The 238,239-nt window shown below is 40.9% G+C and overlaps 12 protein-coding genes and 1 long non-coding RNA gene across 25 annotated transcripts in view; 8 read left to right on the forward strand and 5 right to left on the reverse strand.

Annotated features, from left to right (window-relative positions):
• The window catches only part of nbeal2 (neurobeachin-like 2), a 53,680-nt gene extending 52,492 nt beyond the window's left edge, over positions 1 to 1,188 (forward strand). Inside the window, 1 exon segment of the mRNA XM_078797679.1 lies at positions 1 to 1,188. This exon segment is cut by the window's left edge and continues 876 nt beyond it. The gene's annotated coding sequence lies outside the window, so the exon portion shown is untranslated.
• Positions 1,189 to 6,587: 5,399 nt separating this feature from the next.
• On the forward strand, positions 6,588 to 16,670 carry nradd (neurotrophin receptor associated death domain). The gene is made up of 6 exons (XM_058085707.2): positions 6,588 to 7,027; positions 12,339 to 12,471; positions 12,583 to 12,936; positions 14,577 to 14,784; positions 14,872 to 15,014; positions 16,168 to 16,670. Exons 1-6 carry the CDS (start codon positions 6,989 to 6,991, stop codon positions 16,479 to 16,481), a joined length of 1,191 nt encoding a protein of 396 aa, XP_057941690.2. The 5' UTR covers positions 6,588 to 6,988; the 3' UTR covers positions 16,482 to 16,670.
• A 2,392-nt stretch (positions 16,671 to 19,062) lies between these two features.
• Positions 19,063 to 38,737, reverse strand: setd2 (SET domain containing 2, histone lysine methyltransferase). Of its 2 annotated transcripts, XM_058085151.2 has the most exons (22): positions 38,363 to 38,737; positions 37,048 to 37,170; positions 34,760 to 34,781; positions 30,860 to 34,662; positions 30,649 to 30,780; positions 29,404 to 29,532; positions 29,208 to 29,331; positions 29,059 to 29,136; positions 28,892 to 28,989; positions 28,671 to 28,803; positions 28,412 to 28,546; positions 27,531 to 27,659; positions 26,414 to 27,457; positions 25,640 to 25,688; positions 25,303 to 25,564; positions 24,467 to 25,232; positions 24,273 to 24,398; positions 23,059 to 23,195; positions 22,866 to 22,977; positions 21,298 to 21,372; positions 21,106 to 21,207; positions 19,063 to 20,198 (listed from the first exon to the last, which is right to left on the reverse strand). In XM_058085151.2, exons 2-22 carry the CDS (start codon positions 37,074 to 37,076, stop codon positions 20,037 to 20,039), a joined length of 7,647 nt encoding a protein of 2,548 aa, XP_057941134.2. In that variant the 5' UTR covers positions 37,077 to 37,170; positions 38,363 to 38,737; the 3' UTR covers positions 19,063 to 20,036. The 2 variants fall into 2 exon arrangements, with proteins under 2 accessions (XP_057941134.2, XP_078653952.1); XM_078797826.1 differs by lacking the exons at positions 34,760 to 34,781; positions 38,363 to 38,737 and having other exon boundaries at positions 37,048 to 37,163.
• A 1,272-nt stretch (positions 38,738 to 40,009) lies between these two features.
• On the forward strand, positions 40,010 to 44,578 carry upp1 (uridine phosphorylase 1). 6 transcript variants are annotated; one of them, XM_058085525.2, is made up of 8 exons: positions 40,010 to 40,072; positions 41,073 to 41,129; positions 41,983 to 42,094; positions 42,670 to 42,828; positions 42,911 to 43,025; positions 43,891 to 44,100; positions 44,170 to 44,316; positions 44,392 to 44,578. In XM_058085525.2, exons 2-8 carry the CDS (start codon positions 41,098 to 41,100, stop codon positions 44,529 to 44,531), a joined length of 915 nt encoding a protein of 304 aa, XP_057941508.2. In that variant the 5' UTR covers positions 40,010 to 40,072; positions 41,073 to 41,097; the 3' UTR covers positions 44,532 to 44,578. The 6 variants fall into 6 exon arrangements, with proteins under 6 accessions (XP_057941508.2, XP_057941507.2, XP_078654078.1 ...); XM_058085524.2 differs by lacking the exon at positions 40,010 to 40,072 and adding an exon at positions 40,872 to 40,966; XM_058085523.2 differs by lacking the exon at positions 40,010 to 40,072 and adding an exon at positions 40,892 to 40,966 and having other exon boundaries at positions 41,043 to 41,129.
• A 944-nt stretch (positions 44,579 to 45,522) lies between these two features.
• On the forward strand, positions 45,523 to 51,424 carry stmn2a (stathmin 2a). The gene is made up of 5 exons (XM_058085529.2): positions 45,523 to 45,691; positions 49,453 to 49,548; positions 49,641 to 49,813; positions 49,902 to 50,093; positions 50,980 to 51,424. Exons 1-5 carry the CDS (start codon positions 45,673 to 45,675, stop codon positions 51,037 to 51,039), a joined length of 540 nt encoding a protein of 179 aa, XP_057941512.1. The 5' UTR covers positions 45,523 to 45,672; the 3' UTR covers positions 51,040 to 51,424.
• A 2,179-nt stretch (positions 51,425 to 53,603) lies between these two features.
• Positions 53,604 to 57,240, reverse strand: LOC131137067 (hairy/enhancer-of-split related with YRPW motif protein 1-like). Its single transcript, XM_058084590.2, has 5 exons — positions 56,707 to 57,240; positions 56,555 to 56,627; positions 56,392 to 56,475; positions 56,103 to 56,184; positions 53,604 to 54,572 (listed from the first exon to the last, which is right to left on the reverse strand). Exons 1-5 carry the CDS (start codon positions 56,790 to 56,792, stop codon positions 54,019 to 54,021), a joined length of 879 nt encoding a protein of 292 aa, XP_057940573.2. The 5' UTR covers positions 56,793 to 57,240; the 3' UTR covers positions 53,604 to 54,018.
• Positions 57,241 to 69,218: 11,978 nt separating this feature from the next.
• Positions 69,219 to 73,200, reverse strand: LOC131137069 (uncharacterized). 3 transcript variants are annotated; one of them, XR_013630077.1, is made up of 4 exons: positions 72,802 to 73,184; positions 72,297 to 72,589; positions 70,127 to 70,246; positions 69,219 to 69,348 (listed from the first exon to the last, which is right to left on the reverse strand). It is a non-coding gene; the product is annotated as an uncharacterized LOC131137069 (long non-coding RNA). The 3 variants fall into 3 exon arrangements; XR_013630076.1 differs by lacking the exon at positions 69,219 to 69,348 and having other exon boundaries at positions 70,041 to 70,246; positions 71,827 to 72,589; positions 72,802 to 73,200; XR_013630075.1 differs by lacking the exon at positions 69,219 to 69,348 and having other exon boundaries at positions 70,041 to 70,246.
• Positions 70,212 to 70,988, forward strand: fabp4b (fatty acid binding protein 4b). The gene is made up of 4 exons (XM_058084591.2): positions 70,212 to 70,377; positions 70,474 to 70,649; positions 70,709 to 70,810; positions 70,890 to 70,988. The coding sequence occupies exons 1-4, from the start codon at positions 70,305 to 70,307 to the stop codon at positions 70,941 to 70,943; spliced, it is 405 nt and encodes a 134-aa protein (XP_057940574.1). The 5' UTR covers positions 70,212 to 70,304; the 3' UTR covers positions 70,944 to 70,988.
• Positions 72,151 to 74,999, forward strand: fam8a1b (family with sequence similarity 8 member A1b). 2 transcript variants are annotated; one of them, XM_058084589.2, is made up of 5 exons: positions 72,151 to 72,623; positions 72,778 to 72,898; positions 72,976 to 73,099; positions 73,293 to 73,432; positions 73,787 to 74,999. In XM_058084589.2, the coding sequence occupies exons 1-5, from the start codon at positions 72,185 to 72,187 to the stop codon at positions 73,929 to 73,931; spliced, it is 969 nt and encodes a 322-aa protein (XP_057940572.1). In that variant the 5' UTR covers positions 72,151 to 72,184; the 3' UTR covers positions 73,932 to 74,999. The 2 variants fall into 2 exon arrangements, with proteins under 2 accessions (XP_057940572.1, XP_057940571.1); XM_058084588.2 differs by having other exon boundaries at positions 72,152 to 72,623; positions 72,775 to 72,898.
• Positions 75,000 to 85,819: 10,820 nt separating this feature from the next.
• LOC131137363 (ataxin-1-like) lies at positions 85,820 to 94,068 on the forward strand. Its single transcript, XM_058085231.2, has 3 exons — positions 85,820 to 86,028; positions 90,337 to 92,291; positions 93,139 to 94,068. Exons 2-3 carry the CDS (start codon positions 90,510 to 90,512, stop codon positions 93,748 to 93,750), a joined length of 2,394 nt encoding a protein of 797 aa, XP_057941214.2. The 5' UTR covers positions 85,820 to 86,028; positions 90,337 to 90,509; the 3' UTR covers positions 93,751 to 94,068.
• Positions 94,069 to 102,606: 8,538 nt separating this feature from the next.
• itga8 (integrin, alpha 8) lies at positions 102,607 to 156,148 on the reverse strand. 4 transcript variants are annotated; one of them, XM_058085241.2, is made up of 30 exons: positions 154,583 to 154,789; positions 152,581 to 152,711; positions 151,023 to 151,123; positions 149,726 to 149,849; positions 148,581 to 148,642; positions 148,119 to 148,164; positions 143,280 to 143,405; positions 141,999 to 142,043; positions 140,289 to 140,332; positions 137,541 to 137,597; positions 136,602 to 136,654; positions 136,323 to 136,528; positions 129,382 to 129,582; positions 124,098 to 124,143; positions 123,918 to 124,025; positions 119,273 to 119,328; positions 117,529 to 117,686; positions 117,305 to 117,436; positions 116,774 to 116,841; positions 114,922 to 115,069; positions 114,482 to 114,574; positions 110,189 to 110,268; positions 109,821 to 109,901; positions 109,387 to 109,492; positions 107,444 to 107,602; positions 105,459 to 105,575; positions 105,264 to 105,377; positions 105,000 to 105,104; positions 104,784 to 104,906; positions 102,607 to 103,705 (listed from the first exon to the last, which is right to left on the reverse strand). In XM_058085241.2, exons 1-30 carry the CDS (start codon positions 154,771 to 154,773, stop codon positions 103,616 to 103,618), a joined length of 3,171 nt encoding a protein of 1,056 aa, XP_057941224.2. In that variant the 5' UTR covers positions 154,774 to 154,789; the 3' UTR covers positions 102,607 to 103,615. The 4 variants fall into 4 exon arrangements, with proteins under 4 accessions (XP_057941224.2, XP_078653709.1, XP_078653710.1 ...); XM_078797583.1 differs by lacking the exon at positions 102,607 to 103,705 and adding an exon at positions 155,501 to 156,148 and having other exon boundaries at positions 104,503 to 104,906; positions 154,583 to 154,774; XM_078797584.1 differs by lacking the exon at positions 102,607 to 103,705 and adding an exon at positions 155,276 to 155,303 and having other exon boundaries at positions 104,503 to 104,906; positions 154,583 to 154,774.
• Positions 156,149 to 156,293: 145 nt separating this feature from the next.
• Positions 156,294 to 186,627, reverse strand: mindy3 (MINDY lysine 48 deubiquitinase 3). Its single transcript, XM_058085169.2, has 16 exons — positions 186,527 to 186,627; positions 185,800 to 186,126; positions 182,912 to 182,991; positions 182,772 to 182,832; positions 182,195 to 182,689; positions 181,979 to 182,030; positions 180,181 to 180,295; positions 180,027 to 180,100; positions 179,881 to 179,960; positions 179,622 to 179,692; positions 177,625 to 177,705; positions 167,212 to 167,284; positions 164,086 to 164,158; positions 160,857 to 160,944; positions 159,156 to 159,227; positions 156,294 to 156,963 (listed from the first exon to the last, which is right to left on the reverse strand). Exons 2-16 carry the CDS (start codon positions 185,918 to 185,920, stop codon positions 156,814 to 156,816), a joined length of 1,686 nt encoding a protein of 561 aa, XP_057941152.2. The 5' UTR covers positions 185,921 to 186,126; positions 186,527 to 186,627; the 3' UTR covers positions 156,294 to 156,813.
• Positions 186,628 to 186,955: 328 nt separating this feature from the next.
• Positions 186,956 to 228,690, forward strand: LOC131137064 (uncharacterized). The gene is made up of 11 exons (XM_058084587.2): positions 186,956 to 187,140; positions 187,262 to 187,371; positions 187,447 to 187,593; positions 187,668 to 187,820; positions 188,613 to 188,722; positions 188,810 to 188,933; positions 192,303 to 192,395; positions 194,373 to 194,441; positions 202,409 to 202,462; positions 213,846 to 213,998; positions 227,186 to 228,690. Exons 1-11 carry the CDS (start codon positions 187,074 to 187,076, stop codon positions 227,366 to 227,368), a joined length of 1,263 nt encoding a protein of 420 aa, XP_057940570.2. The 5' UTR covers positions 186,956 to 187,073; the 3' UTR covers positions 227,369 to 228,690.
• The last annotated feature ends 9,549 nt before the right edge of the window (positions 228,691 to 238,239 follow it).

Below are 238,239 nucleotides of genomic sequence, written 5' to 3' on the forward strand. Positions count from 1 at the left end.
ATTAATTAATTCATTCATTCCTTTTCTACCGCTTTTCCTCACAAGGGTCGCAGGGGTGCTGGAGCCTATCCCAGCTGTCTTTGGGCGAGAGGCGGGGTCCACCCTGGACTGGTCACCAGCCAATCACAGGGCACATATAGACAAACAACCATACACATTCACAAATTTTAAATTAAATTAAATTAAATTAAATTAAATTAAATTAAATTAAATTAAATTAAATTAAATTAAATTAAATTAAATTAAATTAAATTAAATTAAATTAAATTAAATTAAATTAAATTAAATTAAATTAAATTAAATTAAATTAAATTAAATTAAATTAAATTAAATTAAATTAAATTAAAAATGAATCATATTTTTAATGACCTCTCATGGCCCACTTGCAGTACCACCCCAGCCCACCAAGGGGCCGTGGCCCACACTTTGGGAATCACTGATCCAGGCTGTTACAATAAAGCAAGACTCGTGCTTTAATGGTCACGTATGTGAAATATATTCCCTGTATGAGATCATGCTATGGAATTAAGAGCGTGGCTAACTTTTGCTTTGCACTATGAAGTCAACACCTGCTCTTATTATTCTCTGCTTGTTTCATATTCAACCCAAGCGGTGCCTTTTTTTTTTTTTTTTTATTTTATCTTGCGTCTTAGCATATAAACACTGATTGCAATCATCTGTCACGCCAGATTCATACACACACACACGCTATGCCTCACATGTGCGGAAGATGGTTTTAATCAAGTCAAGTGCTGCTTATGCGTTTGGTTATGAACATCCGATGCCGGAATGCTTTTGCTGTGGTCAGGAGATGCTAGTTGCTATGCGGCATCTCCACAAAGGGAACTGGTCGGGGGTTCATGTGGCAGGATAAATACATTTAAAAAAGCCCCCCAAAAAACTGGATACATTGTTCAGGCAGAGAAGAAGTCAAGTCTTAATTTTTTATTTTTGTGAATGAATGTAATATATGGCCTTGCTATGCATTATCGTTTATCACGTTTCTTAAAATTCAATCTATGAGATGTTAGTGTAAATATATTGTATATAATAATATAATATTCCTGGTGTTTGCCATTTAACTTAAAGCTCCGGACCAGCACTGCCTTTGTCATTTCTAAGGATTCACACTTTATATTGTGTCTTCTTTTTGTGACCTTCTACAATACACTTTACCTGTTTACACTTTTACTCTGGATCCATTACAGAAAGACTTCCAGGTCCTGAATCCAGTAAAACGGACCCAGACCGTCACACTACCTCCACCGTATTTTGCTGTTTGTGTGATGTTTATTTTAAACCTCATAATTTTGACTTTCTTATCTCAAAATTTTGACTTTTTATCTCATAATTTTGACTTTTTATCTTGTTATTTTGACTTTCTATGTCATTATTTTGACTTATCTCAAAATGTATGACTTTTTATCTCGTTATTTCGACTTACTTATCTCATAATTTTGACTTTTTATATCGTTATTTCGACTTTTTATCTTGTTATTTTGACTTTCTATCTCGTAATTTCGACTTTCTTATCTCAAAATTTTTACTTTTTATCTCATAATTTCAACTTTCGATGTCATTATTTTGACTTATCTCAAAATTTCTACTTTTTATCTCGTTATTTCGACTTTCTTATCTCATAATTTTGACTTTTTATCTCATTATTTCAACTTTTTATCTTATTTTTACTTTTTAGATCATAATTTCAACTTTCAATGTCATTATTTCCACTTATCTCAAAATTTCTACTTTTTTCTCGCAATTTTGACTTTTTATCTTCTTATTTTGACATTCTATCTCATAGTTTCGACTTTCTTATCTCAAAATGTTTGACCTTTTATCTCGTAATTTTGACTTTTTATTTTGTTATTTCGACTTTATCTCATAATTGTGACTTTTTACCTCGTTATTTCGACTTTTTATCTCGTTATTTTGACTTTCTATCTCATAATTTCGACTTTCTTATCTCAAAATTTTGACTTTTTATCTCATAATTTTGAGTTTTTATCTTGTTATTTCGACTTTCTATGTCATTATTTCGACTTATCTCAAAATTTCCACTTTTTTCTCGTAATTTTGACTTTTGATCTTCTTATTTTGACATTCTATCTCATAGTTTCAACTTTCTATCTCATAATTTCGACTTTCTTATCTCAAAATTTTTGACTTTTTATCTCGGAAATTTGACTTTTTATCTTATTTCGACTTTTTATCTCGTTATTTTGACTTTCTATCTCATAATTTCAACTTTCTATCTCATAGTTTCGGCTTTCTATCTCATAATTTTGACTTTCTTATCTCAAAAGTTTTGACTTTTTAATCTAAAAATTTTGGCTTTTTAATCTCAAAATTTTGACTTTTTATCTCGCATGTTTGCATGTTCTCCCCGTGCATGCATGGGTTTTCTCCTCCCACATTCAAAAAAAAAACATGCTAGGCTAATTAATGACTCCAAATTGTCCATAGGTATGAATGTGAGTGTGAATGGTTGTTTGCCCTGTGATTGGTTGGCCTTCTCGCCCAAAGACAGCTGAGAGGATAAGCGGTAGAAAATGAAGGAAGAAGGCTCTCACTGTAGTTTGCTGGGGTCCCAAATCTTTAGAAATGCCTTTATAACCTTTTTCCACATTGAAATCTCAGTTAGATTATGTTTTGAGTGGGATGTGTGTGTGTGGGGGGGGGGGGGGGCATGTCGGTTAGGACTTTTTTTTCTCTCTTCATCATAAAAACAGATGACCTTGTCATTGTTTCTTATGAGACCTTCACTTGAAGCTGCCCTCGTAAGGCCTGCGATCACATTCCCAGATCCCGAGCGATGTGATCCAGCCGCCTCCCTTTTTTGTCCTCATGACTGAAGAATGAGTGGCGATTGCGGGCGTGAAGGAAGGAAGCGTCCACGTAGATCCTCCTCCTCGCATGCGTCTGTGATGTTGGGCCCGTTGCAGTTGAAAAGGTCACCGGCGAGCAGCATCACATTTTACTTCAGGAGGACACTTTGATCTCCCGGTGGGCCCAACATCCTGTCGGCCTCCCCATAAACACCTCCGGGGTACAATTGAGTCGAGCGGGGAGGTTCTGGGTGGTGGTTGGAGGAGGGGGTGGGGGGTGATAAAACCAACCAGCACCCCCCCCTCCGGTCAAATACAAACCAGAGAATAGTGAATAAGGGAAGTGGAGTGGGAGGGTGAAGAAGGGTACAGTCGCTCTGATGTGGTCTCGCTGACAATGGTGGGAGGGGACGACACCTCACGTTCACTTATTGGCAGCGTCTCCGAGTCCTGACCCCCCACCCCCCACCCCCCTCCCATCCCTCCACCCCTTCAGCTTCTCCAGACCCGGGGGCCTTGCTGTTGTTCAAGGTGGTTCTGATGTAGATACATAAATATTCCAGTTATTTACTGCTTTTTACCCCCCCCCCCCCCCACTTTGGTTTCTCTTAAGGCCTCATTTTCGAACTTCTTTTCTGGCAAGGAACCATATTTAATAAATGAGTGTAAATAACACCGGCTGAATATTGCATACACTTGGTAGATCTTATATATAACAATACAGAAAAGTAAAAAAATAAAAATAAAATATTTCTTTCAGGAACACTGACCATATAAATAATCAGAAAAAAATAACATAAAATAAGAAAAAATATATAATTTTTTTTTTACTAAAAATAACATTTAAAAGCTAAATAAAAGTTTTATTTTGAGGCCATAAGGCATATTAAATAGTACAGAAACTAAAAAAAAACATGGCACATAATGTATATTTGGTTTTATTTATTATTTGTTAAAATATTATAAGTAAAATTCAACATTAAAATATTTGTCATTTATGACTGGAATATCTCATATAATAATATATTAGAATATAATAATAAAACCTACAGATATATAGTAAATAAATAACACCAGCTGAATATTGCATACACTTGGTAGATCTTATATACGTATAATAATACAGAAAAGTATAATTGATATATATGTGAAAACTGCCCGTATAAATAATCAGAAAAATAAGATAAAATAAGAAAAAAAATATATAAAAAATGTACTAAAAACAACATTTTAAAGCTAAATATTTATTTTATTTTGAGGCCATAAGGGATATTAAATAGTACAGAAACTAAAAAAAAAATACTGCAGAAAACAAAATTTACATTAAAATTACAAGTAAAATTCAATACTAAAATATTTGTAGTTTATAACTGGAATATCTCATTTAATAAAATAATATAATAATAAAACCTACAGATATATAGTAAAAATAGCAATATTTAATGGAATAAAATCAAGTAAAACAACTCATTTTACTTGGATCATAGCCCATATAAAATAGCATAAATTAGCAGTTCTGTAATACAATAAAAACAGTATTTTATTGTATGTATTTTTTCATATAAAACTGAATGTTTACACAGTATACTGTATGTTAAAAAAAATAGTCATCACAAAAAAATAATTTATCCCACAAGGGAATAAAATAAAGTCACACAATTAATTAAATTAATTAATTTAGCAGAATTGTTGTCATTCAGTCACAATGGAGGCTTTTCCAGCATGAAGCCTTTTTAAGATCATAAATAGGATTCAGGTCAGGACTTGGACCAAAGTCTTGGATGTTCTTTGTATTCTTCCTGGTCCTGAAATGGTAAAACAGCCCCAGACCATCACACTACCACCACCATATTTTACTGTTGGTATGATGTTCATTTTACAGCAAACAGTCAAATTTGTCTCGGCAGACCACAGAGTACTTCCCCAAAGGTCTTAGGGATCATGAAGATGTTTAATGGCAAAAATTGACACCAGACTTAATGTTCTTTTTGTTCAGCAGCGGTTTTCATCTTGGGGACAAGATAGTCACAAGACGGGTTGTAAAAGGCAAACATAAATAACGACTAACCACAGGGTGTCATGGATGGAGCCATTAAGAAAAGCTGTGTAACGCACAATCGGACAAGATGGCGATTTCACATTTCTCCAGGGCGACCGCACGCATGAGAGAGCCAACAGATAGCGGCGTGTGACTCAAATATGACTGTTTTATCAGACAGTCACAGCGTCCCCCCCCCCCCCCCCCCTTCGGCCTGTGGCTTTGAAATGCAAGCGGTATTGTGTCTGAGGGCTCGCCCCATTTGTTTGCCTCTGAAGTCTAAAGAGCCCCCCCCCCCCTGCCGTGCATTCACTTCACTTTACAAGGTGTGTCGTTTAGCTTGCGTTGGCTTTCTAATCTTTTCACTTGACGGAGATCAAACGTGGGGCTTACGGTGCTTCTTCTCGAGGGGATCTTCTTGTTTGATTCACACGCTCTCTTTTGTCTCTGATAGCAACTCAACTTAACACTTAGTTCACTTTTTAGTTTCCTTATTTTTATTGTATTACAGTGAAATATATTTCATCAATGTTGATCTTCAGGATTTCCAGGTAAAATGTGATGTAATGGTATAATAAGTTTATAATAAGTAATAATAATTATTATTATTCTTGTGAAAATGTAAATGTTATCACATTATTATGTGTGTTTTATTTTATTGTTATTGAAGCATCCTTTCCTATTTTTATTGATCATTTTATAATAATAATAAATATAATAATATTTTATATTATATTATAATATATTTATATTTTATATTTATTAACTACATATTTTTAAATACATTTAAATATAATAAATTTGATCAAATTTTATTATTTATATGTAATTATGAATATATGAAATATTATAACATACTATGACTGTAATAATAAAAATAAAAATATTGGATGGTAATTGAGTTGTTTTTTTAATCTACCTTTAAGAATTATAATAATTGTAACAATAATAATAATATTATTATGTGCATGTTATGTTTTATTTTATATATTTTACATTTTAAATATAAATACTAAAATTATATCATATGTATTATATTTAAATGTATACAAAATATGTTTTTATAATATTTTTGATATATTATTATTACAAAATAATAAATAAAAACAGGAAAGTCTGTATCAATAACTAAAAATATGTGATGGTAATTTTGTTGTTTTTTTAATCTACTTTTAATAATAATAATAATTGTAACAATAACAATAATATTATTATTTGCATGTTATATGTTATTGTTATTGAAACAGACTTTCCTATTCTTTAATTATTTTGTAATAGTAATATATCAAAAATCTTATAAATACGTATTTTTTATATAAATTCAAATATTATATATATGGTATAATTTGTATTTTATATATATATAATATTATTATAAATACATGAAATATAACATACTAAGAATGTAATCATAAAAATATTTGACGGTGAATTTCATAATCTACTTTTAACAATCCTTTCCTATTTTAATTCATATTTTTAATAATAAATAACAATATATCAACGCTATTATAATTATATATTTTTATTTTAAAATGTTAATATAATAAATATATATAATAAATGTAACATATTAAATATTCTGACATACTAATAATATAACAATACAAATATGTGTCAGCGTCTGTCTGTCTGAATGATGAAAGACTGTTAGGACAGGACACGCCCCTCCAAGGATGCAGCCAATCAGGAGTCCTCAGTGAGGCCTTACAGCATGGGAGGAGGAAAATGGTTTATTGGAGCTCCTAGCAGCTTTTCCCGTCTGTGCTGTGGAGGAGAAGCAGCAGAGCAACACACACATTGCACACAGACACACACATACATACACACGCTCGCTGCATCCTGTGACTTGAAACAAAAGAAACTTTGTGCCAATTTGCCGAAAGCAAAGTGGAATAATGGCGAAGTGACTTTGAACGTAACACTTAAAGACAACAGGGTGGGACTATGCGCCAACTTCCCAATCACAACAGCCGTTTTTTGTGTCCCTTTTGACACACATTTGGAGAGCTGGATTTTGGATGAGACCTTGCCAGTTTTCGACTTTGACAGATTCTTTTTGGCTCTTTTTGGGAGAGGAAGATCTTTGGTAAAACTACACGGATTTTTCCAGACAGTCGACATGGAAACGCTTCTCATATTCGGGATTATTCTACTTAAGGTAAGAAACACTCTTTTTGTCACAATAATACATTTAATTCTCGCTGAAACAACACATACACACGACTGCATTTATGATTGTATACCCTATTTGCTTTGAATTCTATATTTAGTATTATACATATACAATAACAATGACTCGCAGTATGCTAACTTTAGAGCATTGAAGTGTCTCGGTGCTGTATGGCACACTTCCTGCAAACACACACACACACACACACCACTAAGAGCATACTGAGGAGTTTTCATGCTGGAAAAATGTATGCAACTTTTTTTTTTTTTTAGTGGGGAGCTAATGTATTCATTTATGAAAAAGGCCACCTTTCACTTTTCCACTTTTTCATGCCATCACAGTGGTGCAACAGCTTAAAACAGAGCATTCAGCCGTTATTTCACTCCTAAAAGCCAGAAGTCAATAAAAAGGGAGCCCCATTTAAGTTGCAGACACGTATGATTGTATATTATTATTATTATTATCAGTGAACTATTATTATTTACTTAAGGTACATCAAAGTCTAACTATATGTAGATATTACTAAAAGTGCCATTGGGTGTCGTGAAAACTTTATTGCTATTAATATAGTATTATTATTTAAATATTGTCAAAGTTTGTATTATGATAAGTTCATTACAACAACTTTTTTTCAAGCTTTACTCTTAATTTGTGTACAATACACTCAATTACTTATACATATTACATGTAATACACACTCCAAGCCACTAGTTGGCGCTGTCTCTTTGTGAAACAACCTAATTCACGACCAGCAACTTATCCCTGAAGTCTTTAAATACCGAACTCTTCGTCTTCTTCGTGTTATACGTAAGTGAAGTCTTTGGTAATAAATTTTAGCTACCGGACACAATAGTTGTACAGTAAATGTTATGCTACAATTGTTATGAGAACAACCTTTAACGATATTCGCCATTGTTATCATGGCGACCTCATTGCGTAGACCAAGATATTTAACACGCATGCGCAGCATTTGATGGACTCCCTTCCTCGTGATATGTAAGTGTGTATAAGTTGGTGTATGTAAGTTAATACTTTTGTAATTAATGCCTTAGTTGCTAGTAAATGTAACATTTATTGTATAAGCATTATAACTATAAACTTATTATAAACGATATTCGCTATTGTTTTGGTGGTGACGAATTGACCTCGTGCTGAAACGGAACATCAAACGCGCATGCGCATATGGGCCTACGTCAGCTTGTTGCCAAACGTTGTTCCAAAAACTCTTATTATCATTCGTTTTCAATTAAAAACACCCCTTAGTAAGCTTTTTTTTTAAATTCACTTTGGGCATCTGAAAATGTGGGTTCACTCTCAGCATTGCTGGGGTCTGGATTTCCGGAGTGAGGCAATTATCCTCATTTTCTCCATAATATTGCGGCCTATATAAAGTGTAAGGGGGTTAGCTTAGTTACCACAGTGTTTACATTGAGCATTTAAAGAGAGTCGCCTAAAGGGGAGCGGATTGGAAATTTCAACCACTGAACGACACTTTGATTAAAGATAATGGGTGTCTCTCGCAAGTCTGATTTACTATCATAGCTTTGCACAACGAGGCATCCTTTAATTTGCCCCTTATGATTTTTTGTATATACTAATGACAGTAATCTACAGATGGAGGTGGGTGCTGGCGAGGCTACTTCACTTGCCTCTAAGGCCGTTTCTGCTGAAAGAGCCTTGTCTTGTCGCCACAGCATGATTGGGTCAGTGTGTCCAATGCGAAGGGAGGAAGAGTGCATCCCTTTGTGACTTTATTTTCATGCAGATTGGATTAACTGCGGACAGGCCATCAAGTCACTTCAAAGGCCCGCTATAAACATTTTCAGGGATGGAGACTGTGTGCGAGCGTGTTGACGGAGCGACTGCGGCAGCCGTGCAGTAGAGAGAGAAGAAGCCTCTCATTGAAAGCGCCACTTCTCCTCGGTGGTCCGGCTATTCCCAGTGGGGAATCCCTTTTCAGATTGCAACTTCTCATAGACCCCTAATGGGAGGAGGGGGGGGAGCAACTCTGGTCCTCATTGCGTCCTTTTGACTCTTGACTTTCTTGGCTTAAAGGCAGCAGCAGATAAGCGTGTTTATCTTTTTTTTTTTAGATACTTTAGCGAGAAAACTTCTTCTTAAGATACACTGGAAACTCTTAGTGATGGTGGTTGACCTCTAATTTGTTCCCATTTTCTTTAATTCGGTGCCAAACTAAAAATGTATACTCGAAAATGTATATGCCCATAAAAATGTCTATTTTTAATGCATAGTTTAATAAAAAAAATAATAAATAGGATCTGTAAAAGTGGTTAAATACAAGTTAAACCTTACTACTATGCCTTCAGAAATGTGCAGCACAGTTAAAAAATATATAAGTAACATATATATATATATATAAGTGTATAATATACAACAAGGAGGCAGAGGAGCCCCGGGTTGCCGCCCCCTAGTACAGGTACTCACCACTCATGAATTATTATTTAAGATGTACATTTTTACTTATATTTATTACCGAATTGGTGTGGATGAGCTTTTTTTATAGCCTATTTTTAATGTTTTTTTTAGCAAAAATCATCAAATTTACTGTAATTAGTTCCAGAGTCAAATCATCAAATTGGAATAAAGTGTACAGACCAAGTTTTAATGTAATAACCAAGCATGTCTGCGTCTTGAAGATATTAATATAACATTTCTTTTGATGTTTTATTTGTTTTTACATTTGCATGGCGCGTCGGACCGATCAAACAGTCTTGCTCTGTAGCCCCCGGGGCAGTTGGGTCCCCGCCCCTTTTAAAGATAATAAAATACTGTAGTTTTTTTTTCATCTTTTAAAAAACGACGAGGCAAAGATCACATTTTTAGAATTTAAATATTTGTTCTAAATGTAAATGTAGTGTGTAAACAATATCTTTGCAGGCACAGAAACATGACTCTGATTTTATTTTTATATTTTTAAATTGATTTTAAAACATATGGAAGATAAAGAAACAGCTGGACTCCTCTTTTCTAGAAGTAAAAGATATGATTCCTTTTGATGGAACATTGTCATAATAACAAAGAAACATTTGCATAGTATTATGTTTTGGCCCAATTCTGATTTGAATTGAACTTAAATTAGCCCATAATGTCTGATCTGTGCATAAAAAGGTTATATGTCATGGTTGAAACGCCCGCTGTTAAGCATTATTGGCCATTCCATTCATAAAGTGGATAATGGCTTAGTCACCAGTCTGCAGCCCATATGAGCGCTCCCTCTGTGGATGGAGGCCATTTTTTTTCTGCGTCGAGCACCGATGCTAGTACAAGGCCTTTTTTTTTTTTTTTTATTCCGACCTCCAGGCGGGCCCATAAAAAGCCCACTCATGCCATGTGAAATATATCAGACCTCCCCCCAAAAACAGAGCCACCATCTTTAAATATTTATCAAAGTTAACATTTAAGTAACGTTCAATCTGCGAGAGGGTTCTGTTTTCTGTGGTCCAAGCGTAGTCCTGGTCTGGCAAATCCAAACATCTTACTGGTTCCAGCCGGATACCGCCACCCCCACGCTCTTAATACGTCTGATCTGGCTTTTTGAGGCTGGCGCTCAGATATCATCAGGCTCCTCTGAAAGGCCCTGCACTCAGCTTGGGTGTTGTTTTTGGATGGAGGCAAGCCCCCCCCCCCCCCCCCCCCCCCGTGTCTAAATGGTTTCTCCCGTAATATCAGCGCCGAGTCTTTTTTTCGGATTACGGCACAAAGTGTGTATTTTTGCTCGGAGGCGTTAACAGGTCGACGCACGTTGTTGCCGTTTTTTCCTCAGACATCAACGGGTTGTTTAGCTGTTACTTTTCCCCTTTAGGTCAGTTGTTAGACATCTGTTTGCTCTCGTCAGCCCCCCCCCCCCCCTCCTCGGGGCACAGTGGGCCAATCTGCCTTTAAATGTGTGCATGTTTAAAATGCCTGGAGAAGGGGAGTAGTGACATAGCGAGCCTCATCCACACACCTGCGGGGCTCTTGGGGACTTCAAAGGTCTCCACCCCCCCCCAACCCCAGACAGACACTCGCATGCTGGGCAGCCGTGCTTAACTGACACCCTCGCCCCGGGCTGGAAGTGTCCCCTTGATATGCCTCCCCCCCCCCCACCCACTCTTTCTCTTGTCAAAATCCAGCCATTGTCATTCATTCGCAGCGGGCCGGAGGTGTCAAAGCTCCTTTCCTTCCTCCTCCTCTTCTTCTTCTTCTTCTTCTCTCACCCCCCCTCTCTTCTTCTTTCCAGCGCTCCAAAGCCATCTGATTAAAGCCAGCCTCTGCTGTCAGGCGCCAAACCCCGCTGCACAATCTGTTAGGAATGTCTGATCTATCCCTCCTGTCATAACTCACGCTGGGCTCGCCATTACCCACTTGTAGATAAGGCCTCCGAGCACTTTAAGGGGGCCAAAACCGTCGCAGATGGAAAGATTAAAAACCGAATAAAAAAAAAAAAACATTTCCAGTCACCCACTGCCCTGCTTTTTTTTTTTTATTGTGCACAAGTGGGATGTGTGTGATTCCCGTTAAGGGAAAAGCACCCACTAAGAATGTGCTTATGTGCATGTGGAGATCCAAATATGCAAACCGGAATATGATATACAAGATCACTTATTTTTTTTTGTTTGTATTTATTTTTGTAAGATCTTATATGAGCATAATGTCCGGGCCTCACAATTTTGCATCAACATTTTTTACACTTTTTGTTTTGTTTTCATACAAACTTACTGTAAGTAAAACAAGCTGAGGTAATCAAATGAAACCCAAGTTGGTTTCAGCTTGAGGTCACCAAGAGATGGCTGGACATTTTTTGCCCTCAGAATTCATGGTTCCATTTAGCACAGCAAGTTTTCCAGGTCCCAAAACAGCAAAACAGCCCCGAAGCATCACACTACCTCCACTGTATTTTACTGCTGGTATGATGTTCAAAAACGAGTATTTTCCCAAAGGTCCTGGGAATTCATTCATTTTCTAACGCTTATCCTCATGAGCGTCGCGGGGGTGCTGGAGCCTATCCCAGCTGTCTTCGGGCTAGAGGCGAGGCACACCCTGGACCGGTGGTGAGCCAATCACAGGGCACATATAGACAAACAACCATTCACACTCACATTCATACCTATGGAATAATTTGGAGTTGCTAATTAACCTAGCATGTTTTTGGAATGTGGGAGGAAAACCCACGCATGCACGGGAGAACATGCAAACTCCACACAGAGATGGCCGAGAGTGGAATCGAACCCGGTCCTCCTAGCTGTGAGGTCTGCACGCTAAAATGTATAATTTTTTTTCTTATTTTGTTTCCTTCCAGGTTGTCCTTGGGGATGCCTGCGCCAGTGGACAGTTCACCGACTCAGGCCAGTGTTGCAGTTTGTGTCCTGCGGGCTTCAGAGTGTCAGTGGAGTGTGGAAAAGAGGACACCAAATGCACCCCGTGCCCACAGGGTGAGCAATTATCTCCTAACGTTACCGCGCCAACATAGAATACCTGTCTAATTGTCGTCTTTGTCCGCGCAAGAGGCGCATGTCAGACTAACGGTGTCGTCTTCCTCTTAGGAACTTTCTCCTCTTCCGAAGACCTCGGCCATTGCGTCCCCTGCTCGCAGTGCCCGTACGGCGTCCCCACATTGGCACCCTGCTCGGCCGTTGAAGATACGCAATGTGAATGCGACAGCGGATTCTTCTACCTCCGATCCTACGCCGCGTGCGCGCCTTGTTCCAAATGCAACCGTGGTGAGGGGGCGCTACAGCAGTGCGGCCCCAAAGGGGACACTCTGTGCCGGGTCTGCGGTCCTGGAACCTTCTCTGAAGAGCACCATAACACCAAACCATGCCAAACCTGCACACAGTGCACAGACAGCGAGGTGGAGATCCGGGCCTGCATGCCCAACTCGGACACACTCTGCATGGGTAAGCATCTCCATAGACTGAAGCACCTCAGCAAGTAGTACACTTTTTTTGGGAGGGGGGTCACTTAGACATGATTAATCAACAACCACTTCCACACTTTTAACTACGGTGCTGCTAAAAAGTGTTTCCCCTTCCTGATTTCTTCTTTTTTTTACATGTTTTTGTCGCCTTTACATGTTTCAGATCATCAAGCAAATTTAATAATTAGTCAATCACAACACAACTGAACACAAAATGAAACTTTTTATTAAAGGAGAAGAAAATCCTAAAAAAAATGCTAACCTTCACGGCCCCATAAAGAAAGTAACTGTGATATATCAGTCTGGAAAAGTTTATTAAGGGTTTTTGTAAAGCTGTGGGACTCCAGCAAACCACAGTGAGAGCCGTTATCCATTAAATGGCGAAAACATGGAAGAGTGGTGAACCTTCCCAGGAATTACCGGCCAACCAAGATGACCCCAAGAGGTCACAAAAGCCCCCACAACAACATCCAAAGTCGCAGGCCTCATTTGCCTCAGTTAAGGTCGGAGTCCATGACTCCAACGTAAGATTAAGACATTAAGGCGAGTCTCAATTTTGCAGAAAACTGCACGGTGGTTGAATGGTTAGCGTGCAGGCCTCACACCTAGGAGCCCCAAGTTCGATTCCACCCTTGGCCATCTCTGTGTGGAGTTTGCATGTTCTCCCCGTGCATGCGTGGGTTTTCTCCGAGTATTCCGGTTTCCTCCCACATTCCAAAAAAAACATGCTAGGTTAATTGGCGACTCCAAATTGTCCATAGGTATGAATGTGAGTGTGAATGGTTGTTTGTCTATATGTGCCCTGTGATTGGCTGGCCACCAGTCTAGGGTGTACCCCGCTTCTCGCCCTAAGACAGCTGGGATAGGCTCCAGCAACCCTGAAAATGAATGAATGCCCAGGACCTTTAGGAAAATACTCGTTTTGAACATCATACCAGCAGTAAAATACGGTGGAGGTAGTGTGACGGTCCAAGGCTGTTTTTGCTGTTTTCGGGACCTGGAAGACTTGCTGTGATAAATGGAACCATGAATGACCTTAAAAAGGCTTCATGAGCAACCTCAGCTCTTGTTAGCTAGCTATTTAGCTTCCTGGTTAGCAGTAGTGAACAACACAGACGGAAGTGTAAACACACTGAGAGATAAAAGAAGCTGAAAATAGTGGGAGGGCGTGGGAGGAAAAACACGGACATGTGGTCAACATCTGAGTCCACACCTCATCGGAAACACCCACCCACCAACCCACACTAACTTCCCAAGCAGGAAGTCAAAAAAGAGCCCACTTAAAGCGCCGCCCGTCCAGCTCAAAGAGACCAAATTGGGGGTGACCCCAGCAGCGCGTCTCCTCGCTCCCAAATGGCTACACTGGCTCTCCGGGAGGAAGGTCATCCGTACACATGTCATGACTCTTTGACCCCTGAGAGGTCACGGCGGTACCTCGTGGCGTTTGATCCTAAAATAGACAGCCTCACGGGAGGGCGACCGAAGCTGGAACAAGGGGGCAATGAAAGGTTTGAGAACCTCAGGGGTGGTAGAGGGGCGGGATTATTCCTGGCGCCCGTTTGATGTCGTCACGGTGGATGCGTGTACACGGCAACGCAGTCACGCCGATTGTCTCCACAGATAAAAAGCTCCACGTTCTCTCCGACGGATCCCGTGACACTCCGAGCTGGTCCGGCGTTGAAGAGGTGACACCAGGGGGAGGGAGCTCCGTACCCGGAACGCCAAAGTTTACCCCCCAGGATGGGAACGGCAGCAACAACATCCTGGCCTACGTGTCCGTACCAGCTGCAGTGGTCCTGGGGCTGCTGGTGTACGTGGCGTACAAATGGTACATCCGCATCCGTGACGGAGCCTCGTCCTTGTTTGGATTTGAACACTTTTTTCCTCACGTTTGTATCCCTCCTGCTACTCGCAGCTGGAGATCGTGTAAACAGAAGAAGGCTCTGTCCAAGGCCCGCGCCGCCGAGCTGGGGGCGTCTCCAGAAGGAGAGAAGCTACAAAGCGACAGCGGCGTTTTCCTCGACTCGCACAGTCTGCAAGACAATCAGCCTTGCAAAGGTGCGTACGCATGCCTGCTTCATATTTCACTTTTTACACATTATGTCATCGTATGGTCATATCACCTCGTACTTTGGTACGTGACAAAAATAAATACAAATGTTACTAAATTTTTTTTATTAAAAAATATAAATTAAATTAAATTATCACCTCGTACTTCGGTACGTGACAAAAATAAATGAATAAATAAAAATGTTACTAAACATTTTTTATGAAATAATATAAATTAAATTATCACCTCGTACTTCGGTACGTGACAAAAATAAATAAATAAAAGTTACTAAACATGTTTGTTATGAAAAAATATAAATTAAATTAAATTATCACCTCGTACTTTGGTACGTGACAAAAATAAAAAAAAATGTTACTAAAATGTTTTATGAAAAAATATAAATTAAATTATCACCTCGTACTTCGGTACGTGACAAAAATAAATAAATAAGTTACAAAATTTTTTTAATGAAAAAATATAAATTAAATTAAATTATCACCTTGTACTTCGGTACGTGACAAAATAAATAAATAAATAAAAATGTTACTACGTTTTTTAAATAAAAAAATATAAATTAAATTAAATTATCACCTCGTACTTTGGCACGTGACAAAAATAAATAAATAAATAAAAATGTTACTAAAAAAATTTTGTGAAAAAATATAAATTTAAATTATCATCTCGTACTTCAGTATGTGACCAAAGTAAATAAATAAAAATGTTACTAAAATGTTTTTATGAAAAAAATAAATTAAATTAAATTAATTATCACCTCGTACTTCGGTACGTGACAAAAAAAACAAAAAAAAAACACTTAAGTTATATTAGGAAAGCAGGAAGTGAATTAATTAATAATTTTTTTGTAAAGTTACCATATTTTTTCCCAACACAAAACCTGTTGATATTCTAGACATATTTTTTCACATTATTAGAGCACTCCAGACATGAAATAACACCCCTATAGTGACCTTGACATTTCTATGACCCAATATTGTAATATATTAATAATATGTAATTAGCAGTTCCATGTTGTGTCATAGTACCCAACACAGTAGACTGGTGCCTGTCTCACCAAACAATTACTGACCCCTAGTGGCCAAAGTAGGATACTACATCCAGTTTGAACACTTGAATTTACTGACCTGCTATTTTTGTGGGCAGGCACCAAGCGGGACAGCAAGCAGGACACCCGCCTGTACATCAACCTGCCCCCCCACAGGCAGGAGGAGGTGGAGCGCCTCCTGCAGGAAGGAGCGGGCCGGGGTTGGCGTCAGCTGGGCCAATCGCTGAGCTACGATCCCGAACAGCTGGACCTGTTTGGACGCGGCGAGGCCCCCGCTCGCACGCTCCTCTCCAACTGGGCCCTGAAAGAGGGCTCCACCCTGGGACTGCTGTGCTCTGCGCTGGCACGCATCGAGAGGCCCGACGTGGTGACGGCACTCAACTGCCCCACGCAGGGCGTGTCGGTGGTGTGAATACCCCCCATCCGCCCCCACCCCCACCACCCCCCGACCTGCACCACTATGACTACAGAGCACGCCGGCTTCTATTTAGTCTTACTGGACACTTAGGAGTCTTTTTAATTAACAAAATAATATCGTTATCGCCACATGGTGCCTTTTTTGCCGATGGGGAGCCTTCATTATCGTTTTTGCTCATAATTAGGGGGGTCACTCTGTGCATTTTGGCTAGTTTGTTCCATAGAACAACGGCATGAACGTAGTGAGACCATATCATTATCGCCACATGGTGCCTTTTTTGCTGATGGGGAGCCTTATTGTTTTTGCTCATAATTGGGGGGTCACTCTGTGCATTTTGGCGCATTTGTTCCATAGAACAACGGCATGAACAGAGTGACACCATATCATTATTGCCTTTTTTGCTGATGTGGAGCCTTCTCATCATCGTTTTTGCTCATAAGTGGGGAGGTGGGGGGGGTCACTCTGTGCATTTTGGCTAGTTTGTTCCATAGAACAATGGCATGAACGGAGTGAGACCATATCGTTATCGTCACATGGTGCCTTTTTTGGTGATGGGGAGCCTTCTCATCGTTTTTGCTCATAATTGGTGGGCGGGGTCACTCTGTGCATCGCTCATAAAGGGGGGGGTCCACTCTGTGCATTTTGGCGAGTTTGTTCCATAGAACAACGGCATGAACGGAGTGAGACCATATCATTATCGCCACATGGTGCCTTTTTTGCTGATGGGGAGCCTTCTCATCATCGTTTTTGCTCATAATTGGGGGGTCACTCTGTGCATTTTGGTGCGTTTGTTCCATAGAACAATGGCATGAACAGAGTGAGACCATATCATTATTGCCTTTTTTGCTGATGTGGAGCCTTATCATCGTTTTTGCTCATAAGTGGGGAGGTGGGGGGGTCACTCCGTTCATGCCGTTGTTCTATGGAACAAACTAGCCAAAATGCACAGAGTGAGACCATATGGTTATCGCCACATGGTGCCTTTTTTGCATTTTTGCTCATAATTGGGGGGTCACTCTGTGCATTTTGGCGTGTTTGTTCCATAGAACAATGGCATGAACGGAGTGAGACCATATCGTTATTGCCTTTTTCGCTGATGTGGAGCCTTATCGTTTTTGCTCATAATTGGGGGGGTCACTCTGTGCATTTTGGCTAGTTTGTTCCATAGAACAATGGCATGAATGGAGTGAGACCATATCGTTATTGCCTTTTTCGCTGATGTGGAGCCTTATCGTTTTTGCTCATAATTGGGGGGTCACTCTGTGCATTTTGGCTAGTTTGTTCCATAGAACAATGGCATGAACGGAGTGAGACCATATCGTTATCGCCACATGGTGCCTTTTTTGCTGATGGGGAGCCTTCTCATCATCGTTTTTGCTCATAAGTGGGGGGGGGGGGGTGTCACTGTGCATTTTGGCGAGTTTGTTCCATAGAACAACGGCATGAACGGAGTGAGCCCCTTCATATATTCTCTTCGTCTAGTGACACCCCTACCATCTTGTTTACATGAGTATGACTCACTAAAATGTGCCGTATCGTTTCATACTACACATTTTCCTTTTTGGGATCACGTCCACGTAATACGCATATTACGACAACGATAATCATGTTTGTATTGAAGCCGAGTGATAATCAAATAACTGACATGAAAACACTTGAAATCCCCTTCCTATCGAAACCACATGGAGTCCGCCACGCTATTATTATTAATATTTCAATAGCGCATATACATACTTTCAGTGGACGACTGTGAGGTAATCTAAACACTATTTCAAAGCGCTTCCTCGCTGTGTACAATGACTGTAAATAAATGTGTGTGAGGTTTTTTTTTTTTTTTATCAACAGCCAAGAAAGGGACTTTGAACACAACACACCTTCCCCTTCTCACCTTTTTTTTGTATTTATTTGACCACCCATCTTTAAATGTGTGTGATGGCTTCAAACCATCACGCCAGACTCTTTGTGGTATTTTGTGTATATTTTTCATGTTATGTTGTTTTTGGCTCATTCAATGAATAAATAATTTGTAATAAAAAGTTGTAATTTTTTTTGGTGAAATAATGTATAAAATAAAGTAGTGACACTGCAACACTGCAGTGTAAAGTCAAGTAAACTATACAGTAAAATTCACTCTGGCCCTGTTGTGTTGAAAAAAGGGCTGGAAAATGATAAAAAAAAAATTAATTAGATTAATCAGTTTCAAAATTAATCATGATTAATCACCACGAGTGTCTGAAATATGTCCTGTTTGACTTATTTAATGTAGATAAAGATAAATGGGCAGGCTTGAATATGTTTCTAAGTATCAGCAGCTGCAAATGTCAATCAAGCTAAAAGATAATCTATTTTTATGCAACACTGGTCTTTATAATAATAGCAAAACATCTGAATCACACTTGAACGTGTTACTACGAGCGATGAAGTTAAAAAAAGCGTGTCAGACTGTGCGACTGCGTGGGGAGGCTCCGCTGTGCTTCCGTCTGCCATCACAACAGAGGTGTCCTTGTGTTATTATTATTATTATTATTATTATTATTATTATTTTTGAGTCGTTCTGTGACTTGGGAAAACAGCCATGGGTATACAAAAAAACCCAGTTTATTATCTTTTAAAATGTTTGTACACTCGGTATGACAATGTGCTTACGCAATACTTACAGTCGAGTAGGGTGAAAATTACTTTGTACATAGAAAAATAATAACAACAACCCCCCCCCCCCCCAAAAAAAAAAAACACAAGAAAAGATGAAATCGCCCCCTCTGTGCTGACATGAACCAGCGAGGGGTTTGGATGTGAGGGTCCGGCTGGTCCCGCCGCCCCCCACCCAACGCCCCCTGCATACACATTTGGTAATAATATAACATATTTACATTTTAGAACCATGAAATGATTTTACAACGTTTTCTGTTAACTTAAACATTCCCAAAAAATGACTATTTCATATATCCACATTTAATGCAACAGGTTGGGATGCTTTGTGAGAATTAATGGGAGAAAAAAAATAAAATAAAAAGGCTGCTTTATGTGTAAATGCGATTAATAATAATAATAATAATAATTAAAACAACAAAAAAAGTATAAGTTAAAAGCGCAATGCTACACTCTTCTGCATGAGTCCAGTTAGAAAAAAAAAACGACGAAAAAAGAGGGCGTGGCACGTGAAACGGAGCTTTTAAAGTGATAAAAAAGACACAATGGGAATTACGGATTCATTGCGGAGTGGATAAAAACTCAGAAGGCTTGGTTCTTTAAAGTCTTGGAACTTGGACTTCCGCCTTTAAAAGCAGCACCCGGCCAAAAAAAATAAAAAAAAAAAAATAAAAAAAAACCCACCAAAACAAAAAATTCTGCGTTTTGATCCGTGGTCAACAGTGGAAAGTATGAAAAAGACGGGATTCTTCATCATGTTTAAAAAAAAAAAAAAAAAAAAAGAAGGTAATATTGAGGTGTCGAGAAGCTAAAATTCAGTGGAAAGTGTACATAGCACCCCTCGGGCGACGTCCCCGCCCACAGCCTGCGTGACCTATGACCCATAAATGACCCGCGTGCTCAGTACACGTCCGTGTCCTCCTTGGGTTTGTACACGGCACCGAACCTTTGCATGTACTTCTTGATGTACTCCTTGGTCTTGTGCTTGACGTTCTCGTTACACTCCAGGTCCTCTGGGTTCTTGCAGGCCTTCAGCTCCTTGTTCATGACTCCGTGGGTTAGCTGAGAGTGGGGGCGGGGGGTCAAGACGTCAGTGGGCGGACGCTACATGGCGCTAATTACAGTGTCCACACCACATGCGGTGGACGCGGTGCTTTAGAATTTCGGTCCAACCGGTCTTTAAGAACCTTGGTATGCTCCGCAACGGACCGTACCCCCCTCCCCCAAAACCGCCCCCCCCCACGCACACAAATACAACAATGCAGAAGAAAGGACGAAAATATGTGCGTTTCCACGTCCACAATGTAATCCCCACTGGGCGTCCACGTAGTCATTTTTATTGTAAATGTTGATCCCAACAATACGCGCGTCTGTATCAAATACAGGGGACACAAATCGGTACGCATGTGTACAGCAGCAAATGTCCGATTCCCACCTCGGGGCGGCCGCCTCACCGTGTCGTCCCTCCCTAGCTAGCTAGCTATGATTTTACCAACATAGTACCCAACACAGTGGACTGGTGCCTGTCTCACAGAACAATTACTGACACCTAGTGGCCAATGTAGGATACTAAATCCAGTTTTGAAAACATGAATTGACCTAGCTAGCTAGCTGCTGCTCATCACCGTATTAGCATACTAGCATCATCATACTAGCGATGCTAGCGTGTTCAAACAATAACATTGCTGCGTGTTAGCCGCCATCCACTAAGCAGGGACTCAGACTTTTGTTTTGTTCCGTTTACATGACCAATGTCTGTAGCGCTTATATAACATTCAATGTAAGTAGCTAAACTTTGTCAAATCGCTAACGGTCACTGACAACAAAAGATGTACCTAAGATGTGTTATGTGGGGGCGTGGCTAACAATGCTGGCAGCTCATTAGTAGCTAACCAAGTATTAGCATTACTAGTAGCGAACCAAGGCGTAGTACTTTAAGATGCTTAGATATATTCTTAGATATATTTACCTTTCTAGCAAGGTGCTTGAAGTCCTCTGTGTTGCTGATGCGGCCGAGCTTGCAGTCCGGCTTCCGATAGGGATTCAAACATTGCACTATAAACTGGGACATCTGCGTAAAAAACAAACATGTTAAAAATAAATGAAATATTTGCACATGGATGCAAAAGGTTTTTTCCAAAATAGGGAGAAATATGCTCACATCTTTGCGGAATGTCTCTTTACTCTTTTTAGCTAATTCGCTGGAAGTGTCGGCTTCGGCTGTTTTGGTGGAGAACTGGAAAAAAACAAAAAACAATAACAATTAAAAATACAAAACTTTCATTTTCTGGGAACTTTATTTATTATTATTATTATTATTTTTCTCATGTTTTAACTGTGTATTAACAAATGAATGTTGTATTTTAATGTATCTTTTACTCTGTTTACTTGCTTTTATTCAACTCCATTCTTCTGTAAAGTGTCTGAGTATTTTGAAAAGCGGTTAGCACGCAGGCCTCACAGCTAGGAGACCCGAGTTCGATTCCATCCTCGGGTATCGCTGTGTGGAGTTTGCATGTTCTCCCCGTGCATGCGTGGGTTTTCTCCGGGTACTCCGGTTTCCTCCCACATTCCAAAAACATGCTAGGTTAATTAGCGACTCCAAATTGTCCATAGGTATGAATGTGAGTGTGAATGGTTGTTTGTCTATATGTGCCCTGTGATTGGCTGGCCACCAGTCCAGGGTGTACCCTGCCTCTCGCCCAGTAGAAAATGAATGAATGACTGAATTATAGATAAAAATGTCTGTCTGCGATTAATTGAGTTAACTATGGGGGAAATTCACAATTAATTATTTTAATCGATTGACTAATTTCTATGTTAATTTTTTTAATTTCTTTTTTTTTTTTTTATACATACGGCTGCACGGCGCACTAGTGGTTAGTGCACAGGCCTCACACCTAGGGGCCCCAAGTTCGATTCCACCCTCGGGCATCTCTGTGTGGAGTTTGCATGTTCTCCCCGTGCATGCGTGGGTTTTCTCCGGGTACTCCGGTTTCCTCCCACATTCCAAAAACATGCTAGGTTAATTAGCGACTCCAAATTGTCCATAGGTATGAATGTGAGTGTGAATGGTTGTTTGTCTATATGTGCCCTGTGATTGGCTGGCCACCAGTCCAGGGTGTACCCCGCCTCTCTCGCCCGAAGACACCTGGGATAGGCTCCAGCATACCCCTGCAACCTTCATGAGGATAAGCGGCATTGATGATGTATGGATATTTTTTCGCTATATTGAGCGTCCAATCAGGCGCCTCTAAACGCTTAATTTTTTTTAAATGTCAAAAGAAAGCAAGCCCTGTGGAAAACACTACAAAGAGACACCGTGATGGCAAAACAGAAACATCCTCAACTGCTGCTGGCTCATCCAGATGCTTTCCATTATCCCCAGAAATGAAGAAGGGAAAACAAATGAGGCTGTTGAAGACAACACGAGCAGATCCCGTCCTCACTGTATGGCCTTGAGGACCGGGGACATTTAGAAGAAATAAGCAAGCAGGAGCTCATTAAAGTACTCATTAAAGATAGTGTTGTGATGACGTTTGCCCCCCCCCCCATAAAACCCAGCTGAAAGTAATCACCAGTGCACCGTCTTAAACGGCCTCCAAAGAACAAACACTATAATCATGTTTCGCATCCGACCTCAAACGTTCTGGGAACGCCATGAAAAAGAAAGAAGGACGCAACAAGAAGTCAAGCGTATAATTCACTTTTTTTTTTTTTAAAGCTCACCTTAGAGGGGTTCTCGTCATAAGTGGGAGTGCCCAGGTCCATCTCGGATTCATGGTCCAAAGTAGTTGCATCATTACTTCCGTCCCAGGTGGGAGGGTCCCACTGAGTTTGCCTGAAAGTGGGGGTGAGAGGGCGGGATAATGAGAGCTAGGAATACCGTACATACAAGGCAGGTTTTCCAACCACAACTCACCTTGTCACAATATGGTAATAGTAGATCTTTCCTTCAGGGTCCCGAGCCACTTTCCAGTTGGGAGGTAGAACAATAGTTTTGGGTTTCGGGGGAGAAGGAGGGGGGAGGTCGATCACATTGTTGGGTACGATCATTTCCTGCAGAACATTGGAGAAAGGGGGGGGATGCGTCAACACCTGTAATTACTGTTTGGTCATGGAAAATAAACAAATCCATAACAAACGTGGTTTAAAGTCTGCCGTGACGGCATGTAGTTCCGATAATTCCCAAAGTATGGATGTACACTACCCCCTTGTGACCAAAAAAAAAAGGATGCTGCACAAAAAAAATTCCAAGACTTTTAAAATGTGGATCACAATACATGAAAATATGAATTGGAAATCTCATATTACAAATATACAACATAAAGTAGCCAGAAATATTTCAATATTGAACAAAGCAAAATTTGTTCTTAATCAGAAATCACTCCACACTCTTTATTGCTCTCTGGTTCTACCATATCTTAATTATTGTGTAAAAATATGGGCTAATAACTATAAAAGCAGTCTTCAATCGTTAAATGTACTGCAAAAAAGGTCAGTAAGGATAATTCATAATGGCGCCTACAGAGAACATACACACTTACTATGGTACCCATTATGTCAATGTATGGTCATGTCACCTTGACAAAAAAAAAAAAAAAAAATTACAAAAAATATTTTTTTAATGAAAAAAAAATTAAATTATACAGAATTAAAGTAAATTAAATTATATAGAATTAAATTATATTATATAGAATTATATCATATCATCTCATACTTTGGTACATGACAAAAATAAATTAAAAAAATTACAAAAAATATTTTTTAATGAATTTTTTTTAATTAAATTATGTAGAATTAAATTATACAGAATTAAAGTAAATTAAATTATATAGAATTAAATTATATTATATAGAATTATATCATATCAGAATGGTCATATCACCTCGTACTTTGGTACGTGACAAAAAAAAAATACTTAAACTATATTAGGAAAGCAGGAAGTGAACAAATGAACAGTTACTGATTGTAAAAGTACCATATGGAGGGGTAGGATTTAATAAGCTTTGCTTCTTCCTACTCCTTTTGGACATGTGGAACTGTGAACTGATTATGGGATGTATTCAGTTGTAATCTGATGCATGTTCAAATGAAATAAAACCATTAGCATTACCATTAACCATGTTGCATTACCTGCTGGACAGTTTGGGACGTAACAATGGTGGTGACGGTGCCCCCCTGCTGCACCACCACGCCTTGCTGATGTCCAGGGTACACCGTCTGTCCGTGCAGGTAGCTAGCTGCGGGCTCAGAGTACGCCTATAAAAGCGGAGCAAATAAAGATCAGATAAAACATTGAATAAATTGCATAATGAGTGGCGCCCCACCTGTATGACTGGGGTGTTGGTCTGAGGGTACGCGGTGGGGATGCTGTAGATGGTTTGGCACGGCTGGCCTTGGTAATAAATGGCCGTTTGCGTGGGGGCCGCCGCCGGGGCCGTGGCGTACTGTTGAGCCGGTTGCGTCTGTACGGTGACGGCCTGCTGGGTGGCCGGATCCCAGAGTGTGGTGTAGCTCTGCTGGCCCTGCACTTGAGGGTGCGTTTGTGCGGGGACGGAGAGGACGGGCACGCCGGGGTCCTGGGAAGCGACAGCGGGCTGGGCGTACTGCTGGGTGTTTTCAGGGGTGATGTTGGTGGGGGTGACGTGCTGAGAGATGGTGGACGCAGGGGCGGTCTGTGAAGTGGATGACGGAGACGGGAGTCCAATGGGAGGAGTCTGTTCATAAGTCAGGGCGGGATCAGGTGCAGGGGTGGGTAGTAGTACTTTGCCTGCATTGGGGTTGGTGGGATCCACGAAGGTCTGAATGGGGTATCCGGGTGGGTAGGTGATGAAGCCGGAACTGGCGGCATAAGCCAGTGCAGGGTCATAGGTCATTGTTTGGAGCTGCTGTTGTTGCTGTTGTTGTTGCTGCTGCTGTTGTTGTTGTTGTTGTTGCTGAAGTTGCTGCTGTTGTTGTTGCTGAAGTTGCTGCTGTTGCTTCTGGGCTTCACGTTGCGCAACTTCCTGCTCAAACAGCTTCCTGCGTTCCTCTGTGGAAAGCTTGTTGCGCTCCTTGACGCCAACGCCCCTCGGTGTCTTAGATGGGTCAAACCTGAACGAGAAAATCCAACTTAACATCCTTAGAGAACAGGATGTGATACGCTCCTGATTAACCTTCTTACCGTTCCTCGGCGCGCCGACTACTCCTCTCATAGGAAGAGGGCGGTGATGTCGAGCGTCTCCTTCGTCTCTCGGTATTACGTGGAGTTTTGTCTCGATCACGATCTCGATCCCTGTCTCGGTCTCGGTCTCGATCTCTGTCCCTGTCCCTCTCCCAGTCTCTGTCATACTCTCGGTCCCTATCTCGTTCCTTTTCACGCTCCCTTTCACGGCTACCGGAGGTGTTGCGTGAAGTCAGAGCTGTATCACGATCTCGACTGCGTTCTACGTTGATTGAGAAAAGGCGGTTGGTACAAAGCACACTAAAAAAAGATAGAAGCTAAGGAGGAATTGGCTTACCGTTAGCTTCTTTTTCCACCTGACTCTTCTTTGGTATTCTGTACACTTCCTGTAAGACAACAACAAATTGGACCTCAAACCAGAAAGCAATGTAATTCTAGTTATGTTATGCTAACAGTAACGTGTCCCTAGTGTATATTTATGACCGTCCTCACAGGAGAGAAAGGGTGGTTTTTGATGATGATGCTGTTAAAATGCGACTAACTAAAGCTATGCTAGTGTTGTTATGCTAGTGTTGTGTTGATGTATCAGGGCGCGGATAAACAGACTAAAAAACTGTTTTTTTTTTCCTCGAGCCATCATCTCCCTCAACAAGACCATGTAACCAAGGCAACCAATTGTCCTCTACAATGTAGACACTTGGTTATTTATTATTATTTATTCTTCTAATTTCTATATTTTGTACTGTCATACTGTCTTACACTTAAAATGGAGCTGCTGCAATTTCATTCTACTATATGTAAAATGACAATAAAGGGCATTCTGATTCTGATTCTTAAACGTCAGTGCCGTCCACAAAAAACATAATGTCACATTGTTGTGTGTGATGTATTGTGTCCATTTCATTAGGCAAGTACAGAACTGCAATTTATGTAAAAAAAAAAAAAAAAAAGTGTCCGACTAAAAGCAATTTTGAACTTCTAGTCTAAAATTCCAGCATCACAGCAAAGCTATAGCCAACACTTCCAATATATTATTGTGGGCCCTAGTGTGGGACTTGTGTAAAATTCTGAAATAATATAAAACATGACCTTATTTCGACCCTGAACCCACCTTGAGATCCTTCCAGCTGTCCAGCAGCCTGGCAGCCATGCCACTGATGTCCAAAGCACTGACTTGGGGCTCCTGACTCCTCTCGCTCTCCACATCTGAAACAGCTTCCTCCTCATCCTGAGAAGGCGTTCCTATTGCTGGGGGATCCGTGGGGGCTGTCGTGACCTCAGTGGGGATACTGATCTCGGGGGTTTCAGTGCTTTGGGGAGCAACAGTAGCTGATTTTTCTGATTGGGCATCAGGAAGAGGATTCTGAGCCTCCAGTGTTTCTGTCTCTGCGGGTTGCTCAGTCGGAGTGTCAGTGACATCCATTTCGACGGTCTGGATCTCTGGTTCCTCCTGAGTCTCAACTGGAGTCTGGTTGCTGACCACTTCGGTGGTTTCTGCTGATGTCAGACTGGTCTGCTCCTCGACGCTAGGTTGATCAGATTTCTCAAGTTCATCCTTTGGTTCGTCATTCGTCTCTGCTTTCAGCTCAGAATCCTTCTGGTCCACCTGCAACTCAATGCGGTCTTTGATGTCTTCACTCTGGGGTTGGTCTTGACTACCTGAAGCCAGTTCCGTCTCTTCCTGTTTCTCCTCTATAACATCTTTCGCCTCTTCTTCCGGTGTTTCCGTGACTGGATTAGCAGGTTCACTTGCGGCGTCTACCTTCAATTGTTTGTCATCAGGAAGCGCTCCTTGTGGCGATTCATCTTCTTCCTCGTCATCATCCTCCTCCTCTTCCTCCTCCTTGCCATCAGAAGCTTTGCTGGCGTCAGAGAGCGCGCTGTCCAGGCTGTTCTCGCTGATGATTTTAAGGCGGCGGTACACAGCCGGTTTGGATGTGTCCCCGTCCAATTCTGGTCCCAGTTTAGCTGAGGAACCGTCGGGGGTGTTGAGGGGCGTCTGAGCACGAGACGTGTTCTCACTGGAGTAACCGTCCATCTCAGTGGGCTGAGGGAGCGCTTTGGTCTGGGCCCATCGTTGAATGAAGGTCAGAATTCTGCTCTCTTCCAACATGTTCTTCGTGGAGATGGGTAACACGGCCAAGGCCTTCAGAATCTATCACCAAAAAGATTTTGTTAGAATTCTTTCTAAAAATCACATCACATGACAAATCGCTCATGATATTCACCTCTGACTGCAGTTTGATGTTATTGGCACTGTTGCCCTTGGCTTCAGATATCTCCACCATGAAGAGCCAGAGCAAAGACAAGCCGTGATGATCTAAGAACTGCTTCAAGCATGACGGATTCTGAGTATCCTGCGTGACACAAATACAACGTCACAATGAGAAATCATCAATCAAATCATAACTGGCATACAAACAATGGAAGGGTGTAATAATTTGTTAATGATTAAGATTATGGTCAGAGTTTCAAAGCAATTAGGGCAAGTGTGTCCAAAGTGCGGATCCTGGGGCCGTTATTGTATGCTAGTGTTCCATTCCATTTGTGTTGAATGGATTTGTTATGTTCCCAAATAGCGCTACAGAGCATTGCTGCCACTTTAAGGAATATTGATAGATGACACCCTTGAGAATAATTTTTTTTTTGCTCAGGCAACCCACTGAAAATGCATCTATGGCCCACTTTTGGGTTGCAACCCACCAAAAAAAAAGCACATATTTGCTATGATAACACCATGGCCCGCCTCCATGCACGCCCACTCCACTGTGATTGGTCACACTCCGTGCTAACATGTGAAATCTTCACACTGCAGCCCAGCAGGTAGGTCTAGAGTTTGTATTGAGGAACGACCATATAAGTATGTCTGGCTCACTGTGATGTCACAGGGACCCGGTGACTCTCAAACCATCCCAAACTAATTTCAGGGCTCACTTCCAAATGTGCAAACCTCATTATCTGAAACTTTGGCATAGTTCAACACGGGAATACAATATTCTAACTACATTTAGTCCGAAAGTCAAGTCAGAAAAGCATAATAGGTTCCCTTTAAGGAAACGCACTCAAAGATCAATCAATAATGTGATCAATGTGTATTTTTTAATCATACTTGTATGAGCTTGAGACAGGTGAGTTTCTGCTCCATGGTTTCCACACGGACCATCAGTCTGCACAAGGACACCACTTGTTTCTCGTCATAGAGCCCTTCACCGTTCTCTAGTAAGGCCTCCAGTTCCTCATCCACCTGAACAACAACATGCATTTGTCTTAGGAAACTGACAACAGATCACACATTTGTCCAGTTTAGTTAAAATCGTTTTTTTTAAATCAAAGTTATCTGGTTGGCTACGAGATATAAGGCAACTGACCGTGGTGAGTGCACTCTTTCGACTGCGGTCTTTCTTCATCTTCCCTCCGGCCGCTCTAACACTGACTCTGTTCTCCCCTCCCAGGAAGCCTCTGCAGCTCGGTGCTCCACAGAAGCACTTCTGGGCTTCTTTCCTATAATGACCAGGTCAATTCCAACTCAATCATTAGTTAAACATTATATAACTCCCATGATCCTATGATTTTACAAATGAATCCATACCCGTATCGCTGAAACTGGTAGTCAAACGTCAGCTCAGTTCCTGCGGCGACCGCTTTGGTAGTGAAGAAGCCGACTCGAAGTTGGCCATTGACGGTCCACTGCAATCAGATGAAAATCAGCGGACGAACAAGTATATGTAGAACAATTCCTTATTTTTGCCAATGTACCTTTTGTGTCTCACAGTTGGGCTCGCAGCTGTGGTTCATAAACCGAGAGCAATTACCCTTCAGTGTTGCATCGATGATCTGGAGAGACGTACCGCAAAGTCAGGCATCTCTGACCGCACTCGGTAATCAAACTAATCAACTTCACTCACCTCGTTATTCTTTAGAGACATAAAATAGTAGTGGATGTTCTTGTTGCGTGCATATTCTTTCACCCTTGTTTTAAACTCCTTGTGGTCCAACACCTCCCCACAGTATTCCAGCACAAAAGTGTTTCTGAGGCACAATTAAGACACAACTATTTAAAAATCTTGCCGACTGACATTATCTAAAAAAGTGGACCCTTACGAAGGCAAGTCTTTAGCTGCGCGTAGACCCCAGCCCTTATCTTCTGTCAGGATGACGTCGAAATCAGCATGCTGCTTCATTTGAAAGCGTCGATTTGAGCAGTAGATCCCGTTTAAGCACCGTGACGAGCTACGGAAAAACAAAAAGAAAAAAAACTTACAACAAGGGGTTTAAAAGTGCGAAGCACCAGAATACTTCAGGGAAGGCGCAGCATCTTGACATCAAGAAATATTGTTCAAACCTGCTAACTTCAGTTATGTCAAAGGTAAATTTAATAGATTTTATTCATTTACACCTGAATATAAGCTGAGGAAAAAAAAATTGTTGTCTATACGCTATAAAGTCTAAATCTGCAAGGTGTTGAAATATTTACACAGAAAAGCATTATAAACCTTGCAACCAACCTCATTGGCTCCGATGAGTAAGTTCAACTGCTGCCGCAGTCCAAGCAGAAGCTGTAGTAATTCTACACTTGATCAAATTTACTTAGGATTTGTCAGATCAAAGTGTGATTACTGCATTAGACTTCAAAACATACAATAAAACTACTATGGACGATATATTACAACTATGGACTATATACTATTATAGACTATACTACATACTACTACTATGGACTATATACTACTACTACGGGCTATACTACTATGGACTATTTACTATATGCTACTATGTACTATACTACTAGAGACTATTTACTATATGCTACTATATGTGCTATACTACTATGGACTATAGTACTATGGACTATATACTACTACTACAGACTATACTACTATGGATTATACTACCATATACTACTACTATAGACTATACTACTACTATGGACTATAAACTACTACTATGGACTATAGTACTATGGACTATATACTACTACTATGGACTATAGTACTATGGACTATATACTACTACAGACTATACTACTATGGACTATATACTACTACTATGGACTATATACTATACTTCACTACTTCCTGAATCTGCACTCTAAGCATCATGGGTACTGTAGTTCTTGTAGACATAAATTAGCCGCATAGTGTTTAAGCAGCAGGGTTCAAAGCATGTGGAAAAAGTAGTGCCTTGTAGTCCCAAATTGAAGGGAGTTCCTAAACTAGACTACAAAATATACCCTAGAAAATCAAGTTTTTCTGTGAGTAGGGGAGGACGCAACTGCGCAACATTTTGAAGAAAGCAACATTTGTCTTTTATGATTGGTAATATTCATCTGTGTACAGCTCAACTTACCATTCGATCATCAGCAGTCGATTTAAACAGTCGTCCCCACACGCCAACATTCCCCTTGAACGCTCCTCTTTGGGCAGTATCGGGCACTCACACTGCATCCTCTTAATATCTCTGTGAGATTTGCTCTTCTTCCTGCAGACATGCAAAAACTCTGTCAACAAAGTCTGAAACTGGTATACAAAGTTGTGGGAATTTGCGGGAAAAGTCTTACCGCTCGGTTAGATACATATTTTCTTCAATGAGGTCAAAATACGGCGGCATCTTCTTTGTCTTAGCAAACTCTTTCCATTTACTAGAATCCTGGAAGTCTCGGAGAGTGAGTGAGGGGCGCACCACTTCAGCTTTGACTTGAATTTCTTTCGCTTCCTCGTTCTCTCCAAGACGTTCCTTCTTGCCGGCAGGTCCAGCTTCAGCCTCATTGTCTGAATCAGACTCGATCTCCGGCCGCCTTTTTTTGGGAGGACCCCTGCTTCTGTAGGTTCGGAAATTGTCCTCTCTCGAGGGGTCCGGGACCGTAGAGCACCTGCTGTTGCTGCTGATTTCATGACCTTGTACAAAACCCGACGACCCCGAGGGTCCGCTGTAGTCAACGGTCGCTTTGCTAGGCATGGATGATTTACCCCCACAGTAGTCCTCGTGGTCATTAGTGAGCGAGTCTGGGTGGATTTCACCTGCGGGGTCCTGATACTGTTCGTGCAAATGGAGGTAGGGATTTTGGCTTGACTGCATGTCGGCGCTCTGGTGATGCCAAGCGACATTATGATGAACGTGTTGTTGTCCTTTAGGATAGGCTTCGAAAAGTTTCGAGTTTGCCAACAGCGGTCCGTGGCTGCTGTCAGGCTGTTGATATGTACTACTAGGCTGCTCTGGTTGGGAAAAATTCCAACTCGGGATAAATCCACTCATGTCATTTCCATCAATAACTGAAGAATGTCGGTATTGAGCGAGTGTCCGTTCATCAACGCTATTAAGATAATGTTGTAGTTGATGGTTATGTTTGGAAGTGTCAAGGCTGAGCGTGGAATTAGTGATACCTTCGTGGACGCTGATCGGAACAGTCAAGTAAGGCTGCGAGATTCCGGCAGAGCCGGATCCCTCAGAATGACTGGTGCTGTCAATCATATTACTCTGAGATTGACAAAGAGTACTCGCGTTGGAAGAAACACACTTGAGCCTTTGTTGTAAATTGATTTGATATTGGACTTCGCTATTATTCACGCTGCTATGGTGGGGGTCTGGTGCATTCATTGGACCGCCTGAAGAAGAGCCAGTGTTACGTGATTCGCTTGTTAGGGATGAGTTCTTTGGCACTACTACTACCGAGTGCAATCTTTTTATTGCCTTGCCGCAATCCGAGTCATACTCCGAGTTGTCACTATCACTGGCGTCGCTCTGTGCTTCAATGCCGTCCGGAATAGCGATATTACCAGATTTCTTATTCACGTTACCGTTCCAGCTCTGCATATGTACAGCATGGTTGACCTGTATTGCATCACTGTTGCACAGAGGCAGGACTAGATTTGTTTTTTCAATTCCACGGTGTTCAATGCCAGCGACACCGTGCAAATGCTCCCCTTGGTGATTATAACTATCCGCCTGCTTTAGCCTCTCATGCTCATTCTCCAGTACGGAATGTCTTTCAGATTCCTTGATATCTATCTGACTTTGGTTTTTGGAAAACTCTATTTTTTTTACGCAGACAAATTTTTTAAGTGTCTGACTACTTCCTGTAAAAAAAGTCTGCTGTGGATCATCGCTCCCCTGTTCCTTCTGCCCGACAATATCCCATCTGGACTTTTTAGGGGTACTGGTCTTTGTTTTGGTGTTGTCAAGTGTCATCAGGTTATCAGTTTTACATGGCGCCTCAAGTTGGACTGGTGCATTTGTGTCAGCTTCGTCAATGGAAGTCACAGCTTTACTCGGCTCAGCCTCCGGTTTACAGTTTAGGACATTATGTGTCACGAGTTTATCTTCTGTATCGAGTAGAGACTTTGATTCTTGTGAAGTATCAGCGTCTTTCACATCCTGGTTGCGTACTACGCCGTCACTATGGCTAAGTATTAAACTTTCAGGTGCTTCCTGTGATGTCACATGTTGATGAGAAAGGCTATCCTTCACGTCGTATAATTTTTGAAGTTGGACATTTGCATTCTGTAGGATTTCAAATGAAGTTATAGCTGATGTATTTTCTTTATCAACTTCGAGACTTGATTTTGTTCCATCTAAACTATCACATGATGCCTCCTTTAAGGTCTCCTCTACATCCTGGTGGCCACATTCACTATTGGGCATTTCTTTGTCCTCAAGCAAGCACGGTTCTAGGGTGGCTTCATGCGTTGGTTTTTCACCGAGATCATGAAATATGTCGTTTGATTGTCTATTAGGTTCACTGGTTTTCTCCGGCGACCTGGTTATCGGTTTAGATTCCGGACTACAAGCTGTATGTAGACTTCTAGACTTCCCGTCTAAACCAGAGCTTGCCTGCGATTCTGTCCTTTGCTCTGCATCAATTTCACTCGATTTGTTTTTCGTGGGAGCTTCATGATCATGTTTTTCATGATCCAAGTGTTGGTTAAAAGAGTTGGATTTCCTTTCTTCTGTATGATGGGTGCTGGACTTATAGGACCGTGAGTCTACACCAGGAGATGACTTGAGCTGGGAATCTGTCTCTGATAATCGTTTTGAAGTCCTGTCTGACATCGACGACGAGGATTGGCTTCTTTTATCGAACTCTGATGAATGTTGCGTATCTTTCGATGTCTTCTCCGATTTTGAGTAAGATGACGACTTGGAATCTCTCTGTGAGCTCGAGTAGGTGGATGATCTGCTGGAGTCGCCTGTCCGTGTCCTCGTCTTGCGATGGTCATCTTCAGAATCGGAACTCTCTCGAGTTCTGTCGTTGCGAGAGCGGGATCGTCGCCTGTCTCTGCGTGGAGGACTCCTGTACGATCTGCGATCCGATTCGTGATAGTATGACCGCTCTGAACGGGAACCTCTGTCGTTTCTCAATCTCTCTGATCTGGAATAAGATGAACTGGTTCGAGAGCCTCTGGATCGTGATCGTGATCGAGACCTGGATCTTCTGCGATCTTTTTCTGATCGCTGCGACCGTGTTGATGTGTATCTAGAGTCACGGTCTGATTTTGTGTAACTAGAGGATTTCTCGTGATTCTCAAATTTCCTACTTTTTTCCTTTTCTTCCCCATGTGACCCAGGTGAAGACCTCCGTGTTGTTGCTTTGCTACTGCTTTCCGAATTGGCTTTACTTTTGGAGTCAACTGACTTGTGTCTGGAAGACATCTGATTTGGATTCTCATCACTGTCTGTACCGGTTTGGGACCTGGTTTTCCTTCTGGATGCAGCACTGTCCACCTCATTCATACAAGAACTCTCCTCTTTTCCTGAGGATGCAGCAGGTTTCTTCAGGCTAGGCGCTATCCGACTTTCAGAGGAATCGTTGTGAGAATCCTCAGAAGGGGTCACAATGACGGGGTTCTGCAGCTGTGGGGTTGGGAATTTGATTGCACTGTTATTTTCCGATTTCTGCAAACTCAGCAAATCAGAAGCAGGTGTCTCGTCCGAATCTGAAACAGAGGTTCGTTTTTGCCTAGTTATCGACACGCTCAGTATTTGCTTCTTGAAATGCATCTTTGCCAAGTCCACTTTCAGTTTAGCGGCAAAGCCCGGAACCTGTGAAGGTTGTGTCTGCTCCGTCGGGAAGGCGCGTGTTTGCATTTGCTCATTTTTGCTTTCCGTAGCTTTTCCCTTGTCGACTGTTGGCTGTGACGAGGCAGTGTGAGGTTCAACGTCAGACCGTTCGGGGCTGGAAGGGATAACGAAGAGGCTGTGCAGTGGCTTCTTGGTCTGCGAGAAGCTGAAGGACACTTTCTGACGACCCTGATCCTCGAGGTTGACTTTCATCTTGGTCCCTTTAGGCAGGAGATGATTGGTCAGCATGACTCTAGGAGATAGGCTTTTGATGAGAGCTGCCTTGGACAGGCCCTCCACCTTTACCTACGATAAAAAGAGAGACAGAAGCTAAATGTTAGTCTGAAAATCGTACTCGTATTTGTCTTTCTAACGGATATTTAAAATCATCATCTTTACTTACTGAGGCACCACTTCCTTCGTCTCTGCAATTTCATAAGAACAGCAGGGAGATAAAGTGAAGAAATTAAAAGATTATTCATACAATTACATGTATTCATTATTCATACTATTACATGTTACAATCAATGAGGGCTTCACAGTCTAAATCAGGGGTCTCAAACACGCGGCGCAGGACACTAGTTTGAGGCCCCCGCCTTGATATGAAAGTTTAATGTTAGTGCGGCCCGCGCAACTTTGATATGGATGCTGTATGGTATCATGTACCCAGAAAAAATTATTGCGTTTGATTAATGTTCATGTTAAAGGTTAAATAACTGTTAATAGTTATCCTCCCTATCCATGTGGAAGTGGTAAGTTTTTGGCTATTTAAGTTTAAAGGAAATAACTTGAAGGCTACCGTTTAGGTCGTTAGCTCTCTAGTTTGCGAGTTAGCATGTGTCTCAAGACCCTGCAGTTGCGCAATATGTTGTAAATAAAGAGTATAAATGTGACTATAGTCGTGTTTTGACATACAGGCTACAGGGCTCTAATAATGCTTTGTTCATTTTAATCTGAAAAAATAATTTGTCTACCCACCAACTATATGTGGTTTCTTAAGTTTTTATTATTTGCCGTTTTATTATTACTATTATTATTATTATATTTATTTATTACTGATTGATTGGTTTTCTTTATTCTTGATTTGTTTATTTATTTTTCATCTTATTTTGTGTAGAAAAATAAAAAGTAAGATATTTGAGAACAGTGGAATGTTTTATCAGAGCTTTTCTTGTAGAAAATTGGAACCAAAGCGACATTTTTTTATTTTTTTTGTTTTTAATAAATGCGTTTTTTTTGTTGAAAACCTGATCAGCCCAGTCTCACCCAGACCCGAGCTCCAGTGGCCCCCAGGTAAATTGAGTTTGAGACCCCTGGTCTAAATGGATGTGTCCCAATGATGTGCATTGTTAGCTCGCTCATATTAACTTGTTTTCTGGTGTTATAATGCACACTTTTCAATGATGTACAGGTTGGATATACTGTATACAGCCTCATGTTTCAAACTGCAGTGGATTGCATAAATATCTTATTTATATCTACATATGAATGACGCCTCAGTTGAAAATTGTACTGTTCACGCAGACATGAAAAGAATCAGATACAGATATAAATTAGCAACATTAGCAAAAATCGACAAAAAACACGAGGCTCGTTTCGTTTGCTTCTTTTTTGACTGATAATAGTGCATGTGTGCGTTCCTTGGGGCAGGCTTATTAATAAGTGTGCTTGGTATCTGGGTCATTTGATCCTTTAGGATTTGCCCCCCCCCCCTGCCAATTCTACAATGGAGCCTTCAAGACACATTTGCAGTAAAGTTACTATGAGCCCTATACACACACCATTCAAGGACAAAACATGTTCAAACAAGACACTGATTAGATGCTAATGCTAACTGCATTGTTACCATGTGCATTTTCTAATAGTCTTACAATTTTTCTGCACAAAAAAAAAATCGAAAAACCAATACAAGCCTCAACCTGACTTTGCTGACCTGGTTCATTAATTGACTTTCCATTTGACTTGTCTTTATTGCAAGCATGAATGTACTGACGAATGATTGCGAGTGCCATGTTTTGACTTGATTATTTTCAGTCTATTTGTTTGTATTAAAAAAAATTCTGCGTCAACTATTCGACCGGGACATCCCATGAAAAACAGCAGAAAAACCATTATAGATTCTTTAAAGCGTAGTAATGATGATACAGAAATAAGCTCATGCTCCTGAATATAGTAATGTGTGTAAAAACTGACGCAAATAATCCAGTTTTTCCCCATACTTTTTGGAACTCCACAAATAAATTTGGCTCTACCTGCACCGCTTTTGCTCATGAGCACTTTATAATGTGCCGAGTTTGACAGAGAATAAGACGACGGATCAGTGTTACCAACTTACGGACTGTGTAATAATCAGATCCCTCTCTGTACTTTTTTTCCAGCAAAGAAGACAAATCTACTGAAGAGGCTGACGTGTGTCCTTTTCTCAGCTACTAGAAAGGGCTGCTTTGGGCCCATCCCCCATCTAATTGCACTCGCAGGCGGGTCAGTTTTCGACTTGGACTGTAAAACACTACTAAAGGTGTTACTGCATACTATACCGTGTCCAAGTCTCAACAACACTGCAATTCTTATGACAATTTTAGGCTACTGTGTCCCTAAAAAATCATGGTCCATCATGGTGTCCGATCTGTGCAGTATGGCCCTGAACAACTCAAATACACGCGAGTTCCATGCGGTCTGCGGTCTTAATACCTGATTTCCGACTTGAGCAGAGTGTCCATTGAGAAACTGGTCAAGGATTAGTGGGCCTGAGGATGCTGCATGGCCGAGAATAATCCAAATCAGACAAACGAGCCCTCCAAAGTGACACCACACCTGGTAAAAAACAAAGATAAGTTTGCAATGAATCGAGGGGTGCATCAAGAACAGCCAACAAATGCATTTATCATACATAAAAATACTTTGTCAATAGTATATTCTTAAAAGGCATTTCATGTCTATTTCAAGCGCTTTGACCATTGACTTCCACTGAAGGCGTCTCTTGAGATGGTTATCTAGTACAGCAACAAGAAAAGCCCTACATTAATGCTCACATTCCTGTTTTTGCACAATGTTTTATTGAGTTTTATTCAGAATAGTTTTTTTTGCCGCTTTGCATCACAGCAATAACGTTTGATCTTACAGAAAAAACGACAAACACATGGATGCAGGCCAAATGTGTAAACATGGCAGCTGGGGAAAATGCATATAGAATGAACGATTTTGTTAAACAACTCATTTTACACCTATTAAATATATTTATAATTACATTTCTAAAAGGACTAATGGGACATTACATGGCCTGTGCGGGAAGCCGTGGTGCAGCCCAACATGGCCTTTTAAAAGGCAGTTCCTGCCCATTACGAAACATAGTGTATAATGTTGTACAGCAAGGATATTTATCCACATTCGCATTGACGTGATGAAGCTGTGAAAGCTGTAGTTTATAGATATTAGGGAATAATACGTCGCCACATATTCAATGTAGCAAATTTGTTTTTAGTGTTGTTTAAGCAAAAAAAAAAAAACCAATAGCCAATCTAGCTAAGCTAACTTTGGTAAGCTAGCTGTGCGCTACGTTTACGATAGCGTTAAATTACTTCTTGTGATTCAAATATGTCGTGTAAAATTTCAAAATACAAGCTTGGAAAATGCGGCGTTACTTAGAGTTTATCTAGTTGCAAAAAGATACAATCGATGGTCTCCTTCTGTGACGAGAATGCTAATCTTAAAGCGAGCTTTAATGGCTAACTAGGTTAGATGGAACTAGCAACATGGAATCCGAACGAGACTGTTTACAAACGCTGTACTTGACATGGATTTCATTTAATACACATCTTACTTGATAGCTTTGTGTATTATGTTTACCTGATATTAAACATAACCGTACACTCGTTGTATTGACCACGGCCATCCCGGCTTCCAAACATGCTAGCCGGGGGAGGTTTTGTCTTAGCTTACTTGCGTGTAGCAAAGATGGTTCCACTTCATAACGCAACCAACTGAATGCATTCATCTAGATACTCACTTTAGAAAGTGCTGAAGGTCACAGGGCTCTCCCATCTTCCAAATTTCCAACAATATGTCCTTTGCCAAACATCAAGCCACAATGTGTGCCGACGTCAAATCCATACGGGGTTGTCGTGGGTGATGGTCAGGCTCACTTGCTTGTGCTGCAAGCTCAGTGCTTGTGTTGTGCTACTCCAGCTAGCATTAGCTCACTTCTTAGCTCAGAAAGAGTTGAGAATGGGGATCATATAACCAATCCGAGAATGTATCTCAACATTTCAGATGCATAAGTCAAGTTAAACATCAAACAAGGCAGGATGGGTAACATGTCTTAATTGACATTTTAAGTGTGCGGCGTTGGTGTGTCTTTTTTTTTTTTTTTTTGCAGCGACAGTGTGTGCGATGACGTCACGTTACGATGCGCGAACACTGCTGTGGTTCTTCAAGAATGGTTCGGAACCGGATACAAACCCGAATGTCTTAATTTGGACCTAGCTGTTTCTTTGATAACCATATGGATACAGAATAAACATACGAAATGCATGTAACATGAACATCTGTGCATGGGTTGTCAATAATGCATACCGGTGATGGGAATTCCGGTCCGAGAGTCGATATTTATGACTCGACTCCAAATATTCGACTCTTTCGGATCTTCGTTTTTTTTTGCTTGAATTACAGTAATTTAAAATAATGTAAAGTAACCTGCAAATCAATTATGTAATTAATTAAAAAAATTATTAATATCAATAATTAATAATAAATAATTATAAATAATAAAAAATAATTAATAATAAATAATTATAACTAATAAAATAATTAATATTAATAATTATTAATTAATTAAAACTATTAAAAACGTATGCTACAGTATTTAAAAAAACATTCACAGGCCTATGGCTTTTTAAGTTGGGAGTAACGGTGTTAAAAATAAGTAAGTAATATTATTAACTACTATTTAAGACTTTAGAACTGCAAACAACAAATCAACGAAATCAACACAGACACCACCTTCCTGTTTTGCTATGAGTTATTTCTTGAATTCCATGCTTCCTTTTTAGCTTATTTTTTAGCCATTATCAGAGACTATTGAATTCAAGAAATAACTTTAATAACTTCAATAATTGTTTAATTTTAAATAAATACAAACTATAGCGCAGAGGTTCTTTGCTAGCTCGAGGGCTTAAATGAGCACATTTAGCATGTCTGACAGTTTAATCATTGTTGATCTTTCTTTAACTAGCTAGCTTGCTCTCTGAGTTCCTCTGGCTACTGATTCGTCTCAATTCTAAGACCATGAAAGTTCCAAGCGGAGGAAAATGAATGGATGGATGGACATTTCGGAGCTCTATTTAACACATCTTCCGGTCTTGAAGCGTTAGAGAGTTGTCTCTTTGCCTTATAAACATATCAGGGAACAACAAATGTTTGTGGATCGAGTGTTGACATAGTGCTCAGAGAGCTGGAAGACATCTGCAATTGCACGCATATCAGCAAAGAGGTGAGTTTGATTCTTTCGCTCCAATTTTGTCTTACTCTCCAGTGTTTGTTTTGGGTCAAACTCAATTTGGTGGCAGATCCAGACAGTTTGCTCAAAGGGTGTAGACACTTTTTTTTTATCAACTCTTCCTGCTTAATCATTTTTTTCCTTTCTGTTGAATTTATAAGGTCATTTCAGTTGACGTGCCTGTCATTTTATCCTCAACGCAACAGGCTACAGTTGTCCAGCGTAAGTACATTTACTGATTTATTACTTGCTTTGATGAGAGTATTGTACTTCTCATTTTTATATTGGAAAAAATATATTTTTAATTTTATTTTATTAATACTGCATTTGGTATATTCAGTTCTGTTGTTTATTTATTCTGTTGGGTAGAAAATAACACAAATGAAAGGAGTTTTGGAGTACTATTATTATTATTATTATACTATTTTATTATTGGGTTGGTTCAGTTTTGTATGTAATGTTGACATTAACTTACTTTATTGGCATAAATTGATCACTCAGCGTTGATGAAGGAAATGACATCGTAATTTCTGGTTGTTTGGATTAGATAAATTATTGATGAAATTATGGATTCATAGGGATGTGCACTTAGGGAAATTAAGGTTGCAATTGCGGCAACAACAAATGCAGTATACGAGACAATATTGGAAATTGCAGCACAGCCCGTAGAGTGAATAGTTTTAAATAAAATACAATAATAAAGTATGATTTTTTTTAAAAAGGCAGAAAAACACAATACACTAATTGATGCCTTTTTTCTAACAGCACTTCCGGGAACCTACGAAGCTTTACAAAACATGTACACCACACGTAAATCAAAACTACATTAATGGAAACATGAACGAAAAGAATGAAGAAGTATAAAAATAACATTTGGAATTTAAAAATATAAATAAAAACATCTTACTCAAGTCTGTCTTTCATATGAATTGTTTTTACTCCTAGCTTATTTCACGCGAAGGGGGACGCCATCTTGGGAAGGTCAAGGGTTAGCGAACTTTCTCTGACTTTCGGAGTTGAACATCCGGGTTCACGGTGCATTCAAGTTACCTTTGTTTGAATGGGGAAAAAAGCCACTCGGTTCACTGCTTTGTTTTGTAACCTTTGAAAAAGGAGGTATTTATCGCTTTAGCTAACTAGTCACCCTTTGGTATAGCGTTTCGTAATTAACTTGATGAATATTTAATTTTAGGTTGTTATTTGTTTTTGTTGTTCTGGTCAGAGAGTTCATTTTTCCAAAACAGAAGATGGATTCAGTGAGGATCAAGGCAACGAACAGGTCAGACGACACCCAAAAATAAACAATGTTATAATAATATTATATTTTATTTAAGAACAATGTTTCCTACCGAAGTGTATTTGGGTATTAAGTATTTATTTGGACTTTAGTTGTTAATTAACATCATATTCTTATTTATTATTAACATTATTTATTATTCTTAATTATAACTACAATAATGTCACAAATATAAGGTTATAACCCCTCTGCCCCTTTTTAAAAACTCAAAAATGTACCTTGTCAGTAACAATTAACTAACAAAAAAGACATGAGAGGTCTTTGATTACATTAGTTTGTATGCTAACTGGCTAACACCCCCCTCCAGCTGTTATGTGAGAGTGACAGGAAGAAAAGCTCTCAGGAAGAAGCAGGTTCAGAGAGTCATCAAGGCCACACCGTAGTCAATGAATAATGACTTCACGTCATTGTGAAGCGCTTTGGGTGCCTTGAAAAGCGCTATAAAACTTAATATGTTATTATTGTTATTATAATTATTATTATAAATAGGTTTGAGCTTCATAGAGCATAAAAAACAACAGTAGAAGGAGCAGGAAAATGCAACAAATTGTTAAATATGACAACTTTGTACGCATGTACAACAATTGTAAATAGTATGCTTTGTATTACCTTGTATATTACTTTGTATTACCTTGACTTTGCACTTTCTCTATGGTGGAAAACGTTCAAATGCCAGCCTTGCTAGTTTGAGTGTTACTCTATTGAACTGTATGGGGCAATGATAATGGTTTAGCGTGTTTACATAGCAGTGCAGGTGTCTGAAAAGGAGAAGGAAGAAGCAGAGCTAAAATTCTATTGTAAAGCTGATAAGTAACCTTTTTTCCATTTCTCCAAGCCCCGTTCTTGTACACAATCCTTACCTCCAGGGGATGAAAGATGACTTCCTGTACCACTTCAACCTGGGCAAAGGAACACACAACCTTCCCGCTCTGTTTGGTGACACCAAAGTAAGATTTTGCAAAGTATTTACCAGGGGCGTCATTAGGTTCGGGGGGGCATTAAAAAAAATCACAAGGAACAAGAACCAGGATATAACTTTCCCACTTTTGGACAGATTTATTTTACTCAATTGTTTTAGGCCACCATTAAATGTACACAAGTACACACAATCTACACTGCACAACCACTGCAACCATTCTGTCCAGTGGATAGTCATCAATTATCTAATAATCATTATTATAATATTAATTAGTGTATTATTATAACTATCATCATTATTCTTCTTCTGATTATTACTACTATAGTAGGCTTGTATTAGCCTACTTATTGGCTTGCTTATTAGCCCTATTATATGAAATTTGTCAGATTTTTTTGTAAAAAAAAATTCAAAAAAATAAAAAAATACATTATTTAGGAGGGATTATTTTTCACAATTTTTTTATATTTTTTTTTAATTTTTATTATTTAGGGGGACTGAAGCCCCACCTAAAATAGGCCTAATGACACCTCTGGTATTCACATATGGAAAAACATGCATACGGTGGTCATCTTTTGTGTGTGTGTGTGTGTGTGTTACCTGCAGTTTGTGTGCGTCGGAGGCAGTGCATGCCGAATGAAAGAGTTCATCGAGTACATAGCCGTAGAGCTTGGCATGGAAGATCCCCAATCAAAGTACCCCAATATCTGTGCCGGGACAGATCGCTATGCCATGTACAAAGTTGGGCCTGTACTCTCTGTCAGCGTAAGTAGAAGCTAACCCGCACGGCGCACTCAAAACTACAAACAAAACATGAATTAAAAAGTGTTTTGTTTGTGTTTTACAGCATGGAATCGGCATCCCGTCGATGTCAATAATGTTACATGAGCTGATTAAACTCCTCCATCACGCACGTTGCCAGGATGTTACAATAATACGCATTGGGACATCAGGTGGAATAGGTAAGGTTAGAATTATTTCATATTCTTCTTGTTACCAACCAATTGGAGACGAATGACCATCGCTCAACTGAGGAAACGCAGTTTGTTAGTTTCACCACAAGAGGGGACTCTCGGTCTAGCAACGTCATCAGTATAATCCAGCCATACATTTTCTATACTGCTTAGGGGTTGCGGGCATGCTGGAGCCTATCCCAGCTGTCTGGGACCACACTCATATTCATACCCATGGACAATTTGGAGTCGCTAATTAACCTTAAAAAAACAATGAAATGCATATATATGCAAATTTTTCGCACGGTGGACGAGTGGTTGGAGCGCAGGCTACACGGCTAGGGTTCAATTCCCCCACTCGGGCATCTCTGTGTGAAGTTTGCATGTTCTCCCACATTCCAAAAACATGCTAGGTTAATTGGCGACTCCAAATTGTTCGACTATATTGAGTCATAGAAATGTCAAGGTGACTATAGGGGTGTTATTTCATGTCTGGAGGGCTCTGACAATGTGAAAAAATATATATAGAATAACATAAACAGGTTTTATGTGGGGAAAAAATAAGGTGACTTAAAAAATTAATTCACTAGATAGCCGAGTGGTTAGCGCGCAGGTCTCACAGCTAGGAGACCCAAGTTCAATTCCACCTTCGGCCATCTCTGGGTTCTCTAGGTTAATTGGCGACTCTAAATTGTCCATAGGTATGAATGTGAGTGTGAATGGTTGTTTGTCTATATGTGCCCTGTGATTGGCTGGTTACCAGTCCAGGGTGTAACCCCCGCCTCTCGCCCAAAGACATGCCCACACTTGTTAGGATAAGCGGTAGATTGAAGCAATGACCGTGCCTTCTATTTAAAGCCTCATTGGGTTTTAGGCCTGAAGCCCGGGACCGTCGTTATCACCAGACAGTCCGTAGACGCAACGTTCCTGCCCAAATTTGAGCAGCTGATCCTGGGGAAGACGGTGGTGCGTGATACTGATCTGGACTGCTGCCTGGCGGAAGAGTTGCTGGAGTGCGGCAAGGAGCTGGGCCAGTTTGAGACGGTCATCGGAAACACTATGTGCACGCTGGACTTTTATGAAGGTCTGCTTGGACTCGTGTCCGTATTGTTGTGTTGATTGTGTCTTACGAGGATTTTGTGGTGTCACTCAGGGCAGGGTCGTTTAGACGGGGCTTTCTGCTTGTACACCGAGAAGGACAAACAAGAATACCTGGCTAAAGCTAGGGATGCGGGTATCTGCAATATCGAAATGGAGTCCACCGTTTTTGCTGCCATGTGCAAACTGAGCGGCCTACGAGGTGAGAAAGAACATCAGAAACATTTCATTGCTGCGTTTAAAAAAAATAACAATTATTGGGTTTCTACCATTAAAGCGGCTGTGGTTTGCACGACGTTACTGGATCGTCTGAAGGGAGATCAGCTGACGAGCTCCCGTGAGGTTCTCCACGACTACCAGCAACGCCCTCAGATCCTGGTAGCCCGCTACATAAAGAAGCAGCTGAAAGCCAAATAACTCTGTAGCTAATGTAGCATCATAATAAAGCATTCACTTTCATTCTATTGGCTTGACGTTAATAATAAATGTAATAATTGTGTTTTAAAAGACTGAAAATGGGGGGGTGGAGTTTGTTTAGGCTCCCTGTGATGTCACAATGAACCTGACTTCCTTATATGGGCGTTCCCAAATACAAGCTGTAAACCTGCCCTCTCCTGCTTTGCTCACCTGTTAGCACGGACTGTGACCAGTGGAAGCGGGCCGTGGGTGGAATAAATTAAAACAGGAAATCCAGCTGGAATAGGTGCAGATTCTGGAAGCTCTAGAAAGCTTTCTGCGTATGTTATTGTGTGTCCACAACTCATAAAAAAAAATGAGCTCCAAACTAACCGCATTGTTTCTAACAAAATGTCACTGTAGTAAAAATTCACATTTGGAGTCCAAAGACCAGAAACTGGGCATAATTCCAGTTGGCTAGCTAGCTAGCCGGCTAGGCAAAATGCAGCCTTTTATAAATTCACTGCAAAAAATTTTTTTTCAGCTCTATGCTACCAAACTAACATTGTTCTTTCCTCATAATATCAGTTTATTCTTATAAAATTATTTTTTCCTAGTTAGAATTTTTGTCTTAATATTTTGATATTATTCTTGTAATATTAGTATTTTTTGTGTATTTTTTTAAATATAATTTTGCAACTCTTCTTGGAAAATTATGAATTTATTCCCATAATATTTTGTTTTTATTTTTGCAACATACAACTTTAACTTTAAAAATTCTAAAAAAAAAAAACATTTTTAATATTCCAACTTCATCTACTAAAATGTGTTATTTTTCCTCCAATATATATCTGTTGTTTATAACTTTCCCCATTTTTTTGTTTTACAGTTTTCCTGTTCATATTTTTAGCACGTGCTACCCGGGCCGCACTTTCGACACTCCTGCGTCTAAGTTAACTCGTGTGCTTATCCGGCTGTTCAATCGCGCATGCGTCAAAAAACAGAGGAGGCGCGTGTCCGTTCGCCTCCTCGCTTCTTTCCTCCCTCCCTACCTTCCCATCCGCCCCTGTCCGCTGACTCAGTGCCTTAGCAGCATCTTCTTCCACCTGAGCAGAGCAGACATCCTCCTCTCCGGAGAAATACACTAACTACTTAAACAAACATGGCCAAAACAGCGACCGGTAAGCATTTTGTTACCTTTCACACCAAAAATAAGGAAGTGTAATGATTAGCGTTTGATTGATGGTTTTCCTGTTTGTATCCGCCCGCGTGCGTGTCGTCAAGCTAACTATGATTATGCATAATATGATTAAAAATCACTTTACAATCACGTGTTTAAGATATTGTGATATTCGTATGAATTATGTATACACTGAAAGCGATATAGCTTCCGGTTTATGTCCTCCATTTTGACAAATATTTCTACCTATTTCAATCCCGTCGTATTTCGTGTAAGGCATTTCATAATGTAGCCACTTTTATTGACCCACTTGCGATTCGGGGTCCACCGGCACCAGATATGCAGCATAATGCAGACGGACCCCACCCAAGATGCTGATGCTGCCCACCATCATTGAGGCCTAGTGGGCGTCATCACTTTTTTTTCCACCCCTCTCACTGCTAGGCTACACTAGAGAAATGCACATTTTCTATGGGAATTACTTAATTACTTAATTAAAGCCATTAATTTAGTCAACTAAAATATTAGAAACTGTTGTCAGTGGCGACAACAACAATTGAGTCCTAATACTACGTCTCATAGTCTCATTACTGTCTTTACAAAGGATGATTTTAGGCTTTTTGGGTCATAATTTTTGGTGTGGTGTGTTATGGCTTAGGTGCCTTGCTCAAGGACAGCTACAGCAATTGGATTTGAATTGTTCCATTGTGCCATACTGCGAAGGGCCAGGGATATAAGGCTTTATCAAATGGCTAGCAAAGCACTGTATTAATATGACTCAAAGATCCTTTGTATAACAGGACCTCTTTGTTGGGTTTCAGTAGCAGAGCCAGAAATTCGTCATCAAGGTGAGACCATTACTCGCATAAGTAGATATAGATACCTGAAACCAGTGCACACTGGTTGGCTTTAAGGATACTGCAAAAAAACTGTAGTCAAAGATCCTCTATAAAGGACAGAAAAACGTGTCTATTGCAGGTCGCAGATCCTCAAAACGTGACAGGAGCTCTCCTCGGTTTACACGGAGCTACTGCAAATATGCGGGTCAAAGATCCTCTATAAGTGACAGAGGCACTCATCGCTTTTGAAGAAGCTATACTACAAAATTTGGTATCCAAAGATCTATTACATGACAGGAGGACTACTCCCAAAGGTCCTCTAGATGTGTCAGGAGCGCTCATCTGTATCAAATAATCTATGCGAAAATGCAGCAAGTTAAAGATCCTCTATAAGTGACAGAGCACTCACTGCTTTTGAAGAAACTATATTACAAAATTTGGTATCCAAAGATCCATTATAGGACAGGAGGACTACTTCCAAAGATCCTCTAGATGTGTCAGGAGCGCTCATCTGTATCAAATAATCTATGCGAAAATGCAGCAAGTTAAAGATCCTCTATAAGTGACAGAGCACTCACTGCTTTTGAAGAAGCTATATTACAAAATTTGGTATCCAAAGATCCATTATATGACAGGAGGACTACTCCCAAAGATCCTCTAGATGTGTCAGGAGAGCTCATCTGTATCGAAGAATCTATGCGAAAATGCAGCAAGTTAAAGATCCTCTATAAGTGACAGAGCACTCATTGCTTTTGAAGAAGCTATACTACAAAATTTGGTATCCAAAGATCCATTATATGACAGGAGGACTACTTCCAAAGATCCTCTAGATGTGTCAGGAGCGCTCATCTGTATCAAATAATCTATGCGAAAATGCAGCAAGTTAAAGATCCTCTATAAGTGACAGAGGCACTCATCGCTTTTGAAGAAGATACTACAAAATTTGGTATCCAAAGATCCATTATATGACAGGATGACACTCCTACTTTAAAAACATTAGCCCAAGATCCTCTTTTTAGGTTTGAGGAATGTGTAAAGGTAAACATCCTCGATATGAGCTAGGAACACTCTTCCGTTGGGAAGGAAAACGGTAGCCAAAGATCCTCTAGATGTGTCAGGAGTGCTCATCTGTATCGAAGAATCTATGCGAAAATGCAGCAAGTTAAAGATCCTCTATAAGTGACAGAGGCACTCATCGATTTTTAAGGACTGCCAATGCATCAGCCAGAGATCCTCTATACAGGAGAGCTATTCTGTTTGGAAGCCAAAGATCGTCTATATGTGACAGGAGTGAGGACAGAGTGGCGCATCATATCATTGTGGTCACATGATGCAGGAAATAGCTGATAAGTCAGCAGGAAATGAAGTCACTTTACACACGCGCCCGCCGTCCTTATCCACCGTGACAGGAAATTGAGCTGCTATATTCTGCTCCGGCAATACCTGGTGTGTATATTACTGTTCTCAAACTGCGGTGCAGGTACCACTGGTGGTACACGGGCTCCATTTAGTGGTACTCCACTGACTTTGCACTTGGCTTCACTCTATTACGCTTTTCAAAAAATCTATGAATTCATAAATCATGCTGTTTTTGCCAGACACAAAAACAAACACTTGCTATTATACTATGTGTTAGCATATTAGCATTGTTAGCATTCTTTACGTGTTACGTGTTAACAAGCTAACATAACATAGTAGCATTTTGCTATTTTTATTAGTAGACATATATAAACACCACTATCATGCTAGGTGTTGCCATGCTAGCGTTGGTATGTTAATAATAGCATAGTAGCATTTTTAGCCGTTTTCATGGGTAGACACTTTTATGCTAGGTGTTAGCATGCTAGTAGCATTTTCATAGGTGGACACTATTATGCTAGATTTTAGCATGATGTTAGCATGCTAATGTTAGCATATTAGCATATTAACATGAGCATATAAGCATTTTTTATGATTTTTATGAATATGAACTTAAGCAGACACTTAGCATGTGTCAGTTAGCATTATACTAATATTTTCAGAGCCAGACACAAACACTTGCTATTATACTAGGTGTTAGCATGTTAGCATTCTTTATGTCATTTAAATGCTTTCAGTATATGTTTTCATGGTCATGGAATCAAAATATGTAATAAATGTCGTGCTAATATTTATGGGCGAAATCAAAACATGGATGGGGGAACTATGCTGTTTTTAGCATAGTAGCATTTTTAGCCGTTTTCATGGGTAGACACTTTTATGCTAGGTGTTAGCACGCTAGTAGCATTTTCATAGGGGGACACTATTATGCGAGATGTTAGCATGATGTTAGCCAGGTGTTAGCATGCTAACGTTAGCATGTTTACAAAACATATTAACGTGAGCATGCAAGCCTTTTTTGCGATTCTTATGAATATGAACTTAAGCTGACACTTAGCATGTTAGCATGCTAACAATTATACTAACATTTTCAGAGCCAGACACAAAAACAAACACTTGCTATTGTACTATGTGTTAGCATATTAGCATTGTTAGCATTCTTTATGTCATTTAAAAGTTTTCATTGTATGTTGTCATGATCAAGGAATCAAAATATGTAATAAATGTAGTGCTAATATTTATGGGCAAAATCAAAACATGCATGGGGGAACTATGCTGTTTGTCATATGAAATAAAAAAAACGTTTTTTTCTTAAATATTTTTGCAATATTAGCATTAGACTGTGAGCGTATTCCTTCACGTAGCGTAGCATCACTTCAAGCCAAATGATAGCCGTCAAAACGAAAGAGCCTCTTTCGATGAATTATTCAACAAGGAGCCATTTTGAGGACGTTTTAGCGTACGGTGAAGTTGACGACATCAGCAAAAAGGCGCTGTTTACTGTTGCTGGTGATGAATCACACAAAGTGACTCACCTGTTATTGTGTTGATGTTCCTCCTGCAGCGTACAAGGAGAAGATGAAGGAGCTTTCCGTCCTCTCGCTCATCTGCTCCTGCTTTCATCCGGAGACGCGCAACAAGCTCGCACGCGAGTTTGAAGGTAAGAAAAGAATCACTTCTAGTATTAGTAGTAATATTAGTAGTAGTAGTAGTAGTAGTAGTATACAGTTAATATGTACTCATCATCGACAGACATGGAAGTGAAGCCAATCAACAAGCGGGCCTCCGGGCAGGCCTTCGAGGTGATCCTCAAGCCCCTGTCTCCAGTATCAGAAGTCATCCACAGCCTGGCGTCTTCTCCCAAGAGAGACATCTCCTTGGATGACATCGAGAAGAAGCTGGAGGCGGCCGAAGAGCGGAGAAAGGTGACTTCATCATCCATCTCAAAAAGACAACAAACAATCACAATCATGGAGTCAGTTTATTTTTCTTCTTCTGGTTTTTTTTTTTTAGTACCAAGAAACTCAAGTGCTGAGGGCTTTGGCGGAAAAGCGAGAGCACGAGAGGGACGTGCTGTTCAAGGCCCTGGAGGAGAACAACAACTTCAGCAGGATGGCCGAGGAGAAGCTCCAGATGAAGATGGAGCAGATCAAGGAGAACCGAGACGCCCATCTGGCCGCCATGCTGGAGCGTCTACAGGAGAAGGTGACGGACACCTGCACAGCACCGCACTGCTGGGGGGTCAAAATGATGGAACACACAAGAAAAGAAAAAAAAGTTTTTTTATTTTAATACATTTTTTATATAATTAATTAAATACAATTTTATTTTATTATTATTATTTTTTTTTATTTTTTTTAGTGTTATACTATTTACTATTACAGGAATAATATAATATTAAATATAATTTCATTAGAAAACAGTAGTAACTACATTTATTTATGTAAAATAATAATATTTCAGAGTATATATATATATATAATATTTCATACCCAGTATACCTGTATGTATAGTATTAGTCATAAAATAACATTTATTAGCAATAAAATTCAAATTTTATGAAAACGTCTAGTTTTTAAAAAATGGTGGCCACCAACCACTCACAAGTCTTTATTGTAAAAATAATAATATAAGAAAATATAATATAAAAAATACTAATAAATGAAAAAATACTAATAAATAAAAAATAGTAATATAATATGATATATATAATTAATAAAAATATAATAAAATATAAAAAACATTTTTAAAATATAATATAAAAATTGTAATATAATATATTTTTTATATAATATAAAAAAATGTAATATACTAGAAAATATAAAAATATATTGGAAATATAAATCATGCTAAGACACCAACCACTTATATACTGTATATCTTAAATAAATGATATAAATAAATAAATATTAATAAATAAATAGAATTACTGCATGAAAAACTATGATGCAACTGTAATATTTATATGTGCACATAGTTTTTTATTTCTTGAGATAAAAGCAGAAAATAACAAATATAATAATAGGAATACTATCAATATAATATTTCTATATTTTATATTTGCCATATAAAACATGTCATTTCTCACCAGGAGAGACACGCGGCGTTGGTGCGCAGGAACAAAGAGCTGCGGGACGAGTTGACACCCTGAGGGGACGCACGGATCCGTCCATCCTCACCCAGTTCCCCTTCATCCATTCGCTACCCACCCTTCTCTCAGAGCCCTCTACAGACACGCAAACCTGGAAACCCCGAGAGGTGGAGGACCTCGCCACCAATCACACAACACTCACCTGTCAATCAACCATCCCCCTATCCGTCAGTATTAGTTCGGATTTCTTGATTTTACAGAGGGATCTTATTTTGTAAATATGATTTATGGTTTCTTCACTGTAAGTTGGATGTAGACGACGTTTGCAATGTATTCCTGATGCCGATGATGTTTTGTGTCACGCGTACCTAAGATACAGACCAACACCTGTATTGTCATCATGCACGCTTTGGAATGTATACAATACAAACAAACCTGCAATGAATGTGACTGCCGCTTTATTTCTTATAGGATTAGGAATATCTTCAATCTCTATTTCTATACTAAAATATACATTCAGTCTCTTTTTTTAATGTACAGTACCACTCATGTCTGCCTGTGTCCTCTACTGCTTGTGTCACCCCCAATTTCAACCCCCCATTCATAAATTTATCTGTGAAAGCTTTGCTTAATGAATAAACATTTGGGGTTCTGTGAACATGACATGGCATCACATGACTTTCTGTGCTAGTGTCATAGTCGATATAATGCTAATAATGACACTATTAACGTCATTATCCATAGAGTTGATGTTTTGCGTTGAAAAGACAATTCTCTACTCCACCGCTAGAGGGCAGTAAAAGCATTCACTTCATTTATGACGCCTTTAACTTCCCATGAGTTCAAACGTTCAAGAAGATGACGTTAGTGTGCTAATCAGATGATGCTAATCAGTGCAATATAAAATAAATACAGTTAACCCTTCAAAGAACAAAAGCTTCAGGACTTTACCAGCTCAATAAGGAGCACAGGTTATGTGATGAAAGATACATCCCAAATGAGAACAGCTATATTGGAAAGACGTTCCGGAAATGATAAAACGGTAAGGTAAGCTAGCTGCTATGCTACTGTATGTTATCCATGAGGCGCTCAGTTGCAGTGCAACTTCCGGCCAGATGGTGGCGGTAATGTTCCAGTTGTGTCAGTTGTTTAACAAGCTCACAGAAGATCAGAAGAGGACATTTAACTACACATGGGAATGGAGACGTTTTTAAAACGAAAAAAAAAAAAATCAGACAAATATGGTGCCAGTCCGCCTAAAAGACTACATTTTTACGTAAGTGAACTTCATCAGGAACGGTTTTTATTGATTTATTTATTTTTATTTATTTTTTTATTAATAAGCCTGACTTAACATTTTTTTCCTGCTTGATTTGTTCCATGAATTATTAGCAAAAGTTAATATAAAATTATTAAAAATCTTTGTGATGATCATTATTATGGTCATTATTCATTCAACTAAACTGACAGTGTATTTGATTTATTATTGAAAACAAATAAGAACAATTAAATCTATACAGTGTTAATATTTAATGGGCCACTCTGTAATGAAAAATTTGGGTTAAAAAAAGATTAAGAACACCTGTATTAGACAATCTTATTTTCTAGCTGAGCAGTGTGCCGAGGACAGGATTCTGCTTACCATCATGGCGGCCAAACTCGTGCAGTGTATAATAAAATACGGAAGTGGATGAGGAGCAACACGCTAGTTAATTCGTGTTGTTACAGGGAGCTTTTAATATTAACAGATGTACGTTCTGAATCATGCTTTAAAATTTAAGTCAAAAGTGAACAAATTGAGAAAATAATAATGGAAAATATACTTACTCCTTGCAGTTGATACAAAACGCGGTTTTATTGACAGCTCCGCCACAAAATAGGCACTGGAAAGTTTTGTGTTGCAGTGAAATGCGTCCAAGCGGAAACGGCGGTTAAGCTGAACTACTGTTCTGCACCACTGTCAAAATGTCCCCCCCAGCCGTGGGGGTGGCCATAGATCACCAGGTGGGCCGTCGATACTTCTTTATTAATTTTTTAAAAATAAAAAAATAAGGCATAAAATGAATTAAAGTAAAATAAAATTAAAAATGTAAGAGTACCAATTCTATAAAGCGCCAATTTAGTATATGCTTTAATAAAATTTAATGTAAAAGCGCAGAATAGATTCAAAGAACAACAAAAAAAGCTCTTTTATAATTCTCTATAGCTTTGAGATGGGCTGTCAGGGAATTATTTTATATATATATATATATGTATGTCACAAAAAAGTCACACAAGTTCCATAAAAGTGTGATACCGCTGGCTCCACAATAAAACGGTACAAGAAATATCACCGTGATGGCGGCGGAACGGTGATTTAGCGGTCGCAGCTGCCTCCTGCCGTATGTCGCCATTACTCGTGAGCGCCTTTCCTCCATTGTCCGCATCCTGTTCACACTATTGTCTCCGCTTTGGACCAACCCAAGGCGGTGAGGTCAGGGCAACATTGTAAAGGATTTCCTGTGTGCGCTTAATGATTTCCTGTCTTTTCAGCAGGGTAACAATACACTTTGGATTTGGTTACTTACCTGGCACGCAGTGAAGGAATCACTGTTCAAGCCCATAAAAATGAAACCCTTGATTAGTTTCTTATTAGCTTTTATGGATATGCTCCAATGTGTGCATTTTTCCATTTTGTGCATTTTCCAATGTGATTTATTGATAGAAAAATATTACAAATACAAAAAAGTGTGGCATTGTCAGGAAGTTAGTTTCCAAAAGTAGGCTTGGCTCATTTCCGTCACGCTATATTAAATACATCCTTGACAATCTCCCCACTAAATGTGTCCTCAAACAAAAGAGTGCATGTTATGTTTGCTAAATCATATTTTTATCATCAATAAAATACAATCATCCAGAGTTCTTCTTTTCTACACATGGCGTTGTTTCTATGCAATCAAATGAGGCCAGTTCACCTGTGTGGGTTCTCGCTATGATAACAGACGCTCGAGTGCCGGTGGGCCCACAGCTCAGCTGTCGCCCTCAGTCCAGTTGTCGTCTTCAGAAGGCCCCAATCTCTGTGCCCCAAGGCCTGTACGGCTTGGATAAAGTGGGAGGGGGGGTGATTGTGCCGAGTGTCGCCGGGGAGACGAATGGGAAAGCACCGAAGGAGAGTGGGAAGGCTGAGAGCGAGGAGAGGGACGACAGTAAGGGCGGCGACACCTTTGGCACGTTGGGAGGCACCCTGAGACACTCCGTGGGGGGCATTAGCCTGGACGTCCCCGAGACCTCTAAGGCGGCGGAAGAGGACGTAGAAGATGGTCGACTGTTTCCTCTGGATGCGGGTGTCCTGCCTTGCGGGGGTTGTAGGAGGAGGTGATGGGGGAGTGGAGCGGGGGCGGCCCCGTAGGCAGAGCCCCAGGCTAAGTGTTCCAGTCCGGCCTGCACCTCCCTCTGAGAGGCGAAGTTGCTCAGGTGGGACACCAGGCGTACGCGGAGGGGGTCCGTGCTGTCCCGGCCCTCCATGATGCTCAGGAAGCGAGCCGTCTCGGCCAAACACTCCCTGAAACCCAGGCTGCGGTAATCCTTCGCCAGGGCCTGAGCCTCAAAGTAACCTGATGGCGACACGGGCATCATATCATACAACATATCACACTGTTTCCTATCATATCATAACATACTATAGTATAACATAGCATCTTTTTCCCATCATATTGTACAATAACAGCATATCATACCCTATCATACCATATACTGTGTCCTACCACATCACATCATATCATACAACATATCACACTGTTTCCTATCATATCATAACATACTATAGTATAACATAGCATCTTATTTCCTATCATATTGTAGCATAACAAAGCATATCATACACTATCGTACCATACTGTGTCCTACCACATCACATCATACCTTAGTATACTACAACATATCACACTGTTTCCTATCATATCATAACATACTGAGTTTAACATAGCATCCTCATATTGTACCATAACAAAGCATATCATACCCTATCATTCTATCACATACCATATTTTGAACTATCTATAACATATCATACTATGTCCTATTATGTCATACATATGCTAGCATATCATACATTACCTATTTACTATTATATACACCATAAAATAGCATATCATACAATCACACTTCATATTCTTTCCTATAATCATACCATAACACAGCATATCATACCCTATCATATAGTACTATAACACAGCATATCATACCCTATCATATAATACTATAACACAGCATATCATACCCTATCATATAATACTATAATACAGCATATCATACCCTATCATATAGTACTATAACATAGCATATCATACCCTATCATATAGTACTATAACATGGCATATCATACCCTATCATATAGTACTATAACATAGCATATCATACCCTATCATATAATACTATAACATGGCATATCATACCCTATCATATAATACTATAACACGGCATATCATACCCTATCATATAGTACTATAACATAGCATATCATACCCTATCATATAGTACTATAACATGGCATATCATACCCTATCATATGCTTTTCCACATATCACACTATGTCCTATCATTTAATACCATAGCAAAGCATATCATACCCTATCATACCATAAAATATCATACTCTCTCATGTACTATAACATAGCATATCATACTCTTTTCTATCACATTATAATACCATAGCAAAGCATATCATACCCTATCATACTATACATGACATATCATAACGTAGCATACCATGTTATACCCTAGCAATATCATGCCATATTAAAATGTGTTGTATCATACTATATCATACCATAATAAAATCCCTGATCAAAAAACATACCACATCACATCATAGCATATCATACCTTATCATACCATATAACTTCATATCATGATCATATCATAGCTTGTTACAGGGATGTCCAAAATTTTAATTTTTTCAAAATGTAAGCAGAAGAAGAAGAACCGTCCTTTCATTTTCAGTGTTTGGACACCCTTGGCCAATTATTATATCATTTCATTATCTGGTGTCATATGGTACCATATTATCATATCATGCCCAATTATGTCATCTTTAATGATATATCATATCGTACCTTATCACATGATATGAAAATGTAGCTTACCTTTGCCTCCGGATGCATGCAGCATCTTTAAATGGTCCACTGTCATTTGCAGGATTTCTGCTTTTTCCAATTTGGCTGATCCCTGAACAGTCAAGCAATTGAAAAGTTAGTAATTAATCCGTTTTAGTTGGGTCACTCATTTTCAATGAGTGTACATTTTAAAAAAGCATTTTAATACATGTCTTCTGTATTAAATGTTGGTATTTAACTCAGGTTGTGAGCTTTAATGACATAAACAAATCACGTGAGGCATATAGTGATGCGTTCATGAAGCTCGTTGCGTTGTTACCTGTTTCTCAAAAGCACTTGGCACCAGTCTTCTCAGCTCAGATAAACTGTTATTGATGCGGTCACGTCTCCTTTTCTCGATAATCTACAATCAATCAAAAAAAAGGGATTTAGTCCAATTAAGTTGAAGGGAAATAATAAAAGTAGCCGGAAGAAGCACTCACTCCTCTGCGTCGTTTTCTGGCTTGGACCTGAGTTGTAGTCGGAGGTGACGCGGAGCCGTGACAGTCAGCTGGACTGGAGCACAACGACGACGTTCAATTAAAAATAATCAGAATAATAAGTAATAGAAAAGAAGGGAAATAAGCGAACAAACCCATTTTCGTCTCCGCTGTCTTTCTCCACTTCAATGTTGTCATCCAGGTCGCTGTCGGACGAGCTGTAAGTGTGGCTTCTCTTCATGTTTTGTCGCACAGCAACCTGCTTAGCACTGGCGGCAGCTCTCAGCAGGGACGTCCCTTCATGCAGTCCGCGGGGGGCGGGGTCTCACTCGCGAGGTGGGCGGGGCTTAGGCTTGTCACGTTTGAGTAGGAGTGACGTCAGTGTAGTTTTTTTTTAGTTAGCATATCTTCTGGTTTTGTTGTAATATCTTTATTTACTTCTCACAGTGTTTTTTTTAGGATCATATTGAAATGTACTTAAAGTATTTACTTGTACTTTAGTAAGATAAAAAAAAAAGGTTTTCTCGAGGAAGGGTGTTCAAAGTGCGGCCCGGGGGCCGAGGTTTGCTAATGCACATTCTAAAAATACAATTAATTAAGAAAATTAAAACAGAAAAAAGGGGCAAAAATTTAAATAAATCATAATAATAATGTGCTTTGTCACTGATAAAATGAATAAATTCATTTTAAAAATGTATATAAATATATAATTAATATATACATTTATATTTATATATTATTATACATTTTTAATAAATAGGGTTAGGGTTATAAATATAAATATAAATATAAATATAAATATAAATATAAATATTTTTATAACAAAAAATATTTTTTTCCCGCATGCGTCCCTCAGTATCAGATTGATCCTTTTGCTATTTTTGGTCTGTTTTTTTATGTTTATTTCTTCATATTTATTCAGCTTTTTTATTGTGTTGTCCATGATGTTGTATTGTTGATAATATTATATTTACATATTGTTTACAGGAAATAATTCTGTATTCTTGAATACAGAAGGGCAGTTTTTGTTTTTATTAAAAGGCAATAATTGAGTTGTTTTGCTGATATTGTTGTATTTCTATATTGTTGAATTATTGTAAATTTGTTGATCAAAATATGTATTTTTTGATGGCGATCTTTCATTATGATTATGAACATGATTAAAAATGTTTTTAAAAAAAGTGTCCGTATCAGCAATACTGGCTCTGTATTTGTAGGTTTGATACTAAAATGTGATCCCCGAGTTGCAAATGTTTAATCCTTGTTCGTTCCTCTTGCGTCACGTTCATGAACTTCCCTCTGTTGAGGGTCCTTGTTTGGTTCCCACTGCCTGTTCCTGCTGGCGTGAAGCCCTCTTTCTGCCCGCCGTCAGCGGGAGAGCCCTCTTTGGTGTTGTGGAGGACACACGGCCTATTAGCAGAGCGTGTTGTTCATTTGTTCATTGTCCGCCGTCAGCTGTGTGATCCGCAACAGAGCTGAATCGCTTCGGGAGGCCCGGCGACATTAGCGAGGCGGCCTTAGTGAGGCGCTCTCCTAGGAAACTGCAAACAGGTCAGCGGACGGAGCTTCCCAGGGAATCATTCATCCACAAATCAAGAGCGTACGGGGCTGGGAACCGAGAGGGAGCCATGTTTTGAAAGGCTCGAGCTACATGCGACCCGCCGACGGAGGTTTTGCTTATGAGCGACATGAACAAACATACACGCTGACTTATGTACACTGTCGACTCATGAAAGTGTGTCACTCAGCCAGCGCCGGTCGGGGGACACGGGTGGTCTAGTGAAGGTGAGAACATGGTGACCCCGCTAATGCGCCGGGGTCAAAGGGCAGACTATATAAAACACAGTAGCTTTCAATGCCTGTGTTCTGACTTGTAACTGATACACGCCGAGCTAATGTTTATATTTAAAAGTGTACATGAGGTCACCTGGAGTGGTGCTCCTTTATTCCGCCCAAGCCACCGTCCTACAGGTTTAGCATGACGGGTGAGTCTAGCTTTTGTCATGGACTATCTCATAAACATAATTTTCAACGGCAGTTAAACAGACCATATTACTGCTGTCCAATGAAATCCTCGCTTTTTGCGGCGGTGTTCCAAAAATTTCAGATTTCAGATCAACATTGGCAATAAAAGTGACTTTTCAATTGTACATTTACACCACACAGTCCAGGTTTAAACCCTAAATATGCCTTATTAATTATTCCATACATCCATTTTCTATCCCGCTTATCGTTATTAGGGTCGCGGGGGTATGCTGGAGCCTATCCCAGCTGATAACATATACACCCTGGACTGGTTGCCAGCCAATCACAGGGCACATATAGACAAACAATCTTATTTAAAGTATAAAATGTACTGTATGAATCGGAGTCACAATGTAGCCAGTCATCTCACACACAACTGTGATGCGTTCAAGGACCGCTAAACAAAATGCTAAATGCTAAATCTCAGCCCCTCTGCTGTAGTGTCCAAACTTCCGTGAACCAGGAGGTTCGGTCTGCCAACTGAAGATGTAGCGGAATAAAAATGTTTGCTAACGTGTGACTACTAAATGTGGAAATAGAATATGAATAATTCCATAAAATCAAATTGCACTGACATGTCTGTAAAGGCCATCAGCGTAGGGGGGTTGGTGTGGTGGTGGGGGTGGGGGGGGTGAGGGTGGTGGCATGACCCTCCTGCTGTCCTAGCTTGTGGAGGAGCAGCTGTCTCCCTGCTCCGTCCACCAAGTCAGTTGTTAGCGGCAGACGAGACGGAGCAACTGCGGGCGGGTACGCTGCTCCCTCAACGTCAGCCAGGCTACGGCGGTGACAGATACAGTGTACAAGCTTCATTCAGCCTGTTGATGTATGGAGTGGGAGTGGGAGGGGTGACGTCCACTCCCCTCTTTGGCACCCTGCTGTCAGCACACACTTTCACTCAAAATCATCACGACCTGCAGCTTGTATGTCTTCCTCGTGCCCGTCTATGAATGATTTTTATACACCACACTTTTTCATGAGTGAATGATTCAATCTACACAAAACACCCATATATTCCCTCCGCAAGGCATGCTGGGTAGCCTGTGGTACTTTTTCTTTTTTGTCGCATTTTGATTGGTTGCAAAATACGTTGAGGAGGTCGTCAGAAGGATGTAAAAAAAGGAACAAGGAGTTGACATATTCTTTATATCCAATGTTATAATGTAATTATTCATAGTTCATATTGTTGCTGCAGATGGACTACCCAGCATGCCTTGTGGGCATTTGGAAATTCATTCATTCATTAGATCCTTTTCTACCGCTTATCCTCACAAGAGTCTATCCCAGCTGTCTTCAGGCAAGAGGCGGGGTACACCCTGGACTGGTAGCCAGCCAATCACAGGGCACATATAGACAAACAACCATTCACACTCACATTCATACCTATGGACAATTTGGAGTCGCTAATTAACCTAGCATGTTTTTGGAATGTGGGAGGAAACCGGAGTACCCGGAGAAAACCCACGCATGCACGGGGAGAACATGCAAACTCCACACAGAGATGGCTGAGTGTGGAATTGAACTTGGGTCTCCTCGCTGTGCGCTAACCACTCGACCGCCGTGCAGCCCTCAACACAATACATACAATACACACTTACTAACTCATTTGTGACAGAGATTCGCGGAGATTCGAACCCAGGTCTTCGCGATCTCCTGACTGTGGCCAACATGCCAACCACTCCTCCACCGTGCAGCCTGTTTATTTAGCCGTAGTTTGTCTTGATCAGTGAAAATTGTCTAAAATAGCCAATTAACCTAGCATGTTTTTTGGAATGTGGGAGGAAACCCACGCATGCACGGGGAGAACATGCAAACTCCACACAGAGATGTTTTTAGAATTGAACTTGGGTCTTTTAGCTGCGTGGCCTGCGCACTAACCACTCGTACACCGTGCAGCCCGCATTTGGAAATATCAGTTTTAAGTTACGTGTTAGGTTTAGCGCTGCAGGAGTAGTTTTTGTTGCAACGTGAGCAAGTATGTCGTTCTGTTTGATGACCACACCCTCAAATTGTGCGTCACAAAGTCAACAAATGTGGCATTCAATGTCAAAAGGAGTAAAAAAAAATACTCACGTTTTTTCCGCTTGGTGCCACCATATTGGATTGTTTTAAGGATGTTTTAAGATGTTGGGGAAAGGATGTCCACCAAGGATGGTAGAGATGTGCCCTGCAAAAAAATAAAAATAAATAATGTAATGGTCAGGTGTCCCTATACTTTTGCAAAAAGTCAGCTTGTGATTGGATTCGCGTTTACCAATTCTAAATCATCCGTGACCTTTCACCGACCTTTCCTGAGAAGGAGTATACGTATATATGTTTGGATGGGATTATCTCCGCTAGCTCAGCCTACAGTGCCATCATCTCTAATGGACATGTGGCGTCCATTATGCTCTCTCCTCACACCTGACTGTCAAGGTCCTTCACATTAGCGCTAAAATTCCTTGGGCCCATTAAACACAATTAGCGGAATCCTTGACATGTCACCTCACGGTGAAACCAAGCATTTTCTCCACTTGACTCTTTTGGGATTCTGTGTTTTTTTTTTCCTTTTGATTTCCAAGCATTCTCAACAATGCCTGTTGACCAGCAGTGAACTCGGCTGTGGAGCAAGGAAGCTAAGCGATATAAGCCGCCATTTGTTGTGAAACTGGCGTGTGCCCAGCTGCCTTTCTCCGTCTCCCCTTAGGTTTCCCTTGGTGACCCTTTATAGTGTGCAAAGAGCGCGGCCCCCTGCGAGTGTGCGCCGGTGCGTCTGCGTGTGTTTATGTGTGTGTGTGCGGGGGCCCAGAGTGTGCGAGTGTGTTTAGGAGGTGCCGTTTCCCACAGCCCTGATCTAATTCCGTGGTAACTCAATCTCCGTGTGAGCGCTTCCCGGCGAGTGTTCTCCCACCCGTCGACAGTCCCCCTCTCTCCGGCCGGCCGAGTGGCTGAGCGTGTCTGACAGAGGCCTGGCTCAGTCCCACCACCACCACCGCCGCCGCCGCCGCCGCCCCCCTCCCCTTCTTGGCCTCCGTGCTACCCGCCCTCCCATCAGGATTGATTTACTATGTCAACCGTTGAGGCTGTCGGCAGCAGCGGCGTTCGCAGCCGTGCCTGCATCCTGTGTGTGCGCCATTTTGATATCTTATACCTGTCATTCAGCAACTTGTGTGTGTGTGTGGACTGACTGTGGATGAAGCGGCGTGCTTTTCTTATACGGACACTCTTGAGCTATGGCGTATTATGTAAGAAAAAGCAAATGCCACCCATGCTGGTTGTAAATAGCTGGTCCCCACAAAGGGGAAATGTCTCCCATACAACAATGTTATCCTATGAAGCACAGCTTCCTGGCTGCCCTCTCTGGTTCCAGCCAGCACCCAGGCGCTATATCGGGCAGGGAAAAGACCAGGCCTGAGACCCATTCCTATGGTGCCCCCCCCCTACAACATCTCATTCTTCACTTTCCTGCCTTTGTTGGCATCCATTCTTTTTTGTGCTTTTTGGATAGGTAAGATGTGTGGACTTCCTTGTTTCTTTGTTGTGCGTCTCTCTCTAAACACGGCTTCTCATGTTGGTCAACTGACAACAGGAGCCACAGTTTTCACAACATTTTCAGTCACTCCCGCAACATAAACAATCACCGCATCCTAAGCTGATATGGACGACAACATAAAACAACACAAAAACACAACACAAAAGTGGATCAGTCTCTGAAAATAAATGTCTCGCTGTGGGAGTTTTAGGAATCGTAGGGGTGGGCGGATCAATCCGAATGTATAAAGCAGGGTCGGGGCAAACTACTACACAAGTGTTTGAATACGGGCCGCCCGTTTTTTCCGAAGTATTTCATTTAAACTTAACATAGAAGCTGGCATCATGACTTGAGCCAACGTTTTGATGGTTTAAGTAATAATAATAATAATAATAATATATTTTATTTGTATAGCGCTTTTCAGAGTACTCAAATACGCTTTACAATAGAGAAAAAATATATAAAAATAGAGTAAAAATAAAAATAAAAATTTGAGTAAACAATGCATTAAAATACAATATTGTCCATAGGTATGAATGTGAGTGTGAATGGTTGTTTGTCTATATGTGCCCTGTGATTGGCTGGCGACCAGTCCAGGGTGTACCCCGCCTTTCGCCCAAAGACAGCTGGGATAGGCTCCAGCACCCCCCACATTTTCTACCGCTTTTCCTCATGAGGGTCGCGGGGGTGCTGGAGCCTATCCCAGCTGTCTTCGGACAAAATAGACAAACAACCATTCACACTCACATTCATACCTATGGACAATTTGGAGTCGCTAATTAACCTAGCATGTTTTTGGAATGTGGGAGGAAACCGGAGTACCCGGAGAAAACCCACGCATGCACGGGGGAGAACATGCAAACTCCACAGAGGGTGGAATTGAACCCTGGTCTCCTAGCTGTGAGGTCTGCGCGCTAACCACTAGACCGCCGTGCCGCCGTAGCAGGTGTTTTGAGCTGACAAATATGAAGTAACTTTGATCAAATGTAGAATTACTTCAGAACTTCAACACGGCAGCGACTGTTCAAATTTTTCTAAATGAGAAATCTTGTCATGTTTTAATCTCAAAGAATCTTACAAAGTACTTTATGATTCATAATTTTTTTAAGAGCGTGCTCTTCTGCTTTTCACACTTAAATAACAGTTAACAATGTTCAAACATTACAACACTTCCATGCTAACTGTTAGTTAGCAGTTCCATGCTAACTTCCATGCAGTTTATCCTCATTAGGGGCGCAAGAGTATGCTGGAGCCTATCCCAGCGACCACCGTGCCGCCCACCAACTAGTATTGATTATCATTATTATTTTTTGTACTTCTGACCACATTTTCATTTGTCGGTGAAGGAAAACAGTACGTCCCGTTCTCACTAAGTGGGAAAAAAACGCACCCGCCGCCGCCGCCTGCTTCATCCTTTTCCGTCACAATGGCGCACGCTCCTTCAGTAGCCCCTCACAAATGACCGTGCCCATGGCGTTTACAACTATGCTCCCCATTAACACTTAACTCAGCGAGTCCACAAAGGAGGGATGGCAGATCACAAGGCCGCTTTCCAAATAAGCGCAACAGGAGACAGCACGTGATGTCCCCCCCGCTCGCACAGAGAGCGAGCTACTTTTAAGGCCACACATTGTGTCGCCGCAGGAAAAACATTGTTTGCATATCAATGGTGTTGTATGCATGTGTGTGTGTATGTGTGTGTATGTGTGTGTTGTCTTAATTGAAATGTAGCTTCATTTCTAAAAAAGGAGCCTCACCGCCACCAGCCGTATGAACTAATGACTCTGGTGTGTGCGTGTTTAAATTGTACGTTATAAAGCAGAGCAGTCCATCAAGGTCACCACTCGTTGACGCTTGTAGGCCGGGGTTTAAGGTCTGATCTATAAATGTGATTAATTATATTAGCGGAGCACCAAAAAAAAAAACAGCAAAAAAAAAAAAAAAAGGGTCTTCTTTGCGGGCCGGCTCCCTTCCCAGTGCATGCTCCGTGCCAGCTGTCTGCACTGCAGTAAAGTACTGCTTTCCCAAGCTCCGATCCTGTGGGAAAAATCTGTTGTGGCCAGTAATTGATTCCGCCCTGCCAGCCCCATTACTCTCTGCTGCAGTCAAAGTGCCAGTGAGCTGCAGCGAGCCTGTTAGCATAGCCGCCTTTGCTCCTTTAACTCCGTTCTGCAGCACGGCTCCATCAGCCCTTCGCTAACATTTGGCGTGTCATTTTTCTGTCACCTTGTTATTCACATGCACAATTAGTTTTTTTCGGTACGGCACATGACCAGTAAAAATTAAGTAAAAAAAAAAAAAAACATTAAATAAATACTCTTAAAGGGGAACTGCATTTTTTTTTTAGAATTTTACCCATCAATCCTTATGTGAAACATGAACACATTTCTTTCCCTTTCTGTGCATTACAGTTAAGTTAATATGAGCTAGCTAACAACAGACATCATGGAAAATACCTGTTTTTACACTAAAGCTCTCGCAAAAAAAAATTTAAAAAATCACAATGACCTCATAACTGACTCCTATAATAACCAAGCTACAGCAATACTATTATTGTAGCAGGTAACACTAAAAACAAAAAAATTATCTGGTGGATTAACGTCTTGCTAAGCGCTAGTCTCAGCGTCATTCACACATGGAAGAGTGGATATCAATTTTGTTACAAAGACTCAACAAGATGCTCGTTTGCTGTCAGCATTTTTTTTTTTTACCTGAGGATTGGCGCACAGGTCTTGTGCTGGAAGATACAGCCATCCCAATAAGAGCAGACATTTTAAGTGTTTTTAAAGTTTAAAGTAAATTTAGTGTTTTAAATCAAAATTTAGCAAGATAACTGCAACGATTACACGTTAGGGGTTCATAGTCGAAATATGTATCCCGATGATAGCATAGTAAGCTAGCTGAAATTAACTTGTTTTCTCGTGTTATAATGCACAGAAAAGGGAAAGAAATATGTCTTCATGTTTCATATAAGGATTGTGAATGATGGGAAAAATTGCACACAAAAGTGCTGTTCCCTTATAAGAACGACTACAGCAGGGGTGGGCAAACTGCGGCCCGGGGGCCACATACGGCACACCAAGCGTTTGAATCTGGCCCGCCAGTTGCTTTCTAAGTATTTCAACTTTTAACGTACAAACTGGCAACATGACTTGCAAGTTGGATGTCTTATTAATTTTAATAATTTTAAAAAATTCTAAAAAGGAAAAAAAATTTAAACATTTTTTTTATTAAAAAAATTTAAAAAGTTAATAATTTGATGTGGTCTGATGTTTAAAGTATAACACTTTTACAGATAAAATTAGACAAATAATTCAAGGAAAAAATTATGAGCATAAAATGTGTGTGTGTAAAATATATGTTCTGCCCCCCCCCCACCCGGACAATTTTGTTAACTCAATGCGGCCCACGAGTCTAAATATTTGCCCACCCCTGGACTACTGGAAAACTTTATTAACAATTCAGACATGGTTCCATTTACGATGTGTCATCAATGACCTCAAATGACTTAAGTATTAAAAGTATCAATACTTTGATTAGGGAATCAAATTTAGAACGTGAAGAACTGGCATCGGAAGTGTCCGTATGTCAATATGGAGTCGCACATCACAAGAAAATACAGTGAAAGTTGTATAGTCAACCTCAAAGGTGGTACAATGAGGGATTCAAGTGAAGTCATGTGACCTTCCCGGGACCGTGTATATGCTGACTAAAGAAAAAAAAATGAAGACTACGCCAACAGTTGTCCGCCGCTCTTGGCTTGTCTGCGTTAAAAAATTAAAGACATTTGAACGTTACACTTGTCCCATCGATCTACGGCCGATTGTTGAGGCTTTCCAGATGATTGGACTTGACAGCAAAGATTAGACAGCACTTGCCGGTCTACCAAGGGGTGTCACGGACGTGCACCATTGCTGTCATCGCCTCGAATGCGCACTGATTATTCTGCAGGGCAGCAAACAGGGACACAATCCCCCCCCCCCCGTGCGCCCCTCTTCTGAAAGTGAGTCATGAAATATTAAATGCGGTCATCTGCTGAGATGGTTGAGTTGCTTGTCACGGCCTAACACTTACCACATGTCTAAACAAAGGTAAGCGCCCCCCCCCCCCCCGCTAGCCAATTAATCTTCAATTAGGGTTTCTGCTCTGTGCTTTCGCATCTGTGTTTTCCAGTCTGGCCTCAGCAGGTGGGGGTGTGTGGTGGGGCGAGGGGGTGAGGGGGGGGGGGCATATGTGTAAGGATTATCATGCTTTGGGAACATAAAGGACGCTTTCTGACACGCATTTTTCACATGACGACTCAGATGATCAACATCACGCGGTGACGTCGGAGCCGTCTATTTCCAGGGTTGAAAGCAAAATTAAAATAAAAGAGTAGAAAATAAAGTTTCCCACGTGATACGCCGAGAGACATTAGAGGCCTGAGTGATTTATCAGGGATTGTCATGACTCCGGCAGGCTTTATATAACTAGCAGCTGAAGGCCCTACTTTCCCATGTGGAGGTCACGAGGCCACCCTCTAAGCGCTGTGCTGCATGCTTGTTTTTCACACAAGAATTCCAGCCCGCTGTTAGGCGGATCTAAGGGAGCGTAAAAAGAGAATCGGAGATCTGTACAGTAGGTGCGTCCCCTCGTAACCGCCTCCCCCGAGCAGTGGCGTCGCGCCTTGGGCATGGTTCCCTCCCCGGGGCCTCTCACTTTTAATGACAGAACAAGAAGTTTCTCTGTGAAAAGCAAGGATCCCACCCCCGCCACGTTCAACCCGCTCATGCCCCGACATCGGTGTGCCACGACCGGGAGCCTGGGGGTGGAGGGGGACGCAGGGAGCGTGGAAGGATGAAAGGATGAGAGAGAAGATCAAAGCTGGATGCATGAAAAAGCTCAAAGCATACAAAGCAAGAGGCACCACTCTGACCTCTGTCTCACACACAGCAGCGCCCACCATGGCTTCTGGTTCTCTGTTCATGAAGCAGTCACAAAAAAAAGCCAAAGCAGAAAGGACACACCACTCAGGTGCTTAGACCTGAAGTGGTGCCCCCTGTTGGTGACACCTCCCAATTGCATCTCTTTTCCAAGGCTTAAAGTAAAAAAAAACTGCTGATCCTGAACTCCCCACGCCATTTTTTCTGTATTCTGTATATATTTATATATATATACACATATATAAAATCACAAAAACATCGGTCTGAACAAAAACTACTAATATATCATTGTGAACATGCCCCCCACCAACTTAAAGGTACCAAATTCTACTTACTTAACCGTTTAAATCCAATGTGAACGTTACAATGTCAACAGCCTTAACGTTAGCGAGCTAATGCTAACAGAACCAACAGGAGTACGCCCAACCGGAAGTAAATAGCAACTCTACACAATAATATCCCACTCAAACTCCATTATTACTGATAGTAGCATTTTATTATTTTATTATATTTTGCTTTGTAAACATACTACCTTTCACTTCAACTGGGTTTCATATGCTATTTTTTTTTAACTATGTTCAGCTTCCTCCTCCTCGGCAGCAGCTACTCGTGAGGGGCGGGCAGACTGCTCTGGCTCCACCCACGACTGCTGAACACTCGTCACTCATTGGCTGATGCGAAGAAACGAAGCTTTCTGATATGTTTTAATTGTTCCCAAATACAAACACTTTAAAAGTATTTCTTTGAATTAATTACTCGAAAAAAAGGTTTCGAATACCGTATTCGGGTTCGGCTCAACCCCTGTAGAATAAATTAGCTTCTTGGGAGCACAGCACACAAAAACATACACTTTTGCCCGAGTTGTCGTGAACGCAGCATAATCGTAGGATTGAACGGTCGCGGTTTGGAGGGGGAGGAGCTTGGCAATAGCTGCATTCAGAGCCGTAACGCAAAAATGAGTTTGTTTGTTGTGTTTGTATAAATTGCATGAAACTTACAGTATCTTGCAGCACAAATAAGAACTATTTCAGTTGCAAAACATCATACTTTGTATTGAAAGTGTCCATCTAACGAGTGTTTTGCAATTAAATCCAATTTATAATAGCATGTTGGCCACACAGTTTGGATATAGGGAAGATGTGGATTCGAATCTCCGCTTTGGCATCTCTGTATAAAGTCTGCATGTTTGTTTACATCTGTCTTGCAATTGGCTCGTGACCAGTGCAGGATATTTCTTGCCGGAAGTCAGCTGGGATAGGCTCCAGCATACTCCTGTGTCCCTAATGAGGATAATCGGTATAGAAAATGGATGGATGGACGTATGGCCTTGTCTACCGTCCTTTACAGTTGACAATCAACATTACCAGTCGCTTGATTACAATTTTAACTTTTTTAAAAAAGCCTGCAAATTCCCCTTTGACCAGGAGGATCTTCTCTCCATTATTCATGAATCCTCAGGTTGGACCCTGGGAACAAGCTGAGCGAGGCCCTGTGTCAATACGAAACATTGGCCCCCACAATGGACTGGGCCTGCAACTACACTGTTGACAGACACCAACACAAAGGAGCTGAAAGGGGGTCCCCCTCCGTTCTCACACACACCAAAGAATGAGTCAGTGTGCTGCCGCTCAGAGCTGTGTTTGTACAGTATATACAGCTTTTGTCCGCGGCCTCTGTTCTCCCATCAATGGGGCTTGAAGTGTTGATGAAACCCAGGAGGAGAGGACTCCTTCTCGGCTGCCAGAAAGAGTTCATGATCATTGGGTGGCACCTGGATGCAATGCGGATGAAGACCCAACATGACATTCCGCAGCACTACCTCTATAGCTATAACATCATTAGCGGCTGTCAGAGGAATCTTTTATGCATGAGGACTGCAACATCTGCTGCAATCATCCATGGGATGTCCTGCTAAGAGATATTTAAAGCTGGCAACCATCGCCATGTATTGTCCAGTTTGACAGAACATCTCTCTTCAAAACTGTCTGCTTGGTAAAATCAATTTAATCCGATTAGTTTCTACAAAAAAATGGTCACTAGTATGTTGCTATGGTAACTGCTACATCAATATACACTTGCTTTACATCCACATAACCGGAAGAATATCAGCAAAATGATCAACTAAATCAATCTCAAAGAAACAGAAGATAATCAAAACAGAATGCTGATGTGATAAACAAGCAGTCATGAATAATTTGATAAAACAAAACACTGACCAAGTGGTTAGCACGCCGGCCTCACAGCTGGGAAACCCGAGTTCAATTCCCCTCTAGGCCATCTCTGTGTGGAGTTTGCATGTTCTCCTCGTGCTGGTGTCGGTTTTCTCCAGGTACTCCGGTTTCCTCATTTCCACATTTCAAAAACATTATATGAAGTCTGTTGTTAGCTAGCTCATATTAACTTAAGTATAATGCACTATAACTATAATGCACAGAAAAGGGAAAGAAATATGTGTTCATGTTTCACATAAGGATTGGGAATGATGGGAAAAATTCCAAAAACATGCTAGGTTAATTGGCGACTCCAAATTGTCCATAGGCATGAATGTGAGTGTGAATGGTTGTTTGTCTATATGTGCCCTGTGATTGGCTGCATGGCCACCAGTCCAGGTTTGTAGAAAATGAATGAATGAATGCAAAATGTAACTAAACTGATTATAATGCTAATTAAGTATTTATTTATTGTGGCTCTAATAAAATAAATGAATAAAATATATTAATTACATCTAGCACTGCACTGTTTAAATTAGAACTGTGTTCATTGAAGATGTTTTTCCAACATTTAACATGAAAAATCAGGAATTGGACCCTAATGAAATCCTTCAGGGTCTCATACGCTTTTCTAACGCCATCTAGTGGTCATGAACTGGCAAAGCGTAAAAGGTGCTGAGAGAACATGACTATACATTTTTCGCTGTAAGTTTCAAGTACGTGGTTAACGAAATGAATACATTAAAATGTGAATGAATTTCGCAGTAAATGTAAACAATTATCATATATAATTGTAACCGTACATCTAAATAATATTACAAAAAAAATGTTAGAAGGGGATTGGGTCCCCATTTTCCACTTGTCACCCACACACCAGAATTTGATTTGAAGACCCGCCCCTAGGTCCTACCGTCCCCATGGCAACAGCAGGTCCCGCTCCTGATTGGTTATCTCGGCATCAACCACGCGCTCCACCGGGCTTCAAATATGACATTTCCGCCGTGTGATAGTCTGTCCTCTCGTCTTCATCCTACGCGGAAGGAAGCGTTGTAGCTGTTTTAAAAGCCGCAAACTTTATCATCATCATCATGGTTGAGCAGTTTGTCGGAACCTGGAAGCTGACGGCCAGCGAGAACTTTGACGACTACATGAAAGCAATTGGTAAGGATAAATAAACCATTGCTACAAGCTAGCACCATTAGAGAACACACTTGCAATGAATGAGGTGATGCTAATTGGGGCTAATTGCGCACAAAGGGGTCGGCTTTGCAACGCGGCAGATGGGCAACATGGCTAAGCCCAACTTGGTGATCAGCGTGGATGATTCTGGCCTCGTCACAATGAAGTCTCAAAGTACTTTCAAGACCACTGAAATCAAATTCAAGCTCAATGAGGAATTTGATGAGACAACGGCGGATGACCGAAAAACCAAGGTGTTTATTCTGATTTATTTGAATGCATCATTTTGTATAACTGCTCCTGTTATCCTCAGACTATCATCACTGTTGAGAATGGCAAACTTGTGCAGAAACAGACCTGGGATGGAAAGACTACAACACTGGAGCGGGAGATTCTGGAGGGCAAACTAACAGCTGTAAGTTGTTTTTTTTTTTTTTTTTGGATGGATTTTTAACACAAGTTGCAATGAACTATCATAAACCTTGTCTCCACAGAAATGCATCATGGATGATGTTGTTGCAGTGAGGACCTATGAGAAGGAAGCTTAAATGACTAGTGTTGCAAACAAAATGCCAATAAAATCTAAACTGCAATATGTGGAGTTTGCATTTTTTTGGCTGAAATGTCATGGCGTTATACTTTAGATGGACAAGAGAACAAACTGTCAGCAAGTGCGTATAATTCTTCAGCCGTGTGAATGGTCTCTTTGTAAGAATTGGTTTCCAAGGCTTGCTGAAAAGGAATTTAGGTCTTAGAAACTGATTTGGATAATTGCCAATCCAAGATGGGGATTTTTTTTTTGGCTTTTCATGCACTAGCAAGCAACCTTGGGTCAGGCTGAAGTCTCACTAAACTGGCAGGATTGTTTTATTTGACAATGGTCTTTTTGTTCTGTCCAAGCGGTGCAACATGTCATATCAGGCGGTGCAAGCCAAATCCCTGCTTGGGGTGGTGGGGGGGGGGTCAAAGCCGTGACCCCCACAACCTGCTATAGGCCTCTTGTCTTGGATGCACAGACTGGAAGTAAAGCAAGTGCATGTAATTTGTCCTAATTAAGCCTCTTTAGGGTAGTGGGGCGCTGGTGTGCTAGACTGCATACATGTCTTTAGAACAAAATGGCCTTCTTCATAGGCTTAAACTGATATTAAACAAAACCCTTAGATGGTGCCTGTTTCCCAAATATTTGAGTGTGCTTGTGAACGTATAAACAAAACTTGTGACTGTGACTTGTATTCATTTACATACAGCCCAATATGGCGGCGATGTTTACATACGGCTCAGAGCTTGAACTGCTAAATTGGCGGTTCATATGGTAATTAGTTGAAATATGCTAACGAACTTTTAATGTTCACTAATAAAATAACACTATGTTACATATATAGTGTGGTTATTGACAATCTATGTTCATACGATTAATAAAAATAAACCTACCACAGCACGTGACGTTGCAGAAACTGTAGTAAAAAGTTGCTAAAGGAAGTGACGTAATTGTTGCACATGCGCGGCACCGATTACGTGATCGAGAGATTGCGTAGTGACAAGCGGAGACGCTAGCTTTGCTAATAGTGTTGGACTGTACCATGTTCTGTGTGAATAGGGGTGGACACTGACGTCGGGTCCGGGGTAATCTATTAAAACATCAACTTAGTCCTGTCTATATGTTTTATTTTTTTAAAGGTAAAACATCATTGAATTAACCATACAAGTCAACTTTATGGCAGACAGTTAAAAAAAAGTACTCTCCTGCTCGTGTAATATTCCAAAATGACGTCACCCACCCACATCCAACATGGCGGACGAGGAAAACACAAACATGGAATCCGATAAGAGTAAAGCTTTTTGTAATGGGCTTAAACGACTCGTAGATGAAGAAACAGAGAAAAGAGAACACGAAGACGTACCTAAAAGCTGCACCACTGCGGAGTACTGCGAGAAGTTACAGACGTGGATGTGCCAGTACTACACCGGCTATGTGACATGGCAGAGCTGGCTGGCGGCGTCAGCCATGTCCTACCCGTGTGTTTTGCAGTCGGTTAACGGCACGTCGACGGCACGTCTCGATTCCACCTATCACAATTTGTCCACCGGTCCGTTTGGTGTTCCGTTGTCGCCCTATGCTTACGCCTCTGGTTCGCCGAGCAGCCGCGCAGGTGACGCCGCGGGCGCGGCTGCAGTGCCCACTCAGCCCCAGCAGCTCCAGCAAGATAATGGAAATGCACGGAGACCAGGTAAAACAACAGGGACATTAGCGTCTTATTGCACATACTAACATTATAACCATTAAACACTTCTAGATCTATACATTCCTTTATAGGCCTGGTGCCCTTGAAGTAAGCCCTGTTAAGCTAATCATTAAAGAAAGTTTTTGTCTCTACTCAGCAGGTCGAGAGTACACAATTCCCTCACCTCTCCAAAGACTCCTGGCTGAAGTTGTGGACTTCTTCATACTGTTTTTCATCAAAGCGGCCATAATCCTCAGTGTTATGCATATGAGTGGAATCAAGTGAGCGTCATTTCATTGCCTATGATGTGTGCATGTAAAGATGATTGACAGTTGTGTCCCCTCCCCCCTCCTCCCAGGGACGTGTCCAAGTTTGCCATGCATTTTATCGTGGAGGAAATAGACGAGGAAACGTCGATGGAGGAGCTGCAGAAAATGATGCTGGTTGCTCTGGTGTACCCAATATTGGTGTGTTGTTATGAGGTGAGGCGTCATGGCGACGGAAATGCTTTTCCTATAAATAGAAATAATCAATTACAGGGTCAAATTATCACCACCGCAATATTTGTACAAGAATTGTTTTAAATAAGCCCAAATCAATTTACCCTGACAACAAGTGATAGTATTTTGTTATTGCTGATCTCCATGTTAATCACACACTCTTACTTCCTTGCAGATTGTGTGTATTTGGGGACCAGGAGGAGCCACTCCAGGAAAGTTCATTATCGGACTCCGAGTTGTGACATGTGACTCATCGGTTCTGGTGCAGCCGAACCGGGTCCTTGTAGTGCCGGCGACTAATGTCTCTTTCTCTGCGTGAGTGGAATATTTGTATTGTTTGTACCATTTGACTAAACGTTCTTGATGACGGGTAAAATTATTAGTAGTGTTCAAGATCCTGCTGTAAATGATGACGACGATGATGATGATGATGGCTGGGTTTACTTGAGATTGCATTTTTCAGACGAGGCTGCCATGTGATCCATGCCAATTAGATTCCATTACTGCTGTATCTGTATTATCGGCTGTATTGTTTTTTAAAAAAAGCCAATAGAATTCAAATTAGTTGACTAATCGATTTTTATAGCTATTCATCGTCTGTGCTTAGAAGAACCCGGTTCACTGTTGTCCCAACATCGCTTCTCTCTCTCTCTCTCTCTTCCCTGACAGGTCAACAGTCCGAGCCCTGAGCAAGAACTTTTCAATCGCGTTCTTCTTCCCAGCTTTCATCACGCTCCTCTTCTTCCAGCACAACAGGACTGTCTACGACATGGTCGCCGGCACCATTGTTGTGAAGCGCTCCAGGGTCAGATGACCCGGACGAGTATTCAGAACTTAAGTCTGGTCCAGCCGTAGGGTAACGCGGTTCATGTGGGGTTGGTCTGCATGTGTCTCTGTGCCAAGTTCCTGTCTCTTGACAATGACATCTGCTCTTTTCATAAAGACACAATTGACCTCTTTTGAAATGCTGTTTAGAGATCACGGGTGAATGTGATCTTTCACGCAGTATTTAAGTGGCTAATCTATGTATTTTTTAAAAATATTATAGCCTCAGTATGTATCTTTGTATGACTAGTGTGAAATGTTGAGCCTTGGGGCGACTTAGGCTCACGTTTCAGGTGCTCTAGAACTGTACAGTTGGATTTTATTCAGTATATTGACAGCCTGAACCCACTCTCCTTTAAGTCAGCATGTTGTGGTGTGATCCTAAGAGAAATGAATAGGCAGTTGAGTGAAAAACTAAGCGCTAATATCCACTGCAGTGGAGCCTCGGAGGTTGAAAACCATCCTATCTGGGATTCCGGTCAAATTTTTCCCACTGGAAATGCAATGCAATCATATAACCATTAACTTTACAAGTGATATTTTAAGTGTAAAAATAAGTTAACCACACTTTATTAAAATAATAAAATACTGTAAAACAGTAACGACTAAGTCGTGATGCAATTATTTGCGTCTTTCATGCACCTCAACAATCTAATGATTTTAAAATTAAGTGCAGGTCCGTATAATAAGACGTCTGGGTCCGTACTCGGGCCGCGGTCCTCCAGTTAGTGACCTATGTTCTTTCTAAGGATCACACCTGAGTAAAAAAACGAGTTACAGAGGTTCCACTGTATATGGTGCATTCATGAATTTAAAACTTAAAATTCTATATCAGGACTCAAAAACATATTTCCCCCTAATTTCAAAGCTTGGACATATTAGTGTTGGTTGTTTTTTCTGTACAAAAAGGCTATTAACTTATCATAAAATACACTTCTGTGCAATTCCCTGCTGTCCAAATGTGCATGATTAATATCTGCCATTAAGATGAATGTTGCTTAATTCTTTAATGCAATATGGGTTGCTGAACAGTAATAAAGTATTGATTTTTTTTGGGATCAGATTTCCTGTTATTTTCTGTTCTGGGTACTTTTAAAGCAGATTCTACGATTATGTATAAAAAGAAATTGTGGTGTTCCTCAGGGCAGTGATACACCTATGGGCTTCAGAGGAAGTAAACCAGAACTATTATTATTAACCTTACCATAATTCATTAACTTGACTTTATTTGCTTTCTAGCTATGAAGACAGTTGTAAAAGTGATGACATCATTGTGAGTTTGGCTCCCTCTAGTGTACTGACGAGACATGCAGTAACTACTAGGTGCAAGGGGGAGATTTTAGAGAGGGGGGGGGTCATCGTTCCAATTTATGACAGACCTAACTGTGCAATAAATCTCTTTCCGAGTTAACAAAGCGCCATAGCTTTCCATTAGCAGTGATTCATGTATAATTACATTAAACATTAAATTACATTACATTACATAACAACAATACCAGCAGTCGTGGTACGGACCCATAGAGGAGGAGATGACTGCAGCAATCATCACATGACTTATTTTAGGTTAGCACAAGATTAGCACAACCTGCACTTTTAAGTGCATTCAGAGGTAGATGAAGCTGATGTATTCAAGCCACTCGTGATACCATGTTGATGCCATTTTTTTGGAGTTAATAACAAAAGGGGGTTGTCTACAGCCACTGCTCTTAATGCCATGGTTTTTAGAATTAGAAATAATCCTGGCGGTTATTTGCTTTTGTAGACCAAACACACAATGGGGGCTTTTAGGTAAATGTTTGAAATCTGATTAATCAGATTAATCAGATTAATTAGATTAAACATGCTACTGTTTTGCTATGCAAGATAACATGTATATTTATTAAATCGGAATGATGTGAGCATAGAAGTTCCATCACCTAGCATCTAGCACCTAGCATCAAGCATCGACCATCAAGGATCCAGCTTGTAGCAGTCAACATCCAGAATCAAGCATCAAGGTTCCATCATCTAGCACCTAGCGTCAAGCATCAAGTATCCATCATCAAGGATCCAGCTTGTAGTGGTCAACATCCAGAATCAAGCATCATGGTTCCATCATCTAGCAGCTAGCATTAAGCATCTAGCATCCGGTATCAAGCTATCATCATCTAGTACAGGGCATTAAGCTTCAAGCATCCACCATCAAGGATCCAGTTGTAGCATTCAACATCCAGAATCAAGCATCAAGGTTCCATCATCTAGCAGCTAGCATTAAGCATCCGGTATCAAGCTATCATCTAGCACCTAGCATCAAGCATCAAGCATCCACCATCAAGGATCCAGCTTGTAGCAGTCAACATCCAGAATCAAGCATCAAGGTTCCATCATGTAGCAGCTAGCATTAAGCATCTAGCATCCGGTATCAAGCTATCACCTAGCACCTAGCATCAAGCATCCACCATCAAGGATCCAGCTTCTAGCATTCAACATCCAGAATCAAGCATCAAGGTTCCATCACCTAGCAGCTAGCATTAAGCATCTAGCATCCGGTATCAAGCTATCACCTAGCATCAAGTATCCATCATCAAGGATCCAGCTTCCAGCGTTCAACATCCAGAATCAAGCATCAAGGTTCCATCATCTAGCAGCTAGCATTAAGCATCTAGCATCCGGTATCAAGCTATCACCTAGCACCTAGCATCAAACATCAAGCATCCACCATCAAGGATCCAGCTTGTAGCATTCAACATCCAGAATCAAGCATCAAGGTTCCATCATTTAGCACCTAGCATTAAGCATCTAGCATCCTGTATCAAGCTATCATCTAGCACCTAGCATCAAGCATCCACCATCAAGGATCCAGCTTGTAGCATTCAACATCAAGAATCAAGCATCAAGGTTCCATCATTTAGCACCTAGCATTAAGCATCAAACATGGAGGATCAAGGATCCAGCTTGTAGCATTTAATAACCAGCATGTAGCATTCACCATCCAGAATGCCAATCATGCACAGTAGGTAGTCAAAGATCACATGATGCGAAAAGGACATTTAATGTGAAAATGAGTTATTATTCATTGATTGGAGTTCTTCTTTCGATTGTACCGTACCACTACACTTGTCCCATTTGCCATCCATTATTTGCACACACGCTTGAATAAAGCCATGTTTTTAGGCTCGGTGAATTGATCACAGGCGCTATCTTGCTTGTGTCATTGTCTGTGGCGCTTCCAAACCACAATTCACATCAACGGTGTACTTTTCACAATACGCAGCCACAGCCGATCCATTATGAATGAACTCATTTCTAGGCGGGTGAATACATGAGTGTTATCATGACATGAATAAAGTACATTTTCAGAGGCGCTCTCGCAGGCAAGCAGAGCCGCTGCTGTTACAAAAATAGATACGAGGCGAGCACAAAACCCAGGATGGGTGACGTATGATTATAATGGGAGTGTGGGTAGTAAATAACCTTTTGGATTTAACCTTTTTTTTTTTAGTATTCTTTATTTGGTGTGATGTAGATTTGGACCAAGAGCCTTCTCTTGACAACCGTGGGGGCGGATTTTAGTGTGTCTGAGGGGGATGTTCAACTCCCTCTCACTTTTACGACCTTGCTACTGGATGTGGGAAAATAGACATACAGTAGCTAAGCGTTTCGGTCCCAAAAATTTATTATTATTATTATTATTATTATTATTATTATTATTATTATTATTATTATTATTATTATTATTATTATTATTATTATTATTATTATTATTATTATTTTTATTTTTATTATTATTATTATTATTATTATTTTTATTATTATTATTATTTTTATTTTTATTTTTATTTTTATTTTTATTATAATATAATGTTTTTTAAAATTAAATTACTACTACTGAGAATAATGAAAAAATTATGTTATTTTGTTATTATCATTATTATTTCTTGTAAAATGTAAATGAAAAATAGAAAAAAATGAGACATTTGAATCAATATTTATAAACAAATCTTATTTTGAGCTGAACGTTTGTGGGCAAGTTTAAGAGCTAATATTCTTATAATAAAAAAAACAATAACACAAAAATATGTTTGCTGACTGTATTGTTTTAAATAATGGCCCATATCCTTTTACATAAAATTTTATGTAATTATTGTTGTAGTTGTACATCAAATTGTTTACCACAGAAATTTCCCCTACTTATTATAGATAAAAACTTAAAAATGTATTTCTATCTGTGATTAAATGTGATTAATTATGAGTTAACTATAAACAAAATGTGATTAATCGTGATCAGATATTTTAATCGATTGACAGCCCACATAAAAATGTATTTCCATCTGCGATTAAATGCAATTAATTGTGAGTTAACTATGAACAAAATGCAATTAATCACAATAAAAAAATGTAATCGATTGCCAGCCCAAATAAGAATGTATTTCAATCTGCAATTAAAAGCAATTAATCAAGAGTTAACTGCACAAATTGCGATTAATCACAATCAAATATTTTAAGCGATTGACAGCCCTGATATTCATATTTACAGCGATAAAATTCTGTTTAAAACAACTGCAGAAGAAGGTTTACATACTTGAACATACAAGAAGATATATCAGATGGCTTGCTACATTTTAATTTATAATGATAACTTATGAGAAAATATAATAAATATGATGTTGTGAGCTGGTAGGAGAGGTCAGTTACTGTAAGTGATGGTCGGGTTCCTCTTAGGAACATCCACACGAGGCACCCCGATATGACACGCAATGTAAATCAGTCTTTTACATGTACATGCTTTGAACGCAGCCCCGTTATTGTTATTCCAAGGGGAGTTGCCCAAGCTGTGGAAGCGCTGATGAAACAAACCATTTGCAAAGCGGTTACACGCTGAGCTCTGATGGCATTTTCTAGATACTTTTGGTTCTCCTCAGAGGCGTTTTCTCCACCCCCACAAATCACTCCCGCCGCTCCAGCATTACCTAAACTATGTTGTGGAGACGTGCGTAAGCACCGACTTTCTATTTTGAGCTGAATGAAAAAGAGTCTTGGCACTCGGACTCGGTCAGGAAGAAAACTGTTTTGTTCTAATGAATTTGGCTTCCACACAGGAAATGTGCGTTTCATTCTGGCCTACATTGGAAAAACACAGCATTTCACTGTTGGCTACTCATTGAAGATATTTTTTCCGGATTTCTTTAGAAAAGTAAATAGTTGATTCTTTGTCACTCTAAAGTTGCTATGACTCACATCACGCTCTTGGCTGCTGACAAGGAAAAAGAGTCACGGCTAAAAGAAAACATTTCCAAACTTGTTTTTGCATCTAAAACAACAAGCCAAGGGTAGGTCTGCATCATCATGGACTCAAATGGCCTTGAGTATTTAAGGACTCCTATTATGCAAATGACGTGCTAACAGTAGCATGTGTACTTAGAGCCTGGTTATGAATGGCCTCCTTCCTCATGGATATGACCCCCATGTATACACCCACATGCTTGTAAAAAGCTAATGACTAAAGCCCATGCTGTACATTTAGAGTGGTTACCAAGGAGCTAATGATTAAAGCACATACTGTACATTTAGAGTGGTTACCAAGGAATGAAGGACTAAAACACCAAGGAATGAAGGACTAAAACACCAAGGAATGAAGGACTAAAACACATACTGTACATTTAGAGTAGTTACCAAGGAACCAATGACTAAAAGCCCATACTGTACATTTAGAGTAGTTACCAAAGAACTAATGACTAAAGCCCATGCTGTACATTTAGAGGAGTTACCAAGGAACCAATGACTAAAGCCCATACTGTACATTTAGAGTAGTTACCAAAGAACTAATGACTAAAGCCCATGCTGTACATTTAGAGGAGTTACCAAGGAACTAATGACTAAAGCCCATACTGTACATTTAGAGTAGTTACCAAGGAACTAATGACTAAAGCCCATACTGTACATTTAGAGTAGTTACTGAGGAACTAATGCCTAAAGTGCATGCTGTACATTTAGATTAGTTACTAAGGAACTAATGACTAAAGCACATACTGTACATTTAGAGTAGTTACCAAAGAACTAATGACTAAAGCCCATGCTGTACATTTAGAGGAGTTACCAAGAAACTAATGACTAAAGCACATGCTGTACATTTAGAGTAGTTACCAAGGAACCAATGACTAAAGCCCATACTGTACATTTAGAGTAGTTACCAAAGAACTAATGACTAAAGCCCATGCTGTACATTTAGAGGAGTTACCAAGGAACTAATGACTAAAGCCCATACTGTACATTTAGAGTAGTTACTAAGGAACTAATGCCTAAAGTGCATGCTGTACATTTAGAGTAGTTACTAAGGAACTAATGACTAAAGCACATACTGTACATTTAGAGTAGTTACCAACGAATTAATGACTAAAGCACATACTGTACATTTAGAGTAGTTACCAACGAACTAATGACTAAAGCACACACTGTACATTTAGAGTGGTTACCAAGGAATGAATGACTAAAGCACATACTGTACATTTAGAGTAGTTACCAAAGAACTAATGACTAAAGCCCATACTGTACATTTAGAGTAGTTACCAAGGAACTAATGACTAAAGCCCATACTGTACATTTAGAGTAGTTACCAAGGAACTAATGACTAAAGCCCATACTGTACATTTAGAGTAGTTACCAAGGAACTAATGACTAAAGCCCATACTGTACATTTAGAGTAGTTACCAAGGAACTAATGCCTAAAGTGCATACTGTGCATTTAGAGTAGTTACTAAGGAACTAATGACTAAAGTGCATACTGTGCATTTAGAGTAGTTACTAAGGAACTAATGACTAAAGTGCATGCTGTACATTTAGAGTAGTTACCAAGGAACTAATGACTTGCCCATGCTGTACACACCTGCAGGTCAACAAACAAGTCCAGGCATTAAAGAGTAAACAAATACTGGTGTCCTGGCTGGTCCGCCAAACCACTACACTAGGTCATCTGGGGTCGCCATGGAAATGCTATACAGTAAAATACATATTGTTACTTTAATCCAACCGAACCATAACACTGAGTATTTCCTATGTACTCGGGTCATGAACCGAGTCCCGGTCTCAATAGGCTCTTTCAGCGTGTCAACCTTCCCCGCCATTGAGCCGCGGCCACATTGCTCCAGCCATCTTTCTTAACGGGGACCGGAGACTGTGGAGCTGCCTTGTTGCCATGGCAGCAGGCACTTTCACATTCTCCCTGCATCGCGTCGGCGCAGTCGTGCTCTTACTTCTGAAACAGAGAGCTCCCGCCACAGAGGCAGAGAAAAGGTCTGCTCTCAGACAGGACCTCGCCAGGGTGGTTTTACCTCCCACTCTGCTGCCATTATATGTTGCCATAATACCATCACCCACCCACCCACCCACCGACTCCTCTTTTCTCTCTGTTACTAATGTACAATATTTCCCAGGGGTGGCCCCGCCTCCTCCTCTGGACCTGATGCAGTCATATTTGGAAAGAAATGTTTTACCTCACCAAAAGTTATGTTCCACAGCTTATTCCCCTCGGTCTTTTGTACAACTTAACTGTGAATTAATACTACTTTTACACACCCGTGTACATAAATACACATGTATATTTGCAGGAAACTACACATGGACTAGTCTGGAATACACCAGTCTTAGTTAGAGAGTTCTTTTATTTAACAATATTTGAACACATTAATTTCTAATCTAATGTAATACTAGTATTACATTAAAAAAAATAAACATTAATATGTAACATGTATAATATAATGAAAAAATATTTTGTATGTCTAATATTATATAATGTATAGTACAAATAATTCTACATATAAATAACTTAAAACTGATAATTTCAAAATAATAATAATAATAATAATTAAATAAATATTTTTAAATGTAGACAAAGACGCTTTATAGAAAGCAAAACAATTAATTAATTAACTTACTAAATAATAAATATTTTCAATATTCTCCATAAATTAAATAATAATATTATTTAGTATGTATTTAGTATGTCTAATATATATAATGTAAAATCCAAATAATTATACATATAAATAACTTAAAACTGATCATTTCAAAATAATTCTAATAATATAATAATAATAATTAAATAAATATTTTTAAATGTAGACAAAGATGCTTTACAAAAAGAAAAACAATGAATTAATTAACTTACTAAATAATAAACACGTTCAATATTCTCTATAAATTAAATAATATTATTTAGTATGTATTTAGTATGTCTAATATATATAATGTATAATCCAAATAATTATACATATAAATAACTTAACACTGATAATTTCAAAATAATAATAATTCAATAAATATTTTCAAATGTAGACAAAGATGCTTTACAGAAAGCAAAACAATTAATTAATTAACTCACTAAATAATAAATATTTTCAATATTCTCTATAAATTAAATAATTATATTATTTATACAATTTTAATCAATATTTGTAACAATTATGATAAAAATGTACTAATAGCAAAAATATATCATGTCACTGCCAAAGGCAACTATAGCAACAAATCTGTGGAGACTCTTTCTTATGCTGTTGGAACTAATCAATGTGCTCCTACAGTCATTTTTATTGCAAATGTTAACTAGAAATCAACAAAGGAGGTGAACAAGTCATATGAATGGCAAATTTGACTTCTAGTGACTTTAAGGAAGACAATATTGTACTGCTCCTGTGCCACAAACACCCAATGTAATGGTTGTGTGTCGTTAGCAAGCCTCCATATAAACTGGAATAACGTAACAAATAAGCTCACATTGGAGTGATAGTTTTTGGACATAAGAATAAATATCCTCCCAAATCACATATTCCACACTAGCAACAATCTGATCCTGTTTTCTCTCTTGGCATCATGTTTTAATGTGTGTGTGTGTGTATCATGGCTACATGTCTGGGCATGCCCGCTACACACTATAGGTGGATCTCACTGGGAAACAGTGTGGTGTGGCAGCAGAGCAGCCAGGGGCCAATGATGACACCGATACACATTTTCAAGGTAACCTGAATCACTTCTGTCAATGCAAAGCCTGGGTATATGTGTGTGTATGTGTGTGTGTGTGCAAAGTTTTTCCTTGCCGAAGTTAAATTGGAATGTTGAGTGCAGAAAATGTCACCGTCTAACAGGAGAGTATACACTGTAAGTATATCCTGCCCGCCTGCAGAAGCCGGGAGCCACCTGAGGTTTCATGCGTGTCTCTGCTGCAGGCTGCTCGATTACAGTACATGTGGGAGTGTCTAGTGTAGGTGCTGTACATTTGATGTATGTGTTAAATAATGCAGGCACGTAAAGACAACGCTAGTATAAGCACCACTACTACTACTTCTGTTGCTCATACCCTGCTACTATATTATTACGCAACTCTCATTTGATAAAAGGTAATACCAACTGAACAAGGTTGCCATAAAAGATAAGCTTTGTTGTCTGGATGTAATTGAAATTTCACTGTAATGCCAAATAACACATTTATCAAGGTCGTCAGCCATGTTTTTCGTATATACCGTATTTTCTGGACTATAAGTTGCTTCGAAGTATATGTCGCACAAGGCCAAAAATGCATGTATAGGTAGAAAAAAACATACTTAAGTTGCTCCGGAGTATAAGTCGCACAAGGCCAAAAGTGCATAATTAAGTAGAAAAAAACATACATAAGTCGCTCCGGAGTATAAGTCGCACAAGGCCAAAAATGCATAATTAGGTAGAAAAAAACATACATAAGTCGCACTGGAGTATAAGTCGCACAAGGCCAAAAATGTATCATTAGGTAGAAAAAAACATACATAAGTCGCTCCGGAGTATAAGTCGCACAAGGCCAAAAATGCATAATTAGGTAGAAAAAAACATACATAAGTCGCACTGGAGTATAAGTCGCACAAGGCCAAAAATGCATCATTAGGTAGAAAAAAACATACATAAGTCGCTCCGGAGTATAAGTCGCACAAGGCCAAAAATGCATAATTAGGTAGAAAAAAACATACATAAGTCGCTCCGGAGTATAAGTCGCACAAGGCCAAAAATGCATAATTAGGTAGAAAAAAACATACATAAGTCGCTCCGGAGTATAAGTCGCACAAGGCCAAAAATGCATCATTAGGTAGAAAAAAAACATATATAAGTCGCTCCGGAGTATAAGTCGCACAAGGCCAAAAATGCATAATTAGGTAGAAAAAAAACATACATAAGTCGCTCCGGAGTATAAGTCGCACAAGGCCAAAAATGCATAATTAGGTAGAAAAAAAACATACATAAGTCACTCCAGAGTACAAGTCGCACAAGGACAAAAATGCATAATTAGGTAGAAAAAAACATACATAAGTCGCACTGGAGTATAAGTGGGACAAGGCCAAAAATGCATAATTAGGTAGAAAAAAACATAAATAAGTCGCTCCGGAGTATAAGTCGCACAAGGCCAAAAATACATAATTAGGTAGGAAAAAACATACATAAGTCGCTCCGGAGTATAAGTCGCACAAGGACAAAAATGCAGAATTAGGTAGAAAAAACATACATAAGTCGCACTGGAGTTATTTACTTTTGTACACCACTATAAACCAGGAGACGTCAATTCCATTTGTCTGAGGGCCAAAATTTTTATAATTTTTTTTGTAGTCCAGATGTGAGCCATCTTCTTCTACTGCTGCTCCATTGTGACGTATATGCCTCGCTGCTGCCCCCTACATAGTGTAGGAAGCACCGCATGAAGGAGCACTTCCCTAGTTAAACTGAACTGTTTATGTCCTTTTGGTGGTGTTCAGCGGGCCGGATGTGGCCCGTGGGCTGCTTATTGAAGACACCAAATATAAACTATAGAAGTTAATCGATTAGAGGCATTAACCGGAGCATTTAAGTGACTTTCTTGTGTGACTGTTTCCTATTGTCCAGCTGTCTGGAACGCATCCCAACACGTCGGACTTGCCCAGAGAGAAGCATATGGGAGCCCCCAGTCTGCTGTACTTATTTGAACCTCTGATAGCTGTATGTTATATTCTCTCCTCCCCCCCCAGTGTGCTGTCATGTTGAAGGGGCCACCTTGCACGAGTGCCTGCAGAGGAGCAGATAGCAGGCCGGCCTGGCACAAGACCGGTTGTGCCTACAGCCTCGTTCTTTCTCTGCACCGTGCCCATTGGACTGGAGTGGGCCAAGTGTGGGTGTAGGTGTTTATCAGTGCAGTTTGTGTGTGTTTATAGAGGGGAACTATATCTGGGGGCAAAGACAGGGGGGGGCTTAGACCTGCATGTTTGTTGGTTGCTCTGAGTCATGTTGCATCTGAAGAGAGGCTCAATCATTGCAGGACAGATTAGATGGAGATTTGCCTTAGAGAGGGGAAACGCATATGAAAATGAACAAGGGCACAGCATTAAAGGGGCTTTGCTAACACACTCCACAATTTAATCCTCAGTCAGTTTTGCGCGCATGCATGCATACATACATATGTGTGTGTGTGTGTGTGTGTGTGACAGTGTCTCTCTGCATGGAGAGTTGTTTGCATTCATGCACATCCATGTCTGTCTGTGCAAACCCTCTGTGACTCTCCGGTTCTGCCTCCCTCCTTCCCCATCCCGCTGTTCCACTGCTCCCTCCCTTCCCTGTGCAGCGTAGTCTGGGCACCGAGCCAAGTAGTGTGTGTGTGTGTTTTTTTTTTTTTTTTGAATGAATACCTGATGGCTGATGGGGCTGGCGGAGGGGGAGGAGCCGTGTCAGTTGGAGTACTGAGGGAGAGAGTCAGGGAGGAAGAGGAGGGAGAACACGGAGGGAGAGAGGCAGCCAGGCAGACAGAAGAGAGAGTGAGGCGGTCTGGTGGCCTTGCATAACACACGTTGGAGAAGCCTCGCACGCAAAGACCTGGTGTGGGCTTTTTTGCACACAGGAAAGTGGGGGGGGTCTAGGGGGAGGGGGGGGGGACCTCCTCTGCCATCAGGCCGATTGCAAGGGGCAACGGAAGGGCAACTCCTGAGCCCTGAGTCCTCCTCACAAGAGAGGGGCTGGAGCACAAAGGAGCGGATCGGGAAAGAGGACGCCTACAAGGAAGCACGTCTCCGGGATCCACAGTGGAATCATTTGCACATGCTCTGCAAGCAGTGGCGGTGGAAGGACTGGTGAGCTATTCTTAGTACTCTAACCAGCAGAAGGGGGTGCGTAAGGGGGGTGGGAGGGGTTGTATCTTTTTGATTTGTGGCATAGTAGTATATTCTACCCTGCTACTATACTGTCATTCTAAATAGGAAAAAACATGACAGGAGATGCATTCAAGGTGCTCACTTGGAGGAGGAGAGGGGGGTGAATGGGGGGGGGGGGGGCGCTTGCATGTCTGCACATCCAACTCTGTGTTCCATGTATGTCCGACTCAGATGCAGAACTCTGGAATCATTGTGAGGACAAACAGCCTGAACCCAGTGCCTGTTCTTTGGCTGTAGTCAACCACACGGTGCGGTCCGCCTCTTAAAGGGGCACACACGCAAACATATTTGATTAAGTGAGCAGGAAAATTGCTCTTCTTGGATATTTAGTAATAATCTGCTTTGTGCGGAGATTTAGGCAACTATTTATATGCAGAGAATCCCGCATGCACAGTAGTCCCCCCCCCGCTCAGATTGATAATGATGATGTTTTTGTTTTTCTAAATATAGCCACTGCTGTATCTATGTCTGGTCTGGCAGGTGAGGTATCAAACTATTGACAACAACATGTATGCCGCTATGTGATTATCGCGTTTTTAGTGCATTCTAGCTCAGTCGGGACACTATTGTGTAATATCACCCCTACCTCGCCTCATCCTGCTGCAGAGAGATGTTATTGCTATGAAGCTGTGGATCAATGCGAGCCTAGGCAGCGGTGGGAGGGGGGGGGGGTTGTGCTGCTGCGTATCTGTGCCTTTCACCTGGAGTCAACACAACGATAACATAAACCCTCCCTTCTGTTTTTTTTTTTTTTGGCGAGAACACCCCCTCCTCTCTGATGTCATGCCTTCATCATATATGTCTTGTCAGAGGTGACAATCGAGGAGGGTTGAATCCCGAGCCTGTGACATTCATGTCTTGAAAGCCCGCCTTTGTTCTCCATAGTAACACATGTGGGGGGGCACGCATATGATGGAGTCACTGATCTAATAATAGGCTGTGAGATGGAGAGAGGTTGTTTATGTGTTGACCATGTGCTGCGTTCAAGGGAAGTACGTAGTCTTATTCGCAATATGTGTTGCATTTTTTTTGTGTCCGGTGGTCTTTTCTCGCTTGGATGAAGATGATGTCATTACAGGTGTTGCTGAGGTGGGGTTGTTGCCACACTGTGATTCTGCATGTGTGTGTGTGTGTGGTGTCATCCATTGCAAGGCGGGGGCTGATGCTGCAGGCGCTGCTCAATGTGGGTCAGGAGAAGCGGCACTATGCGCCCCCCCACCACCACTATCCCCACCACCCCCGCATTCTCACTCCCCCGCCCCCTCTCCCCCCCCCCATTCCGTATCCTATCCTCTTGCCTTTCTTCCATACACACCGCTCGCTTCTATCTGTCATCCTACATCGCCGCGTTCCCTCTCCTCCCCCCCTCACGCTTTCTCTACGCTCCTCCTTTGTTACATCTGTCGCCGCTATGAGGCTTTATGATCACATGAAATGCTTAGATTTATGCAAGCTGTGACCTTGTACTGACATCCAAAATAGACGTCCACTTTAAGAAACGGGTCAAAAACCATTAGCGGTTGCATTTGTAGCAAGTATTGAGCATCCAGCAACTTTGCACGGGCTTGAAAATGTTGGATTGGGTGCGTATATTCTTGTGTATACTTCACGTGTGTGTTTTACATTGCCTGTCGCCCCCTGTGCAATGACCCACAGATAAGCCTGCAGGAATGAGCGGAACATTAAGAAAGTTCAATAGCGGACACATACATGTATGTGCATGAACTCGTGGTTATGTATAGTTTGATGGTGCCTAGCAAGCAAGTGTAACACGGTTTTACGTGTGCGCCAATGTACAGTATGCAGCTATAGAATATGTTGATTTATCCCTGCAGACAAATATTGACCGTGTCGCTGCGCTGAATGGGCTTGTTGACATTGCTGGAAACATTCTATAGTAACAGTCATGTGAAAAGATTACGTTGTAATGGGGCGTCCTAACTCAAAATCACATTTTTAAAACGATTTGGAAGACATGCTAGCCAACATGTACACACATACTCAAAAGCTAAGTGTCCACGCAAGCCATTTTGTAGTACTTTGTCATAAAAAAACTTGTACTGACATTCAAATAGACGTCCACTTTAAGAAACGGGTCAAAAAGCCATTAGCGGTTGCATTTGTGGCAAGTATTGAGCATCCAGCAACTTTGCACGCGCTTGAAAATGTCTTTTTGTGCGCAGTGGTTCAGTAATACAAAAACAGTCACATGAAAACATTATGCACATGATGCCGTTTGTTATTAATTTACCGATACAAACTGTTTCACTGTAATAAAAAAAACATCATGAGTCAGCGATAGAATTGTTACAACTCGCAGAATGTCCCTCCTTTTGTTCTCGCTCTCGAATGCACTCTCTGACCCGGAGTCTGTCTCGAGGTGAAACTTATATTTACTGTTGCCCTCACTCAACTCAAGGCCTTGATGCGTTTAAAAAAAAAAAAAAAAAAAAGGAAACTAAACTGTTGTGAGATTGTTACTCAGTGTCGTACTTTCACCCTGGCCTGCTCTCTCGCAAGTATACTATGAGGCCTTGAGACAGGCAGCAATGCATGCATCACCGCTGACTGTTGCCCAGGAAACCCGGTCGACTGTTAGAGACAACGCTATACCCTATCTCAATATCGTCACGGAAAATTTGGACCAGTTATGGTCAGTGTAGACGTGCAAATTAATGCACACTCTCAAGGAAATATGCACATACTATCCTGCTGCAGCACAACATCAATCAGTAGTAGTAGTAGTTACACCACCCAGTGGTGAAAATGGGCACAACACAACACCAAACACAGTGAGCTATGGTGACTTTTGATGATGATAGCGGTCTTTTTTTTTTTTTTTTTTTTTTTTTTTTTTTAGCACTGGCAGAGAAGACCCATTTGAGAAAACACATGACTTTAATAACTGGCCCACACATCACTGTGGAACCTTAGTTCATGTCATTCATTTGTTCCTGAAGGTCCAACTGACTATTTTTCCCGTAAGAAATAATATAAATACAATTAATCGGTTCCAGAAAGCTGCAAATGTGAACACAAAACATTGTTTATATACTTTTACATGCATGAAACACATCTAAATTATGAATGACGTGGACAAATCCAAAATACAAGGATGAAGAGTCTTGAACCAGTCATGATGTGCTATATATATATCACTATATTGACAGTACTATGTTACTATGGTACCCATTATGTCATTGTATGGTCATATCACCTCGTACTTCGGTACAAAGTACATTATAAAAAAAACAAACAAACGAAAAAAAAAACCTTAAACTGTATTATGGAAAGCAGGAAGTGAACAAATGTAACAGTTACTGATTGTAAAAGTACCAGATGGAGGGGTAGGATTTAATAAGCTTTGCTTCTTCCTATTCCTTTTTGGAGTTGTGGAACTGTGAACTGATTATGTGATGCGTTCAACTGTAATCTGATGCGTGTTCAAATGAATACCATTACCAAATGAACATCTAAGGTTACTTTTACCTTCATTGAAGACTGAATAAATTCATAGAAGGGGTGACATAACGTCCGGTTCTGGTTGCTATTTTGTTTAGCTACATAATAGGATGCTAACAAGGAAGGATTATTTGGTAATGGTAATGGTTTTATTTCATTAGAACATGCATCAGATTACAATTGAATGCATCCCATAATCAGTTCACAGTTCCACATGTCCAAAAGGAGTAGGAAGAAGCAAAGCTTATTAAATCCTACAACTCCATCTGGTACTTTTACAATCAGTAACTGTTACATTTGTTCACTTCCTGCTTTCCATAATACAGTTTAAGGTTTTTTTTTTGTTTTTTTTAGCCTTATGCATTATTTTAGCTGTTTGAAGATGAACTATATCAGCAAGTTGAAGTATTTGTGATTTTAGAAATAAGGAGTTAGTATGTTCTCTGTAGGCGGCATTATGAATTATCCTTACTGGCCTTTTTTGCAGTACATTTAGCGAGTGAAGATTGCTTTTATAGTTATTAGCCCATATTTCCAGATGAATAGTAGACTGAATCTTACCTTGCTACAGCTTCACAAAATGTTTGATGGTCGATTCAATCTTCTCAGACACGTCATCTAGCATCTTTGATATAAAAACAAGCCATCTTCATTGAGCTAACCCTGCAAGTATAATGTGAAAATTCAACAGTAAGTCATATTAGTAAGTTGATATTTGTGTAAACAAAATGTGCTTACCAAAGTTTCTGATGTCTCTGTTGTCAGATTCCCACCAACGTTGTGGAAGATCCATTAAAGATGATTCCGCATGAAGTTATTGGAGCTCATTTTATGAGCAGGAGCGACTCCATCTTCTGTGGACTGAGACCTGGAACTGCGTGGTAGAGACTACGTTAACACTGAAAAAGAGAGACGACATTTAAAAAATACCTGGCACAATGAAATCCAATCAGGAGCGGAGTAACGGCTGCCTGCCGCCTAAAAAGCGCGAGATCCTGGCACTGGAGCAGAGGCCGGTGGTAGTAGCTCCGGCAACTCCGCCCGTGGTTCATCCTGACCCCACTCCGCACACTGAGAACCTAGCATGGCTGGCAAGTGTAGCCAGTGAACGCTGCAGGTCCAGAGACTCGGAGAGCCCAAGACGTCCCAACTCGTCTGCTTCGTCTTCTTCTCCTCCGACGTCATCTACTCCTCTGTCTGCGATGCCGTTAGCCTCCCTACCTGCGGTTTACCCCACAGCCATTCCCCAGCACACCGGAACCATTCAGTTCGCTCAGCTTGGACCCAATGTTCAGTTCATCAGCTCCGGACCTTACGCTGGCTACATTTCCTCTCAAGTACTCCCAGCGAATACCAGCTCTGTGGGACAGCGTTCCCAGCTGGACGGTTACACAACTACACTGATATCACCCAACACCAAAGGGGAGCAGCAGTTCCATATTGGCGCCTCCCCCGCAGAACTCACCCCGGTTTCAGTCCCGAGCTCTTCCCAAGTAACCAACCCACACTACATCCATCTTGATAACAGAACACCTCTGACCGTCAGCGGAACCGCCATCCCACAGCCTGGACCCCACCTTCAGCTCCACCCTCACTCCGCTGTCCTCCCTCAAACGCTCACCCTGGCTCCGTCTCAGCTGGTGGTTCAGTATTCAGATGGTTCCACGGGGAAAAAACCCGACGTTCATGCCAAGGGCGTACTGAATGGCGAGCTCGAGTTGGTCAAACAGATTAAAGCTCCAACTCAGATGACGAATCATCAACAAGTCCAGAGCTACGAAGCAAGGCACATTCTTGTCCCTGCAGAGTATGGTCAGAACCCAGCCGGACTACAGACCTCCTTGGTGCTTGTCACGCAGCCAAATCAAGTACCCGATCAGGAACAGAGTACCAATAAGATTTCTTTAGTTCAGACCGAGAAGGGGGGGATCTGTTTGGGGAAACCCATATCAAGATCTTCCTCGTTCTCATCCCTCTCATCATCAGAGGTGGTGAAGTCCGTCACCCCGCATGCGGTCATGCAAACCGCTCTCCCCCCCGAAGAGATGCCAGTCAGTCTTTATTCGTCCACGCAAGCGCCCATTATCGGTTATATCACTAGCGGCAACCAGCACGCGGTTAGCTACCACGCGGCGCTGCCTCAGCATCTGGTCATACCCGGCGGTCAGTCCTTGCTCATCCCGGTCACTGGCGCCAACAACGGTACAGATATGGAGGTCAGCCGTGCTGTTAGCTCGCTGACCGCGACCACGACGCCCCAGATATCCACCGCCATGCCTCATGCCTATCTCGCCACGGCCCTATCCAAATGTGAGCCGATTTGCTCGGATGGAAATCAAGCACCTGCGGCTGCACCCCAGGCCGTCCCCGCCTTGCCCCCGAACCCAGGCCCCGCAGTGATGGCGACTCTCTCTCCAGTCCCTGCTCCGGTCCCCGTTCCTGTCAGTGCTCCGGTCTCCGCTTCCATTCAAGCTTCTCCCACTATTTCATCTCCGTCGTCCCCCGTGGCTCTCCCACCTTTCTTCATGAGAGGCTCCATCATTCAGCTTGCTGATGGGGAGCTGAAGCGTGTGGAAGATCTCAAAACCGAGGACTTCATTCAGAGCGCGGAGATCAGCAGTGAGCTGAAGATCGACTCCAGTACCGTTGAGCGGATTGATAGCGGCCAGACTCCTAACGCTGTGGTCATACAGTTTTCTGTAGGGGAGCTCAAAGCCCAGGTGAGATAAACATCAGATAAACATGGTGGTCGAGTGGTTAGTGTGCAGACCTCACAGCTCGGAGACCCGAGTTCAATTCCACCCTCGGTTTGCATGTTCTCCCTGTGGGTTTTCTCCGGGTACTCCGGTTTCCTCCCACATTCCAAAAAACATGCTAGGTTAATTAGCGACTCCAAATTGTCCATAGGTATGAATGTGAGTGTGAATGGTTGTTTGTCTATACAGCTGGGATAGGCTCCAGCACCCCCGCGACCCTTGTGAGGATAAGCGGTAGAAAATGAATGAATGAATGAAAATATGCTAGAAATTTATTTTGTAACAAAAAGCTGTTTTTCTCACATTTTTAGTTGGGAACTGATATTTTCCTGAAACTTACCTATGATTATTTAAAGTAAGAAAAAGTTGAAATATTATGATTTTTTTTAAAATAACAAAAATGTGGGAAAACATAATAGACATTTTTCCAAATATATCACCAAGGGTACGAGTTCATCTCATTTGAGAAGCGTTTGGTTGTTTGTCTATATGTGCCCTGTGATTGGCTGGCCACCAGTCCAGGGTGGCCCGCAACCCTCGTGAGGAAAACTGGTAGAAAATAAATGAATGAATGTTCCATGGCATCCCAGAACCTCTTTTAAAATCCACTCTGTAAAATCCAGGTATGTCTCCAAGTCTTCCCGGCTGTTCATCACAGTGCCATGAGTTCAATCTGGGATGGAAATTTCCACAAGCCCAAATCTCCAAAATTCCCACAACATCATTACATGATTTACTATTCCTTGTAGAACCGCTAGCTTGGTCCGGATTTTTGCAGAATGCTAACAGTCCCAAACATGTCTTTCTGCAGGTGTGTGTGGAGGTTCTGGTGGAATATCCCTTCTTCGTATTTGGTCAGGGCTGGTCCTCCTGTTGTCCTGACCGGACCACTCAACTCTTTGAGCTGTCCTGCGCTAAGCTATGCGTGGGTGACGTCTGCGTGTCTCTCACCCTTCGCGGTTTAAGGAACGGTTCTCTACAAGACACCCAAGCTTTGGGGGCCAGGCTGAAAACCGCTCATCTGTCGGACAACTGCAACAACACGGATCCGATTCATCAGAAGCCAAACACTAACATCGGCCTTCTTATGAAGACCTCTGGTGCGGACAGGGAGCAGATATCCGGACCTGCACAAATGGGACTAAATCCAACATCATGTGGGGGGGGATTGGTGCCGGTAACTACAGATGCGAGACCGGAATCAGATAAAACAGATATCCCGATGCTGTCTAAAATACAGTGTAGAGATCCAGACAGAATCACTGTCCGTAAGAGAAGATGGTCCGCTCCGGAGAGGGACCAGAACGAAAGAGCGGAGGGGGAACCTCCGTTGACTCTGCCCTCCATCATCCCTCAGGAGGTAAAAATCAGCATCGAGGGTCACTCAAGCAGCGGCACAGAAACGTTCTTGAATAAACCGTAGACTGACGGGTGGAAGTTTGTTGGCATTGTGTTCATACGCTGTTGTGTTCCGTCTATCGAGACACATACAAAACATAGCAGAGCTGACGCAGGACCGCCATTTTTTTATTTCTGCCATATGTCGGACACCGAGTGCTGTCCAATCAGTGCAATCAATGCTGTAAGCAAAAATGAATGCAGTGTGAATGCGGAGCGTGTGTGTTGGTACGACGCCGATTAGTGTGTCAGAACAGATGTCCATGTGGAGAAGGCGGGTCATCAGTTTTTCGTTTTTTTGTTTGTTGTTTTTTTGGGGTTTTGGTGATGTCATTGGTAAGAATTAAGAGTGAAAAAAAAAAAAACCCAACCACTTTGGATGATTTATTGATGATATTAATTTGGCAATAACCACGGCGGACATCTTTGATGTCTCATATTTCTGTTGAGTTTTTAGTTCATCTCATTCAGTGTGTGTGTGTGTGTTGTCGCTAGGGTTAGGCATCGTTTGAATTCCAGTCCAGATTCCGGCTATATCCGAACTTTCACAGCTAGGAGACCCGAGTTCAATTCCACTCTCAGTTTGCATGTTCTCCTCTTGCATGCGTGGGTTGGGTTTTTTTCTGGTTTCCTCCCACATTCCAAAAACATGCTAGGTTAATTAGCGACTCCAAATTGTCCATTTCATAATAAACTTATGATTATGAGTAAAATAATGTCATTTTAGTAGTAGAAAGATCAATTATTAAAGAAAATTAACATTACGGTATGACTAACAAATAAAACAAAAAATATTTTTTGGAAAATTGGGTTAGCAAAAAAGTTATAATAATGGGAATAAAGTCATAACATTAAAAGAAAAAAAAATTACATTAAGAAAATTGTGTTTTTGTATAAAAACATAAATGAAGACCAAAATGTCAGATTCTAACAAGGATAATAAACTTTTTTTTTTTACTAATTTACTAATTTTTTTTACTAATTAGGTATTGGTAAAATTAAGTTAGCAAAAATGAAGAAGTCATATCACAACAAGAACATTTACTATGATTATTTCATTAAAAAAACTATTGCGAGTGTGAATGGTTGTTTGTCTATATGTGCCCTGTGATTGGCTGGCCACCAATCCAGGGTGGGGTGCACCCCGCCTCTTACCCGAAGACAGCTGGGATAGGCTCCAGCAACCCCCGCGTCCCTCTTGAGGATAAGCGTTGGAAAATAAATGAATGAATAAAAGTACGATTGAAATTTATTTTGTAACAAAAAACTGTTTGTCTCCCATTTTTAGTTGGGAACTGATATTTTCCTGAAATGAATGAATGAAAATGAATGAATGTCGGAACTTTACTACAGGGCTATCTTCAATATCAACCCATTCAACTTGAATATAAATGTTTCTATAAAAATATACTTTCACAAAAATATTGATATAGTGAAGGCACTAAAGTTAGCTACCGTATTAGCGTTAGTATACTTTGCTGCCTCCATGTCGGTGTAAGCTATTTTTAAGGACACCCGTATAAGTAAACAATGACTTTTAGTCGCTTCTTCTTTCCCAAAAGTCAAATAGAAATTTTAAAAAATCGATGCTGGAGACTCGATGCCCAACCCTAGTTGCTGCAGATGCGAGCACGTGTGTTTACGTGTTTGTGTGTACATCAGCACACGGAGTACAGGGAGTCAGGTATGAATGTAAACCACTTTTTGTCCTGTTTGCTGCACCGGCGTTATGTGACTTGGATATTCGGTGCGTTTGCAATATATGTGTGACAACGGTCACACATACACACATTCCTTATACTACAGTACTGGAGGAAAGCAGCAATATTCAGGTGTTACGCAGGCGTGTTGATGATAACGGGAAAGAAATCAAGTAACTGTCACAACAAACATCATTGAACCACTTTAGTACCATTGGGACTTCGACTTTGACGTCTATGCCTATACATAACATCCGTGGTACATAGTGGTACATAGTGGTACATTAGTGTACATTAGATTTAGACTGCAATATGGATAAGCTGGCAAATCCTTCATTTTATTCATTAATCCTGGGCTACTTTAAGGCTGCACGGCAACCAAGCAGCACTGGATTTTTAAACATGGCTGACAAGGCTGCAAGCGAACCATTGCCTTATTATGCATCTGCATCACTGGAGAAGTACCATACCACTGATTTCCTTTCCCAATGAGGCTGTTATTGGCAATACCGATCCAAAACCAATACAACTAAAGTATTTCAAATCGTAGCATCGCTCATAGCATAAAGACTCCAACTCTGAGGAATACTACATACCGTATTTTATGGACTATAAGTCGCTCAGGACTACAAGTCGCACAAGGCCAAAAATGCATAATTAGGTAAAAAAACATACATAAGTCACACTGGAGTATTAGTCGCACAAGGCCAAAAATGCATAATTAGGTAGAAAAAAAACATACATAAGTCGCACTGGAGTATAAGTCGCACAAGGCCAAAAATGCATAATTAGGTAGAAAAAAAACATACATAAGTCGCTCCGGAGTATAAGTCGCACAAGGACAAAAATGCATAATTAGGTAGAAAAAAACATACATAAGTCGCTCTGGGGTATAAGTCGCACAAGGCCAAAAATGTATAATTAGGTACAAAAAAAACATACATAAGTCGCTCCGGAGTATAAGTCGCACAAGGCCAAAAATGCATAATTAGGTAGAAAAAAAACATACATAAGTCACTCCGGAGTATAAGTCGCACAAGGCCAAAAATGTATAATTAGGTAGAAAAAAAACATACATAAGTTGCACTGGAGTATAAGTCGCACAAGGCCAAAAATGCATAATTAGGTAGAAAAAAACATACATAAGTCTCTCCGGAGTATAAGTCGCACAAGGCCAAAAATGCATAATTAGGTAGAAAAAAAACATACATAAGTCGCTCCGGAGTATAAGTCGCACAAGGCCAAAAATGCATAATTAGGTAGAAAAAAACATACATAAGTCATACATACATAATGTAACATAAACAGTTTTTCCATTTATAAGTCGCTCTGGAGTATAAGTCACAGGAACAGCCAACCTATGAAAAAAAAGTGCGACTTATAGTCCAGAAAATACGGTATATTGGGTAATATGAACATAAAGGTGACTATAGGGGTGTTATTTCATGTCTAGAGGGCTCTAATAATGTTATTTAGAAGACTGTAAACAGGTTTTCTATGCCATAACTATGAAAATATTCAGACTCCGGTTTCCTCCCACATTCCAAAAACATGCTAGGTTAATTAGCGACTCCAAATTGTCCATAGGTATGAATGTGAGTGTGAATGGTTGTTTGTCTATATGTGCCCTGTGATTGGCTGGCCACCAGTCTCGCCTCGAAGACAGCTGGGATAGGCTCCAGCACCCCTTTGTGATGAATAGCGGTATAAAATGAATGAATGAACGTTTAGTTGATTAATCATACGTTTTTTTTTTTGTCAATGGAACTGTTAACTGCAGCGGTGCTGAAGCAGCAAAGCACAATGATATTTATAAAAACACAACGACGACGATAGCGGCCCCAGGAGTCTGACTAGTCAGGTGACGCTTGCGTTAACCGATGTTACAAAATCAGGTTTGGCTGACGATGAAAACCAGGTGAACTTCCTTTTATGAATTCTGTCCACACCTGCGACTAAAACGTAGAATAGAGCCAAAATCTTACAGTTCATACTCAGGAAGGATGTGTGTGTGTGTGTGTGTGTACGATCACTTGTGTTTGTGTACATTCTGAGCAGCAGCACTTTTGATGAAGCATCCGACGGGTGCACGACGCCCAACGTGGATAATCAACGGACTGTTTTTCATCCCACGTGTGTATTAACGATGGTCGGGAATGTAAACACTTACGGGACAAACTATCTCACTTTTATTTTTTGATGATGGATAGAGTTACTATTTAGAGAAAGATTTGTACAGTCAACCGTATCCTAGAGAGTGTACAGTGTGTGTATAGATATTCTAACCCTTATGTAGCCTATGTACTGTACGTGCCAACGGCGCCCTCTATCTTCAATCATTCCATTGACGCACCCATCCTAGCGGATCCTCATGAATGTGACACCGTTTTTTTTTTTTTTTTCAATATGGCCTCCTTGTGCTTGCACAAAGACGAGATGATGATCCATCCGCCGTGATAGCCATCGATTTTTTTATAATTCCTGTGAGGTGTTTTACTTGTAAAGCTTAAAAAAAAAACAACAACAACAACAACAACAACAATCCAAAACCCAGACTGTTCTGTTTGTGTTGTGCTCAGGCTAAACACTGCCCCACCGACTGTTCCGTTCCACGCCACGTTCGTCACGTCAATGTAACGCTACTACGCCAACAGTACGGGTTTTTATTTCAAATATATTTACACGTTTGTTTTATATCGTATGTGTATGTTTATTTCATTTATTACCCTTCTGTGATGACAGATTATGGGATTACCCGCACGGGATGGCGAGCTACAAAACCGCTATGTTTCTTCCGACATGGAAGATGGCGTATTAGGGTCACACTGAAAAGCTGAATCGCAAGAAAAAATTAATGATTTTTTTTATTAATTATTAAATTATTAATTTTAAAAATATTAAAAATTAATAAAATTAACGTTTATCTTGTGTTTCTAATATCAATAAAATAACACATAAAAATCACATTATGAGTTTAAAAAAAGCTGCAATCTGAAGACCATGAATATAAGACGACCGAATATTAGGTGACCGCACTTTTTCAAATTACATTTTTGGAAAAATATATTTCTTAAGACAAAATTAATCTTTATCTTGTGTTTCTAATATCAATAAAATAACACATAAAAATCATATTATGAGTTAAAAAAAAAGCTGCAATTTGAAGACCCTGAGTATAAGACGATCGAATATTAGGTGACTGCTCTTTTTCAAATTACATTTTTTGAAAAATATATTTCTTATGACAAAATTAATCTTTATCTTGTGTTTCTAATATCAATTAAATAACACATAAAAATCATATTATGAGTTTTAAAAAAAGCCGCAATATGAAGACTATGAATATAAGACGATCGAAAATTAGGTGACTGCTCTTTTTCAAATTACATTTTTTGAAAAATATATTTTTAAAGACAAAATTAATCTTAATCTTGTGTTTCTAATATCAATAAAATATCACATAAAAATCATATTATGAGTTTAAAAAAAAGCCGCAATTCAAAGACCATGAATATAAGACGATCGAATATTATTAGGTGACTGCACTTTTTCAAATTACATTTTTGGAAAAATATATTTCTTAAGACAAAATTAATCTTTATCTTGTGTTTCTAATATCAATAAAATAACACATAAAAATCATATTATGAGTTTTTTAAAAAAAGCTGCAATCTGAAGACCATGAATATAAGACGACCGAATATTAGGTGACCGCTTTTTTTCAAATTAAATTTTTGGAAAAATATATTTTTAAAGACAAAATTAATCTTTATCTTGTGTTTCTATTATCAATAAAATAACACCTAAAAATCATATTATGAGTTTTTAAAAAACCTGCAATCTGAAGACCCTGAATATAAGACGATCAAATATTAGGTGACTGCTCTTTTTCAAATTAAATTTTTGGAAAAATATATTTTTAAAGACAAAATTAATCTTTATCTTGTGTTTCTAATATCAATAAAATAATTGATAAAATAATTGAAATTTTACAGCTTCACTCTAAACAAAATAAGCAAAAAAAATGTAAAAATTACATACAGCAAAGCATTAGTAAAAAATATGCATATTATAAAAATATGAGGCATTAAGACGACGCATTCAAATTGTGATCACTAGGTGTTAGCAATGTTAATGTAATGTTTGGTGAAACATACAAGCACCAGACTTTACACTCGTGACATAATCACGAGTATAAAGGTGACTATAGGGGTGTTATTTCATATCTAGAGGGCTCTAATAATATAAATGTTCTCTATGGTATTTTTAAAAAAATATACACCAAAGTCCCGCCCACATGTATAGTTTCTTTTATTGTTAGAACGTAGTTTTGGTCAAGTAGTTTGTAAAATAAATTACCTACAAAAAATGCAACTTATGTATGTTTTTTTTAATACCTATTATAATTTTTGGCTTTTTGCGACTTATATTCCGGAGTGAAAATACGATAATAGGACATAATCAGAGAAAATAAGCCTTTTAAGACAGCTTACCTTATAGGGGAGCAGAATCGATGGCGGACAGGAAGTGACATCGGGGGTTCAGAGTTGAGTTTCAGCTTATTGTGGGCTATGTCTGCAACAGTAACTCATGTTATTATGATGATTAATTATTATTATTGTGCGATCGCGTCTGGTGCTTGTCTCACCTAACAATTACTGACACCTAGTGGCCAATGTTGAATACTACATTCACAATTATGGCGGTCTTTATGGCTTATAGTATATTTGTATTTTAGTTAATTTAGCCTCTCTTATGCTACGTCAAACCGGCTATAGAGTAAAGGCTAAACAACTAAGTACAATACAAATTTTCTAAGCCAAACAACAACAAAAAAATACTCAAGTGGAGTTTGACAACACCCATTTTAACATATATGACTAGAATTTTACCTTTAGCATTTTTTCTTTCCGAAATTAGGACTTTTACCCTCCAGAAAATGATGACTTGTAACATTCCAAATTAATTCTAGTAGTAAAATTCTTCTCAGTGTTGCTCTAATACGCAGCTAAATCAAAATACGCAAAAACAAAATAGCGGTGACGGTACAAATGAAGCCATAAAACAAAGAAAAAAGTACATTCTTGTACATTTTAGGGCTAAAGTAGCTTCTCAGCGGTGTGGTACCCTTAAAGTTATTACTTTTATACCCATTACTTTTAGATCTGACTGCTTTTTTTGGTCATAAAAAAAGGGCCCAATTTGCTAGCTTGACTGCTACTACTACAGCGTAGCTAGCAGCTAGCTAGATTATTTAGCGTACACAAGAAATACAAAGAAATAAACTAAATTTGCTCACAGGATCTCTTTGAAAAGAAGAATTGACACTTAAAATGTATGTAAAAGATGAAATTATATTGTGTTTGATAGATAAAGTTGCTTACCAGGAACTTGTGGCCTTGTTGGTGTGACGCCAGGCAGCATTTTTCCAGGAAATAGACTGCACCCAAACACAAATATTTTTTTGCACTGGTAGACTAAGTGTTGTAGCTTGGTCAAAATTTAATATATCTAATATCTGTTTTAAGGCCTTAATTAGGCCATGTTTAATAAGGATACAGTATATAATAGCCGAGGGGTTTTTTTTTTTAAAGTGTTGGGGTGCAACAGCTTGGGAAAAATCAAGAAAAACAACATTCTTATATTTAAAAAACTTAAAAAAAAACCTGTAATTAACCTTTTAGTTAAAAATTTACACAATAAAATACCCTTAAAATGACCTAATTGTTTATCATGCTGGTGAAGACGGTAGATGGCGGCGTTGCACTTTGACCTCCGTTGTATGGGTGTGCACAAAAACTGTTTATTATTTTAATTTGTAAATAGCCAACGTCTTCCAATATGTTGAGTATGGAGGAAGATATCCACATTATGTCATCCCTTATTTAATTCAAACAAACGACAGCTTCTGTACGAGCACTTTCTTTCTAAAAAAAAATAACAAACAAACAAACAAACAAAAAAAAAAACACCCATACACTGACTTTGTAAAAGTATTTTGTAATCGGGGATCTGTTTCAGCTATAATACCCTACTCAATGTCCGACTACAGTGGCGTTTATTATGTATCAATAATGTTACCTTACCCCCCCGTCCCTGTTTTTGATGGTGTTGAGGTTTGCTAGTCAGAAACTGTTCAATCTTTACTTAACAATGTTTGAGTTCCAATTTCAACAAATATATACAAAAGAATAAAGAGTCTAAATGAATTGAATGGCTCCTTTTTTCTTTTTTTCTTTCTCTTATTAGACATAAATGATAAATTAAAGATAAATGATAAGACATGATTATATATTTGTATGTATTAACAGCACCAAATTAATTAAAATGTCTGAAAGTCTATTTACCTAACATTGCTTTTTTTCAATAGCACACTATTTGAATCAGACTGTTGTGAGCAATGAGGAGTTGCGTTCACAAACACCACGTGATTCAGGAATTTTCTGCGACTTCCGAGTCTACTGAAATACTGAAACGCAGCAAATTGTACTCCAGCATTTAAAGTTACAAAATAAGTGACGAGAATATAAATTTATTATTTTTCTTTGTATTTCTGTTTATTTAGTCCACACATACACGCCATACACGATGTGGCGGTGTTCGTAGTGTCCTTGAATGCATTTCGTGGTCTGTCTCGTGACAATCAGGAAGTGTCGTTACAATGGCAAATGGACTAGAGACGTGCATTAAAAGATACAAAATAAGTAACGAGAATATAAATTTATTATTTTTCTTTGTATTTCTGTTTATTTAGTCCACACATACACGCGATACACAATGTGACGATGTTGTAGTGTCCGTGAATGCATTTCGCGGTCTGTCTCGTGACAATCAGGAAGTGTGGTTGCAACTTGTTTGTTTGGAGTGGAGTTACTTTTATTGTGTTGAAACACCGCTGATGTTGATGTGTTCGGGTCAGAATAAGTTATAAAAGAGTCCTATAGAGAGGTACGTGGTGTCATTTTTTACTTTAATTTTAGTGCTGTAGTCCTTTTAATAATAAATACACATTCTCTTGTACCACAGATTGTGGCCACAAGAGGGTGCTGTTCAGCTTAGCCAAAAGCTGCTGTCAAGCAAGGGTCAATGCTACTTATCTTCTTTCCGCCAGGGGGTGCAAGAGTTCTTCCTGAGATTTTTCTTCCTGAGTCAACACCATACAACGTTTAAACACTCAAGTCTTAAGACACACTTTATTAACTGCTTTTTGTTGTTCAGCAAAACTATCATACTCATGACTTACTTACAGTATATACATAAACGCTATTAAGCTCTGATAAAATAATGCCAGTGTAAACAAGCTTCAGTTATCACGCAATGTCCAAATATTGCACGTACATTCATAAATATACACATTTGATTTTGTGCCTTCATGTTAATGCATCTGTTTGTGTGCAACACACACACACACACACACACACACACGCACACACGCATCAGCATGCAACCAGACCGTCCCCTTGCCACATCAAGGGGCCACCCAGCTGCAGGGAATTGACAAAAAGAGATGCCACAACTTAACACACACACACACATACACACAAATACACACACAATATGTACAGTACCTGCACATGTTTATGTATATTCATCCACACAAACAATACAATTCATTAGGTACACCTGCACAACCCTAAATGACGTCTATTAAAGTCCTAACTCCTCTACTCCTATCTAGGTCACTGGCGTGTGTAAGTGACAGGAAGAAAAGCTCTGGTAGAAGTTGTTGGGCACCGCATGCATGGACAAAGACTCTAGACCCCCTCGCCCAACTTCGCTAGGTCACCCGTGGGTGCGGAAGAAAAGCTCTTATGATTGTAAAAAGTGAAATCCAAAACAGACGGCCAGTTAGGATTGTGCAGGCGTACCTAATATTGTGGCTGGTGTGAAGCCTCCCAGTGCCTCCTTTGACCAACTCCACTGTGCTCCTTCATCAACACGGATAAACAATCCCCAACGTGTTCCACTCAAAGTGTGCGTCGGTCCCGCAGCGTCACACGTCAACATCGGCCCGTGGTGCCCTCCTCGCACGCGGGCCATTTTGTCGGCAAAAGAGGTAAAATGTCAGATCCGATGACTCCAGATCCTGGATCTGATCCATTTCAGTCAGAAGGTGCACGTTCCTCCAAAGCCACAGTTCTCCTATTCGGATGTGTTACAAGTTTCTTTCTCGTTTTTTTTTTTTTTTTTTTAGGCATCCCCCGTTTGATCGGATGTCAGCTGCTCCTGGTCGGAGATGTTGTCATCAGCTGGTGGCCTGGCCCGGTCAAAGAAACCACACTGGGAGAAAAACATGACCTATTAGACGCTTCTCAAATGGGCGGACTCGTACCCTTGGTGATATATCAGGGAAAAATGTCTATTATGTTTTCCCACATTTTTGTTGTTTTAAAAAAAAAAATCATAATATTTCAACTTTTTCTTACTTTAAATAACCATAGGTAAGTTTCAGGAAAATATCAGTTCCCAACTAAAAATGGGAGAAAAACAGCTTTTTGTTACAAAATAAATTTCTAGCATATTTTCATTCATTCATTCATTCATTTTCCACCGCTTATCCTCACGAGGGTCGCATGTATGCTGGAGCCTATCCCAGCAGTCTTCGGGCGTGCCTTGTGTTCTATTGTGTTCTAAGTAAACATGGAACCTACCAATAGAAAGATAAGACTCCAGTCTTTCATCAGCAAAAAAAAAAGTTTTTTCTACCTTTTTTCATGCTATAGTATTCAGCAGTAAAACACGTTTCAGGAAAATATCAGTTCCCAACTAAAAATGGGAGTTACAAGATAGATTTCAAGCATATTTTCATTCATTCATTCATTCATTCATTTTCTACCGCTTATCCTCACGAGGGTCGTGGGTATGCTGGAGCCTATCCCAGCTCACATTCGGGCGAGAGGCGGGGTACACCCTGGACTGGTGGCCAGCCAATCACAGGGCACATATAGACAAACAACCATTCACACTCACATTCACCTATGGTAAAAACCTAGCATGTTTTTGGAATGTGGGAGGAAACCGGAGTACCCGGAGAAAACCTATGCACGGAATTATGCTTTTTTTTTTTTTTTTTTAACTTTTTCTTGGTTATTTTGACTTTATTCTAATGAAACTATTTAAACTTTTTTTCATGTAAATTGTTGATATGACTTTATTCCAATGATTTTCGTATTCGATTTTTCTTATTAAATTTTTCTTAATTCTTAAAATTTTTTCTTAATTCATAAAATTCTTAAAATTTTGACTTTATTTTTGTAAAATTACTGCAGATTTTTAAATTTTGCTGTTTTTTTTTAAATATTTTTTTTTCCGTTTCCTTGTTAGATGGAGAAATACGGAGTCTGCTATGAATGTGTACCTTCCACATGGCGAGCGTTAGCATGGCGAGCACCAGCAGCCCCAGCAGGATAGCCAGGACGATGACCCACAAGGGGACGGCAAAGGACACATCCGGCGTCCCCCATATGACCGGTGTCCCCATCTACAAGACGTCGAAGACACGCAGTGTGAAACTAGCGCTGGACGCAGTGACGCCCGTCAATCAACCTAACGTAAAATGCTACAGGAAGCTTACCGAGATGGTGCGCTGTAGCGAGGTGGGGGGCTGCTGGACCCGATAAGGCATGGCGAGGACCGTGAAGGACACGGTGGAGTTGAGGACGTAGGGGTCATTACGCCGCTGCGGGACAAGTATGCAAGTTAGTCGACCGACCGGCTGTAGAACATCATGTGACTCCGATAACCTAAAACTGTGACTTGTAGTTCAAAGGTCATGAAGACCACTTCAGGCTTTTGTAGTTTAGCTACACAGAGCAAAGACGCGGAACCAGACACGGACCTGCAGGAAGGTATGCGCCCACAGTCTGGAACGGATCTTCAGCACCGCGCTCTGACCCCGATCCAAGCGGCCCACGATGCACGTGATCCTCAGACAGGAGATGTTAGTGCAGTTCTGGAGAAGACACAACGCTGAATCCCTGTGGAGGATTTTGGCTCTGGTTGTGGATGTGATGATGCGTTTTTTTTTCCTTACCAGGGTTTTACCGCTGTGACCGTGGGGAACGTTGGCGGCTCGCTTGTGGCGGCGAGGAGGGGCGCTGGTGTTCCTCAAGAAGCCCAGAAGTTCGGGGGTGTCTTGGAGAGATGATATCTAAGCAGGAAGAAGAGACGGTGACTTACGTTTGTGGAAATTCCACGGAATCTCACAGCCGTTATTGTCTATTGAGGTTGGGGATGCACGAGTGCTACCAGTGCTAGGGAGCTCCGGGTACATCAAGGTAAACATGAATTCCAACATGCATGATGCTCTCCAACACTGACTCTAAAGTACTCCAAAAAATAGTTTTTGTGAGGTACTGATCATTCAGGTTCAAAAAATGGTCCAAAAGCCGTAGTTTGCAGCACATTACATTCATACACAAGTCAATTAGACGCCATTTTCTTCCTGAACTATGCTACAGATGCTATCATCACGCATTGGAAAATACCTCGGTAATTTTTGCTAATTAGCAAAATCATCTCTTCGAGCCAACTGGCAAACGACACGGATGCGTGTATGCATTTTTCATGAGTAGTTATGGACTATTATTATTATTCATAATGTGTATTTATCTAATGCCTTCCAGTACAACATTCCGCCTTAACAAAACTATTAGCGGTCAGTTTTGATTTAGTTTTGTTTAGCGACATGAAACCGCTTTCACTGTGATGCATCCCAGTTGTACGCTTACATAATAAACATAGTTACTCGTAATTTAATACCTCTGTGGCAATCAAAACTGATTTGTTCATACTTACACTAGAGTGGCATCTATTAGGACAGTTTTTACAATGGCAACAATAAACTTTAAATGAGGTCGCACGGTGGACGAGTGGTTAGCGCGCACATAGCAAAATACACTCACTAGCGCCACCTTCAAATGTAAAAAAAAATCAGCCCCCGCCACCAGTTTCACGGATCGTCACGAAACTCGGTGGAGAAGTCTATCGTGACAGGACGCACCAAAAAGTCTCAAGAACCCATATTGTAAAACGAATAGAAAGTCGGCCATTTTGGATGGCGGCAGCAATTTTGGGGCGAAAAGTTGGGGCCGTATCTCGACGAATTCCTCCTAGGGGGTTTGACCAAATGAGCTCAATGTAGCATCAGCGGTGACTAGACGGATGGGCGATGTTAAATTGCGAAGGATTTTTGGCTGCTCCATAAGATGTGGGCGTGGCACGCCGCCAAACCTTGACGTTTAGATAATGGCGTCGCCTTGCACGCTGAGTGAAACTGTGAACGTTAATAAGTTGGCTCCAGGCGGTCAGATCTTCGTCATACTTGGTACATGTGATCAAGACCCCACCCCGGAGGTCCCCATAGGTCACTTCCTGATTTCGTCACAGCGCCACCTATTGGCAACAGGTGTTGCATTGCATGGCGGTACACCGGTTTCCTCCCACATTCCAAAAACATGCTAGGTTAATTGGCGACTCCAAATTGTCCATAGGTATGAATGTGAGTGTGAATGGTTGTTTGTCATATGTGCCCTGTGAATGGCTGGCCACCTGTGGTGGGGTGTACCCACCACTGGTGGCTCTAGCACCCCACGACCCTCATGAGGACAAGCGGTAGAAAATGAATGAATGAATGAAAGTATGCTTGAAATTTATTTTGTAACAAAAAGTTGTTTTTCTCCCATTTTTAGTTGGGAACTGATATTTTCCTGAAATGAATGACTGAAAATGAATGAATGAATGAATGAATGTCTGAACTTTACTACAGGGCTATCTTCAATATCAACCCATCTTGTAACTCCCATTTTTAGTTGGGAACTGATATTTTCCTGAAACGTGTTTTACTGCTGAATACTATAGAACGAAAAAAGGTAGAAACAAACTTTTTTTTTGCTGATGAAAGACTCCTCAAAATTGTGAGGTTGGGATTGAATGGGATAATATTCTGCTTATTTACTGTATGTTTTCTATGCATTATTAATATGATATCATGCATGTAGTGTTTGGCTGGTGTCTCACCTGAAGGCCGAGCGGGTTGAGGCTGCTATTCGTCCGGCAGCTAATTGGTCCATCAGTTCTAATCTCCATGGCATACAGCAGGTTCTCGTCACGGAAACGGGCAGGCCACCCGACCTCAACCTCAGCTTCCCGAATACTACTGGGACCCGAGTTGTGGAGCTAGGAGACGTTAGAAGAGATGGAGGAGTTAGTTGGCCTCAAGTGACTATGGGCTATAATTAGGTTATCATAACTGAGGCGTGATGACACGGGCCACCTGGGTTTTTGGTGCTGTGGAGAAGGCCGGCAAGGCCTTCACTCAGTGGGGATTGAGAAAAGAGACAAGACCGATCCACAGCTTCAATTAGGCATCAAGACGGAGAGGGAATGAACTGGGAGCTTAAATGAACCATCAAGTGGATAAATCCACCTTTCCACTCACTCACACGTTCTCACATACACACACAAGGTCATTCACAGTCGGTATAACAGGACTTGATGCTTGGTGCTGCAGGGCAGGAATTCTGGCTGGAGCACCCCCCTTCCCCTCCCAAAAAAAAAAAAAAAAAAATCTGTCCTCCTTAAGTAGAAGCAGCTGCCAAGTGGGAAAAGTACCGCCAATGAAAATCATTATCAGCTGCAGGATGGGCCAGACGCTGCAGTGCTCTAGTTCAATGAAGCAGCGGCCCCTTTAAAACACAACGACATCACATGTACAGCACATGGACGCACACACACACACACACACACTCATTGGAAACTGTCGCCAGTGTGTCTACCGTTCTCTCTGTGTATTTTTTGACCTTGTTGTCCCCCCCCCCCCTCACACTAATTAGACCATGTTACAGTTTGTACCGGCTAAGGAACATCACGTTAGTCTTACTGCCTGCCCTCACCTGGAGGCCACAAGTCAGGTCCTATTATCGCCGCATCATCATCTCAAGATGGTTGCAGCGTGACGTTCCGAGCCTTTGCCTCCCTTCCCGTCATTTTTTTTAACTTTATTTTTTCAATTGTTTTATTTTTTATACTTTGTTTTTTCAGTTTTTTAATTTTTTATACTTTATTTTGTCAATTGTTTTATTTTTCATACTTTGTTTTTTTCAATTTTTTATACTTTATTTTTTCAATTGTTTTATTTTTTATACTTTGTTTTTTCAATTGTTTTATTTTTTATACTTTATTTAGTCAATTGTTTTATTTTTCATACTTTGTTTTTTCAATTTTTTATACTTTATTGTTTCAATTGTTTTATTTTTTATACTTTATTTTTTCAATTGTTTTATTTTTTATACTTTGTTTTTTCAGTTTTTAAATTTTTTATACTTTATTTTTTCAATTGTTTTGTTTTTCATACTTTGTTTTTTCAACTTTTTATACTTTATTTTTTCAATTGTTTTATTTTGTATACTTTGTTTATTCAATTTTTTTTTACATTTTATTTTTTCAATTTTTTTTAAATTTTTTAAACTTTATTACAATTTTTTTTTAACAAAACGTTAACATTAATACAAACAAACTCAAAACAAAAAGGGGGCACCCCAGTAACAGGGGTCTTGGATTAAGCCATTTTTGGAGTTTGCATGTTCTCCCCGTGCATGTGTGGGTTTTCTCCAGGTACTCCGGTTTTCCTCCCACATTCCAAAAACATGCTAGGTTAATTAGCGACTCCAAATTAATTTATACAAAATTAATACAAACAAACTCAAAACAAAAAGGGGGCACCCCAGTAACAGGGGTTTTGGATTAAGCCATTTTTTGTAAATGGCTTTTTTTACATGCTACCGACATGCTATCTTCCCTTAACACAAGGTCTCCATGTCTCGCATGAAAAAGTCACATTGTAACCCAAAATCCTCTCCATAGTCTTCCAAAAATTGGTGATATTTAGGCAGAACCAAAACCCACGTAATAAATAATTAACATTGTTACCGTCATTTTTGGAAGCGATAGCAAATGCTTACCTCGTAGATGTGCGTCACTTGAGGGCCCACGTCATCCTCCTTGACAGGTTTCTCTTTGGGCTCCCAACGCGGGAACGGCAGCACCACCTGAGAGGGATGAGACACCCTGCGGACATAACGATAGATACATAGATCGATATCGCTGGAGTCTAACACGGCTTTCAGTTGAACGCAGTACAAGAGCGGCAGCCCTTGAACATGTAAAACCACCTCCACACTGAGGCTGAGTGATACCTGCATGACGGTTAAGGAACATTACCTGTACGGTTAATTACAATTAACGCATGTGCATATGATTAGTACACATTTATTTTGAGAAAAAGGATCTGCACGTAAACAGACTGTGGGACTGCAGTAAAAAAAAGCCGCCGGCACCAAAAAAAAAAAAACAAAAAAAAACTTAAAAGCATGTTAGAGAAGAAGAAAATGCTCACCCTCGTAAATCAATTTGAGCTTTGGCAACGATGGCCAGATTGAGGCTGACTGGGTTGCTGTCAGGGTTGTCTTTGTTGGAGCTGTGGTGGTGGAGGGGGGTGGGAGAGATTCACAGTGGGTGTCAATGAAATAAAACATAACACCCCCCAATCTTGTAACACAACTGTGACCTAATATAAATGACAGGGATGGATCAGATGACATATTTTTGATGATCCATATTTAACTTGTAAACAACAAGCTAGTCATCAGCCCTTCAGGCTAATTCTTCCTTATAAGGCCAAAATGCTAGACAATGTCGCCTTTGTATTAAATGTGTTGAAGCGGATATACGATGAAGCGGCATGTGCGTCATTCTTGGTGTCACCTGTGGATCTGGAGCTCGAAGCTGATCTTCGGTCCCGCGTCTTCTAGCCGTTGGACGGAAAACCGCAAACCGACAGACAGCTGTGGAAAAAAAGACGGATGTGTATGTTTAAAAAAGCAAATGATAGCCATTAGGGCGGCACGGTACAGTAAAAATTGGTATATTTTAATCATTGTTGATTAATCATGATTAATTAACTTTAACTGATTAATCTTATTAAAATTTTTACATTATTTGACAACCCCAATTAAAACCAGTTCATAATGTCTTAAAAAATATTGTTGGCTGCATGGCAGGCGAGTGGTTAGCGTGCAGACCTCACAGCTAGGAGACCAGGGTTCAATTCCACCCTCGGGCATCTCTGTGTGGAGTTTGCATGTTCTTCCTGTGCATGCGTGGGTTTTCTCCGGGTACTCCGGTTTTCCTCCCACATTCCAAAAACATGCTAGGTTAATTAGCGACTCCAAATTGTCCATAGGTATGAATGTGAGTGTGAATGGTTGTTTGTCTATATGTGCCCTGTGATTGGTTGGCTGGCCACCAGTCCAGGGTGTACCCCGCCTCTCGCTCAAAGACAGCTGGGATAGGCTCCAGCACCCCCTTGGTAGAAAATGAATGACAAGTTAGCCCCAAATTTATTTCACCTAAAATTAAGAAGGCAAAAATTTACCACTTCCACATGGAATGGGAGGAGACTTTTTGTGCGAGAGTGAGTGTGAATGGTTGTTTGTCTATATGTGCCCTGTGATTGATTGGCCACCAGTCCAGGGTGTACCCTGCCTCTTGCCCAAAGACAGCTGGGATAGGCTCCAGCACCCCCGCGACCCTCGTGAGGAAAAAGCGGTAGAAAATGAATGAATGAATGAATGAAACTTAAGAAGGCAAAAATTTACCACTTCCACATGGAATGGGAGGAGACTTTTTGTGCGAGAGTGAGTGTGAATGGTTGTTTGTCTATATGTGCCCTGTGATTGGCTGGCCACCAGTCCAGGGTGTACCCTGCCTCTTGCCCAAAGACAGCTGGGATAGGCTCCAGCACCCCCGCGACCCTCGTGAGGAAAAAGCGGTAGAAAATGAATGAATGAATGAATGAAACTTAAGAAGGCAAAAATTTACCACTTCCACATGGAATGGGAGGAGACTTTTTGTGCGAGAGTGAGTGTGAATGGTTGTTTGTCTATATGTGCCCTGTGATTGGCTGGCCACCAGTCCAGGGTGTACCCTGCCTCTCGCCCAAAGACAGCTAGGATAGGCTCCAGCACCCCCGTGAGGAAAAAGCGGTAGAAAATGAATGAATGATAGCCATTAATAGGACAGGAAAGACCCTATTAAGTCGGACATCTTCTGTTATTACAGGAAGAAGATCCAGTGCGGAGTGTCGACAAGGCCTACGCTAAGATGCTCGTCAATCCCCCGTCATGTGGTCTAATGCAGAACACATGCAGGCGTGCATTCAAGCCCCCGCGCTGGACATCGGGTCCTGACGCATACTTGTGAAAATGACAGCAAGCAGACTTCAACGAGGGGCAGCGAGGGGACAAAGATGGGAGGCCGTCGATATGGAACGCATTAGCCAGGCTGGTGGAGAAGAACCAGGTGGACCAGATCCGGGGGCCAAATGGGTACGGGCCGGTCACAGGGAAGACGTCATAAAGGTCTGTAAAATTTTTACTGTTTCTGTTTTAGGACTCAGAGTGGAGCATCTGTTGTCAGTGTGATGATCCTCACATAGTAGGTCACTAAAGCGAATACTTCATATTTCAGAAATCATTTTATATATCTTATTAAGGGCTAATACAGTCAGATAGTAGTACACAGTAGTGTACAGCTTAGAAAGCAGTACAGCTTTACTCTCATTTAGCCATTATTGTCTAAATAGCTGGTATAATATAAAATATAACCACTGCTATCTAACACGGCCTTGATCCTCTTGGACATGGAATTCACCAGAATCCTCTTTGATTGGTCGACACTTTTACTTCCTGCGCCTTCCTCGAATGGGTTCATGCCCACTCCATCACCTTCAGCTTCCTCGTCAAGGCACTTGATCATCTTGATGGTGTGTTTGGGGTCGTTATTTTGGAAAAAGTGTCCCAATCTGCAATGAACCGCAACTCCCCAGTGCTGGCAGCACTCATGCAGCCCCAGCCTTACGCTCTACTGGTACTCATTCGTGTTGCCAGCTAGCTAGACAATAATAAGCATTGTTAATTAGCATTACCAAACACAACCAGCAGACTAAAATATGCATCTTATTCATACGCAGGCTCATTATTTCACGTTCCCGCCCTATTTATATTTTTGACAAAATGCCGATGAAGTGAAACGACTCTGAAATGATTTGTGGGAATGCTGGCTGCAAAACGTCAAAACAATCAGCAGAAAGCTCACCACACATGAGACCACAAGGCAGTGACTTCCAGATAGACCCCACTGAAAATCCTGCCGACTGACGGGATTCAGTTCCAACTCTTCAAACCCCCAAAATAATTCCTGAGAACTGGACGAGACATCATTTTTAGCCAATATCGGAATTCCAAGTACTGTTACATAACACATATTATGTAAAATCACTTTAGTATTCTAGACCTGCCCATTCTAATGAGTTGAAATACAAAAAAAAAACGCTCTTGTGGTTCATTTCAAAGATCCGAGCTGTAATTCAGGGTGTGTGCAGCAGGGGGCAGTGATGCTTGTTAAAAGCCAATACGCCATTGGAGAAGAAGAGACTCAGGGAGTGTTTCCAAGGTTTCCATCCCGACATGAATACAGAATAAATGCTCACCATTCATTTTCTATGGGAAAAATTCTGTGGAATTTTTGGAAAATCTGGGAACATCAGACAACATCAGATTGGAATAGAAGCTATGGAGCACAATTACTTATCTACAGTGTTTCTACCGCTTATCCTCACAAGGGTCGCGGGGGTGCTGGAGCCTATCCCAGCTGTCTTTGGGCGAGAGGCGCGAGGTACACCCTGGACTGGTGGCCAGCCAATCACAGGGCACATATAGACAAACAACCATTCACACTCACATTCATACCTATGGACAATTTGGAGTCGCTAATTAACCTAGCATGTTTTTGGAATGTGGGAGGAAAACCGGAGTACCCGGAGAAAACCCACGCATGCACGGGGAGAACATGCAAACTCCACACAGAGATGTGGAATTGAACTCGGGTCTCCTAGCTGTGAAGCCTGCGTGCTAACCACTCGTCTGCCATGCAGCCAATATTTAAACAATATCTTTTTACTAAGACATTATAAACTGGTTGTCAAATAATTGAAAATTGGAATAAGATTAATCACAGTTTTAAAGTTAATTAATCATAATTAATCAACAATGATTAAAATATACCAATTTTACTGTATTTAATGAACAGAAAGATAAATGACAGGACAGGATTATATATATTTGTATGTATTGATAGCTAGCGCGTAGGGTGGAATTGAACTTGGGTCTCCTAGCTGCGAGGTCTGCATGCTAACCACTCGTCCACCGTGCAGCTTGACACTTTATCAAAAAATGAATTTTTTTTTGACTTAGAAATACTTTACAATTAAATAACCGATTAATCATGTCCAATGAGTTAACTCAGATGAAAAGGTTGATATGTTTCACACTGCATTTATCTGCTGGCTCTGCTTGTTTTTTTTTTTTTTTACATCTGTGACATGAAACAGAAAGGAATGAGGAGTGATGAGAAGTCTTTAGTGGTACCAATATAGCCAGCATGTGCATGGGGGTGCATGCAAGTATGTTCTGCATAAGCCTGTGGATTCCTGAGCATCCAAAAAAAAAAAAAAGGGGGGGGGGGGGCAAGGGGAGAGTTAATAACTCTCATCTGGACGGCTGTGACACACACACACACACACACACCTTTTGCATGCCTCGTTATGCTCTCCCTCCCCCAGCAGTGTAACACGACCGCATAATTGATTTATCACAATGCCGTGTGTCAGAGCGCCATTGACACCTTCGCTAAGATCCTACACAAACACACTAGTTCACATGTGACACATATCTATCATGTGACTCATATCTATGCAGGAAATGACGACTGTTACTCCGCAAAGCCTTGCTTTCCTGCACGTGTCAGTCATTGAGGAGTTCAATGGAACCTTATCCCGCACGCTGACACCCTCAGGTACGATTGCGTGTCCGTGAGCGGAGTCAAGGCGAAGGAAATTGTGCAAAGGGTCAAGGAGATGATGTTCATTTTTGGAAACAATCAATCAATCGGTTTGCGTTAAAGCTGAGGAAGTACAGTCGCCGATTTGTATCCGCTCACCTCCGTTTGTGTAACCATGGGATTACCCAGGTCGCATAGCACCATCCTGGACTCATTCACCATCTTGTACTCGCAGTTCAACTGATCCAGAGACTGGAGGGAAGAAAAAAAAAATGCACAAAAAGTGAGCGCCACAGGAAGTGATAAACGCCGGGGGAGACGGGAGTCACGAGAAGGAACAAGGGAGCATCTAAAAACAGGGAGGGGGGGGGGGGGGGGGGGGGCAAGTGATGAATAGCTCTGACAGTAACAACCTCATCCATCACATCGCTCCATTACACACTCATTAGTGCCGACACATACACACGCACAAGTAAACAACACACCCACACACAAGGTGCTTGACCCAGGGGGCTACTAATGCGGGCCTCTGCCGGCGAACTGGCACGGTCGAGACACAACAGGAAGTGATGCACGCACACAAAGCGGGCTTCAGTCACCTCCACTCTCCTCTCGACGCCAATGTAGTCGGCTTCTGGTGGGATCAGAACGTGGAGCTCCGTCTCGTAGGCTCCTTCGCCTCGGTTTGTGGCGGTGACGGTCAACATGAGCAGGTTGTCGTCGGCGATCACCAGCTCAGAATGGTCCCTGTGTTACACCACAGCAAAAAAAAAAAACTATTAAGAGACTAAGACTGTGTTTGTATTGCTGTTTATTAGCTAGTTGGTTTGTTTACCTTAATTTTACATACATGCTACTGAGTACTGGTGCATTCATGAACCAGGAAGTAGCCTACTACAAACACAATAAAAACGGTTTCCAGCATGTTATGTGACAGGAATTACAAAGGAAGCGTTTCTCATCTTGCATCATCCTCGCCAAACCAGGAAGTAGCCTGTTATAGCTATGTGAAACAAAGTGGTTTGTGATTATTTGTTCATTTTCTACCGCTTATCCTCACGCTGGAGCCTATCCCAGTTGTCTTGGGGCGAGAGGTGGGGTACACCCTGGACTGGTGGCCATGCAGCCAATCACAGGGCACATATAGACAAACAACCATTCACATTCACTCTCGCACAAAAAGTCTCCTCGTATTCCATGTGGAAGTGGTAAATTTTTGCCTTCTTAAGTTTAGGTGAAATAAATTTGGGGCTAACTGGTCATTCATTTTCTACCAAGGGTCGCGGGGGTGCTGGAGCCTATCCCAGCTGTCTATGGGCGAGAGGCGGGGTACACCCTGGACGGGTGGCCATGCAGCCAATCACAGGGCACATATAGACAAACAACCATTCATACCTATGGACAATTTGGAGTTGCTAATTAACCTAGCATGTTTTTTTTTTGGAATGTGGGAGGAAACCGGAGTACCCGGAGAACATGCAAACTCCACACAGAGATGGCCGAGGGTGGAATTGAACTCGGGACTCCGAGCTGTGAGGCCTGCATGTTAACCACTCGCCCAGCGTGCAGCCGGTAAATGATTAGTTTGCTTCAATTTATTTAAATTTTTTGACTTTGAGTGACTACAGAGCCGTCCCTCCCCCCGTCTCAGAATAAAAAATGGTCCGATCCTAGTACTGGCAGAACATTTGTATCACACTTTCCCAGCGTACTTAAATGCAGCAAATTGTACTCCCCCAGTAAGAGTTACGCTAGTCAGTGCTAAGAATACCCGCTTAGTGTTTTTCCTTTGTCTTTCTGTTTACTTAGACGACACATACACGCATAATAAAGACGTTGTTGTGATGGTCGGAGTGCCCCTGAATGCACCTTGCTGTCTTGGAGTGACAATGAGTTGAAGTGGAGATACTTAATGTATATTGTGTTGGAATTGCACTGGTTGTGTGGGGATGCTATTGTACTTCCGTCTGCCGTCATAAGAAGCAGGGCTGGCTTTACATGGTGCGTAAACAATTTTTATGTAATTAATAAAATAAACGAGTTACCGCCGTTAAATCGCTATTTTTTTACAGCGCTGTGTAGTATACGTTCATTTGTGACTATAATGACAAAGTGAAGTATTAGCCCAGTTTTCAGACTCATGTGTGCGAGTTGTTCATTTCTCTGGAATGGAATCCCCTTGACCCCAGCTGTGTGTAAGTGACAGGATGTTTGTATAATGTTGTCATGGCGACTGCATGCAGCTGGAAGCACTATAGAGAGAAGGCGGGTTCATGTAGACAAACATGCTCCACATGGATGATCAATTGGAACTACAGTGTGCAACCGTGATGTAAACCTCATCTCATTGTTTGAGGAAGAACAGATTCTTCCGAGTGACAGCGTGCACATGTGTCGACGCGGTTAATGTTTATTGGCTGAGGTCAGAGGGCGTGGTCATGTGTCTCTTACATGCTGGCGGACAGCCGGAGGTCCGGGATGCAGATATTGTCATCGCCGCAGTCCAGGAGAATGTAAGCCTGGGAAGATAAGTTGGGTGTCATCACAGTAAAGTACGTCCTCATTGGCTGTGTCTCGGAACCGATACTTCCATCAGCACCCATATTAATTTACCCACCTTTTTGTCTTCTCTCCTTTTTAAATGTGAATTGCAACCACTACAGTTTCCACCAAATGGAGACGAATGAGGGTGGCTAAGGTTTATCGCTGCGCACCCCCCCATTTGGGGCGTGTTGAGTGCAACATTTGGGTACTGACAGCGCACATATGGACTCAAAATGTCAATATGCAAAGTGCAATATAAATAACATTTATTATTATTATTATATGGAAGTGCGGGAATTGAGACACAGCCCATATACTCACGTCCAACTCGTCAAAAGTAGAAAAAAAACAGCTGCAACATAAACGACAAGACATACTGTACGTCGGTGTGCCCCCCCCCTTGCATTAAAAATGGATCAACCTGCTGTTTATACCTACATGTTCTTGCAGGAACGTGCTGCTGTAGTAGTTTAGAACAGGTGGCAACTCTTGGCCCTGAGTGGGAGGGGCCAAGCTATAGTTCAGAGCCAATGAGATGGGAGATAATTTGTCCCGGAATTCATCTTCCTCCTGCAAGAGATACATATCGTTATTATATGAAGGCCGGTCTTACCTGTGCCGAGTCCATGTGGACTCTACTGTATATCACGTGGTCTGCTCACTTTGAGATAAATGGTGTAGTTGAGGCAGGCTTTCGGGTGGTTGTGACCCAGCGTTAGGAGTCCGGTGAGCTGAGGCTGCTGGGTGTCCAAGAAGAGGACGCGCTTGACGCCTCCTCGGATGCCTTTCAACCAATCCAAATGCAGCTCAGCTTTCAGGTCTGAGGAGGAATGCGGTAGCGGTTATTGAAAAGTATAGACTGTCTGGATACTGGATTCTTATTGGACTCCATTTTACCTCACATTTTAGCTCAAATGATGACTTCTATGTAATTAGTGCCAGGTCAAAAAACTTGATCTTGGGTAGTCAGCATCCAGCTTGATCTACCTCTACATGCGCTTTAAACGCTGGTCTGTACAGAGAACTACCGTATTTTCCTTTGGGTTTGTGACCGAAATGACAAGCTTGTGGACATAAGCTGACAATTTCTTCTTCATAATTGGAATATTTTCATAGTTATGGCATAGAAAACCTGTTTATAATCTTCGAAATAACATTATTAGAGCCCTCTAGATATGAAATAACACCCCTATAGTCACCGCTATGTTCATATTACACAATATACCGTATTTTCCGAACTATAAGATGCACTTTTTTCATAGGTTGGCTGTTCCTGCGACTTATGCTCCAGAGCAACTTATAATGTTATGTTACATAAACACTGGACACCTTTTCTGTTCATGTTTATTTTTTGTGTAGCTGAATAAGCATTGTGTTAGCATATCTTACACCTATTCAGCCTGTTCTCTATTCTTTTATTGTTAGAACTTGACTTCCAAGATGGCGTAATGTCTGTTTTGGCCAAGTAGTTTGGAAAATAAATTATCCGCAAAAAATGCGACTTATACTCCAGTGCGACTTATGTATGTTTTTTTACTACCTAATGATGCATTTTTGGCCTTGTGCGACTTATACTCCGGAGCGACTTATGTATGTTTTTTTCGACCTAATGATGCATTTTTGGCCTTGTGCGACTTATACTCCGGAGAGACTTATGTATGTTTTTTTTCTACCTAATTATGCATTTTTGGCCTTGTGCGACTTATACTCCGGAGCGACTTATGTATGTTTTTTTTCTACCTAATGATGCATTTTTGGCCTTGTGCGACTTATACTCCGGAGCGACTTATGTATGTTTTTTTCTACCTAATGATGCATTTTTGGCCTTGTGCGACTTATACTCCGAAGCGACTTATGTATGTTTTTTTCTACCTAATGATGCATTTTTGGTCTTGTGCGACTTATACTCCGGAGCGACTTATGTATGTTTTTTTCTACCTAATGATGCATTTTTGGCCTTGTGCGACTTATACTCCGAAGTGACTTATGTATGTTTTTTTTCTACCTAATTCTGCATTTTTGGCCTTGTGCGACTTATACTCCTGTGTGACTTATGTATGTTTTTTTCTACCTAATTATGCATTTTTAGCCTTGTGCGACTTATATTCCGGAGCGTCTTATGTATGTTTTTTTTCTACCTAATGATACATTTTTGGTCTTGTGCGACTTATACTCCGGAGCGACTTATGTATGCTTTTTTTCTACCTAATGATGCATGTTTGGCCTTGTGCGACTTATACTCTGCAGCGACTTATAGTCCAGAAAATACGGTAATCAGCACTCTTCATCCTGGCTGAGCAGTTTGCTTCTTACCGCTGTTACAACATTGGTTCATTGTCACTAACAAATGGCCGCCCTCCAAATCATTATTAAAGAGCGATGAGGTAAAAAAAAGGGGCTACTTACCCACAGAGCTGGGGATGCCCGTTCCACCCACTTGTGCGCAAACATCCACCTTCAGGCTGCAGGTAAAGAGAATGGTCATTTAGTCATTGTGGTGGCAAATAACACAAGGGGGTTTCCTATAGGCTAACAGACATGGGAGACTGGTCAACGGTTCTGCATTTCCTCCATTTTTTGATGTGTGAGTTATCGCCTCTTCAATCAAGGAAACAGGAAAGTGAGCCGCGCATTAGGAGGCTAATCCGCTAATCTAAGGAAGCGTCTAGAATTTAAAACCTGCCCACGTGAGGCACCATTTGTTTGGTTCCACTTGGGTAACGCTAATGCTTTAAATGCACATATTGAGGATGACGGAGTGGGGATGCTGTAAAATGAAACTGAATGACCTTTCCAGTCCGGGTGGTTTTGTGAGTCCCGCATGTAAGCATGTGTTTTTTTTTATGTATTTGTGTGAGCATGCTCAAATGTGGCTAGTAAGCAACGTGTGTGTGTGTGGTATGCATATGTGTATATTGCTAGGAAATGAGGCCAATTTTACCGACAGGACGCAGCGCCAGTGCATGGGTAGTCATTATTCGATGGAACCTTTCCCAAAAATGCATCTGGGCTCCACCGCCCAACACTTTGCTATTGTTAGCCATGCTTACTATAACGATAATGGACATATCGATTTATCGAATGATAAATAATGGTAATTATGAGCTCCGGATGTGAGTTCCGCGTCTTTGCCATCTGTTAGTCTCTCACTCTGCATGCTTTGGCTCTATACGCAATGAACACAGAACAGAGTGAGCATCTTCTCAGCTATTTAACCTCTTTGTGCAGTTTTTGTAAAAAAAAAAGCCTGTAAAAAACATGGTTTAGAACTCATTAATAATAATACATTTACTTATTTGTTTTGTGCTTTTCAGAATCCTCAAAGATGCTTAACAGTGAAAAAATAAAGTTGAGTAAAGTTGAGAAACATAAAAATACAACATTCATTAATTCAGAAAATATTATATTGTAATATTCTGCACTATACGTTGGTAGTGTATTGTCTGTTTTTATCCGTCTATTGTGTTGTGTGTGTAGTTCTTTTGATACCGGGAGTAAGAATTGTATGTGACGTGTTTGACGCTATGCGATTAGCTAATATGCTACGTCTCACCAAGGTACAACTCAAATATGACAAGATAATCTTAATAATAATATATATTTTTTAATTGAATATCGGTCGATAATTAATAGCACAATTATGGACCGGCAAAATGTGTTATCTAGACAGGCCTACTACCCCTAAGTGATACTTTATTTGAATTAAAGAGCTTTATCCTCTCTTTATTCTGATATAACGTGATTTTTGACTTTATTCTAAATAATAACCTGCATATTTTTAATGTTGTGACCCAATTTAACTTCCTGCCCCTCAAGCTGTTTCGCTTTTACAAGAACAGTAAATAACAGCCAGTCACAGTCATAAGCGGGACACATGCTTGGAACAATAAAATAAAATGAAAAAAAAAAGAAGACAGTAAGCCAAAACAACAAACTTGGCTAATGTTTTGCAGTAATCATACTAAAATGAAATGGAATGCATTGTTTGCATAATGAAAAAAAAAAAACGGGGTCGGTATTTGCACTTTTAGTGGTGACAATTTACCACAAAGTACTTGGAAAAAAAGGAGGACGTTTAAGCAAAATACAGATGACAGCTGGTTTAAATTTTAAATATCAGTAATAAATATGCCATCTGATCTAGTATACAGTAAATCCTCAGTTGAAGATGTTTGAACATTACATATGACGTATTGGATGCATAATCACATAATATACGCTATTAATATATGAGTGAGTGTAATAGGTTGTCTTTGTTACTTTTGTTTATGATTTATTAGATTAATTTAATTGGTCATTTCTTTGTATTGAGTTGTGGACCCCTATAAAGCAGCTACACACGATAACCTGCATAGAAAGCTTTCTAGCGCTTCCAGAAGCTGCACCCACTCCAGCTGTGTTTCCTTGTATTTCCTACTTCCCGGCAAAATGGTCTGTTTTAATTTAATTCCACCCACGGCATGCCTGGAGGCGGGTGGGAAAGGCTCCCAAGGACTTCCAGACAGCTGCCAAACGCCACTTTTTAATTTTTGTCAGACCCACTGATTGTGGTGGAAAAAAGGCTTTTAGCAACTCCAGACATCGGTGAGATTGTAATTTGCTCACCGTGAGCATGAAACACTCACTTTCATGTATGCACACTCTATAATGCTTCACTGACAACTTATATACGACTTATAAACACAGTTAGGACAATGATAACTCACGTTACAGCGACGGATCTGTGATGTCATCGGTTTTGTGATTTTGGTGGTACACCCTGGACTGATTGCCAGCCAATCACAGGGCACATATAGACAAACAACCATTCACACTCACATTCATATCTATGGACAATTTGGAGTCGCCAATTAACCTAGCATGTTTTTTTTGGTGTGTGGGAGGAAACCGGAGTACCCGGAGAAAACCAAAGCAACCAAACTCCACACAGAGATGTCCAAGCGGGGAATCGAACTCGGGTCTCCACCACTAGGACCACCGTGCAGCCTTAAAGTTACCTAAAATTCTGTAATATTAGGTAATATTCAGCCAAAGACAGCTGGGATAGGCTCCAGCATACCCTCGACCCTAGTAAGGTTAAGCGACATTGAAAATGTATGGATGGATATATATATATACAGTATATATATATATATATATCTGTACAAGAAATAATATATTGCATGCAAATAAAGTTGGAAGTCACAAACTAAATTGGGCCTGCCATCAATAAAAGTCTTCACCTCTTGAACCTTTGGCGTCTCCACCTCGGTGTCCCTTAATTTTATGTTTCTGTGTGCTGCTGTTTGATCCCGTGTGTGTGTGTTTATGTGTGTGTGTGTGTCCAGGCGTATCTAGTTCCATACCTCGAACCAACTTTGTGCTTGTTTATTTGAATTAGCCGAGTATTATTATGACCAAGCGGCACAGTGTAGTGCTTTTTTGTCAATCAGACTCAAATCTCTGGTTCCCGCCGCCAACACTCACACGCCGCCGCGCCGTGATGGCAGCGAGCCCAGCACACTTCTCTTGTCTAAACAGTCCCACTTCCAGCCCTAATATGTTCTGACCGTGCTAGACGTTGGTGAAGCAGCAGGAGATTTCAGACTTGGGTCTCCATGGCGACCCATGGGAAGAATAATGTATTAAAAAATCAGATTAATTGACTCCCGTAAGTTTATATGGAAAGTTTAGAAATATTTCTTAGGTCCGTCAGCATGTGTGCCGTGTAATGGTTCAGTATAAGCCGCAGGTTTATGGCCTGCCACAGATTCAACTTCATTACAGCAGCAGCAGGTCTCATTAGTCTCTTATTTGGTTGAGACTTTGATCCTTGTAGCTTTAAATCACTAGCGCTCTTTTTGAAATTTTCATGTGGTTTGCCCCGTTTTTTGTACTGGCAGTATTCTAATAAAAAGAAGTGAACCGTTGTGACTTCTGAAACAACACTTAGTAAATAAATAAATACTTAGTCAGTAGTCAGTGTACTTAGTCACTAGTCGACTAGTAGTCAGTGTACAGCCTGTGCGACCGTACTATGCAGTGTATAAGACGCTACTTTTTTCGTCACGCTTATACAGTGATGCGGATAATTTATGATTATATTCTAATCATATTTTTCAGGACAGCCATTTTGTTTTTTTTTGAAAAACCACACAAACAAATACATTTGATGCAGCTTTCAAGTTAGTTTCAAGCCAGTGGATCATGACAATGTGGAGCAGTGTCCAAAAATGCAAGGGCTAATTTTCCTCGAGACGTAAGAGAGGCTGACAAAGTGTATGATGAAAGAATTATAATGTTGTTCAATTCTGACACTGAAGAAAACGCAGGAAGAGGATGAGGACAGCAATGTTTCTTGTAGGCTAGCAGGTATTTATTCATTCATTTATTCATTTTCGCGGGGGATGCTGGAGCCTATCCCAGCTGTCTTGGGGCGAGAGACTGGTGGCCAGCCCATCACAGGGCACATATAGACAAACGACCATTCACACTCACATTCATACCTATGGACAATTTGGAGTCGCTAATTAAAAAAGGTCTCCTAGATGTGAGGTCTGCGCGCTAACCACTCGACCGCCGTGCAACCTAGCATGTAGTTACTTAAAATGTAAATCTTTCTGTGTACTACTTTACTTAACCCATGTTACGAAGTAGACACCCGCGGCCTATAAATGCACAAATTTTCTTACATTTTGTGGGTGTAGCTTACTAGCTTAGCTATTTTGGTCGTCAACAAACGGCCATTATTGTTTAAACGGTTGGCCACACAAGTGAGGACCGAGATAATTGTGTCTTGCTTATAAGCTCGATGGTGGTAGCATCATGGTTGTGTGCTGCATGAGTGCTGCCGGAAGTGGGGAGCTCATTCAGGGAAACGCGGGTGACATTCCGAAGCCCTTGGGAAACTGGATTGAGTGGTAGTTTTCCATCATGATAACAGATCCCAACATACGTACCTCCTGGAATTCGAGATATGGAACATTTGGCATTTTCCCTGTACTTTGCCAATAAGTGAATCGGAAATATTTCTCTTCCCGTTTTTTCTGGAATGCAACATTGAGGGTCCTACCAGGTCACCGTGGCGTCCGTGTGGGGTAGGCGACACTGCCTGTCATCAGGATTAAGGATCCTTGGCGTCAGGATCATTTCAGCATCCACGGACACAACAGCACGAGCCCTAACGCACAACACATGCTGTAACACTTCAACGGCGGCCATTTTTGAGCCTCGACTTTGCGCATTACCTTACCTGTACACGGACACTTCTCCTGCACCGAAAGACCCCACGATCAAGTCTATAGGGGGGAGAGAAATCATCAACACACACGAGGACACAGTTTGATGTGCTGCTATCGCTCTCCCTTTTTTACAACAATGCCATGCTACGTTCAGACACACATGTTCAAGTCCACGGAGCTAAGCAACACAAATTCTTTGCAAGTATTTATTTGTTGTTCTAATTGGCTTTGGAATGAACCCGCAACCTTTGTCACAGTTTGGAAGAATGCCAGCATGTAATTGTTGTGGTTGTGGGACGCCCACACACTGATTGGAATAATCTGTCAATTGTAAAAAAAAAAAGGGCTACTTAATTGATACAAGGCACGATAACCAGATGCGGTTAAACTAGGTTAACAAGACATAGAGCAGGAAATAGAAAGGCCTATAATCCACACTGAGAGGCAACTCATAACTATTTTCATAGTCAGTTCATCACTGATGGCAAAAAGCATGTATAACTGCACTAATAAAACAACTCATAGAACAATATATGATGAAATTATAGCACTGAAAGATGCCAAATAAATGTTTTATTAATTTTCCAAATGTATTATATGTGTATGTATTCGGTTCAATTTACAATTGATGATGGATTGTTAGTAGAAGTAGAAAACATAGAGACTTGAGTCATGCAACTTGGTCATGCAACTCCACTTGGACTTCGGCATCAATCATTCAGGGTAACACTTTACCATAAGATACGCAAAATAAGGTACATAGTAGTTAACGAGGAATGGAACTACCTAAGCCTAACCACTACTCATTAGCTCCTCAGTAACTACTCTAAATGTACAGGGCACAAGTCATGAGTTCCCAGTAACTACTCTACTCATTAGTTCCTCAGTAACTACTGTAAATGTACGGGGCCTAAGTCATTAGTTCCCCAGTAACTACTCTACGCATTAGTTCCTCAGTAAGTACTCTAAAGTTACGAGGCCTAAGTCATTACAGTGACTACTATACTCATTAGTTCCTCAGTAACTACTCTAAATTCATGTGTCTCAGCCATTTGTTCCTCATTAGTTCTTAATTAGTTCCTCAGTAACTACTCTACTCATTAGTTCCCAGTAACTACTCTACTCACTAGTTCCTCAGTAGCTACTGTAAATTTACGTGTCTTAGCCATTAGTTCCTCATGAGTTCATCAGTAACTACTCTAAATGTATGGGGCCTAACTCATTTGTTCCCCAGTAACTACTCTACTCATTAGTTCCTCATGAGTTCATCAGTAACCACTCTAAATTTACGGGGCCCAAGTCATTAGCTCCACAGTAACTACTCTAAATTTACAGGACCCAAGTCATTAGTTCCCCAATAACTACTCTACTCAGTGGTTCCTCAGTAACTACTCTAAATGTATGTGCCTAAGTCATTAGTTCCTCAGTAACTACTCTAAATGTATGTGCCTAAGTCATTAGTTCCTCAGTAACTACCGTACTCATTAGTTGCTAATTGGTTCCTCAGTAACTACTCTAAATTTACAGGACCTATGTCATTAGTTCCCCAGTAACTACTCTACTCATTAGTTCCCTAATAGAACTGACTCCATTTGAAACTTGAGTTAGATTCATGCGTCTTTACTTGAAACTTGACTTTCTCCAACATCGGAAAAGAGTACAAAACTATATCCTCATCAGCTTCATCAGTTTGTGTTGTCATGTTGTCCTTTGTTGTCCTTTGTTGTCCATGCCCCCCCCCCCCCACTGCACATTCAAGAAGGGGGCTAATTGAATCGGAGCGAGACACATCTGTTTCTGCCTTTGGCTGAAACCGCAACATTTAGGCCCTGTCCCTCATCCCCCCTGGGGTGCTCGATGCCGCTATGTGTGCGTGTGACAAGAAAGGACCTCAAGATGTGGCTTTTGTGGGGCATTCAGACGGGGGGGGGGGGGGGGGAGAACATGAGAAAGAGGGGTGGAGAAGGGAGGTGGAGGTGTGGCGTACTTGGCTTTTATTGGCCTACAATCTGTGAAAGCCATCAGGAGCAAGGTGTGCTTTCACCAGATGGTGGAAGCCACATGGACCCACCTTGCTCGCTTTTCTGTTTTGGGTTCTCCCAGCAGGAAATCAAACCCTGCGATTGTCAGGTGTGTTTCCTTAAAAGCACTCTAACTCGAAGGTTAAGTGAGAGCCCGATAATAAAACACGGGCTTACCTCCCTCTTACACGTGTCAATCCTATTTCCTAACATACAGTTTAAGGTGTGTTAGACCCTTGAACGCACCACAGAGACTCTGGAGTTGGTGATGAAAATACGACCTTCACGTAGAGTTTAAACAGACTGTCAAGCTGTCACTAGGCAGGACGCTCTGACCGCCTTCCGAGGCTGCGGGGGGACCAGTCGCGATGAGGCAAGGTCAAATGTCAATGTCACTCAGTGGAAAAAAGATGCTCGGGATTTCTTCATTCTTGGGTGTCTGTGTGGGATTCAAAGCTATTCTGGGACTTATTTACCCAAGTGCATTGGGAGATTGGTTCTCCATATGACGTGCAACGTTACACCGCAATGCATAAATGAGAAATATTATTTTTGGACCGAATTACTCCAATCTGCACTTTTTGTATGCTGACTTTGTCATAAATTTAGACTTGATGACAACGCTAATGACCTCTCACCTCCACACACATCGATGATTTAAATCACGCATGTCTGATTGGCAGGTAAATGTTATCCATTTTGGACCTTTAACCCCTAAGTCGCCCCTAAAAAGGCGCCCGCAAGGAGTCTGACCCAGATCCAATGGCTGACCCTTAGTGTGCTTTCATCAGGTTTAGTGAATGTTTTTTTTTTTTTGCACAAGAGTCCACTGGGCCGGCGCCAGTTGGTGCCAGTTCACGGCAATGCAATTTGCTGTGGCGCCTAGTGGCGTGCAGTGGCTCAAACTGCCTCCCAACTGGCTCATGGTGGCGCGTAACGACGACAAAAATTGAGTTTGGCGGCAAGACAATTTCAAAGTGTTTAAAACCGTCATCGTACCAATTGCTTGATGCAAGTGTGCACCAAGTGGAACCGATCCGCCTATTGGAATCCACTGGAATATAATGGCACAAACAATCTAAAAGTCCACTGGGCCGGCACCAGGTGGTGCCAGTTCGCGCCAATGCAATTTGCTGTGGCGCCTCGTGTCACCAATAAGGTGCCTAGTGGCATGCAGTGGCTCAAACTGCCTCCCAACTGGCTCATGGTGGCCCGTAACGGCGGCAAAAATAGAGTTTGGCGGCAAGACAATTTCAAAGTGTTTCAAATCACATGCAAGTGTCCACCCACTGGAACCGAATGTCACAAACGATCCGACTATTGGAATCCACCGGAATGTAATGGCACAAACAATCTAGGAGTCCACTGAGCCGGCGCCAGTTGGTGCCAGTTCATGCCAAAGATTATGTGATTGGCGTGTAGTGGCTCGCTGTGGCGGCGAATTAACGGCAACATGCCGAGCGAACATTAATTCCGCGCCACAGTCAGCCACTACACGCCATACACATAATCTTTGGCGCAAACTGGCACCAACTGGCGCCGGCGCAGTGGACCCTGCCTTATAACGAGGCAGCTATTTTTATTTGCTTGCGTCGCGTGTTGCCCGCTTTTTCGTAGCATTTCCTGTCACCCTCGGTTTCCCGCTGCAAGATATTAAAAAACACTACTATTACGTACACGACACCGGCCTAAATTGGAGCTAAAAGCGTCCCAAAGTTTTAACTACGCTCCTGTCCTGTCTAACTTTAACGGCAACTCTCCCAGTCCTCCCAGTCCTCTCATCAAACATCTCTGCTGCCTTTGAACAGTGTGACTTTACTGGCCTGCAAATGACTCACACACGTGTGTGTGTGTGTGTGTGTACGTGTGTTTGTGTGTGTGTGCCACACTTCCGTCTACCAGCTCTTGTTAATGACAGGCGACACCATTTTGCCACCCAGACACTCAACCCAACCACCCCGCCCCTCCGACCTGTTAGACTTCTATTTCAATTCAATGTGCAGCTTTTCTAATTGCAGGATTTCTAATTTGGACTTACACAAGGTCCTACTTTGACCAACACCCCCCCCCCACACACCCCTCCATCACTAACGAGAGGGATCACAAGCCCCACTTTCTGTTAACATGTGTGGATGGAGGTGTCGCACAAGAAAGAAATAGCCAATAGCCATCATGGAATTGCCAGAATTGACATTGTTGGATCTTAAAGAGCTTCCATCATTATCATTATTATTATCGTCATTATAATTTTTATCATTATTATTACTATTATTCATTCATTCACTATCGCTTTTTCCTCACAAGGGTCACAGGGGGTGCTGGAGCCTATCTTTGGGCGAGAGGCGGGGTCCACCCTGGACTGGTCGCCAGCCAATAACAGGGCACGTATAGACAAACAACCATTCACACTCACATTCATACCTAATGTCATTTGAACATGCATCAGATTACAATTGAATGCATCCCATAATCAGTTCACAGTTCCACATGTCCAAAAGGAGTAGGAAGAAGCAAAGCTTATTAAATCCTACCCCTCCATCTGGCACTTTTACAATCAGTAACTGGTACATTTGTTCACTTCCTGCTTTCCTAATATAGTTAGTTTTTGTTTTGTTTTTTTCTTGTCACGTACCGAAGTACGAGGTACTAATTTAATCATTTATTTTCTACCACTTTTTCCTCATGAGGGTCACGGGGTGCTGGAGCCTATCCCAGCTGTCTTTGGGCGAGAGGCAACCATTCCCACTCACATTCATACCTATGGACAATTTGGAGTCGCTAATTAACCTAGCATGTTTTTTTGGAATGTGGGAGGAAACCCACACATGCACGGGTAGAACATGCAAACTCCACACAGAGATGGCCGAGGGTGGAATCGAACCCTGGTCCTCGTAGCTGTGAGGTCTGCGCGCTAACCACTTGACAGCCGTGCCGCCATTATCATTATCATTCTTATTATTCTTATGCTCTTCATGGAGGTAAAATGGACAGATAGAAGAAGGTAAAGAAGGATAGATGGAAGGTAAGAGATGGAACAGATAGATAGATGATATATGGAGATGATTGGCACTGCTTCCCGGTCCTACTCCTTCTCGGTGATGACTTTAGCAGAGTGAGCAACAGAGAAGAACATGGCAACAGAGGGACTGATGAAATGTGGAGTTCAGGAATGAAGAGGAGGGAGACTGTAATAAGATCAGCTACTTGGAAAAATGGAAGAATTTGCAACTTTAAGGAAAACTTTTCCATGATAAGACAATTGTACGTTATGTACCTGGGTACTGATTGCGGTCCAGGTCCTGGCCTCCTCTCAGGGTGAAGCCGTACCCGGGAAGACTGCTGGTGCGGGCCCCCTCGGATGCTCTCAGCTCTTGGCTCATGGTCAGACCTCGCGTGGTTGCATCTCTGTGGCCGTTAAAGATCAACACTCGACCTCCGGCCTCCTCGCCGCCAAACGGACAGCCCACCGCCACGTCTGAGAGATGACACACATGGTTTACAAATCAGAACGCTTCGAGTCCCTTTGGGGACCAAAATGGAGGAAAAAATTCCTAGCGACCTTGGTGTAGCTACACCCAAGACGATAACGGTAAGCTCTGAAGAATCCTGGCATCGGTTTAGACATACTGATCTATTTTTCCGACATCTTTAATCCTATTCAAATCTCATCCTAACTCACAAAAATATAGTTGGCGTTCAATAATGTAAGCAATAATAAAGTCACTCCATGCTAATAAAAATGGCGTCCCGCTAAAGACAACAAAGCTACAATAAAGCTACTTTATATCACTTCATGCGTTATGACATACATAATTTGAACAAATGTAATAAAAGAAACTAAAATCAGAGATCCGCTAAGGCTGAACAATAACATTATATAGCCGTGCTAACTTTCCTCCTAGCTTAGCGGCTAGCATCTAGCTTCATACTGTATGTAGGGAATGAAGAAATGTGGGTAGTAAAATTCACAAGATTGTAGAAAAACTGTTTTAAAACAATAAAAAAAATTATAAAAAATTATAAATATATAAAATATAAAAAAATTATAACAAATTTTATTGCCAAAAATTTGTTACTTGGGTTTTCTTGGACTTGAGTCGCCAAAACAGTCACATGCAATCTGTAGCTTGTAGCCTTATAACAAATTAACCTCCCTACTGCGCCATGTGTGGGCGTACAAATAAATATCTACGCCATGCCTGCACGGTGGAGGAGTGGTTCGCGAGCACGCCTCACAGCTGGGAGACCCGAGTTTGATTCCAAGCTCGGGCATCTCTGGGTTTCTTCCCATATTCCAAAAACATGCTAGTTTAAGTAGCGACCCCAAATTATCCGTAGGTATGAATGCCTGAAAACAGCTGGGATAGGCTCCAGCACCCCCCGCCACCCTTGTGAGGATAAGCGGTAGAAAATGAATGAATGAATGAATGAATGAAAAAAAACGCCCATATAATCCTTCCGCAAGACATGCTGGGTAGCTTGTGGTACTTTCTCAACATTTTACCGAGATTGTGAATGATTGCAAAATATGTTAAGGAGTAGTAAACAAGGAAGGCGGAGTTAACATCGTCTTGATATCCAATGTTTTATTATTCATAGTTCATAATGCTGTTGCAGCTGGACTACCCAGCATGCCTTGTGGGCATTTGGAAATATCAGTTTTAAGTTACTGAACGTGTCAAGTTGAGCGTTTTGTTGTTGTTTTATCACACACTTAGTACTAATAGTTGATTGACGTGATTGTGTTTTGTTTTCGTTTTGTTGCACCGTGAGCAAGCAGGTTGTTCTGTTTGATGACCACCTATATACAAACGCCCCCTCCGGCAAATTTTTTTTAACCGACTGTGGCCTGCGAATCAAAAATTTGCCCACCCCTGGACTTGGTGATGAAGTAGCTTGCTTTTTAGCTTAGCATTAAGACGGCTCTCTTGTTCCTTTCCGAATTGTTTCGTCATTATTCATTTCCTTAACTATTTTTTCCACACAAACGCTCAATAACAATAATAATCCAACCCCCCTCAGCCCCGTGAACAGATGATACAAACAAGCTGTACTGCTTCAATTCCACAGAAAGTCGGGTTAACGTTAACCGTCTTTGACATGAAGCCAAACGTCTCCCGGCTCTGTAGCTCCATATCTTTGGGATAAACCGGAGAGCGCCACTGATCTTCCCGTCTAATTCTTGGCAGGGGAGCAGGTAAGCGTATTTCCATAAAAGGTTGAACTATTACTTCAAACTCCCGCAGACCTCTTACACACAGGGGAGAAAAACAAAAGATATTTTTTGTACCTTATGTAAAACGCTGAAATGAAAGCGGTTTGGTGGACGTTTGCATAAACCAGGGGTCTCAAACACGTGGCGCGGGACACTAGTTTGAGGCTCCCGCCTTGATATGAAAGTTTAATGTTAGTGCGGCCCGCGCAACTTTGATATGGATGCTGTATGGTATCATGTACCCAGAAAAAAATATTACTTTTGATTAATGTTCATGTTAAAGGTTAAATAACTGTTATTAGTTATCCTCCCTATCCGTGTGGAAGTGGTAATTTTTGGCTATTTAAGTTTAAAGGAAATAACTTGGAGGCTACCGTTTAGGTCGCTAGGTCTCTAGTTTGCGAGTTAGCATGTGTCTCAAGACCCTGCAGTTGCGCAATATGTTGTAAATAAAAAGAATATAAATGTGACTATAGTCGTGTTTTGTCATGTCTACAGGGCTCTAATAATGATTTGTTCATTATAATCAGAAAAAAATAATTTGTCTACCCACCAACTATATGTGGTTTCTTAAGTTTTTATTATTTGCCGCTTTATTATTATTATTATATTTATTTATTTATTACTGATTGATTGATTTTCTTTATTCTTGATTTGATTTTTCATCTTATTTTGTGTAGAAAAATAATAAGTAAGATATTTGAGAACAGTGGAATGTTTTATCAGAGCTTTTCTTGTTTTTTTAATTTTTTTGTTTTTAATAAATGCGTTTTTTTGGAAAACTCTAGTGGCCCCCCAAGTAAATTGAGTTTGAGACCCCTGGCATAAACCCACACAAGAGAAGGTCTCACTCTTGGAGTGCATAAACACCTCGAGACATCCTGTTTGTCTATAGACCCCCTCAGTCTAAACAAGTAGTTCCACATGAAGCAGACTGTGGCGGAGAGAGCATAAATGTAACCATGTGTGTATATATATATATATAGTTTACCAGTGGTTGTGTGTCTGCAAGTGTCAACATGCATGTTACACAATAGTTGTAAAAAAAATAAAAATACATGCTAATGATGTGTGAAGTGTCCTGCAGTATAAATGAGGGGTCTTATATTTAAAACGGAGTCGTGCATGATTCCACTGCAATATGAGGGCGAAAATCTTCAATATTTTGTATTTTCATTGCATTTTCATTTTCATTGAACACAACAAATTGTGTCCATTTTTAAACAAGACCGGCAATTTTTTTTAATTTAAAAATGACCATTAATGTGACTTCTGCTTCTGCATTGTTTTTGACCTCTCAATGACCCGTGTAGGCTATCCAGTTATTCAATAATAACCACGTTTTGGGGTCTGACCTGGAAAATATCCAAATGATAACTGGCTGCGTAATGTTATTTTTAACACTGTGATTTCTGTAAAAAAAAAAAAAAGAAAAAAACTCTTATCATGTTGAGAAATGTCTGAGAGCCAGATGCAGTCATCAAAAGCCACATCTGGCCCTGAGCCATAGGTTCCCTACCAATGCCTTATTGGATGCAATTAGCTAAATAAAATAAAATAAAATAAAATAAAATAAAATAAAATAAAATAAAATAAAATAAAATAAAATAAAATAAAATAAAATAAAATAAAATAAAATAAAATAAAATAAAATAAAATTGAATTAAATTAAATTAAATTAAATTACATTTAAATTTCACCTTGTACTTTGGTACGTGACAAGAAAAAAAACGTAAACTATATTAGGAAAGCAGGAAGTGAACAAATGTACCAGTTACTGATTGTAAAGGTACCAGACGGAGGGGTAGGATTTAATAACGTTTGCTTCTTCCTACTCCTTTTGGACATGTGGAACTGTGAACTGATTATGTGATGCATTCAATTGTAATCTGATGCATGTTCAAATGAAATAATACCATTACCATTACCAAATACCAAATACCAAATACCGGAAAAGTCTCCCAATGACGCCAGAAAGGAGACGCATTTATATTAAAGGAAAATGTAAAGGCTGTAGAGTACAATACTGCATTAAAGGTTAGAATGATATGGTAATGTGGTATGGGATCGGCACACCGTGACCCATGATTACCCAGGTACTAGAAACAGTACCTCATAGCGGCTGGTAGAAAAACATCAATGTCGAGTTGAGCCATGTCAAACCAATTAGTTAGCATCCAGTGGAAAAAAGGGGGATTTTTGAGCGGAATTATGACGTAATCAGTCTTCAAAATCCATGCCCCCGGAATCACAGAGATCAGTACGAGCGATACTGACAGGATGTTAGTAGAGATGATTAAAAAAAAAATCAAAACACATGTCAAATCATCTAACAGCTGATTCTCAACAAAGCATGCAGAACGAGAGCACACGTTGTCGTTTTCGAAGGAACGTAAAAAAACGCTTCGGTCAGTGATTACACACAGATGGAACACAAAGAGTGGGTGGGTGGTTCAGGTATGCATTTGGAACCCCCCCCCCCAAAAAAAAAAAAAAAAGTAACTGACAACTGATGTCTCCGTGACGACTCTGTGATGTCATGCCGAATAACCAAATCACGCGTGGACACGGGCGAGCGCTCATTAGATTAAAAAAAACGGCTTTTGCGTGTCACTAAGAGCATTTGTGGCCCCCTGGGGGCCTGTCACATCCTGACGGACAGCTTGATGTGATTTATGTTACATGTCAGTGGAAGCCTCACTATTGATCGGCTGGCTATTGATCTGATAGTTTAATAGGACAGGGGGGGGGGAGAGGGAACACATTAACAGACCGCGTCCATTAATAAGTAAAACATAAATCACTCGCATGCTTGTCATATACCAGATGTGCATCCGACGTGCGTGTGCGTGAGTCCAATCAACGTGAGGATAATACAAACACACACAAAAAAAAAGAAATGAACTCCGTGCGGGCGGGACAAAAAAACTCGCTCCCAGATGATTTCTATCTCCAGGCACATGTGGAGAGTTAAAAATAACTTTTAAGGCTTTAAACCTCGGACATCGCGGCAGGAAACGTGTTCACGCAGACAAGCTTTCATCACAGACTTCCTGATTGAACGACGTTTGAGCTTTTGATGGGATTTCCTTTGTCGGAGACAAAACATACCCCAGAAGGAGCAGGAAAAAGGCAGACACTGATCTGTCCGTCAAGCAGATTTAGCCCCCGAAATTGTCCCAAAAACACGTACGGAAAAGGTCACGATCCCTGTAAGACAGGGGTCTCAAACACAGGCCAAATGTGGCCCGCAGGAGACTAGTTTGAGGCCCCCACCTTGATATGAAAGTTTAATAATGAAAGTTTAATGATAATATCATGTACCCAGAAAAAAATATTACGTTTGATTAATGTTCATGTTAAAGGTTAAATAACTGTTAATAGTTATCCTCCCTATCCGTGTGGAAGTGGTAAGTTTTTGGCGATTTAAGTTTAAAGGAAATAACTTGAAGGCTACCGTTTAGGTCGCCAGCTCTCTAGTTTGCGAGTTCGCATGTGTCTCAAGACCCTGCAGTTGCGCAATATGTTGTAAATCAGGGGTCTCAAACACGCGGCCCACTAGTTTGAGGCCCCCGCCTTGATATGAAAGTTTAATGTTAGTGCGGCCCGCGCAAGTTTGATATGGATGCTGTATGATATCATGTACCCAGAAAAAATTATTACGTTTGATTAATGTTCATGTTAAAGGTTAAATAACTGTTAATAGTTATCCTCCCTATCCGTGTGGAAGTGGTAAGTTTTTGGCTATTTAATTTTAAAGGAAATAACTTGAAGGCTACCTTTTAGGTCGCTAGCTCTCCAGTTTGCGAGTTAGCACGTGTCTCAAGACCCTGCAGTTGCGCAATATGTTGTAAATAAAAAGAGTATAAATGTGACTATAGTCGTGTTTTGTCATGTCTACAGGGCTCTAATAATGCTTTGTTCATTTTAATCTGAAAAAAATAATTTGTCTACCCACCAACTATATGTGGTTTCTTAAGTTTTTATTATGTGCCGTTTTATTATTATTATTATTATTATATTTATTTATTTATTACTGATTGATTTTCTTTATTCTATTCCCAAGTAAATTGAGTTTGAGACCCCTGCTGTAAGACCTATTTAAAGCCACAAGCTTCAATATGATAGCGCTTTGACAACGTAAACAGCCATTCATGAGTTTGCTACGACCCTGCAAACTGAAACAATGTCTGGAAATGGAGACCTACTTAGTGTTTATTATTGGGATTCGCAACAAAGACCGTCGTTCTAAATAGGAACTTGTGTTGATTTTCAGTATATTCTAGACAAAATATGTCGAAATGTCAACTGGTGCCCGCACTGCAATCGAGCGATGGAGAACAGGGCAAACAACCATTGACACTCACATTCATACCTAAATTCATTTCACCTAAACTTAAGAAGGCAAAAATTTACCACTTCCACATGGAATGGGAGGAGACTTTTTTTTTATGCCATATCAGTAATGTCAGGTAACGTCTCAATGTTTTGTGTCATTACTGTCGCCTAGTGACCAGAATACTACAACATATCGCTTATATTTGGTCTGGTCTCCTAACTGTGAGGTCTGTGCGCTAACCACTTGTCCGCCGTGCAACTCGAGTTGATATTACAATGTAAACAAATGTAATGCTAAGGTGATACTTCTTAATTTTTGGAATAAGTACCCCCTAAAAACAGAATCCCCTTCTTGTAAAAATCCCCATTAAACAGATGTAACACAATACATTATCAGGTTTATGCTACATCTAAATTATAAAAGCATTTCTAAGGCTCTTGGTTATTAAACATTCTGAGTATATTGACGAAATAATGCTACAATAATACACTCACATAATTTCACTTCACTATCAGCCTGAAGCCAAAAATGGCAAAGATTTTAAAGCATGAGAGGAGGAGTTGTTATTTTTCCTCTTCTTTGTTTGTTTTATCATCCATCTTAATTTCCTTTGTATCTTTTCCTTCCCACGCTTGGTTTCACGCCTCCAGCTACCACCTACCGTCGTATCCATCGTTGTTGACGTCTCCCAGAGGCGCTATAGCCGTTCCAAAACGTCCGAAGGTGTGCGTGCCGGTGAGGGCAACAGGTTTGGTGAAGGTGAGCGGGGCCGTCTGCAGGTACAAGTAGACCCTCCCCACCTCTCTGGGTTTGCTCTCCATTTCCCTTTCCATGTAGAGGGGGGCTCCGACCAGCACATCGTCCATCCTGGGAACACATAAAATGGATATTGAACGGGCGTACAGAGGATCAAGTGATGGCGACGCGGTCACCGGCTTACCCGTCGCCATTCAGGTCGGTTGCAGCCACGGAGTAGCCAAAATAAGAAGCCATCTGAAGGGGAGGAGGAAGTAGTTTCATGAAACTGTTGTGAACAGCATGGTGAAGACGACTGATCAAATACCCATTCTAATTGAACTGAGTCATTTATTGATCCGTTCATGAACCTGTTGTGAATAGCATGGTTAAGACGACTGATCAAATACCCATATCTAATTGAACTGTGTCATTTATTGATCCGTTCATGAACCTGTTGTGAACAGCATGGTGAAGACGACTGATCAAATACCCATTCTAATTGAACTGAGTCATTTATTGATCCGTTCATGAAACTGTTGTGAACAGCATGGTGAAGACGACTGATCAAATACCCATTCTAATTGAACTGAGTCATTTATTGATCCGTTCATGAACCTGTTGTGAATAGCATGGTGAAGACGACTGATCAAATACCCATTCTAATTGAACTGAGTCATTTATTGATCCGTTCATGAACCTGTTGTGAATAGCATGGTTAAGACGACTGATCAAATACCCATATCTAATTGAACTGAGTCATTTATTGATCCGTTCATGAACCTGTTGTGAAAAGCATGGTGAAGACGACTGATCAAATACCCATTCTAATTGAACTGAGTCATTTAATGATTCGTTCATGAACCTGTTGTGAATAGCATGGTGAAGACGACTGATCAAATACCCATTCTAATGAACTGAGTCATTTATTGATCCGTTCATGAACCTGTTGTGAATAGCATGGTGAAGACGACTGATCAAATACCCATTCTAATTGAACCGAGTCATTAATTGATCCGTTCATGAACTTATTGTGAATTTTTCCATTCAGCTCCTGGCTCCTGGAGTGGACAATTCCACTCAAAATCCGAACATTCCAAACTTTGGTTGGGTACGGATACCACTGACATGCATGTCAGCCTACCTGCTCCCCTGTGAAGTTCTGGATGAAGGTCAGGTTGGAGGAGTTGATAATCACCACCTAGAAGAAGAAGATGACCCATCATGTGATGACTCGGTAAGTTTTGTTCTTTTTGCACAACACATACATGACACTGCAAGAAAAGAATATTAAAAAAAAAATGTTGCCTTCCTTCATTACTACCATCCTCTGTGCTCCCCTTTAGCACCCCCCGCCGCCCCCCTCCCAAACTAACTCTGCTTGTGGGGAGAGATGGAGGGGGAGCCTGAGAATTCCTTAATAAGAACTAAAATAACAACCACATGGAGACAGCCGGGGGGCACACACACACACACACACACACACACACACACACACACACACTGGTTGAGCCAATTGCAGATGTTACAAAGACATGCTAAACACGATAAAGATAAACACAAATATTAAATCATCAATTTTAATTTCAGTTTTTGACGAGTCCCAAAGGGGGGGAATTGAGCACGACCAACCTGCGTCCCCCCGTCGCCATTCTCCACTAGACCTAAAAACAAACCACACTGTTGCAGAGTGTGTGTACTTTGCATGATCCGTGTTTGCATTTTAAGGTGATGGGGAGTCGGGGGGGGGGTAAAAAGGAGGGTGACCCCGGGGGTGATGCGGGGTCAGCGCTCCCCTCCACATGCAGCGGAAGCTGCGTGTCATTAGGGAGAGGACGGACGCAGTCAGTCAGTCAGCCCCCCGGGGACATGTCCCCATCAGAGCACCCGGCAGTTAAACACGCAGCGCCACATGAAGCGTCTTAGCAGACCTCGCCGAGCCTCAAATGTTTGGTACTGTAAGACTGGAGACTACTTTAAAGGACCCCTCTTGTACCCCCCCCCCCACACACACACTTGAACATGCCACTTTGGCAAATCATGAAGACGCCCTGACAAGTTCATGGCCCGGGTCTAAAAGTGGTAAACCACAACCATGCATTGTTCAAAAAGACATTCCTCGTGTTGTTGTTTTGCGATGGCGGTGGAAGGTGCTGTGTAACGTGCTGAAAAGTCATGCGGTAAAATCTGGAAACCGTTTCCACCATACTTGTCTCCCACACACAGTCAAACAGAGTGGAGGGTGGGTTGCCAGAAGCTTGGGTGAGTCAACTTGTGCCCCACTAGATGTCTTCTTGCATCCATTATTCAATCTTTTTGTGCCTTTAGTGCCACCATACTTTACATACTTTTACATGCAATTGTGTTTTTAACATATAACCACTTCCACAATATGTTTTCTCTTCATTTGAAATGTTGCGTCCCCTAAAAGTGTACCCCCAGGTTTACTTGAACACACAAATATTTTAAGACTTGAACCGTTTTATAGCTTCAGTTTGACCTCCAGTACATTATGTTATATCTGGGAGATGAATCAGTGGTTAGCATTTGGCCACACAGTCAGGACATCTGGAAGATCTGGGTTCGAATCTCCCTTTGGGCATCTCTGTGTGGAGTTTGAATGTTCTCCTCGTGTATGTGCTGGGTTTTCTCTTCCTCTTACATTCCAAAAATATGCTAGGTTAATTGGCGACTTTAAATTGTCCATAGGTATGAATGTGAGTGTGAATGGTTGTTTGTCTATATGTGCCCTGTGATTGGCTGGCCATCAGTCCACCACCTTTGGGATAGGCTTCAGCATACCCCAAGAGACAACAAGAGGTATAGCAAATGGATTGATGATGCATGTAGCTTAGCATGTAGGCTTACACATGGATCTGGATGCCCAATTCATTCATTCATTCATTCTCTACCGCTTATCCTTATGAGGGTCGCGGGCGATGCTGAAGCCTATCCCAGCTGTCTTCGGGGGTTGCTGAAGCCTATCCCAGCTGTCTTCGGGGGTTGCTGGAGCCTATCCCAATTGTCTTTGGGGGTTGCTGGAGCCTATCCCAGCTGACTTTTGGGTTGCTGGAGCCTATCCCAGCTGTCTTTAGGGTTTGCTGGAGCCTATTCCAGCTGTCTTCGGGGGTTGCTGGAGCCTATACCAGCTGTCTTCAGGGTTGCTGGAGCCTATCCCAGCTGTCTTTGGGGGTGCTGGAGCCTATCCCAGCTGTCTTCATGGTAAAAGGCGGTGTACACCCTGGACTGGTGGCCAGTCAATCACAGGGCACATGTAGACAAACAACCATTCACACTCACATTCATACCTATGGACAATTTGGAGTCGCCAATTAACCTAGCATGTTTTTGGAATGTGGGAGGAAACCGGAGTACCCGGAGAAAACCCGGAGAACATGCAAACTCCACACAGAGATGCCCAAAGGTGGAATCAAACTCAGGTCTCCTAGCTGTGAGGCCACTTTACAAATAATGCAATCTTAAACCTACGCATGGACGGGCAGAACGTGCAAACTCCACACAGAGATGACCGAGGATGGAACTGCTGTGAGGCCTTTGCGTGAACCACTCCCACACCGCGCAGCCTGGATGTCCAATTGCTCTGATTCAACAATAAGTAGGTAGGTTTAATAATACTACAGAATGATCTTCAGTAGAACACTATTTTTTTGGCAAAGCACCCACTTTGGGGTTGCGACCCACCAGTTGAGAATCAACCAAAACGACTGTTTTTTCACCCTGGGGGTGTTTGCACATGGGTTCAAAGGTCATTGACAAGCAGGGATGCCACTTTGAAGCCAAAAGTTCTTAACTTATTGCATGCTTTCCGACTTAATACTTGCAAAAACAGGCCGATGTTGTATATGTCTTGCATTACTGCGTCCATACTCACGTATCCAAAGTTCTGGGCTCCTCTGGGCACTCCGGCAATAAGCTCTGAAAAATTCCAAAACAGACACAAATTAGCGCGTGTGTGGGAAAGACTTCCAATCAAAGACAGGGCTCGACGGAGGTTTGTCAAAGGGCTTTAAATGCGGAACGGTGCCGAGTGATCTGGTACTGGTGCTTCCTAGCTTGGTTGTCACTTAGAACTTTTAAGTTACGACCGTTGTCGGTTGTGAGGAAGGCTGTGGGACCACGAGCTTTGCACCGCAACACATGTGTCACTTGTAACATGTTTAAAGACTCACATGTGTTGTGCTGGAGGGCTTTTGAGAATGGTTGAAATGCTTATTCCGAATAGATCGGACATGATGAGGGGACTCAATGACAGCGTTGTCCCAATACAAATGGGAACTTTTCTTCAACAATACATTCATTCGACGAGGGTCACAGGGGTGCTGGAGCCTATCCCAGCTGTCTTTGGGCGAGAGGCGGGGTACACCCTGGACTGGTGGCCAGCCAATCACAGGGCACATATAGACAAACAACCATTCACACTCACTTTCACACAAAAAAAGTCTCCTCCCATTCCATGTGGAAGTGGTAAATTTTTGCCTTCTTAAGTTTAGGTGAAATAAATTTGGGGCTAACTGGTTAGCACGGTGGTTGAGTGGTTAGCACACAGATCCCACAGCGACCCAAGTTTAATCCCACCCTCTGCCATCCCTGTGTGGAGTTTAGATGCCCCCCCTCATGCATGTGTGGATTTTCTCCGGGTACTCCGGTTTCCTCCCACATTCCAAAAACATGCTAGGTTAATTGGCCACTCCAAATTGTCCATAGGTATGAGTGTGAATGGTTGTTTGTACACCCTGGACTGGTGGCCAGCCAATCACAGGGCACATATAGACAAACAACCATTCACACTCACTTTCACACAAAAAAAAGTCTCCTCCCATTCCATGTGGAAGTGGTAAATTTTGGCCTTCTTAAGTTTAGGTGAAATAAATTTGAGGCTAACTGGTTAGCACGGTGGATGAGTGGTTAGAGCGCAGACCTCACAGCGACCCGAGTTCGACCACCGTGCAGCACTTTGCAAACAATGCAATCTTAAACCCACGCATGCACGGGGAGAACGTGCAAACTCCACACAGAGATGGCCGAGGGTGGAATTGAACTCCGGTCTCCTAGCTGTGAGGCCTGTGCGCAAACCACTCCTCCACCGTGTGGCCTGGATGTCCAATTGAAAAGAGATTGAGAAAAGCCACACATGCACGGGGAGAACATGCAAACTCCACACAGAGATGGAATTGAACTCGGGTCTCCTAGCTATATATTTTTGTATTTTTGTTTTTAACGAGCAGCAAACTTTAGGAATCCTACTAAATCCTGTAAGAACAGACTCATTAGCCTTGCTGTGTTCTGGTCCAGAAGGAACTATAGACCTGTAGAGGTCTGTGGAGTCTGCCACTAATCATTCTAATCAGCCAAAGTGGAGCACAGGAAATCCCGTTATCAGTAATTCCCAAAGACGTGTCCCCCTCGGGGTCGCGACCCAGACATTCAGAGACAGTTCTCATTACTGCCACGGAGTTCACAGCCCGGAGCCGGACAGCGTCACCCACCCAGCTGGGGGCTCACTCCCTTTTGGTTCACCGATCACACGCAGAATTCAGATGAATGTGTTTTAGTTCATGTGGTTGATTGGGGGCTTTCTCACCTTGTTCCGAATCCCCTGTGAACTCCCCCACCGCCACAGAGTAACCTAGGGAAACAGCATTTGGACATTAGAACAGCTTTTTATAACAACATTATAAAATTTACATAACAATGACTTCATATTTGAAATACAAAGGTGGTCCTCGTGGTACAACATTTAGTAGTAGTGGGTACTACTAGTACTGGTAGTAGAATATGCACAGTGCAAAGTACTGGAATGCTTTGTTGTTTCCCTAGCGGCGGTGTGCCAAAGAAAAGGAAAGCCATTCATTCATTTTCTACCGCTTATCCTCACGAGGGTCGCTGGGGTGCTGGAGCCTATCCCAGGTGTCTTCGGGCGAGAGGCGGGGTACACCCTGGACTGGTGGCCATGCAGTCAATCACAGGGCACATATAGACAAACAACCATTCACACTCACATTCATACCTATGGACAATTTGGAGTCGCTAATTAACCTAGCATGTTTTGGGAATGTGGGAGGAAACCGGAGTACCCGGAAAAAACCCACGCATGCACAGGGAGAACATACAGAGATGGCCGAGGGTGGAATCGAACTTGGGTCGCTGTGAGGTCTGCGCGCTAACCACTCAACCACCGTGCTAACCAGTTAGCCCCAAATTTATTTCACCTAAACTTATGAAGGCAAAAATTTACCACTTCCACATGCAATGGGAGGAGACTTTTTTGTGTGAAAGTGAGTGTGAATGGTTGTTTGTCTATATGCGCCCTGTGATTGGCTGGCCACCAGTCCAGGGTGTACTCCGTCTCTTGCCCGAAGACAGCTGGGATAGGTTCCAGCACCCCCGCGACCCTCGTGAGGAAAAGCAGTAGAAAATGAATGAATGAATGAATGAATGAACTGGTTAGCTAGCTAGCGGCCCAGTAGCATTAGAGTTGCGCAATGTGGTGCAAACAATGACTAAGTGTAAAAAAACATATTTAGAACATCATAAACAATACTTTTTTTTTATTTATTAAGATTGAATCCTATATTGCGGAAATTTATTCATCAGAATCGGGCCTGGGAATAATTCACCGCTACAAACGAGCGACGTCTATATGTCTGTTATTTATTTCCAGTGGCTCATCAGTGAATTATCTCTATTTTTTTTGTTCATACATGACGGCAAGAACATCAGAGGTTTTTAAAGCATATCTGACCTGAGATAAGATAAATAGGAATCTCAGGTCAAAGGTCACATCACTCCATCCTTTAACCAGATGGATGGACAATAAATTGAAGATACATTGTTGTGTGTGTTGTGTGTGTTGTTGTGTTACCAAGGTAACTGTCATCATGCTTGTCCTCTGAAGCAGCCGTGTGTTTCTCTCCGGAAACTCGTCTCAGCAGAGCCTTGGAAGAGTAGCCGTTCAGGATCTCCGCCACGCCCGCCGTCATCACCTGACCTGCGCTCACAGGTAGATACACACAACAAACAAATAAGCTGTGTTCCAACATGTCCGCCACATCGGAACATCACGCATTATCAGCGGAGAAGAAAGCATATTCGCGCACATTCCTAAATGTTCCTTCAAACTCCGGAGAAAACATCTGTCTTTTTTCCATAATAAGGATTTTGGATTTATGCGCGCTCGCAAAGAGGCAAACACCACCTTTGCTCTGCTGCTGAACAGAAGGTCAAACAAACAAATGATTTTATCTGCAGACGCCCTCAACTTTCCATAAATCGTCCTCAGTGTGAAAGCGTGCATGTGAGCAGAGGAAACGGTGCCCCGTGATCCCTACTTGCAACTATCCTGGCAGGCAGAAATGAGGGTTTAACAACACCTCCACTCATGAAACTCACCGTTAAATGTGATGAACGACATCACATTTTAGAATCTGACAAAGCACCTAATGGACAAAACATTAGGTACAGCTGCAAAATTACGCACGTGCACTAAAAATTCTTACATTTGTTATTCAGACGCTTTACGTTTTACACATCCCCAAACTTCCCACGTTTTTCCAAAATTCCACATTTTCAATCACAAAAATTAGCTTTGAACTTGAGAATACCTTCACATATCTACAGTGTGAACTGATTCAAAACACTGCAACATCAACGTGTTTAGCAGATTCTCATTTTCAACATTCCCAAAATTCCCACTTTTCCTGGAATTCTGAATTGTTGGCCCCAAGTTTCACATTGAAATGAAAAATCACACAATTTCCGCAACAAAAAAGTATTACATGGACAAGGCTGCATGGTGTACGCTCAGGCCACACAGTGAAAAAACTCGGGTTCGATTCCCCGCTCTGTGTGGAGTTTGCATGTTCTCCCCGTGCATGTGTGGGTTTTCTCCTGGTACTCCGGTTTCCTCCCACATTCCAAAAACATGCTAGGTTAATCGGCGACTCCAAATTGTCCATAGGTATGAATGTGAGTGTGAATGGTTGTTTGTCTACATGTGCCCTGTGATTGGCTGGCTGGCCACCAGTCCAGGGTGTACCAGTCACAAGTCAGCTGGGATAGGCTCCAGCATACCCTTGTGAAGATAAGCGGGACAATTATTACAAGTTTCACATTTCTCAACATCAACACCATTCCAACATGAAAAAGTTCAGATCATTCGGAACATGGGCACATTCCCAAAAAAAATTACATAATTTCTGCTTGAAAAAACATTTTTACACGTTCCATATTTCTCAACAGATTCAACCTTTCCGACAGTCAAACATTCAGCTGATACATGACATGAATCCACATCCACAAATTCCCTTTCATATTGAGATTTCTCACCTGCACATATCCAGATATCTCTTTTAAACATTCCCAAAGTTCCCACGTTTTCCAAAATTCCACACACAAATCCCCTTTCAACTTGACGATACTTCCACATTCAAAACATTACATCAAAATCTTCAGCATATGCTAAAATTTCAGGGTAACCATTTTCGACATTCCCAAAATTCCCACTTTTTATGGAATTCGGAATTTTTGTCCCCAAGTTTCGCATTAAAATGAATGCCAAACCCCCATTCCTCAACCAATTCAAACCGTTCCGGCATCAAAACATTCAGGCAAACAAATTTTCACCATCCCTAAATTCCCACTTTTCCAATCTGGACACTTGTAGTGTAGTTTACAGTTGCCGAGCGGTTTCTCATAATTCGGTTACCTAATTTAACTGCATCGTAACACCTCTTAGTATGATGCAAACAATTATTTGTCAATTAATAGCAGTGAAAAGTAAGCCTAATTCTCTGTTTAAAGCCATTTTGTTAATACGGCTCTTGTATGGACTGCTATTAGAGTGTACCTAATGAAGTGTCCACTGCAAACAAACAGAGTTGCTATGATGGCTCCACTGCTGATGATGATGACGATCGCTGAGTCCATAAAATCTAACCTGAGTGCTTTAGTAAACATTAAGAGGAAGTATTTGAACTGGAGGCAGCCATCCCAGCAGCGCCGGAGGAGTCCATTAGTGTCGTCTAGCGTGGCTTTTATATGCTGCTATACATTTATTATTCAAGTCACAACGGCAACGCTGATAAACAATAATCCTGAATCATAAGGATATTGTTTGGAAGTTTTTAGACAGCTCTAGTCCTTTCAGGAAAAGGAATACAAATTGTTTTGATTGCCATTTGCTAGCTGGTTGAGTTGTTAGCAATCCTGTAGGCCACCCTACGTACATTAATAATGGTACATGCCTGATATCATTTTCCATGAACCAGGAAGTAGCTGACTATTAAAAAAAATAAATTACCTTAACTGTTTGTATTTCGGGCTGCACGGCGGTCGAGTGGTTAGCACGCAGACCTCACAGCTAGGAGACCCGAGTTCAATTCCACCCTCGGCCGACTCCAAATTGTCCATAACCACTCAACCACCGTGCTAAACAGTTAGCCCCAAATTTATTTCACCTAAACTTAAGAAGGCAAAAATGTACCACTTCCACATGGAATGGGAGGAGACTTTTTTGTGTGAATGTGAGTGTGAATGGTTGTTTGTCTATATTGTGCCCTGTGATTGGCTGGTCACCAGTCCAGGGTGTACCCCGCCTCTCGCCCGAAGACAACTGGGATAGGCTCCAGCACCCCCCGCAACCCTTGTTTGGATAAGCGGTAGAAAATGAATGAATATTTCGAGACATTATGGACCCATCCACTGATTACAGTCAGACTACCACAATGCAGCTGTGGATACGGATGTAGATTACCACCACTATGGGGCACTAGTATGTGACAAAGGAGTAATGGGCTCACTTCATTGTGAAGCGTTTTGGGTTTCTTGGAAAGCCCTATATAAAAACTAATCCATTATTATTATTATTATTATTAATTATTAGCTTGCTAGCTCATTCGCCAAGAACCAGGAAGTAGCATGGCCAAGTAACTAAGAAATACAGGAAACAGATACAAGTGAAACTGAAGTGATCTTCAATGTCAATCAAGCTAACTCAGATACAGATGGACCAATATCCCCCCCTGCAATAATGACGCCTTCCATTAATGGTCACTTTTCTTATCAGACATTCCACTGAGTGTTATTCTTGTTCATATTTGTGCTAATCCAAATGATACATTGCATTGTGTCACCGACAGGAAATGAGAGCTCTGCAAAAGATTTTCCCGAAATTGGAATAAGTGTCGAGGAAAGAAGGAACCACCTGGATTTGGGGGAGTACTGGCCAACCTGAACATCTCATCACTCTGCTCATACTGGCCCCACATGTCCTGCCATTTTGAAAGCGATCCATCACGCAGGAAATGCATGTGTGCTGTCTAAGCTCCTTAACTCCCTCCACCACCACCTCGCATCCTTCTTGCCTTGCGTCCTTCTGCAACGCGTTACTGTCATCTCTTCAATGACCCACTACCTCTCCTGTGAGCTTCATCTCGTTCCTTCATGCTCCATTACCTCTCGGATCAGCTCGTTACGGAGCTCAAGCAACCACTTCCTGTCGCACTCGGAGAAAGTGGAAAAGCCTTCGCTTCCGTCGTGTCTTTGTGATGACACCGTGGATCTGGCACCGGCGTCTGTGAGTGTTAAACTCATCACAAAATACTCAAAACTCATCCCACGGGTCCCCGCCCTACTATTTGAGAAGCATTGCCTTAAGTAAATGGAAATAATCTGTTCCAGGGTCAAACTGTCACCATTGTAAAATATTTACCATCAACCATCTTCACATTAATGACATTAATGTGTAGGCCACCATACATTAATAATGGTACATGCCTGATATCATTTTCCATGAACCAGGAAGTAGCTGACTATTAAAAAAAAAAATTACCTTAACTGCGGACGAGTGGTTAGCACGCAGACCTCACCGCTAGGGTTCAATTCCACCCTCGGCCGTCTCTGTGTGGAGTTTGCATGTTCTCCCCGTGCATGTGTGGATTTTCCTCCGGGTACTCCGGTTTCCTCCCACATTCCAAAAACATGCTAGCTTAATTGGCGACTCCAAATTGTCCATAACCACTCAACCATCGTGCTAACCAGTTAGCCCCAAATTTATTTCACCTAAACTTAAGAAGGCAAAGATTTACCACTTCCACATGGAATGGGAGGAGACTTTTTTTGTGTGAATGTGAGTGTGAATGGTTGTTATGTCTATATTGTGCCCTGTGATTGGCTGGCCACCAGTCCAGGGTGTACCCCGCCTCTCGCCCGAAAACAGCTGGGATAGGCTCCAGCACCCCCGTGACCCTTGTGAGGATAAGCGGTATAAAATGAATGAATATAGTATATATTATTTTTTATATTATATATATATATTTTTTTAATTATAGTAACGCTATGCACAATAGAAAAAGCTAAATAAAAAGCACAAGCCAATAATAATCTGGCAATATTTAGTAGCTACTTCGGGTCTTTTGGTAATGTGTTCGATAATGTAAGCCAACCTTTGAATAAGTGCTGCAAAAAAGCCAAAGAAAAAGCAAAACACAAGGCAGTCTATCTTTTGAAAAGTCAGTAACAAAAAAAAAGCGATCCCGTCCTTTCATGTGAACTAAAACTGAGGTTTGGCAAGATTTATTATGATGTGACGCAGAATCACAGCACATCTTTTGGAAAATAGTGATGCCAAAAAAAGCCAAAGAAGAAGCAAAACCAGTAAATTTTGCCAGGTTCAGGTTCCAGCGTATACGTTGAATGTGTTTACCTTGCCAGTAGAAGCTCCCGGGTCCTCCTACCACCAGCTTTCCTTCCTGGAATGAACACAATTATCATGAGGTCAGTCATGTGACAGGAAGTTGCAATGAATGTGAGTATATATACACGTATATGCGAGTGTCAACAAACACGTGTGTTCGATTCCTGCTGTCGTGCATGTTGACAATGTTGCGGAGAATGACAGCTTCCTGTACAGGCGGGTTAAGTTGGACTGCGAGACAGGGGTTAAAGGTCACACTGACTTTACAGTGAAAGAATGCGTATGTGTGTATTTAGTCTATTGTGTCCAGAGGCGCACTGGGGGCTTGGGGGCTCCTTGGGGGACAAACAGGCTCCCCGTCTTTCACTATAAATCTCGCAGAGGGAGGTGAAAGGACGTGCCGTGGTGCGTTCGGGGGCGGGGGGGAAGGAGACTCTCCAGTATTGTGCTAGTGTTGCGTTCGTTTTGTACCTTGGTGAAATCCACACTGAAGCCGGCTTGGCAGAAGCCGTGCCCGTCTGGGTCGGGTTCATCTGCAAATCACACAAACACACGCTCAATGCCGAAGATTAAAAAGGGTCATTTGTTTTAATCAGTGGGGACGGGGGCGGGGGCGGGGGTGGCCTGTATTAGAACAGAAAAAAAAACAATAAAGGGGGCTGCATGGTGGTCGTGTAGTTCAATTCCACCCTCGGCCATCTCTGTGTGGAGTTTGCATGTTCTCCTTGTGCATGCGTGGGTTTTCTTCCGGGTACTCCGGTTTCCTCCCACATTCCAAAAACATGCTAGGTTAATTGGCGACTCCAAATTGTCCATAACCACTCAACCACCGTGCTAACCAGTTAGCCCCAAATTTATTTCACTTAAACTTAAGAAGGCAAAAATTTACCACTTCCACATGGAATGGGAGGAGACTTTTTTTTGTGTGAATGTGAGTGTGAATGGTTGTTTGTCTATATGTGCCCTGTGATTGGCTGGCCACCAGTCCAGGGTGTACGCCGCCTCTTGCCCGACGACAGCTGGGATAGGCTCCAGCAACCCCTGCGACCCTCGTGAGGATAAGCAGGAGAAAATGAATGAATGAATGAAAAACAATAAAGGTTTATATTTGAATTATATATCGCTTCGCTGTGCATGAAAATAAAAAGGATGGCTTGTTCGGCACGTTGGAGGGCCCCTGAGGTGAACTCCGCACAAACGTGCATAAACACAGTTTGATTTATGGCATGTAGGGAGTGAAAACGGAGCACAAATTAGACATATGATAGGGAATACAGTGTGGCTTTTTATGCCCCTGAGTGTGGATTTGTTGTTGCATATCTGCGTGATGACCGGGGGGGAGGCGGTGGGGGGGTATGCGTATGCGTGAGTGTGAACAGTAAGAGATTTGTAAGCAGAGCAGACGATAAGGGGGCCCCCGTATTTGATCTCCTGTTTATGATGTGCCACCTGATAGGCTCCATTCGTTCCTTATCGTGCTCTCCCTGAGTCTCATATCACCCGATAGAGGCAGGAGGGAGGTCGGGGGGGGGGGGGGGGGGGGGGCAAGGCAGGAAAATCCCATTAAGGGTGCATGGCAGAAGATGCGGATAGATATAGCGGAGGCCGTGACTCACTGGTTCGACAAGGCGAGTATTCGGCGTAGGCACTGAAGTTCTGGACGGCCACATAGCAGGTACCGACCGGATCTTTTTCCCCGCTCAGCCTCACAGTGCGCCAGTGGTAAAGAGGAGCGCACGCCTGCACAATCAATCAGTTCAGTCTTAACCGTCATAAGTTCATTTCGTAGAAGTAGGATTCCTAATATATAAATAGCGCATAGAAAACGTCTATATTCATTTTTTAAATATTATTAGAGCCCTCCAGCCCAGAAATAACACCCCTATAGTAAATTTTACACTCATAGTACCCAAAATAGTCGACAAAATAAGAGTAAATATAACATAAATAAGACACATGCTCCTGTGTGTTCCCATGAATCTGTTCCCTAGAGCCCTCTAGCCCGAAAATAACACCCCTATAGTAAACTTTACACTCATAATACCCAATATAGTTGACAAAATGTGAGTAAATATAACATAAATAAGACACATGCTCATGTGTGTTCCCATAAATCTGTTCCCTAGGGGACCTGAAAAATAGGCGGACAGGAGTTAGGTTGTCTAAGTGGGTAACAGCAGCAAAAGTATGCCGTGTTTTTATTCGGAATTTATGTATTTAATGTTATATATTTAATGTATTTTTGACAAAAACCTTTGTATGAAGTCAATATATGGTTATGTAATTGTATGTATTATTATACATATATTATGCAATACATTTTTTAAATAAAATTAATTCAGAATACAAATTTTGAAAAAATTAATACTTAGAATAATTATTTTATTATTTAGTATAATATAGTGGAAATTATTTTATTTATTATTATGATTATTTTAATTATGATAAATTTATTTAATAAATACTAATTTAATAATTATAATAATTTTATTTATTATTATTATTTATTATAATTATTTCCTAAGTTATAATAAAAGCTTTAATTACATTTCAATTTATAATTTAAAATAATACTTTTTAAATAAAAAAATAAATTAAAATACATATACTACAATTTAAAATGGTATAAATATTTGAACAATAATAGTGAAAGTACAGTTACTTAACACTTAATACTGCTATAGTAATAATAATACTGCTGCTACAACTAAATAATATTATATTATATCATATTCAGACAATTAAATAAATAAAATTCCCAACTTTACATTATTATTTAAATGTATTTAAATAAATGGTCCTTATAATAATTATATAAATAAAATAATATAATAAAAACAAAACCTTGAGCATGCAGTAAATACAATACAAGTATGATAATTACGTGAATTTAAATAATCAATTCCTACTCACCACTACTTTGCCTTTGTGAGACCTGACTGATGCTCCAAACCACTGGTGGGATTTAAACTCCAGCGGCTCCCTGCTGCCATTCACCTTGATCATGCGGGTATCTGGAGAAGAAGAAGCAAAAATAGAGAAAAACAAACAACACGATATTAATTTTCCATTGGAGTTGTGGATCCATGTTTGGAGTCTGAGAGTTGGGAAAGCATTTGTCCTTGATAAAACACCTCTTAAAAACAGTCAATAACAAAACATCAAAACACCATTTGTTTCCCACTATCAGACATTTGTCAGGATATTCTTTAATGGGTTTTTTTTTATAGCACAAGCTGGTCCCGTAAAGTATAACAACCCCCCCACAGACTTCTACACAAACACACGCATTACTAGCATCTCTCCCTGTTGGTGGAATTATTGTCATGGTGTGTTTGTGGATATTTTCCAATGTTATAGCAGCTGCATGGGTCTCTTTGGGAATGTGTATCGTAGCCTTGTTAAACACCTTCCATTTACCACATGTTCACACATATGTGCACTTGTTGGGCTCCTTCCTGTGCTGTCCTCGCAACACGTGGCTGTGTGCCGCCAGACAGCCAGCCAACCCATGAAGAAAAGTCAATGTACACAAAAAGGTTAATTCAGGTTAATTAGAAGGTAAAAAATTTAACTTATACAACAGTTAATTGCTCAAAAATACAACACATTTTACTGTCAATATTATTCATTTTCTACCGATTATCCTCACAAAGGTTGCAGGGGGGTGCTGGAGTCTATCCCAGCTGTCTTCAGGCAAGAGAGGCAGGCGGGGTACACACTGGACTGGTGGCCAGCCAATCACATGGCACATATAGACAAACAACCATTCACACTCACTTTCGTACAAAAAAGTCTCCTCCCATTCCATGTGGAAGTGGTAAATTTTTGCCTTCTTAAGTTTAGGTGAGGCGGCACGGCGGTGAAGTGGTTAGCACGCAGACCTCACAGCTAGGAGACTAGGGTTCAATTCCACCCTCGGCCATCTCTGTGTGGAGTTTGCATGTTCTCCCCGTGCATGCGTGGGTTTTCAGCATTTCAAAATTGACAGCCAAGTAGGCATACGCCGTCATTTTGAGGGTCACAGACACGCAGAGATGGCCATCTCAAAGATTGGGGGGTGTGGGTGGGTGGGGGGGTGGATTGATGGAGGAGAAGGAGAGACAAGAGGAGGGGAAAGGAGACAGGGATACATTTTCAAGATGTAATGAAAAGCAGACCTCACCCAATCCCCCTCTTTCTTCCTAAAGGGAACTAAATTCCCATGTGCATACAAAGCACCCCCCCACAGCCCCCACCCACCAACCCCCTCCTTTCTTGTGTTCTCACTTGTTCTGTTTTTTTTTTTTTTTTTTTACCTCAATCGGCTGCACACAAAACATTACAATACTTTTCAGTCTTGCACTTTTTTGTTGTTGTGAGGGTGGGGGGGGGGGACTTTTGATTGGTGCAAATGCAAACTGCACCAAAATACATTGGATACAAGCAAATTCACCAAAAAAATTAAACAGAAAAAAAAAAAAAAACTCACTGGAGTTGTCAAAAGGTATCTCCCTGCAGCTGTCAGGCAGTCCGGGCCAAGGGCAGTAGTACACGGCCCCCGTCTCCACAATACTGGACTGGGAGGCGTTGGCCTTGGGAGCCCCCACCAACACACTGAACCTAAGATAAGATAAGATAAGAAATTCCAGATTGACAGCAGAAAAAGCAGAGTGCAAAAAAACACACACAAGCATGTTTATTGCACAGTTTATTGCACGGTTAATGCACAGGATGTTTCTTTGTATTAACCTAGCACACTGGTTGACTTGCTGGTTGTTGTAATCTTGACAGTGGTTTAACAATTCAGTAATGTAAAGTGGATTAGCTAGTTGCTGTCATGAAAACTTTATTAGCAAAGTTAAATATCGTGCAATAAAACTTTTCAACATGCAAGCAAGTCAATATCTCTTACTATAAAACATATAACATTAATATAAAATGTATCCGTGAAGCTTTTAAACTACCATAAAACGGCATTATAAGGGATGGCGGGGTAATAACGGACAATTTTTTCGGGATTTTTTTTTTAATGTAATTCTGCCTTTTCATATTAAACAGGAAGCTGCTTTCTGCATATATTCTTGAAAAATCGTTCAAAAAATTTTTTCACGAAAAGTTGTGTAGCAGTAATATGTCAACGTTTAGTCAAATATGTACATATGTAGTATTATACTGAGCAGTCAGACCCTTTTTTATGTTGCAGTTCTGGTTCTATGGTTATCATTACACTTTTCCTATCCGCCATCACAATTAGCCCGCTATAATGTCATCACAAAAAGATACACAAAAGCCCCCCCAAAAAGCAAAACATACTTGTATTATGAATTATGTACTGTATATAATTATATATATGTATATGTTTAATGTTTGCACCCCTGATATACCCCTGTTTTGGATGCTCACTGAGCTGAAGTCTAATAAGATTTCCTGACATCACGCATGATGACGATTTCCTGTTTCCTCCAAAATGTTGGTTGAACACCAATTTTGGGTGGTGGACTCTGCCACTTTATCAGACCTACAGTAAGTATGTGCTATTGCAAGAAGCCTAACTGGACATAAATAGTGTATTATTGTGATTTAAGTACAATTCAGCCACAGTCTATAAAGCAGGGCTGGATATGCATGAAATAACTCGTGATAGCATATCATTGTGATACCAACACAGACAACACATTAGTTCCCATTAGGGGTAACTTCGACTGTGCTACACTCGTCTGCACTCTGCGGCCCCGCCTCCACCCACCCAGACAAAGAGACTCTATGACTAACAAAAGGGTTCACTCCGTTCATGCTGTTGTTCTATGGTGCTGAAACGCCCTCATTGATAGATTAAGGCTGGGAAAATGATCAAATTCACTTTTATTTATTGTATAACTTATTAATTCATTAGCGTGGGGGCGGGGGGGGGGGGGGGGGGGGCTTGTGTCCATGAGACATTTGTTGTTTCCTGAATGAGAAATCTTGTCACATTTTAATCTTGTGAGATCTTGTGACAGGATATTATTTATATTTATAATTTTTTTAATGATTATTTTTTTATTAATTAAAAAAATAAAAATTCTATATATTATAATTTTTTACTAATTAAAAAAATTAAAAATAATATATTAATGTATTTTTATATTTATATTTATTATTTGATTACATTATTCATTTGACAGCTTTATTGCCTGTGTTTTTTCAGTATAATACATAGTCTTTATTGGTTACAGTGAGAATACTGACATTCATATTAAAAAGGTCCAAATAATTGGTCATAAACTAAAATATCTATATTTACTTGCAATATTGACACTGAATGTAAAGATTAAAATATATATTATGTACTATATCTAATTCTAGTCTATTCTATTTTATGTTTTCTTATTATTATGTATTGATGCAGTGAACTTATACAAGATGAATGAATAATTTTGCTTTGGAGCCCATTGCTTTGTGCATGCAAGTGTACCTAATGTTGTGTCCAAGGGAACAAACTTGTCACTCACGTGTTGCTGTTGGCGGTAGCCTGGTAGAAGTCCACCGAGTAACCGAAATAACTCCCACTGGGTCCTCGGTACACCGTGGGATGCTGTGCGTAAAGGTTGAAGCTCCACACTCCACTTGGCGCGCCGCACCACCAAAGCAGCGAGAAGAACACCCGGAGAACAAACAAGCCCGCGTCCTGTCCACGCTCCATCCTGTGGAAAACTCACAATCCCTACTCTTAAAAGCAAACTTGGAGGCAAGATGCTGAGTGGGGGGGTCGCTCCTTATGCAGGTGAGCTTCAAGTGCCGGTTGGAGTCAGTATGGATCACCGCGCTCCTCCTCCCCCGGATCTGCTTTTACCTTCTTCTCTTCTGACACCCTCGAAGCCAGCAGCAGATCTGGTGCTCAGACCCCTCTCCGAGTTGAGTCCGTCCCCCGCCCTCTGCACAAAACTTTACCCCCCTTACCCCCCCCCCCTCACCCAGTCATTACAAGGCAAAAACCACATCTGAGCGCGCAACTGTGCGTCACCGCTCCTTTTAAGGTGCATTTTCCGCTTTACAATACACACATTTAATATTTTACGTTGCTCTAACACAAATAACGGTTTTCAGTCTATTTACGTCTAATTAGACTTTATAATATAATTAGAGCGCTCTAGAAAATAACAAAAAAACGAGAGACACTCCCATGACAGCATTTGGAGAGTTACCTCTGGTTTCCCGGTACTTCCGGGTGGTCACGTGGTGCAATGATGACAAGCTAGCCGGCTAGCTAGCGTATTTACGTCTAAATGGGCTTTATAATATTAGATAGCTAACTAGTGTATTTACGTCTAAATGGGCTTTATAATATAATTAGATAATCACTTTTAGACTGGTAAAGAGAAAATAAGACAAAAAAGGACACACTCCCATGACAGCATTTGGAGAGTTACCTCTGGTTTCCAGGTACTTTCGGGTGGTCACGTGCTGCAATGATGACAAGCTAGCCGGCTAGCTAGCCTATTTACGTCTAAATGGGCTTTATAATATCATTAGAGCGCACTATAGTCACTTTTAGACTGGTAACGAGATAATAAGATTAAAAAAGAGAGACGCTCCCATGAGAGCATTGGGAGTTATCTCCGGTTTTCTGGTACTTCCGGGTAGTCACGAGGTGCAATGATGCCAAGCTAGCCGGCTAGCTTGTTACTGACAGTGAGAAATGTAAATACATATTACGATGCGTTTACTGAATGTCTTACATTTGTATTTTAGTTCATTTTAGACATTTTTATGAATAATTTAATGCTTAATTAAGGTAAAAATGATCAAATTTGCTTATATTCTTGACTAATTAAAGGTGGTATTCAACCATAAATGAGTGTTACTAGTGACACCTAGTGGCTGCAATGTAGAATACTATTAGTATTCAACGTTCACACCATTCACAATCACCATTCATACCTATGGACTATTTAGAGTCGCCAATTAACCAAACATGCAGGTTTTTTTTTTTTTTAACCATTTTGCTTGTGAAATTAATTAATTCAGCAGAGCATAAAAATATATTGCATGCAACTAGCTGCTAAAGACTGGTCTTTTTATCAGACATGTAGCCATCTATTACTTCACGAGGCTGTGCAGAAAGCTAACATGCCGATGTTGAAGAGATGCAGATGGACCTGGACGTTTCCTGACGCCGGCCCCCAGGAGGACACCACATTTAAACAATAAAGTGGAAGGATGTCCAAAAAAAAAAAAAAAAAAAACGTGTTTATTCCAGCGTGTTAATAATAAATACATGATCGCTCGGCCAACTTCCTAATGAGGTGCATGAGGTACCGAAATCAGTCTGCACTCTTCCCGTCCACATTCTGTGGCTGTGTTGGTCCTAACATTGTAAACTTTTAGCATTGAGTGAAAGAGTGTGTTCTCACGTGGAAGGCTTTGGTAGTTTTTTTTTTTTTTTTCTTCCCAGTCCTTCAAACAGTCGTAGAGTTGTGACGCCGGTTCTACATATGCTCCGGCATGTGATTGCGTGACACACTGATTTTCTTTGTAAAATGTCAACATTATCATAAAGATACTGTGTAGGAAAATGGTTAAGCCGTGCTGATCAATCGCGTAATTGGAAAAGTGAGTTCATCAGTTTTGTGTGTAGTTGTGGTCCCGGTCTCTGTAAGCTTCCTAGAGTGGATATTGCGTGTGAGTGTGTGTGTTTATGTGAAATGGAGGCAGTAGTGGTCCGCAGTTTGCTCAAACAAGACTAGTTGAGTGACGGTGAGCGCTCGGTGGTCCACAGCAGCTCAATGTATGGCCACTTGGTCTGCAGGCAGCGCTTGACTGGAGTGTCGTCGGTTCGAACCATTGGGTCTTCAAACCCTAGCACCAAAGCGGTCCCTTCCACGTACTCCACCTAAAAAAAACACAGCAGTACGTCACTACAAAGTGGGTGCGGTGCATTGGTCAAAGACCACCACGACGTAACCCAATAGACATCTGCATTCTGATACAAAAGATGGTAGGAGGGTGGTAGATAATGGCACAGTTTGACTCCAAAGTACCCAGAGGTTGTGCTCAAAACATACATTACCCTCACCAGGGTCGCGGGGGGTGCTGGAGCCTATCCCAGCTGCCTTTGAGACGAGAGGCAAACAATAGACAAACAACCATTCACACTCACATTCATACCTATGGACAATTTGGAGTCGCTAATTAACCTAGCATGTTTTTGGAATGTGGGAGGAAACCGGAGTACCCGGAGAAAACCCACAGAACATGCAAACTCAGCACAAGAGATGGCCGAGGGTGGAATTGAACCCGGGTCTCCTAGCTGTGTGGCCACATAAATAATAATATATACATATTCCATTAATGGTACATATTTAAACATGCAATAAATGCCTTTTCTGGCAATCACGTCTGCTGCTCGTCTCACTGGGAAGAAATAGTGACACCTTGTGGTCAATGTAGAATACTACATTCACAATTACAATGCTTCTTTTGCCTTGTATTTGTATTTTAGTTTATTTTGTGACTTTATTTAGTCGCTTTTATGCTTGGAAATGCTTCATTTAGGTAAAAAAAATACAATCTGCTTAAATATGATTTCAAAAATGATAATAGGCGGGCGGCACGGCGGTCGAGTGTTAGCGTGCAGACCTCACAGCTAGGAGACCAGGGTTCGATTCCACCCTCGGCCATCTCTGTGTGGAGTTTGCATGTTTTCCCCGTGCATTTGTGGGTTTTCTCCGGGTACTCCGGTTTCCTCCCACATTCCAAAAACATGCTAGCTTAATTAGCGACTCAAAATTGTCCATAACCACTCACACACCATGCTAACCAGTTAGCCCCAAATTTATTTCACCTCAACTTAAAAAGGCAAAAATGTACCACTTCCACATGGAATGGGAGGAGACTTTTTTTGTATGAATGTGAGTGTGAATGGTTGTTTGTCTATATGTGCCCTGTGATTGGTTGGCGACCAGTCCAGGGTGTACCCCGCCTCTCGCCCGAAGACAACTGGGATAGGCTCCAGCACCCCCCCCTCGTGAGGAAAAGCGGTAGAAAATGAATGAATGAATAATAATTGGCAGTGTTCAGCCTCATGTGCTACTGTTTGGGCCATAAAACGTCACTTCCTGTCCTCCACACATCGGTCCACCCGTGTCTAAGGTCCCCTAGGGAACACATTTACTGAGACACACGATGTCTTAAATGGCTTATGTATACTTATTATTATTTTCACCTATGCGATACAAAAATGATTTCCATCCTTCTGGATCCTTCCATCCTTCACATTATATCAAGAACTTAATTAAACGCAGTTTCCAGTCCCGTGTGAAACGGGTGACACAAGGTGAACAAAATAAACCCGTGTGTGTATGGTAGCGTATAAACAACTACGGATCCGGCATGTGTGTGTGTCCCACTGGGAAACAATAAGCCGTGATTTAATTTGCTTTTTGACCCCGGCGACAGGCGTCGGGCGTTATCAATCTCTCTCCAGGCACTAAAGTGGTCTGGGTTGAGAGTTGGGAGTGGAGATGTTATTTTACAGCAGACACCTTCCACAAACACGCCCACTCGTGCAGACACACGCATACTCGGCCGACTGCAGGGGCGGGAATATTTTTCAAATACTTTCAGGAGCTGTTATAGTCATCTGGGTATATGGAAAACAAATTGTCTTGCAGTTATATGTACATAATGTATTTTTGTACGTATGTGGTACCCTCCTACGAGTAAAAAAAAAAAAAAAGTAATTTCACAGGCTCATCAACGCTGACAGCTGCAGAAAGTGATATTCCTGAGTACCGGGCTCGAACGCGGACACGCACTCGTACACTGACAGCCATCCGTCACACTAAGCCAGACTAATAGGCTTGTCGGTGGCCATTTTTCATAGCCTGGATGTTGACACTCACGTCTCTGCTGTGTTGGGGTGGATGGGTAGGCTATTAAGCTAGCGATAGCTACTGTTTATTCTGGAAGGCCGTTGTGTTTGTGTGTGTGTGTGTGTGTGTGTGTGCATAAATAAAAGGACAAGGAAACAAAGACATGAAGCATGGATGAAGATGTCAGAAGAAAAAAGCACCGCCATCTTACCCTCTCGTTGTGGTTGGACTGCTTAAGCCCGTTGTAGTGGTACACGGGAAATGAGTCCGGGATTCCTGAATCCTGGAACACAAGTCAGGAAGAGAGTGAAAAACATGCTGAGGGGGAAGAGTCTCGGGGCCAGAACATAATCGTAGACTAAGACGTGGAACATTTTTTGACAAGAAAGCCAAACAGATTAAATCCTGGCAGTTGACCTAGACTCGGTTGTGTTACACACGTATTTGTCAAAATGGCTTCTTATTGGAGGGCAGCAGGGTGTGCGGGGGGCTGCTGGGGTGCTGGGCACTAGGTGGGTGCACTCAGGGGCTAGAGGGGGGGCGGGGCCAGGTGGGTTGATGTCTTGGGGTTTTGTTGGGGTGTCCGATGTTCCCACTCTTCTTTTGTTCTTTTGTCTTATGTAAGATTCTGTGATTATATGTGTGGAAAAAATAAGCTTTGCTTCTTCCTGCTCCTTTTCAGACATGTGTAGCAATGAGGTGTTATGTGTGTGTATGAATGTATATGTATATATATATATAAATAGATATTACAATGTCTGAAATAATGTCCAAGCCGAAGCTGTAGTATTTCTATTTGATTAAACTTACTTAAGATTTGTCAGCTCAAAACACAAATTATGCATAAGAAGTCTATGAAAACAGGCAATATTTGCATCTTAACATAACGGCAGCTGCTGAACTTTGATTTAAAAAAAAAAAAAACACCTGCTGAGTGATGCCGGGAACACCAACATAAGTTGAATTGCCAGTTTTATAGTGTGCGTAAAAAAAACACATAATGTGCGGACCCAATCCTGCCTTGTTTTTTATGCTGACTTTGGCTACAAGGACGGTGATCCTTTTCAGACATGTGTAGTAATGTGTTATGTGTATGTATATATAGATATTGTAAGTGTATTGTATTGTAAGTGTATGTGAGAAACAATAACGTAACATAGTACGCATGTCTGAAATAATGTCCAAGCCGAAGCTGTAGTATTTCTATTTGATTAAACTTACTTAAGATTTGTCAGCTCAAAACACAATTATTGCATAAGAAGTCTATGAAAACAGGCAATATTTGCATCTTAACATAACGGCAGCTGCTGAACTTTGATAAAAAAAAAAAAAAACATCTGCCGAGTGATGCCGGGAACACCAACATAAGTTGAATTGCCAGTTTTATAGTGTGCGTAAAAAAAACACATAATGTGCGGACCCAATCCTGCCTTGTTTTTTTATGCTGACTTTGGCTACAAGGACGATGATAGGGGTGTGTTGTCTGAGAGCGTGTCCGGCTTCTCGGGTTTATATATATATATACCTTCATATGAAACCCAAACCCCCTCGGCCCAATCCCACGTGCGTCTGCGTGCGCGCCCACTTGGCTAATGGCGACGTAATTTTTCTGAGCTGTTCCTGTGGTAGGTCCCTAAATCCCTGATCACTTTAACACAGTTCCGTGTATCTCGCTGCCTCATAAAAAAAAAAAATAATAAATTGAAGCGCCCATTCTAAGCCCTTTAGAAAGCAGCGTCATATGATTTGTGAACACACGCATAGATTTCACATGAGACACCGCAGGAATGCTTATGGCATAAAACCCTTTGATTAGCTAAAACAGCACTTCGGCTTCGGAAACCGATCCTCATGTGACCTTAATGTGATTGCTTTTTTTTTTTTTTTTTTTCCCATGCCCACCTATGCATACCTGATTAGGAAAGAACTCCAAGAGGAACGGGCCCAGAAGAATGATACCCAAACCCTCTGGATCCAGTTTGCGCCTGACCAGACGGACACTGTTGGAAGAGAAGAAGGAGCGGGGTCGGGTTGGGGGGGGGGGGCGGCGGGGGGGTAAGATTGTTACAAGGAAACATCACGTCAGCTTTGAGTGAAGCCATGTTTTTGGTGAGCGCTTGCGTGTTTTCAGAAAGACTGTGGTACAACTAAATATATACCTCTCTCCAGACATTCCTGTGTGTTAGATCAGCATTATTATTACTATTACAGGAAGAAAAAAACACGGTTTGATTGCCCTTTTAAGGCAGAAAAGGGAAAGGAGACACCAATGACTTGTGTGTGTGTGTATGATGTGCTGCTTAAAAGCAAAATGTATGAGATATTGTACAACACATGCAATTCTCAGCTGATGTTTGTTGCGGAATTTGTCGATTTTTCATTTATAGCTATGTGCTAATCGGCGCCGATGCGGACAGAAATGACCAATAAGATTCGGGCCAATAAGATGACTTTCAAACTGCTGCAGACGGCCAAGAGAATGAAAAGGAACATGAAAATTAACAGTCTATGGACTCACAATGCTGATGTTAAAGTTAAATAAACCACGGTGCTTAATCCTTCCCTGCCTTGATCTGTGCTGTAAAAAACAGACACGGGCATACAAAATATAGACGAGTTAAAGCATGATTTTTAGTATGCTGTGATAAACAGCATACTAAAAATCAGGGCTTAAGAGTCGTAACTTTGCTCGAACTGATTTCTGCAAGCCTTACGACACCCGACTTGGAACTTGAACTCGTACCCAATTCACAAATGAATTGCATGAAAGCCAATGGTGATGTAGATTTACCACACTGGCTTAAATAATTTCTCTCTTTAAAGCTATAAAAAGAAGGTTAACAGTCCATAACCTTAGCTTTAAATTGTGCACCACTTCACAATACCCCCTTATAAGGCAGAGAACAAAAGTGATCAAAATGGACCTCAGGAAAACATGACCTGATATTGGTGCATGTTTGTATATTTCGTGTTAAGTTGCTGAGTGATGAATTTAGTGTTATTTCTAAGACGGCAACGCGAGTCAGACCGTTATATTGAGTACTGACCTCCCTTTTGAAACTGATATTGGTGCATGTTTGTATATTTCGTGTTAAGTTGCTGCGTGATGAATTTAGTGTTATTTCTAAGACGGCAACGCGAGTCAGACCGTTATATTGAGTACTGACCTCCCTTTTGAAACTGATATTGGTGCATGTTTGTATATTTCGTGTTAAGTTGCTGCGTGATGAATTTAGTGTTATTTCTAAGACGGCAACGCGAGTCAGACCGTTATATAGAGTGCTGACCTCCCTTTTGAAACTGATATTGGTGCATGTTTGTATATTTCGTGTTAAGTTGCTGCGTGATTAATTTAGTGTTATTTCTAAGACGACAACGCGAGTCAGACTGTTATATTGAGTACTGACGACCCTTTTGAAACTGATATTGGTGCCCGTTTGTATATTTCGTGTTAAGTTGCTGCGTGATGAATTTAGTGTTATTTCTAAGACGACAACGCGAGTCAGACTGTTATATTGAGTACTGACGACCCTTTTTGTAACTGATATTGGTGCCCGTTTGTATATTTCCTGTTAAGTTGCCGCATGATGATTTTAGTGTTATTTCTAAGACGACAATGTGAGTCGGACTGTTATATTGAGTACTGACCTCCCTTTTGAAACTGATATTGGTGCATGTTTGTATATTTCGTGTTAAGTTGCTGCGCGATGAATTTAGTGTTATTTCTAAGACGACAACTCGAGTCAGACCGTTATATAGAGTGCTGACCTCCCTTTTGAAACTGATATTGGTGCATGTTTGTATATTTCGTGTTAAGTTGCTGCGTGATGAATTTAGTGTTATTTCTAAGACGGCAACGCGAGTCAGACTGTTATATTGACGACTGACCTCCCTTTTGAAACTGATATTGGTGCATGTTTATTTATTTCGTGTTAAGTTGCTGTGTGATGAATTTAGTGTTATTTCTAAGACAACAACGCGAGTCAGACCGTTATATTGAGTACTGACCTCCCTTTTGAAACTGATATTGGTGCATGTTTGTACATTTTGTGTTAAGTTGCTGTGTGATGAATTCAGTGTTATCTCTAAGACGACAACGTGAGTCACACTGTTATATTAAGTACTGACCTCCCTTTTGAAACCGATATTGGTGCATGTTTGTATATTTCGTGTTAAGTTGCTGTGTGATGAATTTAGTGTTATTTCTATGACTATTGAGTACTGACCTCCTGCAATTTCCAATTGTGTTGCCAGCTATTAAGACAATAACTGTGTTGACTCATTTTCAGTCAATATTAAATACACACTGCTAGTTAATTTTCAGTCAATATTAAATATATACTGCTATAGAAGCTCTACACTGACTACTCTAAAGTATATAAAGTTTCACTGCTGCTTTATTTCTCTTTGAAGATATAAGAAAATGGTTGCGTAAATGTGAGGGTTGCACATGCTTTGGAGGCTGAAGATAAGTGATCCAAAAGCAGCCGTGGCTAAATTGACATGTAGAATTTTGTTATGGCTGAGAATATCGACCATTTGATCACAAGTGGCTAGCAGCTGTCACGCTAAGTACAGGAATACTCCAGCCGTTATCAGGCAGGCATCCGTGTGATCAAAGTCTTGAACGTGTTTTTCCAGAACAGCACCATCAAACTGCGGATTGTTAAACACGGCGGATTTGGGGCCGTTACACGCATGTTGTGTGGCATGGAAATAGCCAGAGGTCCCCCCTTCCGAAGACCCCCTGTGGTGTGCTCTGTTATGCTGTGATGTGTTGGCCATCTGGGGTTCTGCAGAGCAAATCAGTGGTCCGGTTACTGGGCCAAGCCCGTGGTCCCAGTGCAGAGCTTACTGCTCCTCACTGGAAAACGTGCTTCTGTTTGAAGCAACGCTTTTAAGTGTTTCCTCCCTCTCGCGGCATTTCTTCCTGTCGTTAATGTCCCCCCCCTCTGATTCTGACATTGTTTTGTATTCATGCTTTTTCACAATGAGCCGACTCTCGCTGTAGTTTATAGTAGCCTGCTAGTGAAACATGAGCTGGATGTCCAACGTGGCGTGGCCGTGACTTTGGAGTACCGGACCTTAGAGGATCCACAGGTGCAAACAAGCAGCAGGAGATACAAATGTGAAGTACTTACTATTCAGGCTCTGAGACAAGGCCAAGGGCTTTCATCACTTCCTCCAGCAGCGTGTCTGCGATGAAGCCGTTGTCTGGGTGGGTGACACACAAGGAGAGATGGATGCGCATGACTAAAAAAATACTCAAGAGGGAGACCTTCGCCGATCCCGTGTGGGAATTAACACGTGATACAAGTCAAAATAACACACGTACACATGCGTAGTCACCTTTGCCCTTTCTTCCTGACCTACATTCCATGAACATGATGATTGCTTTACCTGAGAGGAGACGAGTTAAATGCTAACATGTGCTTTTCGAGGGCGGCACGGTGGATGAGTGGTTAACACGCAGACCTCACAGCTAGGAGACCCGAGTTCAATCCCACCCTCGGCTATCTCTGTGTGGAGTTTGCATGTTTGCCGGTTTCCTCCCACATTCCAAAAACATGCTAGGTTAATTAGCGACTCCAAATTGTCCATAGGTATGAATGTGAGTGTGAATGGTTGTTTGTCTATATGTGCCCTGTGATTGGCTGGCCACAGACAGGCCGAAGACAGCTGGGATAGGCTCCAGCACCCCCTTGTGAGGATAAGCGGTAGAAAATGAATGAATGAATATTAATTCATGGCTGCACGGTGGATGTGTGGTTAGCGCGCAGACCTCGCAGCTAGGAGACCAGGGTTCAATTCCACCCTCGGCCACATCTCTGTGTGGAGTTTGCATGTTCTCCCCGTGCATGTGTGGTTTTTCTCCGGGTACTCCGGTTTCCTCCCACATTCCAAAAACATGCTAGGTTAATTAGCGACTCCAAATTGTCCATAGGTATGAATGTGAGTGTGAATGGTTGTTTGTCTATATGTGCCCTGTGATTGGCTGGCTGGCGACCAGTCCAGGTTGTACCCTGCCTCTTGCCCAAAGACAGCTGGGATAGGCTCCAGCACCCCCCACGACTCTAGAAAATGAATGAATGAATGTGTTTTTCGACTTACGTGAGCCTGTGTGGGCTCTTGTTTAGATGCATGCATAGTGTTTTGACTGCCCCCCCCCTCCACTCCCAAACAACTAAATCACACTGACAGGTGTAGACACACGCAAACAGTCATTTATTACACGTGTGGCGACATCCTCATGTCTTCTAGGAGTTATTGCATAGTGTGTGATTTTTTTTTTTTCCACCCCCTCAACACATGGCGCTATGCCGACGCGGTGTGTGTGTGTGTGTGTGTGATGCGGTCAGATTTACGGCACGTTAACGCCGCACTTAAGTGAGCTGAAGCATGGCTAAAGTGTGTGTGTGTGTGTATAGCGAGTAGGCCAAAAGAGAACGTGTGCTTCGTGTACGGTGCGAAATTATGCGAAATTATGCTAACATCCACATCATTCATTCATTCATTTTCTACCGCTTTTCCTCACGAGGGTCGCGGGGGTGCTGGAGCCTATCCCAGCTCTCTTCATGGCGAGAGGCGGCGTACACCCTGGACTGGTGGTCAGCCAATCACAGGGCACATATAGACAAACAACCATTCACACTCACTTTCACACAAAAAAAGTCTCCTCCCATTCCATGTGGAAGCGGTAAATTTTTGCCTTCTTAAGTTTAGGTGAGGCGGCATGGCGGTCTAGTGATTAGCGCGCAGACGTCACAGCTAGGAGACCAGGGTTCGATTCCACCCTGGGCCATCTCTGTGTGGAGTTTGCAATCACAGGGCACATATAGACAAACAACCATTCACACTCACATTCATACCTATGGACAATTTGGAGTCGCCAATTAACCTAGCATGTTTTTGGAATGTGGGAGGAAACCGGAGTACCCGGAAATGCACGGGGAGAACATGCAAACTCCACACAGAGATGGCCCAGGGTGGAATCGAACCCTGGTCTCCTAGCTGTGAGGTCTGCGCGCTAACCACTAGTCCGCCGTGCCGCCTCACCTAAACTTAAGGAGGCAAAAATTTTATTTTTTAATTTACCACTTCCACATGGAATGGGAGGAGACTTTTTTGTGTGAAAGTGAGTGTGAATGGTTGTTTGTCTATATGTGCCCTGTGATTGGCTGGCTGGCGACCAGTCCAGGTTGTACCCTGCCTCTTGCCCAAAGACAGCTGGGATAGGCTCCAGCACCCCCCACGACTCTGGAAAATGAATGAATGAATGTGTTTTTCGACTCACGTGAGCCTGTGTGGGCTCTTGTTTAGATGCATGCCTAGTGTTTTGACTGCCCCCCCCTCCACTCCCAAACAGGGTGGAATCGAACCCTGGTCTCCTAGCTGTGAGGTCTGCGCGCTAACCACTAGTCCGCCGTGCCGCCTCACATGAAACTTAAGGAGGCAAAAAATTTATTTTTTAATTTACCACTTCCACATGGAATGGGAGGAGACTTTTTTTGTGTGAGAAAGTGAGTGTGAATGGTTGTTTGTCTATATGTGCCCTGTGATTGGCTGGCCACCAGTCCAGGGTGTACCCCGCCTGTCGCCGGAAGACAGCTGGGATAGGCTCCAGCACCCCTCTGCAACCTTTGTGAGGATAATCGGTAGAAAATGAATAACAATGACAGTTAAATGTGTCATATTATATATATATAGGCATTATACTTAGCATTATACTTAGCATTCACACATATTATGAAATGTTAACAAAAATGTCCATGTATTCAAGCTCCTGGCATATTCCGATTAACCCATTGGAATAATGTGCTACTTTGGTTTGAGGTTTGCGGACAGTCAGAGGAATTGCATCTTTTCCTCCCTCCTCACCGCAGAGGAACTAACTTGAACTGCATCATCATCTACTTTAAGCTCATTTTAGACAACCAATCTCCATTTCTAAAAGGTTGTTTCGTTTCATTATTGCATCACTGTTCGTTCACTTCCCCCCGGTGACCTGCACGGGACAAGGAGGAAACGATGAAAGGAGCGGTTGATGGTTGACTCAGCTGTAAGACGAGCTGAGCTCACCAAGCTAAACAACAACACTGGAGATTGAGATGAGACAGAAAAGTCGTTCTGGTTGCTGGAGAAGAAAATATTGTCGTGAGAGCAGGGAACAAGAGAAGCGGGCGCTTGTTCAAGTATGTCTTCCACCGCAGAGGAGAAATGGCTGTGTTGGTTAAATAATGTCCCGGTGACAAATACGAACGGATTACCTTCGGGATCAAATGACTGGAAGACCCTCCTTGCCTGCTCCGCTGGACACTCTTCACCGACCAGGGACATCTCCTGTAGGCAGGAACAATATACTGACAATGGAGACAATGGTTGACCAGAATGATGACCTAAAAGTGGCTCTGATTTGCAGCTAGAGAAATACTGGGAAGTAATAAATTGGATGTTGAGTGTCTGGTGATTTAACCAACAACCTGTAGAAACACTGTGTGTGTGTGTACCATGTGTGGGTGTACGGCTATGCAAGGGGCCAGCATAATCGCTGGAGTGGGCCGAGCTATTAACTGATTTTCTGATAAAGACTGCTGACTTGTTTTTACTGCAAACACACACAATCAGGTAATCAAGCTCGGCACATAAACACGATTCATGAGAAACTTTTGGTGAATTTCACTGCGATGAGATTAGATTCAAGTAAACACCGGACTCATAATCTTTGGATATTTATTCATGATATTTTCTTTAGGATATCAACAACTAACCGCAACGGAGGCCTGTTTTAAGTCAGATTTTGGACTCGGTAAGTGATGTAAAAACACAAAAGCACCATAAATCCCAAGAGGAGAGGGAATGGATAGTTCCAAAAAAAGTCGATTTTGGCTCAAAGACCACTGGAGCTAAACAGGAATTCTGCCTGTCAGCATGACAATCACTCCAACAACACATCAATGAAAGTTGGTCAGTCAGACATATGCTCAAAAGTTTAGGATCACTTGCAAATTTCTTTGTTTTCCAAAGAAAAACTAATTTTCATGCATTTCACAAACAATTTTTTTCCATTTCACAAAATTAAATCAGATGATTTTCAAAGAAGGATGTACATTTTTGCATAAAGGCCTACTATCAACAAGTGTCAGTCCTCTGCATCAATCTCCTGGTATGGCTGCTAAACCAAATTCATCATTTCATAAGGCTAATAGATTATTAAAAAACCCAATCCAATCCACTTTATTTATATAGCACATTTTTATAAACAGTTTCCAAAGTGCTGCACAGACTAGTAAAATAAAAAGATAAAAAATAAAATACAATAAATAAAAGGTACAAATTGAATTTAATCCAAAACTAAAATTTAATAAAATAGTAAAATAGATATTAAAATATTAAAAACAAGAAGCAAAGCAATAAAAATATAAAAAATAAAACCAATTAATATAAAAAGAAAGAACTAAACGACTCACTCCGCGTTAAAAGCCAGAGAATAAAAGTGGGTTTTAAGACGAGACTTAAAGTTTCGATTTTGGGGGCCTTTTTTTACTTGGGAGGGGAGAGAGTTCCATAGTTTGGAACCCATCTAAAAAAAAAAAATCTCTTACCATGCTGTTAACTACTCCCTTCAGAGAGCAGCACAAACTGGGTCTAACAAGGACAGAAAAACGCTGCACAACGCTGCAAGAAGACACATATCTGAGAGTGTGTAGTTTAACATAAAGACGCCTCACAGGTCGTCACCTGGCAGCTGGACTAAATAGTCGCCGTGAAGCGGCGACTTCAGGATGCTGGACTTCATGGCCAAAAAAAACACATCTCAGACTGGCCAAAAAAAATTTCCAAGTGATCCCAAACTTTTGAGCGGTAGAGTATTTCCTATAGATTACCCGCAAAAGACTCAAAGATATAATTTAAAAAAATGGCTTTTTTTTTCCTTTTTGAATTGAACTTAGCATAGCAACATAATCAAAGACATAAACAAAACAAAACCCTGCTACAGTATTTTAACAGGAGCGTTCCCATAACATGCTAGGTTAATTGTCCATAGGTATGAATGTGAGTGTGAATGGTTGTTTGTCTATATGTGCTCTGTGATTGGCTGGCCACCAGTCCAGGGTGTACCCCGCCTCTCGCACGAAGACAGCTGGGATAGGCTCCAGCACTCCCCGCAACCCTTGTGAGGATAAGCGGTAGAAAATGAATGAAAAACTGATTTGAGTGATGGACAGTTTACCTTATTAATGTTATTTGTTGTACATTGTTTTTTTGTTTTTTTTTTTGAGGCGACTGTACATTTACAGTATATGGTTCCACAGTTAGAAGCAGCCCACAGACGGCAACCACGAGTGGGCTGCATCCAGTGGATTTGTCACAACAACACAACACATTTTCACCATATTGTGTGTAGCGGTGTTATTAAACACAAAGGAATATATGAAAACATTTGAATATTTATCTTTCTACGATTTCACAAACTCTAGCAAAGCGTGCAGGCGAAAGGAGTCCCACTGTTCCTCCTTACGAGGGAGGAAGTGGTCTCATCAAAGTAGTTGTCTCGTGACAAAAACTGCACTAACACACAATGTTATTACTGTGCAAATGAACATTGCTCATCTCCGCTGTACTTGGCCTTCATTAAAGCAAAACACGATTCAAGCAGGCTCATATAAGGTTTCACTGTACACTTATTACAACTGCTCATTCGGGAAGGTGGGGGAATGTGGACGTCTGGGAGTGCGATGACTCCCAGCTGCCTTTTGCTTCAGATACAAAGAAAACACAGCAGTGGACGCGGTGATCTGTCACACATACTATTTGCCACGTACTGATTTGTTAACATTACAGGCTCCATAAATCTGCTGCTAGATTTGTCATTACCGAAATGTGCTGTTTCTACACTTGCAAGGGAATATCATCATGAGAAATGTATTTCTAGTTACGGGTCGAACAGGAAAGAATGTGTCTTGTCACACCGATTATCCTGATGCATTGTAAAGCTCCTATCAATGTTGATCTAGTATGTATCTCCGCAAGGTGATGAGACCCCTAATGGTTTTCATGTGGCCCCAAAAGTCCAATAAACATCGTCAAAGGAAGTTCAGCTGCAGTTTATTGTCTTCTAATAAACAACCGCAACCTGACAAGGCGTCATCAACTGAAATATACCATTCCAGCCGTTCAATAAGTGCTATTACCGGGTACAAGGGTAATGAACACAATGACTCACAACATGCACATGAGGTTAAATAACAGCAGCCAACATGACGTGACTTTGTGTTTGTGATGACAGGTCTGCTTGGACGTCTTTGATGTGTGTTTTATTAGAGGCCCGAGGAAGATGCTGCTGAGTTGGGAGACATGGAGCAAACATGCTCCACAGGGAAGATGTGTGTGTGTGTGTGTGTGTGTGTGTGTGTGTGAGTCTACTCTAATGGTGCCATTCCGTTATTGTGAGCGTTTGTGTCTGAGTCATGGTGTAATTATCCAGTCTGTCTCTTACAAACATTTGTTCTAATATTCTATAGTTGTTCTAATATTCTAAGTGGACGTGCATGCGCACTATAACCTTCCTCTTGTATTAGGGTCGGCATCGACCTGTTTTACATTTTAATTTTATGCATTTTTGGCCTTGTGCGACTTATACTCCGGAGCGACTTATGTATGTTTTTTTTCTACCTAATTATGTAATTTTTGGCCTTATGCGACTTATACTCCGGAGCGACTTATGTATGTTTTTTTTCTACCTAATGATGCATTTTTGGCCTTGTGCGACTTATACTCCGGAGCAACTTATATATGTTTTTTTTCTACCTAATTATGCAATTTTTGGTCTTATGCGACTTATACTCCGGAGCAACTTATGTATGTTTTTTTCTACCTAATTATGCAATTTTTGGCTTTATGCGACTTATGTATGTTTTTTTTCCTACCTAATGATGCATTTTTGGCCTTGTGCGACTTATGTATGTTTTTTTCTACCTAATTATGCAATTTTGGCCTTGTGCGTCTTATACTCCGGGGCGACTTATGTATGTTTTTTTCTACCTAATGATGCATTTTTGGCCCCTTGCGACTTATACTCCAACTTATGTATGTTTTTTTCTACCTAATTATGCATTTTTGGCCTTGTGCAACTTATACTCCAGTGCGACTTATGTATGTTTTTTTCGACCTAATTATGCATTTTTAGCCTTGTGCGACTTATACTCCAACTTATGTATGTTTTTTTCTACCTAATTATGCAATTTTGGCCTTGTGCGACATACTCCGGAGCGACTTATGTATGTTTTTTTCTACCTAATTATGCAATTTTGGCCATGTGTGACTTATACTCCGGAGCGACTTATGTATGTTTTTTTTCTACCTAATTATGCAATTTTTGGCCTAATGCGACTTATTCTCCGGAGCGACTTATGTATGTTTTTTTCTACCTAATGAAGCATTTTTGACCTTGTGCGACTTATACTCCGGAGCGCCTTATGTTTTTTTTCTACCTAATTATGCAATTTTGGCCTTGTGCGAATTATACTCCGGAGCGACTTATGTATGAATTTTTTCTACCTAATTATGCATTTTTGGCCTTGTGCGACTTATACTCTGGAGCGACTTATGTATGTTTTTTTCTACCTAATGATGCATTTTTGGCCTTGTGCGACTTATACTCTGGAGCGACTTATGTATGTTTTTTTTCTACCTAATTATGCAAATTTGGCCTTGTGCGACTTATAGTCCAGAAAATACGGTACTATATAAATACTATAGAAATGACACTTAACTATACTCGTCAAGGATTCTTATCTACTGACAATGAGTCATAAGTCAACACGCAGGCATTATTGTCTAAATAACTGGCACCCACGATGTCTTGCTGACAAGCATGGCCTCGGGCTGCATGAGTGCTGTCAACACTGGAAAGCCACGGTTCATTGAAGGGAAATATTCATTCTAACAAGTACTGCAAAAAAAAACCCACATTCCATATTTAGTATTCGTAAACAAGCTAAGTATTCAGGCAATCCCTGGACTTAAATCCAATTTTTAATGCATCCTCTGCCACCACTGTTCCAGACGTATCTCTGCTACTTTAGGAAGTCCAACTCGGGGTACTCCCCCGCCCCTGTCCGCCTAAAGAGCTATTGAGTGGCCATGGAGCAAGTCTGAAAGGATCCGTTTCAGGACAACAAAGACGAGGTCTTGTCAACTGCTATGGTCCACACAGGATCACGACAAGACTAAAAGGCTTGTTCTATTGTTCTATTGAAGTATGGGTATTTATGTGGCTTTTGGTGTCGGTGATCTTAACTTGTATCTTATGGTGATTCAGGACACGGTATCTCACTACAGCAGGGAGAACGGAGAATGGTTCTACGCTAACAGAGACCAATACACAGGGGGGGAAAGACGAATAATGCAGCACTCACGCAGCCTTTCAGTCCGCTACAATACCCTTTTGGTCTGACCTGTCACAGATTATTAATGACTGTTCATGTACACCCTGTTGCTACTTTGTGCTTTTACATTGCCCTCACCCCTTGGTTCCCTCAAGGCATGACATTTAGAAGAGACTATTGTTTTCTTCAGCTTCTGATCATTTATGCAGTCGTTTCACTACATTTACTGTATGAGCACACAGCTTGTGCCTGGGCATGCCCATATAAGTAAGTTATATTTGTATTTATAATATATTTGAGCCCATGCTCGGCCGTCTCTGTGTGGAGTTTGCATGTTCTCCCCGTGCATGCATGGGTTTTCTCCGGGTACTCCGGTTTCCTCCCACATTCCAAAAACATGCTAGGTTAATTGGCGACTGAATCGTGTTTTAAAAAAGAAGGGTCGTCTTATATTCAGGATTAATATTTTTATCCTTGTGAGGCTAAGCGGTAGAAAATGAATTAATGAATTTACTAATACTTTTTTTCTCTCAAAAGGTTGAATCGTGTCTTAAAAAAGAAGGGTCGTCTTATATTCAGAGTCGTCTCTTATTCAGGATTAATATTTTTATCCTTGTGAGAATAAGCGGTAGAAAATGAATGAATTAATTTACTAATACTTTTTTCCTCTCAAAAGGATGAATTGTGTTTTAAAAAAGAAGGGTTGTCTTATATTCACAGTCGTCTCATATTCAGGATTAATATTTTTATCCTCATGAGGATATGCGGGAGAAAATGAATGAATTAATGAATTTACTAACACCTTTTTTCTCTCAAAAGGATGAATCATGTTTAAAAAAAGAAGGGTCGTCTTATATTCAGGATTAATATTTTTATCCTGTCAGAATAAGCGGTAGAAAATGAATGAATTAATGAATTTACTAATACTTTTTTCCGCTCAAAAGGATGAATCGTGTTTTAAAAAAGAAGGGTCGTCTTATATTCAGATTCGTCTCATACTCAGGAGTAATATTTTTATCCTTGTGAGAATAAGCGGTAGAAAATGAATGAATTAATGAATTTACTAATACTTTTTTCCTCTCAAAAGGACGAATCGTGTTTTAAAAAAGAAGGGTCGTCTTATATTCAGTCGTCTATTATTCAGATTACTATTTTTATCCTTGTGAGAATAAGCGGTAGAAAATGAATGAATGACTGAATTCACTAATACTTTTTTCTTGTCAAAAGGATGAATCGTGTTTTAAAAAAGAAGGGTCGTCTTATATTCGGAGTCGTCTCATATTCAGGATTACTATTTTTATCCTTGTGAGAATAAGCAGTAGAAAATGAATGAATTCATGAATTTACTAACACCTTTTTTCTCTCAAAAGGATGAATCATGTTTAAAAAAAAAAGGGTCGTCTTATATTCAGGATTAATATTTTTATCCTGTCAGAATAAGCGGTAGAAAATCAATGAATTAATGAATTTACTAATACTTTTTTCCGCTCAAAAGGATGAATCGTGTTTTAAAAAAGAAGGGTCGTCTTATATTCAGATTCATCTCATACTCAGGAGTAATATTTTTATCCTTGTGAGAATAAGCGGTAGAAAATGAATGAATGAATTTACCAATACTTTTTTCCTCTCAAAAGGATGAATCGTGTTTTAAAAAAGAAGGGTCGTCTTATATTCAGAGTTGTCTCTTATTCAGGATTAATATTTTTATCATTGTGAGAATAAGCGGTAGAAAATGAATGAATGAATAAATTTACTAATACTTTTCTCTCTCAAAAGGATGAATCGTGTTTTCAAAAAGAAGGGTCGTCTTATATTCAGAGTCGTCTATTATTCAGGATTAATATTTTTATCCTTGTGAGAATAAGCGGTAGAAAATGAATGAATTAATGAATTTAGTAATACTTTTTTTCTCTCAAAAGGATGAATCGTGTTTTAAAAAAAGAAGGGTCGTCTTATATTCAGGATTAATATTTCAGAAGGGAATCAAGCAATGGGAAAAATGGCTTTATACTCAGAACAATATGTCATGCATCATCTTCACCTTCTTCCTGGCATCTCAGGAACTGTCTAAAAACAGATGCAATTACGGAACGTGAGCTATCCAACACAGCCCCTTTCTCACATGCGCACACATTATTATTATTATTATTATTATTATTATCAAAAAAGAATCGTGTTTGTGGATGTAGATTAGATTTAAAAAACTAATGCTATTAAGAAGACGGTCTAAAAAGCCATAGCTGCACACTAGCGACAACTCAAGGGAATACACACCCGTCCCCAATGGCAGACCGAAGAAGCCACTGACACATCAGAAGCAGGGATCGGATGTTGGGGCTAAAAGCCACATTAGCCAAGTTAGTGTAGATTTCGTTCCACTAAGCCGTGGGAAATAGTAGCGTACCTCCAGTAACGGCTAAAACCAGATTTACCGTCAAGAAAGGCACGTGAAGGGTGGCAGAGCGTAGTGTCAATGCTCTACGTCAGTAAACATGCATGTGCATATATTCCAAGTATCCCGAGAGTACAAACGGATCCAGATGGGAACTCTGGAATCACGTTCCCGCACAGGAAGTCATCCACTTGAAGCGCACGTACACACAAACGCTAATCAGGATTAGGTTCCCTTCCACTGTGGAACGTGTGTAGAATAGTGTGTGACTCTACATTCATGTATGAACATGTCGCTAACCGCTAAAAGGGAGCTGAGGCAATCGGTAAATGATCGGCACACGCATGACGACCGTTGGGTCATCAGAGCAACCAACACATGTAACGGAGATTTTAATCAATGGCGTATTATGGGATGTGGCGTTGTGATGGAGATGATTGCCAGCCATCTTCACAAGAGCAAGGAGAATTGATTCGGTCCAAGTCTACGGACCAGCTTAAAACACGCAAGACACAACAATATATTATGTTACTCGTTCGGGGACCGAGTTTGCCGTACACGCGCATCTGAATTAGCACGGGATGAAATCTGATGATTCCGACTTCTGAGCGGCAGTTTTATTGAAGTTGAAACAACAGAGTTGACCTCAGTGTACGGATGGGGGATGGGGGGGGGCATTCCACATCCTGTGAGGTAGCACTGTATGTGCTTGCATGTATTTTATTGTAAAACAGGGGTCTCAAACACGTGGCCCGCGGGCCAAATGTGGCCCGCAGGACACTAGTTTGAGGCCCCCACCTTGATATGAAAGTTTAATGTTAGTGCGGCCCGCGCAAGTTTGATATGGATGCTGTATGGTATCATGTACCCAGAAAAAATTATTACGTTTGATTAATGTTCATGTTAAAGGTTAAATAACTGTTAATAGTTATCCTCCCTATCCGTGTGGAAGTGGTAAGTTTTTGGCTATTTAAGGAAACTTATAGGAAATAACTTGAAGGCTACCGTTTAGGTCGCCAGCTCTCTAGTTTGCGAGTTCGCATGTGTCTCAAGACCCTGCAGTTGCGCAATATGTTGTAAATCAGGGGTCTCAAACACGCGGCCCACTAGTTTGAGGCCCCCGCCTTGATATGAAAATTTAATGTTAGTGCGACCGGCGCAAGTTTGATATGGATGCTGTATGGTATCATGTACCCAGAAAAAAATATTACGTTTGATTAACGTTCATGTTAAAGGTTAAATAACTGTTAATAGTTATCCTCCCTATATGTGTGGAAGTGGTAAGTTTTTGGCAATTTAAGTTTAAAGGAAATAACTTGTGGGCTACCGTTTAGGTCGCTAGCTCTCTAGTTTGCGAGATAGCATGTGTCTCAAGACCCTGCAGTTGCGCAATATGTTGTAAATAAAAAGAGTATAAATGTGACTATAGTCGTGTTTTGTCATGTCTACAGGGCTCTAATAATGTTTTGTTCATTTTAATCTGAAAAAAATAATTTGTCTACCCAACGACTATATGTGGTTTCTTAAGTTTTTATTATGTGCCATTTTATTATTATTATTATATTTATTTATTACTTTTTTGAAAACAAAAAGGATTAAAATGTCTATTGACAAATGACAGCAAAGGGAGTTGAACCTAGTATCAAATCAAATCAATCAATCAATCAATCAAGCTTATCTGGCCTACAGTGCATGCCCATATAAGGAATCCCGCCAATCTGTGACATCACACATCGCCAGCGTTGGAACGCCCTCTGAAACAGAGCATTCAGAGCCATCCCAAACTTCTTTCAGGGCTCACTTCCAAATGCGCAAACCTCATTATCTGAAACTCTGGCATCGTTTAACACCAGAATAAAATATTCTAACTACATTTATAGGTCAGAAAAGTGCAAAAAGCATAATTGGTCCCCTTTAAAAATATATAATAATGCAATATTTTCTTTAATATGTAAATTTTGTGACAAGGACTTTCTCACAGGAAATTATTGCTGTCTGACATTGGCAGCATTTCTTGAAATGCTGGCTTTTCGACTGTTAAACAGCAGCATTTCTTTTTGCGATGACTTTCTGTGAATGCACATAAATTTGCGCTGTTGCCTTTGTATTTACTTTGCTGTCTCAGTGAGTGTTGACTATCGGGATTCGTTTTCTTTTTGTCCCCCCCTGCAGTTCGGAAAACTGGGTTGGGTGAGCAAGTTCGACAACATATGTCCGTGTTGATGAGCTTACCTTGCTCACAAATAATATTCCCACTATTCCACTTAGCTGCGCCATAATAATAATAATAATAATTTTTGCCGGCCTTCATTACTGTGAGACCATTTTTTTTCAGACCGATGGGTAACCTAAAAACGTTAAAACTCCACTACCAAATATTAGCGTTCGGCTTGACTGTCATTTTGGAAGACGAGACTTTATTTGACCGATACTGACAACCAGCACCTCATAATAAGGACCGCCGACTTATCCCGGTATTACTGACATCGGAACCACTTTAGACATGAATGCTATTGTGGTCAGCGTGGCTACAAGTAATGATTATGATTATGTCAATAACGTTTTCCTGTATGGTACATACATATGTACAGCAGACTCGGAGGTTTAGAAACTAAAAATTGCAGCATAATTTGTGTGTTCCTACATGCAAAGCAACGTAGGCAAGGCCTGCACTCCTTTTCGGAAAAAAGTGGAATCCAAGAATGAGCGCAGGCCATATATATATATATATATGACTCTTTTGAACTCACTCACAGGGTTTTGATATCTGACCTGCCTTTATTAAATCTGTTAAGTGGGTTCCATATTTTGGTTTTCCTAACCTGTCAAGGAGCCTGGCTTATATTAAACACTGTGTGACATGTGTTTGGACAATAATGGAAACGGTGTATTGAACTTGCCTTTGTGAAAAACACAGAGAGGTGAGTTTCGCTGCCAAGGATCCAAATAGGGAACTGGGGTGACTTGAGGAATGCGCCCACCTGAAATAAACACACAGAAAGACGGAGTTTCTTACGGAACGTTGATTGGATTTGTTATTTCTAGGATGAATTAAATGGATGGGTTTATAATTATGTCATTAGCGGCATTAGAAACATGAACATGAGGTGGGCTCTCAAAACCTTTTTTTGTATTTTTCCATTGTATAGATTATTTGTTACAGGCAGTCTTAAAACGTTGCATTAAGGAACATCACGTGATTACATTTACACCAGTCAACAGAACAGAGCAGGACGACGCCGGGCTTATTTCTGATAACTGTTTGCCTAGTAGAGAGAGAAAAAGAATAGAGATTTTGTAAAAACAGATTGATAAGTTTATCAAAAAAAAAAAAAAAAATTCAAGAAAAATATTAATCAGCATTTAGTTGCTATTTTGACTTAAAATAATTAGTATTATTTCGGTCCTTAAATGGAAATTAACTTTAGCTTAGTGGACCGCTTTTCATCAATTCTCTGATGGCAACACCAGGTCCCTTAGTTATGTATAAAAAAAAAAAAAAAAAAAAAAATTGAAAAAAATGACAGAAATTTTTTAGCTGAATTTCATTTTTTGGTGCTTATGTTGGCAATAACAAACATTCATTCATTCATTTTCTACCGCTTTTTCCTCACGAGGGTCGCGGGCGGTGCTGGAGCCTATCCCAGCTGTCTTTGGGCGAGAGGCGGGGTACACCCTGGACTGGTGGCCAGCCAATCACAGGGCACATATAGACAAACAACCATTCACACTCACGTTCACACTAAACTCATCACACAGCAGCTTAAGACTCAAAACATTCATTCATTCATTCTCTACCGCTTTTTCCTCACGAGGGTTGCGGGAGGTGCTGGAGCCTATCCCAGCTGTCTTTGGGCGAGAGGCGGGGTACACCCTGGACTGGTGGCCAGCCAATCACAGGGCACATATAGACAAACAACCATTCACACTCACATTCATACCTATGGACAAGTTGGAGTCGCTAATTAACCTAGCATGTTTTTGGAATGTGGGAAGAAAACCCACGCATGCACGGGGAGAACATGCAAACTCCACACAGAGATAGCTGAGGGTGGACTTGAACTCAGGTTTTCTAGCTGTGAGGTCTGCGCGCTAACCACTCGTCCACCGTGCAGCCTATTCCAAAAATTCCGTGCATGTGTGGGTTTTTAAGATTGCATTGTTTGCAAAGTGCTGCACGGTGGTCGAACTCGGGTCGCTGTGAGGTCTGCGCGCTATAACCACTCAACCACCGTGCTAACCAGTTAGCCCCAAATTTATTTCACCTAAACTTAAAAAGACAAAAAAATTACCACTTCCACATGGAATGGGAGGAGACTTTTTTTGTGTGAAAGTGAGTGTGAATGGTTGTTTGTCTATATGTGTCCTGTGATTGGCTGGCCACCAGTCCAGGGTGTACCCCGCCTCTTTAACAAACAATAAACCGTAATTCTTCCGCGGTCATATCTTATAACCGGCATTTATTTAAGCCTATTATGTAATCTATTGTCAACAAGAGGGCGTCGGGAGCCAGTTTGGGTCTAATATTTCTAAACACACATTTTCAGTGTGGTTTATATTTACAGTAGACTTGAAAATATCCAATTTCTATATATTAACAGTGAGGCCCTGTGTGTTCCCTTGTATGTGGAGCGATATCGGCAGTGTTATTTATCATTTCAAGTCACTCTGACTGGACTTTACGGTACCTGATCCTTCTCCATCGCTGCCCCCACCCTCTGGAACTCTTTGCCTCATTCACTCCATGCTTGCCTTGACTTTCTCAGTTTAAAAAAAAAAAAAACAACTAAAAACCCACCTCTTTAAATCTGCTTTTATTCAAGTGTCTGAGTATTTTGAAAAGCGCTATACAAATAAAATGCATTATTATTATTATTATTATTATTATTATAATTACCTTGCAGTAGCGGAGTGACTCCATGAGTGTGAGGAAGCCAACTGATGCTTGTTTATGAATACCATGTAGCTCTAGGAGAAAAAAAAAAAAAGACAATGAAAGACAGAATTCCAGTATGTGGTTCAGAACTTTGCAGCAACTATTGCCCTCTGGTGGACATGACTGACACTTACAGGAACTAAACTGTGCACATGTGAATACTTGAAAAACAATGTGTGTAAAAAAAATGGATGTGGTTTTGCTTGCTTTCAGTGCTTACTCATGCCGGAACACTCTCGTTCTCCATCCCAGACATTAGAGACAGCATGGCCAGTCACAAGGAGGTTGACCAGGCTCTGACTACGACATAAACAACGACATACAGTAAGAATAAATACTGCAAATACAACGTTTGAGATGTGTTACCTTCCATGTCCGTGCACTGGATCTATGAGGGGTTCCGTCGTGTCTTGGATCTCATTTTTAATGTTGTCGATACCCTGTGCAAAGGAAAAAATATAATAAAAAAGCCAAAACTTAGGGCATAAATGCGTCTTATTTTTGGTTCCACCAATGGTACCTTTGTGAGGATGACAGAGTAAAGAAAAAGCAAGACTCCGCAGCACCCCTTCCAGGTGTGGTAGAGAGAAAGCACCTCCTCTTTGAGGTCAGACACGGACATAACAGCTCGCTTGCTGCGGGAGGACATGAACGCAAACAAACATCGTTAAAGAAGCACACTAAATACCACATGACTTTTTGGACATTTTAAACAGCATTTTTAAAGCACTTACTGGTTACTGTAATGTATGTAGAAGTCATTAAGAGACGTATACATAACAAAACAACTGGTGGTATCAATTTGGTATTAAGGATAAATGGAGCTTTTCTTCCTGTCACTCACTCATGCACTAGTGACCTGAAGAAATGCAGCTAAGACACAGAGACCCGCGTGGAAAGGAATATAATATAATTTAGGACCCAAAAATGACTGAATGGATTGAAGTATTTCTTTTAAATATTTTAAAGACCTTTCAAAATCGTATTTGAAACATTTTATGAAAATTTTAGACCAGGGGTGGGCAAACTACGGCCCGGGGGCCACATCCGGCCCGCCACGTGTTTGAATTCGGCCCGCCCAATCTTTCCAAAGTATTTCATTTCAACTCAACATACAACCTGGCATCATGGCCTGAGCCAACCTTTTGATGGTTTTATCAATTTCGTTTTTTGACATGGTCTGTTGTTTACAAAGTGCTCCTGAAAAAAGAGACACAAGCACATAATAATAATAATAATAACAATTATTATTAGATTATTATAATTATTATTAGAACTATTATGATTATTATAATTATTATATTAATGCTAATTATTATATTAATTATATATAATATTATTGGTATATTTGCATATTTTACATAATAATAATAATTATTTTAATTTTATTGTAATTATTATAATATTTTATTATTTTTTTTAAATATTTAAATATAAATAATAAATAATAATAGCAGATTGCATGACAATTTTACAGATACAATAATACCAGGTGGACTGTTACGTGTAAAATATATAGTATATAGTTAATTTTAGTGCGTTCTAAACATAGAAATAAAGACAGCTGGGATAGGCTCCAGCACCCCTTGCTACCCTCGTGAGAATAAGCGGTAGAAAATGAATGAATTAATTAATTTACTAATATTTTTTTTATCTCAAAAGGATGAATCGTGTCTTAAAAAAAAGAAGTGTCGTCTTATATTTAGGAGTCGTCTCATTAATTATTAATTATTAATGGGATTAATTTTTTAATCCCATTCTTAGTTTCTAAACAGGGCGGCACAGTGGACGAGTGGTTAGCGCACAGACCTCACAGCTAAGAGACCAGGGTTCAATCCCATCTCTGTGTGGAGTTTGCATGTTCTCCCCGTGCATGCGTGGGTTTTCTTCCGGGTACTCCGGTTTCCTCCCACATTCCAAAAACATGCTAGGTTAATTAGCGACTCCAAATTGTCCATAGGTATGAATGTGAGTGTGAATGGTTGTTTGTCTATACGTATATGTGCCCTGTGATTGGCTGGCCACCAGTCCAGGGTGTACCCTGCCTCTCGCCTGAAGACAACTGGGATAGGCTCCAGCACCCCCCGCGACCCTCATGAGGAAAAAGCGATAGAAAATAAATTGCCTTTTACCAACATCGGTCTCTGCATCTAGCATGGGCTCCATATTGCTATAAAAAGTTTTTTTTTCTGAAAAGTACAATGTTCAGTAGTACCATTGCACGCCCCGCCCTCAAAACGGACACCACCCACTAAACAATTCCATGCAAGTATGAAAATGAAAAGTATTAGCTGAGGTGAAAGCTAAGTGTCACTTACTGAAGAACACTGTGAAACTGCTCAAAGCCAAGGTCCTCAGCAGCCAAAGCAGCTAAGTACAAGAAAACACACACACTACAGTATCAGAGCATGGCACAGCAACAGCCCACAGTGCATGATAGTCACTCGTCCAGGCTACTAATCGTGTCATTCATTTTAAAAAGACAAAGTTTGGGAGTGAAGGCGCGAGTGGAAGTCAACGGCAGCGCGACTCACTGGGTTGCTGTTGCTCCTCAGGTGGTTGGCCGCTGTCCGGTTCTGGTGCGTCTTGCGGTTCCGTATCTTGTATTTCTGCATCTTGTGTTTCTGTATCTTGTACTTCAGAATCTTGTACTTCTTGTATTTCAGAATCTTGTATTTCCGTATCTTGTATTTCCTGTATTTCCGTATCTTGTATTTCCTGTATTTCCGTATCTTGTATTCCCTGTATTTCCGTATCCTCTATTTCCTGTATTTCTGTATCTTGTATTTCCTGTATTTCCGTATCTTCCTTTTCGGCATCTTGTCTTTCTGTATCTTGTGTTTCCGTGTCTAGCGTCTCCGTGTCTTGTGTTTCCGCGTCTTGTGTCTCGGTTGGTGTCTGTGCATTTAAGGTATCTGGGCTCTGACCCTTAGCCCATGTCACCAGGCAGAACCCTGTGGAGGAGCCGGAGCAAGCCGACTCCAGAATCTCACTCAGTGTGGAACACAGGACTGTTTTCTGTTCCTCCTCTAACATACACAAACACAAAACAGGCAAGATTTAATAAGTACAATAAAAGAGCGGTATGGCTATTTTGAGTCTGGAATATACCTGGCATGTGCCGCCAGTTTATCGTCTCTCGGTTAAAGAGGACGGACTTCAATAGGAAAGCCTGTAAGGGACGCAAAGAATGTTTGGGTTCTAATAGTCTTTTATGTGTCATATGTGTCGTATTTGAAAAAAAAACATACCTGCACGGGTACAATTACAGCACATGGACCGCCTTCAAACTGCTCCAGTGCTGTGCGTTCATTCTCGCTGAACACAAACCCTAAGATAGAGAAAAAAACAAAATACTTTATACACAATATGAAAGTGCATTGGTGTGATGGAGAAAGAATTATTGCACAATTATTTACAACTGCGTCAATAATCCCTGTGATATTACTAATGATGGAATGCATGGTTGGAGTTTACTATAATGTACATAATGGATGTAAACACATATGATATTTATAGGTTATCACATGGTTTGTATGGTATCAGGCCAGGTATCATGCCCCCCAAGTGTCAGTATCAGCCAGAAACTTGTCTGGTGTCTGGTAGCCAAAAAGGGAATACAATTTTTGACAAAAAACGTAAGGGTTAGTATGTCGTTTTTTTTCAATTTTTTCAACTTGCTTCTAATGCACTTTTCTGGTCAAAAAAACAGCAGAAACCTCACACACACTCAACAGGGGGCCCAGAAGAGCCCAAAAATTAGCATAAAATGCCAAAGTTTGAGGGTGTTGATTTTTGAAAAAAACGTAAGGGTTAGTATGTCGTTTTTTCAATTTTTTCAACTTGCTGAAAATACACTTTTCTGGTAAAAAAAAACAGCGGAAACCTCACACACTCAACAGGGGCCCCAGAAGCACCCCAAAAGGGAATAAAATGCCAGTTTTAAATTTAGTGATTTTTGAAAAAAACGTAAGGGGTTAGTATGTTGTTTTTTTCAATTTTTTCAACTTGCTGAAAATGCACTTTTCTGGTCAAAAAAACAGCGGAAACCTCACACACACTCAACAGGGGGCCCAGAAGAGCCCAAAAATTAGCATAAAATGCCAAAGTTTGAGGGTGTTGATTTTTGAAAAAAACGTAAGGGTTAGTATGTCGTTTTTTTCAATTTTTTCAACTTGCTGAAAATACACTTTTCTGGTAAAAAAAAACAGCGGAAACCTCACACACTCAACAGGGGCCCCAGAAGCACCCCAAAAGGGAATAAAATGCCAGTTTTAAATTTAGTGATTTTTGAAAAAAACGTAAGGGGTTAGTATGTTGTTTTTTTCAATTTTTTCAACTTGCTGAAAATGCACTTTTCTGGTCAAAAAAACAGCGGAAACCTCACACACACTCAACAGGGGGCCCAGAAGAGCCCAAAAATGGCATAAAATGCCAAAGTTTGAGGGTGTTGATTTTTGAAAAAAACGTAAGGGTTAGTATGTCGTTTTTTTCAATTTTTTCAACTTGCTTAAAATACACTTTTCTGGTCAAAAAAAAACAGCGGAAACCTCACACACACTCAACAGGGGGCCCAGAAGAGCCCAAAAATTAGCATAAAATGCCAAAGTTTGAGGGTGTGGATTTTTGAAAAAAACGTAAGGGTTAGTATGTCGTTTTTTTCAATTTTTTCAACTTGCTGAAAATGCACTTTTCTGGTAAAAAAAAAACAGCGGAAACCTCACACACACTCAACAGGGGGCCCAGAAGAGCCCAAAAATGGCATAAAATGCCAAAGTTTGAGGGTGTTGATTTTTTAAAAAAACGTAAGGATTAGTATGTCGTTTTTTTCAATTTTTTCAACTTGCTGAAAATACACTTTTCTGGTAAAAAAAAACAGCGGAAACCTCACACACTCAACAGGGGCCCCAGAAGCACCCCAAAAGGGAATAAAATGCCAGTTTTAAATTTAGTGATTTTTGAAAAAAACGTAAGGGGTTAGTATGTTGTTTTTTTCAATTTTTTCAACTTGCTGAAAATGCACTTTTCTGGTCAAAAAAACAGCGGAAACCTCACACACACTCAACAGGGGGCCCAGAAGAGCCCAAAAATTAGCATAAAATGCCAAAGTTTGAGGGTGTTGATTTTTGAAAAAAACGTAAGGGTTAGTATGTCGTTTTTTTCAATTTTTTCAACTTGCTGAAAACGCACTTTTCTGGTAAAAAAAAAACAGCGGAAACCTCACACACACTCAACAGGGGGCCCAGAAGAGCCCAAAAATGGCATAAAATGCCAAAGTTTGAGGGTGTTGATTTTTGAAAAAAACGTAAGGGTTAGTATGTCGTTTTTTTCAATTTTTTCAACTTGCTGAAAATGCACTTTTCTGGTAAAAAAAAACAGCGGAAACCTCACACACACTCAACAGGGGCCCCAGAAGCACCCCAAAAGGGAATAAAATGCCAGTTTTAAATTTAGTGATTTTTGAAAAAAACGTAAGGAAAAAACATATGTTGTTTTTTTCAATTTTTTTCAATTTTTTCAACTTGCTGAAAATGCACTTTTCTGGTAAAAAAAAACAGCGGAAACCTCACACACACTCAACAGGGGGCCCAGAAGAGCCCAAAAATGGCATAAAATGCCAAAGTTTGAGGGTGTTGATTTTTGAAAAAAACGTAATGTCGTTTTTTTTCTATTTTTTCAACTTGATACCAGCTCTGGATACCAGACAAACCATGTGATGATCTTATTATCACATACTATTTAATCATGAGCTTATTATCACGTACTATTTAATATTTACTATTATACTAATATTTACTATACTATTTACTATTTAACCGCTGACATGTTGACAGAGCACAGACAGCAGCAAAACAAATGCTGTGTGTTCACGCCTGTGCGCTGTTCTCTGATTGGTTGTTTCACGGGCACGATACCGGAGCAGCTACGGGGGCTGATACTGGACATGGTTAAAATCTATATTTTATCAGTATCACTGCCCTGGGCTTTGACATAGTATCATTTCGGCCTTTTCCCCGTATCATTCATGAGCGGTTTCTAGGGTACACGGCCAATTAATAAAAAAAGGGATATTAGTGCTTAATGTTAAAAGTACAACACCATTGTCACTGTTCTAGAATAACAAGTCTTGGCATCATACCTTGCGTCCATCTGCGGAAAATGGAATCTGAAACTCCCCCGCTGGCTGGTCGCCCCCACACCAAATCAACCAGCTGTTCATTTAACTCAGACATGACCACCGTCACCGCAGGCGCATCCATTGCCGCTCGCTCTACAAGCCAACTGATGTCTGTTGGAGGTCAACTTGCAGGTTATTCAGGCCGTGCTGAGGGTCCAATTCCCTGGGCAGGTACAGCCTGTGGCATTGGCCACAAGCTACCTGTCTGGAACAAGGCAAGTCTTCCTCTCTTTCTGGCAGGATTCTGGTTGGTACTAGGAATGACATCAATGTGGCATCAATGTCAGCCTGTCAAACAAATAATGTATATGTTAAGCAAGAACCACACTGGATGTATACAACCGGAAATTACAATGCATAGTATTCAATATGGACAAACCAACAGCTAAAGGCTAACAGCCAGTCGCTGAAAGGAATTGATGACGATAAAAGTGACGATTGCTGACAGCAGTGACACGTTTCAGTGACTACTTTGATTCGTGGTAGTAAATCTACGTATTCTACAGTTTTTTTTTTTACCATGAATGTTTGATTGGTAATGCTAACACTGGTTAGCATTAGCATCACTAAAGAGTAACAGCTATTCTTACCGCTAGCTTGGCAATTCAATTTCCCTTGCCATTAAAACAATGATAACAATGGTTTTGTATTCTTTGTCAATAGTAATCCGGCGATAATTCTGTATTACCTCGACGATCAGTATTGTGCGATGTCATTAATATTGTCAGCGACGCCTCTGTGTCATTCGTATTTACACAGGAGGCAGAGCAGCTTCTGCGTAAAACAAACGTGCTTGTTTATTGGTTGAAATCTAAAAGATTTCCAATACGTCAGGGGTACGTTGTCAACACGTTGAGCCATTGGTCCATACGTCTTTCACTCAAACGAACCCCGCCCCCAGGGAAGGTTTGTTCTACACAATGCATTATTAGGCATTGGGAAACACTTAATTACTTTATTATGTTAATCAATTTGTATTTATATTTAATATTTGGCATTTAATTTTCAATATTTAGTGTTAAACTTTAAGCGGGTGGCTATCGAGGTTCTTCTATTTTTACTGTAGGAATTATAAAAATGGCCACTGTCTCTTTCCGTAGCTACCAGGAAGCGATCAGGCTCCACGCATGCGCATGTCATCTCCCTCACAGCTTTCCATGTGTTTTTAAGCTAACTGCACCAGAATTTGTTCTAAAGCTCACAATCGTGGTAATATAAAGTATCGTTTTCTCAATATGGGAGGACAGGCTAAGGGTAAAAAGAAAAACAAACCGAAACGAAAAGACAAACGCACAATAAAGGGTAAGTAGTACTAGTAGTAATAATAATACTAGCATTAGTCAATTATTACAATGACGTTTTTCAATTATAATTCATAGCATGGAATAAAACATGACTCTGGTAATGCATTTTACAATACTAGATGCTGGAATTGTGGCACTATCACCCCAGGAGAGGATGAAAGTGAGAATGCATATAAAGGCGAAGAAGACAACAGCTGCCAAGTACTCTGTGGAACAACTTCTAGAAAAGGTTTCTACTGTTAACACACACATATGTCCTTCTTTTTGTCTTGTCAATCTTATTATACTGCCTTTTGTTGCACAGACAGAAGAATGCATGGATAGTTTTGATTTTGAGATGGCCGGACTCTTCTGTCAACGTGCCCTGGATCTGGACTCCAATAACCTGCAAGCTCTTACTATGCTGGGACACATCTCCACTGAGCTTGGAGACACACAGAAAGCCAAGGAAATATCCTCCCTTTTTTGTTGTTTTTGCACATCATACCTTGTTTTGTAACCTGTGCTCCTTAACCAAGCATGTAGGTTTTTCTTCGTGCTGTGGAATTGAGCCCTGCTGCTGGCCACAGTAAGTACATGTACCTGGGGCAGATCCACACTGGCCAGGAGGCTGTTGATTACTACGCCAAAGGAATACAACTTCTGCTCTCTGTATTAGACACGCAAGCACAAACCACTGTGAGTACACACTGAATGAAATAAGTCATCTTATAATCATTAATTACCGTCTTGAACTTAGCAATCCACGCACCTCCTCAGTGCAATACACTGCTTCCTCGCCAGGTGGTGCTGTTGACCTTTTTTCTCTCGCATTGCCTTTTAAACAATGACGTGCTACTAGTAGTACTCAGTGTTAAAGGGGTTACCATGTCATAAAAGTGTCATCTTAAGCAGCATTTCTAATGTAAGGAACAAAGAGTTGCAGGTATTTTCATCAGCTGCATGCTAGGTTGCTACAAAACATATTCAAAACATTCATTCATTTTACACCGCATATAGACAAACAACCATTCACACTCACATTCATACCTATGGACAATTTGGAGTCGCCAATTAACCTAGCATGTTTTTAGAATGTGGGAGGAAAGCGGAGAAAACCCACGCATGCACGGGGAGAACATGCAAACTCCACACTGAGATAGCTGAGAGTGGAATTGAACTCGGGTTTTCTAGCTGTGAGGCCTGTGTGCTAACCACTCATCCACTGTGCAGCCTATTCCAAAAATTCCGTGCATGCGTGGGTTTTTAAGATTGCATTGTTTGCAAAGTGCTGTACGGTGGTCGAACTCGGGTCGCTGTGAGGACTGCGCGCTATAACCACTCATCCACCGTGCTAACCAGTTAGCCCCAAATTTATTTCACCTAAACTTAAAAAGACAAAAAAAGCATCCCTGTATCGAATCAAAGTTTGACCATCGACCATGATTTTTGCACAAAAAAAAAAAATCAAAACATTTATCCTTTACTCAGGCCCAGGCTGAAGCTGCAGCTCCCGTCGGTGAGGACCTTGAACTTCCAACGGTGAAGGATGCGAGCGTGGCGTACTGCTCCATTGCTGAGATTTACCTTACTGATCTCTGGTAATTGGGAACGTAGTTTGACTCTTGACATCGTGATATCTCTTTTAAGTCTCTGCGTTGTTTAATGAGTTGTCTTCCCGAGTGCAGCATGGAGGAGGGAGCCTCAGACAAGTGCAGAGAGTTCATTGAGCGAGCGCTACGGTGTCACCCTGACAACCCTGAAGCCCTACAGCTCATGGCCAGCTACCTGTTCAGTGCAGAGAAAAATAAGGTCAGAGCACACACACACACACACACACACTTGGGATGAAATATCACCACATTAAAACCGGAATATGCTAGGTTAATTATTCTCAGCCAATTGATTTATACGCCATTAATCAGCAAATGGACACTTACATTAACACGTGCATATAGTGGCCTATGCCGATAAGAATGCTAATTATTGTCTAATAATGAGAGCCATAACTTGGGGCAATTGATGAAGACAAACTGTCCTAAGCATATTCCTGTTTATGACTGCATGGTTTTTTTTCTGTTTTTGCAGTACTAGAATGATGTTATTCATAATTCCATAGGTAACTCTTAAAGTGGGGTACCCTCAGCGTATGTAAATAAAAATGAGCGCCCGACATTCAAAATTACTGTATTTTCTGGACTACAAGTCGCTCTGGATTATAAGTCGCAGAAGGCCAAAACTGCATAATTAGGTGAAAAAAAACATACATAAGTTGCTCTGGAGTATAAGTCGCACAAGGCCACAAATGCATAATTAGGTAGAAAAAAACATACATAAGTTGCTCGGGAGTATAAGTCGCACAAGGCCAAAAATGCAAAATTAGGTAGAAAAAAACATACATAAGTCACTCCGGAGTATAAGTCACACAAGGCCAAAAATGCATATTTAGGTAGAAAAAAAACATATATAAGTCGCTCCGGAGTATAAGTCGCACAAGGCCAAAAATGCATAATTAGGTAGAAAAAAACCATACATAAGTTGCTCCGAAGTATAAGTCGCACAAGGCCAAAAATGCATAATTAGGTAGAAAAAAAACATACATAAGTCGCTCCGGAGTATAAGTCGCACAAGGCCAAAAATGCATAATTAGGCAGAAAAAAACATACATAAGTCGCTCCGGAGTATAAGTCGCACAAGGCCAAAAATGCATAATTAGGTAGAAAAAAAACATACATAAGTCGCTCCGAAGTATAAGTTGCACAAGGCCAAAAATGCATAATTAGGTAGAAAAAAACATATATAAGTCGCTCCGGAGTATAAGTCGCACAAGGCCAAAAATGCATAATTAGGTAGAAAAAAACATACATAAGTCGCTCCGGAGTATAAGTCGCACAAGGCCAAAAATGCATAATTAGGCAGAAAAAAACATACATAAGTCGCTCCGGAGTATAAGTCGCACAAGGCCAAAAATGTATAATTAGGTAGAAAAAAACATATATAAGTCGCTCCGGAGTATAAGTCGCACAAGGTCAAAAATGCATAATTAGGTAGAAAAAAACGTACATAAGTCGCATTGGAGTATAAGTCACATTTTTGCGGGTAATTTATTTTCCAAACTACTTGACCAAAACAGACATTACATCATCTTGGAAGGCAAGTTCTAACATGAATAAAAGAATAGAGAACAGGCTGAATAGATGTAAGATATGCTAACACAATGCTTATTCAGCTACACAAAAAATAAACATGAACAGAAAAGGTGTCCAATGTTTACGTAACATAAACACTTTTTTCTGGAGTATAAATCGCAGGAACAGCCAACCTATGAAAAAAAACTGTGACTTATAGTCCGGAAAATATGGTACAAGTTTGTTATTCATCAATAAAACAATGTTACAAAATGTTCTATTTATAACAGATATTGAAAAAAAGTGACTCTTAAATGAAGTCTATTCAATAAAAAAGGATTCAAAGGGAAGGATACCAACATCAGAATGGAATAAAAGATATGTTGGATGATAATTTATCCTAATATCACCGTGCAAAATACACATTTTTGACTATTATGTTCAATATTTCAACTTAATGAACATGTTTATGTATGTTGTTTTAAGTGTGCAAGAGTTAGAGGTACATGGCTTCAGGTCAAATGTCTGAAGGGGTATGTGACTGTAAAAAAATAAAAAAGAAATATTTGGGAACCAGTGCCTTAGGGCTAGTGTCTAGCACATTACTTTAAAATTCACTTCCACTGTTGAATTCTTCAAAAATATATTCCTTCCGAAGCGAGGTGGAGACAGTGCACACATCAAGTAAAAGGTCATAAGAAGACCTTTGCAGGAAAATGTACTTTTCTATGTTTAAAAAAAAAAAAGTAAAGTAAGTAAAATTGAATGCTAATGATGTCACTGTCTTCCCAACCTTGCACCACACTGTGTCCAATTTCATATATAAGTACAATTTCACATACAGTAATATGAGTACTAGGAAAGGAAGCGGTGTTGGCATGGTGATGTATTTACTTGTACAATACCAGAAAATTGGGTGAATTACAATTCTATTATATGTCACACGGTGTGTGAGTGAGGGGAAGAAAAGCTCTGGTCAGCAGTGTACTTATGTGCCATCCCTGTTGTCTTTCATCCAAAAAGGGTTTGATTCATTCATTCATTTTCTACCGCTTATCCTCACGAGGGTGGCAGGGGGGTATGCTGGAGCCTATCCCAGCTGACCTTGGACTGTTGGCCAGCCAATCACAGGGCACATATAGACAAACAACCATTCACACTCACTTTCACACAAAAAAGTCTCCTCCCATTCCATGTGGAAGTGGTAATTTTTTGCCTTCTTAAGTTTAGGTGAAATAAATTTGGGGCTAACTGGTTAGCACGGTGGTTGAGTGGTTATAGCGCGCAGACCTCACAGCGACCCGAGTTCGACCACAGTGCGGCACTTTGCAAACAATGCAATCTTAAACCTTAAGTTTAGGTGAAATAAATTTGGGGCTAAATGGTTAGCACGGTGATTGAGTGGTTATAGCACGCAGACCTCATAGCAACCCGAGTTCGACCACCGTGCAGCACTTTGCAAACAATGCAATCTTAAACCCACGCGTGCACGGAATTTTTGGAATAGGCTGCACGGCGGTCTAGTGGTTAGCGCGCAGACCCCACAGCTAGGAGACCCTAGTTCGATTCCACCCTCGGCCATCTCTGTGTGGAGTTTGCATGTTCTCCCCGTGCATGCGTGGGTTTTCTCCGGGTACTCCGGTTTCCTCCCACATTCCAAAAAACATGCTAGGTTAATTAGCGACTCCAAATTGTCCATAGGTATGAATGTGAGTGTGAATGGTTGTTTGTCTATATGTGCCCTGTGATTGGCTGGCCACCAGTCCGGGGTGTACTCCGCCTCTCGCCCGAAGACAGCTGGGATAGGCTCAACCCTCGTGAGGAAAAAGCGGTAGAAAATGAATGAATGAGTTGAGTGGACTTCCAGCTGCAATACCAGCTTTAAACTAAAGAGGGCAGGCTAGGTCCAGACATTTAACAGCATCCCACATCCAGCAACTAATAATCTTTTTGAACACCTCTCACACTACCCCATTGATATTAGTTTATATTATTAAACCTCAATATCATTGGCATATAAGGACTTCTTTTTCCTGACATGTGGCGTCTTTAGGAAGGCAGAGATTACCTGTTGAAGAGCGTCCGGCTGTGGCTGCCCACCCACAAAGAGGCGGCGGCTTCCACCAGCCTCGGAGAAGATGTGCAGGTGAGTTGGAAGCAGGCTTGCCGCCATCGCTGACATGATTCACGTTTGGACCAGGGGTCTCAAACTCAATTTACCTGGGGGCCACTGGAGCTAGGGTCTGGGCAAGGCTGGGCCGCATCAGGTTTTCCCCCCCAACAGAAAAATATACAAACTTTTTCAGTGCTTTGGTTCCGATTTTCTACAATAAAAGCTCTGATAAAACATTCCACTGTTCTCAAATATCTTACTTTTTATTTTTCTGCACAAAATAATTTATTTACAACATATTGCGCAACTGCAGGGTCTTGAGACACATGCTAACTCGCAAACTAGAGAGCTGGCGACCTAAACGGTAGCCTTCAAGTTATTTCCTTTAAACGTAAATAGCCAAAAACTTACCACTTCCACACGGATAGGGAGGATAACTATCAACAGTTATTTAACCTTTAACATGAACATTAATCAAACGTAATACATTTTTTCTGGGTACAGCATCCATATCAAACTTGCGCGGGCCGCACTAACATTAAACTTTTATATCAAGGCGGGGGCCTCAAACTAGTGTCCTGCGGGCCACATTTGGCCCGCGGGCCGTGTGTTTGAGGCTCCTGATTTACAACATATTGCGCAACTGCAGGGTCTTAAGACACATGCTAACTCGCAAACTAGAGAGCTAGCGACCTAAACGGTAGCCACCAAGTTATTTCCTTTAAACTTAAATAGCCAAAAACTTACCACTTCCACACGGATAGGGAGGATAACTATCAACAGTTATTTAACCTTTAACATGAACATTAATCAAACGTAATAAATTTTTTCTGGGTACATGATACCATACAGCATCCATATCAAACTTGCGCGGGCCGCACTAACATTAAACTTTCATATCAAGGCGGGGGCCTCAAACTAGTGCCGCATGTTTGAGACCCCTGATTTACAACATATTGCGCAACTGCAGGGTCTTGAGACACATGCTAACTCGCAAACTAGTGAGCTAGCGACCTAAATGGTAGCCACCAAGTTATTTCCTTTAAACTTAAATAGCCAAAAACTTACCACTTCCACACGGATAGGGAGGATAACTATTAACAGTTATTTAACCTCGGGGGCCTCAAACTAGTGTCCTGCGGGCCACATTTGGCCCGCGGGCCGTGTGTTTGAGGCCCCTGATTTACAACATTTTGCGCAACTGCAGGGTCTTAAGACACATGCTAACTCGCAAACTAGAGAGCTAGCGACCTAAACAGTAGCCTTCAAGTTATTTCCTTAAAAACTTACCACTTCCACACGGATAGGGAGGATAACTATTAACAGTTATTTAACCTTTAACATGAACATTAATCCAATGTAATAATTTTTTCTGGGTACATGATACCATACAGCATCCATATCAAACTTAAACTTTTATATCAAGGCGGGGGCCTCAAACTAGTGTCCTGCGGGCCACATTTGGCCCGCGGGCCGCGTGTTTGAGACCCCTGCAACAGGATTGATACTACGTGTTTTGCCGCTAGCACAGAAACAAGGACACCAGCAGAGATTTAAAAAAAAAAAAGTATGGAAGACATTTTTCCAAGCAGCCGTGTAATTTTGTGTGTTGTGCGTGGCGAGGGCAAGTGAAGGTAACGTTGTGCAACATATTTCAGAATTGGTACCACTCCAAGGCGTGTGATGACGAAGCATCAAAAAATAGAACAACACTGACCTAAGTTTGCGTATATATATATATATATATATATATATAAACGGAGCAAACGAGCTCCGATGATTTGATAAATTCGTCCACTGACAACGCCGCCATTGTGTCCCTTATCTTCCACAGCAGCTTCATCCCACCTCGGACCGCTGTCATGTTCCTCGTGATTAACAAAACACGTGACCGCAGAAACCCCCCGTACCTTGAAATTGGATCTTACCATTATCGCACATTGCGCGGGAACCATGCCCGTGTAAACACGACATGACGTTTTGTCTTTTCTTTTCCTTTCTACCTCACAGAACGAGATCCCGCCGTACGAGTCGCGTATCACCACAGCCAAGCTGCTCGTGGAAGCTGAGGAATACGAGGTAAAAAAGATGTGTGCTGAGCTCAAACATTTGGCTCTCTGTCGGTGCCTCTCTTTGGTTTTCATGATGGTGTTGGGGGGGGGGCGAGCGTTTTTGCTTTCCAGTGAATAGCTTAGAAGGTGGGAAGGTCACGGCTGGTCTTTATCCCCTCCAGAGTCCTGTATCAATAATTGAAGGCCGGTATTTGCAGAGAGGGCCGAGGCTACTAGGCTGCATGAGGAGAAAAAGAACACATAAGGAGAATATGACATTCAGCGGAACGTTGCCCTCTTCCAAGGTCAAATTGTCCAAAGGACGTCGGTCCTGCAGATAAGGGTCCTGTCCTTTTTTTTTTTTTGGACCGTGTGCCTTTTTGAGTGGTTAGCACGCATGCCTCACTGCTAGGAGACCTGAGTTCAATTCCACCCTCTGTGTGGAGTTGAAATATTGATCTCTTTTGGAGTCAAACAAAAACATTTTCAGTCTACGACAAAAAAAACGGAATTTCCGTTCCAATACTTTTGGAAGAGGACTCTATATAAGAGTTTATGGGTAATCAATAATTGATATTAATCATACATAATTCACAACTTGGCTGCACGGCGGTCGAGTGGTTAGCGCGCAGGCCTCACAGCTAGGAGACCCAGGTTCAATTGAGTGGGTTTTCTCCGGGTACTCCGGTTTCTTCCCATATTCCAAAAACATGCTAGGTTAATTAGCGACTCCAAATTGTCCATAGGTATGGATGTGAGTGTGAATGGTTGTTTGTCTATATGTGCCCTGTGATTGGCTGCATGGCCACCAGTCCAGGGTGTACCCCGCCTCTCGCCACGAAGACAGCTGGGATAGGCTCCAGCACCCCCCGCAACCCTCGTGAGGAAAAAGCGGTAGGAAATGAATGAATGAATGAATTCACAACTTGGCTGCACGGCGGTCGAGTGGTTAGCGCGCAGACCTCACAGCTTTCCTCCCACATTCCAAAAACATGCTAGGTTAATTGACGACTCCAAATTGTCCATAGGTATTGTCCATATTATTTGTGTCTTAGATGGCTTATTTTCTCGGATTATATCAACTATATTGAGGAATATGAGTGGATAAGGTGACTATAGGGGTGTTAGATCATGTCTACAAGGCTCCAATAATCATTCATTCATTCATTCATTTGAATCAGAAGAGAGAAAAGTAATATTCTGGGGTCATTTCATCTAGAAATATTCATTCATTTTCTACCGCTTATCCTCACGAGGGTCGCGGAGGGTGCTGGAGCCTATCCCAGCTGTCTTCGGGCGAGAGGCGGGGTACACCCTGGACTGGTGGCCAGCCAATAACAGGGCACATATAGACAAACAACCATTCACACTCACTTTTGCACAAAAAGTCTCCTCCCATTCCATGTGGAAGTGGTAAATTTTAGGTGAAATAAATTTGGGGCTAACTGGTTAGCACGGCGGTTGAGTGGTTATAGCGCGCAGACCTCACAGCGACCCGAGTTCGAGCACCGTGCAGCACTTTGCAAACAATGCAATCTTAAACCCACGCATGCACGGAATTTTTGGAATAGGCTGCACGCCGGTTGAGTGGTTAGCGCGCAGACCCGAGTTCGATTCCACCCTCGGCCATCGGCGTGAGAAAACCCACGCATGCACGGGGAGAACATGCAAACTCCACACAGAGATGGCCGAGGCTGGAATTGAACCCTTGTCTCCTAGCTGTGAGGTCTGCGAGCTAACCACTTGTCCACCGCGCAGCCAAACAGGTGTTTTAATGAACATTTAAAGGCTGATTTTAAGTCAGTTCATACTATAATTCTTTTTTTTAGTGCATGTAAACATACGGCGTTTTATGATTAGAACAGCTTGACCCCGGAAGGGATTATTTCCGTTTCTCTTGTTTTCTTCCGTGAACAAATCGGGGAGTCCGCAAGCACGCAGGAATGTATCGTTTGACCTTGGAGGGTTCACCTCGTAAACTAACAAATCATTGCCAATCAAAACAAACCGCTGCCTTTAGGTGATCGGCGCTTAGCGGAGCATAACAAGGAAGCGGCGCTCTGATGAGCTTTTGCCATAACGCTTTTGTCCCCGGCGCACTCGCCAGCTTAATCACCCATCCATTTCCCTACATTAATGACCGTGATTTTTTTTTTTTTTTTTTTTGCGGCTAAATGCTGTCGGTTCAGTGGCTGAACCTTATCCTCATTAGTGTTTGAAGTCATTTTCTGTGATTACCCCCCTCGTGCTAACATTGGCTCAGCTACTTCCTGTTCTGATCTGCTGATTAATTTGCGCTCAGTCTTGTCGGGAGGTTTGTGTTTATTACAAGGGGGGGGGGGGGGTGGCGGTGGCAGCGGGAGGGAGGGGCGAGGACTTGGTCTGTCAGGTGTCTCCACGAAATGACAGCGTCTGCGGTCCGCACTTTCTGACACGTCATTTGTCTTCATCCGGCTGTCTGTGTCACCACGGCTGCCACTGACATTTGTGACTGCTTCATCACTGTTGTGCTGCGTTAGCATGTATGCATTTAGAGGCATGTATACGCCCGCCATGTTTGTTGATAACAATTTGGAGGCAATCCTTTTTTTTTTTCGTGTTATGACGCCAACGGTTCGAACTCCAAACATTTTGTGCTTGTACCTTGCAGATGACACATCCTTTGCAGTTTGCCAGATTACTACCGTTTTGTCTGTATTTTTCCTCAATCATGTATCTTGGGTACGATTGAAGAGCAGAAAAACGCCATTTTTTTTTTGGAAAGAAACACCACTAAGTGATACCGCAAAGAACTTTTCATTCATTTATTAAATTGCGTTCACCTTACTGCAAGTTTTGAGGCCAGATTTTGATATATATGTTTCACTTTTGCATCTTACAACAGGTGTAAGTATGTCACTTCCTGCCTGCCTACCACTCAGCTCCCCAAGAGAACACATTTAAACAGACAATACTTAGAAATAATAAAATTTGAAGGTAAAATGCTAAAGTGACTTGACGAAAACAAATAAAACAAAACAATAAAATAAATATATTTTTATATAAATATATTTATATTAATTTATATATGATATATTTATTGATATATTTTTATATAAATTAAAATAAAAAATATATATTATTATTTTTATTTTTTTTACTGTTGATGCAGTAAATCATGCCAAGCTTAAACCTCAATTTTGAAACCCTGATGTCACTTCCTGCCCGCCTACCACTCAGCTCCCCAATAGAACACATTTATAGCAACACGCTTAACTAGACCTACAGTATTATGTCTACTATATTGGGTATTACAATTATAAAAGTGACTATTAACAAAAATGCATTTAGAAGGTCATAAACATATTTGTATGAAAACATTTCATTCATAGCATCCATATCAAAATTGCGCGGGCCGCACTAACATTAAACTTTCATATAAAGGCGTAGGCCTCAAACTAGTGTCCGGCCGCGTGTTGGAGACCCCTGATTTACAACATATTGTGCAACTGCAGGGTCTTGAGACACATGCTAACTCACAAACTAGAGAGCTAGCGACCTAAACGGTAGCCTCCGAGTTATTTCCTTTAAACTTAAATAGCCAAAAACTTACCACTTCCACACGGATAGGGAGGATAACTATTAACAGTTATTTAACCTTTAACAAGAACATTAATCAAACGTAATATTTTTTTCTGGGTACATGATACCATACAGCATCCATATCAAACTTGCGCGGTGCCGCACTAACATTAAACTTTCATATCAAGGCGGGGGCCTCAAACTAGTGTCCGGCCGCGTGTTTGAGACCCCTGATTTACAACATATTGCGCAACTGCAGGGTCTTGAGACACATGCTAACTCGCAAACTAGAGAGCTAGCGACCTAAACGGTAGCCTCCGAGTTATTTCCTTTAAACTTAAATAGCCAAAAACTTACCACTTCCACACGGATAGGGAGGATAACTATTAACAGTTACTTAACCTTTAACAAGAACATTAATCAAACGTAATATTTTTTTCTGGGTACATGATACCATACAGCATCCATATCAAACTTGCGCGGGCCGCACTAACATTAAACTTTCATATAAAGGCGTAGGCCTCAAACTAGTGTCCGGCCGCGTGTTTGAGACCCCTGATTTACAACATATTGTGCAACTGCAGGGTCTTGAGACACATGCTAACTCGCAAACTAGAGAGCTAGCGACCTAAACGGTAGCCTCCAAGTTATTTCCTTTAAACTTAAATAGCCAAAAACTTACCACTTCCACACGGATAGGGAGGATAACTATTAACAGTTATTTAACCTTTAACATGAACATTAATCAAACGTAATATTTTTTTCTGGGTACATGATACCATACAGCATCCATATCAGACTTGCGGGGGCTGCACTAACATTAAACTTTCATATCAAGGCGGGGGCCTCAAACTAGTGTCCGGCCGCGTGTTTGAGACCCCTGATTTACAACATATTGCGCAACTGCAGGGTCTTGAGACACATGCTAACTCGCAAACTAGAGAGCTAGCGACCTAAACGGTAGCCTTCGAGTTATTTCCTTTAAACTTAAATAGCCAAAAACTTACCACTTCCACACGGATAGGGAGGATAACGATTAACAGTTATTTAACCTTTAACATGAACATTAATTCTGAAATGTAGCTCAGTTTGTACTTTCCAATGAGTTAGACCTGCCATCCTTGGGATTTATTCACTTAAGCGTTGCCGTGTGTGTGTGTGTGTGTGTGTGTGTGTGTGTGTTCCAGATATTGTTATATTGCCCTCGCTTGCGGAGTGATTTGTCTTTCTCCCGTGTCTGCTGCTGCATGTCGGTAAAATGGTTCCGTTAAACCAAATTGCTTCCAGATTGCACACAACAGCTATTAAAAATCAGTTCCTCCCCACCAGTGATTCTCTGTGTTTGCCAAGCTGGAAATAAAGGTCGTGAAATAAAAAGAGGACAATATCGATATATAGTGACTTTGGACAGCGTGCGTTTATTATCCTTGTGGTACTGCTGTTCACTGATGACTTTGGTGTTCTTTACCAGCGGCCATTCAAGCCCGTCTTCGCAGCGAGCGGCCGTTCCAGGCGCGGGATATATTCATCTTTTTCCTTGTTGTTGTTGTTGTTTCGGAATGTGAAGGCGCTTAAGAAGATCTGAATCTTTAATCACAAGCCCGTGGGGTTGACCGGTGTAGTTAGGAAGCTCGGCCGGCACTTGGCGATGACGGAACGGTTATCGCCGCTCGCTTATCGTATCTCTTCTTCTATTTTTGTTCTTCTAAAACCGCCTCTTTCTATCTTCTGCTTCGCGCTCTTGACGGCGCTCGCCATTTATTATACCGCGACGCTTCAAAATGACTGCGTGTCACAACACCGCGATACGACGACACTCAAGTCGAGCATATATTTCCGGAGGGTTGAATCCGTCCATCATTTGTTGTGTTTTTGTTTGGGTATTTTTAATCAGGCTCCAATTAATAAAAAAAAAACAACAAGTTTTCGCCCCGTGATTAGTTCGGCGATCACTCAACTGGAGTGCGAATTTGCATGTTCTTAACGAGATATTGTCAATTAACGCGTATCTTCCTTGCAGCACACTTTATTGCCTCAGGAGCGGCACTTTTAATAATAAAAGGAGAAAGCAGCGATGGGAATTAGGAAGCTCTCCAACAAAAAGGAATGCCCTAACAAGCAGGAATTGTACTCACACTTTCAGTGTGTGTGTGTGTACATTGTGCGTACCTCTTTTTCTTGCTCTTCACCACGGGTGATTGGCTAACAGTCGCCTCCAACCTGAACTTGACCGAAATCAATAAATCATCACCTGGGGCCTCCGACACACACACACACACACACAAGCAACCACAGGAAGAGAGAGCAAAACAAACATGGCCGACCTGAGTTAAGGTCTGTTTTCCGTAATAGAACCTTCCCACAGCAACTGTCCCAAACAGTGACGCTGTGCATCTAAAGCAGGGGTCTCAAACTTAATTTACTTGGGGGGCCACTGGAGATAGGGTCTGGGTGAGACTGGGCCGCATCAGGTTTTCCAAAAAACAAAAAAACAAAAACGCATTTATTAAAAATAGAAAAATGAAAAAAGCTCTGATAAAACATTCCACTGTTTTCAAATATCTTACTTTTTATTTTTCTACACAAAATAATATGAAAAATAGATAAATCAAGAATAAAGAAAATCAATCAATCAGTAATAAATAAATAAATATAACAATAATTAAAAATTAAGAAACCACATATAGTTGGTGGGTAGACAAATTATTTTTTTCAGATTAAAATTAACAAAGCATTATTAGAGCCCTGTAGACATGACAAAACACGACTATAGTCATATGACACATGCTAACTCGCTAACTTAAACTTTCATATCAAGGCGGGGGCCTCAAACTGGTGTCCTGTGTCCCACATTTGGCCCGCGGGCCTTGTGTTTGAGACCCCTGATTTACAACATATTGCGCAACAGCAGGGTCTTGAGACGCATGCTGACTCGCAAACTAGAGAGCTAGCGACCTAAACGGTAGCCTCCAAGTTATTTCCTTTTAAACTTAAAAAGCCAAAAACTTACCACTTCCACACGGATAGGGAGGATAACTATTAACAGTTATTTAACCTTTAACATGAACATTAATCAAACGTAGTAATTTTTTCTGGGTACATGATACCATACAGCATCCATATCAAACTTGCGCGGGCTGCGCTAACATTAAACTTTCATATCAAGGCGGGGGGGGCCTCAAACTAGTGTCCTGTGTCCCACATTTGGCCCGCGGGCCTTGTGTTTGAGACCCCTGATTTACAACATATTGCGCAACAGCAGGGTCTTGTGACACATGCTGACTCACAAACTAGAGAGCGAGCGACCTAAACGGTAGCCTTCAAGTTATTTCCTTTTAAACTTAAAAAGCCAAAAACTTACCACTTCCACACGGATCGGGAGGATAACTATTAACAGTTATTTAACCTTTAACATGAACATTAATCAAACGTAGTAATTTTTTCTGGGTACATGATACCATACAGCATCCATATCAAACTTGCGCGGGCCGCACTAACATTAAACTTTCATATCAAGGCGGGGGGGGCCTCAAACTAGTGTCCTGTGTCCCACATTTGGCCCGCTGGCCTTGTGTTTGAGACCCCTGATTTACAACATATTGCGCAACAGCAGGGTCTTGAGACACATGCTGACTCGCAAACTAAGAGAGCTAGCGACCTAAACGGTAGCCTCCAAGTCATTTCCTTTTAAACTTAAAAAGCCAAAAACTTACCACTTCCACACGGATAGGGAGGATAACTATTAACAGTTATTTAACCTTTAACATGAACATTAATCAAACGTAGTAATTTTTTCTGGGTACATGACACCATACAGCATCCATATCAAACTTTAACATTAAACTTTCATATCAAGGCGGGGGGCCACAAACTAGTGTCCTGCGTCCCACATTTGGCCCGCGGGCCGTGTGTTTGAGACCCCTGATCTAAAGGGCAACCAACATTTGACTCCTTTCATAGCTCAAAGCACCCCCCCCCCCCCACATTCTCTCTCGGGGGCGCCACTGTGAGCGATTTAGAGAAATACTCACAAGCGGTTTGGATTTATCAGAGAGTTTGGTGGCGAGCGGGCGGAAACAAACACGAGATTGACTGGAAATGTCATTAAATAGATTAAAAAGGCTATCGGGCTGAGCAGCGAAAGTGCCTATTGACTGCGTGATAAGCACTGCTGAGTGTGTCTGTCGATGGCCGGGTCTGTTGTCGTCTTTGTGTCGACAGCGTCGTGTATATGCAAGGCCGGTCTGGCCAGAAGCTTATCAGATATTTGGATCACTCTGATTGATTCCACTCCTTGGGAGATTCACAAGGTTGTGTTTGTGTTTTTCCACTGGAGGGACTATTTTCTGAATGTTTGTTGTTTTTTTTGTTTTTTTCCCCAGTGTTCATTCCATTTAATTGCATCTCATCTTCTCTGTTGTCTGTGCTTGTTAGATGGCAGTGGAAGTACTGGAGGGTCTCCTGGAAGAGGACGATGAGGTTGTTCAGGTAAGCGATCACAAACTGACCAAAAATCCAATATGTCATTTCACTCAGGAATTTCTTATATACTTACCAATCCAATTGCAGATACTAAATATTTATCCAGTTTCTGATTAATATACTTTAGTAGGGAGGACATCTCAACCAAACTTGCTTAGTCAAGTCAAGTTTATTCACCGTATTTTCCGGACTATAAGTGTCTGTTGTGTCTCTTTTGGTCAAGTAGTTTGGAAAATAAATTACCCGAAAAATGCAACTTATACTCCGGAGCGTCTTATGTACGCTTTTTTTCTACCTACTTATGCATTTTTTGGCCTTGTGCAACTTATGTATGGTTTTTTCTACCCAATTATGCATTTTTGGCCTTGTACGACTTATACTCCAGTGCGACTTATGTATGTTTTTTTCTACTTAATTATGCATTTTTGGCCTTGTGCGACTTATGTATGTTTTTTTCTACCTAATTATGCATTTTTGGCCTTGTGCGACTTATAGTCCGGGGTGACTTATGTATGTTTTTTTCTACGAAATTATGCATTTTTGGCCTTGTGCGACTTATACTCCAGTGCGACTTATGTATGCTTTTTTTCTACTTAATTATGCATTTTTGGCCTTGTGCGACTTATAGTCCGGAGTGACTTATATATGTTTTTTTCTACCTAATTATGCATTTTTGGCCTTGTGCGACTTATACTCCGAAGCGACTTATGTATGCTTTTTTTCCTACCTAATTATGCATTTTGTGGCCTTGTGAGACTTATACTGAAGTGTGACTTATGTATGTTTTTTTGCTACCTAATTATGCATTTTTGGCCTTGTGCGACTAATACTCAAGTGTGACTTATGTATGTTTTTTTTCTATCTAATTGTGCATTTTTGGCCTTGTGCGACTTATACTCTGGAGCGTCTTATGTATGTTTTTTTTCTGCCTAATTATGCATTTTTGGCCTTGTGCAACTTATACTCCGGTGCGACTTATGTATGTTTTTTTCTACCTAATTATGCATTTTTGGCCTTGTGCGACTCGTGTATGTTTTTTTCTACTTAATTATGCATTTTTGGCCTTGTGCTACTTATACTCCGGTGCGACTTATGTATGTTTTTTTCTACCTAATTATGCATTTTTTGCCCTTGTGCGTCTTATACTCTGGAGCCACTTATGTATGTTTTTTTTCTACCTATTTATGCATTTTTGGCCTTGTGTGACTTATACTCCAGTGCGACTTATGTATGCTTTTTTTCTACCTAATTATGCATTTTTGGCCTTGTGCGACTTATACTCCAGAGTGACTTATAGTCCAGAAAATATGGTATATAGCCCTTAATCACAAAAGAGCCTGAAAGGCTTTGCTACCCCGCCCACCCTGTCATTAGTTTAACTTTGTCTTGGACCTTCATACTTAATAATTGACCTGTCTAACTCTAGTTTGGAATGTCATTCCTGTACCTTTGGTGCAAAGCAACAATCGTTGCAGGTAGGCGAAATCAAAGAACAAAAAGTGTGTATTTTGTGAGTTCCAATAGATCAAACTGAGATTGGGATTCCAACTTGTTTCACGCTCCACGCTCTGCTTCGACTCATTTTTTTTTTTGGCTCGTCCAGTTAGCAGCGAGGAGAGGAGAGAAGTAGACAGACGAAACCGCCCACAGAACAAACATTAACTCCAAACCTTCGGCCGAGGCGGCAAGGATCTCAGAAGTTTATCCGCTTGTGTTTTGCAGCGGAATCCAAATTGCTGTTCACTTCACAGGTCAGCTGTTGGTATCGACTTCTGTTCCCGTCAGTTGTAGAAGCAATTGACTGGAGAGCTTTGGAGAACGGGATTACATGGTGAAACATCAAGATCCTTGCCAAATCGATGGCAGGTTTGATGTTTGGAATGAAGAAGAAAAATGGCTATTATATGGTAACGTTAGATCCACGGTACTTGTGTCATTCCCTCTCATTTCCTTGTGTCTCTTTTAGCTGTTTACAGTCACGTATACATGGACCCAAATATTCCAATTCCAGCCGAGTATCCCTCTCCATTCTGCCTCAATTGCTTCAAAATGTGATTAATTAACCCTTTAAAAAAATACAGTCGTCCTGTATACTCGTAGTGTTACGAGTCAAAAGCCTCCTTAGAGAAGCGTCGTGAATGGCGGTATTTGTATGTGCTCTAGCGGGACCTCTGTAGTCCCACGGCACTCGAAATTCCCACTGTGAGCAGGGCAGAAAGCGAAGGTGTGCCACTGAGTGTCAAAAGAGCACAAGAGTGTTTCTCCAACAGTTCCCCTCAGGCTCAGCTTCCCCCCCCCCCCCCACACACACACACTTAGCTGACAGATTGAGAGCAATCATCAGGGGGCTGAACTTTTAAAGTCTCTTAGCTGTGACACTTCCTGCGAGTGGGCATTCAGCCAATTGCAAATGCACACACTGCAATATGTTTTAATGGCAGGGAATGTTTAGTCACATAATGTTTGCACTGCAGACGCTATACAGCAGGGGTCTCAAACTCAATTTACCTGGGGGCCACTGGAGCTAGGGCCTGGGCAAGGCTGGGCCGCATCAGGTTTTCCAAAAAAAAAAAAAAAATTACACATTAAAAACAGAAAAATATACAAAGTTTTTCAGTGCTTTGGTTCCAATTTTCTACAATAAAAGCTCTGATAAAACATTCCACTGTTCTCAAATATCTTAATTTTTATTTTTCTGCACAAAATAAGATGAAAATAAATAAAGAAATCAAGAATAAAGAAAATCAATCAATCAGTAATAAATATAATAATAATAATAATAATAATAATAATTAAGAAACCACATATAGTTGGTGGGTAGACAAATTATTTTTTTCAGATTAAAATGAACAAAGCATTATTAGAGCCCTGTAGACATGACAAAACACGACTATAGTCACATTTATACTCTTTTTATTTACAACATATTGCGCAACTGCAGGGTCTTGAGACACATGCCAACTCGCAAACTAGAGAGCTAGCGACCTAAACGGTAGCCTTCAAGTTATTTCCTTTAAACTTAAATCGCCAAAAACTTACCACTTCCACACGGATAGGGAGGATAACTATTAACAGTTATTTAACCTTTAACATGAACATTAATCAAACGTAATAATTTTGTCTGGGTACATGATATCATATAGCATCCATATCAAACTTAAACTTTCATATCAAGGCGGGGGCCTCAAACTAGTGTCCTGCGTGCCACATTTGGCCCGCGGGCCGCATGTTGGAGAGCCCTGCTAAACAGTATTCTTTCTGTCTAATGAATGCAGCCTCTCTTTTTTTTTCTGGCCTCACTTAAGGTTTTAAGTACGGTAGATAAGTTCTCTCATATGCCCGCTTCCCTTTCGCTTGTGCTTATCAGAAACTTGGAGCCGACACGCTCTTAAAGGCAGCACAAACAGCCCTTCTAGTTCCTTATAAATTGTTCAAAAGTTGCTATGTGACGTAATTGTTCTCCTTCGGGAGCCAAGACGGCCTTTATGACAAGCGGTTTGATTGACAGACGGGTTGTGTGTTGAATGAAGATTAGAAGAGTTATTAATTAGACAGCTTTCTTGGGTGGGACTTTTACTTGTGGGCATTTTTCACAGAGGACCATCAGTAGGTATTTCTTTTAGCAGTACATGTACTCTGATATTTACTGTTTAATGTAAAGAGTCATCAAAGTGTGCAGTATTGGGATCATTAAAATCATATTTAGCCATTTGTTCCTTTTATCAGTACTATCCACGTATTCATGGACCCAAATAATCCAATTGCATTCGGTTTATTTGCTCAAATGGAAAGAATTTAACCTCATTCCGAAAGAAAAGTGCCAATCCGAATGAACATATAATCGGATTCCCAGGAGTGCAATATTCCTTTCGACAATCCGATTGAGGTATCTTGTACCCGCTTAAACTGGAAGTTGTCAGGGTGCGTTCTTCTTCGTGGTGTTTTTCTTCTTCTGTTGTTTATTGGCGGTTGGCAAGCAGCTTTCGTGTGCATTAGCGCCATCTGTGGAACAGAATCAAAACCTTCCATACTTTATTCACAAGTACAATGTTATTAAAAAAGAAAATATATATCTATATAAAACATGTCTGGAGTTTAATAAAAAAATATTAGCAATATTGAATTTGATCTTTTCCTGTTTAAATTTATCCCGGGTGCGTTCTTTCAGGGCATGCTCAGATATGACATAACACGCCGATCGAAGACGTTCTTCGGTTTTAAAAATGGAGGCCAGTGATCGGCACTGGACTGCTAAAGAAAGTTTGTTTTGGATCCAAACTAAATTTCAAGACTGGACGAACGAAAAACTGATTTTATTTTACTTAACTTTACTTTTATTTAAGTTATTCCAACAAGTGAAAGAAAAACTCGGGGACGTCGGTTTTACTGGGCATGCCCCATTGACTATTCTGTTTGATTATAGCGGCGCATGTAGACAAGAGATTGGAATATTCTTTTCCATGGATACCATTGTTTTCGGAAAGGTAATTCGGAAAGATTCCATTCGGAAAGAGGGAAAAACTCTGTTGCTTTTGGAAGAAACATGGACAGAACGCACAAAAGATCGTAGGAATCGGACGAAATTGACTCTGCTTCAGCTTTCTCGTTTTGTCGGCGGTTATCTTCAAAAGCACGAATCCCTTCCCGAACAGTTCTTTGCCAAACTGGTCTGTTTTTTGCAGATTTCTCCCCGGTTCCGAGGTTGCCATGGATCGGTATTAGGTAGCACTTCAGTTGGTCTTTGTAGAGTCGTTTTGGGGGCTCCACAAGGTCTAGTCCCTGTAGTAAGAAGATGATTCTAGGTATGTGGAGCCTATCCTGACGATGGTGGTGAAGGATTCCGGCTTTGACGCCATTGTTAGTGATCGTCTTCCCATTTGATATGGAGGTTGTGTCGTAGCTTGATAGAGTCTCGGTCTCGCAAGTTGTAATAAATAAAATCTCGCAAATGTAATAATATATATTGATCAACTACAAACATTATGGGAGACAAATCTAAAGACTACTAAAGGCATTCTGGTGCCAAATATCTTCCCTCGGTCTTAGAAAGCTGGGTCTCAGATGCACTCAAAAATGGCTGCGGGCCAAACAACAGACTATTCTAAAGTGGCCTCCCGAGCCCTGATTTAAAGCCAATTGGACATCTATGGAAAGAGCTGAAACATACAGTCAGGGGAAGGCATTCATCAAACCCGAAAGAGCTGGAGCCGTTTGCTCATGGGCAGACCTGTCGACAGGTGGGGCTGTCTCATTGAGAGTTACAGGAAGAGCTTGATTTGCAGTCGTGGCTTCAAAAGATTATGGAGCTAAATATTAGATTAAGGGTACCGTCTTTGTCTTGGCCAGTTTCATTAAGGAAAGGAAGTTTTCTCAAACCATAATTCAAAAGCAATAACTGGTTTCCATGTTTTTTTCCATATGACTTATGTCAGTTCGTAGGTATTTCAGTAATTATTGTGGGTTTTTCTTTTAGCATAAGACTACCAACAATTTAGAGTCTCCTCTCTTAGCTATTCATCCTATCTCTTATTTTATATTCGTGAGTCCATCCATCCTACGGAGGAAACTCATTTCCGCTTGTATCCGCAATCTCGTTCTTTCCGTCATGCCCCAAAGCTCATGATCATTGGTGAGTGTGGTAACATAGGCAAGGCTTATCTTATCGTCACATAGATTGACTGACTGGTCAATTGAGAGCTTCGCGTTCCAAATCATCTCCCTCTTCACCACGACGGTCCGGTACAGAGACGGTCGACCTCACGCTACAACCTTCGCTCACTGGGGCAAAACCCGGAGGATGCGAGCCGTCCTTTTCCGATTGAGAACAATGCACATGTCATACATAAGGTGCACCAACCTGTGGCACACAAGAAATAGAAAACTGATATGGAGTATTCTGCTCACACACAACATTGAGACATTACCTTACATTACATTACCTAAACACTGCGTGAAGTTAATAATAGTACCTATTCATAGTCACCTATGAAACAGCAACCATTTTCAATGAATTAATTTTGGTGAGGGAGGGAAATTTGATTTATTTATATTTGTACTGGACGGTCGTCAATAACAGGTTTTTATCATTTTATAATTATTCATCTCACAAAAGGAACAATAATAACATAATTGTTGTGGCCCTACTCAGCTGAAAATCAACTCTGTCCGGAAGACATTTATTGAAACACGCAACACCGCGGTGTGATTTATGTCTTATTTATGGCTTATTTTCTCAGATTATATCAACAATATTGGGGAATATGAGTGAATAAGGTGACTATAGGGGTGTTAGATCATGTCTACAAGGCTCTAATAATGATTCATTGATTTTCTACCGCTTATCCTCACGAGGGCCATGGGGGGTGGGGGCTTGCTGGAGCCTATCCCAGCTGTCTTTGGGGGTTGCTGGAGCCTATCCCAGCTGTCTTGGGGGTTGCTGGAGCCTATCCCAGCTGTCTTGGTTGGTTGCTGGAGCCTATCTCAGCTGTCTTGGTTGGTTGCTGGAGCCTATTCCAGCTGTCTTGGTTGGTTGCTGGAGCCTATCCCAGCTGTCTTGGTTGGTTGCTGGAGCCTATCCCAGCTGTCTTGGTTGGTTGCTGGAACCTATCCCAGCTGTCTTGGTTGGTTGCTGGAGCCTATCCCAGCTGTCTTGGTTGGTTGCTGGAGCCTATCCCAGCTGTCTTGGTTGGTTGCTGGAGCCTATCCCAGCTGTCTTGGTTGGTTGCTGGAGCCTATCCCAGCTGTCTTGGTTGGTTGCTGGAGCCTATCCCAGCTGTCTTGGTTGGTTGCTGGAGCCTATCCCAGCTGTCTTGGTTGGTTGCTGGAGCCTATCCCAGCTGTCTTAGGGGATTGCTGGAGCCTATCCCAGCTGTCTTGGGGTATTGCTGGAGCCTATCCCAGCTGTCTTGGGGGGGGTTGCTGGAGCCTATCCCAGCTGTCTTGGGGGGGTTGCTGGAGCCTATCCCAGCTGTCTTGGGGGGGGTTGCTGGAGCCTATCCCAGCTGTCTTGGGGGGTTGCTGGAGCCTATCCCAGCTGTCTTGGGGGGTTGCTGGAGCCTATCCCAGCTGTCTTGGGGGTTGCTGGAGCCTAAACCAGCTGTCTTCGGGTGAGAGGCGGGGTCCAACCTGGACTGGTGGCCAGCCAATCACAGGGCACATATAGACAAACAACCATTCACACTCACATTCATACCTATGGACAATTTGGAGTCGCCAATTAACCTAGCATGTTTAGTACCCGGAGAAAACCCACGCATGCACAGGGAGAACATGCAAACTCAACACAGAGATGGCCGAGGGTGGAATTGAACTCGGGTCTCCGAGCTGTGTGGCCTGTGCACTAACCACTCGTCCACCGCGCAGCCCTAAGTCCACTTGCTTTCCAGAACAGATCATGTTTGACCTTTTTAAGTGTCTGCCGTACAACACAAGCGTTTCTTTTACAACAAAAGGAAATCCTGCTTGTGTGGCGCAATCAAGAGAGCAATGCAAACCACATATATTCCGCACCGCCGATTTTGTGGCGAGTGTGTCTGCAAGGGTGTAGCCTCCCACTCGGCGTGTTTATCGGCAATTGAGAATTCACCACGGTGCGCCTTGATGTGTTTGCTAGCAAAGTGGTCGTGGGGACCGCGCACTGTGCCCTTCATGAATAATGAATCACGCCAATATTTGTGTTGTGATGTTCGAGGCGAGGTGGGTGGGTGGGCCTCACATGAGGAGGCATCTCAAAGTTCACTGAAAGTTGAACTTGATTATGTTTAAAAGGCCAAGGAGCCACCAATGTGATTATGTACACAAAGAAATCCCGTATGTTCGTTCCGGAAAAGGAATGCCAATTCTTTGCTCCTACAGGTTTCCTTCATGCTAAACCCATCAATCCCGATCCTACATACTAGGCTTTAGTGGGATTTATGATGTGTGTTTTTAAAAGGAAGCTGCTTCTGTCACGTTGCTGGAGGCATCGCTGTGGCTGATACCGACTTTGAGTGGTAATCACACAGTTACTCCAGATATAATCCCATTTTCCCATAGGAATGTTGGTGTCACGACACAGTGCAGGGATGTACATATTATTATCTATTCACCGAATTGTGTCAGCTTCCCAGGATTTTGCCCAAGTGCAACAATGTGTAGTGGATCTAGTGTATTTATGTGTATCTATATGTGTAACTCCGGAGCGACTTATGTATGTTTTTTTCTACCTAATTATGCATTTTTGGCCTTGTGCGACTTATACTCCAGAGCGACTTATGTATGGTTTTTTTTCTACCTAATTATGCATTTTTGGCCTTGTGCGACTTATACTCCGGAGAGACTTATGTATGTTTTTTTTCTACCTAATTATGCATTTTTGGCCTTGTGCGACTTATGTATGTTTTTCTACCTAATTATGCATTTTTGGCCTTGTGCGACTTATACTCCGGAGAGACTTATGTATGTTTTTTTTCTACCTAATTATGCATTTTTGGCCTTGTGCAACTTATGCTCCGGAGAGACTTATGTATGTTTTTTTTCTACCTAATTATGTATTTTTGGCCTTGTGCGACTTATACTCCGGAGTGACTTATGTATGTTTTTTGCTACCTAATTATGTATTTTTGGCCTTGTGCGACTTATATTCCGGAGCGACTTATGTATGTTTTTTTCTACCTAATTATGCATTTTTGGCCTTGTGCGACTTATACTCCGGAGAGACTTATGTATGTTTTTTTCTACCTAATTATGCATTTTTGGCCTTGTGCGACTTATACTTCGGAGAGACTTATGTATGTTTTTTTTCTACCTAATTATGCATTTTTGGCCTTGTGCAACTTATGCTCCGGAGCGACTTATGTATGGTTTTTTTCTACCTAATTATGCATTTTTGGCCTTGTGCGACTTATACTCCAGAGCGACTTATGTATGGTTTTTTTTCTACCTAATTATGCATTTTTGGCCTTGTGCGACTTATACTCCGGAGAGACTTATGTTTTTTTTCTACCTAATTATGTATTTTTGGCCTTGTGCGACTTATACTCCGGAGTGACTTATGTATGTTTTTTTCTACCTAATTATGTATTTTTGGCCTTGTGCGACTTATACTCCGGAGAGACTTATGTATGTTTTTTTTCTACCTAATTATGTATTTTTGGCCTTGTGCGACTTATACTCCGGAGAGACTTATGTATGTTTTTTTTCTACCTAATTATGCATTTTTGGCCTTGTGCAACTTATACTCCGGAGAGACTTATGTGTGGTTTTTTTCCTACCTAATGATGCATTTTTGGCCTTGTGCGACTTATGTATGTTTTTTTCTACCTAATTATGCAATTTTGGCCTTGTGCGTCTTATACTCCAGAGTGACTTATGTATGTTTTTTTTTCTACCTAATTATGCATTTTTGGCCTTGTGCGACTTATATTCCGGAGCGACTTATGCATGTTTTTTTCTACCTAATTATGCATTTTTGGAGTTGTGCGACTTATACTCCGGAGCAACTTATACTCCAGAAAATACGGTGTATATATATTTTTTGGGCCCTTTGCATCCTTTGTTTTGAATTTTGTTTCCCTTACTTTACAGAAAACAAGCCGCAATGTAACCTTGGTGCCTTTCATTGTGTTTGGCTATGACTGTGCTTTTGTACAGTATAAGAGATATACCGTATATCCCATACAGTATATCTGCATAGTACAGAAAGGCATACCAACTGAAATCAGTAAAGTATCAGATGTACACAGATGGTGGTAGTACATGGAATATTATGGCAATATGTCCACTGTGATGTCTCTAGATTAGTTTTCTGAAACTACTACGTATTTTCTCAGTAATTTTATTGCACATATATGTCATTGTCCTTGTATTGTATGTCATTCCTTAATTGAGGTGAACCGACTTCCTAGCGACTGCAAGATTGCTCGTTTGATTCTCAGTTTTGTGCAGAAGTTTTATTGTCAAAGTGACCTTGGGTGAGATTCGGCGCCTAATTGCTTCTCATCACTTGGGTAGAATCTTTTAACTACTGTGAAGGTTGAACCAGCGCCAAGCTTGTTAAATATACGCCGTACTCATTTGATGCTTATTATTGTAATAACAATTGTGATAATACGGCGCCAGTCCAATCCTTCATTTGGTTTTTTTTTTTAATTTTTTTTTTTAAACAGACGGCATTTAGAGTTAATTGCCTGTGATTTACCTCTTGAGTACAAACGGGTATTATAGAGTCGTATAACGTTCTGTAACTAAATCGTCAGAATGCTAGACGTAAGTGATTTTATTCACATCTCGGTAAATCGACACGGCACAGCGTGGATGCTTTTTTCATTGTAGATGCAATCAGATTGGGGTTTGGGAGGGGGGGGGTGTAGTTTGTAGTTTGTAGTTTGATGTGATGATGAGGTTATGTTTTTCTAACGAAGACATCTCAGCGCACCCAGGAACATTTTAATTGAAAAGTACAGCCGTTGCGGCAAAAGCAGGGGTTGTTTGAGTTTGTAAACAATATAGCAGTAGTTCCGAATCACAATACCAGCAATGTAATAATAAGATATATTTGAAATATTTATTCATTTTCTACCGCTTATCCTCATGGGGGTTGCAGGGGGTGCTGGAGCCTATCCCAGCTGTCTTCGGGCGAGAGGTGGGGTACACCCTGGACTGGTCGCCAGCCATACACAGGGCACATATAGACAAACAACCATTCATTAATTCATTTTTGCAGGGTATTGCTGGAGCCTATCCCAGGATCACATGAGTTTGTAAACAATATAGCAGTAGTTCCGAATCACAATACCAGCAATGTAATAATAAGATATATTTGAAATATTTATTCATTTTCTACCGCTTATCCTCATGAGGTTTGCAGGGGGTGCTGGAGCCTATCCCAGCTGTCTTCGGGCGAGAGGTGGTGTACACCCTGTACTGGTCGCCAGCCAATCACAGGGCACATATAGACAAACAACCATTCATTAATTCATTTTTGCAGGGTATTGCTGGAGCCTATCCCAGGATCACATGAGTTTGCAAACAATATAGCAGTAGTTCCGAATCACAATATCAGCAATGTAATAATAAGATATATTTGAAATATTTATTCATTTTCTACCGCTTATCCTCATGGGGGTTGCAGGGGGTGCTGGAGCCTATCCCAGCTGTCTTCGGGCGAGAGGTGGGGTACACCCTGGACTGGTCGCCAGCCAATCACAGGGCACATACTATAGACAAACAACCATTCATTAATTCATTTTTGCAGGGTATTGCTGGAGCCTATCCCAGGATCACATGAGTTTGTAAACAATATAGCAGTAGTTCCGAATCACAATACCAGCAATGTAATAATAATATATATTTGAAATATTTATTCATTTTCTACCGCTTATCCTCACTTGCCCTTCTTTTTGTCTCCCAGGTGTGGTATCTTTCTGGCTGGGTGTGCTACCTTCAGCTAGAGCGGGCCAAGGAGCAGCAAGAAAAGGAGGAACGAGCAGTGAGCCAGGAAGAAGAAGAGGAGAGGACGGCGCTGAAAGAGGCGGCCAGATTGCACCTGACTAAAGCTAAGAAGGTAAGAGACCAGTTGCCATGCAGGATGTCGTGTCCGCCAACCATAAATTACAGCAGGGAGTACAGGATGGCTTCATGAATCAACATACAGTAACGCTCACCGGGGTAGTGATCAGGGGCGTCACTAGGTTCTGAGGACCCCCTGGAGATGCACAGGATATGAATATGAATGTAGTAGACATTTATATTATTATATGACATTTATCAGATATTTTTTTGTATAAAAAAGTCAATAAAAAATAAACAAAAGTCAACTAAAAATAAACAAAAATCAATAAAAAAATAAACAAAAATCAATAAAAAATATCAAATTCACTGGACAGTGATCAATTACATAATAATCATTATTATTAATTATCATAATTCTTCTTATTATTACTAGCATTAGCCTGCGTTTGCCCTATTATAGGAAATTTGTCAGATATTTTTTTGTAAAAAATAAAAATCAATAAAAAAATGAACAAAAATTAATAAAAATTATAAAATTCACTGGTCAGTGATCAATTACATAATAATCATATTAATTATCATCATTCTTCTTCTTCTGATTATTACTAGTATTAGCCTGCTTTTGCTTTATTATATGAAATTTGTCGGATATTTTTTTGTAAAAAAAAATAAACAAAAATCAATAAAAAATATCAAATTCACTGGACAGTGATCAATTACATAATAATCATTATTATATTATTAATTATCATCATTCTTCTTCTGATTATTACTAGTATTAGCCTGCTTTTGCCCTATTATATGAAATTTGTCAGATATTTTTTTGTAAAAAATAAAAATCAATAAAAAAAATAAACAAAAATCAATAAAAAATATAAAATTCACTGCACAGTGGTCAATTACATAATAATCATTATATTATTAATTATCATCATTCTTCTTCTGATTATTACCACTATTAGCCTGCTTTTGCCTTATTATATGAAATTTGTCAGATATTTTTTGTAAAAAAAAATCAATACAAAAATTAACAAAAATCAATAAAAAATATCAAATTATGTTATATATATTTTATATATATTTTTAATATTTATTATATTATATTTTATATATTTTTATATTTTATAAACCAATGTTTATTTTTTTTTCTCACCATATTTAGACTTACTGGGGGGCTACCTAGTGCATGACCCCTCGTGTACTGTATTCTGTAGTTGTGCAACATTCGTGAGATGATTCCGCTACATAAATTAGCATCACGACTCCTCCTTTGAGATGCCAGGGCCGTACTGTGCAATCACACACTCTACCTCCCGTTTTATCCCCGTGCAAATCAATAGGGGTCAGGTGGTGACATATTCATGTCCATCTCCGGTTAGCTGGGTCGTGACACGCCCGTCGAACCAGCATCCCAATTCAAGGTGACAGGAGAGGAAGCCAAGTGTTTTAACTGGGCGGACAAATAATGGCACAAAACATCAATAAAAAGTAAAAAAAAAAAAAAAAAAAAAAGATATAAAGATAAACCTTGTCTCGACTGCGGCGTTGGAGCGTAACCATTAAATCGTAAAACCACCTTTTTGTAGACAGACTGAGGCAACAGGTGCCGACGGAGGTGAAATGGGAATGTGGCAAGACCTTGGAAATGACTTTGTTGGTGTGTCGTGTTCCTCTGCTCTCTGCCATATTTGCAGCACCGCGTTATTTTTCCCCGAGTCTGACTCTGTGTTAATTATTAACGATGCGTCAGTCTGCTAGTTAAAATGGGCTCCAGCGTGGAAGCAAGACCTCAAAGCCCAGCGGCTTGTTTTGGCACCAGTCCACTTCACTGCATACTTGATGACTTTGTTAAGTGTCTCTATGTATATTTGTGTTTGCGTGTGTGTGAGTGTGTGTGTGTGTGTGTGTGTGTGTGTGTGTGCGGGCATGTTCTTAGGCCCACCTAATGTGGATAATTTAGACTGGCACTAGAGTTGCCTTACAGGTATCTCATTTTTCAGGAATACAGTACGACCTTCAGGCTGTCTGCGTGGATATTTTTAAAAAACTTTCAAATCTTCCTACCTCCAGGGGGTCAAGTTGTTTTCAAAATGTAACAGCTTTAATACACATTTGGACAAGACGACTGGAATAGCAACGTCAGCTGACTACTTAGTCGAAACAGTGGAGTGTTGGGAGAATGCTCTGCAGGAAATATACTTCTAATATAGCGTAGAAAGCAGCCAAGGTGATGATTAAGGATGCCCGTGTTAGCGATGATGGTGAGAGACGAGGAAGAGTATGAAAAGGTGATCATTTCGATGAGCTTGTTGGGTATCGTGGAGACGGGGGCGCTGAACATTTCTGCGCCTGGTGACGTCATAATGCAAATTAAAATAGTGAATTTTCTCCCATCACAAACTATGCGTCATATTAATGATATTTCATTTACAGTATGCATTTATCTATTACTATTTTCAATAGTCATATCAAAACTGTATAACATGCTCATGATATGAAAGTATGAAAAACACAAATTTACCGTATTTTCTGGACTATAAGTCGCTCCGGAGTATAAGTTGCACAAGGCCAAAAATGCATAATTAGGTAGAAAAAAACATACATAAGTCGCACAAGGCCAAAAATGTATGATTAGGTAGAAAAAAAAAACATACATAAGTCGCTCCAGAGTAAAAGTCGCACAAGGCCAAAAATGCATAATTAGGTGGAAAAAAAACATACATAAGTCGCTCCGGAGTATAAGTCGCACAAGGCCAAAAATGCATAATTAGGTAGAAAAAAACATACATAAGTCACTCCGGAGTATAAGTTGCACAAGGCCAAAAATGCATAATTAGGTAGAAAAAAAACCATACATAAGTCGCACAAGGCCAAAAATGCATGATTTGGTAGGAAAAAAAAAACATACATAAGTCGTTCCGGAGTATAAGTCACACAAGGCCAAAAATGCATAATTAGATTGAAAAAGAACCATACATAAGTCGCTCCAGAGTATAAGTCGCACAATGCCAAAAATGCATAATTAGGTAGAAAAAAAACATACATAAGTCGCACAAGGCCAAAAATGCATGATTAGGTAGAAAAAAAAACATACATAAGTCGCTCCGGAGTATAAGTCGCACAAGACCAAAAATGCATAATTAGGTAGAAAAAAAACATACATAAGTCACTCTGGAGTATAAGTCGCACAAAGCCAAAAATGCATAATTAGGTAGAAAAACATACATAAGTCGCTCCGGAGTATAAGTCGCACAAGGCCAAAAATGCATAATTAGGTAGAAAAAAACCATACATAAGTCGCTCCGGGGTATAAGTCGCACAAGACGAAAAATGCATAATTAGGTAGAAAAAAAACATACATAAGTCACTCTGGAGTATAAGTCGCACAAGGCCAAAAATGCATAATTAGGTAGAAAAAAAACATACATAAGTCGCTCCGCAGTATATGTCGCACCAGGCCAAAAATGCTTAATTAGGTAGAAAAAAACATACATAAGTCGTTCTGGAGTATAAGTCGCACAAGGCCAAAAATGCATAATTAGGTAGAAAAAAACATACATAAGTCGCTCCGGAGTATAACTCGCACAAGGCCAAAAATGCATCATTAGGTAGAAAAAAACATACATAAGTCGCACTGGAGTATAAGTCGCACAAGGCCAAAAATGCATAATTAGGTAGAAAAAAACATACATAAGTCATGAGCTGGAAAGACTACCAGGGCTTATTTAATTCTTCTAATTAGGGCTTATTTACTATATTTTGTGTTTTCCGAGTTCATTTAAAGTCACCAAAAAGTGACTTAGGAACAGAACTCCTACGTAGTGTCGTGTTTCGCACACGTGTAAACATAAAAACACGCACATGTCGTTTTTTTTAACATCCATAGTTGCCACAAACGTATAAATAAATGAAGCAAAATTATTGCGAAATTAGAAATTCTACCACCATTTTGACGCACCACCCTAACATTATATTTTCATTACACACATTTTTTTTTAGTTGGGATTCTCTCAAGGGAAATGGATACAGAGGACAACGGGGGGGGGTCGGGATTGGGGGGGGGGCAGTGGAAGAAGCGACAGGCGAGTGAGCAGGAGTGGGAGAATGAAATAAGAGGCGAGAAAAGAAACAGATTGAATGTGGGGTGGATGTGCCAGTGTGGGGGGTGGTGGTGGGTGGGGCGGGGGGGGGGGGGGGGTTGAATAGCGCCCGAGCATAAAATCAATAGTAAACCCGACGTGAAATGGAATTTGAGGCTCAGTCCGATAGGGCTAAGATTCAGGAAGGAGCCGTGGTGTATCGTAGAGGACAATGTTACACATGAATATATACTTGTGTGTGTGTGTGTGTGTGTGTGTGTGTGTACAGTATGCACAGGTGCATGTGGGGCGAACGGAGGTCAAAAGCTTTACTATTTGATGTGGCTGAAAGGGGATCTCATGAGCGAGGCTCGTGGGAAGGGTTTGGACTAAGGTGTGTGTGCATGTCATAAAACTTTAATGCCTTTGCTCCACCGTCGATGGGACTGCAGGACTGAGACAGATGATCGTGCATGTGTGTGTGTGTGTGTGTGTGTGTTATCTCAGCCACTGTCACAGCCATGCCAATAAATATGTTTTGTCTCCAAAGAAAAAGAAGAGAGGTACTTGCAATATGCAGGGAAAAGTTGAGGGTAATGCAATATTGTGTGCCTATAGTGCCAAACTTCTGTATGTGTGTGTGTGTGTGTGTGTGTGTAGGAATGTGAGAAGAAGGATCTATCTCCTTGACAGGAAGGTCATTTTGGTGAGAGTGCGCCGGTGAAAGCAAGCCAGAGTATATGAGGAGGCAAAGCCTGCAGGAAATATACTTCTAATATAGCGTAGAAAGCAGCCAAGGTGATGATTAAGGATGCCCGTGTTAGCGATGATGGTGAGAGACGAGGAAGAGTATGAAAAGGTGATCATTTCGATGAGCTTGTTGGGTATCGTGGAGACGGGGGCGCTGAACATTTCTGCGCCTGGTGACGTCATAATGCAAATTAAAATAGTGAAGTTACTCCCATCACAAACTTTGGGTCGTATTAATGATATTTCATTTACAGTATGCATTTATCTATTACTGTTTTCAATAGTCATATCAAAACTGTATAACATGCTCATGATATGAAAGTATGAAAACCACAAATTTACCATATTTTCTGGACTATAAGTCGCTCCGGAGTATACGTCGCACAAGGCCAAAAATGCATAATTAGGTAGAAAAAAACATACATAAGTCGCTCCGCAGTATAAGTCGCACAAGGCCAAAAATGCATAATTAGATAGAAAAAAACATACATAAGTTACTTCGGAGTATAAGTCGCACAAGGCCAAAAATGCATAATTAGATAGAAAAAAACATACATAAGTTACTTCGGAGTATAAGTCGCACAAGGCCAAAAATGCATAATTAGATAGAAAAAAAACATACATAAGTCACTCCGGAGTATAAGTCACACAAGGCCAAAAATGCATAATTAGATAGAAAAAAACATACATAAGTCGCACTGGAATATAAGTTGCACAAGGCCAAAAATGCATAATTAGGTAGAAAAAAACATACATAAGTCGCTCCGCAGTATAAGTCGCACAAGGCCAAAAATGCATAATTAGGTAGAAAAAACCATACATAAGTCGCTCCTGAGTATGAGTTGCAGAAGGCCAAAAATGCATGATTAGGTAGAAAAAAAACATACATAAGTCGCTCCGCAGTATAAGTCGCACAAGGCCAAAAATGCTTAATTAGGTAGAAAAAAAACATACATAAGTCGCACAAGGACAAAAATGCATAATTAGGTAGAAAAAGACATACATAAGTCGCACAAGGCCAAAAATGCATAATTAGGTAGAAAAAAACATACATAAGTCACTCCGGAGTATAAGTCGCACAAGGCCAAAAATGCATAATTAGGTAGAAAAAAACATACATAAGTCACTCCGGAGTATAAGTCGCACAAGGCCAAAAATGCATAATTAGGTAGAAAAAAACATACATAAGTCGCTCCGGAGTATAAGTCGCACAAGGCCAAAAATGCATAATTAGTTCTGTGTGTGTGTGTGTGTGTGTGTGTGTGTGTGTGTTTCGGAATGTGAGAAGAAGGATCTATCTCCTTGACAGGAAGGTCATTTGGTGAGAGTGCGCCGGTGAAAGCAAGCCAGAGTATATGAGGAGGCAAAGCCTGCCGAGGGAAGGCATTAAGAAATGAAATGAAAGCGGTGCGATGAAAGACTAACTTAAGTACAAATGTGAATAGAAAAAGGCAAAAAAAAAAAAAAAAGGCATACATTTGGGCGCTTTCACCACGCTATTAACACGTATATTCCATTATAAAATTGGCGTATTAAAAGCTTTCAACATGTTGTAATTGTTCCGTCGTCAATGCGGCCACCTTATTTATTATTATTTTTTATTTTTTTTATTTTGTTTTATTTTTTTTATTCATTTATATATTTTTTATTTTTCTTTGCAGCCACCTTTTTAAGAAGTGGATGTTACAAGTCGTGCATACATTAATATCTGATGTTGACCACAAAAACCTTTTGTTTGATCTTCTGAAGTCACTTTTACGGCTGAATACAGTGTTTAATTAATAAAATTGGCATATTAAAAGCTTTTAACACGTTGTAATTTTTCCGTCGTCAATGCGGCCACCTTATTTATTTATTTATTATTATTATTATTTTGTTTTATTTTTGTTTTATTTATTCATATATATATATTTTTTTTTTGCAGCCATCTTTTCAGGAAGTGGATATTACAAGTCGCGCATACATTAATCTCTGATGGTGACCTCACCGTCACTTTCACGGCTGAATACAGTGTTCAATAAATAAAATTGGCGTATTAAAAGCTTTCAACACGTTGAAATTTTTCCATCGTCAATGCGGCCATTTTTATTTTATTTTATTTTAGTTTAGTTTAGTTTATTTTGGTTTATTTTGGTTTAGTTTTGTTTATTTTAGTTTAGTTTAGTTTATTTTGGTTTACTTTAGTTTATTTTATTGTTTTATTTTTTGTGGCCATCTTTTCAGGAAGTGGATGTTTCAAGTAGTGCATACATTAATCTCTGATGGTGACCTCACCTTCACTTTTACGGCTGAATACAGTGTTCAATAAATAAAATTGGCGTATTAAAAGCTTTCAACACGTTGAAATTTTTCCATCGTCAATGCGGCCATCTTTATTTTATTTTATTTTATTTTATTTTGGTTTAGTTTTGTTTATTTTAGTTTATTTTAGTTTTGTTTATTTTAGTTTATTTTAGTTTATTTTGGTTTAGTTTTGTTTATTTTAGTTTAGTTTAGTTTAGTTTATTTTGGTTTACTTTAGTTTATTTTATTGTTTTATTTTTTGTGGCCATCTTTTCAGGAAGTGGATGTTTCAAGTAGTGCATACATTAATCTCTGATCTTCTGTAGTCACTTTCACGGCTGAATACTGTGGAACCTTTTAAGGTTCAACATCCTCTGTCGCGTTCACGACGCAGCGGTTTCCAAAAGCAAGACACGCACGGAGTAGAAATGCCGTTGCATCTCACGTAACCTCATGCACCAACATCACTTTCTACTCAAGGTCGTCGTAGGACTAGAGGGCATCCGCCTATTTGCACCATCTTGTGCTTGTTAAACGGAACAATGAAGACGCCGTGTTAGCATAAACGTGTACATAAAACCTTGCATTTCTTATTGCGTCTGCTATCTGGTTGCTTATCGCGGTTTGAATGTGTATAAGGTGTTAGGAAAAGCTTATATATATATATATCTTGAAAGCCCTTGAAAAGTGCTTGAGTGTGACTTTGGAAAAAAAAAAAAAAGGTGTACCGAGCCTTGTATAGTATAGTGTCAGCCTTGATTTGCGTTGAAGGACTTGGACATTGTTAGTGTCGATGCTTTAACTACTGCCACGTCGGCTTTACTGCACGCTGCTTCAAATCAAGTGTGATATATGTTGGCATAACTTGGTTTCAATTCACTTGGCGCATCTCTGACTCAGCAGCGGCAGCGTTTGGAAGCGTTGCCTAGCAGCTTATTTTTCCTCCCGAGTGTCAGGAAATGTAAATGAATAAAGAATAATTGTGCATGGATTTTGATGACCTAAACAAAGTATACATTTGCATTGATTTTCACTTTACCGTTCAATCTGTGACAGGCGTAATTATGATAGACTGCAGTTTCGTTCTATGCACAATCGATAGTTTTAAGTTGTATTAAAGCTGAATAAAGACGGTGCTTGTTGATGTATCCATCATGTCCAGGCTACTTAGTTAAAATGTTAAAAGGCCTGCAGTTTGTCTTTGTGATCCGCGTATATACCGCGGTTAATTGCTTCCAGACTCCACCACGATAAGACAATATATAAAAAAAAACTTTTTACTCCGGTTTCCTCCCACATTCCAAAAACATGCTAGGTTAATTGGCCACTCCAAATTGTCCATTGGTATGAATGTGAGTGTGAATGGTTGTTTGTCTATATGTGCCCTGTGATTGGCTGGCCACAAGTGCAGGGTGGAACCCGCCTCTTGCCCGAAGACAGCTGGGATAGGCTCCAGCAACCCCCAAGACAGCTGGGGTAGGCTCCAGCAACCCCAAGACAGAAGGGATAGGCTCCAGCAACCCCCAAGACAGCTGGGATAGGCTCCAGCAACCCCCCAAGACAGCTGGGATAGGCTCCAGCAACCCCCCAAGACAGCTGGGATAGGCTCCAGCAACCCCCCAAGACAGCTGGGGTAGGCTCCAGCAACCCCCAAGACAGAAGGGATAGGCTCCAGCAATCCCCCAAGACAGCTGGGATAGGCTCCAGCAACCCCCCAAGACAGCTGGGATAGGCTCCAGCAACCCCCCAAGACAGCTGGGATAGGCTCCAGCAACCCCCCAAGACAGCTGGGATAGGCTCCAGCAACCCCCAAGACAGCTAGGATAGGCTCCAGCAACCCCCCAAGACAGCTGGGGTAGGCTCCAGCAACCCCCAAGACAGAAGGGATAGGCTCCAGCAATCCCCCAAGACAGCTGGGATAGGCTCCAGCAACCCCCCAAGACAGCTGGGATAGGCTCCAGCAACCCCCCAAGACAGCTGGGATAGGCTTCAGCAACCCCCCAAGACAGCTGGGGTAGGCTCCAGCAACCCCCATGACAGAAGGGATAGGCTCCAGCAATCCCCCAAGACAGCTGGGATAGGCTCCAGCAACCCCCCAAGACAGCTGGGATAGGCTCCAGCAACCCCCCAAGACAGCTGGGATAGGCTCCAGCAACCCCCCAAGACAGCTGGGATAGGCTTCAGCAATCCCCCAAGACAGCTGGGATAGGCTTCAGCAACCCCCCAAGACAGCTGGGGTAGGCTCCAGCAACCCCCAAGACAGAAGGGATAGGCTCCAGCAATCCCCCAAGACAGCTGGATAGGCTCCAGCAAACCCCCAAGACCGCTCCCTAACCAAAATTAATTAACTGAAAATGGTGAAAATGTTTCATGGGATAGGCTCTAGCACCCCCCCCCCCCCCCCCCGCGACCCTCGTGAGGAAAAGTGGTAGAAAATGAATGAATGAATGGTTGCTGTTTCATAGGTGACTATGTCCTATTATTAACTTCATGCAGTGTTAAGGTAATGTAATGTAAGGTAATGTCTCAATGTTTTGTGTGAGCGGAATACTCCATATCAGTTTTCTATTTCCTGTGTGCCACAGGTTGGCGCCCCTTATGTATGACATCATTTTTATTTCCTGACACCCGAGCTTGAAAATGTTATGTTTATTTAAGTTGTTTTATACACAAAGTGATTCTCTTTTTGGCAGCTCTGGGCTGTGAAAGAGTGTAGAGAGAATACGTTGTAAATGAGATTTTTTTTTTTTTTGTGCTGATCTCAGCATCGTCGTGTGCAGAATGTGTAAAAACAATAGGTCTTGTTTGTTTAACCAGCTTAGACATCACAATGAATAATCTTATCCATATAGTCGGAGTCACGGCTCAATAGCGTCCATATCTGTACACACGGAGGTCTAAGTTTTCTTTTTAATACCACACAGTACTGCACTGAATGCAACACACTTTCACCCAAGGCTGCAAGATGCAATTATTCTTTGTATCGAGTACTAGATACAACTTTTATTCGTAGAGGATAAACATCTCCAGGCATTTCAGAGTGACAATCAATGTGATATTTTTTTTTTTTTATACTTCTCCCCTGTGTGGCGCTAAGGAGGCTGAAAAGGAGAGAGCGTGTCAGACCTTGTGGCTGGGTCATGTAACTCTCCCCTTAGGAACCGCAGCCTGCGGAGAAAGCGAAAGCGAAAGCGTCGTCTTCAACACACACACACACACACACACACACACATTGTTACAGACCAAATGAGTTCCCTTGAGAGAGTACGCGTCTCCTGTCAGAATGTTGCTTGGAGACCGGTCTTGTGGCGCCGCAGTCGCACTCGCTCGTCTCTTTTCTTCTGGCCCAAGTGACCCTACACTTGTATACTAGATAGATATACTAGATAGAGTACACACTCAACTATGTGTCCTCTCTCTCAAGTTTTGTTTTTTTGTAACAAAAAAACAGTCCAAAAAAAAAACACTCAAAAAAATACTGCACTATGCTTCCTGTCCTCCGTGGCAGGTAAGGGAAGGAGTTTTAGTTTCTGTAATTACACACAAGCGGTGTATGTTAACACAGATAAATCTCTTTGCTGCGTAGGAACACCTTTTATCGCTGAGATAGCACTTTTATTGACTCGTGTGTGTGTGTGTGTGTCGCATGGTGTCACACACTGGTGGTGATAAGGTACATCGGTAGACACAGCTGTCAACACTCGTGTCAAGAGGCCCTACTGCGACCCACACGAGTGACTTTTTGCCCATTAAAGCTTAAAATAAAGACTTAAAAAAATAATAAAAAATATATAATATATGAATATAATACAATAACAAAATACATGAGTGACTTTTTGCCCTTTAAAGCTTAAAAAAAGACTTAAAAAATAAAAATAACAAATATATAATATATGAATATAATACAATAACAAAATATTTGAGTGACTTTTTGCCCTTTAAAGCTTAAAAAAGACTTAAAAAAATAATAAAATATATATAATATATGAATATAATACAATAAAAAAAATATATGAGTGTCTTTTTGCCCTTTAAAGCTTAAAAAATAAAAAATATATAATATATGAATATAATACAATAACAAAATATGAGTGACTTTTTGCCCTTCAAAGCTTAAGAAAGGACTTAAAAAATAAAAATAACAAATATATAATATATGAATATAATACAATAACAAAATATTTGAGTGACTTTTTGCCCTTTAAAGCTTAAAAAAGACTTAAAAAAATATAAAATATATATAATATATGAATAGAATACAATAAAAAAAATATGAGTGTCTTTTTGCCCTTTAAAGCTTAAAAAAAGACTTAAAAAATAAAAATAACTAAAAATAAAAAATATATAATATATGAATATAATACAATAACAGAATATATGAGTGACTTTTTGTCCTTTAAAACTAAAAAAAGACTTAAAAAAAATTAAAAATAATAAAAAAAATATATATATTCATTCATTTTCTACCGCTTTTTCCTCACGAGGGTCGCGGGGGTGCTGGAGCCTATCCCAGCTGTCTTTGGAGGTTGCTGGAGCCTATCCCAGCTGTTTCCAGGTTTGCTGGAGCCTATCCCAGCTGGTTTCAGGATTGCTGGAGCCTATCCCAGCTGTCTTCGGGATTGCTAGAGCCTATCCCAGCTGTCTTCGGGCAAGAGGCGGGGTACACCCTGGACTGGTGGCCATGCAGCCAATCACAGGGCACATATAGACAAACAACCATTCACACTCACATTCATACCTATGGACAATTTGGAGTCGCTAATTAACCTAGCATGTTTATGGAATGCGGGAGGAAACCGGAGTACCCGGAGAAAACCCACGCATGCACGGGGTGAGCATGCAAACTCCACACAGAGATGGCCGAGGGTGGAATTGAATGAACCCTGTGAGGTCTGCGCGCTAACCACTCGAACACCGTGCAACCCTGCAGGAAACATACAGCAGCATTAATAGAAAGATGAATGTTCTATTTGTCCCTTGCGTTCCACCAAACGAGCTGCTTTGCCAAATGAAAAAAAACCAAAAAAAACTGTTTACCAGCATTTTGCGAGCCGTGACGGCCTCGCTGACAAGCACGCAAGCTGCTCTTGGATAATTCCGCCGTCTTAACCGCCACTTAGAGACTTAAAACGCCCGGGCTGCAGACACTTCCCTCTGCTCTTTGCTGACATCTTAATGTCCGACTGTTCAATTCGGTGGTCTAGTGTGACAGGACGGCAATTCACCGACGCAGAACTTGATCAAGGAAGGACACGATTACATTTCAAGACTGTACCAGGGTGTCACAGCTCCAGGTCACATTCAAGCAAGGTTGCAGCACCATGACAATGACAACTTAAGAGTTTATATAACAAGAATCTTATACACAGTGAGCTGGAGCCTATTTCGGTCAATCCAAGGTGCACCCCGGTCAGCTGGGATAGGCTCCAGCATACCCTTTTGACCTGAGTGAGGATAAGCGGCATAAAAAGAAAACTCAACCCATCGGAAATTGCAGTATAATCTTATAATGTGCACTAAACTCATCACACAGCAACTTAACATTCAAAGTATACCTAATAAATAAACAAAAGTGAAACAGACAAACGAGTTTAAAATCAAAACAAAAAAGTAAGGTTTTGAAATATATACCTCTCCCCACTATGCCAGAACCAAAAGGGAGGCTGACGTCATTGCAGCATCCCAATAAATGCTCAGATACAATGTATTAATCGCTTTAATAATCTGCGTGAAGTCGGTAATTCACGCAAACGTGCAATGATGGCAAGCTGTATTTTTCTCGAAAATCGAATATATATTTCTTCAGTACTTTAGGCAAAGTTTTCCAAGTGACTAACAGCGTTGTCTTGTCAAATGCACCGCATACATTACGAGACAAGTAACTTTAGATACAAACCGAAATAGGGGAAAAAGCGGCCATGATGCCCCAGATGCATAAATTACTAACAGCGCTGTCTTGTCAAATGCACCGCATTTATACAGAAAATGCCTATTGTGGAAAAAAAATATTTTTAAAATTTTTTATTATTTCCGCTGAATAGTTTTTCATTTTTTATTTCATTTTTTTTTTCACATTCATCCTTTCTTTCCAAAAGCAGACGCTCATCAATTTATTTTTCCGTGTCAGCTGCACAGCAAGCTGCACTGTGACGACCAGCCCGTGTTGGATCACGTGGAGCAGCTGCTGAGCGAGCTGGGAGGAGAGATGGAGGGCGAGGATGAAGATGCGGCCGTTGACGAAGACTACGAACCTGCTAGTGAGGACGAGGAGGAGGAGAAGGAGAAGGAGGAGACACCCATGGAACATTGATCGCACCCCCTTTTGGCCCGGTTCCCTTAGTTCTCTGTTAAGTGCCTTGACGTTGGTTCCACCTGCTTGTATTCAAGTAAGTCATCTAAAAGCTGCAGTTTAGTTGAAGTCATTCTTCTCCAAATGGGTTGTTAAAAATGGACGATGGGCATGCCAAGTCACAGTTGTTCACAGTTTTTTGGGCTTTGGGGCCCGTTCACACTTGTCATGTTTGGTTCCAACGCTGAACTCTCCATGGAAAACGACAGCAAAAAAACCTGCACCGACAAATATTGTAAATTCCAGCGTGTAAGGCACACCCATAAATACAAATTTTATACAAATTATATGAGGACAAGGCAGCTCTGTATTTGACAGGATTCAATCATGAGCGATGAAAAAACTCAACCCATTGGAAATTGCAGTCTCATTTTCTAAAGCGCACTAAACTCATCACACAGCAACTTAACAGTCAAAGTATACCTAATAAATAAACAAAAGTGAAACAGACAAACAAGTTAAAAATCAAAACAAAAAAAGTAAGGTTTTGAAATATATACCTCTGCCCACTATGCCGGAACCGAAAGGGAGGCTGACGTCATTGCAGCGTCCCAATAAATGCTCAGATGCAATGTATTATAGGAAAACTTGAAAAGACTTTAGAAATGTTATGTTAAACCCGTATTTCATAATTCTCAGCTATACCCTTTGAGTGTTAAGTTGCTGTGTGATGAGTTTAGCGTTCTCTTGAAGATTACATACTCTCATATATAATGACGTCACAAGATTAGAATTTACCCATAAATTTGCTGCACCGCTGTTTAAGACACAGGGTTCGGGAGTTTAGGAAAAAATTAGCGGCTTATGCACCGGTTTAGCATCTAACAGAACGCTTGTGCAGGTTTTCGTGCAAAGTCATGGCCAAAACATCACTTGTTTAAACTTGTTCATATTTCTCACATTAAAACAACCTGTTCACATATTTTTTTTTATTTTTTATTTTTTATTTTTATACTTCTTCAATCCACCCGAGTGCGCGCTTAGTACAGATCCTCAAGGTCAGTGAACGTATCAGCAGGCGACGCTTCCACTAAAACCGCTGCCTTAATGCCAAAATGACAGCCGTGCCACTCGAGAGGGCGAGGGCGGGGTTGAGGTCACAGGCGGCTTTCATCGTCAGTGATTTAGTATGATTTAATATGATTTAATATGATTTAATATGATCATTTACACCACAGCAGATGCTCATGTTGTCAAATTTGAGTTAAATGTCAAGACTTAAAGGCACATTTTACAGTCTGTTTTCTTGTGTCGTACAATGTTTTAAATAAATTACCTTATAAATTACCTTACTCTTATATTAAAATAATATAAGATATAAATATATGGCATTTCTGAATTGTTAGATATAACAGGCGTTCACACTGAACCCCATCCAACAGCGGTGAATCCCCTTTGAAGGATTCCATAACTCTTAAACGGGAACCTTATCTGAGACGCAGGTCCTGATTGTGATCCGGCACCCAGCCAGCTGAGGAACCAGTTCGGGAATAAAAACGAGTTCTGATGCGGTGTTGCGATTGTGTGCCTGTTTGCGTCTAAGGAGTTGTCGAATTAAAGCTCCGGAGGAAAATATACAGATGCTAGTCTTCGATGTGATGGCTGCGATACGCGTGATACGTGTTTGGCGAGCTGCATTTTATCAGCGCTTGACGGGATGTGATATGTTGTTGGTGTGGCGGCGGCTTTTTTTTTTGTTGTAGATGTTTACTGCAGCACTGTCTTGTCAAATGCACCGCGTACATTATGAGACTAGTAACTTTAGGTACAAACCGATATAGGGGAAAAAGCAGCCATACTGCCCCCTCATACATAAGTGACTAACAGCGCTGTCTTGTCAAATGCACCGCATACATTACAAGTAACTTTAGATAGAAACCGAAATAGGGGAAAAAACGTCCATGATACCCCCTCATACATAAGTGACTAACAACGCTGTCTTGTCAAATGCACCGCATACATTACGAGACAAGTAACTTTAGATACAAATCAAAATAGGGAAAAAAGCGGCCATACTGCCCCCTCATACATAAGTGACTAACAGCGCTGTCTTGTCAAATGCACCGCATACATTACAAGTAACTTTAGATAGAAACCGAAATAGGGAAAAAAACGGCCATGACGCCTGTTTATACATAAGTGACTAACAGCGCTGTCTTGTCAAATGCACCGCGTACATTACGAAACAAGTAACTTTAGATACAAACCGAAATACGGGAAAAAAGCGGCCATGATGCCCCTCATACATAAGTGACTAACAGCGCCGTCTTGTCAAATGCACCGCATACATTACAAGTAACTTTAGATAGAAACCGAAATAGGGAAAAAAACGGCCATGACGCCTGTTTATACATAAGTGACTAACAGCGCTGTCTTGTCAAATGCACCGCGTACATTATGAGACAAGTAACTTTAGATACAAACCGAAATACGGGAAAAAAGCGGCCATGATGCCCCTCATACATAAGTGACTAACAGCGCCGTCTTGTCAAATGCACCGTATACATTACAAGTAACTTTGGATAGAAACCGAAATAGGGAAAAAAGCGGCCATGATGCCCCAAATACACAAGTGACTAACAGTGCTGTCTTGTCAAATGCACCGCGTACATTACGAGACAAGTAACTAAACCGAAATACGGGAAAAAAGCGGCCATGATGCCCCTCATACATAAGTGACTAACAGCGCCGTCTTGTCAAATGCACCGCGTACATTACGAGACAAGTAACTTTAGATGTCGTTGCCTGGCTCCCGTATAATAATAAATAATAAATAATAATGTGGAGAATAAATCGATGACATCAAATATGAACAATGTACAGCATAATTTCAATAATTTTGAATAAATAATAATAATTTAAAGTTTTACGCGTGGGCAGGCAGCTTATTTGGCATTCAGCATACAAACCGAAATAGGGACTGTCTTGTCAAATGCACCGCGTACATTACGACACAAGTAACTTTAAAAGCAAACCGAAATAGACGTGAGCTGAAGACGACGGAATAAAGTAGAGGTGTACTCGTAAATGTACTCGTTTCATACTCGAATCCGTCAAAAAAAAAAAATGCATTCCCCACAATGGATACTTGTTCATCCCTAGTTTGTATTGTATGATAATGTCGCGGGACTGCGGCTGTAGAGGACTGACTACCCGGAGCGAAGCTGTCATCTAGCATTTGGCTACATAATTACAACGAGCTCTGCCGTGCCTTTTCCCACTATGTGTGTGTGTGTTTGTGTATGTGTGTGTTGTGTGATTAATGACTCCAGGGGTGAGTGAACATGGTCGGTCAGCCCTTTCCAGTTATTCTGAGCTGACCTATTGTGAGTGGGCCATGGTGGACGCACAAAGCCTGGGGTAATCTCCAAATCCATGGCCGTTCTCTCACCTGTGTGTCAGCATCAGCACCGCTGGAGTATTTTTACTAGCTGATAATGGAGAATGCACTCGGTACACAAGGACGGGCATTCAATCACGGGCGAAAGGACGCTCGCTTTGTAGCTCGCCTCCGCGCCGTCCGGACGAAAATGGCTTTCTCGAGAAGGCACAACAATGTAAAAAGGGTCATATATGTCATCAAGGTCATTTGGTTAAAGAACATTGCGTTATCAGTATTATGTTATTGTGTACCAAATATGTACTATATACTACCAAGTGGGTCATACAAAACCACTATGGTACAACATGCTGTTCTCTAACCAGCCAATATCGACCGCCCATAAAAATGAGATCCAATCATATTGATTGTTTTTTTTACTGCCGATATTGTTTTTGGCGTGGGAGTGAGACCTCACTCCCTTATACGTCACGTGCTTATTTCACCATCCGACTTGTGATGGAGGACTGTAAGTGTGTACCGATATTTGACAGGATTCAATCATGAGCGATGAAAAAACTCAACCCATTGGAAATTGCAGTATCATCTTATAAAGCGCACTAAACTCATCACACAGCAACTTAACAGTCAAAGTATACCTAATAAATAAAAGTGAAACAGACAAACGAGTTTAAAATCAAAACAAAAAAGTAAGGTTTTGAAATATATACCTCTGCCCAAAAGGGAGGCTGACGTCAAAATTAATTAAAATTAAAATTAAAATTAAAATTAAAATTAAAATTAAAATTAAAATTAAAATTAAAATTAAAATTAAAATTAAAATTAAAATTAAAATTAAAATTAAAATTAAAATTAAAATTAAAAAAAACACGCCGATGGTGGAATTGAACTCGGGTCTCCTCGCTGTGAGGACTGACAACGGCTGCACGGTGGTCGAGCGGTTAGCACACAGGCCTCACAGCTAGGAGACCCAAGTTCAAACTTAAACTTAAGAAAGGTTTTCAAATGGAGCGGGGAAAGAAGACACAAGTAAGAAGTCGCAAACGTACCACTTCCACACTGGATATGAGGATAAATTATTTTCAGTTGTCCCCCGTGCATGTGTGGGTTTTCTCCGGGTACTCCGGTTTCCTCCCACATTCCAAAAACATGCTAGGTTAATTAGCGACTCCAAATTGACTCCAAAAGGTATGAATGTGAGTGTGAATGGTTGTTTGTCTATATGTGCCCCGTGATTGGCTGGCCACCAGTCCAGCGTGCACCCCGCCTCTCGCCCCAAGACGGCTGGGATAGGCTCCAGCACCCCCACGACCCTAGTGAGGAAAAAACGTGGTAGAAAATGAATGAATTAATTGAATGACAACAGCTGCATGGTGGTCGAGTGGTTAGCACGCAGGCCTCACAGCTAGGAGACCCGAGTTCAAACCTAAACTTAAACTTAAGAAAGGGTTTCAAATGGAGCGGGGAAAGAAGACACAAGTAAAAAGTCGCAGATGTACCACTTCCACACCGGATATGAGGATATTGCTCTTATCCAACATTATTAATCAAAATACCAAATGTTAAGCAATATTTGTATCACTCTACTGCAATAATTTAATAATTACAACCATGGAATTTGAATTTCTTAATATACATAGAATAGAAGTACTAGAAGTACTTGTAAAGATCTGGTCCTATGCATAATATCTATATAATAATAATAATATATAATAATCTATATAAGGAGTACCATTCTCGCTTGTGAGCTTGAGACCGCTCGACTTCTTTTGATTGACAGCATTCAGAACTGACGGACAAAACAAACCGAGCGTAGCAGCCATATTGTACTCGCCGTCCACTGACAGACAGGAAGTGCACGTCAGTCATCTTGCGTGACATTCCGGCCATGACCGTGCATTAATGACATAATAGAAGCCGAGGGTTTTTCCTGACAGCCACTGTGGGACGCCATTAATCATGTGACCTTTAGCATATGTGTGATGTGGAACCATTTCCTGTACGCGATGGATCAGCCGGCAGCGCATTTGACCTCGGAGACAATTTACAGGCCTGCAATCGACGAGATAGGCTCGTACTCGCAACCCGGTACAGCTCAAGGTGATTATTACGTTGCTCTCCAGTTTGGAAAAACTTTATTAAGAGTTTTGTATTGACGCTTTCTCAATGCGTGTGCGTGAGAATGTGCGCCATAATCCACGTCCTAATCTTTTGAGGAACATCTGTCTCTCAGAGATAACATTACCAGGGAATTAGACGTGCTTTCTTGCCTCGTATTTTGCTATTACAGCCCCCGGAATACACCTCTATGTATGTAAGTATATATATACCTAAGTACGTGAGTGTAAGTAATATGTCCTTGGGCCGTTCTACGCCTTTTGAGAGCATCATCGACCTCACGGACCTCCTCTAATCCTTAAATCCAAGTACAACTTGCAGTCTAAGGCTGCACGGTGTTCAAGTGGTTAGCGCGCAGGCCTCACAGCTGGGAGTCCTGAGTTCAATTCCACCATCGGCGTATTTTAATTTTAATTTTAATTTTAATTTTAATTTTAATTTTAATTTTAATTTTAATTTTAATTTTAATTTTAATTTTAATTTTAATTTTAATTTTAATTTTAATTTTAATTTTAATTTTAATTTTAATTTTAATTTTAATTTTAATTTAATTCACTGTACACATGAGTGACTTTTTGCCCTTTAAAGCTAAAAAAAATCATTTTTTTAAATAAAAAAGTAAGTATAAATGAAAATAAATTAAAAATTGTATTTAAATATTTTATTGTTTTTTTATTGTTTTAAAATTTCAAAATAAATTATTTAAATTTAAATTTAAACAGTTACATTTAAATTTAATTTTGAATTAAAATGGGATAGGCTCCAGCACCCTACATGACGGCACCTGATGTATGTATATATGTCAGTAAATAGAGCAACAAATACACAGTATTTAATATAACAATTAAGTTCAATTCCACCATCGACGTGTTTTTTAATTTTAATTTTAATTTTAATTTTAATTTTAATTTTAATTTTAATTTTAATTTTAATTTTAATTTTAATTTTAATTTTAATTTTAATTTTAATTTTAATTTTAATTTTAATTTTAATTTTAATTTTAATTTTAATTTTTTGCCCTTTAAAGCTAAAAAAAATATTTTTTTAAATAAAAAAAATATCCTCCCACATTCCAAAAACATGCTAGGTTAATTAGCGACTCCAAATTGTCCACAGGTATGAATGTGAGTGTGAATGGTTGTTTGTCTATATGTGCCCTGTGATTGGCTGGCCACCAGTCCAGGGTCTACCCCGCTTCTCGCCAGCTGGGATAGGCTCCAGCACCCTACATGACTTCACCTGATGTATGGGAGTATATGCCTGTAAATAGAGCAACAAATACACAGTATTTAATATAACAATTATTAATAAACTTATTCCCAATTTGGGAATAACGGCCTGCATTTATCGTAAAAGCAGCAATAGCGAAGTACCTCTAAGAGCCGTGATTTTTTGTGTCAATTTTGTCAAATTTTAAGCAAACAATACGTAATCGGGCTTTTTGTTGAAGAGCTCGGGGGGGGGAGCTGAATCCACAGAGGACCACAATTACAATAAAAGAGAGCGCTTTCTTATTTTGCCGTTTAGGTCGATGAGTCGCTTCTGTCGCCGTGAGGGGTTCCTTATGTGTATGTGTGTGTGTGTCTGTGTGTTGTTTGTGTGTGTCCACAATACAAGCAAATGTGTTACCAATAGCGATGCTGCAGTCACTGCTGGAATATTTGACTGAGTGCCAGCCTTTATTTTTCTACCTCATTAATTCACAGGAGAGATTGAGAGAGAAAAGTGTTCACTCTCCATCATAAATCAGCCCCCTTCACACACACACACACATTACACACACACACACACATATACACACACACACATCACACCAGGAGGCAAATCTCAAGGCTTTAGAAATGATTTAATCAGTCAATGACAGAAAACGCTGTGATTAATTACCACCTGGCTCCTACAGTATGCGTGATGCTCCCTTGTGTGTTTATTGCTTTATTATAAAGCGCTCCGTCGTGTCACGTGACTTGACGAATCGCTTTACATCCTTTACGTCCTCCTGCTTCCTTTCTCGGGAGAAAAGATAAGGGTCAGCCTTGTTGTTGTCGGCTGTTGTGCGTCATCTCCCTTTGCAAGATGGAGGAATGTCAGAATGAAAGTGCGGGATAAGGAGAGGCTGGTGGAGATGTGGAGGTTTGATGCTGTAACAGCTGCTAATTATTGCTGCTCTATATTTCACACAGTCTGTTTGATCTCCTGTCTCGGAAAAAAAAAAAAAAAGATAGGGATTCTCTCTTTCTGCCTAAATTTGAACACGGAGATACTCTGAGCCGTAGGGTCACAATGTAGAACATGCCTATAGTCTTATATATTACAAGCATGCATTCACTTTTAATGGGGATTGTGTTCAGAGTGAGCTGGAGCCTATCCCAGATTACTTTTTGGGTGTCAACCAGACAGCCAATCACAGGGCACATACATACGTATATGCAGAGACAGGGCTGCAACCATCTATTTTCTATGATACTATCCTCACTAGGGTTGTGGGTATGCTGGAGCCTACCCCAGATAACTCTTTGGGTGACAGCCAGCCAGCCAATCACGAGGCACATACATACATATACACATACAGAAACTGGGACGCCACCATTTATTTTCTATGCTACATATCCTCACTAGGGTCGCAAGTATGCTGGAGTCTATCCCAGATAACTCTTTGGGTGAAAACCAGACAGCCAATCACAGGGCACATACATACGTATATGCAGAGACAGGGCTGCAACCATCTGTTTTCTATGCTACTATCCTCACTAGGGTTGTGGGTATGCTGGAGCCTACCCCAGATAACTCTTTGGGTGACAGCCAGCCAGCCAATCACGAGGCACATACATACATATACACATACAGAAACTGGGACGCCACCATTTATTTTCTATGCTACATATCCTCACTAGGGTCGCAAGTATGCTGGAGTCTATCCCAGATAACTCTTTGGGTGAAAACCAGACAGCCAATCACAGGGCACATACATACGTATATGCAGAGACAGGGCTGCAACCATCTATTTTCTATGATACTATCCTCACTAGGGTTGTGGGTATGCTGGAGCCTACCCCAGATAACTCTTTGGGTGACAGCCAGCCAGCCAATCACGAGGCACATACATACATATACACATACAGAAACTGGGACGCCACCATTTATTTTCTATGCTACATATCCTCACTAGGGTCGCAAGTATGCTGGAGCCTATCCCAGATAACTCTTTGGGTGAAAACCAGACAGCCAATCACAGGGCACATACATACTTATATGCAGAGACTGGGCTGCAACCATCTATTTTCTATGATACTATCCTCACTAGGGTTGTGGGTATGCTGGAGCCTACCCCAGATAACTCTTTGGGTGACAGCCAGCCAACCAATCATAGGGCACATACATATATACAGAGACTGGGCTGCAACTATCTATTTCCTATGCTATGTAGCTGCGCTAGCGTTGTGGGTATGCTGGAGCCTATCCCAGATAACTCTTTGTGTGATAGCCAGACAGCCAATCACAGGGCACATACATATCTACAGAGACTGGGCTGCAACCATCTACTTTCTATGATACATATCTTCACTAGGGTCACGCGGGTATGCTGGAGCCTATCCCGGATAACTCTTTGTGTGACAGCCAGACAGCCAATCATGGAGCTCATAACATATATACAGAGACTGGGCTGCAACCATCTACTTTCTATGATACATATCTTCACTAGGGTCATGCGGGTATGCTGGAGCCTATCCCAGATAACTCTTTGGGTGTAAACCAGACAGCCAATCATGGAGCACATAACATATATACAGAGACTGGGCTGCAACCATCCATCTATTTTCTATGCTACATATCCTCAGCTGGGTGGCAGGGGTATGCTGGAGCCTATCCCAGCTGTCTTTAAGCGAGAGGCAGGGTACACCCTGGACTGGTGGCCATTTTCCAAACAGTATTTTTTTTACATAAATATTTTAGTTTTAGGATGGTGACAGTTTAACCTAGCAACAAAATAAATCCTAATCCTAATCCTAATCCTACATTAGCGAATGCTGTGACCAGTGAGTGAATCTCAGGCTGATATCCTATCTGACCTTCTGTGCATCTATTGAAGACTAAAATCTAAAGCAACCTATTCTGTTTCATGGCTTCACTCCTTCACTTGACTAACCCGTCTCATGAGAAGGAAACAAAAAAAAACAACCTTATTGCATCATTGATGACACATTGATTCCCTTCCTTCTCACATCTCCTGCCATGAAGGCATCAATGAGTGGTTGGTTGTACTAGCGACTACTGCAGCAGTACTCATACCCCCCCCATGCCAAAACGATACATAACAACTAGCTAAACATAGTCAACGACTATGTTAACTTTAAACTTGTGCAATCTACAACATCTTCAAATACAGGTGCCGCAAGGCATGCTGGGAAGCTAAAATTGTAGCAAATTTTGTTAAACTGTTATGAATAAAAATCCAGTCCATTGTCTATATGTGCCCTGTGATTGGCTGGCGACCAGTCCAAGGTGTACTCCGCCTCTCGCCTCGAAGACAGCTGGGATAGGCTCCAGCACCCACCGCGACCCTCGTGAGGAAAAGCGGTAGAAAATGAATGAATGGTTGTTTGTCTATATGTGCCCTGTGATTGGCTGGCGACCAGTCCAAGGTGTACTCCGCCTCTCGCCTCGAAGACAGCTGGGATAGGCTCCAGCATGCCCGCAACTCTAGTGAGGATAAGCAGTTGAAAATTAATGAATGTTTGTCTAGTATATGTGCCTACGAATGAGACTGTATTTATATTTTCATGATAATAATGGTGGCACGGTGGTCTAGTGGTTAGCGCACAGGCCTCACAGCTAGGAAACCCGAGTTCAATCCCACCCTTGGACATCTCAGTGTGGAATTTGCATGATCTCCCCGTGCATGCGTGGGTTTTCTCCGGGTACTCCGGTTTCCTCCCACATTCCAAAAAAACATGCTAGGTTAATTAGCGACTCCAAATTGTCCATAGGTATGAATGTGAGTGTGAATGGTTGTTTGTCTATATGTGCCCTGTGATTGGCTGGCGACCAGTCCAGGGTGTACCCCGCCTCGAAGACAGCTGGGATAGGCTCCAGCACTCCCCGCGACCCTCGCGAGGAATAGCGGTAGAAAATTAATGAATATATTTGCACGGCGGCACAGCGGTCTAGTGGTTAGCACACAGGCCTCACAGCTAGGAAACCCGAGTTCAATCCCACCCTTGGACATCTCAGTGTGGAGTTTGCATGTTCTCCCCGTGCATGCGTGGGTTTTCTCCGGGTACCACATTCCAAAAACATGCTAGGTTAATTAGCGACTCCAAATTGTCCATAGGTATGAATGTGAGTGTGAATGGTTGTTTGTCTATATGTGCCCTGT

The sequence above is a fragment of the Doryrhamphus excisus genome, linkage group LG17, assembly GCF_037039965.1.
Source record: "Doryrhamphus excisus strain RoL-2023G ecotype Guam linkage group LG17, RoL_Dexc_Guam_v1.1, whole genome shotgun sequence".
In the NCBI taxonomy this organism is placed as follows: Eukaryota; Metazoa; Chordata; class Actinopteri; order Syngnathiformes; family Syngnathidae; genus Doryrhamphus; species Doryrhamphus excisus.

Coding starts and splice junctions, on each gene's coding strand:
- nradd (XM_058085707.2), top strand. CDS start 6,989: ATGGAAACGCTTCTCATATTCGGGATTATTCTACTTAAG. Junction 7,028..12,338: donor TCGGGATTATTCTACTTAAG/GTAAGAAACACT, acceptor GTTTCCTTCCAG/GTTGTCCTTGGGGATGCCTG. Junction 12,937..14,576: donor CTCGGACACACTCTGCATGG/GTAAGCATCTCC, acceptor TTGTCTCCACAG/ATAAAAAGCTCCACGTTCTC.
- setd2 (XM_058085151.2), bottom strand. CDS start 37,076: ATGGACACTCTGCTCAAGTCGGAAATCAG. Junction 29,332..29,403: donor GCAGCTAAAGACTTGCCTTC/GTAAGGGTCCAC, acceptor ATTGTGCCTCAG/AAACACTTTTGTGCTGGAAT. Junction 21,373..22,865: donor ATGACGAGAACCCCTCTAAG/GTGAGCTTTAAA, acceptor GTTTTTTTCCAG/TTCTCCACCAAAACAGCCGA.
- upp1 (XM_058085525.2), top strand. CDS start 41,098: ATGGATTCAGTGAGGATCAAGGCAACGAACAG. Junction 42,095..42,669: donor CTCTGTTTGGTGACACCAAA/GTAAGATTTTGC, acceptor TGTTACCTGCAG/TTTGTGTGCGTCGGAGGCAG. Junction 44,101..44,169: donor CACGCTGGACTTTTATGAAG/GTCTGCTTGGAC, acceptor GGTGTCACTCAG/GGCAGGGTCGTTTAGACGGG.
- stmn2a (XM_058085529.2), top strand. Junction 49,549..49,640: donor GCTCGCACGCGAGTTTGAAG/GTAAGAAAAGAA, acceptor CATCATCGACAG/ACATGGAAGTGAAGCCAATC. Junction 49,814..49,901: donor CGGCCGAAGAGCGGAGAAAG/GTGACTTCATCA, acceptor TTTTTTTTTTAG/TACCAAGAAACTCAAGTGCT.
- LOC131137067 (XM_058084590.2), bottom strand. CDS start 56,792: ATGAAGAGAAGCCACACTTACAGCTCGTCCGACAGCGACCTGGATGAC. Junction 56,185..56,391: donor CAAGTGCTTTTGAGAAACAG/GTAACAACGCAA, acceptor TTGACTGTTCAG/GGATCAGCCAAATTGGAAAA. Junction 54,573..56,102: donor GCATGCATCCGGAGGCAAAG/GTAAGCTACATT, acceptor TGTCGCCATCAG/GTTACTTTGAGGCTCAGGCC.
- fabp4b (XM_058084591.2), top strand. CDS start 70,305: ATGGTTGAGCAGTTTGTCGGAACCTGGAAGCTGACGGCCAGCGAGAAC. Junction 70,650..70,708: donor CGGATGACCGAAAAACCAAG/GTGTTTATTCTG, acceptor TGTTATCCTCAG/ACTATCATCACTGTTGAGAA. Junction 70,811..70,889: donor TGGAGGGCAAACTAACAGCT/GTAAGTTGTTTT, acceptor TTGTCTCCACAG/AAATGCATCATGGATGATGT.
- fam8a1b (XM_058084588.2), top strand. CDS start 72,185: ATGGCGGACGAGGAAAACACAAACATGGAATCCGATAAGAGTAAAGCT. Junction 72,899..72,975: donor ATGCATATGAGTGGAATCAA/GTGAGCGTCATT, acceptor CCCTCCTCCCAG/GGACGTGTCCAAGTTTGCCA. Junction 73,100..73,292: donor TATTGGTGTGTTGTTATGAG/GTGAGGCGTCAT, acceptor ACTTCCTTGCAG/ATTGTGTGTATTTGGGGACC.
- LOC131137363 (XM_058085231.2), top strand. CDS start 90,510: ATGAAATCCAATCAGGAGCGGAGTAACGGCTGCCTGCCGCCTAAAAAG. Junction 92,292..93,138: donor TAGGGGAGCTCAAAGCCCAG/GTGAGATAAACA, acceptor GTCTTTCTGCAG/GTGTGTGTGGAGGTTCTGGT.
- itga8 (XM_078797583.1), bottom strand. CDS start 154,773: ATGGAGCGTGGACAGGACGCGGGCTTGTTTGTTCTCCGGGTGTTCTTC. Junction 129,583..136,322: donor CAACAACGATGGATACGACG/GTAGGTGGTAGC, acceptor GTCATCTCTCAG/ACGTGGCGGTGGGCTGTCCG. Junction 115,070..116,773: donor CTCCGGCTGTCCGCCAGCAT/GTAAGAGACACA, acceptor GGTGTAACACAG/GGACCATTCTGAGCTGGTGA.
- mindy3 (XM_058085169.2), bottom strand. CDS start 185,920: ATGGATGCGCCTGCGGTGACGGTGGTCATGTCTGAGTTAAATGAACAG. Junction 180,296..181,978: donor CAGTTTCACAGTGTTCTTCA/GTAAGTGACACT, acceptor GTCCTCCCGCAG/CAAGCGAGCTGTTATGTCCG. Junction 156,964..159,155: donor AGTCCAACCACAACGAGAGG/GTAAGATGGCGG, acceptor TGTTTTTTTTAG/GTGGAGTACGTGGAAGGGAC.
- LOC131137064 (XM_058084587.2), top strand. CDS start 187,074: ATGGGAGGACAGGCTAAGGGTAAAAAGAAAAACAAACCGAAACGAAAA. Junction 187,141..187,261: donor AGACAAACGCACAATAAAGG/GTAAGTAGTACT, acceptor TTACAATACTAG/ATGCTGGAATTGTGGCACTA. Junction 187,594..187,667: donor ACACACAGAAAGCCAAGGAA/ATATCCTCCCTT, acceptor CCAAGCATGTAG/GTTTTTCTTCGTGCTGTGGA.